This window comes from Globicephala melas, chromosome 11 (assembly GCF_963455315.2).
Source record: "Globicephala melas chromosome 11, mGloMel1.2, whole genome shotgun sequence".
In the NCBI taxonomy this organism is placed as follows: domain Eukaryota; kingdom Metazoa; phylum Chordata; class Mammalia; order Artiodactyla; family Delphinidae; genus Globicephala; species Globicephala melas.
The window spans coordinates 374,802-653,038 of NC_083324.2; the positions used below are offsets into that span (position 1 = coordinate 374,802).

The following is a 278,237-nucleotide window of genomic DNA, read 5'->3' on the forward strand; positions in this document are numbered from 1 at the left end:
TACCACGGGGGAACAGGGCACCCGGGTCTCTATTACTGTTTCTTACAACTGCACGTGACTCTACAAGGATCCCCAAATAAACAGTTTAAGTTTTAAACACCCTAAAAGCTATTTAAAACCACTGGGATCTCACAGATGTTAAATATGGCAGACAGGTAAGTGGAACCTGGCTATACCACTCACGAGCTGTAGGTCCTTGGGTCAGTTCCTTAGCCTCTCTGTGCCTCAGTTTCCTGGTCTGTAAAATGAAACCAGTAACAGTAGCTACCTCATGGGATCTGAGTATTAAACGAGGTAACACACGTGAAGGTCTTAGAACAGCACCTGCGCAGAAGCAGCACCGGATGAGATGTTATTTTTCTCATTGTTGCCACTATCAAAAAAGCAAGGAACAGAGCAATGTAATAGCACAGAAAGCAAAGAAAACATATACACGTGGGCGTGAACTGTCTCTGAAGGATCCACAAGGAACTGGGAGAGAACAGGAGGAAAGGAGACCCTTCCCTGTAAGACTGCTGCTTTCCACATCGTCAGGGCACTAAATTGTACACTTTTCAATGAGTAATTTTATGGTACCTGAATTTCACCTCAATTCAAGAGAACTGTGGAGTTTTTGAATTTGGCTCCATGGACAAACCAAATAAATAAAATGTAAAACTAACAAGGAGTAAAGAAAGGCAGGCATGGGCTTCCCTGGTGGCGCAGTGGTTGAGAGTCCGCCTGCCGATGCAGGGGACGCGGGTTCGTACCCCGGTCCGGGAAGATCCCACATGCCGCAGAGCGGCTGGGCCCATGAGCCATGGCCGCTGAGCCTGCGCGTCCAGAGCCTGTGCTCCGCAACGGGAGAGGCCACAACAGTGAGAGGCCTGCGTACCGCAAAAAAAAAAAAAAAAAGAAAGGCAGGCAGGCCCTCAGCATGTGCCTCCCTGGGCCTCGGGCCTCGGGCTCCTGGTGCTGGCCGTGGCCTGTCCTCTTCAGCGTCGAGTGCCTGCCTCAGTCTCCCCTCCCGTCACTCCCAGCCACTACGCCTGTCCTGGCCAGCCTCTCTTCCTAGCACCTGGCGACCAGCACCGAAAGCCCAGCCCTGCCCGCCTGGTACCACCACCCAGGCCACACTGGGCCCCAATCTCTGCCGTGTCACCAGCAGGCCCATCAGGCCTTCTCGAGCCAGGCAGGACCTCTGTCCCGTGGACCATCAACCTAGTGCCTGCTTCCCCTCCAGCCACTCTGCCGCCCTGGGTGGCTTCTCTGAGGCACCCTGACCTCTGACCCCTCTACTTTCAAAGTATAGCCGGGGCCCTGAGACCACCGCACCCTGGTCCACACCCCTCACCTCTCCCAGAGTCGGCCCAGCCTCCCGCCTTCCCGCCTCCTCCCGCCAACCTGTAGGCCATCGGCAGCGGGGCAGTTAGAACAGCCCACACCGTGGCCCACGACGGGCTGGGGACGTGGACGCCCTATCTGCCTCTCCGACTTCTCCCATCCACCTTGTCCACCTCAGAGCCCCCCTGCTGCTTCCCGTTCAAGGAGCATGTGCATCTCTACGCCCTTGGTGCTTTTAAACATGCCGGTAAATCCTTGCTCGGGTGCTTCTCTGAGTGAGGCTGGGGCGGCCCTAGCGGTTCCCGGGGAAGCAACAGGAGGCAGCCTGAGGCTCTGTGGGAGCAACCCCCGGAGCCAGACCCCACCTGGGGCGTGAGGAGTGCGAGTGCTGCGGCGTCTGCCCAGCTGGGACGGAGCCGTCGGGTCGGCCAGCCTGGGCCGGCCTCCGGACGACCAGTCCCAGCTGCCGTCTGACGCAGTAGCGTGAGATCCCCAGTGAAAAGCGCCCACCGGAGCCCCTCCCCCAATTCCTCACCCACTAAACTGTGAGCGAAATTGAAATGTTTAACGCCTGAATTTGAGGGCAACAGCTACAGCAGGCGCCTCAGGGCCTCCGCAAGGGCTGTTCCTTCTGCGGCTCGCCGCCTACGCACCTCTGCTGCTGTTACCTCCGAGGCTGGCCCTGCACACCTCCCTCTGCCCCACCCTTATTTTCTTCATAGCACGTTTACCACCTGCCGTGATCGCACATGTTCACCCCTTTTCCTATGCCCTCCCCCATCCATACTGTAGCCCACGAGGGCAGAGGGCGCCCTGTCCTGTTCTCCCCTAGGGCCTCAGCACCCAGTGGGTACCCAGTGCCTGTTGAACGAGGGATCGAATGCATGCGAACTCCCGTGAGAGGGCAGAGGCCGCAGCTGGCGTCTTCTCAGGGGAGCTGCCAAGGCCCTGGGCCTCTGGCGAGACGTGCTCACCCTCCCACCCCAGGACCCAACACTGGGCCCCCAGGGGCCTCCAGGGACTTTCCTGCATGGGAATGGGCTGAGATGTTGTCCTTAACTTTGGCCACCAGGTGGCAGCACAGGGACCGAGACTCCTTCCTAAGGACGCCAGGGGCTGGGACCCTACAGAGAACGCTGGTCCCAATGCAGGTGTAGGGGAGATTGGGGGCCGGCTGGGGGTGTAGATAACCGGGAATCCAGGCCCTGGGCCCAGAGCAGCAGCAGCCCTGCCCGCAGGCCATTCTGGGCGTGAACTGGATGCTCGTCAAGGCTCTCTGTCCCGTTTGTCTGGAAAGTCATAATAGGGAGCTTCTGGTTTGTCTGTGAACTGTTTCCTGCCCCTCTGCCACTTGAGACCTATCATAGCATTTGAAGCCATATCTCTAAGACAGCAGAGCTATTATTTATTTAATATTCTCCTTTAAATAGACCTTTAAAACTTACACATACCGGGAACGAATTTTTATATCAGCACCTTAACAGAAACCAGGGTCACCTGCCAGAAACAGACAGTAACTGTAAAAATAAAATCATCACCATCGTCAAGTACTTAGATGGCACTCACTGAGTGCCAGAGCCGTGCCAAACACCTCCTGTGTCTCATTCAGTTCCCACAACATGATGAGGTGTGTCCTAGTACTATGCCACTGCAAAGGGACCTGGGGCACAGAGAGGTTAGGCCACTTTCTTGATCTCACACAGCACGTAAGTGGCACCACCAGGGTTGGAATCAGCAGATTCTTCAAAAGCAGTTCAGAAACGCAGCCTTTCCCACACACTCACACTGCTCGGTGTTGGCTCAAGCGCACACACCAGCACACACAGACCACCGTGTAAACACAAGGCTACAGGGTGGGCTTGGGAGGAGAAAGAGACACCCTTGGGCCTGATTCCGGGAAGAGGGGTTCCGGGGGAGTCACGTATAGGCGGCTAGTGCCCCAAGCCAGCCCCTGGACCCCTGGTAACGCAGCAAAAAGGCAACGGGACACCGTGCTCCCCCGGCCCGCTCATCCGCCAATGTGACAAGGCTTCTCGGCCTCCGGTAGAGGATGGCGCCCCCGGACGAGCGCAAGAGGACAGAGCCGCGCCGGCGACAGGGCTCCCTCCACCCAGTCTCCACCCTTCGCGCCCTGGACCACTGCTCGGCTGCCCCGCTGAACTGGGTAGCGGCCGGGCAGACTGGCCCGCCGATCCGCCTCGCCCACCTGCCTGGTCCCCAGCAGTCGCCGCCTCGCCCCCCAACCCCGCCCCTGGCGAGCAGAGCCCTCGCCCCCGCGCCGAGGGCAGTGGTGCGCGCCGCCGGGAGGGTCCCGAACTGGTCCCTGGTCCGGATCCAGGAGCGAGGACCAGTCCCTGGGCGGCCCTGGGGTGGGTTGGGGGTTGGGTTTCGGGTCCGGTTCCCGGTGAGCGTCCGGTCCGAGGACTCGTCCGTCGGCGGGTCAGCGGGAGGGCCTGGGGCGAGTTGCTCTGGGGCGGGCTTCGGGTCCTGGTCCGAGGACTCGTCTGTGGGCGGGTCCAGGGGCGGGGCGGGGAGGGAGGCCGGCTTCGGGTGCGGGCCGGGCCGGACCCCGCGGACAGCAGCGCGCGCCGGGCAAGCATGGGGAGGCGCTGGTGGCGGCGGCGCGCGCTGGTGGCCGCGTGTCTGGGCGCCGCGCTCCTGCTCCTGCGCCCGGGTGAGTGCCCGCCGGCCCCAGGGCCGCCCCACCAGCGGCCGGACCCCCGACCGGGCGGGGGCACCTGCGGTTTCCTCCCGGGCTGGGAGGCGGGCGGGCTCAGAAAGGCTCTAAACGCCCCGCCCTTGTCCCGGCTCCCCGCAAGGGTCTTGTCCCCTCGGGAGTGGGTCTCCCAAGGCCCGGAGAGGTGAGAGGTGACAGTCCGGGCCTACCAGCCGGGGCCCAGGGACCAGGTGAGTGGTGGGCGGCGGAGGGCATTAGGCCCACCCGGGAAGTTTGCCTCCTTTGCCTCGCGCTCACCCCGCTTAGCGCCCGGAAACCCCTCCGGGTCTGCGGCCGCGCAAGGGCGGCGGGCTTGACGCTCCGGGTCCGGAGGTGGCCCCTCCGCGCACCGCGCTGCGCCCTGGCGCCCCTGCTCCGCCTTAAGTTCGCACCGGGAAGGACTAGGGTCCTGAGTACCCACATCATGGTCCGGTGGGGGAAACAGGCAGCCAGTCGTGACCGCCGTGCGGATTTCCAGCTCCGAGCCAGGCATGTGCTGAGTCTTCACTCACGGGAGAGGCCGAGGGGCCCGTGGGCGGCCTGCGGCTGGAGGTGCCCAGCCAGAGGCCCGTTCTGACCTCTGCTCTGTTTGCCTTTTCCTGGTGTGAGTGTGAGTGAATGCGAGAGTGTGTGTTGGGGGAATCTGTATCTCCTCCCCCCCCTCCCCCCCCCCCCCCCCCCCCCCCCCGGGCTCTGCAAGAATCCTTGGAATCACTCCTTTGGAGCCTTGCAGAGGGCGTCCGGGGAGGAAGTAACCGTGTCCCCCGGTGGGAGGGGACCATGGGAGTGGGGGTCAGGGTGGCTCAAGAGATGAGGCTGAGGAGACTTTGGGGGCAGCATGGACCCACCTGGCTGGGTCTGGGTGACCTATCCCCGCCCCCTGCCCAGGGCCTCAGTACGCCCATCTATAAAATGGGCTGCTCGAGTTCCTCCTTACAGGGTCTCTGGGGAAGTGCAGTTAAACGGGAGCAAAGTGGCTCCCAGCCTCTTCATCAAGCCAGAGGTCACATGGGTGGCCTGGTGCCCCCTGCATCCTGGGGTGAGGGGCTTCCTTCTCCTGCTCACCTCAAACCTCTGTGACTGCCTCCGGGCTGGGGTCGGGGTGAGCTGGGCTTGGGAGGCCTCCTCGGGGCTCACCAGGGTTCTGCCCAGTCACCCTGCTCTTCACACCGTCCCCTCCATGTCTGGACACAGCTGCCCAGACCTGGCCACCTCCCCAGGCCCACGGGAGGGAGCCGCAGTCAGTCTTTCCGTCCCCCGACCAGTTCTGAGAGCTGGGGGCCCATGGGGGTGGTGCTCCTGCCTCCTGGGGAGGGGGTTCCCATGCCCTAGCTGAGCCGAGCATCCCCCCACATTGCGTGGGCTGTAGTCCTAGTGTCTGCGGGCATGACACTGGCCACCCACTCTTTCTTGGACAAATGTTTACCAGGACCTAGGGCCGGGCAGGGCACAGTGGCTCCTGGCCCCCAGGGCTCAGGCTCGGGTGTGGGGGGAGAGAGGGGCTGCACTTTGTTCCTTCTGACCTCCTCCCTCTCCTGCAGGGTAGGAGGGTGCCTCCCGTGCCCCCTTCCTAGCGTTTGCTCAGGCCGTTCCCCACCTGAGCCGAACCTGCCTCACGAATACCCTTGGCCGTGACCCTCTCCCCCAGCAGGGCGGCCTCACTGCGTCCGGCCTGGCAGACCCTTCTGCAACCCTCCTTCCAGCGCCCCCAGGCGGGGAGGGGCCTTTCCTCTGCTTCCCAGAGCCCCTCTCTGTTCCTTCTGCACTCTCAGACTTTTCCCCATGGCCTGCTGCCAGCCATCAGAGCTGTGAGGGTGACCTGGACACGCAAGGGCTAATCAAGCCAGCCTACCCTGCTGGCTCTTCTGCCCCCAAGCCCTGAGCTGAAGCCCCTGACCCCAGGAGCCAGTGAGGCTGTGCTAATGGTGGGCCTGCGGCATCTCCGAGTGTGTCCCGGCAGCATAGCCCGAGTTGGAAGCGGGTGGAGCACGTGGCTTGTGGCAGGGGGCTAGGGCTCCAGGGCCCAGGAGGGACTGCAGCCCCCTCCTCCAGGCAGGTGAGTCTCCAAAGCGGCAGAAGTTGCCACAAGGTGGGCCAGAGACCCCCGAAGCGGGCGCTGCTGCCCCTTTTCCAGTGCATAGGTCTGGAGCAGCCCAACTGGTGCCTGTCAGGCCAATGCTGACCTAGTGGCCAGGGTCCTGGGGATGAGGAAGATGCCAGAGGAGGTGGGGCAGCTGCCTGGGGCACTGCTGCCCTCAGCGCCCTACCCTCGCCCCGGCCCCACTGACAGGCCCACTGTCCCCCCTGCCCGCCCACCCTTGGCTTCCCCTGAGGCTTACCTGGTGGGGTGACGGCTTCTGTGTGATGCCCTGGACCACGTATTCGCTTGTGCCAGCGACAACCTGCCCTCCCAGCGTCTGTTTTAACATCAAAAACCCAGATCTGCAGTCTGTCCCCTCTGGCCCCAGAGGCACACCCAGGGGGGGCCGTGACACTGCTGCTTTAGCTCCCCAGCCCTGCTGGTCCACAGGGGCCTTGCTGGGAGGGGCTGCAGCCCGCCCTGCCCCACCCCGTCCTGACCTCCGTCCCCTTCGGGTTCACAGGGTTGAGCATCTTTCCTGAGGTTGGCGATCAGGGGTGTTTCTCTCAGAGCCAGGCTGGGGCTCTCCCAATTCCAGGGGACCCTGGGTGTGTGTGTGTGTGGGGCTTGTTTCCAGGGGGCCCGCCCCCCCCTTCTGGGCTGGACTGCTGCCCTCCTTGTCCTCTGGGGCATATCCCGTCCCTTAGGGCCCCGCTTCCTGGCCGAGGTCCGAGTGTGATGTGGGGTAACAGGGACCTTCTCCCCCAACAGCCTTCCTGGAGGGGCTCCAGGGGGAAGGACCCAGGAGGCTCGGGTGGGGACGGCGGCTCTGTCCCCGCTGTCCGTCCGCTGCCTTCTCGGGCACAGCAGCACCTGGGGACCCAGGCCGAGGGGACAACGGTCCACGATGGTCTCGGAGCCCCTGCAGTCGTGCAGTGTAGGGCCCCGTAGGCAGCCACCGTTTCTAATGAGACACCAGGATTTGGTCCCATGCAGAATAAATGCAGAAATGCCCAGTGACTCCTGGTGAGCCAACGTGCCAGGGCTGGGGGGGGGGGGTCAGTGAGGACAGGGTCTCTGAGGCCTCAGCAGCAGCTCCTCAGTGCAGGCGTCCGAGCTTGCCCCCGGCTGCCCTGTATCCGCCGCCCCCCCCGGAGCCCCGCAGGCCCCAGCCCGCCAGGTCTCTCAACGCCTGCTCCGTGGCGCCCCAGCGCCCGACTGGACCCCCGACTCCTTTCTGTCCTGGCCCTAGAATCACAGAAGGTGACGGGTCAGACACGGGGCGCCCCCAGAAGGCAGTGTCTCAGACTCACTGGGCCAGATGCTCTGCCGTCAGCGGCTCGAACCACGTCTGCATCTCTAGGTCTGGCTTTTCTCTGTGGTGGCCTCACTCCCCGCTCCCCAGCCAGCGCGCAGCGCCTTCACCCGTGGTTTCAGCCAGGGTCCCAAGGAGGCAGCTCATTGGCCTAGATTGGATCACATGGTGCCCATCTCTGAGCCAATCGCTGTGGCAGAAAGGGATGGAATGCTCTGATTGGCCAGACCTGGTCACATGCCCAACCCAGCAGCTACGGGAGTGGGGAGCCTATCAGAACCACATGGAGGGAACAAGCAGGTTTGTGTCTGGAGGGGAATCAGGTGGACGACCAAAAGGAGGGGGTGTGGCTGCTGGGAGCCCAATCAGTAGATGCTCACCACACTGCTGCCCACTCTCCCGAATTGCCGAAGGGTTCAGAGCTCTAAGGCACCTTCCGGGCCTCCAGAGAGTAAAAGTCAGCCGGCAAAGCAGAAGGCTCCAGAGTAGGGACTGGTCGTCCCCTTTTGCAGAGGAAGACGCTGAGCTCAGTAGAAACGAAGTGACTTGCTCAAGGCCACCCAACTAGGAAGTATGGGTGCCAGGATTTAAATCCATGTCTAAATCCCAACCTTTATGCTTTCTACTGTACAGGGCAGAGGTATTTGGGTTGGGCTTTGAAGGCTGCATAGGAGTTTACCAGGTGGGAAACAACGAAAGAGAATTGCAGGCAGAGGGAGTGGCACAGACAAGCATGGAGGAGTGAAATGGCCTGGTGTGCTAAGGGATGTGCTGCTCCCTCAAGGGTTCAGGAGAGGGAGCAGTGAAGTGGAGGCCAGGAAGGTACTGGAGGTTGGTGAGTGGCCTTGAATGACAGGCTAGGAATTGGGGTGACTGCCCCATGGCCAGGAAGGCGGCCATCACTCTTTAAATAAATACTCCCAGACACTAGCTGAGGTACAGGGATTATAAGAAAACAAGACAGTGCCCTCCTTGCAGAGCTGACCTTCCAGAGGGGCAGCCAGACATCAGCCCACACAAATCAGATGATCTCAGCAGTAATGAGTGCTGTGAATAAATTAACGGGAGGCTGTTCATTGGAGAGACCCTCTTTCTGGTGGGACATTTGAGCTGAGACCTGAATGAGAAGGATTGACCCTAAAGTGTAGAGGTTTCTCCTGAGGTGGGGACGCACCTAATGTGTCCACTGACCAGCAGGAGGGCAGTGTGGCTGGAGCTGAGTGAGTGAGCAGGGAAGGGTGGGGCCGCGCCTGGAGAGGCCCTGGAAGGAACTGGGACTTGCCATCAGCCAGCGAGAAGCCACGTGGGCTTTACCATCACACGGTGGTGGGGATAAACCCTGTGATTGTCCCGGGCAGAGGGGATGCAGCTGTATTGGGAGTGATCTGACCAAGCAGGGTTCCGTTCTGGGCGCTGTGGAGCTCAGTGTGGAGTCTGAATCTTAAATACAAGTGGAGAGGCAGCTACTTAAAAAAAAAAAAAAAAAAAAAAAAAGCGGCAGGATTGCTTTTTTCTTGTGAAGGGCTTGATCTCTGGAGGGAATACCCCCGCCCCGGGCCTGCAGGTCACGAGGGGACCGAATGGGCCAGACAGCGCTACTCCCGCCCATCTGTTCTTGCGACACTGGCCCAGCTAGAACTTATTAACCAGAAGCCGCGTCGTAACCTCTACTCCCCGGGCAGGGGGTCACCAAGCACAGCTTCCCCCACGGGTGCAGCCTCAGTGGCCCGGGTACGGCTGCGCCGGGCCTGTCCTTAGGGTGGGCGGGCCAAGGACGTTTTGTTGGTTTCTCTGTTTTCAGCTTCCCTGTGCGGCGTGCCACCCCCTGGCCTGCGGTGCTGTGAGGATGGGCGGGGTAGTGTGCGGGGCAGGGTGGGCCTCAAGGGCATGGCAGTAAAGGACGGTACTCACGCCGTGGCCTGGGGTCAGGCCCGCTTAAGGCCCTTACTTGCTGTGAGGCCTCAGCAGTTTTCTTTAAGTCTTTAAGCCTCAGTTTCCCCATCTGTCAAGTGGGGATAACAATAGTTCCTACCCCCAGGAGTACGCGTGTCAGTGAGCAAAGCAAGGGCACGGTGCCAGGCTCTCACCCACCCAGCACCTCCTGCCCGGCTCCCCGGCCTCCCTGCAGGCTCCTGTGCCGCCCAGGACACTCCAGCCCACGTGCAGCGGGCACTGGGCTGTCAGGCTGGGCCTCACACTGGCCCACTGGGCCGGGACCCAGGCCTGCTCGTGAGTCTGGGGCTGCACGGCTCCCGGGCCTGGACCCCGTGGGCGTGGGCTCTGGGCGCCCCCAGATTGCGGGCAGCTCGCCCCCTCTGCTTCCCGCCCCTTCACACCCAGCTAGTCTGCTTTGAGCTCTTTCCGACATCCTGCTGTGGTCTGTTTCACCTCCTCCCAGCCTCCGTCCCTGTCCTCCTGTGTAGCCGCCTTTGTCTCCGTCACCTCTCAGTCCCTCTCACCCTCCTTCCGCCACCCTCTCCCCCTTCTCTCTCTAGAACCTATTTTTGTTTCCTTTTCCGAAGGAGAACCCGCCTGCGGCTTTGCCTGTGGCTGCTCTGGGCTGGCCCAGGCCCCTCCCCGGCCGTGAGGCTGGGCCTGCCCATCTAACCCTCTGGCCCGTCTGCTCCACAGCGCCCTTGCAGGGAGGCCTGAGACCTGGAGGCTGGTGGAGGGGCTGAGGGCAGAGGACACAGGCAGGAGGGCTTGGCGATGGGAGTGGGGGTAGCAGGATGCCTCCGTGTGGCCCTCTGGGAATGGCCCCTACCCTCGGAGCCCAGGCCTCCAGCTTCACGGAGTGAGGGCTGGACCCAGGGATCGCCAGTGCATTCCCCTTCGACCCTCCTCCGTGGCCAGCCTGCCCACCCCGCCAGAGCGGCTCTCCTGCTCTGTGCAGTGGCAGGGGTGGAGCTGGGCGGGGCGCGGCGGAGCTGGGCGGGGCGCGGCGCGGCGGCCCAGCCCTGTAATCACTGGCCTCGGCTATTCTGGGCCTCTCGCCTTCCACCCACTGGCTCCCGGGGTCTGGGATGGGACCTACTTTCCTGCAGGCTGTGGTCTGGCCAGGAAACGAGAGGCCCCACACAACGCTTGGTGTTTCCGGAAGGCTGCGTGCTTCCGAGTCATGGGGCTCTGGGGTGCAGGTGGCCTAGGTCTGCTCCTCTGCATGCCCCCCGGTGGGCTCCAGCCTTTTCTCCATCCCCAGCCGTGACCCTGAGGGAAGCTCCTCCCCTCTCAGAGGCTCCACTATCCCCTCGGCAAAGTGGTGAGGCGGAGTCGCGCCTCCCAGGGCTGTGCGTGGTGCTGGGCTGCCGTGGTGTCCGCAGCTCCGGAGGCCTCCCTGCCAGCCGGCAGCCAGGAAACGGAGGTTCAAGTCTTGGGACCACCGACGACCCCCAAGACCCGGGCAGGCCCTGAGGGCCTCACCCCTCCACGTGCCCTGGTCACAGCAGAGCGTGCTCCTTGTTCTGGGGACACTGGAGTGGGGAGCGGCCCTGAGGCTGCCAGAGGCCTGGCAGGTGGCCTGGACAGCGGGCTTCAGGTACTCACAGAGGGCTCTGGAGGCCGGGGCACGGCCTGTCCGCCTGTCATTTACTGGTTCATCCAACCACCTCCACCAGACACTGCTCCGGCTCAGCGGTTCTCAACGTGCACTGCGCGCCAGCAGCAGCAGCACGCCTGCGCTGTCAGAAACACAGACTCACGGGCCCCGCTGCACACCTGCGAGGGCCAGAAGCTCTGAGTACGGGGCCAGGCCACCTGTGTTTCAACAGGCCCCGTGCACGCTTAAGCTGGAGAACCACTGCTTGTGGTCAGTCGGCCAACAGATCAGTGCATCAGATTTTCCAGGTCTGCTTGTTTGCCAAAGACGTATCTTAAGGAAAAGCCTTGAATCCTGGCAGCATTTTAAGACCCTTCATTTGGTTGAAAGCCAAGGATCTTGGAACCCTTCGTTTTTTTTATGAATATATTATTTTCTCACATGATCCTGAATTCTTAAAGACATGCCTCTTACGAATATCCCATATTATTACGAATTCAATAATTTCTCAGTATCCATTGAATGTAGTTAAATTTGTAAACCAGACTTACACATGTTCTTGCATATATTACTTTTTACGGTCAATACTATTTATTTTTATTGAGATAATACTCTCATTCTAGAAAATTCACTTTTTTAAAGTGTACAGTGGTTTTTAGCATATTCAAAAGCTGTGCACTGTCACAGCTGTACAAACCCATAACGTTAGCCACTAGCCCTGCCCACCATGTTCCCAGTGCCTGCCCCTCCCCCCATCCCACCCAGAGCCCCTGGAAACCACTCATCTACTTCCTGCCTCTATGCGTTTGCCTGTCCTGGGCGTTTTGTACAGACAGTCAAACAATGTGGCTAGCGCCTTCCGTGAGGCTTGTCCCGCTCGGTGCATCCACACGGTAGCAGGTGTCAGCGCTTCACTCCTTTTTATGGCCATTAAGTGTGTTAGCTGTGGGGTTTTCCCAGACGGCCTTTATCAGTTTGACGAGGTTCCCTCCGATTCCTAGTTTGTTTAGTGTTTTCATCATGAAACGGTACTGACTTTTGTGCAGTGTTTTTTCTGCATCTCTTGATGACCATGTGGGGTTTTTTCTTTATTCTATTAACATGGTGTATTACCTTGATTGACATTTTTATGTTGAACCAACCTCGCATTTCTGGAGTAAATCTCAATCGGTCATGACGTATAACCCTTTTCACAAGTTCATGGATCTAGTTCGCTAGTACTTCCTTGAAGACTTTGCATCTATATTCATGAGAGATATTGGTTAATAGTTTTCTTTTTTTTGTGATATCTTTGGTTTTGGTATCAGGGTAATGCTGGGTTCATATAACGAATTGAGACGTGCTCTCTCCTCTTCTGTTTTGTTTGCTTGTTTGTTTGTTGAAGAGTTTGGTAGAGATTAGTGTTACTTTTTCTTTAAATATTTGGTAAAATTCACCAGTGAAGCAATCTGATCCTGGGCTTTTCTGGAAATTTTTCAAAATTACTAATTCAATCTCTTTACTTGTTATATGTCTGTTGAGATTTTCTTTTTCTTCTTGAGTCAGTTTCAGAAAGTTGTGTCTTTCTAGATTGTCAGTTTCATAGGTCAAATCTGCCGTTGTACAGGTGCTTATACTGTATTCTTCAACCCTTTCTTATTTCTGTAAGGTCCACTACTAATGTCTCCTCTTTCATTCCCATTGTTAGTAATCTGCGTCTTCATTTTTTCTTGGTCAGTCTAGCCAGAGACTTGCCAATTTGGGTGATCTTTTAAAGACTGCATTATAATTTATTAGTTTATTAATAACTATAATCATATTTAAGAAAAACATGTGTTTGGTAGTTTTGGGAAGATTGAGGAATGCCGCGATGAGACAGAGAGCATCCCTGCCCTCGGAGGCTGCCAGTCTGGGCGAGAGCAAAACTTGCGTTTACCATGAGGCGACACACACGCCAGCAGGGCACGTACAGGCCACTGTAGGTGTCCCCTGCGGGTCACCTGAGCTGGTCACCTGCTCACCACCAGAGCCGGCAGCTTGGCTGTACCATGTCCGCTGCTGCCCAGCCCTTTCTGTCTGCCTGTGCCCGGGGCCAGGGGAGGCTGGACCCAGCCAGCCTGCTGAGCCCTAACCCTCAGGGCTCCATGCACGTGGCTGGCAGAGGTGGGGCGTGAGATGAAGGCAGATGGAGGTGGCAGAGGCTGGGGGTTCAGGGCATTCCCGGAGGGCAGGACGTGGGGGCAGGAGTGACACCAAGCACCCTGCCCTGGTGGACGACGGGCCCTGTCAGTGCCCCCAGAGGCAGGCGGGACACAGGCGGGAAACTGAGTCCCATAGGTGGATCCAACGTGCCGAGGTGAGTTGGCCAAGCCCCCAGGAACACGGCCAGTCTGTCTGGTGCAGCAGTGAACGCCCCTCTCCTTACACCCCCAGTGTTTGAAAACAGGGCCGTGGGCTCCAGCTGGCTTGGCGGCAAGAGGAGGAGTCCCCTGCAGATGCTCTACGACCTGGACCAGGTAGGCGGACAGACGCCCCGTCCCTCCCTCCGCCTCCAGCCACGGGAAACCCCGAGCTCCCACGTGGACCTGCTGCCGTGGGGCTGCAGCCACAGCTAGCCTCTGTCTGGGAGGGAATGCTGGGCTGTGGCAGGGCAAATCGTGGGGCAGGCTGAGACCTGGGGTCTCCAGCTGTGGACTGAGGCCACGCTCTCTGCAGCACTGTTCCACGTGGCGGACAGAACGACCAGTGGGCTCTGTGCCATCCACGGCAACAGGCGGCAGCCAAGGGACCCCCGATCTCAGTCCTGCTGTGACGGAGGGAGACAGGCAGGCACCCCCTCACCAACGGGGGGACCTGCAGGGACCACACACTGTGCCCACTGGGAGCACACGTCTGGCTCACACACACCCCAGCAGGCACACTCAGCACTACCGAGCACCTGCGGGTCACCTGGGTCCCTGCCCTTGAGGCGCTGACGGTCCCGCGGGGGCAGGATGGCATCTGATGGCTTCCCGCACCAGCCTGCACTGACTTGTGTCCAGGCTGCCCTGAGCTCTGGCGGGAGGGCGCAGTGTAGATGGAGACCGACCCTCTCTGAGAAAGGGACACAGGGCCTGCAGAAGGACAGGGGCACCAAGTACGTGGCGGTGGCCAAGGGCCATAGCGGGGCAAGGCCAATAGGGAGCCGGGGAGAAGGGCCACATGGGCTGGGGAGGCAGCTGCTCACCGAAGCCCTGAGGGCTGAGTCCACGGCACCCACGCCCTTGGGGGGCAGGTGGGAGGCCTTGGTTCAGCGAGGGTGACAGGCTTGCCCTGGGCCACATGGCGAGCGGAGGGCAGGCCAGCCTCTCAGCAGGCTTCTGAGGAACAAGAAGCCTTGGTGGGGCTGGCTTGGCCCCCTCGCAGCCTGAGGGCCCAGTGGCCGTTACGTGTCAAGGCATCCTGCAGCTGGACAGACAACAGCAGAGAAACGGTCTGACCAACAAGTGCTGACCGTGCACCGGGCACTCGAGTTCTGGGAGCCCACGCAGGCCTCACGGCAATCCTGTGCGACGGGGCGTCATTATCCCCGTTTACCTACGGCACTGCCCCTTGGCACAGGAAGGCCAAGGACCCTGAGAAGGGCACAGAGCTCGTAAGGACTAGACCCTGGGAGAGGGTCAGCTAGGCCGGCAGGGATGAGGGCTGTGGCTGTAGGACTCCGTCCCGAACCGGTGGGCACAGCCCCGGCTTCTGAATCCTGAGGGACCCGAGGTGGAGTCCCAGCGTCTCTCCTTGACAGCTGCAGGCAACCCACTTCCTCTGAGGCTGTTTTCTCTTCTGTAAAATGGAGAAAGCAGTGCCTGTCTTGGTATTCATGGGGCTGCAAGCGACAGAAAAGCTAGCTGAGGCCAATCTAAGCCATCGGGACACGCACTGCTTACGTCTCAAGATGCTCAGAGACCAGCAGCCCTGGGTACGGCACAGGTCTCATCGCCATCCTCCGGACGTTACTACTGTGTAAGCTTCTGGTCTTACACCCCACCCCGGTTTTAGGGAACGGTGAGCAGATACTCAGTTTGCCCCGGCGCTTGGCGCTCTGACGTCAGACTTCTTTACCAGGCTGCCTCTGACGTCGCACGTCCGTTTTCCGGCTCTCGGGGTCCAGAGTGCCATGCACGCGATCAGTCACATCCTGCACGTGCCTCAGGCCGGGTAGATTTATTTCCCCCCATCCAGGCCCCCTGACTCCCATGCGGCCCTGACCCACCCCCGTCCTGTCCCCCGCAGGGCCCGCGCTCCGCGCTGGCCGAGGTGCACCGGCAGCGGCGCGACCTGCTGCGCCGCGCCTGCAGCCACCACACGCGCCGGCAGCGCCTGCTGCGGCCGGAGGACCTGCGGCACGTGCTGGTGGACGACGCCCACGGCCTGCTCTACTGCTACGTGCCCAAGGTGGCCTGCACCAACTGGAAGCGCGTGCTGCTGGCGCTGAGCGGCCGCGGCCCAGGAGACCCGCGCGCCATCCCCGCGCACGAGGCGCACGCGCCCGGCCGCCTGCCCTCGCTGGCCGACTTCAGTCCGGCCGAGGTCAACCGGCGCCTGCGCGCCTACCTGGCCTTCCTGTTTGTGCGCGAGCCCTTCGAGCGCCTGGCCTCGGCCTACCGCAACAAGCTACAGCGGCCCTGGGGCGCCACCTTCCAGCGCCGCTTCGGCACCGGCATCGTGCGCCGTCTGCGGCCGCGCCCGGGCCCCGACGCGCTGGTCCGCGGCCACGACGTGCGCTTCGCCGAGTTCCTGGCCTACCTGCTGGACCCGCGCACGCGCCGCGACGGGCCCTTCAACGAGCACTGGGAGCGCGCCCACGCGCTCTGCCACCCGTGCCGCCTGCGCTACGACGTCGTGGGCAAGTTCGAGACGCTGGCGGAGGACGCGGCCTTCGTGCTGAGCCTGGTGGGCGCGCCCGGCCTGCGCTTCCCCGAGCCGCCGTCCAGGGCCCAGGCCGCCGCGCGCGACCGTGCCGCGCGCCTCTTCCGCGACATCAGCCCTTTCTACCAGCAGCGCCTCTACGGCCTCTACAGGATGGACTTCCTGCTCTTCAACTACTCCGCTCCCTCCTACCTGCGGCTGCGCTAGCCCTGCGGGCGGGGGGATGGGGCGCGGAGACTGCGCAGGCTGCGGGGCCCTGACTCCGCCCGGAGAGTCGCCGCCCCCGCGCTCTCTCACCCTCGGTCCGCCCACCCCGCCCAACCGCATCCCCGGTGCAGCCCCCGTGCAGCCCACCTCCCCGCGGGGGGTGGCTGGACCCCTGGGTGCCTGCCGCCTGCTTCCTCGAAGCGCCCCAGCCGGCGGGTGCTTCCCCAGGACCCCTGAGTGGCTGAGGATGGGATAATAGGTTTTTAGGTTGCGAGCGCCTGTTTTTTTCTTTTTTTCTTTTTTTTTTTTGCGGTACGCCGGCCTCTCCTTGTTGTGGCCTCTCCCGTTGCGGAGCACAGGCTCTGGACGCGCAGGCTCAGCGGCCATGGCTCACTGGCCCAGCCGCTCCGCGGCATGTGGGATCTTCCCGGACCGGGGCACGAACCCGCGTCCCCTGCATCGGCAGGCGGACTCCCAACCACTGCGCCACCAGAGAAGCCCATGAGCGCCTGTTTTTTGTCCACTCTGTCCCGGAACCTATCCGTGGCGCAAGATTAGAACGCTGGCTGGGCGCAGCCTGTGGCCCATCCCGGGGCCCTCCCCACCTCACCTGCCCTGGTGAGGACAGCCCTGGACAAGGAGAGAAGGCCGCCCCCCCTCCCGGGCCGGACCCAGGGCAGGACCAGCCTTGTCGCCAGCTCCGCCCAGGTGGCGATCGTGAGCTGCCGGCCACCTGGGCGTCCCGAGCCGGGAGCTCCGAGGGCCCTGTTCCGGCCCCACCCTTGGTCTCTGTCCTGCTCGGTCTTCCTGAGCCCACAGAGCCCAGGTTGCAACGTCGTGGCAGACTTTATACGGCCTTGGTGAGCTGGGGAGCTCACGTTTTTGAAGTAAATGTGTTTTGTTACTTTCTGACACTTCAGAGTTTCTGTGTCTCATTTTGCCATTTGTTCTGGGGGCATGAGGTTGTCTGATCTTGAGCCTGGGTCACCTTCACAGCAGCCCACAGGTGCCAGAGGTTATGTGGGGAGCGGGATAGGGAGGGGGTGCACCATGGGGAGCCTGCTGCATTCTGGCTCAAGGGGCGACAAGGACACTTGGGGGAAACCTATCCTTTTACTCTGCCTGGGTCAAGGCTTAAAGCTGAACCAGCTCAAGCCCTGCGCTTCGGGCTGTCTCCTGCCCTGGGTTTTGTGTGTGTGTGTGTGTGTGTGCGTGTGTGTGTGTGTGTGTGCTGGGCTGCTTGGCAATGAGGATCCCCCCCTCATAAGCTATACACACATTGTGTTACATCATGCCGTCGATGCCCCATGACATACAGCTTTGTTCCAAGCTCGCTCAGCGCCCACGCAGCCTGTGATGCGACCTCTTTGCTGAGTTACCTCCATCCAGAAGCCACACCCCAGGGGCATCACAATTACAAGTCACCCTCCTGATCTGCTGTGACACTGCGTGCTGTCACTCCCTCAGGTGGGGCAGCAGTGCACGCGCCCTGTGTCTCCACGTCACACCCTCCACAGCCCACCACGCGGCCCTCCCCTGTGCCCTGCCCTCGCCTGCCTTGGGGTATCTGCCTGCTCCGAGCTCTCTGGCTGGTGCCAGAACACCTGTCCTCCCAGAGCACAGGCTGTCAGCCAGCCTCTCAGAGCTGGGGTCCTGGCTGGGTCACTGGACGACCCGAGAGAGGCAGGGTCCCATGGGCAGAGCCGGACAAGTCGTGAGGGCGCCCAGGGGGCTCTCAATCAGGCAGCCCCGTCAGGGATTCTACTAAAACCAGACATAAGATCCTAAAGGGACTGAGATCACCAGCTGAAGGTCCCAAGCGTCTACCTTGCTCACCACTGTCTCGTTTTCCCAGTTCCTCAGTTTCCAGAACTGGGTGGTGCCGGTCAGCACCTTCCCAGGGATGGAAGGGATGTAGGCGGACTGGTTTACAGAGACTTGTTTAAAAGAAGTTGCAGTGTTCTTTTGCTTTTTAGAGCTTTCATTGTCAGGAAAATGTTTCCCAGATTTTTGTAGTAGTGGTGTTGGTTTCTGTTTTTGTTTTGTTTTCGGTTTTATCTTGTGGCTTTTGTCATTCAAGCAGCTTCCTGGGAGGCCTATTTCCAGGGTTGCGAAGTTTGCTAGAATAACCCCCTGGCTCTTTGGGCTGGGGGGATGGTGCACATTCCGTCTCCAGGCAGAGCCCCCCTTCCCACCCCACCCCCACCCCCCACCCGCCGGACCACGCCTTGAAGCTTCTCCAGCCGCAGCGGAGGCAGAGGGAGCGCCCTTCGAAAAGCCGTCAGCCCCGTCTGGTGGAACAAGGGGGCCCGCCCTGCAGCTTTTGCCCCTCAGGTGGGAAACTGCCGAGGCCTCCCGGGACTCAGCCCCAGGTGCCTGCGGTGAGGCTCTCCCTGCTGTACGGTGGCGCTTCCTGGAACCTCCCCCCACCTGAACTAGTTGCATCCGCATCCCTGTCTCCAGACCCGCTCTGGGGAGGATCCACTGCAGACTTGCTTTTATTTCACCGGCCCCTCAGCGATAGGCATTTAGGCACACCTGCGTCCTTGCACACACCTGGTCCTACGCACGCGTGTGACTGCAGGAGAAACTCCTAGAAGGCGGGCCGGCACCCGCGACCTCCTCCTTAGGAGTCCTCAGCCCTGTGCTGTGCGTTTGGCTCTGTTGGCACTCAGGGCACCAGGACAATCGAGGTCTGGGCGGCTGCCGCTGCACCCTGGCAGCACGCCCCATGCGCCACACGGGCCACCGTGGTCATTTCTCTGGTCCGTGGGGTGACTCTGCACCGAGAACCCCGCTCAGCCTCTCCTGCCGTCAGACGTGCAGCGTGTCGCGCGTTGTCTGTGAGGTGCTTCCCAAAGCTCCTTTTCCTCTCTGAGGCCCTCGTGTACGAAGGCTCGGCACACAGCGAGACCAGCAGAGAGTTCCTTACTCCCTAAACGTTCTCTCTTCAGCGAGAACTCGCAGGGGAGGAGCCGCTGAGGAGCAGCACATTTTAGGACTGGATTCAGGGGACGGGCTGAGCTTTTTCTACGACAGAACCCCGGCTTTGCCCCACGCGCCCTCCGGCTCCGTTTCCTAAACGCTCTGGGGCCACAGCCAGTGCAGCCTGGAGGTGGGGCTGAAGGAGCCTCTGTCTGTCAGCTGCTCATGGCCACGTGCAGAGGGACCCTCGGGAAACAGTGCTGTGCCTGCAGGTGAGGGTGGGTGCTCAGGGGCACTCTGGCCAGCAAGTCTTCTCCGGAGACAACGTGCCAGGGGACAGGACCGGACAGGAAGGCTCAGAGCAGCCTCACCCACCACAGCAAAGAGTGGAAACAACCAAACGTCTATTGGAAAGAGATGGACACTTGTCCACATTGCTAAGGCGGCCACCCTGGTCCTCCCCAGGGTCCCCACCCCCTTCTCTCTCCCGGGGGAGGGCTACAGTGAGGGTCCCAGTCTGAGTGCTTTCCCAAGGCTCCAAGATGACGTCCTAGCCCCTGTCTCAGTAGAACAGAGGGGAACACTTACATCCTCAGCAGCCACCCTCCCACATACGCTGCCCCTACGAATGCCAGGGGGTTCCGCAGGCTGGACTGCAGCGGGCCGGGAGCCCCTCTTCCATTCCTCAAGTCTTCCCTTTAGAGTTGTGAAACACCCACAACGAGGCTGTTAGGTTCACGCAGTAAACATTAGAAAACGGTATGCCCGTCTCCAAGTCCCCAGTTTTTCTACCCAAAAGTTGTTACCTGCTCCACACTCGCACCCGCGTACACATGCCCACACACACGTGCACGCTCATACACGCACACACCGCTCTCTAATATACACAGATGGCAGCATTTTAGACACTCTCTGCTGTGCTCTAAAAAATATCTGAACGTCCTTTGTAGATTGTTCCAGATCGGCATGTAAAGGGCTGCTTCTTGCTAATGCCTGTCTAACGCTTCGCGGTGCAGCTGTGGCAGGATTTAAAGCCGCCATTAACAGATATTTAGGTGGTCTCCAATCACTTGCTATTTCCCGCGGCGCTGGAATGAATATCATTGTCCAAACATCTTTACTTACATGTGTGAGCATAGCTTTGGGGTAGATTCTTGGAAATGATATTCACTCGCTGCAGAATTGACCGTCACCCCCTTTTATGGATGAGAACACACAGCCGGACATGCAGACGACCTTCCAAGGGGGTGGGAACCTGCAGCGTGTATTCGCGGGGCGACCTTTCCGGGGCTCCTCAGGGCTGCCCGCCTCCCCACAGGTCACCTTAGCCCGCTGCCCTGAGCGCCCGGGGAGCGGGTGGCCGAGAGAGAGGCGGCGCAGAGCTGGGCTCCAGGAGGGGCCCTCGGGGGGGCGGGCGGCATCGGCCGGTGGGGGGAAGCGCGGACCCGGGGAAGCGGCGGCTCAGCAGCACCAGCTCCCAGACGTTGCTTGGTGGTGACGGTGGCGGCCGGAGGCTGGACAGTGGAGGGAAATCCGGGGCCCCCAGCCTAGAGAAGCCACACAGAGCGCCGCGCTGACCCTCGGGAGCCTCCCCAACCCCCCTCAGAGAAGTCAGCCGGGGCGCAACCAAGATTCTGCTCCCAGCGCGGACACGCCGCCTCCCAACAGCCACCCGCCTAGGCATCCAGACGCCTCCCGCGCTCTGCCCCATGCCTGCCCATCTTAGGAGGGACCGACAGCGTGTGCCACCACATCACAGCGTGTGCGGACTCCTACCCCCGGGGACCACCTTCCCCAGCCACCTTCCGAGACCACCCTCCCCTCCCCCTCCCCCTCCCCTCCCCCCTCCCCCTCCCCTCCCCTCCCCCCTCCCCTCCCTTCCCCTCCCCTCCCCTCCCTTCCCCTCCCCTCCCCTCCCCCTCTAGGCCTCCTTCCCCACCTCCCCCATTGGACCACCCTCCTCGCTCCCCCATTGGATCACGCTCCCCACCTGCCCCATTGGACCTAACTCCCCACCTCCTGCATTGGCCCACCCTCCCCAGCTCCCCATTGGACCACGTTCCCCACCTCCCCCATTGGACCCCCCCCATTGGACCACACCCCCCACCTCTCCCATTGGACCAAGCTCCCCACCTCCTCCAGTGGAGCACCCTCCCCAGCTCCCCATTGGACCAAGCTCCCTGCTCCCTGTGGACCACCCTCCCCAGCTCCACGTGAGGCCACCCTCCCACTCCTGTTTCCCAGACTTCAGTGGCTCCCATTACCCCTCAAATAAGCGCTGGCCTTTAGCACCTGGTGGTCTACCCACTGCAAGGGGCTCAGGGTGTGAGGGAGGGCAGTCCGGGGGGCAGGCCTCAGACTCCCTCCGTCCAGCACAAAGGAGCCGGCCACGCACAACCTGACTGCCAGCACAGGACCGTGACTTGCCTGCCCCTTCACAGGAGAAGCTGAGACCCAGCGACACCTGTGCCCCCAGCCCCCAGCCTGTCAGTGAGGGAGGGGTGCTGAGACGCAGGACCGCAGCCTGGGCCAGCGTGGGTGGGGGATGGGCACCATCTGCGCTTCCGTAGGGGTGCGTGTGCGGGTGTGCACGTGTGCGCTGCCTCTCGGGGTGTCCGTTCAGGGGAGGGTGTGCATCTTTGTGACTCGCCAGGGTTATACACGGAGTGTGGAGCCAGGGGCCTCCCGGTTCGGAACAGACACCGGCCTCAGCACTGAGGACCTGCGTGCCCACTCACGTCTCTCTGCTGGAGGAGTCGCAGTCCGTGGGCCTGGGGCTGGGGTCCTGGGGGGCAGCGGGGAGGCCCTTCTATGTCTAACACCTGAGTGCCAGTCCCGGTTCAGGGCGAGTGGGTGTGTCTGTGCGTCTTTAGGTTTGCACGTGCAGGGTCCTTATCAGGGTGTCTGGGTGTTTCGCTACGTGTCGTCCCCCCACCCCCGGTGTGTGTGTGTGTGTGTATGTGCGTGCGCGCGCGCGCTGCCCAGTTCGGGTCCCCTGCCGGCCCCTCCAACCCACTCTACGCTCGGCCCTGATTCCCCACCCGTGGACGAGGCCCCAGGTGAGGCCAGGCCCGCCTGAGCTGCCCTGCCGGCTGCGGGAGGGACCGCGGGCTCTAGTGTCTCCCCGGGGCCCCAGTTTCCTCAGCCTGGACGTGGTGTGTTCGTGTGTGGACCAGGTGGAAGGCCGGGTGGCGCGGTCCGCAGGCAGCGCCGGTGACATCCGGCCTGAGACTCACCCTCTGACCGGGACGGACCTCGTGGGCACCAACGTCTTCTGCAGGGGCAGCTGCTTCCGCAGCGAGCTGCTCGTCTTCGTGACCTTCCAGGGCTGCAGGGGCTCCGCGTTGGTCTCCGTCAGCCAGGAAAACCTACAGGAGCACTTGGCCTCTTGGGGGGCTGCAGCCCAGCCACGTGAAATAGCTCTCGCTCGCCTGGAACTTTCATTGTTCCAGGCACCACTCTGAGTGCTTGATAACCATGCCGGGAGGTAGGTATTGCTCTGCCCTTTATGGATGGGGAAACTGAGGCACAGAGAGGTTAAGTGACTTGCCCAAGGTCACACAGCTAGGAAGCAGTGGAGCTGAGATCTGGGCCAGCAGCTGGCCCAGAGCTATGTCTCGGCCCTGCAGCAGCGGCCTGGCCCCGGGAGCCCCAGGCCCCAGGTGTAAGCCTCCCCTTGCCTCACCTAAGGGCCACTCTGCCACGTGCATCTGCCACACTGGGCCTCACAGGACAGAGTCTGGGGCCTGGCGACAGAACAAGGGTGGAGGTGAGGTGTCCAGCCCAGCCTGCTGCGGGCGCTCGTGAGGAGGCCGTGTGCCCCGAAGGTTCTGCTCTGGACAGCTGGCGGTCCTCCCACTCCCTCCCAGGCCTCGCCTGCCTGCTCAGCCGGATCCCATCACACCCTCACAGGAGCAGGTGCTGTGAACGGGTGTCAGGGCCACTGGACCAAAGGAAGCGGTTGGCCATGGCTCTGGGGGGGCCCGGGGGCCCTGGGCCCCTCTCTGGAGGCCCTTGGCTCAGGGTGGGATGGGGGCGAAGGTGGACCCCCACCGTCACGGAGCGCAGAGCTGGTCAGGGAGCTCCCTGTGGACAGAGGACCGCCCCTCTCCGGCTCTGTGCCCCAGAGTGCGTTCCTAGGGTACCTGCGGGGAGGCAGGGCTTGGCCTGGGGTTAGGGTCTGGGGTCAGGGTCTGGGCTCAGGGCCCGGGGTCAGGGCCTGGGCTTAGGGCCCGGGGTTAGGGTCTGGGGTCAGGGGTCAGGGTCTGGTACCTGTACGGAAACTTCCTGGCAAACTTCTCCTCGGTCCTGTTCTTACTCTTCTTACCCTGGTGGGACCCCTTGGGGGCCTTCACGTCCATCGCAGAAGGGGGCTAAGCTGGGGTTCGCCCTTCAGCCACAGCTGCAAGACAGGCGGGAGGAGCCAGTCGGGACCTGGACGGCATGGCTTCCCGTTGACTGACCGCCCACCCTTGTCTGCCGAGGAGACGGGGCGAGGGGAGGGCTGTGAGCTGCCGGTGAGCCGGGGCCCCGCTCAGCACCCTGCTCCAGGATGCTTGCTCTGCTGTGTGTATAGTGTGTCTGTGTCTGTGTGTTAGGGTGTACGGATGTTTGTATGTGGATGAGTGTGTGTGTGAGCGTGCAGCTCGATGCGGTTCTATGCCGTGTGCGGCTCCGTATCACCCCACGGTCGAGGGGACGCTCGGCTGACCGGCCCCAGGAGGCTCCCAGCCGCTCCCCTGCCGGCAGCCACAGCCTCCCTCCACCGCACCCCAGCTGCGGCCACCACGGATCTGCTCCCCTCTGTGTGAGGACGTGGCTGCACGGGGTTGTACGGGTGGGATCGCGCGGCCGGCGCCCTTCGGAGACTGGTGTCCTCCTGCCGTCGCAGGGCTGGGTGTGCGGGGGCTCCCGCCCAGGGCTGAGCTGGACCGACTGTCACCCACGGGTCCCCGGGGCAGTTCCCAGGCTGGAGGTGTTACGAATAAAGAGTTTCTGCACGAAGACAAGCCTTTGTTCCTCTGTTGTAGGCGCCTAGGAGTGCAGTCACCAGGCTGCCGGAGGCCCATTGTTAGTTTTAAAGGGAACTGCCACATGGTTTTCGACTCGCTGGGTCACTTTCCCTGCCCAGCAGTTACGAGTGGTTCTCTTTTAAGGCACCCAAGAGTAAGGGTAACCCAAGTCAGGGCTGAGAAGGGCTGGGGTTAAGCCCTGACCACTGGGGCTTCACGTGCCCCTTGACCAGCTCCTCCGCACGTGCGTGACCTTCATGGGCCGATGCCGGCCACCTGCCGGCACCCCGTGCTCCACAGGCGCGGCGGCTCCCAGCGTGGGAGGTCCCGAAGCGCCGGCCCAGGCCCTGGTTCCAGGTGGGGATCGGGTGGATGCTGTCAGCCACCCACGGACGTACCTGACGGGCGGGTCTGACTGCGCCGGGCCAGACAGGTTCCCGGGAGCCAGTGCCCTGGAAGCAGCCCCGCTGGCGACGCAGGGACGGGGTGGGGAAGGAAAGCCGGCCTGCCCGGCCCCTTGACCAGGACAGCTCCGGGGCGCGCTCCCCACAGCACGGCCCGCGGAGGACCTGGCAGGACTGGGCGGAGTTGCCCACCGTGGGGACGCCACGTGGAGTGCCTCTTTCCCCGCTTTTCACCTCCCACCCCTGCCGAGCCGCGGGAGCCGCTCCCAAGTAAGGCATCTCACAGCAGCACGCACCTGTCCCCCGTCGTGGGACTGGCTGAGCCGCCAGGAAACAGGCGGAGACGGCGAAGTCTGGTCAGGTCCCCCCAGCACCGCGTCTGACCACAGACAAGCGTGGACACACACACGCACGCGCGCGCGCGCCGTCCGGCCCCAGCATCACTCCCCCTGCCACACCCCTCTGCAGCAGGGCAGCCACTGGCTGCTGGCTCCTCCTTCCCTGTCAGACCTGAAGCCCAGCCCCCATCCCAGGCTGGGGCTGCCCACCCGACCCTTCTGTAGTCCCAGCAGCTGGGTTTCCATGACAACACTTTGCATGATAATGGATCTCCTGAAATCTGGAGCAAAGCCGCCAGGAAACAAGGCGCCCCTTCCCAAGCCTGGGGTCTGGGTTCCCAGGAGGTCGCTGTCCCAGTGGGGGTTGGGTTTTCTCTCCTGGGGGAGAGGTGGAGAGGTGGGCGAAGCTGCTCCCCCGGAGGGCTTCGAGGGCTGCCTGGGGCAGGTGCGCCGGCGTTGTGACAGAGCGTGCTGGCCGTGAGGCTGGATGGCCCCACTGGGCACAGAGCACCTGGACAAGGCCACGCGGGAAGCCCTGGCCTGTGAGCCCCGAGCACAGCGTCCTGGAGGCCGGGCCCCACCAAGGAGTCCTCCTGACCCTGACTTGCCGCCGGCAAAGGGCCGTGTGGACGGGGCAGCTCTACACCAGCCCTGGCTAGGGGGCCTTTGCGGCCTCCGACGTGGGACCAGGGTTGTTACGAGGACACCAGGGACCTGTCCGTGGCCCTGGCCCCCAGCCCTTTGCTATCAGGTAAAGCTTTCAGCCGCCCTCCCCCGAGGAGCCAGGAGAGGGCCCTGGTCCAGGACGGGGCTGGGTCCGCACAGGAGGTGAAGTACCTGTTAAGCTCCGTGCAGGACCTTGTTTAATGTTTCCATCTGATGGAGGACATATTACCATCATCCCATTTTTCAGGTAAGGAAACCGAGGCTCTAAAAGGTGAACTGCTGGGCTTCCCTGGTGGCGCAGCGGTTGGGAGTCCGCGTGCCGATGCAGGGGACGTGGGTTCGTGCCCCGGTCTGGGAGGATCCCACGTGCCGCGGAGCGGCCGGGCTCGTGAGCCATGGCCGCTGAGCCTGCGCGTCCGGAGCCTGTGCTCCGCAACGGGAGAGGCCACAACAGTGAGAGGCCCGCGTACGCCCCCCCACACACACACAAAAGGTTAACTGCTCTGCCTGCATCCCCCCTCCCCCAGCACGTGGGGAAGAGGTGGGGTCCGGGCTGCGTCTGGGCTACGTGGTGCAGTCCTGGAGGGGCTGGGCGACGGCACCCCACGCCCACTGGGCCCCACCTGCAGACCCTCCAAGCCCTGGGCCTGGCCCTGCAAACTGTGCCAAGCCTGCTTCCCGTGGGGCAGGAGGGCCCTGCCGGGTATGGGGCAGGCCTCCGTCCCACTGCTGCTCCCCCAGCCGACTTGGGGCTGCCCTTCCCAGCCACACAGGCTGCCTCCCCGCTCCCAGCAGGGACCCAGTCAGGGTACGGATCGCAGGGCCTGGCACTGACCCTGCCCAGGAAGATGCCGATGTGAGGGGCACTGCCCACGCCCCCAAGCCAGCCCCCTAGCAGGGAGCCTGCAGCCAGAAAGGAGTGGGTGAGCGAACCCCCCAAGGGGCCAGCTACTCACCGGGCCGCCTGAACGACGCTGGGTATGGTCCTGGCTGCCATGCACAAGGCGAGCACCGGCCCAGGGCCCCAGGGGCCAGGCCCACAGGCTCACTGCAGCATCAGAAGCCCCTGAGGTCACAATCAGTGACACTGCAGCCACTAGGCCACGTGGCTTGGAATCCAGCCTGAAGCCCTGCTGGCCAGGGCGTGGCCGTGAGGGCGGCTGCGTGAGGGCTGGGCTGGCGGGCGTTCCAGCTTCGAGGACCCCGGACGGGAGCACCCACGCCTACACGTTTGGTGGCAGAGCCCCCAGCCCTCCTTCAGACTAAGCGCAAGAGAAGGCCTAGAAATAGCAAACAACTCGCCCTGGCGGCAGAAGAGCTCCTTTTCTGGCTGACCTTGACTGAGCCCTAGCCGCAGCCCCGGAACCGTCGGGCTGGGCCAACGCAGGGGAGGACGGTTGGTTAGGGCGCACCTCCGGGGCCTGCTGCCCCATGGAGGCCCCGCCAGGCTCAGAACGGTCAGGGTCGCCACCGGACTAGCAACGGCGAGCATGGCCAGGGCGCCTGTGTCCCAAGTGGGGACTAGAGGAGAGGAGAGGCAAATGGTGTAAAAAGCAAGGCCTCCTCCTGCCCTGATGTCCTAGGCCTTTATCTGCGAGTGAACACGTGGGGAGCGTGTCAGCTGGGGTCCCCAGAGCAGCCCCGAGATGGGGGTTCTAGTTGAGGGACCTGCCGAGGGAGGGACGCAGGACAGTGCAGGTCTGACCTGCCGACTGGTCCCAGGGGAGCCCTGCAGGGACCTCCCCGGAGCTGTTTGTGCCCTGAGGTGGGGGCAGCCTTTCGGGCCGGGCGGTCACGCCTGGCCTGGGGCCTGTGGTGTCCCGTCCCCGGGCGAGCAGTGCTGGGGACGCCAGCCTGGTCCAGAGGTCTGCGCGGGCCCAACCTCGCGGTCACAGAAGAGAGGGAGAGTGAGACGGAGGAGGAGGTTTGCAGAGATGGCTGTGCTGTCAGGAGACTCCCAGGAGCCTGGGAGGGAGGTGGATGGGTCCACACGGGCCTCCAGGGCTGTGCAGGAGCCGGACTTCCCAGCAGGCTGTCCTTAAGCCTGATTTAGGTTCCCTTGACTCTTCTCTGGGCCACGGCGTCTTGGACTACGGCTTAGAAGGAGCAGCCGCGGAGCGTCGGCACGGGCTGGGGACCAGGGCCCTGTCGGCCCCTCTGAGCTCACACAGGGGTTGGGTCTGTGAAGGGCTGGGCTGGCCGTGGGCGTGCCAGGTGAGAGCCCGGCCCCTGCCCGACTCGCCGTGCCACCCTGGGCACACACGACCCGATCGCTCCACCTGCCTCCCCAGTGGAAAGGAGAGTCTGTAAGTGGACCCCGTGTGCGTTACTCTGGGTGCCCAACCCCCGCCCCAGCACTGCCCACAGATGATGCTCCCCGATTGGTTCCTGGCTTAGAGCGTCTTTTAAAACGTAGGCCCAGATGTTCTAACCACAGAAGCCGGCGGCCAGCGTACGGCCCAGAAGGGCACTGCCGCCTGGAACCCTCAACTTGGTGCTGGGGGGGTCTGTTCCCAAGAAAACAAGGTTCCCAAAGGGCCCCGGGTGGGCCTTCCCCCTCAAGGGCCTTTTAGATGCTGACAGGGGTGCAAACTCAAAAGGAATCTCGTAACATGACCTTTTCACTTACTGAACCCGACTGTAAGGAAACAGACTGAGAACAGAACCACTTAAATAGTTTAAAACTAGGGCTTCCCTGGTGGCACAGTGGTTGAGAGTCCGCCTGCTGATGCAGGGGACACGGGTTCGTGCCCCGGTCCGGGAAGATCCCACTTGCCGCGGAGCAGCTGGGCCCGTGAGCCATGGCCGCTGAGCCTGCGCGTCCGGAGCCTGTGCTCCATGACGGGAGAGGACACAGTGGTGAGAGGCCCGCGTACCACAAAAAAAAAAAAAAAGTTTTAAATTACGTTTCACGTAATACAGTATTGAGAACTTTTTAATATTATTCTTAAGATCAACATGAGAAGTCCAAGCATCTCTGACGTCAGATATTCTGCTCAGTCCAGTGACACGAAGAGGAGAGCGGCCAGGTGGTCACTGTGGGGAACCAGAAGAGGGCGAGGCGGTCTGCCGGCGGCTGCACATGTGCCCACGGGAGAAGGTGGCGCACTAGTGCTCTGCGGCAGCTACGGGGGCGTCCCAGACGCCCATGCACTGAAGATGCCCACTTTATAGTCAGTTTCATAAAAGAAAGTATTTCTGTGGACTCAGCAAAGCAAGGGGATAAAAACAGGAGCAACCGGGAACATGGACTGAGATGAGTTGTGTGATTAAAAGCTCTGTCGGGGGAGCTGATGGGGAAGACGTCAGTCTTGGCTCACCTGGCGGCTCCGAGCTAAGACGTCAAGGACGCAGCGCGGCTGCCCCTCCCCGTCAGCCAGGCGGGTGGACGGCACTGCTGCTGTCCCGCCTCCTTGCCCCGACGCTGTCCCCGGGCTTACCCGAGAGCATGTCGTCTTCACAGAAACGGCAGCGGGACAAGGAACGCGACAGCAGCGGCTTAGCCTCAGCAGCCCTTCTGCGTGATGTCCAGCCCCGAGGACTTCGTGATCTCCAAGGTGGTGAACACCTGCCCACGGGAAGGAAACGACACGAATTCACACTTAGCTGTCGGTACTGGAGCTCTGCTCTGAGAAACCACGTCCTGAACATGACACCAACATCATCCTTTAAGGCATACAGAGCAGGTATGAATATAAGATTTGCCTACTGACAACATGCTTCATCACAGCTTTCCAAACCACACCAAGTCCACATCTACAAGCTCCCGTGTCCGTACCTGTGCACACGTGGGGTGGATCCCAATGGTGTCGTCCAGCAGCTGCTTCGTGAGCCCACATTTCATGGCGGCTGCAAATCCTTGGGTGATCTCACCGGCCTTCGGTCCAAGGACGTGAAATCCTATCACCCGATCCTTCCAAAGGGAAGTCAGTAGGTTAAGGACCTGAAGAGGGATCTTGTCATCCCAAGTTCACCGTTGAAACTGACAGCAACTCCCAGAGAAAAGCACCTCTAATGCTGAGCTGAGCAGAGAACAGCACCGTGAAACCGTGCCCTGCAAGAACCTGCTGGGTGATCCAGTAAATGCACGTCCCGTGTGAACACGCGCTCAGATTCGCCGGAACGGGCAGTTTACCTGCTGCGCGAAGGAGTCTGTCAGTACGAGGGACGTTTCCGCGTTACACTGAGAGCGCGCTAAATGACAGCACGACAAATCCCGACTAACAGCCGGTGCTGGATGAGGCTAAGTTCGGAGGCAGCCGGCGCTCCTCCCAGCCCAGGACGCAGGCTGCCCGGCTCCGAGTCGGCTCAGCAGACACCCCACCCCAGGGACCGCGAGCCGTAAGGACGCGCGGCTCTCGTCCCTGCGCGCATGCAGCCCCGGCGGACGCGGGTTCGTCCCCGCACACTCCCAGCACTCGTGCTTCCTCTGTCCGTGTTTTCTCATCACTTTTCTTCATCCAGAGCTTCAGGGTTAAAGTGCACAAGGTGAAGAGAGAGGGCATGACAGGCGGCAGGAGTCTGTGCCCCCCACTCTCCAGGCTCCCGTGGCAGGTGGGCAAACGGATACCCCGTGAGCTGCGCATCCAGGGGGCCGTGGACGGGAACCTCTGAGGGGTGCACGTGCAGCAAAGTGGGAGAAGGCGCGGCCCAGAGAGGGGGAAGCCACTTATTAATGAAAGTGAGGAGCTTCTGAGAGATGGAAGCCTGTCCGTGATTTTCAGCATCGCTCCAGGAAGACAGTGAGTGGTGGGGTGACACTCCAGAAATGGAAATTTGGACAAAAGTACAAAAAAGGGGCAGTAGGTCACTGCTCACTGGCAACGCACCTGGTCACCCAAGAGCTCTGATGGAGATGGACAATGGGATTAATGTTGTTTTCATGCCTGACAACACAACATCCTTTCTGCAGCCCATAGATCAAGAAGTAATTTGGATTTTCAAGTCTTAAGAAATACACTTTGTTAGGTTGTAGCTGCCATAGACAGTGCTTCCTCTGATGGATTTGGGCAAAGTAAATTGAAAACCTTCTGGAAAGGATTCACCATTCTAGATGCCATTAAGAACATTTGCGGGACTTCCCTGGCGGTCCGGTGGTTAGGACTGCGTGCTTCCAGTGCAGGGGGCGCGGGTTCGATCCCTGGTCGGGGAACTAAGATCCCACGTGCCTCACGCGCATGGCGTGGCCAATAAAAATTAAGAGAAAAAAAAAGAGAACACTTGTGATTCATGGGAAGAGGTCAGAATATCCAAATTAAGAGGAATTTGGAAGAAGCTGATTCCAGCCCTCCTGGATGACTTTGAGGGGTTCGAGACTTCATGGAGGAAGGACTGCAGACGTGGTGGGAACAGCAGGGGAACCAGAACTAGAAGTGGAGCCTGAAGATGGGACTGAATTGCTGCCATCTTGCGATGAAACTTGGGAACGGATGAGGGGCCGCTTCTTATGGATGAGCAAAGAGAGTGGTTTCTTAACACGGAATCTACTCCTGGTGAAGAGGCTGTGAAGATACTTGAAATGACAGCAAAGGCCTTAGGATGTGACACAAACTTCGTTGATAAAGGAGCTGCGGGGTTGAGAGGATTGACTCCAGTTTTGAAGGAAGTTCTGTGGGTAAAATACTGCCAAGCAGCACTGCTGCTCCAGGGAAATCATTCATGAAAGGAAGAGGCCATCAGTGCAGCGAACTTCATGCTGGCTTTGTTCTCAGAAATGGCCGCAGCCATCCCAGCCTCAGCAGCCTCCATCCTGATCAGTCAGCGGCCGGCAGCACCGGAGGCGAGACCCTGCGCCAGCAGAAGGGCTACAACTGGCTGACGCTCAGGTGACGGTCAGGGTTTTTTAGCATATTTTTAAATTAAGGTCGTACATTGTCTTTTTAGACATAACGCGACTGCACACATAATAGACTACCGTATAGTGTAAACATAACCTTCATGAGCACTGGGAAACCAAAGAATCTTGCGGCTCATGTTACGCAAAACTCGATTTATTGCAGTGGTCTGGAACCTAACCACAATACCTTCGAGGTATGCCTGTACTTCCAAATGTACACAAACATACTCCTTACATTTCATCACTGATGACCCGAATTGTCACAGATCGTGTAGTTCTAAACTGCCAAGTTAGACAGCTCTGGAGTGACACATTCCGATGACTTTGAAAAGGTAGGTCACTGCCCAACTGTCACTCTTCAAACACGGTGCCTGGGTAACAGTTTCAAGGATTTCCACCTGGCCCTTAGAGCTATCGTTAAAGAGATTATACAAACCCAAATACTAGAATAAAAGATTTGTTTTACAATTAGAACTTTCCTGCTTCCAACCGTATGACGTACATTGTCGAATTTGCTGCAGATAATCTTCGCGTAACAGGTGTTGCTGTCTCTGCAGGCCACTGTCCACTCGAGAGGCCAGAACAAAGTGTGGTAGACCTGCAAGAGAGAGGCCAAGGTCGGTGTCCATGGAGACTGCCGCTTGACAGGCTCCTCCTTATACAAAGACGACAATTCCTGTACCAGCTCTCAGAAGTTTAAACTTGCATGATCCCAGCTTATGAATCTGACGGGAGCATCTGGGCGAGCTCCTAACTGCCATCTGCAGAGTGTGTGACCTTTGCTTTGCTCTGCCGTCAGTCCCGAAACATCTCCCATTAACTAACTTCGCTTCTCAAGCGCCTAGAGGGCTACTCTCCAAGCAGCCAACGCTCCAGGCCCTGTGGGGCTGAGACAGTAAAGAAAGCCTTGGGTCCTGCCCTCCATAGGTTCACACGCCTCCTGTGAGGTTCACATTCAAACCAAATCTAGGAGAAGCAGAAGCCACAGGACAGTCCAGCCACCCACGGTATGAGGAACACTGCCCCCGCCACCTGAAGGCCCCCCTCCGCCAGAGCCCAGGGTACCTCGAAGGCTCCCAACCTGCTCAGGCCTCAGGGACGGACCACACAGCGTCCGTCCCCTCATCCCCTCGGGGCAGCTACACGTCCCGGGGCCCTCCGCCTAATCAGTCCACACAGAAGGCGGTGGATGTGTGTGCGCTGCCAGGATGGAATGTGTTCTCAACTATCCCCTGCAGGGGAGGGACAGAAGGACTGGCTCTCTGTTCTTTAACAGGATGATGTATTTTACAGTTGGAATACTGTCTTTACTGTTTTTATAACAATGATACAAGGTTATTAAAAGAATAACAGGGCAGAGAATTACAAAGAAAGTGGGAAAAAAAATCCCACTGTCCAGAAATAACCATTTTAAAAGTTAAGGAAGCATCAGTGGTTAATGCATACGTAGTTGAAATAACATTTTATTTAAAACACATCATAGTTCACAGCTACTTGTAACAAAAAACATTAGGTTTAATGTGTATTTAACAGAAGAGAAATAAACTCTTCCTCATAGTTTAATACAAACTTGTCAATCTCTGTGGCTATTAGGAACAGAAGATAAATGCTTTTTCATCTCAAGACAGTATTCCTAAAATACACCCCAAAGGCTAAGAAAAGAAATGGTGCAAACTCCCAGGTTTTAAACAGGATTGCTGAAACTGCAGGCTCCTGGCTTTGATGCGCCCTGAGCCCCTGCACCCACACCTCTTCCCACACCCTCCCGCTCCTTTCCTCGTGTGTGTGAGGTGTGTTTTTCCTCCTAGTACTTGCAAGATTTTACTATATTTAAGTTTCTGATCCTTCTGGTTCAAAGTGGGTGTGAAGTGTGGACGCAACTTCATATTTTCCCTGAAGGCTGTCCCCTTAGACTCCAGCACCCTTAAATGAATGCCCTTTCCCACAGATTTAAAATACCACCTTTACCACACGTGAACTCTTCTAAGCACTTGAATCAATCTGGGCTCCAAATTCTGTCCCACTAATCTTTCTGCCCACCTGCGTGCCACTCCGGCGCAAGTCTAATTAGTGTAGTTAGAGGATACATTTCAGTCTCTGACAGGACTGGTCTCCCCCCAGTACTCTCCTCATTCAGAATCACCCCTGGGAATTCCCTGGCGGTGCAGTGCTTAGGACTAGGTGCTTTCACTGCTGAGGACGCAGATTCGATCGTGGTCAGGGAACTGAGATCCCCCACACCGCGTGGCAAGAGGCCAAAACAAAGAATCTCCCATGATTGTCTTTTTAAAAAGTTTTAATCTCTTAATCAAATTATGCTCACTATCTGCGGATTTTCAAAGCCCTGTGATGAACCCAGCCGCCTGGGCCGCCCCGGTGCCCCCTTTAATCAGCACAACCACCTGCACGTCCTGCGCGCGCGGTCGGTCAGTCGCCCCCGTGCTTCTGCACAACACGCTCACGCTGCTCTCACGCGACTCTCCGTGCTCGGCTGCACTTACTGACTCGCCCTGTTGAGGAGGATTTAACCCGTTCTTCCCTGGCCCCTGCACTCTCATCCCCACTCTCCCAATTATACTCAAATTTGCAGCTGGATCACTGGTGGTGTTTCCTCTACTAGGAAGGAGCTGTTCCCAGAGACATGGACATCCACATGCAAAAGAAGGAAGTCGGACCCTACCTCACACGTGTGCAGAAAATAACTCCGAATGGACCACAGACCCACACGTAAGAGCTGAAAACTGTAAAACTCTTAGAAGAAAAAACATAGGCATCAACCTTCACGACTTTGGATTAGGCACTGATTTATCAAAAGTGACATCAAAAGTCCATGTGGCTGGCAACAGAAAACAAAAAAGACATACTGGACTTCATCAGAATGAAAGATTTTCGTGCTTCAAAGGGCATCATCAAGAAGGTGAAAGGACCCCACAGAAATGGTGAACATTTTTACAGATCATCCCTGTGGTATCTCACTAAGGTCTGGAGGTACGTTTCCCTGACGATTAATGATACTGAGAACTTTTTCATGTGCTTATTGGCCATTTGTGTATGTTCTTTGGAGAAACATCTATTCAGATTCTTTGCCCTTTAAAGAACTGGGTCATTTGGGGTTTTTTTTATTGTTGAGTTGTAAGAGTCCTTCAGATACTCTGCATACAAGTGCATTATCAGAGAGATGAGAGTCCCCCGGACTTTACGGCGTGAATTCTGTGAACAAATTGATCTTTCTTCTTACGCTGTCTTATTGTTTCTACCCTCATCTGCTTTTCACCTAATTTCCTCATTTAAAAGAAACTATATGTGTGTTTATGAGAGGCTTCCTCATTCCTCTTTATAGTTGGAATATTAAAAAAATACTAATAGATCAAATTTTCAGTCCTGTAAAATGCAATAAATAGATGTACAGACTAGGTGAGTTGATCTGCTGTGAGCCTTAGGAAAGAGACCTTAAAGTAACCCCACAAACCTGGGAACCCTTCCTACAGAGACATCCCTTTATCTGGGGTACAGCCTCCTGCATCCTTCCTCTCACGTGCCCGCCGAGCTTAATTGCTCATTGATTTCAGAAAGTTTTAGAACTAAGTGTTAAATCCATAATTGTTACCATCACTTTTCCAAGACCCAGGTAAAAGTTCACCACTGCAAATGGGTGGTTCATTATTACCAGAAGTGAATTATAAACACTGATCAAATAAAGTCCTCTAAGACGGGAATTTCCCATCGAAAACACCACCTAGAATAGCAGCGTCTGTCATCATCCTGGTCCCCCAGCCCGGAAACGTAAAAGCGAGTCTCAGGAAGTCACTCGGCCATTAGGCACGGGAGCCTCAGCGCTGTGCTTCAGAGGATTCCCGCAGCCAGGGGAGGGCCTGCGACTTCAACTCACTGGCTTCAAACATCGAGTGGTCCTAAACCTCTGACCCTTTTCACCTCCCCGCCCCTCCTGCTTACGAGGCAGTTAGGACCAGACGGGCAGGGGTGGAGGGGAGGCGAGAGCACCTTCGGGGCGTCTGAGGAGCCCCCAGCAGGCCGACAGCCCCGGACCTGCCCCTCCTCTGAGCCCGCGGGTGGCGGAGGGTCCCGGACCAGGTCCTGCCTGTGTCTGGCTCCCGTCACGCCAAGTGGGAGGGGGTGGACGGCACACCCAGCCCGGACCAGCGGACGTCCCTCATAATTTGTAACTGAGACGAACAACAGTGAGTCAGTCAGCTCCTCCAAAGGCCAGAACTACGGGTGAACTCGGAGCAGGGAAGGGCCGCATTCTGCCGCTAGGTGCACTTCTGCTCCTCCAGGGACAGCACTGCCCGCACACACGCACAAACCCCCACCAGGGAGAGGAGCTGACGCGTCTCCCAGCTCCTGGCTCCCACCCCTGCCCAAGGCCTCGGACGCTCCCGCGCCCCCGAAGGTCGCACGGCGACCCTCCCGTCAGCTTCCTCAGGCAGACGCCTGTTCCAGCTCGGAGCCCTGATGCACGCAGCGTGTCCTTCTTTCCCCAGCTGTGTGATTATTACAGTTCGCTACAGACGGGGTTTACGTTATTTAATTTCCAATTTTCCTGAAGTAGGAATACAATTTCCTACAATACAACCATTACGGTAACTCGCAAAACTACAAAATAAAAAGTGGCTGAAGACAAACCGTGGATTAAAAGAGAAGGTCTGAACATGCCACAGTCACACCACCTTACTTCCAGATTCTCCTTCCGGTACACTTCCATGGCTTTCTCCTCCGCGTACCCGCAGCAGCCGTACTCCAGGGGCGTGAACACCACGGTGGGGGCATTGATATAGTCACACTGCAAGACAAACCAGCCACGGTCTTTTATTTTGTGGTGCTTCTTACAGGGAAAATCCATACGACGACATTTGTAAGAGGAAGATCAACAAGCACGGTCCCGTGCAGGTGACCCTCACTGCCACCGTTTCAGGGAACTGAGTCACTGAGCAGACGGGCGCGCCCCAACTCCGGGGCAGGGACCACGTGCTGCCACTGCACCGGGACCTGGGCCACCGCAGCCGTGCACATGACCGCGCCCCTGCAGGGATGAGCGGAGAAGCCGCTCAGCCGCGCAGGGCAGGGTGAGCGGCCCAGCCCGCCCCGGGGAGACGGCCACGCGCGTGGAGGGCCGCCACACCGCGGGGCCCGGAGACGGGACCCTTCAGGGCCCTTATCAGCCTGGGACAGAGCAAAGGAGGACATCACGGGAAGGCTGCAGACCCTGAGCCCCACACGCCGTCCCCAGCAGCCCTGCATCCCGGGGCGCGAGTGTGAGCACAGGCGCACGCCTGTCTGGAGACTGACCGCACAGAGAGAAAGCGTGTGCGGGGCCGAGAAAGGGGGCGGGCAGAGCCAGAGAGGAAGGTCACTGTGCTTCCCGCCCACAGCTCCGCAAGGGCAGCGGTGCCCAGCGCACGACTTCCCCCACCCCACCAACAGCTCACAGGTGACTAGCTCAGGGGAGACTCCAACCCAAAGGGAGCGACCGGCTGCCCACACTGCAAGAGGAAAAGGGGCAAGGGGCAAGACCCAGCGCTGCACGTCCATGCAATTCTTCCCTCTGTAGGATATGAACTAGAGGTGAAGGGAGAGGCCCCCAGTGGTGAAGCCCCTGGGTGGTGGCTGGACAGGAAGAAATGCTCAGCCAGAGGGGTAGCCAACCAGGAACCCCACCCTTTCGGGGCCCAGAGCAGCCTCGAGCCCAGCCCCACCACAGCCTGGTTCTCCCTCCAGATTACTGTGGGATCCTCATGAGAAACCCCGTCGATGTGACGGCCTGAGCGAGGCGCTGCTTTGCGGCCCAAAAGAAAAGCCGATCACACACCACCGGGCGTCCCTGCACCCGGTGGACAACATGGACACCGCGCGCCAGCCTGACCCTCACCTTCGGCCCCGACACGTCGTGTTCCATGAGCTGCAAATCACGGACCAGCCAAGCATTTGTTCTTTTCCCAGCACGGCTACAGAAACCCACAGAAGCGCAGACGGCTGCACGCAGCAGCTCCTGACCTCTCCTAGGTCCTCAGCTGCTCATCAGTCTGGCCGTCAACCCTGCATCCCGTGGCCTACAGGGGGCGCCTCATTCTCAGCAGGTGCTTTTCTCCTGCTTCACATCAACTGAGGAAAATCAACAGGAAACTCCCAGCTTCCCCTTTCACCTAAAGCACGTCCCACACCTTGAACTCCGACCTCCACCTGAGCGGGCCCGTGCCTCACCCCACCTGCAGCCTTCCTTCCGCCCTGGTCCTCTGACCTCTCTCTGCACACGCGCTGCCCTGTCTTCTCACGGTGCTGCCCAGTCTTCTCACGTCTCTGCCCATCGCCCCTGGGATCCGCTTCTCAGGACCTCAGGCAACTGCTGTGCTTCCTAGAGCCCGGTGCTCATGCCCTGGGGAGGGCACAGCTCCCCATCTGTTCACACCCCTGCCCCTGCCGAGGCCAGCAGGGCCACGGTCCCAGTCACCTGCACCCACCCACGCCTCCGTGTGCCCACGAGGTCTCCACACACGACCTCGCTGGGCACCTGGTGGTGAAACACAGCACACGGAGTTCCTTATGAAGAAGCCGGGCCCCAAACATCCCACCTGAACCAGCTCGGGCAAAGCATCAGAGAAACCCAGGACGTGAGACACTCTGCAAGAAGAGTAGCCTGGATCCGTCAAAAAACCCATCATGACAGCTTCCCTGGTGGCGCAGTGGTTAAGAGTCTGCCTGCCGACGCGGGGGACACGGGTTCGTGCCCCGGTCCGGGAGGATCCCACATGCCGCGGAGCGGCTGGGCCCGTGAGCCATGGCCGCTGAGCCTGCACGGCCAGAGCCTGTGCTCCGCAACGGGAGAGGCCACAACGGTGAGAGGCCCACGTACCGCCAAAAAAAAAAAAAAAAAAAAAAAAACCATCATGAGAAATAAAGCAAAGAAACAGGTAAATAGAGGCAGGGGCTCTAGCGAATTAAAAGAAACCTAAGAGCTTGAAAAGCCAGATGTGCCGGGCGATGCGCACGTGTGCCCGTGGGTGACACACTCCATCAGCGCGGAGATGCAGCTGTGGTTATGGAGGCGAGCACCCTTGCTCTTAGGGGACGCTTGCTGAAAGCGTTTTCTGGGGGCAAAGCGCCTGCCACTCACTTCCAGAAGCTCAGCAGAACAGTCTTTGTGCTGAACATCCACGTACTCGGAAATGCAGGCAGGGGGCATTAACACCTGCGCGGTCGGGTGGGAGGTCCACAGGGTGACTGGCACCAGACCTTCTGCAGTCTGACGCCTTTCTGAATGAAACGCTGGGGGACATAAAAGCTCCTCACTGCAGCCTCCCAGTTTCTTGATGATCTGACACCAGATTGGCTCCCAGACTCCTCCCTCCCAGCTGCGGGACCCCCGCTCTGCCAGCACATGCCAGGCCTCTCTCTGCACTGAGGCTGGGGCAGCACAGCAGGCCCCCTGAGCCCGCCCCCATGCGGCCCGGCCACCTCCCCCGCTGCCCCTCATCTGCCAGCAGCGCACGGGTCCCTGCTCTCCTGACGCGTAGGGCTGGGGGCTCCCGAGACCGCCGTCGGCCCCGGCAGACAGAGCCCGCAGAGCAAGAGGCTCGTCTGTGACCAGAGACTGCAGGAGGTGGGGAGACTGCAGGGGGCGCCAGATGCACCGTCAGCCATGCGTCGGCTGAAACAGAGCCCGGAGGAGCAGGGTGGCTAGACCAGGTCCACAGGCTGGGCAGGCGCAGAGGCCGGCCCCGTCCGCCCCGGGCCGCAGGGCCCTGCCACCCGGTGACAGAGCAGCATCCACCCGGGACCTGTTTCCAGACCCCTCCAGTCAGGAGACAGGACGTCCCTACCTGGGCGCCCCCCGTACGTCACCCAGTACAATGGCTTGCACGTTAAGATACGCATAAGATACTTACTTTAAACCACCAGTAAACGGTGCGGAACTGCAAACGGTTTGGGGGAGCTTCCCCGGCAAAACAGGCACACGGTGCCAGCTGTGCTGATTGCCCTCACATCATGATTTTGCTTTAGACGCTAGCTCAGAAACAGCAGTAAGAAACTTACCTTTTCTAAACGGCCCCCAAAAAGCCTTCGAGCCAGCAGCCTGCCCGCCTGCACGGCGACGGGCGTGAGCTCAGGCTTACCCTCCACGACGTCCCCGACGGCGTAGACATAGGGCACGCTGCTCTGCTCCACGTCGTTCACTGGGATTTTGCCAGTCCTGTTATGTTTGGAAAGAAAAAAGATATTACGACGACGCTGCACTGCTGGACACGAACGCCTGTCCAGGGAAAGGCTGATTCAGAGAGAAAGACCCCGCTAACCGCTCAGGCAACTGTGTCATCAAGCGTCTGCAGGCTCAGACAACTGGGGCACCTCCGGCTCCTGAAGAAACACCCTTCTGTCTGAAAACCCAGGCCCACTTTCTGGGTGCCAAAGTATCTCTAGATTCCCCCAGAGCCAAACCCATAGCTTTGAAGTTTTTCTCTGTGCCTGATCAAGGACATACAAATTCATTCTAAATCACAGAAAGTAGGTGAATACATTCCCACAATTGTTTTTAAATAACTGTTTAACGCATGAGATATTTAAGGAAAACATGAAGAGTTATCAATTAATTAATGAAAAAATTGATAATACAGAGCTGGCACAGTACTTATAAAGTAAATTTAAAGCATCGAAACTTTGCATGTTAGTAATTAGATAAGAGTCTCCATGAGCTGATGCGTAGAAACACCGCGCCCCGTGCAGCGCCGGGTCATGCCCCGTGCAGCGCCGGGACTCGCCCCGTGCAGCGCTGGGTGGTGACGCCCGGGACTCACTTCTCATTGACTTTGACACCAATCTTCTCCAGCCCGATTTTCTTCGTACAGGAGTCACGACCAATTGCTACCAAAACCTACATTTAGAGAGAGAGCAAAAACAAACGATCAATAACGGGAATGACAGAGGGAACCTCACTATGGACCCTTCAGACATTAAAAGGACAGTAACAGAATATTATGAACACCCTATGCCAATAAATTTGACAGTTTAGATGAAATAGATTCCTTGAAGGACAGAATTTACCAAACTTGCACCCATACAAGTCTGAGTAACCCTACGTCATGGGCTGCACTGTGCCCCTTCCCCAAATTCATGTTGCAGCCCTAACCCCCAGAACCTCAGAATGTGACTGTATTTGGAGATGGGGCCTTTGCAGAGGTGATTAAGGTAAAACAAGGCCATTAGGGTGGCCTAAACCCAGTCTGACGTGCATCCTTATATAAGAAGAGGTTTTTGGGGACACACACAACAAAAACTGAGGGGTGATCACGTGAGGACACACGGAGAAGCCGGCCGTCTACACGCCCAGGAGACAGGCCTCAGAGGAGACCAGTCTACTCACACTTCGATCTCAGGGGTCTGGTCTCCAGAGGCGAGACAAACCCCACCTAGTGGCACTTTGTTATGGCAGCCCTAGCAGACTAAGGAACGCTATACTCACTACAGAAACTGAATCCATGATGTATAAACTTCCCATAAATTAACTCCAGACCCACGTGACTTCATTGGTAGAGTCTATGGAACACTTAAGAAATAACACTAAGGACTTCCCTGGTGGCGCAGTGGTTGAGAAGCCGCCTGCCAATGCAGGGGACACGGGTTTGAGCCCTGCTTCAGGAAGATCCCACGTGCCGCAGGGCAACTGAGTCCGTGCACAACTACTGAACCTGAGCTCTAGAGTCCACGAGCCACAACTACTGAGCCCACGTGACACAACTACTGAAGCCCGCACGCCTAGAGCCTGTGCTCTGCAACAAGAGAAGTCACTGCAATGAGAAGCCCGCACACCGCAACGAAGAGTAGCCCCCACTCGCTGCAACTAGAGAAAGTCCACGTGCAGCAACGAAGACCCAATGCAGCCAAAAATAAATAAAATAAATCAATAATTTTTTAAAAAAAAAGAAATAACATTAATGATACACAAACTCTCCGGGACACAGAAGAGGGACCACGTCCCAAGTCCTTTGTAGAAGGCCGGCACAATCATCTGACACAGAATCAAACAAGGGCAGGAAAATAAAAGAAAATTAGAAGCCGACACTCCTCAGGAACACAGATGCAAAGTCCTTAACAGATGCCAGCAAGTAAAATAGAGCAACATAAAAACAGTGGGCTTTGTCCCAAAACTACAAATCTGGTTTAACATACAAAAATCAATCAGTGTAATTCACCACATTAACAGAATAAAGGAGAAAACAACGTAGTCATCCCGATAGATGTGGGGACAGCATTTGACAAAACTGAACACCCGTTGAGGATTTTAATAAAATCCTCAGCACACTCAGAATAAAAGAACACTTCCCCAGCCTGATAAAAGGCATCTGCAAAAACCCGAGAGCTCACATCCCAGCTGTGATGAAAGACGGCCTCACTGCTGAGATGCGGGACGCTCACAATTTCCATTCAACACTGTCGTGGATGTCTTAATCAGTGTAACAAGGCAAGAAAAAGAAATAAAAGCACACAGATTGCAAAGAAGAAACAAAACTGGTGTTTTATGCAGAACAAATCCTAAGGAGGTCAATATACAAAAATCATTTGTATTTCTATGTACTACCTACTAACCACTGAAAATTTAAAGTTTAAAATACCATTTACAGTAGCTTAAAAATATGAAATACTTAGAGATAAATTTGATAAAATACATGAAAGACCTCTAGAGCAAAATGACAAAAAGCTGCTGAGAGAAACTAAAGAACTCGCAAATAAATGGAAAGATGTATGAGGTTCGTGTACTGGAAAAATCAATGTCGTTAAGATGTCAGTTCTCCCAAATTCATCTACATAAGCAATACAATCTCAATCAAAATCCCAGCAGGACTTTTTTTTTTTTTTTTTAACAAATTGGAAACATGGATGGACCTAGAGATTTTCATACTAAGTGAAGTAAGTCAAAGACAAGTATCATATGATATCATTTATATGTGGAATCTAAAAAAATGATACAAACGAACTTACTCACAAAACAGAAGCAGACTCACAGACATAGAAAACAAACTTATGGTTACCAAAGGGGAAAAGGTGGGGAGGGATAAATTAGGAGTTTGGGGTTAACAGGTACACACTACTATGTATAAAGTAGATAATCAACAAGGACCTACTGTATAGCACAGGGAACTGTATTCAGTATATTGTATTACCTATAATTGGAAAAACATCTGAAAAAGAACATACACACACACACACACACACACACACACACATATCTGAATCACTTTGCTGTACACCTGAAACTAACAGAACATTGTAAATCAGTTATACTTCAATAAAAAAATTTCATATGGAAAGGCCCTATGCAAAGTTAGAGAGCCTACCCTCCCTGGTCTAATACTTACTATAAAGCTTCAATGACCAAAACCGGTCAGAGAGGACAGAAACAGACCCACAGTTAAACATCACATGATCACAAAGGCACCAAAGCAATTCAGTGGACAAAGAGAAGTCTTTTCACAGATGGCTCTGGGTATCAACATGGAAGAAAAAGAACCTCAATTCCTACCTCACACTGTAAACAAAAATTGGTTCAAGATGAATTACAGGCTTAAACATAAAAGATAAAGCTATAAAGCTTCAGGAAGAAAATGTAGAATACCTTCACAACCTCTGGGTAGAGCACGCAGAGAACTTGAATCATAAAACAAAAATCTGATGAACTGAACTTCAGCAAAAATTTAAAACTATTGCTCATCAAAAGATGCCATAAAAAACTAAATGGACAACTAGGTGGGAAGAGATATTCACACACACACATCTGAAAAAGGAATGTGCCCACAACACACACAGAACTCCTGCAATTCCAAATGAAATTCAATAACCCGACCAAAAATGCGCCAAAGACGCAAACAGACACTTGACGAGGGAAAATATTTAAATGGCCAGAAAACACATGAGAAGTTGCCAAACATCACTGCAGTCACTAGGAAGACGCAAGTTAAACCTATAACAAGATTCCACTACGCACGCACTGGAGCGGCTTAAACAAAAAAGTCGACAACCCCAAATGTTGGTGAGGCTACAGGACAACCACAACTCATGCATCCTTGGTGGGAATATAGATTGAGACAATCATTTGGAAGCTGTCTGGCAGTTTCCCCAAAAGTTAAACACAGGAAGTCCCCAATGACCAAGCAATTTCACTGCTAGGTATTTACCCACAAGAAAGGAAAGCATGTGTCCACAGAAGGCCTCACGCAAGAACCTTCACAGAGTTTTCGTCACAAGAACCCAGCTGCAAGCAGCCTGGCATCCCTCCACAGGAAAGTGACCTGTGGTACATTCAGACAGTTCATACGGTGAAAAGAGCCAGCCACTGACACACGCCACACGGATGCCTCCCGAGTCAGACCCCGAGGAGCACGTACCACAGGGCTCCACGTCGTGACATCGAAATAGGAACAGCTGGTCTCTGGTGACAGAACCAGATCAGGGTTGCTTGGGGTAAGGTACTGGGAAGGGGCGCAAGACAGCTCTCCGACTCCACAGAAATGCTCTGTGATTCTCAAAGGGGTGTGCATTACAGAAACGTGTACACTTGTCAAAGCCAGTTGAACTGTGTATATCACTACATGTAAATGATACATCATTACAAAAATAAACAATTCACAATTTTAGATATTTTGCACAACTTTATACCAATACATTTGATAACTTAGATGAAACAGACTAATTCTGAGAAAATATAACAAATCAAAAGTTGATATAGAAAAAAGTAGAAAGCTTTAAAAGGTCCATTGACTGTTAAAGAAAATTGAATATATCTTCACTGAACATTCTAGGCCCTGGTGGTTGCATCAGTGAATTCTATCAAACATACAAAGAACTAATTCTAATATTACTAAATGCTTCCAGAGAACAGAAAAAGAAGGAACATATTCCAAACTTCTTTCATGAGCTAGAATAACTTTGATACCAAAATCTGAAAAGTTCAGTACATGAAAGGAAAATTATAAGCCAATACAATTCTTGAATATAGATGCAAAAATTCTAAATAACCAAATCCAACAATATATAAAAAGGACCATTACCAAGTTGGGTTTATCAGGAATACAAAGTTGACTGAACATTAGAAAACCAATGTAATTCAACACACTAACAGATTAAAGAAAAAAAATCATTAACAGCTACAAAAGAAACAACCTTACCGCTAAATATCCACTCCTGACTTTTAAAACAAACAAACAAACAAAACCCAAATAACAAATGAAACCACTGAGCAAACGAGAAATAGAAAATGATTTCTTTAGCGTGATTAAGAATATCTACCCAAACCCTATGGAACACCTTACTCTATAACCATGAAACAGTGAAAGCTTTCCTTCCAACCCTGAGAACAGACAGGAGCACCTGGCTCTGCATTTCTTGTTAACACTGCACTGGAGGCCATGGCTGGTGCCCTTGTGCAAGAAAAAGGAGGAAAGGGAAACAGTCGAAAGGAGGAAGCAAAACCCTTGATATGAACATGTACAAAGAAGACCCCACATAATCTAAGGATACATGACCAAATATGACTTTAGCAAGCTTACTGAATACTAACTCAAATCACACAAATCAGCAGCATTTCTATATATCAGCAACAAACAGTGAAAGACAATGACATTTTTTTCATAAAACATCATTTGTAACTATACAGAAATATGTAAGTACCTAGCAATAAATCTAACAGAAGACCTTCTTGATGTCTACAGAGAAATGTACTAATTTGCTGGGAACTATGACAGATGGCTTAAGTCAAAGGACAGATATACCATGTTCATGGACTGGGAGAATGGACACTGCAAAGAAGTCCAGTGTTTCCCACTGGTTACGCATCCACCGCAATCCTAATCGAAATCTGAACAGAGGCTGATTTTTACTTTTGTTTTTGTTTTACATATTTTTGGCTTTGGTGAGCCTCTCCACGTTATCTACTTTTAATTGAAAAGAATCATGTTATAAGAGTGTGTAAAACATAAGTGTACAGTTTATGTTAAAGGTATAAACTACAGTTTACAAAAGAAATGGTCTCTAAACATCATCAGTTTAAATTAGAATCGTTGCCACCCAAAGTCCAGGGACTAGTCACACTGTCTGGAGATTTTACACTGTTTGTTTTTGAAAATACCTTTATTGTTGTTTGGATTATAAAGTATATTCAATGTTTATTGCAAAAATGTTCAAATGCAGAAATGTATAAGACATCTAATTCCCCAGAAGTAAGCACTAAAAGCAGGTACACCTGCTTCCAGACTTTGTTCTCTGCATAGTCACACACACACGTATATTACCATCGTATGCTTCCTGTACCACTGAAAACTATCAAATGCCAGCAGCACAACCACCTTCCATACGTATCAGACTCTCACGAAGAATCAAGAAAAGAGTTGACGCTGGTATGATTTTCCCCTGAGTTTCATCTGCACTAACTTATGAGCGTGTCCATCCACCCACTGCTCACATGACAGAAGCTCACCGTGTTGTAAAGGCCCTCAATCATCTCTGGCCCTTCCGTAGATTTAGCCGCGACCTTCAGCTTCCCGGGTGACCCCTTCTCCAACTGCTGAACCTGGTGAGGAGGAACAGTGCGAGGATTATCTCTACAGGTGACAGAAAAGAGGTGGACCACAGGGTGCGTGTGTGTTTAGGTGTTTGGACAGAGAAAAGAGGGCCGTCCCCAGGGCCAACGTGGAGGGAGAGATAAGTTGCTGGGTTAGTTGGAGACAACAGAAGGGGAGCCATGGAGGGATGCTTTCCAGGCACTGGCTTAACAAATGGCGTGTTCCAGGGGACCACTTCCCGAGCACTGAGACAGGCCGGAAACACAGCAGGGAGTACATTCGGGGGGGAAATCAAGAGTTTTATTTCGTCTTGTTAAATTTAAAATGCTTGAGAGGAATTCAAGTGGAGATGCCCAGCAGGCGGCTGCATAAATGGGTGCGGAGCTGGGGAGGATGCCTGAACAGAGGCCTCAGCCCTGAGACGGGACGTGCGGCCGGGGGAGGGACAGTGAGGGGGAAGGGGAGGAGGGGGAGGGGGCGGCCGGGCGCCGAGACCAGGGTGGGAGCACCATCTTCAGGGTCCCTGGCGAGCAGAGCTAACGAGGGCAACAGGAAAGCGCGGGAGCGGGGAGGGCGAGGCGACAGCGAAGGCTGGCAGGTGCTGGGAACTCACCTCCACGGGCACGAACTTGCGCAGGAATCGGACGCCGAGCTGCTGCATGGAGGAAGCCACCTTCTCGGCCATCTCCTGGTCGAAGCCCCGCAGGAGCTGCGAGCGCACCATGACCGTGACCTCCAGGCCCAGGCCGGCCAGGAAGCCTGCGCACTCCAGCGCCACGGAGGATGCGCCCACCACCAGGGTCGCGCCCGGGCAGTAGGGCAGAGAGAAGAGGTCATCGCTGCGAAGAGAGAAGGGGTTTCCGGGCGGGATGGTACCATGCGGGGCCGGAACGAACAGGCGCTGAAGGGGACAGACAGCCTGTGGAATGCGCGTCCACTGTGGAGGGGGATGTCCAGCCCAGTGTCTCAAAATCAAACTAGTGGGTCACAGGCCAAGATTTTGTAAATAATAAAATGGAATAGAGGATATTAGACCACATTCTATGTAATACGAAGAAACACGGCTTTGTCTGGAGTGTGTGTTGTGTGTTCACCGGAGCAACCACACAGTGAAAAACGTATTTGTTAAAGTGCACCTGCTCAAAAAAGTTTGAAATTCATTGTCCAGCTTTATATGTCAAGGTCGTATGTCCTGCTACAACCGTCCAATGAGAATTCCTATTACATGCCAGTATTAGGACAGCTGTGCTTCTCCTGGTCACCTGCTTCATTACTGCCATACAGACACGAAACTCTAAAGCAGTGAAGTATCACTGCTTCCCTGTGAGCTCTAGAAATTGTAGAGCCAGATCCCAGACCCGTTCCCAGAGCACCTACCAGGAGACCTGCAACACACCTGTGTGCACCTGTGACCTTATTATTTACCGAGCCTACGCTCTCTGCGCTCCATTATGTTAACTACCTAGCTTTGCACTGTATGTACTTTGATGTGTCATTAGTTCAAATCTTTTGTGAAATAAGACAGGGAGTAAATACACTGGAGACACAGAAACATACTCTTTACAGCTTACGGTCGGATGGCCTAGTTAATCTTACCTAGTGATACAGTATTCTTTATCTCCTTGGATTCCCAAATAGCGCGGCCTTTCCCCTGTTGCTATGACAAATTTTGCTGCAGTATAATACGTTTCCTGTCCTTTTCCATCAGTTGCCTTGAAAAGAGCAAAGCAAACTTCACTTTTCATCAAATACCAGAGAATATCAGACACCCGGGACGCAGTAGTTACTACGGAGCTTCCTGTCAGCAGGAACACACATGCAAAGATGGTAACGCACTGTGATAACCTCCTGCACAGAAAACAGGCGTGTTCACAGCCTGGGCACTACGGCCGCGGTGCGGGGCAGTGGGGGACTGGAAGGCCAGGCAGGGCGGCCGCGCGGGTGACTGGAGAGAGGACAGAGCGTGGCCAAGTGCGCAGGCCGCAGAGCAGCTGGCATCTGGGGAGCAGCCAGTGCCGGGAAGGAACAAGGAAAGAGGGCGCCCACTCTGAAGACCTTGTGCGCCGTCCGGAAATCCAGGCTCTGCGGAATCCACAAAGTTGTTCATTGTTTGTTTATTTTCAATTACACAAGCAAATCGTAAATCCATTTTCATTAGAAAATGAAAAAACAGTGGGATGGAGGGAGGGCAGCCTGGAGGAGGGTCCTGAACAGAACAGCCAGGCTGCGGCGGGGAGAAGGCAGGCAGGTTACGGCCTGAGAAACAAGCCCCCCGACTGGAGCTCCCGCCCCAGCCTCCTGTGGCCACGTGAGGTTCTCAGCTCCCAACACACCACTGACACCTTTCTAGAGACAACAGGTGACCACAAAGGGACCTCAAGTCCTGTCCAGGCCATCGAGTACTGTGCCACCAAAGCAGAGGGCAGAGGGGGAGCAGGTGTTGAGGATGGTACCGGACCGGCCCTCATACTCCAGTTAAATGTCTGTGATCATCAAAACAGTCTCATTCCCCTTAAGTACTGATCTTACAACACACAAGTATTACAAATATAAATGTATAAAATACACTAATTCTGATACTGCTTTTACTAGTGCTTTTAGGAATAATATGTACCGGAGTTCTAGTTAAGGTTTCATTTTAAAAAAGAATTGCACTCCTAAAATTCTGATCTTTTTAGAATTTTGAACTCTGAACTGTTTAAACATTTTCTCTTTCAAGATGGCAATGAAACCAAAAGGCAAATAAGTTAAAACTGAGAATTCTTTAAAAGGCAATGTCTCCACTTTAGTCAGACGTGGAATCAACGAACACTGGGGAAAGCACACGCGTGCACAGCTGTGCACACGCACACCAGCTGCAGCCCTCAACGTGCAACACGGAGTCTGGGTTCATGGCAGGCATGGCAGAAGCAAGGAAAGCAACGAACGGGACAAAACGCCCCAACAGACCTTGATTTTATGGTGTTCAACAAATTCCCCGTAGGAGTTGACGTAGGCCACCGCCTTCTCCCTCAGAGCCCGCCGGTAGCTCCAGTTCAGAGAGCCGACGTGCTTCTGAATGGCTTCGGTCATGGTCTCCCAGTTGTGCTTCACTGAGGAGAAATCACCAGGGGGTGTGAAGGGGCTGCACTGTCACGGCTAAGTCACACGTACACATGAGCCACCCTATCTATCGCTTCAAGAGTCAAGAAGTGAACAGAAGATAACCAGCAACTGAAACCTTTTTGACGCCAGTCACGGCTTATACTTCTTCCTCCTCTAAAATACAAAAGATGCGAAAAGCAGAGCTGTGAAGACAAGGAAAGCCCACGGAGGAGGGCAGGGGGCAGCCATCTCGCACCCAGGCCCCAGGGTCTCGAGGCACCGGGAGCGCCCCCAGGACAGGTGCAGGACACCTCCCCGGCCACTGCCCCCGGGTCCCCGGCGGGGCTGTGCCAGTGAATGCCCCGCGTCTAGATGACCGAGTTCACCCACTTCCCGTCGAAGCCAGGGTGGGGCTGACGGAATCAAGACTCCTCCTCACCCTGGACCTTCTAGGTGGGGTTTCTTTCCTGGATCCATCCCATCTGCCGATGCCGGTCCCCAAGGAGACAGCAGCCCAGGGCTCCCGTCAAGCTGCGGGAGGTCCCCAAAGGCAAACCCACCCATCGGGGGTTCACCCTCTGGTCACATCTGGACCTGGACCCCTCCAGCGCTCTCGAGGGCCCCGCCCACTGGAGAGCACAGGGAAGGGGCAGAGGTCACAGTGTGCGGAGGCTCGGGCGGCGGCAGGGATTATGGCCCAGACGTCATGTCACCCTTCCTAGGACCTCAGTGGACAAGTCTCCTAAGGTCTTGCAGTCCCGATGGCCCTTCTGGTTACTACGTTCCCAGACCGCACGCCCGTGGTCCCGGGGGTTCCGGCCAGCAATGGTGGCCACACCCACAGAGCTCGCGTGCCGTGCGGCGAGCTGCTTCCCGCCCCGCGCCCTACCTCAAGGGCCGCCTCCGCCACCTCCACGGCTCAAGGCTCCTGAGTGCCCCTCAGGTTGATGCTGGAAACCTCAGCGCCAATTACGGGCACTAAGTCGCTCCCCTCCCCCCTCCCCTCTCCCTCCCCCAGCAGGCTGTGCTGCTCCAGGGCAGGAGTGACAGTTTCCTCATCTCTGCATCCTCAGAGCCTCACCAATAGGTGCTTTGCAGATGTTTTTTTTTTTGGCCACACCGCACGGCATGCGGGATCTAGTTCCCCAACCAGGGATCGAACCCGCATCCCCTGCAGTGGACGTGCAGCGTCCTAACCACTGGACCACCAGGGAAGTCCCACCAATAGATTTTTATTGGTGAATTTGTTTTCCATTTTTCATTAATCAAAGACATACATAAACACTAATAAAAAAGCAAATGTCCTCACAGTAATGGATAAAATCCACACAATGCCCCTTGCTATTCTGTTTTCTTTATACTTGAAAGAAATCTGAAAATAGTGATTATTCCCTCTCACACTCTGCTAAGGGTTTGGAATGGCCGAGGCTGCAACAGCTCCCTCCCTAAGCACTAAGGCCCACGAAAGCAGGTTTCAACTGACCACCTTTGAGTTCTCTGGGCCTGGCTGGCACACGGTGGGCTCGTCACAAGTGTTTATTAAACTAATTTAACACTGAAATACAGGGACTTCCCTGGCGGTCCAGTGGTTAGGACTCCACGCTTTCACTGCCGAGGGCCCACGTTCGATCCCTGGTCGGGGACCTAAGATCCCATAAGCTGCACAGCGCAGCCAGCAACGTAAACAGCACGGACTCCTAAGGAACTTGCTCTTCCTTCTTTTCTCCCAACCGCTCTCTTTACACTCCATCACCCACCTTGCTGAGCGCACTCCCACCATAAGACTGAACTACAGCAACGTAAACAGCACGGACTCCTAAGGAGCTCGTTCCTTCTCCTTTCCTCCCAACCGCTCTCTTTACGCGCCATCACCCACCTTGCTGAGCGCACTCCCAGCCAAACCTCCTCGAGTCAGTCAGCGCCTGGCCCAAAAGGGCGGCTTCATGCATCAACTTCTTCGGGATGCAGCCGACGTTCACACAAGTACCACCGAGACCTGAGAGAGAAAGTCACAGCTGTAACGTTGTGTGTGTGTGCGTGTGCAGAGTGGGTGTTATTAAAACGTGGAAATGACAAACTCGACGGTCATGGGGTCACCATCACGCCCCACAACAACACGAAAGGATTCACCAAACTTGTTGACCGAGGGTCCATGAAGGAGGCCCAGGGATGTGCAAAACATGGACGTGCACGTGAACCTGGGGACAGAGTCCAAAACTTCCACTTGAGTCTGACCCACAAAGTGGTCAGAACCGCGTCGGGTTAATTAGGCCCACGCTGCACTGAGGCCAACACTGCAGCCTCCAGCCTTTGCTTCTGCGAACCTGAGTCCTCCTCGGAGCCAGCACAGGTCCACTGCCAGCTGCCAGGTAACATCTACTCTGGATCCTTCAACAACACGGGGCTAGAAACAGAAGAGCCCTCTGAGAGCACATCTCTCCTGGTGTCCAGGTTAAGCGGACTCTTTCTGGACAGGAGAGGGGACGGGGGCAGAGGAAGGAAGAAGAAAGACAAGCGTCCCAACCATACGAGCAAAGTTGAGGTGAACTACCTTTAATATATGAAATTCTAGGCTAAATTTTTTTGAGTAAACTTGAACTTTAAAAACCAACTTTCCCGGGGCTTCCCTGGTGGTGCAGTGGTTAAGAATCCGCCTGCCAATGCAGGAGACACAGCTTCGAGCCCTGGTCCGGGAAGATCCCACATGCCGCGGAGCAACTAAGCCCGTGCATCACAACTACTGAGCCTGCGCTCCAGAGCCCACGAGCCACAACTACTGAGCCCACGCGCCACACCTACTGAAGCCCGGGCGCCTAGAGCCCATGCTCCGCAACAAGAGAAGCCACCGCAACGAGAAGCCCGCGCACCACAACGAAGAGCAGCCCCCGCTCGCTGCAACTAGAGAAAGCCCGCGCGCGGCAATCAAGACCCAACACAGCCAAAAATAAAATCGATAAAATCAATAAAATCAATGAATTTATTTACAAAAACAAAAACAAAAACCAACTTTCCCACTTTGTCAGGGTTCTGGCAGGAAACAGGTGACACTCCAGCTGGGGAACTGAGGAGAGGGCAGAAATCATTACAGGGTGTGGCAGGAAGAGCAGTGGGTGCAAGGGGGGCCGCCACCAGCCCTGTGAAGGGGTAAGCGACGGGGCCAGTGCCGCCACCCAAAGCTGGACCACGGGGGAGAACCAGCCTTCAGTGCCCAGCGGGCCTGGAGACCCCGCCGTATGCTTCCTCCTCTGCTCTTCCCGTTACCCCGATGGCCACGCCCCAGCAGAAGCCAGAGGGTACGCGGCCAATCCACCAGTTTGTGGGGAGCGCAGGGTACAGACAACGGGGATGGACCAAAGCACAGACAGAAAACACCCAGCACAAAAGCTATGCCTTCTGTGCTACAGTGAAAAGAGCGTGGACAGGCAAGCACTCTTGTCTACAGCAAAGTCCCAGGCTGGGAGCTTGCTGTGCATTGCATTAAACGGACCTGGGATGACCACACACACTAAGTCAACTGACCATCCTGCAGCCACTGGGGTCCATGATAAAATCAATGCAGAAACACAGAAAAGCATCATGGCCAACGCAGGCGAGCACCACGGGGTGCACACACCACTGCGTGACCACAACGGTGTGAAAACACCCACGCGTGTGTACAAACATTATTCTGGCAGAAGCTTTGGAATACTGGGGTCATGGAATTGTTCCCTTTCGCACAGTCTTCCTTCATTATTTTCCTATTATTCTTCCAGCGTCTCCTCTTGTTAACAATGTGATTGGAGATTTAGTTTCCTCACCCCTGAAACAGGTGGGTTATGCTCGAGACTGTTGTGAGGACTGAGGGAGACTGAGCCTACAGAGAACCACCACCGCACGATGGTGGGAAGAGCAGCTCACCCCACGATGTGCCCTGGGGCGACGGGACCACGAGGTCCAGCACCATGACTCTCCTCCCCAAAGCGGCAGCTTCCTACGAAAAAAGCCACAGATAGAGACCTTGTCATTTTCCTGACACTCCCCCGATTTCTCGCTCCCCTAAACGATGACGGTGTTTGTGATGAAACCCAGTTTTCCCCCTTCATTAAACTAGCTATTACAACAACAGAGTGCACTGGAACATCATAAATGGCTTTTTTTTTAAGTAGCAGAAGAAATGCTCATGGCAATCAGCAGGAAAATCACCTTCAGGTGTCATCGTCTTCATACCTGAGCACACGAAAGGCCGCCAGGGCCACCACCAATGACAATGAGGTCGTAATCATATGCTGGATCTTCCTGAAGGAGCTTCTGTAATAAACCACTCTGATGTGCCTGAGGGTTAACCAAAGGAGAGAACACAGTGTGACTTGTTTTCACACTATTTCTTTGTACCCTATGCTTAATCGGCATAAATTTCTTTTATAAAAATCTTGGAAACAGTTGACCTACAATCTTTGTAAGTTGGAACTGTCAGTTTACCTGGATGGCATTCAGCTGGGTCCAACTAGTTAGAACGGATGCCAAAGCACATATGTTTTGTTGGTTATCACCCGATAGTGAGGCATGTGTCCAATGATGGGGAGGTCATGGCCTTACATCCATGTCAGACAAGGTCATTTTGTAAGCAGCTCTTCTGCCCTTTTCCATTTGCTCGCCTCTGCTTTCCTCAGACCTTAGTTGTAAAACTGAGATCATAGGTAACATTTAAACTAGCCCCTGATCTCTGCTCTGCTGAATGCACGCAGTACCTCGCCTGACCTGTCGCCTCCTTTCCTGGATTAAAAGGAGTAAGAATGAACGATTAAGTAGGTAAAGAATGACTGACTCTCTATGCCCATCGTCCCCCTTAGCAAATCTGCAGGTGGACCACGTGGGCAAGACGGCACCCAAGGGAAGCTTAGGAGAAGCCGGCAGGTCTGCACACGATGGAGAGATGACGAAGAATCCGACCTCCTGTCTCAATGATTAACTGAGATTATTTCCCCTTTTTCCCTTTAAAAACGTTCATGGCCAAGCAGAATCTTCCAAGTTGGTTTTGGGACGTGGGTCTGCCTTCTCCCCAGATGGCTGGCTTTTCTGATTAAAGCAACTTTCCTTTCTACTAACACTTGCTTGTCGGTGTTGGCTTTCGAGTGGCGAGCAGGTAGAGCTGAGTTACAGAATAACTAAGTGCAGTTAAATAGCCAAGCACCATTGTTCAAGGCCCTCTATGCTTTGTCCACCTGTGCTAGTCTTCACCTTGAGAACAATTCTCATGCATCGGCAGCAGGACGTGCACTTTGAAGCTTTTCCTGGTTTCTCGTAAACTGACCTAAATCTCGCAACTTCCTATACAACACAAACAACTTGCTTTTCCTGGTCGGGAGGCTGACCCTGCAGCACATTCTCTTGTCCACTTGGCCCTCCTGGTGGTCAGAAGAAGCTTAGATGAGGTCAGAGGCTCCACATGTGACTAAACAACAGTTCTGTCTGCGCGAAGGTGGCTGCTCAGTCCCAACACACTGGCTTTCGAGTGGGCTCATCCTGGGAGCGCAGTGGAAGTGCGGCACGACCACAGACCCAGCAGATGCCTCGTGCACGGTCCCAAAGCCGGGTGGCCTCCTGCTTCCTAGGGGCCCGTAGGGAAATCCACCTCAACAGCGGCTGTCCAAGGGAGAGTCTTGCAGTCTCGAAGTAGAACTGACATCTCTACAGCCCCAGACCATGCTCTGACAGCATCTTCCCAGCTAGGACTGGCAAGATCAGCAACTCCAAAGGTGTTTAGAGGCTGAAACTATGGTACTTACCACCACATGAGTTGGGTTATAGCTTCTAGGACACATAGAGCAGGCTGTTACTAGATAACAATGCCAATCCCAGGTTAACATACAACGTAGACAATCTTTTCTCCCGACAAAAATATAATTCTTAATTGAAATCTAAATATAAGTATTTCATCAATCACTATTACCATTTGCATACATACATAAAGGCTACAAGAGCAGAATTTTAATAAAAGCAAACAACTAGTTAAAATACAGACCTCATTTAATAAATAACAATTTTGATCTGTCTCTACTTAACCGAATGATTCCTGTTCATTTCTGCATTCTAGGAATCAAACGAGCAAAGCTTTGCGAAGCTCGCAGGGTCAGCAGCCTTGGTAGGCGTTCTATGCACCCTGGACCAGAAGGTTAGTGTTGAGCTCATTTCACTAAACCTTGAGGAGGGAAGAGGCCTTGTTTCTGTCCCATCAGGAGGAAGAGAGCAGCGCCGCTGACCTGTCTGTCCTGCAACCTCACTCAAAACCTCCTCCATCTCAGCTTCTGAAGTTTGAATTCGTAGAAAAGCTAATTTCCATTAAAGCAGTCAAGATTATCTGATAACCATCCTACCGGCTTTTGATTTTACAAGCTCCAAAAGACACAAATGAATCGACTTCTAAAAACCATCTCCTCCCCCTTTTAAATATTTTTTTTAAGACAAAATTTCAACAAACAGCATTCCAGAACACACGATACTATCATTACCTGGAAAGTTCGGTCACATCCGCCCACGTGCACCTTATTCACAAAGATATTGGGCACGGTCCTCTGATTAGTGATCTCCGACAGCACCTCTTGAACACTGGCCCCATCATCTAAGGAATAAAAGATTAAATATGTAAAGCACTGCAAAGGTTCTAAGCCTCTGTGAGCTGAGCTGCAGTGTTAGGACACTCAGACACCCACGTCTGCACACCCACAGAGGTCAGCACGCCATACAACTTTATAAATGATGAGTCGACAGGGGAAAACACTCAGGTGTCCAGAAGGAGCCTTAAAGAATCAAGACCAGTCTACTGACTCCTTCTAAAATAAACACTTCTAGATTAGAATTTGATTTATGATCCAGTGAGTGGGCAGAGACAGATAAGAATCCTCTCTAAAGAGCAAACGTAAAGCACAATCCGCCTTAACAGTGGTAACTCAGAAAACACCTCCTGCAACTACATTTGAAAACGCTTTACGATCATATTCCCTGAAAGCAGAACTGGGCCATAAGTACTCCAGGCGCCCCACTCGGGATACGCGTTAGAAAAGTTTCAGAGACTCTAGAACACTTCCCTTATTAAAGTGACCTGGCTAAAAGGAGGGTGAAGTCATGAAGGCTCAGATCAGGTTTCTGTTCACCATGACGTCTCCCACTCCTGCAAAACACATGCACGCGTAAAGTGCACAGATGACAGGAATTCAAAAGCATAAAGCTGACGCGTTGCCCCTCAGGGGTGATACACTCAGGAAACGGGCAGATTCACCTCATTTATCACAGCTTAATGTACTGTGCTAGAAAGTTGGCAGACACATCTGAGATGCCTGAAGGACTTCCAGCTTACCGGCTTATACATCTTCCTTCTAGTCCCTCCCCCCCACAAATGCAAAAAACATAAACAAAAAAAATCTACACAAATTATTTTCATATACAGGTTCATTCTCTGCGGGGTTGAACGTAGATGAAACCAGCTCATCTAACCGAAAGAGACAGGAGTAAGTGGAATTGAATGAGGCAAACGGAAAGAAGTCAATCTCGTTGACCTTTATTACAAACAACAATGTGTACTAATCATTCTACTTACCAACTTGATCAAGTTCCAAGATATTGCAGTCAACTCCCAGGGAAGAAAAGAGTTCTTTAACCTGCAACAAAAATGCACCTAAGGTTTACTCTCACGAAGATTAGACAGAGCTATGAAATATGGGCACAGTGACAAGGGGTGTTCACAGCAGATGTTCTTCAGCGACATAAAGCTCTGGTCTATGTTCTCCCCTCTCCTCTATGCATCTTCCCAGGAAAACCTCACCCCACCTCTTTCCTTCCTTTACAATCTGCATTCTCGATTTCCAAATCAGTAACTTTTGCCCAAATCCCCTTTCTGAACTCAGGACAAGCAATATTTCTCCACCTGGCTGACCACAGGCACCTCACGTGCAGCATGCCCCAAATAAAATTCATCTGTTCCCACATCACTGTTCCTCTTTGCGTTATCTGTCGACAGTCATTAAGCCATTCAACAAACACTCAACCATCACACACCTACTATAGAGGTCACCCATTGTTCTACATACTCAAGATACAACAATGAGAAAGACACCATTCCTGCCCTCCAGCGGGGGAAACAGACAAGGAAATGGACAATTCCACCCTGTCGCCATTCGCCAGTTGCTTGAACACAAAACCCTAGGTCCTTGCTACCCAAACGGGGCACCAGCAGCGCGGGCATCGCTAGGAGTCAGACATGCGGACGCAGGCCCTGGCTGCTGATCTGCGTTTTGAGAACTCTGCAGAGCGCGGACTGTGAGTCACTGCAGTGCTTCCCTGTCCTGCAGTGCCTCCCTCCCCTCACTAACTCCTCATCCACCAGTTAATTACTAAGTCTCGACAGTCCTCTACGTGGAGCTAGGTCACCTTTCCACTTCCCCACAGTGGCTGTCCTCTGCCAGTGATACCTACCACGGGGGCTTCTCAGCTCTCTCCTAGGGGTTCTCTAAGCTGCAGCTGATGAGGTCAGCTTTCAGCAGGGCTCCAACCCTTCAACGCCCTCAGCCCTCAAGGTAAAGCCCAGGGGCTCCAATTCCAGGATGGAGGCGTGAGGAACCTGGCAGACCTGCTCCCTGGCAGACGTCCACAACGGGTGGAACTTGTTTAAAAAGAGCCATCTCGAAATTGAGGGCACACAGCAAATAAGGAAACATTTATTGAAGAAAATCTACTAGATGTCAGTAAGAGCGGGAGAGTCTGAGGCACCTGAGCCGTGACCTGCGCCTTCCCTCCTCTGCCCCCGTCAGCATGATGGAAGCTCCACTTCAGGTGAACGTGGCCAAGGGAACGGGGCTGCCTGTTCCCTGAGATCCCAGCCACCAGAAGGGTCAGGCCACCACCATTTCCCAATCTCCCCACAGCTGTGAGTGGCAGAGGCTATATTCCCAGGGAGCGTGGCCAGCAACACGGGAAAAGCTCCCTTCCTCAACCACCCCTACTAATAAATCCAAGTTTCTATCCCAGGCAAAAACGCCGGGGCCCTGATCCGCCTGGCCCCAGCCCACTGGTGGGGCAAGGCTCCAGGCTGGGAGAGGCCACCGCCTCACCAGAGCTGCTCATAAAGCAGGTTGTCCCTCCAAGACAAGGGGACGCTGTCCCCACCCCAGCTCTGGAGCAAGGGCTCAGAGACTCTGCTCAGGGCAAGAGGTAAACCACAAGATCAGAGAGCTCCGAAACTCTACCCAAAGGAACGGACTTCATTTGAAACACACTGTGGGGAAGTTCACGTCTAAAGGTGCAACTGAAACAATGGAGATTTCAGTGGTGAGCAGTTAAGGGTAGGCTGGTAGCTCCATCCTCTGTAGCCAGCTGGTTAACCAGAGAGCCAGGGAAGGACATATCGAACAACAACCCTTCTAGGGTCGGAACACACTGCAAACTTGTCTCAAAAACTACAGCTGCAAAGGGGCCCAGATTTAATTAGATCAGCAAAGGGAACAATTTACACACCAGGGCATTGTCAAAAAACAGCAGAGCAACTAACCTGCAATTAGTGGAGCCTAACACCTGGCATGACACTGACAGGGTCAGAAAATATAACACAGACGCGCAGCGAGAGCCCTGCTAAACCCCTGTTATCCCAGGGTGGCTGCGTAGACCCAGGGCTGCACCTCTGAGGAGCATGGGAGGCTCCATCTTCAGGTGGAAACAAACTTCCCCCAATAATCCAGCCACCGCACTACAAAGAAATAAACAAGCAAAAACAGCCACAGAGAAGGAGGGGTCCGGTATCTGGAGCTGCTATCATGCATTACCTAAAATGTCCTGGTTTCAACAAAAAACATTACCAGACATACAAAGAAACAGGAAAGTGGATCCACACACAGGAAGAAAAGCAGCGAGAGAACCTGCCTGAGAGGTCCCAGATGGCATGATGAACCAGCAGAGCAGCCACTGTACCTACATTCAGGGAACCAGAGAAAAGCGTGCTGCAGGAGATATGAAGGAAGGCATGATGCTAATGTCTCATCCAGCAGAAAATATCAATAAGGAGACAGAAATCATATAAAGGAACCAACTGGAAGTTATGGGAGAGTACCATAACTAAAACCAAATTCCACTATAGTATCTCAACACCAGACTTGAACTGGCAGAATCAGCAAAGCTGAGGACAGATCAGTGGAGATCATGCAGCCTCAGCCACAAAGAGAAGAGATACAGAAAAAGGACAGAAGCTTAGAGAAATACGGGACCGCATTAAGCACAGTGTATGCGTGGTGTGAGAACCAGTAAGAGACAGAAAGAAAAGGGCAGAAGAAACATTTGAAGAGAGACACAGAAACATCCCAAATTTGACGGAAAATTGCAATCTAAATCCAAGGAGCTAAGCGATGTCACAGTAAGATAGCTCAACGGAGCTCTGGGGGCCGGCCAGAGACCACAGCAACCGGGGTGCCCAGTGAAGAGCGAGCATTCCGTGGTGCTTTCCATCTCCCCAGTGCTGCTCCGCACAGTAAGAGGGGAGCAGCAGCCGGGCCCCCGTCGCTCTCACAACGTGGAGAGAGCAGGGAGGCCCTCGCCCCCACGTGAGGGCTGCCTGCAGGACTGGTCTCGGTGAAGCCTCACTGAGACTGAGTGAAAAGCACACGTACAGACCCAGGGAAGGTGTCCAGAAAAGGCCTCTGAAGTGCTTAGGCCTCCACGCTGCACTGGTGAGGGCAGGTCTGCCCTAACTCGGAGCCAGTCTGTGAAGACTGGGAGAGGTGGCCGTATTTATAATGCCAAAGTTTCAAGAAAAGATCACATGCATACAAAGAAACGGAAAAGATGAATCTCCAAAAATGTCCCTGAACACATACAGACTTCATTCTTACTAGGCAAAGACTTGAAAACAACCGTCTTAAATATGCTCAAAGAGGAAAACACAAAGAGCTAACGGAAATCAGGAAAATGATATATGAATAAAATGAAAATATCAGCAAAGAGATAAAAATAACCAAACAGAAACTCTGAAGGTGACAAAGGCAATCAATGAATTATAAAATTCACTAGACGAATTCAAGAGCAGGCTCAACCAGAGAGAAGAAAGAATCACCAAACTTCAGGACAGGCCTTTGGAAAAGATTAGGTCTGAGGAGGAGAAGGAAAGAAGAAAACTGAACACGGAGGAAGTGACTTGAGGGACACCATTACACAATATACACGTTATGGAAGCCACAGAAGAAGAAATGGGGCAGAGAGCTTATTTGAAGAAATAATGCCCCCAAACTCTCCAAATCTGAGGAAAGACATGAATATACACATACAAGAAGCTCAAAAAAACCCAAGAAGGGGACTTCCCTGGCCGCATCGTGGTTAAGAATCCACCTGCCAATGCAAGGGACACAGGTTTGATCCCTGGTCCAGGAAGATCCCACATGCCGTGGAGCAACTAAGCCCGTGTGCCACAACTACTGAGCCTGCAAACCACAACTACTGAGCCCACGTCCCACAACTACTGAAGCCCGAGTGCCTAGAGCCCGTGCTCCACAACAAGAGAAGCCACCACAGTGAGAAGCCTGTGCACCACAACAAGAGTAGCCCCTGCTCACTGCAACTAGAGAAAGTCCACGCACAGCAATGAAGGCCCAACGCAGCCAAAAATAAATAAATAAATAAAATAAATTTTAAGAAGCCCCAAGAAGGATAAACACAAAAAGACTCACACCAAGACGCATTACAATCAAAACGTCAAAAACCAAAGACAAAGAGAGAATCTTGAAAGTAGCAAGAGAACAGCAGCTCGTCACCTACAAGTGATCCTCATTAAGGTTGTAAGTGGATTTCTCAGTAGAAACCTCATAGGCCAGAGAGAGCTGGACAATATATTTAAAGTTCTGAAAGAAAAAAACCAAAAACAAAAAAAACAACTATCAACCAAGAATTCTATATCTGGCCAAAAAACAAACAAAAAAAGTCCTTCAAAAATGAGGGAGAAGCTAAGATTTTCTCAGATAAACAAAAGTTGAGGGAGTACATTAATACTAGACCTGTCTGGCAAGAAATGCTATAGGCAGCCCTTCAAGTTGAAATGAAAGCATGCTAGACAGGAATGCAAAGCCATATGAAAATACAAAGTTCTCACATAAAGGTAAACATATACAGACCAGTATTACTGTAATTTTAGCTTATAATTACATTTTTTACTCTTCTATTGGATTTAAAAGACGTAAGTCAGAAAACAACTGTAAGTCTATGGATACACAATACATAAAGATGTAATCTGTGACGTAACATGAAGGGATGAAAGGGGAGGGGTCAGAACCGTAAAGGAGTAAAGTTTTTGTACGTGATGGAAGTTAAACTGCTATCAGTTTAAAATAGATTATATATTTAGGATGGTATACGTAATTCCAATGGTAACCACAAAAATATCTACAAAATACACACAAGGGAAACAAGAAGAGAGTCAAAAAGTATCATTACAAAAAATCAACTGAACATAAACGAAGACAGTAAGAGAGGAAATGAGGGTCCCAAACTACAAGCTATGCAGAAAACAAATACCAAAATGGCAAAAGCAAGTCCTTCCCTAACAATAATTACTTTAAATGTAAATGGATTAAACTCCCCAAACAACAGACATAGACTGACAGAATGGACAAAAAGACAGGATCCAACATTATGCTGTCTAGAAGAGACTCACTTTAGAGCTAAGGACACACATAGGCTGAAACTGAAAGGATGGAAAACACTTGCCAAGCAGATAGTAACCAAAAGAGAGCTGGAATGTTTATACTAATATAAAACAAAATAGACCTTATGCCAAAACTGGTATAAGAGACTAAAAAGGACATTATAGAGTTTATTATTATTATTATTATATATATATTTTGGGGCTGCATTGGGTCTTTGTTGCTGCACACGTGCTTTCTCTAGCTGCGGTGAGTAGGGGCTACTCTTCATTGTGGTGCGTGGGCTTCTCATTGTGGTGGCTTCTCTTGTTGCAGAGCATGGGCTCTAGGCACATGGACCTCAGTAGTTGCAGCACACAGGCTCAGTAGTTGTAGCACATGGGCCCTAGAGCATGAAGGCTCAGTAGTTGAGGCATGCGAACTCTAGCTTGCACAGGCTTCAGTAGTCGTGGCACGTGGGCTCAGTAGTTGTGGCTCATGGGCTCTAGAGCACAGGCTTGAGAGTTGTGGCAGAGGGGCTTAGTTGCGCCACAGCATGTGGGATCTACCCAGCCCACGGATCAAACCCATGTCCCCTGCATTGGCAGGCAGATTCTTAACCACTGCACCACCAGGGAAGTCCAAAAAGCACATTATATGTTAAAAGGACATTGTATGTCAATTTACCAAGAAGACATAACAATCATAAAAATATATCCACCAAACCTCAGAGCTTCTAAATATATGAAGCAAACACTAACCAAACTGAAGAAAGAAACTGATAGAACTAAATTATAGTAGAAGACTTTAATGTTCCACTTCCAAAAATGGATAGAACAACCAGATAGAAGACCAGTTAGGAAACAGAGGGCTGAAAGAACACAATAGACCAATTGGACCTAACAGACACATTACATAACACTCCACCCAAAAAGCGTAGAATACACATTCTTCTCAAGTACACATGGAACATTCTCCATGATACATCAGAGCCAAGGTCACAAAAGAAGTCTTCACAAAAAGATTAAAATATATAAAGTATCTTTTCTTATCACAGTAGAATGAAACTAGAAATCAGAACACAAGGAAAACTAGAAAATTCGCAAATATGTGGAAATTAAACATCACACTCTTAAACAATAAGTCAAAGAAGAAGTCACAAGGGAAATCATAGAATATCTTGACAAGTGAAAATGAGAACACAACATACCAAACCTTATGGGATGCAGTGAAAGTAGTGATAAGAGAAAAACTTACAGCTGTAGGTGTTTACATTAAAAGAGAAGAAAGACCTTAAATCAACAACCTAACTTTACACCTTAACCAGAAAAAGAACAAACTAAACTCAAAGCTAGCAAAAGAGAGGAAATAAGAGCAGAGATAAACAAAACATAGAAAAACAATATAGAAAATTAACAAAACCAAGAGTTGGTTCTTTGAAAAGATCTACAAAATCGACATACCTTTAGCTAGATTGACTAAGAAAAAAATAGAGAAGACTTAAACAACTAAGATCAGAAATGAAAGAGGCAACATTACTACTGTTTCTACAGAAATATTACAAGACAGTACTCTGAACACTCTAACACTAAGAAATTGGATAACCTAGATAAAACTGATAAATTCCTAGAAACATGGAACCTACTAAGACTGGATCATGAATAAGTAGAAAAGGTGAATACACCTGTAACTAGTAAGGAGACTCAATCAGTAATCAAAAGCCTCCCAATGAAGAAAAGCCCAGGACCAGATGGCTTCACTGGTGAATTCTACTGAACATATAAAGAAGAGTGAACACCAATCCTCCTCAAACTCTCCCAAAAATTTGAAGAGGGAACACTTCCAAATTCATTCTATGAGACTACCATTGCCCTGATACCAAAGCCAAAAACATCACAAGAAAACAATGGACCAATATCCCTCATAAATATTGACTGAAAAATCCTCCACAAAATAAATAATAGCAATAGGAATTCAACAGAGTATTAAAACTATTATACACTATGATCAAGTGGGATTTATTCCTAGAATGCAAGGATGGTTCAACATACAAACATAGATTAATGTAGTACACACCACGTTAACAGAATGAAGAGAAAAAAACCCACATGATCATTTCAATGGATGCAGAAAAAGCGTTTAAGAAAATTCAACACCCTTTCATGATAAAAACACTCAAAAGACTAAGAATAGAAAGAAATTACCTCAGCATAATAAAGGCCATATAAAAAAGACTACAGCTAACGTCAGACTTGATGGAAAAAGACTGAAAGCATTTCCACTAAGATCAGAAACAAGACAAGGATGCCCACTTCCGCCATTTCTACTCAATATAGTACTGGAAGTCCTAGCTAGAAAAATAAGGCAAAAAATAAAAGTAATAAAGGGCAACCAAACTGGAAAAAAAAAATAAAATTATCTCTGTTCACTGACAAAATGATCTTATATGTATAAATTCCTAAAGATTGTACAAAATACTGTTATAACTAATAAAAAATTTAGGAAAGTTTAGGATACAAAATCAACACACAAAAATCAGCTATTTTTCTATATACTAATAATGAATAATCCAAAAAAAGAAATTTAAAAACTAATTCCACTTAAAATATTATGAAGAAGAACATTTAGGAATAAACTTAATTAGGAGGCAAAGACTTGTGCACTAAAAACTACAACACACTGCTGAAACAATTAAAGAAGATACCAATAACTGGAAAGAAATCCTATGTTCACAGATTAGAAGACTTAATGTTGTTAAGGTTTCAATACTACCCACCCAAAGTGATCTAATCTCTATCAAAATCCCAACAGTGATTTTTGCAGAAATAGAAAAATCCATCCTAAAATTCATATAGAATCTCAAAAGAGCCCTGAATAGCTGAAAAATTCTTGATAAAGAAGAACAAAGTTGGAGGTCTCACATTACCTGATTTCAAAAATTGCTGCAAAGCTACAGTAACCAAAACAGTGCAGTACTGGCATAAAGACAGGCATGAAGAGCAGCAGAAGAAAATACACAGCCAAGAAATAAAGCCTCACATATAAGGTCAAATAACTTTTGGCAATGGTGTCAAGACCATTCAATGGGGAAATACAATCTTTTCAATAAACGGAGCTGAGAAAACTGGATATCCATATGCAAAAGAATGAAGTTGGACCCTTACCTAACACCATATATAAAAGTCGACTAAAAATGGATTAAAGACTTAAATGTAAGAGCTAAAACTATAAAACTCCTAGAAGAAAACATAGGACAAAAGCTCTATGGCATTGGATTTGGTGGTATTTTGCATATGACACCAAAGGAATAGGCAGCAAAAGAAAACAGAGAAATTGGACCTCATGAAAGTTAAAAATTTTGTGCATTAAAGGACACTATCAACTGAGTAAAGAGGCAACTCCAGAATTGGAGACATATTTCAAATCACATATCTGATAAGGGATTAACATATAAAATATATAGAGAACTAGGGGCTTCCCTGGTGGCGCAGTGGTTGAGAGTCCACCTGCTGATGCAGGGGACATGGGTTCGTGCCCCGGTCTGGGAGGATCCCGCATGCCACGGAGCGGCTGGGCCTGTGAGCCATGGCTGCTGAGCCTGCGAGTCCAGAGCCTGTGCCCCGCAATGGGAGAGGCCACAGCAGTGAGAGGCCCACGTACCGCAAAAAAAAAAAAAAAAAAAAATATATATATATATATATATATGGAGAGAGAGAGAGAGAGAGAAAGAGAGAGAACTAAAACTAAACAAACAAGAAAAACCCCAATTTAAAAATTGATCAAGTACTTGAATAGACAGTTCTCCAAAAGAGATACTGTCCGTTAATAAATGGTCAATAATCATGTGAAAAGATATTCAACATCATTAATCATTAGAGAAATGCAAATCAAACCACAATGAGATATCACTTCACACCCATTAGGATAACTATTATCAAAACAAAAACAGTATAAAAAACAGAAAATAACAAGTGTTGGCCAGGATGTGGAGAAACCGGAACCTTTGTGCACTGCTGGTGGGAATTTAAAATAGTATGGCCCCTATGGAAAACAGTATGGTGATTCCTCAAAAAATTAAAACTATACAGAAATACCATATGAGCCAGCAATTCCCCCTCTGGGTATAAGCCCAAAAGAATTGCAAAGAGACCCAAACAGATACCTGTACACCCATGTTCACAGCAGCAACATTCACAGTAGCCAACAGGTGGAAGTGACCCAATTGTTCACTGATGGATGAATGGATAAAGAAACTATGGTCTATACAGACAGCGGAATAGTACTCAGCCTCAAAAAGGAAGGGAGCTGTGACCCATACTACAATAGCCAGTCAGAAAACGACAAATACTGTGCGATTCCGTTTATATGAGGTCCCTAGAGGCGTCAGATTCCTAAGACAGGAAGCAGATGGTGGGGCCAGGGGCTGGGGAGGGATGGGGAGTTAGTTTAATGGGACAGAGTGTCAGCTGGGGAAGATGAGAAAAGTCCTGTGGTTGGCTGGGGGTGATGGCTGCACAGCGATGTGCATGTGCCTGACGCCACCGAACTTAAAATGGTTACAACGGTAAACCTTACGTTACCTGTATGTTACTACAGAACAAAAAAGCTAACCAATGGAAGTATACATTTTAATCCACAGATGTAGGAATTAAGGGTTGGGGAAAACGTGGCTTACAGTTAATGTGGGGAAGGGGCTAAAAAATGAGGGCGTGTTTTTCACTATTTCCTTTGGGCCATGGTCTCGCCTGTGGCTCACAGGAAGTTCCCGCCTGGTCAGGTGCCTGCACGTTCAGCCCACCCTCACACTGTTGCCAGATTCCAGGTCACAGGTCAGACCCTTTCACTCCTCACAAGTCTGACATCGTGAAGTCCACACTTACTACCACGCATTTTTAGATATCAATACTGCTGAGAAACTGAAGTTCGGCCATTTGCCACTTTACTCTCCTGACTCCCTTTCATATACCCGGTGTTCAGCCCCACTATTTTCATGGCCTCATCTCCTACCTTTGCTTATAGGAACTCCTCAGCTAGATGCTATTCCTTGCCTACATCCACCTGATCCCTCAAGGACCAGCTTAAACATCACGTCCTTAATTTTTCTGATCCCCACAGAAGCAGCTGTTTTTGCCTCTCATTCCCACAGCACCTGTCTCGCACACGTGTTTCTTTGGGTACCTGAGAAGTGGCTGATTACAGCTCCATTAGACCACGAGTTCTTGGGAGGCAAGGCCACAGTTTATTCATTTCTGCAGCGCAAAACACTAAACACCCAGTTACACTTGCTGAATGACATTAGCGGCCCAATAAAGGAACAAACCTCTCTACCTGACTCTGCACAGGTAGGGATGTGGAATACGGTGTCCAGTCTGGGTGACACATTTAAGCGGTTCATGGTCAAACTACTGCACAATCCATTTAGTGAAGGGTCACATGTAAAGACAAATGACATAAACGCATGAAAAGCTTGGCCAGGAAAGAAAAACACTCAGGGAAAATACTGAAACATCTACCATCCAAGTAGAAGCCAGACTCTTAACTCTGTGCGCTGGAGCGACAATCACCTCCAAAAGCGAGCAAACGTTTCAGGGAGACATTCTGTGCACTGGAGCGACAATCACCTCCAAAAGTGAGCAAATGCTTCAGGGAGACAGATTTGGGCTCAATTGTTTAAAAACTCCAGTAAACAGAGCTGTCCAATTATGTAACAGGACTCAAAGTAGTGGCCACGTTGTTGGAAGGGGTGACGCACACAGAACAGAAAATCATCTGTCCCAAGATTTTCTGTGCCAGCAAAGGTTTGACCAGAACAATCTAAGGCTGTTTATTCACTCAACTCACTTACCTGCCTCCTACTACTCTAGGCCCCAGTGACACAGCAGTGGCCAGGCACAGTTCTGACTGCTTGGCCCTTTTATAAGCTCCAAAGGACTCTTAAATACGTAGAGAAAGAAGACAGAGGCTAGAAAGAGACCAACACATATGTGAGAACCTGATAGGTGATGAGTGAGCATTCAAACCACCGTGGAAAGAATGGACTCTCCAAAACATGAAGCAGGGACAACTGACAAGTTATAAAGGAAAAAAAGAACTGGATCCCCACACGTCCTCAGCTTCACGTCCAGGTGGAATTAAAGAAGCGGGGTGTGAAAAGCACACTCTAAAACTTTCAGGAGCTAATGCAGGAGAGTACCTTTATGACCTCAGAGTAGAAACAGGTTTCTTAAATAAGACACAAAAAGCACAAACCAGAAAAGAAAAAGAGTGATAGTCAACCATGTTAAACTTCCAAACTTCAGTTAACCAAAAGACCCCGGAAAGAGAGCAAAAAGAAAAGCCAAATCTGGGTGATTTTCCAATACATATCACCAGACGACTAGTATCCAAAATACATAAAGAACGCCTACAAATCAGTAACAATAAATAAATAAAACAACCTAACAGAGAAATAAGCAAAATACCTGAACGCTTGGCAGAAGAGGAAACTCAAATGACCCGTGAACACATGAAAAGATGTTCAGCGTTAGCAGGGAAATGCAAAGCTAAAGCCACAATGAAATACCATCTCATAAACGCCAGAATCCAATAATAAAATACATCAACTGCTGGCAAGGATGCAGAGTAATGGGAACTGTTAATACCCGGCCAGTGGCAGGGCAAGTGGTAAGACCACGTGGGAAAACATTCTGGTATCACCTCGTTAGGGAAGAAATCATGCTTCCTCTGTGGGCCAGCCGTTCAGCTTCAAAATGCCTGCTCTAAAATAGCGAGTCTTGTGTACGTGCACCGGGCCATACGGCAAGAATAGGCATAACCATGTTGTATTGAAGAGCAAAATACTAGAAACAGCAGAACTGATACACTGTGGTTATGAGTCATCCTAGGGAAGAGTACAGTAATGAAAATTAACAAACCCCAGTTACGGGTACTAACATGCATCAATCTCTAAAACATAACTGTTGAAGGAAAAAAGTGCAGAATACAAATGCATGATTCTACTTAACATAAAGTACCAAAACAAGCCCAAAGGCACAAAGTACGGTTTAATGATACATATGTTTGGCGGCAAAACTGTAAGGAAAAGCAAGGAATTCTGGCTAGTGGTCACCCTGGTGGGGGGGGCGGGGGGTGGTATATGAACCAGGGGGCTCAGGAGGCTCCTGCCAGAGTGTGGTCTTCCTAGAGACACTGGAAGGTGCACGTGCGGGATACACGTTTGCCTGAACAACGTATAAGTCAATGGAAATCTGAAAATAAGACTGAAAATCATAATTTCACGCACCTATCCCAACAGTTTATGCTTGTGCATCTTCCGCGTATTATTTTGACTCTCAGTAACGTGAAGTACAGCTCAAATATGCAAGGTGCCGTCATACAGATGGGTCTGGCTTCCAGAGGCTCACTGCTCAAACTCACAACACAGGTGCAGTGAGGGGCCGCGTGCAGTCCGGCCCACACTGCCGCTGAGGCGCCAAGAGCACCAGGGGCACGCGGTCGGGACGGGACCAGTGCCGGCCTCTCCCCGCTGCTCTCCTCCCAGGACAGGACCCGTGAGACCTTTTCCCTCCGGATCCCCCGCCCACGTCCACCAGGCTCGCGGCCAGGGCAGGACAGCGGCTCTCGCCCGCAGGCCCGTCCGGAGGCTGAAGGCAGGACCGCATGTCCCAGCCGAGGACGGCGGGGCCGGTGTAGCCTTCCGGACCGGGTCCGCGGGCGAGGGCGGAACGGACGGGCCCGAGGCCCGGGGAGCGGGCGGACACGGACCAGCGGACCCGGGCAGGGGTGGGGGGCCGCGGAGGCGACGGACCAGTGGGCCCGGAAGCCCCCGCCCGCCTACCCGCGCACTGTGCGGACAGTAGCTCTTGCTGAAGATGACCACTCGGTGGCCCTCGATGAGGCCCAGCAGGCGGCGCCGAAGCTCCTCGCGGGCCGCGGAAGACAGGCGGCTGGTCCCGGGGGTGGACAGGCGGGCCCGGCGCCCGGGCGGCGACCGCGGCACGGATACGCCGCGAACATTGCCCAGTCGGCGGTTGGGGGCGGCGCCGCTCGCCGGTCCCGGGGACGTCTGCGCCCGCGAGGGCGGCGGCGGCTGCGCCAGGGCCGCGGTGTCACTCCCGGCTGGGCCGGGCCTGCCCGAAGAGGAGACACCTGCTCTGGGAGAGCGGACGGAGGTTAAGCAAGGACCCCCGAGTGCCGCCCACGCCCTGCAACGGCCGCTCGCCCCGCCCCGGCTCCGCCTCGCCCCGCCCCGGCTCCGCCCCGCCCCGGATCAGCCCCGCCCCCGGCGCATGCGAACTAGGTCTCTGCCCGGGCTCTGTGGGAACTCGCCTGCCCTTCGCAAAGGGGCGGGTGCCAAGCTGTATGGTCTAGTTATCCCAACGTTGGTATGCGCACCGCGGGAGCGCCCAGTCTCCGTGTGATCTCCCAGGGGCGACCCCTGTGGAGGACTTACTTCCACTCTTACTTCCACTCCACAAACCCCTTTCGGCCACCTTAAAAATAGATATATGGTCTTCAGTGAGGATGGATGTCTCAGTCTTTGGAAAGAGTGAATAGATAAAACCATCTTTAGGAAAAACGGCTATTTTTTTAAAGCTTATATCCAGCCAAGTAAATACAAATACTACTGTGATTCTTATCGCTACGAAGTTTTTAAAGGAATTTCCTAGGTCGCTACCCCTCAGTGCCTACTGCATAGAATTCTGGAGGCACTCCTAATAAAGGGACCCTGAAGTCATCTGTGCCAGAACAGGAATCCTGTATCCATCATTTGGGTGGCTGGGTGGGGGATCTCAGGGCTAACTTGCTCACCATGACTTACAGCACCCTGCGGCCGTAGGGTGAATGTGTTAAACCCCAATAAAGAGAGACATTCAACCACAAGACCAGCAGGCGTGGCCTGGTCCCTCTCAGGGGTCACCTCCTGACACCTTGTGGTTCACGGTGCTTCAGCCACACTGGCTTTCTCCCTGTGCCTCAGTTATGTCAAACACAGTCCCGCATTAGGGTCTTTGCATTTTCTGTTTACTCAGCCTAGATGTCCTCCCTCATCCAGGCAAATCTAGCTTTTTCTAGGGGACAGTATGAGAGGGAGATGCCTGAGGTCATTTCTCAGGCAGGCCGAGGTCAGTCCAGGTCTCCTGCTGACCATTCACTCACAGCCCCTTGCACGTTCCTTTCTAAGTATCACCCACCTTACTGTGGAATTGGCTTTATGGCTACAACTATGACAGTAAGAAGGAGAAAGGGCTGCCCACAGCTTCAACTTAGGTTTATTGTCCTCAACACCCTTGTGCCACATTTGTTATGTACTTGGCCCTGAGGATGCCTCTAACCTTAGTTTTCAAAGTTTAAGAGTTTCACAGTCAGGCCTCCTTAAGATTAACCATCCCGTCCCCTTCCCGTCCTCGGCCTCCAGTCCTCTCCTTGGCCAGAGGCTGGATCATTGAGAGAAAGGATAACACGTTTCTTTCTGCTTCCCTGCTTCCTGGGTTTTCCTTTGTATCCTGTTCATGGCCTTACATCTAGTTGATCCATCAAAGCTTCACTGGTGGGCCTTTCAGAACTATGACACTGTTTTTAGGAAACTGTATTTTAATTAAGCTCTGAAAAAGCACAGGGTCTGAAGCCAGACAGCCTTGCTCAGAATCCCAGCCCCACTGCTTCCTAGTCAGCGGTCCGAGACAACAGTCATAGGATGAGACTAATACCAGTTCCTACCTCAAAGGGTTGATGTGAATTTACAAGAGTCAAGACACATAAAGTGCTGAAGACAGCATCTGGCACCTGGTGAGCACACAATCAGTACATGTGTGAAGTTTCATTATTTACTCCTCCCAACAGCCCCAGAAAGGAGAGATCATTGTCTCCACCTCACAGGTGAGACAGCTAAGGATGGAGATGAGAATACGATCTTCCCAAGGCCACACGGATGTCAGAGGAGGGGCAGACCCGGGTCTCGGGCCCCTCCCTCTGGGGTACTGCCTTCTCCAGAGTCAGCACTGCAATTCCCTTCAATTCCCTTTATTATGTAAGCCAGCTCGAGTTGTGGTTTTTGTTACTTGCAATGAAAAGCATCTTAACATATAAAAATATTTCACGATTATGATGTTAGGTGCAGAAAAATTCATGACTCATAATTTCTTAATGGAGTATATTTTTTATCATGAAATATCCTTCTTTGTCCTTGTTAACTCTTCAGTCGTTAAATTCTATTTTTCCAAATATTACTGTGGCCAAATCTACTTTCTTTTGTTGGTATTTATAAACATATCATTTTCTATCCTTTAATTTTCAACATATATTTGCCTTTTTCTTCCATAGTTGTCTCCTGTGGCAGGAAGCAGCCTAATTAATCACCTCTTATCCCTTGTAAGTCCTTAATTCACTGAAGTCAGATTCAAGAAATCAGATGAGAGAGCCAGGAAGACACTGACACAGAAACTAGATTAGTGGTTGCCTCGGGTTGGGCAGCAGGGGAGAAAATAGGGAGGCATGCGGAGTGATGGCTAAGGGTTATAGGATATTTTTTGAGAAAAAAATGTTCTAAAATTGTGGCGATGGATGCATAACTCTGGGAATATACTAAAAGCCTTTGAATTTACTTTAAATGGGTGCCTTTCATGGCATGTGAATTAAGTTGTTAAATAAAGAAAATACGAATAAATAAAACAAGACCCAATTAGAAAACTAGAACTCTTAGAAATTTGATGTATTGTTGCCAAAACTTATTTATATATAAAAATATTGTACATAATATAAATTATTATGTATATTATATATAAGTATGATATGAATTATACATAATATAATATTACACAATTATTATCTGCACTTATATATTTCTATGTCTACACACGTGTCTATGTATAAGAAAATTTCCCACAATATGGCACAATAAAGAGGCAGAAAATATGAAAGAAGAAACCAAAAAAAATCAATCCATGAGGTTACAATGTCTGTCCAATAGAAGCTCCAAAAATATAGACAGAGAAAAAGGGACAGAAATAGGAAAATAATAGTAATAATAGGAGACAACTTCCCAGCACGTGAGCCTTCAGGCCAGAAGGGCCCTCTGAGTGCCCAGCATAACGGATCAAAAAGACCCACATGACGGCAGCACAAAATTGCAGAATATCAAGGATAATGGAAATATCCTACGAGCTTCCAAAAAAGGTGGGTGCAGGGGGGATGCATTTGGCATCAGACGCCTCACCAGTAACTCTGGGTGCTGGGGGGAAAAGGAACACCACCTCTACATTTGTGAGGAACGTTAATTTTGCACCTAGACATCTAGAACAAGCCAATGTTTACAGGCAAAGTAAAGGTGTTTTCAGACACAGAAGGACTCAGGAGGTTGACCCTGCACAGAGCATTTCTCAAGAAGTTATTTGAGGCTCCCCTTCACCCAAATGAGGAGCTAATCCTTGAAGAAATGCTCCAGGAGGAAAAGGTGAGTCCACCCTAGGAGGTTACTGAATGGAAGCCGTTGCAGGAAGCCAATCCGCCATCTCACAGAGCAGTTGTTTCAAAGAGAAGGAGGAAAATCTTCAGGAAAAAACCGGGGACTGAGCAGCAGCCCCCTGCTGCCCCTCAGTGCAGAGGGCTCACCAGCCCGGCCTCTGCGGACACCCAAACTTTACCCAGTCTGTAAAGTTTCCTTAGTGGGAGGATGCTTTCCTATCACCGAGCCCCAGAAGGCAGAGAGTGGGGGAATAACCCAGAGACGTGGCTACCCAGCTGGGTGACATTGTGTGGGTCCAGGACGGGCAGAAAAATAAAGGCAGTGGGTGTGTCAGTCAGCTGTTGCTGCGTAAGGAACCATCCTTCATCAACAACCCTCAGTGTTTCTCGTGATCTGATGTGGCAGGGTTCTGCCCTTCTGAGCTGGGCTCTGCAGGGCTTGCTGCCGTGTCAGCCCTGAGTCAATGTGCCGCCTCACTCCTCTCCATGCAGCTTCCTAGCACATCTGGAGATTCAGCTGAGACAGCTGGGTGACTCATCCTGCAGCAGGCAGGCCCAGAGATCTCTGAGAGACAGGAAGCATGCAAGGCCTCCAGAGCCCTTGGCTGGGAACCAGAACACCTTCTCTTTTGTGACTTCCTGTCGACCAAAGGGCCAGAGGGAGGTACCCTGCCCTTCTAGTGACAGGACGGGCTGCAGTCCCATCACTGAGGACATGCACCCAGGGAGGGGACAAAACCGGGGCTTCTTTTGCCAACAGTCTCCCACGGGGAAAGAAAACAAGGATTTCAGAAGGTAGCAGAAGGGGACCTCTCTTTCTCGGTAGGCTCTCTTTTCCTTTCCCCTGTGCACGGGGCGCGAATGGACCATTTCCTCCGGCGGTACTCCGGGTGTTCTGAGTCGTTCAGACGTTGCTGTGCTTCTTTCCGTGTTTTCCACACGTGGAGGAGCCTTTGGTCAGCCCAGCACGGATCCCCTGAGCCAAGGGACCCACCAGAGTGGGATTCAGGTCCCGCTGGAGCAGAGATTCACTCTCCCCTCCCAGGCATGGAGGCAGCAGAGGGTCAGGCTGGGTCTCTCAAGTGAAGGGAGAGCTGCACACCCCCGCCCATTTCCTGGCCTTGATCTTTCCAGAAAGCAGCCAGGAAAGGTAGGGGGGAGGTCTGAGTCACGGAAATGCCTGTTCAGGCGGAACCTTCTGAGTTTCTTTAAGTTACATAAACGGAAGTCGGGCCGGCAGGTCCGACTGCTTTTTTTTTTTTTTAGAAAAGGTGTCAACAGTTTCTTTGCCTTGGAAATGCCTACGCTCCAGAGTCCTTAGTAAACAGTCAGGAGGGGATGGTGGCATATTCGCACCGCGGCCCCCAGCCCTCCAGGGAAGGGGCGGAGGACGCTCTACTGTTACTGAAAGCAGAGCCTCTCGCCGACAGCGCGTGGCCTCCCTCAGGTCCCAGCGGGAAAGGCGGCCCCGGCCCCGAAGGTAACTCCGCGGGGAGGGCGGATCCCGCTGCGGGAGGCCTGCCCACCACGCCAGCCCCGGGTCCCCGCGGGGAGACGTCGGCCTCAGGCCCGGAAGGTACCGTTCCCGCACGGCCCGGGGGATTCTTGGACAACTGGGCCGGGAAGGGTGCGGCCTCAGATGCAGAGCCGCTGTCAGCCAGAGCGAGCGGCGGACTGGAGCGCAGCGCGGGACCAGGGCTCGCCGGCCGCTGGGCGGACTGGCTGCGCTCTCCGCGGTCGGTTCCCGGAGGTGATTCCTCTGCCGCAGGCGCGCTCATCTGTCAGCGCCCGTGCAGCAGGCCCCGGGGCCTGGCACCGCTGGAGGATTCCTGCCGGGATTCCGCGCGTTCCGAGGCGCGTCCGCCTGCCGAGCAGCGCCGCAAGAACGGCCCCGCGTGGGGGCCCGCCCGGCGTCACTTCTGCGGCCGACCGTCAGGTGGCAGTGGCCGCTCGGGAAGCAGGCGGCGCGAGGCGCTTCCTCTCCGCGCACCTGCGCGCAGGTGCGTCCCCGCCGCCCGCGCCGGAGCACCTGGGCGCCTCGGGACCGCGGGGGCCGCCCCCCGCAGGATGTCTCCCCGTTCAGCAACCCTCGCTCCGGGTCTGGATTCCTCCTCTTAAACAGGTCAAGCCCGTCTCGAGTTCACGGAGGAAACAGGTATGAGCGCATGGTGTTCCGTAGAGCAGAAATGCCTAGTGTGGACTCCCTGATGAACCGGAAGAGCAGAGGCGTGCTCTGCTCTCAAGGAATGTCCTGGTCGGCTACCGAGAGCCCCGCCCTGCGCAAGAAGGCATGTGCACAGGCAGCGACGTAAGGAAGGACGGACAGAAAGTGTGCTGCCGCTTGGCCTGTATTGACTCATTGAAACCGCACGATAGCCTTCTGATTCTGAGCTACTTGTATTGTCCCCATTACACAGACAAGGAAACTGAGGCCCAGAGAAGTCGTGAGTTGCTGGAGCCCACACCTTACTAAGTGGCCAAGGGAGATGCAGAACGGAAGGTGGGAGGGGTGGGGCTGGGGAGGGGCGGAGACAGTGAGCGAGGGGCGAAAAGGCAGGAGAAGGATGCCCGCCAGAGTCAGCGTGGGATCCCGTCCACAGCCCCCAGCTGTAGGCCGCCCGCATGACATCGCACCTCTCCCCAGAGGCCTGGGCAGGGAGATGACACGCCCTCTGGGAGCCGGGCCCAGGGCCCCTTGCAGACAAGTTTTGGACCACACTCTGCAATCAGCCCAGACTGTGACATGTTCTCAGAGCCCTTGCACAAACCATAATTTGTAACGCTACACTTGTGTGGTTTTCTGATTGTCTGGCACACCCCCTCCCCCAGAGCGGAAGGGCGGGGAGCAGGCCGTGTGGTCACCACTGTGTCATCAGTGCTGGGTGTGTGCTGGCACGTGGCTGACGCTCACGGAAAGTAGGAGTGAAAGCAGAGAACAGAAGGTCCACCCTGGCGAGGGTGCAGGATGGGGGCTCTGGGGGTGCGGTTTGCACTATCACCTCTTGTCTCGGCCCCTCCTGTCTCAGGCTCTGGCTCTCTCCTTGAACACGTCTGTGTCCTTTAGCCCACGGGAGCTGGAGGGATGCTCGCTGGTTGTAGACAGCGCTCAGAGAACAAGAGTGAACGAGCTGACGATGGCTCTGAGGCCACATCCTTAGCTGCTTTCCAGCTGTGAAATAATCGAAGTGCAGCCACCCCGTTTCAGTTGGAAGGGCTGTCTCAGGAACGTGAGCGGGAGGTGACAAAGCTGGCTGTGTCCTGGGGTGTCACTCATCGCTCTTTCCCTTTTCCTCCCAGGGACTGGTAATGGCCTCATAAAACTGGAGCCTGCACGTTGGCCTCTGATCTGGTTCCTATTCATTTGCAGGAATGATTTCACCTAAAAGAATTCACTTTATTCCTCACCTGTAGAGGTGTCGTCTGCTGGTTAAAGATGCAGAATAATAGTTTTTGGCGATATGGCTGCTTTCTGCAAGTTCCAGTATCTAATTTGGAAGAACAGTAATTGTCGATTTTTAGAATCCTGCTGGTTTTATTTCTTTATTTTCTTATCTTGCAGCATTATTTGCGCTTCCTGCCTCTAAACTGTGATGAGCGAGAATCCTCTGAGAGGAGGGGTCTGTGTGCTCCTCCCTCCTTTTGCTGTTCTCCTTTTGTAACAGCTGCAAGAATTAGCGTCGACACAAATTCAGCCAACAGGAATGCGTACACACTACTGCTTTGTGCATCTGACAAATGGTAGTAGTGGGCAGCAAACCTGTAGAATAGAAAACCTATGAAACAGGCCTCAAAGCACCATTCTTTCGTCAAGTTGTGATGAAGGACATCTACAGACTCGGGGAAGAAAACTCAACCAACCAGGGAGTGTGGGTGAATTTCGTAGGTCTGGCAAACAAGCTGTTTATAACACACATGAGACTGAAACTCTAAGTTGCAAAGATATCAAGGCTGGGCTTGGAGGAAGATCTTGAGTTTCTCCGTTTACAAAGCCTGTGAATTTGGTACTGTACTGTATTTATCCCAGTCTCAGAGAAACAGGAGACACGGAGCCTGAATCTTAGGAAATCCAGAAAGGGGAGGACTTGGGAATCCGACTAGTGGCATTTGGGGCTTGTCCTGCAGGAGTGGGGCGGGGTTACAAGTTTCTGTCCGTCCGACTGAGAAGCTCTGGGCCAACCCCACCCAGCCCACATGCAGGTCCCCGGGTGGCTGAGAAAGGTCAGCCTTGAACACTCTGCAGCACGCACAGGTGCCACCTGGGGCCAATGTCCTTACTGGCCTCCCACGTTCACCTGTGCCCATGCTGGGCTTTCCTGTTTTTCCCAATCCTTCTGCAGATGGGTCAACTGATGTTATTTTCCTGGCTCCACCCTTGGACTTCGGAGGGATTTCCACACGTCCTAGATTTCTCCTCCTCTTTCTTCCCCTAGGGGGGACATCTCAACCTAACTTCGACTCCCAAGGACCCACCAGCCAGTTCCCTTATGGGCCCCAAGCCAACCTGTAAACCAGGGGTGAAATGAGCTACCATTTTGGAGCAGTGAGAAGGAGTGCCTGGGAGGGGAGCGAAAGGAGGGTGGAAGGCAAGCGTCTGTAGGTTCGAAGGGGCCACTATTCTCACCAGACACGGCTGACGTGAGCCCCTCTGATCGGGCTCCATTTCAGCACCAGTGCCGCTAACTGCTCGGATCTGTTTGCAAATTTGCGTGATGATTCGAGACTGGATATGAGTAATGGGAAAGGCTTTCCATCGTGTTCTCTAAATAGTAACACTACAAAAGAGTGAGGGATCAAATTTATAGAGACAGCAGGACAGGAATTTTGAATAAGTATAATTGATGGCTTCAGAGAGATGCACGAGGATATTGCCTTTGTAAAAAAAAAGATATTAAAAACTTGATTGCTAAATTAGGAAAAACAAAAGCTCAGTGGATGGGCTGAAAAATGGAATGTTCACATTCTAGGAAACCTAAGTGAGGGATTATCATAAAAGTACAAAGAAATAGAAAGCATGAAACAAAAGTCAAGCGACACGAAGGACAGAGTAAGAAATTGTAAAAGCCATCAAGTAGCAGTTCTGGAAAGAAAGAACAGACAGATTGGAAGGGAAGAGGTTTTCCGAGAAGTGATAGAGGAAATCCCCCCCAAACTGAAGAAATGCAGGGATGCTGAGACTGATGGGCTCCTCAAGAGATCAGCATGACGGTAGAGCAGTATCTTCAAAGTTCTGGGTGAAAATCACTTGGAAACTATAACTTTATATGAAGCCTAACTATTCAGTATTACAAGGCTATCATGCATTGTAAAGGCAAAATAAAGGTATTTCCAGGCATGAAAGAAGCCAACCATTTAAGGCCCTTAGACACTCTCTAAAAACAAACAAATGCTGGGTGGTGAGCTCTAGCAAGAATAAAAACGATAGGGTACAATGGTGATCAAATAAAACAATAAAAGCTATTTTTTTAAGAGTAAATGAGTGTTGCCTGTTTAAAATAAGACACTTTAAATAACAACGTGATACACCACCTGGAAAAGTGACAGCGTCCTCAAATGCTAAACAGTCGTGCCCTGTCCTGGGTGTGTATCCAAAAGGAATGCATAGATACGTGTTCCAAAAGGCAGATGCTAGAATGTTCACGGCGGCGTTGTTCGCAACACCCACACATTGGGACCAACACAGATTTTACCATCGTAGAAGAAGCCACCTGTGACACACCTGTAGAAGGGACGAGGAAAGCACCACTGCCACGTGCTCTTGTGTGGAGGAGTCTCAGAGGCGTGAGGCGGAGCAGAAGAAGCCATACACAAAGGAACAGACGCTGTGATTCAAACAGACAGGTTGAGGGACTTCACACACCGACCGGCGGTGACGGAAGTGGTGCTGTGGTTTACCTGTGGCGGCAGTGATGGGAGGCTCAACAAAGGCTTATCGAGAACTGGCGATGTTCTGTGCCCCTCTGGGTCCTGTCTGCAGGGATGTGTTCACCTTGAAAAATTCATCAAGTTGTACACTTAAGATGTGGGCATGTAAAGTATGTCTTTATACTTTAATTAAAAAAGTGATCACGGAATAAAAATTCTAGGAAACTGGTAAATGGAGCAGAGGGAAGTAGCACGTGTTGTCTGACTTGGGGTGATTTAACTACAGAGAGTGTTTTATAAATATAACCTTAATTAAGTATTTTTAAAGGGTGAAAAAAATTTTAAGAAAATTTAGTTGGTATAACAAAATGTAAGAAAGGGGAGAAAGAAACAAAAAGTATAACACACAAAAATAAAAAAAAGATGGAACAAACAATTCTAATAATATCAGTCATCACAATAGATGTGGGTTAAATTCATTAATTAAAAGAAAAAAACCCTGGTTGGATAAAAGTACAAATTATGTGAAACATATCTAAAAGAAATAATCCAGGAAAAACGAAAGGAAAGAAAATGCTAATAAAACAAAAAAAGATGGTCATATTAAATTCAGATGAAATAGAATTCAAGGTCAAAACATTTAATAATAAAAGAAAGGGGGGTTTCCCTGGTGGCGCAGTGGTTGGGAGTCCGCCTGCCGATGCAGGGGACACGGGTTCGTGCCCTGGTCCGGGAAGATCCCACATGCCGCGGAGCGGCTGGGCCCGTGAGCCATGGCCGCTGAGCCTGCGCGTCCGGAGCCTGTGTTCTGCAACAGGAGAGGCCACAACAGTGAGAGGCCCGTGTACCGCAAAAAAAGAAAAAAAAGTAAAAGAAAAAAAGAAAGGGGTATGTCATGCTGAAGAAAGGGAACAATCCACAGGGTAACTAATGATCATTTTACTGCACTTAAAGCACAACTTGAAAATACATAGAGCAGAAACCTGTCAGAATTACAAATAGAAAGAAACTAGATCCTCAATGTCTTAGTGGGCAATTTTGACAAAACTCATAGAAATGAATAAGTAAAAAGAGGATTTGAATAAAATAAGTAATGAGCTTAATCTAATTACCATTCTGCTCAACTGGCAGAGATTATATATTCTTTTAACCACAAATGGAATATTCTGGAAAACTGACCTATGCAAGGCCGTTAAGGAAATCTTAATAAACTTCAAAGAGCTGCTATTACTTAGGCTGACTGAAATAGGATAAAACTAAAGGTTAAAAAAAACATTTAAATAGCTCTTGAATTAAAGGGAAAATTAAAATATATAATGTATGAACTATTTAATGTCTGAACCATCACAGATGCACCATATTACAGAATGTTTTTCTGCCACAGCAATACTCAAAGGAAAAAGTATGACTTATATGCATTTATTAGAAAACAAAAAAAGATTGAAAATAGATGAACTAAACTTTCAAATAAAGAAACTATTTAAAAACCATTTAAACAATCCAAAAAAGTAGAATGATGGGATTAAAGCTAAAGTAGAAATTAATAAAATACAAACAAAAGCAATGCAGCTGGTCAATGAAATAGATGTTTCAACAGATGAAGAGACAAAGGAGAAGAGCTCAGGAAAATAAAGCCATACGCCGGTCTTCTTCATAAACACGGGCGCAAAACACTCAGATAAAATGCCGTATAGAACGGAAACCTGAGGGCCATACAGACGATGGGGTGCTGCCCATAAGGTCACTCTGCCTAAGAATCATTCTACCCTTACTGCAGCCTCAGCGTATATTCCCGGCTCTGCTTTCCTCTCTCCCTCCTCTCTCTCCCCGCCCCCATCTCTCTCTATAATTGTGTATACATCTATCTATTTTTCATCTATATGTCTTCCGAATATGTTTGTTTGTGAGTCTCTCGGCCTTTGTTCTCGAATTTGTCTTTTTTCTTTAGTTTCACATTTTTAGTTTCTTTGTGTCTAGATGTTTGTGTGAAAGTGTCTTTTTTCCACTTTCGTTTTTAACCTTTTTTTGTTTCTCTCCCTTCATTAAAAAAAAATCTCAAAAATATGTAAATGTTATGTTTTTATTAATTGAATGTGTTCCGTGTTTTTCATTTTAAATTATGATGAACAGAACATTTTTAGAGTATTATATTTTAAATTAAATTGATTTTTATTTTTTAAAACTTAGCAAATTCAGTTTGGCAGTATATTAAGAGACATCCCAAGAACGCAGGTATGTGTTCAACTTTAGAATAAAAATCTACCGGTTTAAATCACTGCTTTTCTAGAGTACAAGAAAGATCACATAACTATTTTCATAGAGAACAAAAACACTTTTGAAAATATTCAACATATATACTTTCAAGATAAAAAACAAAGCAGCTAGAAAATTAGGTTCTTTCTTAATATGATAAGGGGCATTGAAACCCTACAGTGATCGTCACCACTTGGTACCGAAATAGAGTCAGTGTTAGTATCATTGTGCTATTCAACCTTTTTGTTGGAGATTCTAGCCAGTACTATAATACGAGGGAAAATGTCATTAATACTGGAAAAAAGGAACAAAATTGAGATTATCTGCAGACCGTAGGATGACCTACCTGGAAAATTCTCAAGAGAATCTATTGGCAAAACCAATGAGAGAGTTTAACAGTGCAGCCACATATAAGATCAGCATAGAAAAAACCAATAGCTTAATTACATACTAGCAAAAACCGATTATAAAATGAAATGAAAAATGAACTCATTCTTGGGCTTCCCTGGTGGCGCAGGGGTTGGGAGTCCGCCTGCCGATGCAGGGGACACGGGTTCGTGCCCCGGTCCGGGACGATCCCACATGCCGCGGAGCGGCTGGGCCCGTGAGCCATGGCCGCTGAGCCTGCGCGTCCGGAGCCTGTGCTCCGCAACGGGAGAGGCCGCAGCAGTGAGAGGCCCGCGTACCACAAAAAAAAAAAAAGAAGAGCTAGCTATATCAGCTCTCCCATAAATTAATCTATAAATCCAATGGAACCCCAGTTGAAATCTCAGATAGACTGTTAATGGTATATGACAAGATGATTTCTTTCCCCGAGAAGGGAAATCTCCAGAGGTGGTCAAGAAAAGTTAAGAGAGAAGAACAATGAGGGGACTTTCCTTGTCAGATATCCAAATATCTGATAAAGTTACAGTAGTTCAATCAGTGGTGAGTTGCCATAAAACAGCTAAAGAATAGAGAAACAAATCTAGCAGTGTACTATGCACATATGGAAAATAGTGTATCATGAAGTTGGCTTTTTAAATTCAGTGGCAAAACAAAATAGTCAATAAATGATAAAGGCTATATATAAAATCTACATAATTGGTTATTTATATGAAAACATTCTATCCAGCATAATCCCATAGCATAATAAAAAATAAACTGCAAGTGGTTTTAAAAGGTAAACGTTAAAAAACTGTTTACAAGTTCAGTAGGAGATAATTCCTTACTAATACATAAAATCTACAACCCAAAAAAGAGCATGAATTAGATATCTGAATGAAAAAAGTTTAAACTTGTTTGTCAAAAAATGACCTACAGTTAAAAGACAAGTGGTAGATGGGAGAAAACAGAGCATTCGAAAAGAGGAGTGACATCTAGAGCATATAAAAGCTCCTGCAAACCAATAACGGAAGGACCCAAACCAAAACAGAACAAAAAAGCAAGGTGGGCCAAGTATATGAGAAGGTGATTCACAGATAAAAGAATATCAAGGAGCGGCACAAATGTAAAGATGCTTAGCTTTAGATATAGTAACAGTCAGAGAATTGCAACTAAAATTAAAACAAAATGTTCTTCTCTATCACACTGGTGAAAACCTGGGAGGCTATCTTGAAGCTCCATTTGCAATGCAAACACAAGGCTTCTACTTAGAGGGTATTTTGTTTAGCATGGCTGAGAGGGGTGACGGAGATGATGGGAGGGAGGTAACGGTCCCCCCCAACGCTCTGGTGTGGCCGCTGCTCCGTGTGGGACCTTGAATGCAGAAAACGCACAGGCTGCTCCGAAGGAGCCTCCTGCGGCTGCTCAGAGCCCACGGGGCACTCCACGGTCGGTCCCTCCCTTCCCCTGCTAATAGACGCAAAAGGCTGGAAAACCATCTTGCCAAGTAGGCAACCAGCTTTACCACTGAGCTCTCTGAGGAATCCTGTCGCTTTGTAGCTCTTATTACAGCCCAGTGTTATTTCCTTAAAGTCTGTGGGTACATTTTAATGATTCATAAAACTCTGTGAGAGTCCCATGGTGGGGAGTGGGTGCAGCTGCAGGGGGTGGAAGGGATCGAGAGTGGGGCAGGGAGCCAGTACCAGGACGGTCTCCCCAGCAGCCCCTCCTGCCCTCCCCCACCCCAACCCCCTTTCCCGGGCCAGGCAGGCCACGCTTCAAGGGAGGCGCCACAGCCAGGTGGGACCCTGGAAAGGGCTCTGGCTTCTGAGACGTTTGGACCAGGGTTCAGATCTCATGTCTGCCTCCTTCCTGCTGTGTGGCCTCAGGCGAGCCGCGCTCCCTGTCTGAGCCCCGGCTGGCAGGCTTCTTCGGTCGATGCGTGGCACAGCAATAACTACTGATGACTGAGCGTTTCCCCTTTGCCAGATATTGTTCTGGGTCCATGACGTGTACTAACTCATGCAATCCCACATCAGCGCTACAGGTAGGTACTGTGCTTAGGCCTGTTTTACAGATGCGGAAACCGAGGCAGAGGGAGGTGAAGGAACTTTTTGGAGACCACACGGGCAGCCGAGCTGGGACTGAGATGAAAATCTTCACTCTTAACTACTCAGTTTCTTGCCTCTCTGAACCTGGAGCAACTCGCTCACCAGCAGGGGAGCCCATTCAGCCAGTCAGTGACTCAGTCACCGATGCCTTGAGCGCCGCTCCGTCCCCGGCCCTGTGCCAGGTGCCCGGAATTCAGGGATGAATGGAGCAGACACAGTCCTTCTGCTCCGAAGCTTCTGTTTGGGGAGCTGTGCGTGTTGTGGGTGGTACTGGCTGGAGACCAACGGTAAACAAACAAGCAGCAAAGATCCCGAGAGTCTTTTCAGGAGGGAAGAAAATAAGACACAGCAGTGTGAGGTGGGGGGTGGGCCTGGCTGGGGAGGCGGCATCACGGGCGGGCGGGGCCGCAGGGGCAGGTACAGGTCTGCTGGCCCCCGAGGCCCCCGTGGCGGTGCTCCGGCTGCTCCGGGGCCCCGAGCTGGGGCAGGGCCAGGAGCAGGGCCAGAGCCTGTGCTGGAGACGGAAAGCCCAGCTCAGGTTACAGCCGTGGGCGGGCACGTGCGCACGCATGTGTGTACCTGCGCGTGCGTACCTGCGTGTGCATGCGTGTGCGGGGGTGGGGCGCGTAAAGACAGCCTGATTCGCCAGGAGGCCGCAATTGGCTGACCGGACTCCGCTCCGGCTACGCCGGCACAGTCCGTGGCCCACGCGGCTTTGCTGAGCCAACGTCTCTCTCTTCCCACTGGGCTCGCAGCGCCCACGGTCCCCGGCCGCCTACGCGCAGCAAGCTGCCCTCGGGAGAACCGCGACAGGGGGTGACCGTCCTGGGGAGGCGCTGGGGCGCAGGCTCCCGGCGGCCGGTGCGCCCTGTCCCTCCCGGGCACGCTCGCGGCGAGCGCTATGCACGCAGCTGCCCGGTCCCGAGAGCGGCTGGAAGGGGTGCTTGAGCGGGGGCACCGTAAGGGGGCTGCTTACCGGTGCCGGCGGCTGGTTCCCTCAGGCCTGGGGAGTGATCGGCGCAGGTTTAACCTGCCGTGGCCACCCTGCCCCCTCTGCCTGGGCAGGCCCTGGCTGGGGTGACCAGCGTGACTCCAGGAGAGACTGGCTTCTGGGAGAGATTCCTTTGTGCTGAAAGGGAGAGCGCCCTTCCGCAGCTGCTCCCTCCAGCTGGGCGGACAGAGGTGGGCAGGTGTGATGCTCCGAGCCCAGGCTGGCATCTCCACACCAACACCGTGAGGGGAGATGCGGCCGACCTGCTGGGCAGGCAGATGGGAAGAACCTCCATCCTCCACGGACCCGGACTGTCTGCACTGAGTCCCCCACGTGGAGAAGCACAGGCTCCAAGCAGGCAGGCAGACCTCAGAGGGGAGAGGGGAGAGCTGCCACGGTGTCACATGCCGAATCCCCGCAGGAACTTCTACCCGAGTGTCACGCTAATGCCTGTCCCTCCCTGTGGCAGCACAAGGCTGGAGACAGGAGGTTCCCGGACCACCAGTGTCTGCCAGGGCGGGGCAGTGGGGAGGGTGCTGCAGTCTCCCTCAAACTCAGATGGTGGTGAAGGGCAGGCTGTGCTTCAGGGGTGGGCCCTGTCATCAGCCATCCATCTCCACAGCTACTGCAAAGAGGTCCTCCACTGAGGGGTTGCAGAGAGCTTCCCAAAGCACAGCCCCCAAGTCAAGAGTCTTCCACTGCCATGCCTCAGGGTAGGACATACCCAGCATTCAAGGCCTCTGTCCTCAAGATCCAACCAGCCTTTCCGGAGTTTTCCCCGCCACAGCCCATTCTCCTCCTACTCAGGGCCCTGCCACTTCCTTCCCTAGGGCCACCGTTGGCCAACTATCCTCTAAAGGGTCCTTACTGATGGTCCGAGGATGGATTTGGGGGAGGTTCGTTGAGCCTGCTTGGGGCCAGACACAAACTCTTTGCACGAAACTACCTAATCCAATTTAAAGGCACTGCTGACTGAGGCAAACTTTAGTGAAAATGAATTACATGGAAAGAAAGAGAGGGTCCTGCCATCTATTACTGAACGACATCTATCCATCTGCCACTTGGAATCATAACCGCCTTTCCCAAGTTTCCTCTTCAACCAGGTTTCTGCCTTCCTTGCTTCACTCCAAACCCCACTCTCCTTCAACGGAGCTGGCTCTGCCCCTATCCTCCACCTCTCAGGAGCCATCCGGCTCACAGTACGCTCAGCAAAAGCCTCAACGCGAGCCCAAACGTCCGGAACGCTACAGATGGCCCCGCATCCAGCCACTCTCGTTTCCCAGGCTTGTAGGGGGTGGTTACGAGGGCCTGAATCACCCCCATCCTACAGATGAACAGCCTGAGGTTCAGAGGTGGAGAGTCACAGAAAACTCGGAGATTCGCCCCAGCACTGGGGCCCCACTCCCTCAGTGACTCCTCTGGGTGGCTCCCAGGCCGTGGGCCCACCCGAGCCTCCTGCCTGAGAGTATCCGTCACTCCAGCCCCCTTCTCATCAGCGCTCCACTCCTCCCCAGTGGTCTCCAAACTTTAGCCCAGAGGAAGCGTGTGTCAGCACACAGCAAAAAGGAAAGTCAGGCAAGCCACGAGCAGCAACAACTCGCTTTCAAAGGTACAAACATGCCCGCGTCGCTGGGTCACAATCGTAGCACCCAGGAAACACCTTCGTGAGACAGAAGATCCATGCAACATGGCTACTGTGTGGCAGAAGACGTGTGCGTGCTGTCATCGCGACACCTGTGCACAGAAGGACTGTGATTTTGTCTCAATGTGATCTTTCAGCGTCTGGAATTTCTCGGTTATTATCAGTACATCTTTCTTGCGTGGGCCTTCTCAGGAAACAGTAAGGGGTCAGTGAGCTGTTCATTCACCACTTGTGCCTGATGGTCTAGTGTTTAGATGGTTCCTTTCTCCTCCTCCTCACAGAAGACAGCACTTCCCCACTCCTGCAGGTGGGAGGGGCAGTGCGCCTGAATGGCCAGTGGATGTCAATGGGGGTGACAGTTGCCGAGGCAGGGCAAGCTGGGGCTCCGTTCTCTAGGCGCTGAGGCTCACTCGTCCTGGTGAGTCAGCCGAGGAAGCCACACGTTCCAGACGCGCAGGCAGAGAGCCTTCTCTGGTGGCCGGGCATGCCATGTCCCGCACAACCGCGTTTTGCCTGAGTGAGGAATAAAACATTGGGTTAAACCTCCACCTCAGATATTTTCAACTTCTAGTTAGGTGTAATATACATATTGTAAAATGCTCAGATGTTAAGCGCATGGCTTAGTGAGTACTGAAACCATGTAGCCACTATTCCAAGTTTTATTTTCCTGTCCCCTTCCAGCCCCCTTCCTAGACAACAGTGGTTTTTAGTTTGCGGGATACAAGCTTTGTACTTCTTTGGCTAAATCTATGCCTAAGTGTTCTATTGTTTTTGGTGCTATTGTAAGTGGAATTGTTTTCTTAATTTCATTTTTGGATTGCTCATTGTGAGTATATAGAAATAGAACTGATTTTTGTGTATTGTTCTTATACCCTGCAACCTTGCTGAATTTGCTTACTAGCTCTGTTGAGTGTGTGTGTGTGCGCGCGCGTGTGAATTCCTTAGGATTTTTATATACAAGATCATGTCTTCCACAAATAGAGATCATTTTACTTCTTCCCTTCCAATCTTTTATTTCATTTTCTTGTGCAGTGTTGAATAGAAGTCGTGAAAGCAGACATCCTTGTCTCTTTCTTGATCTTATAGGAAAAGCTTCCTTTTGGCTTTTAACATGGACAAAGAAAATTCCTTTTCTGACTTTTCTACTCTATCAGCCCATTTCTTCTTTTCTGCTTCTGGAGGATCCAATTTAAGAGACGCCAGCTCACACAACTCCCCCTCCCCCACGCCCTATACTGGTTGCCAGGTTACTTAAAAAAAAAAAAAACCTCTCAATAATAATAGCTATTGCTGAATGAGTTCACTAAGTCCAAGCTCTGGGCAAGCACTCCATGTAATGGAAGCACCACTCTTATATCAGGAAACTGAGAGGCACAGGTCTAGCAGGAGGCAGAGCTCAGCCTTGCATCCCATCTCACTGCTCTCTTTAGCACTGACTGCACTGTTCTCCGGGTACCACACTGCTCAGGAGCCATCTGACCAGATCTAGGTCACACGGTCAGCTCCAGCTACAAAGGAGAAGGGAGTCCAGAGAGGGAAGTATTTTTTATTTCCCCAAGTGCAGAATTTTATTTCCTGATTATTATTCTGAAAAATTTCAAACCCATAGAAACAGTGGAAGATAAAATGGATCCAATATACATAGTTCACCTAGATTCACCTATTGTTAACACTTTCCCCTGAACCATCTGAGTGCAGGCGGTAGACACTATGACACTCCCCCAATACGTCCAAGTGCATCTCCCTAAAACAAGAAAATTAACTTTAATTCAATAATGTCACCTAGGACACTATGCCATATATAAAACTTTCCCAATTGTTCCAAGTACCTTTTTATAGCTTTGTTGCTGTTACTGTCATTTTAATCCAGGATATAATCAAGACTCACGGCTGTGTCTCATTGTTATGCTTCTTTCATGTTTTGAAACTTGTTTTTTCACGACGTTAGCCTCCTGGAAGAGTCCAGGACAGCTGTCTTGTAGGAGCTCACATTCTGGATTCGTCTCATTGTTTCCTCACGATTGGATTCAGGTCACGCATTTTTGGCCACGACACTCCAAAGGGGACACCGTGTGTCCCTTACATCTCCTGGGGAGGGGCATCACGTCATGCTGTCCCACTCTCTGTGATGCTAAGTCCAGCCACTTAGTTAAGGAAGTGACCTCCAGGCCTCATCAATGTGATGGTTTTCTCTTTATGAGTGTTCAGAAATCTGTGGGAGACTTGGGAGTTGTCACTCAGCAGCTTAGGATCCACTGATTTCTGTGATTCAGTTAATTCACTGAGGGTCACAAAGTGGCGATTTTTGAATCTCACACTGATTTGCTGTCATTCTTTTGTAAAGAAGACCCCCCCCTTTTTACATCCCCTCTCTTTTAACGCATGGACTATTGCATTTTTTAAAAAGTTCAATATGTTATAGGTTCAAACTGTCAAACTGCTATAATGCTCAAGTTGTCCCAAGTTTGGCCAGTGGGAACTTAGGCAGCAATTCTTCTAACCAGACGCATTGTTACACCTAAGGAAGCTGGGTTCTGTCATAAGGAACGAGAGAATGGGTACTGGGCAGCAAATAGTGGGCCTGTCTTAACACCTTACCTCCCCAGAGTCTCCATTTCCTGGGCCTTGGCCTGGGGTAATACTCTCTCAGGATGGTTTCCAGGACTAAATGAGTTGGTCATGGATTAACTGCATGCAAAGCATGTATGCCTGCATCATAGAGCCCGGTGCCACGAAGGTGCTCAAAAACCATGAACTTCTCTTCCCTTTCTCTCCTCTGCCACTGCTTTTATTAAAATCCTCACCCTTGGGCTTCCCTGGTGGCGCAGTGGTTGGGAGTCCGCCTGCTGATGCAGGGGACGCGGGTTTGTGCCCCGGTCCAGGAGGATCCCGCATGCCGCAGAGCGGCTGGGCCCGTGAGCCATGGCCGCTGGGCCTGAGTGTCCGGAGCCTGTGCTCCGCAGCAAGAGAGGCCGCGGCAGTGGGAGGCCTGCGTTCCGCAAACAAACAAACAAACAAAAATCCGCACCCTTGTTTGGATTTATAACGTCATTATCTTCACCTTTTTGCACTTTGGTTTTCTTTTCAGGGAAGTAGGGATACACGACTTGCTGGGTTCTCATAAGGCTTAGCTATGCTGGTGTCAGTGTAACCCCACTCTCAGTCTTGTGGGATTCCAATTCTCTCCCAGGAGTTTGCACATGGTGGGAGCAGGGGAGACCACACACAGTCTCATAGTCACCTGTGGCCCTGACTCTTGTTTTGATGAATTAGTCCAGTGGTTAATTATTTCAACTCAGAAGTGAAATCCATCCCTTTCCTCAATTTTTATAACCCCTTCCACAGTCACAGGGTATTCGGGAGACCTTGAAAAACGTGAGGAACATGAAGTAGATGCTAAAATTGCCCCGTCCGGCTCGTGAGGCCATCCCCTGGCTGCTGTGGGTGTGGACTGCTGAGAGCTCACAGATGCCCGCTTCACTGGGCTGCCAATGACCGAATGCTGTGGGGAGCAGAAGGCCAGTCCCCTTGCCTTCGAGCCGGGCCAACTCTAGACATAATTTGTGCTCCAGAGCCCAGCTCTGACGGCATCTCAGCTTTCTCCTGAGGCACTCCCCCAGTAAACCATTTGCACCAGAATCCCCTAGTCAGGCTCTACTTATAGGGAAGAGATGGAGGAAGATTTCCAAATCAAAGTATTTTGAAGGAATCTGGCAGATGTTCTTGTTATCCTAGAGGATAAAAATCCTCTAGCGCCCCCCCTGCCATCCTCCCCCCCACCCCCGGTGTCCACCGTCTTCTTCACCCAAGCTGGTCTCATCTCAGAGCATCTCACTTTCTCTTCCACCCTCTGCTCTTCCCCGCTTCCCTTCCAGGTTCGAAAAGGCTCCAAATGACCCTTACTATTTCATGGAGCAGCCGGGGGTTCCCCAGTTCCAGATCCCAAACTCAGCTCCGGGCCTACTGTGGCAGATCAACGCGAGTCAGCAGCTCAGAGAACAAAAGGGGGCTGGGTTCAGGTGGCCGAGGCTGTGAGCCGCAGTCACCGCGTCCATCACACGTGTGAGCCCGCGAGACAGGCGTGAACACGACGCTGGATACACGGTGCGTGTCTCCTCAACGCCGAGGGCCGTTCACTGTCCTCCCCGGGCCTTTAGAACAAGCTCTGGCCCCGCCGACAAAGCCCTCTCCACTCTGACCTTCAGCCCGCCTCCGGGTCTGCTCTGCACCCTCCCGCACTCGGGGCCCGCGCTGGGCCCTCGCTCTCCTCCTGCCTCAGGGCCTTTGCACGAAGTTCTTCCTCCACCGCCTCCCCCACAGAGGGGCGCCTCCCGCCAGCTTCTCTCCTGGCACCGCGACGTCGCTGTCTTCCTCAGCGCCTTCAGGCTCTCCGTCTTTTCACCGCAAACCTGCAGCGCCTCCGCCCGCCCAGCGCGGCCTCCTCGATGGTGGTGTCGCGGTCACCGCGGCTACGCTCCTCGGCCAGCCATCTGGCCACGCGCCGTCTGGGCGCTGCGCCTCGTGCTCCTGGTCCAGTGGGCGGCCACCGCGAGACTACAGCCCCCACAATGCCGCGCGGCCCGCGCCGCGATTGGCTGAGCCTCGAGCTTCGGCCAATAGGACGCGGCCTTGTTGGCAGGTGGCGCCGGTCCCGTAAACGCCGGCGCACCGGAGCCCCCTCCCGCCATGGGCATCACCGAGAGCCGCGAGGGCCGAAGGGCGTCCCTCGGGATGGACCAGGAGGAGCGGGTCCGGGTGCTGCAGGGCATCCGGGTGAGCGGGCGGCCGGCGGGCGGGCGTGGAGGCGTCTGCCGGCGCTCGCCGCGAGAGGGCCGCGAGTTTGGAGGGCGCCGCAGGCCTGGCCTCCTCAGGGTGGGAGGACGGACGGAGACCGGGGGGCGGGGCCTCGTTACCTGGACCCCTGCCCGGGTGCGCCTTGGACGTTTGATCCTGTGCCCTCGCCGCCCGCGGACGCCCAAGCGTGTACGAGGACAACGAGCCGCCCCCTCTTGGGTTCCGGAGCCGCGCTGCTGACCTGACTGACCACCTCCCGTGCCAGTCCCCCCCAAGCCCCCGCTCCCTGTTCGCTGGCCTCGGGGCCTCCTTGTCCCTCGAGGTGCCGGCCTGCTCGGCTCGCGATCTCCGCACGGGTTGTGTTCGCGCCCCCAGTTTGCCTTATATCCGCTCTTGCGTTCTTGTAGTTCAGGTCTCACGTGAGGGTCCTTTCCTGACCATTCAGTCCAGAGTGCCTGCCCATCCCCGCGGTCGCACACTGGTTTTTGTCGTAGCACTCGCTCATCTCCATTTGAAACTTTTGTTGATGCTTTACTTCTTTGTGTGTTTCCGACCGCAGTGTAAGCTGCTTGAGGCCAAGGCTCTTGTGTGACTGCAGACTCTATCCCCAGACTCTAGAGGAAGAATAAAAGCAGCTCACGCTTGAGTGCTTAGTGGGGGCCATGGGTTGTGCTAAACCCTTGACGGGTACCCTGTCGTTTAATTCTCAACAGCTCTCCGAGAGGTCGGATTCTGTTCGCCCATTTTATGGATGGGGGACAGGGTAGGCATTGAGACATGAGGTACTTATCCAGGGTCACCTAGGTAACAAGCCGGCGAGCTGGGATTGCGCTCAGCGGGACTCCAGGGACTGTTCATTGGGTGCTCTGCTTGCTCCTGCACCTCTGCCTTGCACGTAGTGGGTGCTTTGTAAACCTTTGCTGAGTGATTAAATGGACGAACCCCAGTGAAGCAGGCACCAGGTGTCCATGGGATGCACAGAGCCGGGCATAGGTGAATTAGTTAATTAGGGAGCTGGCTCAGAAAAGGACATCAGGGCACTTCCCTGGCGGTCCGGTGGTTAAGACTCTGTGCTTCCACTGCAGGGGGCAAGGGTTCGATCCCTGCTTGGGGAAGTTCCACATGCCACGTGGTGTGGCCAAAAAGAAAAAGAAGAAATGGGCATCAGGAGGTGTGACATCTAGATAGTTGCTCATTAGCTGTGTGACCTGGGGTGAACAGCTTATCTGCTGAGTCTATCACCACATCTTTTAAACAACGGGGGCGGGCTGTGATAATCCTAGGTGCTGCCTTGGATGAGATGACGTGTGTGCACGTGTTTAGAAAAAGTACAGAGTGTTTTGTGGGAGCCTCTATTCTTAGCATGTCCACGTAGCATATTTGGTACTTGCTAGGTGTTATCCAGTCTTGACCTGGCTTGGGGCAAAGTCAGAATGGAGAGAAGACGGCTCCGCTCACGTTGGAAGGTGAGAGGCCGTAGCCGAATCGGAATTTAGAAAGATGCCCCAAGCTCTGTGTGGGCGCTCTCCCGCTGTTGTCACCTGCTTCGGAGAGTGTCGGAAAGTTCAGTCAGTCAGGGTCTTCTAAGGGAACGTCTTCTTTTTTTTTTTTAACATCTTTATTGGAGTATAATTGCTTTACAATGGTGGGAACGTCTTCTAAGTGGACAGAGGAGCATCATCTCTTTTGGGTTTTATATCAGACAGGCACGTTTTATTTCTAGTTCTCTTAGCAGTTCTGCAAAGTACAAATTCTCTTTAAAAATGGAGAATCCGGCTTAGAGAGGTTAAGGAGTTTGCCCAAGGTGTTACTTCTGAGACTTTAACCCAGATCTTTTTGGGTACAAGAAATAGCCTTTTTTCACGGCTCCAACCTACCCTGCATACTCCCAGTGAATGCAAGGCAGTGTGAAAATTCTGTGACAGCCTCTAGCTGTCCTGACAGGGTGCTTAGTTCTACCAGAGATTGTTAAAACTAGAGGGAGCTTTGGGCAAACTCATCAGAGAGAATAAAGAACTTGTCTAGAGGCATACAGTTGGGGGCACTGCCCCATGTTCTGAGACCCCTTCCTTCCTTCCTTCCTTCCATCCTTTCATCCTTCCATCCTTCCATCCTTCTTTCCATCCACTCGTGGGCCTGTTTTGAGAGAGGGAGACCAGAGAAAGGAGGTGATGGCAGTGCAGTGTTTGATGTAAGGTTTTTCCTGCTAGCAAAGTGACTCGAGGGTTGGGAAGTCCACCTTGTCTTTAAGCAGGTGAGTGAAAATCACTAGAAAAGATCATTGGTTGAACCAAACGAGAAGTTAATTTAATAGAAGGTATAGGAGGTGTGTGCCAAAGAAGAACATCTGCCTGCTCCTTCAGAGAAAGTTAAATATTCTTTTTTATTTTTTAAAAATAAATTTATTTATTTATGGCTGCGTTGGGTCTTTGTTACTGCGTACGGGCTTTCTCTAGTTGTGGAGAGCGGGGGCTATTCTTCATTGCGGTACATGGACTTCTCATTGCAGTGGCTTCTCTTGATGCAGAGCATGGGCTCTAGGAGCCCTGGCTTCGGTAGTTGTGGCTCGTGGGCTCTAGAGCACAGACTCAGTAGTTGTGGCGCACGGGCTTAGTCGCTCCGCGGCATGTGGGATCTTCCCGGACCAGGGATCGAACCCGTGACCCCTGCATTGGCAGGCGGATTCTTAACCACTGTGCCACCAGGGAAGTCCAAAAGTTAAATATTCTTAAAGACCTCTTGTATTTAATCCCCCCGACCTGGTCCTGGAAAGCATTCTACTTTCCTTAAAATGAAATGACAGGACCTTGCTAGTTTGCACACTCACTTGCATAAGTTTACATAGTGAGTTCAAGCCCTAATTCCGAGGAAGGTAAAAGAAATTTAATTAATGCAAAAAGCTGCAATTATATTCACCTCTTTTTCAGAGCAAGCATGTGTGAAATACATAAAGATTTCATTTCAACCAGTGTGTTTCATTTCATCCTCCAGTAAGAGGAGGTACACACGTAGCCACAACATCCCGTGTGTGACTGTCCCCTCTGCCCCTGCACAGCCATCTTTGGTGACTCAGCTGAAGTTGGTTGCATGTCAACCTGCAGACCCCTGGCTGTTCTCCAGCCTTTGCCTCTTCCATCCACTCGGTTCCCGCTCCCCTTCCCAGGTCGCTTCCCGAGGCTGCTGCTCTAGCTGTGTCCCCAGGCTCATTTCACCCTCAGGGCTATACCACCTTTACCATCATTCATTGCCACGGGAGGCAAGTCGGGACCACTGCTGAAGGGAAGATCTCAGAGGAGGTCGAGGGACACAAGGGACAGCTCCCCGTGTGCCCACACCAGAGAGGCCAGGCGTCCCCGACGTGTGGGTACCGCTTCACCGCCACCTCAGCAAGCGCTCACTGTGAACTGGGCCTGGCCTGGCAGAGACTACAGGGGACAATGCACAGGGCCCTGCCTCATGGAAGCCTCATCCCAGGAGGGGGAACTGACCGAGAGAAAGAAAGACGAGGCAGAAGAATAAGAATTGCAAGCGCCACGAAGAAAACAAAAAGGATGCGGAGAGTGATGGGGCTTCCTGCGCAGGTGGGCTGGTCAGACAGTGCTGCTTGGATGAGCTGACGGTGACGACGGGCCTGGGCCAGCGGGGAAAGGCTGCTCTGCTCTGGGCTGAGTAGTTTCAGGGCACTGCGTCACCCGGGCCCCAGGCTGACCTTGGGAGATTTCATCCCCATGCAGAGGTGAGGAAGCAGGTTCAAGGGGGTGAAGGAACCCCCGGTCACAGCGAGTTGGTGGTAGAGCAGGAAGCTCAAACTTTCCGGCTCCACAGGCTGTGTGCTTGGCAGCCGCATAGAGGTTGGGATGGTGGAGGAAGTTGTCCAGGTGATGAGGCTAGACGGGTGATGCAGGGCTGTTCACACGTTTCTCTGGAGGCGACATTGGGGTTCTCTATTCAGGGGTGGAGCTTTGGAAAGATTTTATCTGATGATAGTGACTTTTTAAAAAATGACTTTATGGAAAAGTATTTTACATGTAAAATTCACCATTTCAGGGATTTTTTTAAAAGCAAATTTACAGAGTTGCTGTAAATCTTTTAAAGCAAATTTACAGAGTTGAGCACAGTGGGATTTTAGAACATTTACGAGGCCTCACAGGTTCCCCTGTACCTATTTGCAGTCACTCCCCACTCCCGGCCCCAGGTAACCACTAAGCCCTCTGCCTCTGTGTGGTTTGCCTTTTCTGGGCATTTCATGGAAGTACATCGTGCGTCTCTCACGTCCAGTTCCCTTCACTTAGCACAGTGTTCTTGGCGTTGGCTCCTGGACGTTGTGGTATGTATCAGGAGTTCCTTTTATTGCCGAATAGCATCTCATTGTATGGATATTCTGCACTTCGTGTATTCAGTCAGACTGATGGGTATTGGAGTTGTTTCCTTTCTTGACTATTATGAGTAATGCTGCTGTGAGCATTTGTGCATAAAGTTTTTTTGTGGTCGTTTGTTTTCATTTCTCTTGGATAGATAACGTAAGAGTAGCATTGATGGGTCATTCTGCTTATGACTTCGGTGAATTATTAGGTTTAACTTTTTGAGACGCTGCCAAACTGTTTTCTGAAGGGGCTGTACCGTTTTACATCCCCCTCAGCAGGATAGGAGGCTTCCAGTTTCTCCACACCCTCACCAACGCTTGTTATCATCTTTTTGACTATAGCAATTCCAGTGAGTGTGAAGTGGTACCTCATTGTGGTTTGAATTTGTGTTTCCCTAATAACTATTCATGTTGAATGTTTTTTCATGTGCTTATTTCCTGCCCAGATATATTTGTTTTTTGGTGAAACGTGTATTCAAATCTTTTGCCCACTTTTAGTAGCTTTTGATGGGGTTGTTTGTCCTTTTTATTGAGTTATAAGCCCTTTATCGTATTACGATTTGCAGATATTTTCTCCCAATCTGTGGCTCGTCTTTTCATTTTCTTAATGGTGTCTTTGAAGTGCAAACATTTGTCATTTTGATGATGTTTAACTTATTTTTTTTCTTTTAGTGATTGGGCTTTGGCATCATATCCCAGTAATCTTTGCCTAACCCAAGGTTATAGAAATTTTCTCATATGTTTTCATCTAAGAGTTTTGGCTTTTATACTTAAGTCTGTGATCCATTTTTAGTTAATTTTTGTGTATGATGTGAAGTAAGCCTCTAAATCGGGTTGGCAAATCACTCTGCCATTTTAGGGTGAAAGCAGCCGCAGACAATATGTAAATGAATGGGTGTGGCTATGTTCCAGTAAAACTTTATTTATAAAATCAAGTGTTGAGTTGGATTTGGCTCGAGCACTAGAGCTTGGTGAAGTCTGCTCTAAATCCATCTTTTTTGTTTGAAATATTTAATTTTCTCAAACTACATTTGTTGAAAAGACCGTCCTTTCCCCATTTGAATTACCTTGGGACCTTGGTGAACATCAGTTGATCATAAACATAAGGGTCTTGGACCCGGTGGGTTCCACCCTGGAGAGAGGTCACCGCATGTCTTCCACAGCAGCCCTGGTCTCCAGGATCCCACCTGCCGTCTCTGCAGAGCGTTGCCTGGTTCCACCCTCTTGCCTTCCTGCACTCCACCCCGGTCATCTCTTTTGTCCTCATTTGTGAGCTGTGGACCTCCGGGTTTTAAACACCCAGACCACAGGTGTCCCCATGCTGCTGGCCATGTCCCCCTGCAAGTCTCCTGGGCGCCTGTGATTCACTGCATCCCCCCACTGCCTCTCCCACTCTCCGTTCCTGACGTGTGAAGGTCCATCCAGCTGGTCCCCACGCAGGAAGCTGATCCCACGTGCCCTTTTTCTCTGCATCTGATGTCAACTCTTGTGTCTTCCCTTCCAGCTGCTTCTGTTTCATCCTCTCCTTTTTACCCTCAGGAACTCTTGATCTCATTCAGGCCCGCCCCACCTTCCCCTTGCCCATCTGACAAGTTGTTCTTTCTCCCAACATGCTTGCCTGCCACAAATCTGTACTTCCTGGCACTAGCAGGGTAATGTGTTTTTAAAAGGTACATTTTACTTTTGAGCAGCTCTCAGGCAGTGGAGATAAAATCCAGACAGTCCCGGTGGAGGTCCCTCCCTTCCAGGCCCAGCGGCCTCGCTCTCAGAGACGGCCCCCCCCAGCTGGTGGTGTCAGTGATCGTTCAGGGTTAAAGCTGAGGTGCGACCCGCTTACTTCCCACCCATCCGCGCTTCCCGCTGTCTCCAGGTTCAATGCAGATTCCTGGGCCTGGCTCCCGAGGCCCTCTGTGTGCTGGTGCCACCTTCTCCTGTCGCCGCCCGTCCCGCGGGGAGGACACGTGCTGCCGTGCTGTTTCGAGCTGTGCTCCTCTGTCTGCAGGGCTCTCTCTCCCTTCCTTGGCTAAATTCCTCCTTGGCCTTGCGACCAGTTCAGGGGTTCCCTCTGTGCTGTCGCTGGTCACCGTCCTGGGTGGGGGGAGCTCTGCCCCGTGAGCAGGACCTCGTCTGCTGGTCTGTGGCCCCAGCATGTGACCCGGAACCGGGCTCAAGTCAGCAAGATCCTCGCTGGGCAGAGGTTTAAGCTACTGGCTCCATATTTCTTGGATGAAACCATCAGCCCAGAAACTTTGTGGTATTAATCGACAACATTTAAAACTTGGAGGCGTTACATCAATTCAATTTTCCGTTTTTCGGGGGAAGAATTGAAAGTCTGGTCCACGTTTCCAGGGGCGCCCCTTGGCTGGAGCTGTGAGGTAGCCACCCTCTGCGGGGCTGTGCTGTCTCCCGTCCTCGCCACGTTGTCCTGGCACTCCCGCTTTGCTGCCAGGCCCGCCTCGTTTGTTTTTGTCACCTGCCTGGCCCCGTGGGCGTCGGTGGTTGCCACCTTTCTAGGGGGGCCTCCAGGACTCTTCTCGTCCAGATACTCGGATTTAAATCTGTGGATCTAATTTCAGCTCACAGAAAACTGGAGGACTAGCCAACAAAATCTCCACAGCAACAGCCGCAGGCAAAGCAGAGGAATCTTCTTAGAGTCACAGGAGGGCAGCGCCTCCCCGGGGTCAGTGTCTGGGCCCCAGGGGCCGCTGACAGACCCAGCTGGTCTGGAACATGCCGGTGCTCAGCCTGCGCGGGGGAGCCGTGGGCCAGGACGCGCGAGAGCAGCAGGGTGCGCTCAGAGGGTGCTCGGAAGGCGGCGCGTGAGTGGCCGCAGCGGTGGCCGTGGAGGGCTAGCTGGCTGCTGGCTCGGGCCAGCGCCCTCCCTCGCCCTTGGGTCATGTTTGGGCGTGAGATCTCGGCGTGCCTCTCCGGCCTGGTCATCTGGTGCAGCCTCTCTCACACACGCCCTTGTCAGGCCCTCGGACAGGCCAGACTCGGCCCCTCTCAGAGGCTGTGCACTCGTCCTCCCCTCTGCTCGGAACTGGATCCTTTTTTCTTGGATCTCAAGCTGGGATTGTGGCGGGGCCTCCTCCCTGCAGGGCGGTGGTCTCCTGTTAGTGCCATCTCCTCTGAGGGGTCTTCCTGCCACCCCGTGTGCACCGGCCCTGCCGGACTGTGTTTTATTCTCTCCCAGCGCTTAACCACTAACATGCCTCACAGATTTTGAAGACATATTTTTGAAATAGAGATCCCCTGTAACATTGATAGGTGGAGAAATCCACCTCTCACCCTTTGCCGTTAGTCCCCGTTTCCCCCCTCCCCCAAACCCCAGGCAGCCCATCTAGTGTCTGTCTCTAGAGATTTGCCTGTTCTGGGCGTTTCACACATGTATGCGGCCTTTTGTGTCTGGCTTCCTTCACTGAGCACGATGGTGTGGCCTGTGTTAGTAGTTCGTCCCTTTCTATGGCTAATGTTCCATTATTTTCATTCACCTGCCCATCAGTTGATGGTTATTTGGGTTGTTTCCACCTTTGGCCATCACAGATAATGCTGACGTGAATGTGCACGTGCAACCCGCTGTGAATGTGCATTTGCATTTGTCTTGAGTGGGTACCCGGGAGTGGGATCGCTGGGCCTCATGGTGACTCTGTGTTGAACTTCGGAGGAACTCGCAGGCTGTTCTCCACGGTGGCTGCACCATTTATTTGCCACCAGCAGTGTATCAGGGTTCCAGCTTCTGCATGTCCTTGCCAGCACTTGTCCCTATCTGACTTCTTGGTTATAGACATTCGAGTGGGTGTGAAGTGGTATCTCATTGTGGTTTGAATTTGCATTTCTCTCACGAGAATGAGAGCATCTTTTCATTTGCTTATGGGCCATTTGTGTATCTTCTTTGGAGAAGTGACTGTTCTGATTCTTTGCCCATTTTTAAATTCGGTTGTTTTTCTTTGTATTATTGAGTTGTGGGAGTTCTTTATATATTCTAGATACATGTCCCTTGTCACATATATGATTTGCAGATTCTGTGGGTTGTCTTTTCAGCTTACTTGATTGTGTCTTTTGAAAAACGAAACTCTAATTTTGATGAAGTTCAGTATATGTTTTCTCTGATTGCTCATGCTGTTGGTGGCATATCTACAAATTCACTGCCAAAGCCAAGGTCAAGAAGATTTACGCCTGTGTTTTCTTCCAAGAGTTTCATTGTTTTAACTCCTGCATTTAGGCCTCTGATCCCTTTTGAGTCAGATTTTGTATATGGTGTGAAGTAGGGGTCTAACTTCATCCTTTTGCACGTGGATGTCCAGCTCTCCCAGCACCCTTTGCTGACGAGACTATTCTTTCCCCATTAAATGGTCCTGGCACCCTTGTCAGTCAGTTGAGCACAGATGTATAGGTTTATTTGTGGGTTCTCAATTCTCTTCCACTGCTGTGTGTGCTTGGTCTTCTCTTGTTCTATAATCATTAATTAGCTATTTGATTTGTATCTGTCTTAAATACTAGAGGGACTCAGTTATTATTATTATAATCTTTACTTGCTGAAAGAAACGTTCATGGTAAAAAACTGAAACACAGAAGTGCCGAAAGTGAACGTCCTGGCCCAGCCGCTCTTGTCCCGTGTGCAGGACACGCCCCGGGACGTCTGGTGTGTGCCCCGAGTGGATGCGTACATGGGGAATGTGTGTGCGCCAAGGTCAACGTGTATATATCGCAGGTCTGCGTCTTTATAATTGTGTATCTGTTTTACAAAGTCGAGATACAAAGTGTCCTCTGACTCCCGGGTCAGCGGTGGCATCCTTCCATGGCAGGCACACGTCTTACCTGTCCTTTCTCGACAATTCCGCGGTGTTTCATAGGAGGCGCACCATCATTTCTCTCACCACTGCCTGTCGTTGCTATCATGTTGTTTCCTTTTCCTGTGCGAGTCCAGCGCTGCTGTGCACACGTGGGAGCACTTTCCTCGCCTGGATCCCTGAAGTGGAGCTGCGGATGGTGGACTCGGTCTTCAAGTCATCTTAACGTCTCCCCTCGCTGTGCTTTGCGATGCCTTGCACATACTGGGCACTTAATAAATATTTATTGATGTCAACTCTTAGGGGCTTTTATTCTGGATTCATCCCTCGCTGGCTGTTTCATTTCAGTCAAGTGTTTTATGACACCCTCGTACCCATTTCACTCCTCTACAATGGGGGAAAGATTTGATCATCCGGTCGTCACTGGGGGAGCCAGGGAGAAGTGAGCCAGGCCGTGCTGGATTTTCTGCTGTGACGGTGGCCCTGGTGGGACTCAGACGGGAAGGAGAGGCGGCCCCGGCCCTCAGGGTGTTTACAGGCCATTAGACGAGGCCCATAGAATGTGAGACGCTTCCTAAGAGGTGCGCCTGTTGTAACAGGGAAAGGATTGGGAGAAATGGTCCTTAACTCGGGTGCTGTCTGGAAGAGCCCACCGTAGAGGGACCCTGGGACGCCCACAGGGAAGGGTGAGGTTTGCACAGCTGGAGGCGTCCACCCTCTGTACAGGGTGGGGCTGTAGTGGTTCTCAGCAGAACGGATTCAGGGCAGGAGAGAAGAAGGGGAACTCGGGGTCCCCTGAGTGTGTGGGAGCAGAAGGTGCAGCCGGGAAGCCAGTGGGGGACACGCTGTGGCCCGTGGAGTCCAGGCTGGGCGTGGCGTTGACCTGGCGGGTGCCAGGCCAGCACGAGAGGTTTCTGTGTGGAATTCCTTACGTTATTGGAGTTGGTCTTGCAGAATTAGTCTGCTCAGAAATCTGGGGCATGGGTAGAGGGGAGTCTTCACTTCTAGAGGGTTCTGTCATTTAACTGTTCCCCTCAATCCTTCCCACAGCTGTCTGAAAACGTGGTCAACCGCATGAAAGATCCTGGCCAGCCTTCCAGAGTGGGGCCGCTGACCCCTGCAGCTGCCGCCCTTGTCTCCTCTGAAGGCCGGGAGAAAGGTAGGCCGGGTGGCAGTTCTGCACGGGGACGGAGTGGGCGCTCCTCCTGGACATGAGCTGCCGGCTGAGCCCGCGGGAGGTGCATGACGTGAGCGCTTCCCACGAGAGAGTGGCCCCCGAACCGGGTGCTGTCCTGTTCAAGGACTGCAGCGCCGTGTAGTCAGAGCCTCTGTGACCATGACCAGGGCCGGAAGTTCCCCACTGTTGCAGCTTCTCCGCACGTAAGCAGTGAGTGGGTGACCTTGGCGCCAGCCCCAGAGCTCTGACCTGCCCTCACGCTCCGGGGTCCTGGCCCAGCTCCTGGGACGGTGCTCGTGGGGCTTCCAGGAGGGTCGCCACCCCGTGCCCCCGGCTCCTTCCCCAGCTCGCTGTGGAGCTGCTGCCTGAGCCGGACTGGAAGCGCTTTTGTTCCCCACTGTCGTGTGCGTCACAGGTGAAGAAACCTGTACTTTTCTCCAAGTGACTCCTGTTAACCAACACCAAGGAACACTAGCGTCAGAGTGGAGAACGTGTGGTGCGGAAATAGTAAGACACTACAAACAGGAAAAGTCCTCGTGACAGCTGATTAATGAGAAGAGCTCGTTGATGAGAATCTGGGTCCCCCTGCTGTAACCTGAGGTGTGAGTTGTTCGCTGACGGGCTGGAGGGGCCTGGCCGTGTGGGGCATGGATGCCGTCCCGACCCCCAGTGAGTGACTGCGGCCTCACGTTGGAGCTGTCTTCTCCGCCCACGGCCCCGTTCGGGTGCGAGCGCATAGGGGGCCGCACCTTGCTTGTCCCCCCGGCACGTCCTGAGCGCCGGCCAAGGATGCGGTCACGAGGCGCGCGCTGGCACACGTAGGCAGGGAGACGGACCCTCCCCCAGGGCAGCCCAGCTCCCGTCAGGAGCCGCGTGCGCAAGCCTGTGGCTTACAGTGTCACGCGACAGTGCGACACGCAGCAGAAGCCCACAGAAGACGCCCTCGTCCTTTTCCGGGGGGTCATCCTCACCGTCTCTCCGGCCGGCTGGAGAGAGGGTTGAAGAGGCCTCACGTGCGTGAGTGAGCTGTAGGAGGGGGAGAGGCAGAGGGCGAAAATGGCTGCAATGTGTCAGGCCACGTCAGGTTCAGCCTTGGAAGAGAAAAGAAGCATTTGTTTCAGTCTTGCTACGTTTGAGCAGTTTAAAAAGCAAGAAGAGTGGTTCATCTATCATTCGGTTTTGGTTTAACAAAGTATTTTGCTGTTTGAGGGTGAGTGAGTTTGGAGGTTCTGAGGGCTGGATTTGTCAGCATGGGCGGAATGCCCTGAAATGGATGAATTTTAAAATACTTTTACTTTTAAAATCCAGTGTCTGCTTTTACTTTAGTGATAGAACAAGATAGAAAAAGAAGTTAAAATTAAACCCTTGTGCCAAACCATACGCCAAATGCATGTCAGAGGAAGTCACAAGTTGAACTGGGAGAGGTGCAGTCATACAGCTAGAGCGGCAGGCAGCCTCTTAACCCCGTGTCAGGCGAAGAGACCTTAAATGAAGAGGAGGAGTGGGGGCTGTGACTGAACGATTGGAGACAGTTTAGAAGAAATGAATGAACAAAGAGTGACAAACTAGGGAGTAGAGCCGACAGGGAGGGAGCAGTGTTCATATGTAAAGAGTCCTTGAAGCCCTCTGACGGCTGCATGGAGAATGTGTACAAACGGTCAGAGAGGTGACGAGAGCCAGCTCCATGGAGGGTTGACACGCTTGAACCTGCAGGCTGCCGCGGAGCGTGGGCGCGGGGGTCCGGCCACAGGCTCTGTGGTGGGTGCACGCGTTACTTTTGTAGTCGTGAAAAAGGAAAACTGTATAGAAAGCAGAAATAAACGTGATAGACCTTACGTCACTAGAGTTGTTATAAGTCAGGCCCTAAGCCCAGGGAGCGTTCACGTCACATCCACACCAGGCAGCGGTGCCTCCTGCACGTTCCCGGCCGAGGACCTGGTGCGGCCCCAAGGGCTGCCCTCCCCGGCCCAGCGCGCCTGCCCGGCCTTCCGGGAGAGGCGTGGGCCTGGGTGAGTCCCGGGGCGCTGCGCGCGGTGAGGGCCCTTCCGGAGGGGCTGAGCCCCTCAGCTTCCGAGGTCAGCAGCTGAAAAGGTCTTGGGAGAAGCACCCCAACCCGTCTGCCTCCCAAAGCCTGGTTCCCCGGCCGGGTCTCGTGTGGCCCGAGTGGCTGAGCGTGGAGGCCTGCGATGGGGTGGAGGGCATGTGACCAAGGCCTCAGCGGAGCGGGGACGCCGAAGCCTGGGGCAGTGGGGAGGAGCAGAACCTCAGTGTCACCGCGCGGTGGGAGAGGAGAGTGAATTGGGTTTGCTCGGAGATCCCCACGTTCTCGGCCATGGGAAGGTAGACCTACTGCGACAGCTTAAAGGGCCCAGTGACACTAGAGGTGAAGCAGGTGAAAGGTGACATAGATGTCCTTAAGTGGGGCGTTGGCCACATTCAGGATCGAAACCCTACAGAAAGGGGTCTGAGAGAAACCAGGCACGAGGAGTCTCCCCCCATGGCCCCCGCCCTGCCAAGCCAGGCGACACCCCGGGGCTGTGCTCTCAGCTCGGACAGAGCAGAGCTTCCCTCAGCCGGTCTGGCCTCTGGGGAAGGTGACCTGGATTCCCAGTGGCCGCAGAGGGAGGAAGGGGGATTTGGACCACCGCACTCAGGTGTCCACACTGACCCAGCGACCAAGCCGTCCTATGCAGGAGACGGGCAGAGGGGCCTTCGGGCCACCCCTCTCCTAACCACAGAGTAAGGCTGTGTTCTGTGTCTGCCTGGGGCACATCTGTCCATGGGGTGACATCCTGGGCCCTCTCCTGGGTGACACTGTGCCTCTGTCCGTCCATGGGTTGCTGCTGATGGACTGACCTTCTCTTCTCCCCCTTTGCAGAGTCTAAATCGCCCAGGCCGGAGAGTGGCGGTGGCCGGCGGCCCTCGGGGGCGGAGGTGGATCTCCTCAGGAGGTAAGCCGAGGGCCCACTCACCCCGGCCCTGCGCCCCGGCCCAACGCGCCCTCCTCACCGGGTACCTTCTCCTAAAGGCCGGAGTGTTTGTGTCACAAACGCCATCTTATTTAGGTGGGATGCCAAGCCTGTGATTTAGGTGGCACTAGTCCCAGTGTTCAGATGAAGACACTCCCGGGTGTGGGAGGGCCAGGACTAAATGGCCGAGTGGCCGCGCTGCTAGCCTGGTGCGTGCCGCTGTGTTTGCAGGAGCTGCCTCCATGGACAGGCTCCAGGGTGTGGGTGGCCTCTCCCAGCACAGGCCACAGCCCAAGAGCTTCCCTGCCCGGGGGCTGGTAGGCCAGTGGCCGGGCCCAGAGGTCCCCAGAGTGTACCCTGAGACTCCAGGCCTCGGGGAAGGCGGAGCTGAGCGCCCCTCTCCCTGGGGTGTGGTCCGCGGGGCCCACGCGGGGCGTGGAGTTGTCACAGCGCTGACTCAGTGAGCTGTCGGCTGGTACTGAGGGACCTCGTCTGCAGCTTCCAGGCCGTGGCCTCTGTAACAGGGACTCAGAGTTAGCTTAGGGACCCCCGGTCAACCACGGCTGGACGGCTCCCTCTGCAGGTCAGCCCAGCCATGGCTGTTCCGTGGTCAGGGGTCAAGACCCCACCTTCTGAGAATTTCCAGTCCTTAATCCCAAGAGACCTCCCAAAAATAAATGACCAGAACCTTTTTAAAAAAATGCTTTTAAACATTTTAAAAATGTTGAAGTAACACATGCTAATGGAAGACTTAGGATAATATATATGAAAGGAAAAAACCGCCCATAGATTCATCATCCCTTGTTAGTATTTTGGACTGTTTCTTTCAAATGTCTTCTTTCCTCTAGTTTAGGGTTATTTTTTCAAAGTCATGTAAAATTTTGTATCTTGCTGTTTTTACCAGTCTTCTAATTATCTTCCCTTTGTTGCACCTCGTCGTAAGCGTTTTTATTGCTGAAGGCGCCGTATGTGGGTGCTCAGTTTTAAAGCCGCGCATGGCATGGTGGGCAGCGTGGCGCGGAGGGCCTCACGTCTGTCACGTGCCCCCAGGCCGACCTGCCGCGGCCCCTTCACTGTGTGCGTTTTCTACACCCTAATAAATAACACTTCTGAGAACATCTCAGGACCGGTAACTTTTTTCTTTCTCTAAGATGATTTTATTAGGTAGACTGGAAACAGGTCCAAGGATAGGGACACGTTCAGGATGGAGAGTTGAATGTTCAAAAGCAAGGCTACTGCTTCTGAACCTTCCTGCCCGCAGGTGGGGGAGGTGGGCTCCCCCCTCGCCCCGCCCCTCTAAAGGAGCAGCTCGAGTGAGGGTTGATCCCGTGCCCCGAGGATCTCTCATTTGGCGTTTGGCTGTCTGATTCCTCACCTGGTTGTCAGGCCCTCTGCTCCCAATCTGTATTGTTCTGGCTGAGAAAGTGTCACACTGTCCCTGCACACACCACTCCCAGGGGACTGTCACTGGTGCCTGACCCTCTCTGGCGCCACAGCGTTCCACCAGCCTTCACGTCCCTGGTCCCTGGCAGATGAAGCGAGCTGCGTCTGCATCTGCGTCTCCTGTCTCTCCCTGGCCCAGGTGTGACAGGGGGCAGGCCGTGGTCCAGGACGAGCTGCTCCAGGTGGTGACGAGGGACAAAGAGGCGGCTGCCAAGCCCCAGAGCGCGTCCCTGCGGCAGGGGGAGGGCGGCATGGACCCGGAGACGCATCGGTCCGCCCAGCTGGTGAGTGTGGGTCCCTGGCTGGCCTCCTGGCTCAGTGGCTCTGGGAAGCAGAGGTTGGCCCTGGAACCTGATGGGTCCAAAGTCCCAGCTTCTCCTCTGTGGAAAGGGTGTCTTTCTAGGGACCAGGAGCAGGGGGGGGCGGTTCTTATAGCCCCGGCTCTGTCATTGATTTGCTTTGTGGCCTGTGGCCTCAGGTCTGCACAGTGAGAGCTGGATCATTGGGTGCTGGGTCCCGGAACCTCATAGGTGTAAGTGCTGTGAGGACATGTGTTCCAGGAGGGTGCAGAGGGAGAGTACTGTGGGCTTGGGGCCTTGCAACAAGCCAGAAACAGAAGGAGAAGTCACCCTGGGTGCGGAGCCGAGCTGTCTGCCCACTGGCTGGGGCGCATCCTCCGGCCCCAGGGAGCATCTTGGACTGTCCTGGTGGTCACACTCGGGCTTGTCTGCGGCTCGAGAGGAGGTGGTGAGGCCGGGCCCAGCAGTGCTGGCAGATCGCGGAAGCACACCGCGTTGGCTGTTGCCATTCTGGGTACATTTAACCGATGGGAGGTACCATCAGGTCTTTCTGCTGTGGGTGCAGGCTGCGTGTCACAGCAAGAGAGGTCACAGTGCCCCAGGAGCCACCACGTCATCACGGCCCGGGTACCCTCTCCTGCGGACCCAGTCACACTCAGCAGCAGGAGGAGGATGTTCCGGAAGCCCCAGCACAGATCCTCTGACATCCCTCTGCCTGGACGGCACCAGGGCCTGTGGCTGGGCCAGCCCTCGGCACAGGGAACCGGGAGCGCTCCGTTGGCTGGAGCTGGGGCTCTTTTCTAATCACGTTTGCGGGGAGGTGGGGGTGGGCGTCCGGAGAGAGCTAGGACTGTCAGGAAGTATTAATTCTCTCAGTGGTGGAGTGTGGGGTGTTCCCACACGTCCAAGGAATTCTCCACACCAGCTGCGTGTCCTACAGTTCAGCTCAGTTGTGACACTGTCTACCCGCGGTGGCATCAGATCCCCAGGTTAAGGGCTTGGTCCCATCAGGCTGCCCCCCCCCGACCTCTCCCCCAACTTCAGATGCCAGTTGAAGCCAGGTTGTCACGTGTGCTTCTGACCCACCGGCTGTAGATGAGAGGTTCCCACGGCCCCCTCCTCAGGTTGGATTAACTTGCTAGAGCAGCTCAGAGAACTCAGAGGAACACTTGACTTACTAGATCATAGGCTTCTGATAAGAGGCGTGGCTCAGGAGCAGCCAGACGGAAGAGACGCTCTGGGGAGGGTGGGGGAAGGCCCCCGAGCTTCCACGCCCCTCCCCGCACCCCCCCCCCCCCACCCAGCCTCCACGCCTTCCCAGCCTGGGCGCTCTCTGAACCCGCTCCTTCGGGGTTTCTGTGGAGGGTTCCTTATGCGGGCGTGATTGACTACATCACGGCCACTGGTGACTGATTCCGCCTCCAGCCCCCCTGCCTTCCCGGAAGGTCAGGGGCTGGGACCCACGTTCCAGGCCTCTGATCACACGGCGGCTCCACTGGCACCCAGCCCCATCCTTGGGTGGTTTCCCAGAGTCAGCTCATCAGCATAAGGAAAGACACCTTCATCCCTCTCAGCAGAGGAAGTTCCAAGGGTTTTGGGAGCTCCGTGCCAGGAACGGTGGGCAAAGACCAAATACGTCTTTCTTGTTGTAAACCGTGATGTCATGTCAGGAATGGGGTGAGGAACAGCTGTAGCAGCGTCTGACACCACGTGCCCCCGGGGCCACGGCCGGGACACCAGGAGCTCCCCGAGCTCCACAGAAGGAAGCTGGATGGTGTGAGGGCTCTGCTTGGACACCCCTCCCGGGGGGGGGGGGCTCTGCCCAGGTGTGCGGATCACGCAGCAAGCATGTGAGACACGCAGGTTGAACTGGGCCCTCGGGAAGGAGCAGCCATGTAGGATCCTCGCCCCTGGGAAACGTCCAGTCTAGTGGGAAGACAGACTTGAACCAGAAACTGAAAACGGCCAAACCGTTACAGTGAATGTGAGCTGGCGGCAAAGAGAATGTGCCTGGGATGCAGAGGCCATGGTGTCGGCCGAGGGAGCAGCTGGGCTGAGCCAGGCGGGCAGGAGGCGGCACTGGACGTGGTGAGGATGAGCGAGCCGCGTGCACGCACCGCAGGAGGCCGTGGACCAGGGGCCTGCCCAGTGACGCCGAAACTGAGACGGAGCCCCAGGAGCTGTAGGGATGGGTGCTGTGCTCTGAACTGTGGCCGTCTGGTGGAGAATCCTGACGCAGGGAGACCCCTGGTGAGGACAGGCAGGCAGCCCGACAACCTGGTGGGAAGGACCCTGGTTGGGGACATGCAGGGTTAATCGGTGTGGATGGAGCAAAAGCGTTGGCGCCTGGGACAGTTACCCAGTAGGCATGGCAGCCTGCAGGGGTGGACTGTCACCTGGAATGTGGTCACCACAGCGAAAGGGATTCACAGCCTCCCTCCCTCCTGCCTCCGGTCCAGGTGTGGGTTTCTTGGCAGGAAGGGTATCTTTAGAGGGAAGAAGACACATCCTGCCTGGATTCGCCCGGACGTCTGGGGGGACGGTGCCCCCTGCCAGAGCTCTGAGGACCCGCGGGCCCCGTGGCTGCCTTCACATTGCAGGTGTCCATGACTCCTTGTTGGGGCCCTGCTTTTGATCAGTGCCCACTTGCTCGTGCAGTTGGCGCCGCCATTCCCTTTTAGGAACTCACCTGCTTCTTGTCGTGTGTCCCTGGGTGGGATTCCAGTGGCCTCTTTCCCTGCTCTGGTCCAGGCAGGGTCTGGGCACGTGGCCCAGGCAGCCAGTCGCGCCCTGGAGCAGGACCTGCAGTGCTGGGTGAGTGGGAGGCCGCTGATGGGGAGGACCACGTCCCACACCTCCACGTGCCCTGGGCATGGGCTGAGCAGACACAGACACGTGGCTGGTGTGGAAGGCGAGGTGAGGCCGATCGGGCCTGCTCTGCGCGTTGCCCGGGCAGAGGTGAGCGAGGCCGCCGCCGTCACCTTCACTTGGTCGGTGTGGTCGCAGCTTCTTTAGCGGAGGTAGCCTCAGAACTGTGCTTTGGAGGGTTTAAAGTAAGAGCAGAGAGACGGGGAGAAGAACCTGAGGGGAGCAGAGCGGCTTCTCCCTCCTCCCCTGAGTGCCCGCCAGGCGGGACGAGGGAGCCTGCCGGGCGGAGTGCTGAGGCTGGATCCGGCCTGGGCCCCGGGCTCGTGCCCCGACCCTGCACCTGCAGCCTCGTCTAGAGGGTGCTGAGCGTGCTGACATTTAGCACGCTCTTTGCGCTGACGTTTACAGTATGGACTTCTCAGTCCTCTTCTGCACGAGGGAATAATTGAGCTCATTACTGGGAAAAGTTCATAAAACTAGTAACAAGGAAAGGTAATAATTTTTATAACCTACTCCTGAGGACCGAAGTGTTCCCGTTGCCTGCCCAGCGGCGCTGCGGTGAGCTGCCGAGTGTTGATGCGTGTTCCTGCGCGTGCGTGGGTCTGACCCCGAGTTCCCGTGCCCGAGCACAGTGAGGCCGAACAAACAGCGGAGCTGGGAGCAGAGAAAGGTTTCTTGCGAGGAGACAGATGGCTCACCCCCAATCTCCTGAACTCCCCGAAGGGTTTCAGCAAAGTACTTTTCAAGGCCAGGTGAGGGAGGGGAGCCGCAGGGTGTGTGATCAGCGGGTGCGCAGTTCTCTGATGGAACACTGGCTGATGGTGGGTAGCAGGGTGGGGTCACGGGCTAACATCGTCAGTCCTCAGGCTCCAGGAGGCCTGGGGGCTGCTCGTCATCAAGTAGTTACCGTGTTCCATTTGGTGGGGATTTTCACATCTGTAAAACAACTCAGGAGTGTGCAATAGATACTGTTTTCTGGGTGCTTCTGAGAGGAACTAGAGCCGAGGAGGGGAAGGGCCTGCCCTGGGAGGGCCCCGTAGAGTCCTGCTCGGTTGCACGAGGGCTGCGGAGCCTCAGGTGTAGCTGGGGTGGAGGCCTGGGCATCGGCGGGGCCTGTGTGACGTGTGCTTCCCTCTGAATCGGGGAGGAAGTTTGGAGCCCAGATCCCACGTTCCAGAGAGGAACATGAAAGAACAGAGCGGTTTCTTGGCCTCGGTCTTCTGGTGCGAGAGCTTTACAAACCCAGGGGATGGAGCAGCGAAGGCCTGGCACAGCCTTCCTTTAGGGAGAGCGAGACTTACGACCCTGCCTGTTGGATTCCTGAGCGTATTATTAGGAGTGTGAAACTGCAGTACACCTGATAGAAAGTACAAATTCCATCTCTTTTCTTTTCCAGTGAGCGATTCTTTTATGACGTTATGTATATGTTCTCTGGGTGCCTGTCGTATGTCAGGCACTGGGTTAGTTTATTGATACAGCTGCTGTCCCCAAGAGGCTCTGTGCTTAGGGTAGTTCAGTGTTCTCACGAGTGGCTGCACAGAAGACCACGTGATCCCAGCACAGTGCCTCCCCTTCGGGAGTTGATCATCTAAGGAACAAGACGCACAGAGGTGCAGGAGGGGAGAAGTAGAAAGAAAGTCTGCTGCTGAGGTCAAACCAAAAGGAATCTGCCCAGGCCCAGGGGGCTCCTGGTGTTCAGGGCTGTCCCTCCGCAGGCAGGCGGGGCCTCCACAGGCCTGGTGTAAGGGCTGCCCCGCCCTGCCCACGGCCACTCCCCTCCACCCCAGTCACATCTGCTCAGAGGGCGGTGGTGGAGCTGGTGGGGGGGGTGGCGGTGCACTTCATTCTTGTAGGGAATTGGAGCAGTCAGTTAGAAGGGGTAGCGTGAGGCCTCCTGGGTTCCTACTTTCCTTGTTCAGGTCGAAGTTAAAATCACTCGGCCTGTGGTTAAAGGATGTGACAATTCTTAGAGAAAGGAAAACTATAGGTAGGCTCGTGTGAAAACTGGTTCAACCATATTTTAAGCTGGTTACACACCAAAAAAAACCTTTGGTTTTATTTCGCATATACTTTATACAAACTGGGGGTGGAGGGAGGGCGTGAACCCAGACGCGGGCTAAGAGCTGGCGCCAGGTTCACGGCTGGCCCTCGGCACATCAGGCCTGTGTCATGACGCTGCAGGGGTCGCGGGGACCGAGGAGGGAGCCTGGCACGAGTGGGGGCCCGTCTGGGCTCCCCCGATCCCCGGGCACTCTGTGCGTTGCTGGAAAAGTTAAAATTTATTCTTCTCTGCTTCACCTCCACCCGGGGACCAGGACACGGAGTCCACGGAGCTGACCTTAGGACAGACCTGCGCGTTTCCTGCCTCCATACGTGCATTTATTTGGGGGCAGATGCCTTGGGCCTTCCGCACGGGTGGTGTGGGCGTGGCGGGCGGGGCGCGGAACGAGGGAGGGCTCCCGGTTCAGCCTGGCCTTGGGCAGACGCCCACCCGCACCCTCTGCTCTCTGTGCCTTTGGCCCGGCTGCCCAATGCTGTGCGCCAGGACCACCTGGGGACTCAGTAAAAATATACGGACTTGGATCTTGGGCTGGAAACAGTGGATTTGACGCCAGAATCCACATTGCTAACAGCCCCCACGGGTGACGCGGCTCCCGTGGTCCTAGAGGGCAGGGGCTGTGCTGTGTGACACGAGCTCCAGGTGACCGGTCCTGATGCAGCTCCTGCCCAGATGGACGCCTTGGTCAGACTTCCCGGCCTCAAAGGGAATCGGGAGCCCCTCGCTGAGGAGAGCAAGGAAAGAGGCCGCTCTGTGCTGGAGCCAGGCCTGGAGGAGCTGGGCGAGCAGGGCTCGGCGCTGGGGGGCAGGCGAGGGTAGACTGTGGCCGGAGCCGGGCAGGGATGGCCAGGTGCACCCCCTGGCCCCCGCAGGGACCTGACATGTGTGCAGCCGGACCCTGGGGCCTGGCCGTGTGAGGTTGGAGGCACGTGGCGGGAGCGGAAGGAAACCACGTCCAGGCACGTTGGACTCACTGTCTGGCCCGAGTGCGGAGGCTGCTGCCCGTCTAGGCGCCTCCCCATCGCCGGGAGCCCCGTGGGCCCTGCAGAGCTGAGGGCGGGCCAGCGGCGTCACCCGGGAAGCTCGTTGGGCTCTTGTTTCCTGTCCGGCTGTCCAGCCCACAGGGGCACCGTGGTGCGTCCTTAGGTGGAAAAGTCCTGTTTTCCCTCAGCTGTTGTGCACATTTTCACCACCTGGAAGGCGAGGCGGCGGGCGGGGCACGAGCAGGGAGGAGGGGGCACCTGTGGCGAGTGGACAGCGGGTGGCCCTTCCCTCTGAAGTGGGGCCGACGCTCTGGGTGCCGAGCAAGGTGCCTTCGGTGCCTTTGGGTGAGAGGCTGGGGCTCCAGGGGCTTCGCAGCCCGGCCATCTACCGGGTCTGAGGGGCCTCTGCTGGTGACGCCAGAGGCTGGAGACCCTCCGTAGTGCTGACCTCGTGGGGCAGATGGCCAACGCGGTGCGTTCCTGGTGCCACTGCGTCTTAGTAGCAGGGCATGCGTCACCGGGCACGTCCGTTAGTGCCGGGGATGAGCGCCGAGCCAGTGGTGGGCTGGATCCAGGGCGCTGAGGGCAGGCTTCCCTCCTAGGCCTCTCCAGGGACTCGGCTGCTGGCCTCAGCCAGGCTCCTGGGCACCTGTGTGCCTGATGGGCCCCCAGGGCCCGGGACGCAGCCTCCCTTGGGGAAACGCAGCCCCGGAGGCTGACCTGGGCCGTCTGATGGGCACTGGCGCTGAGGTGGCAACTTACTGACCTCCCGCGTCGTCCCTCGGGAGGCCCAGGGCCTGGCTCAGAGTCTGGGGCCTTCCTGTTTTGAGTGGGTCTCTTGCGGCCTGGGCGAGCCTGACGGCGGGGGAGACCCGGCACCCCTGCATGCACTCCATGCCCGTGGGTCCTGAGGGGCCGTCCGTCCGCCTGGCCCGTGGGTCCTGAGGGGCCGGCCCTCCGCCTGGCCTGTGGGTCCTGAGGGGCCGGCCCTCCGCCTGGCCCGTCCTGGCAGCGGCCTGTGTCCCTTTTCTGCCCTTGGGGTGGAGCTGGGCTGGCGCCTGCCTGCTTCTACACCTGCTCCAGGATGCCAGCAGGCTGGGGAGAGGGGAAGGCCATGGGTTATTTTCAGTGTGTTGATGTGGTTTTTTCACATGGTCTTCGGGGAGCTACCATTCTGCCTGCTCCTTTCTGTTTCAGATTTGTCAATTAGCAGACCATGTTTGCCTCGCGGGTAGATGCCATTGCTGGCTACTGGCAGGGTAAAGAATGGGAAAGAGGTTATTTGGCTGACAAACCCAGCAGTGGGACAGGGGAGAGTCCCAGGTCTTCACTAACCCCCATGTCTGCTCAGTGGCCAAGCCAGGTCCCCGTCTTGTGTGTCTGGGTCAGCACGGCATGTGCGCCCATCGGGACAGGTTTGGCTGTAACAGAAGCCCGGGTGCGGTGGCTTCAACGGTGGGGGTGTGTTTATTTCAAGGACAAGTCGTTGGGCAGAAGGCCTGGCAGGCGCTGTGGCTCGGAGCAGGGTCCCTGTCCTCCTTCCCTCTTGATCCGGCGACCTCCTCAGGGCTGCAGTGTGGCTACTGTGCCTCCAGGCATCACGGCAGTTTTCCAGTTGGGAAGAAGGAAGGGCCCAAAGCCTTTCCTAGTGAGGTTTTGTTGTTTTATGTGGGAGGGGCAGCCTCCCTAGGGGCCTCCTCGGCAGAACGGGGTCCTAGGGCCACCTCTGGCTGGAAGCGGGGTTGCGGTGGTGATTTTAGGTGGACATTTGACACCCCCAGATCAAGGAAGGGTCTGGGCACTGGTCGGGCGGTGGGCTGGAAGGCTCCCTGCTGCGGGACCTGGGGGCCTGGGTGCAGAGTCTCTATGGACACGGCACAGCCTGCGCCAGCCTCATTTCCTCCCATGTCCAGTGGGAGCGTCTGGAGCTGCTGGGAGCAGGCGCAGCGTCCAGCTCGCCGTCTGGCTGGTGGGGGCAGGGGTGCCTGCACCCTCTGCGTCTGGCCCGCCTCCCCCAGGATGAGGGGAGGAGGAGCTGCGTCTGGAGGCAGCAGTGGGGATGATTCTACGCGGAGGGGACGCTGCATGGGGGCTGAGGTCCCGTCCTCCTTCCCGAGGAGCCGGCACCCCTCACCTGGGCTCCTTCGTTCTGAAGCTGACCTAGGCTCCCACGGGGCCCTGCGCTCTCCTGACTCCCAAGGGTGTGGGGTGGAGGGGCCGTGCTCTCATCAAAGCCCAGGTGGGAGTGCTTCCTGGGCCCCGGGCTCTTGAGAGGCTGAGGGAGCCCGCCGCCTGCGTTCTTCCCCACGGCAGGCAGCGTCTCCCACTGCTGGACGAGTCAGTAGGCTTTCTAAGGGAGGATTCCGGCGCCCTGTGCTTTGCTAGGACCGGGGGTCGGGGGGGTGGTTACTGTGTGAGGCCTTTCCATGATGCCCCTGGGCCACCCGGCCTTGCCGCCCTCTAGCCTAGGCTTGGCCCCTTGTCCCTTTGCTCCTGCTAACTCTGCCCTCTGGGCCCTCCCCTAACGCACCTGGTGGCCTCTGCCCACAGGCCTGCACCCTTGCCGCACGGCCGCTCTGTCCTTCCCCTCCTGTCCCTGGGCTGTTGGTGTGCAGCCACGGATGACGGCACAGATAGGCTCTGGGTGTCAGACGGTGTGCAGCACAGCCGTTTGTGGCCGGCCGGTGGACTCAGGGCCGCCCTTGTCTTCCCACTACCACGCTGGCCATAAATAGAAGCACATTGTGGGCGCCCTGGGGAATGTCAAGCAGCTGCGGGCTGGCACGGGAGCCCATCGTGTGCTTACCCTCCTCGGGGAGGGTTCCTGAACCTGGAGTAGCTGGTCTGTGGCGGGTGCCCCGTCTTCCTTTGTCCCTTAGACTCTCTGCGGGGCTGCCTTGGTGTTCGCTCCAGAGTGGAGGGCTTTGCACCTCAGGGTTCCCAGCCCCAGCCGCTGCTGGGCCCCTCGACTGGGGCCGGGCCGGCCTGGGGGCTGCCGGGGGCCAGGTACCTGCCCGAGAGCCTCACCTCAGGCCGGGTCGCTTAGCCCAGTTTCTGGCCCTGGTCCCAGCCCGAGTGGAAGCCCCTTCATGACTGCAGGGGGCCACTGGGACCACTGGCTCCTCTTCTAAGGCGCTCTAAGCTTCCGGAGCCGTTTTCTTTTTTCGCTTTCACCTTGTCTCCTTCTTCTCCTTGAGACCAGCTGGTGCTGCCCCGGGTTTCATGACTGGGGTCTGAAGCCCGGGAGCAGATGACTCACCGGAAGGTCTGGGTCTTGCTCTGGTCAGGGGTGGTACTGCAGCAATCGCTGGAGGCTTGGGTCGGCTGTGTTCTCTGCTCCGCGTGTGGGGTCTTCCTGCACCTCAGTTTCCCCCCCATATGGTGGTGGTGAGGATGCCTGCAGCTCAGAGGTGTAGTGGGGATTAAACGAGGTGTATTTTAGCCTCTAGGAAGATGTCCGCGCTTAGTCGGTCCTCAGCAAAAACCGCACCTGGCCGTTTCTCAGCCAGGCGTGAGCTGAAAGCCTTCCTCGCCATCGGTGTGAGGCGCATGCTCCGCAGTTCCCCAGCCATTGTTACTGCTCTGCTGTCTCATGGCTCTCCTGACCTTGTCCTTGACCCCAGGCGTCTGCCCGACCCGGAAGGGTTCGGCCCCTCCTTCCCTTTGTCCTCCTGTCTGGCCCCACACCCGCTTCCTGTGCACCTGAGCCTGGGCTCCCAGGGCCACTGCAGGGGGTCACGCTGGGCCGGAGGGTCTTGGGCTCTGACTCCGTCACTGCTGCTGGCTCGCCCCTCTCTTCGCCCTGTTCCAGGGGCCCCTGTGCCCCCCACCCGGCGCTGTGCCGAGCCCTGTCCGCACCTGCTGGCCCAGTCCTGGGTGGGCTTTCTTCGTCCTGGCCTCGCCTCCCTCTCTTCCCCTTGGAGCTGCTCTGTCCCCTCCGCCTGCTGTCTGAAGTGCCCCCGCCCTCTGCTGCAGTGTCTTGAGATCAGAGTTTGCTTCTCAAACTCCTTGAAGTTTGCTTTTCACGGCCATTGATACTTCGTTCTCAGAAACAACAGATCTGGTGACTCTCCTTCACGTTTCCTCCGTGGGCTCAGCGAGGGCTTCTCTGGGGGGCGGGCCTGGGAGTCAAGGCCTGGAGGAACAGGAGGGGCGGGGCCCGGGGCCTGGGGCCGGGGGTCGGTGAGCTGGGGCACTGCCAATGCAGTGTGGGGATGGGGCCGGGCCACCGTGGAGGGACTTGTGGGCCTGGGGGGCGTGCAGCTTGGGTGCAGTAGGGGCCCCCAGGAAGGTTTTCACAAGGTGCTGCTGTATGGAGAACAGTCCTGCTGAGAGGCCATGGCGGCCTGGACAATGGACGGCGGCCAGTGGGTGGGAGGAATGGGGGGGGAGGAGTGGACAGGTGGGGGAGGGAGAGGAAGAAGGAAGGCTTGTGCGGGGGTCTCAGTGCCGCCAGGGGGGCCCGGGGAGTGCGCCCTCTCTGGCCTCCTGCCTGTCCCCATTCCCAAATAGGCGAGCTGTGCAGGGGGGTCCCGGTGTACAGGAGGGCAGAGAGCAGGTATGTGAGTAGGAGGCCCCCAGGGGCATGCGCTCCTCCCGGTAACAGTGCAGGGTGGGGGGTGGTCTGGCGGTTCCTTGTCCCAGGAGGGGGAAGGGACCATAGTGCACGTGCCCACTCAGTAGTTTGAGGGCCAGATCCAGGCGCCCTCCTGGACGAGCCTTGTTGCCCAGGGTGGCCGCGTGGCCGTGCCTAGCTGCAGGCTGGGGACAGCGGGAGACCTTCTCTGGGGTCCCCACAGAGTCCCCCCCTCATCTGCTTGTGCCCTGCCCTCTGCTCAGGGCCTAACGGCTGTGGGTACTGCCCAGACGGAGCCCTCCAGCAGAGCGTGTGCAGAGCAGCCGTCTTCGCCCTGGCCCTGGGCCCTCGGTCACTCGCTGTCACTGTGCTGCTGTGACAGCACTCTGTTCTGCACATCCGGCAGCACCTGCGGCAGGCCCGTGCCCCCAGCTCCGCCCGGACTCCACACGGCTGTGCGGGAGCAGAGGTGTCCCCGAAGAGTGCACTGTTTTTGGCTGTCCCTTCCCAGTGGCCATTGGCCGTCCAGGCAGCTGCCTGGGGGCTTCTGCAGAGGCCTGTTGTGAAGAGGCCCCGTCGGGAGGCTGAGTGTGCTGCGGCCTGCGGCTCTTCCCGGGCCACCTGCCCACAGTTGGGCCCCGGCCAGGTCTCAAAGAGGAACGGTGATTTCCAGCAGGTCAGGTGGAGTCAGACAGGGGAAGTCCTCCTGGGCTGGAGCGGGACGCGAGGGGCGGGACTGAGGTCGCGTCCGAGCTGGCCTGGCTGAGGGCGGCAGCCTCTGCAGTGCGAGGCCCTGGCTCAGCCCTTCGTTCCCTCCCAGGCCCTCCCCTGAGCGAGTAGAGCCACGGGCTTTCGTGCTAACTCTCCTGCCCTAGCCTGAGCCTCGTGCGCCCCGGTTAGCGCTGCCCCGCCTGTGGCCACAAGCGGAAAGCCCTGTGGCAGGTGCTCAGCCCCCTCCCATGCTCACGCGGGCTCTGGCGGCAGTGTCCAGGCCCAGGCTTCCCCCTCCTCCTGGGAAGACGCAGCTGACTGAGGACGGCTGCTGCTCTGCTGACCCCAGCACAGCCCTCTTGACCTCCAGAGGCTCTGGAAGGCTGGCAGAGAGAGGTGGACATGGAGGGTGGCCTCGTCTTTCTTGCCCTCTGGTTTTCCCTGGAGCCCCCAGGACTGCAGAAGGGATCGTGGTTCTCCCTTTCGTCCACCCTGCGGCCCCGTGGGGCTGGTGTTTGCCCCCGGCCTGTCCTGGAACTCCCTTGCTCTTTCTCCCCGAGAAGAATTTGCCTGTGTTGCCCTAACTTGATTCCTGTCTCTGCTCCCTTGGGGGCGCTGGGGATTCTGCTCCTTTGCTGGGCTCTCTGGCCAGAACAGTCCTGAGTGTCTAGGATCTTAGTGTGGAGCATTTTTAATTATTTGGTTACGTCCAGCAGCTGACATTGGAGGCTGTGGCCTGGCCTGGGCTCCGGCGCCAGACTGCCTGGGACAAGTCCTGCGTCCTGGCTGTGCTCCTTGGTCGTCACTTAATCTCTCGTGTCCCTTCTCATAAAGGGGGCGGTGGTCGTGCCTGGTCAGTCCCTAGGTTTTCTGCAGAGTCTCGAGATAATGCGGGGAAGGTGCCGGGGGGTACTCGGCACACGGCAGACCGAACGTTGCTCTCGCGCGGCTCAGTGGGGGCAGGGGTGGGGGGCGCATGAGTTCCTGCTGTCCCCCCCGCCCCAGATGCGCCCCTCACGCCTCATGAAGCTCTCTCCTTTGAGGCCCTGGAAAGGGGTTTCTGTTCCGAAGAGTTCACGGCAGGCTTTGGACCAGACAGATCTGGTACTTGGTACCTGGTACCTGCCGTTGCATTGCCTGTGCTGCTGGGGCTGGGGGTTCAGGTCGGTGCTGCTTGTGCGGGTTTGGTAAGGTGGGGAAGAACCCAGCGACCCCATTCTGCTTCTCATCCGTCACTGGAGCAGGCGGAATGACTGTGGTTGTTACCACAGCCAGCATCCTAGTGCCCTTGGTGTTGGGAGCCTGAGGCCGAGTCCTGGAGCCTCTTCCTGTCGTGCATGTTCGGCCCACAAGGTGGCAGTCCTGGGCCGCGCTGGCTGGGAGGACGGTTGCGGGGAGCAGGCCTGGGCAGGGGGAGGGCCTGGATCTAGCTGAGGGGCTTGAAAGGCCCCTCGTCCTGCCTGACCTTCCCCTGCCCCCTTCACCTTCTGCCAGGAGAGCTAGGCCTTGGCCTCTGTCCGTCCCCGGGCCTCCCTTTGTTGTGCTGCTCTGGGGGTGGGTCCCGATCCCCCAGTGGGGCTGCCCAGAGGGACAGGGGTGCAACCTGTCTTCCCTCCCAGTGGGGCTGCCCGGGGGAGGGCTCCCCTCTTCTCCTGCTGTCTTCTCACCCAGAAAGTCGCTGGCGTCCTGTAGAGGAAGGACAGTGGGGACCAGATGAGGGATGGGAAGTGTTGGGGTTTCCCACTGGGCTGAGCTGTGCTCCGGCTCGCAGCTGCCCGCCGCTTTGCTCCTGGAGCAGCTGAGTCACTGCTTTCCTGGCCACATACTGAGGTTGGGGCCAGAGAAGAGTCTGCGGTCCTCGTCCCGGTGCTCTTCCCAGCCGGCATTCGGGGGCGACGTGGGGCTCCCTCCACAAGCGCCTCCTGCAGGGCCAGGCCACCGCACGTGCCTTCTTCTCAGCTCCCTTTTGCAAAACGAGCAGATTCTGACTTTGCTGTGGGTGGACAGATGCTGCGGTTTTGGCAGCCCTGGGATTTTTCAAGGCCCAGGGAAGTCAGCTAACAGCAACGACTGGAACTTCCCACGGCGAATAGCTGTTGGGTTTCAGGACCCTCCAGCTGGCCTCCGAACGTCGACTTCCCTGCTGAAACCAAGATCCTGGTGGCTCCTGCCACCCTTTCCCAGAGGCCGAAGAGGAGGGGTCTGCAGGCGCTCAGCTGGGGGGCTGTGGCCCCTGCTCACCTGCCGTAGCTCCTTCCAGGCCACTGGCCGCTGGGGTGGGTCCTGGGCAAACACTGCAGAGCTTGTGAGTTGGGGCCTTGTCGGGCCTAGAGACCAGCAGCTCCTGCCTCTCTCCCACCTCCCCTGCCCCCCAGCAGGCAGGCACTCTGCCCAGAGCCTTCGTGGGCTGCCTTCCACACCGGCGGGGAATCAGGGCCTTTGGGCTTTCTTCTCTCTCCCCAGTGGGCCACAGCACTCCAGCGTGCGTCTCGAGTCTGAGCCCCCAGACCTGGGGCCACCCGAGAGACCCAGCGGGGCGTCTTCCCTGGGGGTGGGGGATGGTGTCCCCGTTCTGGGTGGGGAGTTCCTGGCAGCACAGACGTCCCTGTGGCCCTGGGCTTTAATCTCCATCTACAGGGACACGAAGACAGGGACCTAGGCCATGTCCGTCCGTAGAAGAATCACAGCTGACACAGCGACAGGTCTCTGAGCCACAGTGTGCCCGGACCAGAGAGGGGGTGCTGAGCCACAGAAAAGCCCAGAACATCCGCCTGTGTTACTCAGACAGTTGTGCGGCCTTGGTGCCGTGTCTGCGGGCGTCAGTGTCTCCACCTGTGCCGGGGCAGGGCGCCCCTTCAGAGCCTCCCTCAGGAGACGTGCCAGCAGCCGGCTCAGGGTCAGGCCCGCACGGCGTCTCCTTCGCGGCCCGTGGCGGGTGTTCAGACCCCTGTGCACGTTGTGCCGGAACACCCCGTGGCCCCCCTGGGCTGAGCTCCTTCCGAGGTGCTGGCTGTTGGCGGAGGAGGGAGCTGGGGCAGGAGGCCAGCCCGTCCAGGAACATTCTTCCTGGCGTTTCCTCTCCAGAGTGGGCAGCTTCGAGCGGCTCAGCTGCCAGATGACAATCCCGTGTGCTCTCCCTAATTGGTGTCCAGGGGAGATTGATTTTTGCCTGTGTCACTGCTGCTGGAGCCCCGATGCCTCTCTCCTTAGGGACTACGTGCCTCCAGATGAATTTTGTTTTAAGCCACTGCAGCATCCGTCCTCCACTTTTCTAGAAGGACGCGTTTAGGAGAGATGAGGGTAGGTACCTTCTGCCAATTGATCTTGGAGGCTGTCCCTTGAAAGGGTCCCAGGAGAGAAGCTGACAGTGGACGAGCAGATGGCCACCGGGAGGAAGTGAGTCTGTGGCCAGCCTTCCTGGGTCTGACAAGTGGTCATCTTCTAGACTCCTGGGGAAGGGAGCCTGCAGGAAAGTGGAGCCCCTGAGCAGACGTACGACACCCTGCCAAAGGGGGAGCCAGGGCAAGCGCAGGCGGACGTCAGGCACAGAGGGCACCAGGAGGGGACTGGGGAGGGGAAGGGTACGGGAAGCTCCGGCTCTCCGCACGGCCGCCCTGGCTGGCTCACGGTGGAGGGACCTCGGCGGGGAGGGGCGTGCAACTGCAGACCATCGGAGCTGGGAGCAGGTTCCCAGCCTGTCACTGGGTAGGGGACTGAGGCCCAGACGAGGTGTCGGTCCTGTCCAAGGACCTGAGCTGGTGCCCGTGTCTGAAAGCCCCTGGCCTGTGTCTTGGGCTCTGGGCTGGCCACGCCGGCTGGGGTCATCTCTGAGGCTGGGCTGCACGCGTGGCCTCAGGAAGTGTCTCTCGCACCGTTCCTTGAAGTCTGGTAGTTTCCCTGAGCTCCCCAAGAACTCTGCAGTATATCTGTATTTGAGTCACTGTAGCTCTGTTTTTTGGCAGCCTGATCATTTAGACCTGACAGGTGGGCACAACTGTCTCATTAAATGCAGATGTATTTGTGTGGCTTGGGAAAAAAAGGAACATTCCATTAGTCTAAAGCAAGAATACCGGTCGTTCCTTTTATTCGTGAACTCAGCGTATTAGAATTTGCTGTCATTACATGTATGAAGTGGAAACGAAGCCTCCCTGGTCCCTCGTTGCTGTGATGTGCTCAGGTGCTGGGTGCTGTGGTGCATCCCGGCGGGTGTGTGTGCAGACCCTACTGTTGCCGGGGTAGGGACAGGCTCTGCAGACGCTCTAAGGCTCAAGGGCCCCTTGCCCAGAGCCCTGCAGCAGGGCTGGGCTCTAGGCGACATCCCCCTGGCCGTGTCACAAAGAAGGAGTGCAGGGCGTTGGGTTGGAGAGTGGAGGACAGGTGTGCTTTTCTCTCTTCTGAGGTGGAATTCAGGTCACACATTTTCAAGTTAATTCACTGCATTTGCTGCCTTCACATTCTTGTGCGACCATCACCTCTACGTAGTTGCAGAACACTTCCATCACCCTTGCGCGGCTCTTGGGTGTGCTGTTTCCTATGGGACGTAGCCTATGAGCAGGGGCGGGCACGAAGCGAGGAAGCCACCGGGGAGCACCTGGGGCAGAGCTTGCCCGGTGGAGGGGACGGCGAGTGGGGCGGAGCTGCTCTGGGGACTCAGAGGACTCACCGGGAGGCCAGGAGCTGGGCACCGAGCGGGGGAGGGGGCACTGGAGGCAGGGTGGGGGCCTGCTGCAGGCACTCAGTAGGTGCTGCGTCCTCCCCGGCTGCCCCGCTGGGTCCCATCATAGCTCCTTGTTTATCTCAGTCTGGTTACCTGCGTGTATCCTGTTAAGCGAGGCAAGAAGGCGTGACGTGTGTTTTGTTTGTGTCCTTCTGCTCCTGCAGACTGGCTAGTGGTTACACGTCTCTACTTCTTCCTCCCATTTGTTTCCTCATGGATAAAAATCTAAAAAAACATCAAACAGTATTTATGATTTCCTTGATAAAATTGTAGTTCTACTTTTCTTGAGGGCATCGCCTCAAGAAAAAAGAGATATGACCTATCTGGAGAAGATCCAGGGAAAGAGACCTAACTTAGTAAAGCAGGGCTGAGGTGGTGGGGTGAGAAGGGAGCAGAGCTTCTGTGGGGACAGTGCTGACAGTGGGGCCCCTGTGCCCCGGCAGGCCAAGGCTGCGTTGTCTACAACGCACGGACTCCTTCACCAAACTCAGACCAGGGCCAGAAGGGGTTTCTCCAAGATGGAATGGGAAATGCTGGTCTTACTGAGCACAGGGCATCTTGGGGGGGACACCATGAGGTAGCACACGCCAGAAACCTGAGCCAATTTTAAGGAAAGTTTAGATCAGAAGTGGCTGAGCAGGCTGCAGAAACAAGTGAGAATTGGCAACGGGACACAGCAGGGTGCGGTGAGGACTCCCAGGGCCCCTCCCAGCGCCCGCTGCCCAGGGGCAGTGTGGGCCCAGGGGTGCCGAGCTGGAGATGCGGGGCTTATGGGAACTTTTAAATGTCAGCAAGTATTCAGACTGAAAAAGAGAAGAGGAAGGAGTTGGAGGAGAAAGAAACTGGTATAAACAGGACCAGCCTCGAGGCTGATTATGGGCCAAGGCCCTCTGACTTCCCAACTCCGGTTCGGATGAGCCTCCCATCAGGTCTCTCGGGGGAAGACAGGCTGTCAGTAAGTTGAGGAGCTGCAGTGCGGGACTGGGTGGACTCTTCCAAAAGCCATCCGTGGCCCCGTTGTAACCTTAAGTTTGTCATCAGTAAAACAGGCCGCCAGCAGCTGCTGCTTCACGTCCACCAGGAGCCTTCTAACGTTGATTAAAAGGCGCGGTTAGATAGAGGAGACCCTCGGCGCGTCGCCAGATCGTCCTGTGGCCGTCTGTGCCCGTCAGCGGCGCCGCCCGGGGTCCCCTCCAGCCTGCAGCCGTCTGCTATCTTTAGCTCTTCTGTAGCCCCGTTAAACCACACTCACCTCCCCGGGCCACTGTATGTTTAATTATGTAAATGGCATCACAGATCACTGTGGTGTTGAACTGCATCGCATTTCTCAGAGCAAATCAAAGCACGTTCCACCGTGTCTTGTCGATCATCCCGCCTGGAAGTAGGCGCAGGGCAGGGCGGCGGCTTTCTTCTCGGGAAACAAGTCGGGAAGAGGGTGGTGTGTGGGGAAGGGCCTCACGGGATGGATGCAGGATTGCTCTGATGGTTACTTTCCTCTCTTAACTCAAGGTGTGCGTTTCGTGTCTCTGTTAAGCCAGCTCCTGGCAGACATATTTACTTCACTTGGCTTTCATTCTCCAGCCACTGTGCGAGGTGGTGTCTGGGCGAGGAGATGGCTGTCTGTGGAGGTGAGCTGGCACGCTGTCCTCTGGAGGCCCCCGAGGGAGCCCGCTCTGACCCTGGCTCAGGTTGAGGCCGGGCGCCTTCTCCCGGCAAGGCCACTGTCTGTCTGGCCTGAGTCACTGACATTGGAGTTCAAGCTCCTTTTCTTGTGATGGGTCTTCAGTAAAGAAGAAGGAGCAAGGCAGGAATAAAGACACAGACCTACTAGAGAATGGACTTGAGGACGCGGGGAGGGGGAAGGGTGAGCTGTGACAAAGCGGGAGAGAGGCATGGACATACATACACTACCAAACGTAAGGTAGACAGCTAGTGGGAAGCAGCCGCACAGCACAGGGAGATCAGCTCGGTGCTCTGTGACCACCTAGAGGGGTGGGATAGGGAGGGTAAGAGGGAGGGAGACGCAAGAGGGAAGAGATATGGGAACATATGTATAACTGATTCACTGTGTTATAAAGCAGAAACTAACACACCATTGTACAGCAATTATCCTCCAATAAAGATGTAAAAAAAAAAAGAAGAGCGAGCTCCCTTCTTGCCTCCGTCGTGGTCTCAGGTGCTCTGTGTTCTCTGCTCATCCTCTTAGCTCTGCAGCTGCTTAGCTCCTCTGTCCCGCAGCCCAGCCCTGCTGCCGGCTGCCGCATCCTGCTTCTCCCTGGGCCAGGGCTTTGATTCTGGCCGCTCCCTGCGGCGATTCTCTCGGGGGCCGTGTCTCACAACACGATTCGCTTCCTGCCGGGCTGGTGCTGGGTCTCCCTGCACCGCTGTGCTGACGGCTGAGCTGACCGCTGGGTCCTGTGAGGTCCTTGCAGGTACTGTCCTCTCATCCGTATCATCAGGGACCTCATCTCCCGAGAATGAGAACATTCTTCTCCCCAACAGCAGCGAGGTGACCGTGCTTCGTACCTGACACGGAAGCGGGGGGCATGTTTCCTGGGCAGCCCAGTCACGTCCTTGAAGACTGGCTCCTGAAACCCAGGGTCGGGTCAAGGGGCCTGCGTTACGTGTGCCTGTGCCTCCGCGGTGTCCCTCCATCTGTAGAACGGCCTCCAGGCACTGGGCAATCTCTCGTGACGCTGGCAGTGCCGAGGCATCCAAGCCGTGGTTTTCTAGCGCGTCCCTGAACTTGGTGCAACTGGCCATTGCCTCACGATTAGGTTCAGGTCAGAGCTCGTGTTCCTCTTGGCGAATCAGCTCAGGGGCACGTGATGCCACCTCACCTCAACGTGTGGGTGATGTTAAGTGTGATTGTTGGTTGAGATGGGTGGACCAGATTTCTCTGTTTCACAGCACTTTCTCCCCTGAGGTGAGCTAGCAGTCTTGGGAGTCACGCTTTGGGACTCTGGAATATGCTGCTTCCAGCCTTTTATCCAGTGATTTTCTATCCATTCTATTCATAACATTCTTCACATTTTGAAATCATTCTTTTACTCTGGTAAAGTATACATAACATAAAATTTGCCATCGTAACCATTTTAAGTGTACAATTCAGTGACATTAAGATTATTCACAATACTATACAACTGTCGCCACCATACGTCTGAAGAACATTTTCATCTTTCTAAACAGAAACTCTGTCCCCATGAAGCAACTGGTCCCCAGTCCCTCCCCCAGCCCCTGGCAACTCCCACTCCACGTCCTGTGTCTATGAATCTCACTGCTCGAGGGGCCTCAGTGAGTGGAATCACACAGGATCTGTCCTTCTGTGACGGGCTCGCTTCATGTGGCGTAACGTCCTCAAGGTTCATCCATGTGGTAGCAGGTGTCAGAATTGTCTCCCTTTTAAAGGCAGAATCATATTCCATTGCATGTGTAGACCACATTTTGTTTATTCATCCACCTGTCACAGGCACCAGGTCGCTTCCACCTTTCGGCTATTGTGAATAATGCTGCTGTGAACGTGGGTGTACAGATCTCTCTTCCAGACTCTGCTTTCAGTTCTTTTGGTATATACCCAGAAGTGGAATTGCTGGATCATATGGGAATTCTATTTTTAGTATGTTGAGCATGGAACTGCCATGCTGTTTTCTATAGCAGCTGCAGCGTTTTCCATTCTTACCAGCAATGTATAAGGGTTCCAATTTCTCCGCTTCCTCACCAACATTTATTCTTTGCCATTTCTGTTTTGTTTTGTTTTTTTATAGCCATCCTAGTAGGTGTGAAGTGGTATCTCGTCGTGGTTTTGAGTTGCATTTCTCTGATATGCATTTCTCTGATGTGCATTTCTCTGATGTTGAGCATCTTTTAATATACTTCTTGGGCATTTATATATTTTCTTTGGAGGAATATCTCTTTAGATTCTTTTGCCCATTTTTAAATTGGGTTTTTTTAAAATTATTATTGGGTTGTAGGAGTTCTTTATATAGTCTAGATACAAGTTCCTAATCAGATATATGATTTGCAAACATTTTTTGTTTTTTGTTTGACAGCTTCTTGATAACGTCCTTTGATACAGAAAGTTTTTAATTTCAATAAAGTTCAACTTATCATTTTTTCTTTTGTTGCTCATGCCTTTAGTGTTACATCTAAATCTATTAACACTTAAAAGGTCATGAAGTGTTACCCCTGTGTTTTCTTCTAAAAATTTTATGGTCTTGATCCTTGGTCCATTTTGAGTTAGTTTTTTATATGGTGTGAGGTAGGGGTCCAACTTCATCCTTTTGCAGGTGGACATCCAGCTGGCCCAGCACCATCTGTTGAAGGGACCGTTCTTTCTCCATTGGATGGTCTTTGCACCCTTGCCCAACATCAATGGCCACACGTATATGGGTTTATTTCTGGACTGTCAGTTCTCTTCCATTGGCCTACCATCTATCCTTATGCCACTACCACACTCTTTTGATTGCAGTAGCTTTGTAGGAAGTTTTGAAATTGCAAAGTGTGAGTCTTTTTATGTTGTTCTTCTTTTTCAAGATTGTTTTGCCTATTCAGTCCCCACTGCAATTCCATGTGAATTGAAGGATTGATTTTCCATTAATAGGCAATAAAAGATGTTAGAATTTTGGTAGGGATCGCATTGAATTTGAAGATTGCTTTGGGTGGTTTATTAGTTTCCTAATGCTGCCGTAACAAAGTACCACAAACTGGGATGGCTTAAAAAACAAATAAAGGAGTTCTCAGGGCCGTGCTGTGTCTGAAAGAACTCCGGAGGAATCTGTTCCATGCCTTTCTCTTGCCTTCTGGTGTTTGCTAGAAATCCTTAATGTTCCGTGGCTTGCAGCTGCATAACTTCAATCCCTGTCTCTCTCTTCACATGACAGTCTTCCCTCTGTGTCTCTGTCTCTATGCCCATATTTCTCTCTCCTTGTAAGGACACCAGTCATACTGGATTTAGGTCCCACCCTGATCCATTGTGACTTCATCATAACTAATTACATCTTTCCAAGTAAGGCTGCATTCTAAAGTTTTGGTGAATGTGAATTTTAGGAGGATACTATTAAATTGTTAGTATTGATATCTTTTTCTTTTTCTTGATTTTTTTGATGTGGACCATTCTTTTAAAGTCTTTATTAAATTTGTTACAACACTGCCTCTGTTCCATGTTTTGCTTTTTTAGCTGCGAGGCATACGGGATCCCAGCTCCCCGACCAGGGATTGAACCCCCTCTCACACACACACACACATACACACACATTGGAAGCCAAAGTCCCAAGCACTGGACTGCCAGGGAAGTCCTGGTATTGACATCATAACGATATTAATTTTTTCTAACCATGAACATGAGGTGCTTTTCCATTTATTGAAGTCATTTAAATTTCAGCACTGTTTTGTGGTTTTCAGTGTATAATTCTTTCATATTCTTGTTAAATTTATTCCTAGGTATTTTATTCTTTTATATGCTCTTGTAAATGAAATTGCTCTCAATTTTATTTTTGGATTGTTCATTCCTGGTGTACAGAAATACAGGTGCTATTTGAGTGTTGGTCCTGTACCCTACAATTTTGCTGAGATCATTTTATTAGTTTTAATAGCTTTAGAACGAATAATAGCTTTAGCTATTGGAACTACTAGCAAATGGAAGTGTCCTTCTATTCCTAACTTAGGATTCTGAGAGTTTTTATTATGAAAAATACTTTTTCATAATAAAAACGGTTGGATTTTGTCAGATGCCTTTTCTGCATCAATTGAGATGATTACATGTTTTTTTCCCTTTTGTTCTATTATTATGATGTATTATATTGATTGATTTTTCTCATGTTGAACCATCCTTGCATTTCTGGTATAAATCCATTTGATCGTGGTGTATAATCCTTAGACTGTGACGTTGGGTTTGGCTTGCTAGTGTTTTGTTGAGGATTTTGCCTCTGTGTTCATAAGGGATATTAGCCTATATCTTTTTTTGTGTGTGTGGTACACGGACCTCTCACTGTTGTGGCCTCTCCCGTTGCGGAGCACAGGCTCTGGACGTGCAGGTCCAGCAGCCATGGCTCACGGGCCCAGCTGCTCCGCTAGCCTATATCTTTTTTTGTGATGTTGTTACCTGGCTTTGGTGTCAGAGTTATGCTGGCCTCATAGAATGAGTTAGGAAGTGTTTCCTCCTCTTCAGTTTTTTGGAAGAGTTTGAGAAGGATTGGAGTTAATTCTTTCAATGTTTGGTAGAATTCACCTGTGAAGCTATCTGGTCCTGGCTTTTCTATGTTGGGAAGTTTTTGATTACTGAGAGAATCTCTCTTCTTGTGATAGGTCTTTTGAGATTTTCTATTTATTTTTGACTCAGTTTAAGCAATTCGTGTGTTTCTAGGAATTTGTCCATTTCCTCTAGGTTATCTGAGTTGTTGGCATACAGTTGTTTATAATACTTTCTTATAATTCCTTTAAATTTTGTAGTCAGGCCCCACTTCCATTTCTTGTTTTAGTTATTTGTATCTACATCCTTTTTTCTTTGTCAGTCTAGCTAAAGGTTTGTCCATTTTGTTCATCTTTTCCAAGAACTGACTTTTAGTTAATTATCTATTTTTTTCCATTCTCCATTTTGTTTACCTCTACTTTTTTTTTTTTAATTGAAGTATAGTTGATTTACAGTGTCACGTTAGTTTCAGGTGTATAACACAGTGATTCAGTTATTTATGTATATATATATATGTGTGTGTGTGTATATATATATGTGTATATGTGTATATAGATAGATAGATATAAACACATATATAGAGAGAGAGAGAGGGAGAGAGGGAGAGGGGGAGAGGGGAGAGAGAGAGAGAGAGAGAGAGAGAGAGAGAATCTTTTTCAGGTTTTTTTCTGTTATACGTTATTACAAAATATTGAATATAGTTCCCTGTGCTACACAGTAGGTCCTTGTTGGTTATCTGTCTTATATATAGTAGTGTGTATATGTTAATCCCATCTTGCTAATTTATCCCTCCCCCCTCTTCCCCTTTGGTAACCATAAGTTTATTTTCTATGTCCGTGGGTCTATTTCTGTTTTGTAAATAAGTTCATTTGTGTCTTCTTTTCCAGATTCTACATATAAACAATATCTTATCATATTTGGCTTTGGCTTTGGCTTACTTCTTTTTTATGGCTGAATAATATTCCATTGTATATATATTATATACATATATATACACCCCACATTTTCTTTATCCATTCAACTGTTGATGGACATTTAAGTTGCTTACATGTCTTGGCTATTGTAAATAGTTCTTTAATGAATATTGGCTGCATGTATCTTTTTTTTAATAACTTTATTTTTATTTATTTATGGCTGCATTGGATCTTCGTTGCTGTGTGCGGGCTTTCTCTAGTTACAGCGAGCGGGGGGCTACTCTTCTTTGCGGTGCACTGGCTTCTCATTGCGGTGGCTTCTCTTGTTGTGGAGCATGGGCTCTAGGCACGTGGGCTTCAGTAGTTGTGGCACGTGGGCTGAGTAGTTGTGGTTCGCGAGCTCTAGGGCGCAGGCTCAGTAGTTGTGGCTCATGGGCTTAGTTGCTCCGTGGCATGTGGGATCTTCCCGGACCAGGGCTTGAACCCATGTCCCCTGCATTGGCAAGTGGATTCTTAACCACTGCACCACCAGGGAAGTCCCATGCATGTATCTCTTTTGAATTATAGTTTTCTCCAGATATATGCCCAGGAGTGGGATTTCTGGATCATAGTAGTGTTTACCTTTCCTTCTAACCTTTACTGGTTCCTTCCTCCTGTTAGCTTTGGGTTTAGTTTGCTCTCCTATTTCTAGTTCCTCAAGGTGTAAAGTTGGATTATTGATTTGAGACCTTTCTTCTTTACTAATGTAAGCATGTATGCTATAAATCTCTCTCTGAGCAGTACCTTCACTACATTCCATAAGTTTTGGTGTGTTGTGTTTTTATTTTCATTCATATCAAAGTATTTTCTAATTTCCCTTCTTTTTTCTTCTTTGACCCATTGGTTAAGAGTGTGTTATTTAATTTCCACATATTTGGGCATTTTTTCAGTTTTCCTTCTCTTATAGATTTCTGGCTTCATTCCATTGTGGTCAGAGAAGATACTTTCTATGATTTCAGTCTTTCAGAATTTGTTGAGATTTGTTTTGTGGCCTAATATAAGGTCTGCAGTAGAGTGTTCTACATACGTCTATAAGGTCTAATTGTTTTACAGTGTTGTTCAAACCCTCTATTGTCTTATTGATGTGCTGTCTAAATGTTCCATTCATTATTGAAAGCGAGGTGTTGAAATCTCCAACTATTACTATAGATCTTTGTATTTTTCCCTTTTATTTTGTTGATATTTGCTTCATATACTTTGGGCTTTTGTTATTTGATGCATATATGTTTATAATTGCTATCTATTCTTGATGGATTGACCCTTTTATCAATAAGGGTCAATTATTTATATCCTTCTTTGTTTCTTGTGACTATTTTTGACTCAAAGTCTATTTATTTCTGATATTATTATAGCCATCCAGTTTCTTACTTTTGCATGTTGTATCTTTTTTCATTCTTTCAGTTTCAACCCATGTGTCTTTGGATTTAAAGTAATTCTCTTGTATACAGTGTATAGTTGGATCGTGTTTTTCATCTATTTTGCCAGTCTCTGCCTTTCGACTGGAGTGTACATTTACATGTAAGGCAATTACTGAGAAGGAAGAAGTTAATTCTGCCACTTTGCTATTTGTCTTCTGTATGATTTATTGCTGTTTTTGATCCCGATTTCTTCCATTATTGCCTTTTTTGCGGTTTATTGATTTTTTAATGTAGTGAGCCATTTTGATTTCTTTCTCATTTCTTTTTATGTTTATTCTTTAGATATTTTCTTTGTTGTTTCCATGGAGATTGCATTTAACATCCTAAATTTATAACAGTCTAATTGAATTGATGCCAACTTAACTTCAATAGCATATAAAAACTCTGCTCCTACTCATGGAAAGTAAAACAGAGGTTACCAAGGCCTGGGGGAATGGAAGAGGAGGAGTTATCACTTAATCAATATAGAGCTTTTCTTTGGGATGGTGAAAAAGTTCTGGAAATGGATAGGATGATAGTTGTACACCATTTTGAATGTACTTACTGCCCCTGAAATTGTGCACTTAAATCTGGTTAAAGGTTAAATATTACGTATATTTTATTGCAATAAAATAGTTTTAAAAAACTGCTCCTATACAGCTCTGTCCCCCCTTTATATTATTGTTTTCACATTTATATTTTTATACGTTCTATACCCAATAACAGACTTATAATAATTTTTAAAGACATTTGCTTTCTAAATCACTTAGGAAATGGAATTACAAACCAGAAACATGATAGTACTGGCTTTTATATTCGCCCATGTATTTACCTTAATTGGAGGTCTTATTTCTTCATACAGCTTCAGGTTACCCTCTAGTGTCCCTCATTGTAACCTGAAGGGCTCCCTGCAGCATTTCTTGTAGGGTAAGTCTAGTGATAATGAACTGGCTCAGATTTTGTTAATCTAAGAACGTCTTAATTTCTCCTTCATTTTTGAAGGACAGTTTTGATGGATATAGAATTCTTGGTTGAAAGCTTTTTCCCCCCCATAATACTTTGAATGTGTGTTTCACATTGTCTTTTGGCCTTTATGGTTTCTGATAAAAAATTAGCTGTGAATCTTTCTGAGGATCCCTTGTGTATAACAAGTCTCTTCTCTTTTGCTGCTTTCAAGATTTTCTCTTTGTTTCTTCAGTAGTTTTATTATAATGTAACTTGGTGTGGGTGTCTTTGAGTTTATCATACTTGAAGCTTTTTGGATTTGTAGATTCATGTATTTCATCAATTTTGGGGTGTTTTAGCCATTACTTTTTCACATATTCTTTCTGCCCCTTTGTCTGTTTCTTTTCCTACTGAGACTCACACAATGCAGATGTTAGCATTCAACAGGCTCCTCAGATTTTATTTACTTTTCTTCCTTCTTTTTTCTTCCTGCTTCCCAAACTCAGTACTTTCATTTGTCCTATCTTTACATTTGCTGATTCTTTCTTCTACTTGCTCAGACCTGCTGTTGAACCCTTCTCATGAATTTCATTTCAGCCCCAGAGTTTTTGGTTGGTTCTTTTTTATAGTTCCTGTATCTTTTATTGATATTCTCATTTTGTTTATATATCATCTTCCTGATTTCCTTTTTTAGATGTCCATGTTTTCCTTTATCTCTTTGAACATATTTAAATGATTTTTCTTTAATAAGTCTGATGTCTGGGTTTTCTTGGGGATGGTTTCTGTCAGTTAATTTTTTTCCTTTGAATGGGCTGTACTTTCTTATTTCTTTGTATGCCTTTTGACTTTTTTTTTGGACATTTGAATATGATAATCTCGTAACTCTGGAAATCAGATTCTTCCTCTTTCCTGGGGTTTGCATTATTTTTTTGATTTTTTTAAGGCCATAGTAATCTATTTGTTTAGTGACTTTTCTAAATTATTTTTGGAAGACTGTATCCTTGTGTGTAGTCACTGAAACCTTTATTCCTTTATTGCTTATTCCATTTGTTCAGCAAATGTTTTGATAGAAATTTCCTTTTATGACAAGGGATTAAAACAGAAACAAAATACACCAGAAAAAAAGAAAAGGAAAACAAAACCTAAGCCCTTTCCCACTCTTTGCAGATTGGCTCTGTGCTGGGGAACCCTTTCAGCAGTCAACCAACTTGTACTGAGCCTAGAGATCAGCCCAGGGTAAAAGGTTAGAGGCTTCTCAAGTCTTTCCTGAGCATGTGTCTTATCACTGGCCCAGATATTTCTGTGCACATGGTTGCTTTTAAACGTCCTAATGTTTCAAAGACCCTCCTCCAAGTCTTCCTCCCAGGTGGTGGTTGTCTGTCTGAACTGTGCTCTTTTCCCCAGCAACGCCTTTCCCTTTCCAGCCTGAGTTCTGAGTTAGGCGAAGAGAGATGTGTCTCCCATCAGCCCTTCAGGCAGCCCCAGACAGGGTTAGAACAAATGTACCCAATAGTTTACAAATAAGATCTGCTCCCTCTGGAACCTGGGTCCAGGGCCCCATGTTGGAAACGTGGGCTGCTATACCTGCCACGGGAGGGGCAGGGAAGGGCACTTGAGAATGCCACAGAGCTTTGCTACTGTTTTCACATTGTCTTTTTCTTGATTCAGCATTCACTTGGTTGCTGTCAACCTTTGGCTGTTTTTCAGAGTTCTGACAAAGCTGGTTCTGAGAGTTTCTGTGTATTTTTCAGAGTTTTTGTGGGAAGATGAGAGCTTGGAGTTGCTTACTCCACCACTGTCCTCGCCATTGACAATTCTTGTCTGAATCAATATGCTGGTGGTTGCAAAATTGTCATTTTGTATTTCTACAATTTCCTCTACATTTATTAGTTGGCACTGTTCTAGAAAAAGAGCTTTATTTTCTGTGTCTTCTGTTTATTTTATTAGTATTGATAGGGATTTAGATATTTAAATAGCTCATTATTTTAGATAACTTTAGTGAGGTGTAATTTATATACAGTAAAGCCCATACACGTTAAGTATCAGCTTGATGACCTTGGCAAACGTAACATGTAACAACCACCTAACAGTCACCTCAGTCAGCTTATAGGACGTGTCCTTTTCCCCAGAAAGTTCTCCCATGCTTTTTTGCAGTGGCTTTTTTGTTTTTACCATTTATTTTGAAGTAATTATAGATTCACAGGAAGTTGCACAGATAATGGGGAGGTTCCCCATGTACCCTTCATGGAGTTTTCCCCGAAGATTACATCTTGTGTAGCTGTAGTGCGGTATCGACACTGGGAAGCGGATACATTGTGTAAGTGCGGTTCTGTGTCATTTTATCTGGATTCCTGCAACCAGGTCTCTGTGACAGCTGGCGGGGTGGGTGTGTGTGGAGATCAGCCTCCCCACCTGGTCTTCTCTGATCGCCTCCCCCCGCACCTCCCACAGCTGGAGGTGGGGGGGCCCAGCCTGGTGAGGGTGGGGCTGGAGCTGGGCAGTTACCGTCGGAAAGTTTCTGTCTTGCCTGGCTGCTGCTTTCCTGGTCCTTTGGTAGAAAGAACAGGCTTTCCTGGGGGCTTTCGGACACTCCCACTGGCATCCCCTTGAGCACCAGTCCAGGATATGTGGGGCAGAAAGGACACAGGAGGGCTTCCCTGGTGGCGCGGTGGTTGAGAGTCCGCCTGCCGATGCAGGGGACACGGGTTCGTGCCCCGGTCCAGGAAGATCCCACATGCTGCAGAGCGGCTGGGCCCGTGAGCCATGGCCGCTGAGCCTGCGCGTCCGGAGCCTGTGCTCCGCAACGGGAGAGGCCACAACAGTGAGAGGCCCGCGTACCACAAAAAAAAAAAAAAAAAAGGACACAGGAAACGCACTGCTGGGTGCGTGTGAGTGTCCTGAGGCCCCAGCCACATGCCCCCTTCTCTCCACCTCTCAGGGTCCTGTCATGTTTGTTTTGTGTGGAATGTTCAGAGTCCTTAGCTGTCTTACCAGAAGGAAGAGGAAGAACCCTGTCTCCTCCTGCAGTGTCTTACTTTTTAAGCTTCAGATGGTAAAAATTCTTGACGCCTGCTGTGAACTCCTGTCCACAGGGTGGTGGTGCCCGTCTGCATCCTGCCCGCAGTGTGGGAGGGTCACGTGCCAGCCCTGGGGATTATCGGCCTGCGTAACACGTGTTGCTGTGAGACGGAGAAATGGGTGTCTTGTAGTGTTATTTTTTGTTTCTTTGGTTTCCAGTGGAGACTGAATATTCTTCACGTTTGTTGGCCTAAGTCTTTCTTCTCTCGTGATTTGCCTCTTCATGTCCTCTGAGCGAGAGAGAACTGAAAACTGAGTGGGTGATCAGCTGCTGTGTTGGTCACGGTCCAGCCAGGAGACGGAAACCACAGGCCTCATTTGAACAGAGAACGTATATCAAGAATTGGTGTGTAGGTTATTGAAAGGGTGTGACGGCAACACGGAGGTGTAAGGAGGCAGCTCCTGCCGCTCGGGCTGGGGTCGGGGAGAGGCCTCTGGCACCAAAACGGGGCCCCGCGAGAACCCAGCGTTTCGGGGAGGGTGCTGCTCGGCTGGGGCTTCTGTGTCCGGCGGAGGGGGTGCGGGAAGTCTGTCCTGCAGGTTTGGGGAAAGCTGCAGACCAGCGTCAACTGCTGCTATAGGAAGTGCTGTGCTGCTGGTGGAGGGGCACAGTGATGGGTGAGGGGCAGGGCAGCGGAGAACAGAGCAGGGGGCGCGCCCTCCCCTCCGTACTTCCATGTATACTGGGATACTCCTCCTGGTGTCCCCCGATGGAGACGCGCGCAGCGGGCAGCTGGCCAGGCCTAGCATCAGAGGCGGGTGGGAGGGTGGGCTGGGACCTGAGACCCCTGTGGGCAGGGCCTCTGCTGAGTGTGGGTGGAAGACCCGGCTCTGCTGTGCCCGCCGTCTCAGTCCTTCTGCTCCGTCTGTAGTTCGAACATGTTGCGATAGTGACGAATTTTGGTGTTAACGTGTTTTGGTGTAGTGTGGCCCCTGCTCAGTTTTGGCATATGAATGCTGTACTGTGTGCCGTGCGTGTGCTACACGTGTGCTGTCATACAGGATCAGATGTGAAGACACGTATGCATCTCACAGGGGATGAAAGAGGTTTTCAAGGGTAATTTTAATCCCATTTGCTTCTCCCTTTGCTTTAGGACCTGTCTCCCTGTCACCTCCCAGTCCTGGAGGGTGAGACTTTATGTTCCGGTCAGACCGAGACCCCCGTGGCTGGAGCGGGCACACACGTCTCCTCCTGTCCCCACATCCGTGCATCCCACTTGGGTAGATTGTGAATTTGTAAGGACTGGACCATGTTGGTTACCCACAGGGCTGAGGCACTTGGTAGTGGCTCAGTAATTTGTGTTAAGTTAATGTTGATAGCAGCAGCAGCAGTATTTCTTGTATATATAATTACTCATTAAATCTCACATCAACTTTGTGAGAAGTTATCATTACCATCTGTCATTAATTCTGAGGTGAAAATTTGTTTCACATTTCATCTCTGAATTGGGGATGCATTTTATCATCAGTGATATCTTATCACTCATCTTTTTTCTTGGCGATAATAGAATATGGTTCCTCTTACAGTTGCAGGTGTTTTAGGTTCAGTTAAATCTGGTATTATTCCCATTTTATGGATCAGGAAGCTGGCGCTCCAGGAGGCTGGGCTTGGGAGCCTGGCTCTAGCCCATGGTCCTGGCCCCTCCTGGCCCTTCCTCTCTGAGCCTCCCCGCCACCCCCCTGCCTGGTCTGGAGCAGACTCTGCGGCCTGGCTGGCCTTCCCCTGCCCAGGCCCCTCGCCGGTCAGCTGAGGAATGTCTATGACTTCCATTTAGTGGAGCTGCATTTTCCAGTCTAGACTCCAACTCAGCTCACGGGGTGAAAACCACACATGGTCAAAAATCCCTCCGTGGGGAGGGCGGCCTGGGCTGGGCGTGGGGCTGCACTTGGGTTTCCTGCCACACGAGGCGAATCGCTGTTCTTTAGCTCCGCACCGGGTGAAATGGTGGCTGGGGTTTGGGGTCTTGTTGTCGGAAGGATGCTGACCTTCAGCCCTAGACTTGCATTTGTGAGTGTAACGAGACAGTCATCCTCCAAGAGACACGTGGCAGCTGAGGCGGCCCGAGGGAGGTAGGCCTTCTGCTTCCACAGGGCTAGCCCACAGCTGGGGTCCACGGCAGGGCTCGGCCGTGTGGCGGATGTGGCGGCCCCACAGCAGGCTCGCCTGGCCCGTCTCCCAGGCGGTCGTGTGCTGGGGAGAGCGGCGATCTCAACACCTTTATTGAGATGCGACTCACGTGCCATACAGTTCTCTCTTAAAGTGTCCAATTCTGTGATTTTCAGTATGTTCCTAGAGTTGGGTAGCCACCGCCACAGGCAATTTCAGAACATTTTCATCACCCCCTGAAGAGTCTCTTCCCATTAGCAGTCACCTCCTGCTTCCTGTCCGTGGGGTCTTCCTGTTCTGGGCATGTCAGGATGTGGGCGTAATGTCTGCCTTGGTTTCGGGGTTCACGTATGCCGAGGCACGTGTCGGTACTTCATTCCTTCTTATTGCTAAAAAATATTCTGTTTGTGGTTATGCCACATTTTATGTATCCATTAATCAGTTGCTGGACATTTGGGTTGTTTCTTAGCTTCTTGCTTAGCTGTTATGAGTAACGTACATTTGCGTACAAGTTCTTCTGTGGACGTGTTTTCATGTCTCTTGGGTGTGTACCCAGGGCTGGAATTGCTGAGTCAAAGGGTAACTCTGTGTTGAACCTTTTCAGGACTGGCCAGACTGTCTTCCGAAGCGGCCTCCTGCACTGTGTTACATCTCCCAGCAGTGTAGGAGGGTTCCAGTTTCTGCACATGCTCAGCAATACTTGTTGTCATGTTGTTTTTTTTTTTTTTTTTTTTTTTTGGTACGCGGGCCTCTCACTGTTGTGGCCTCTCCCGCCATGGAGCACAGGCTCCGGACACGCAGGCCCAGCGGCCATGGCTCACAGGCCCAGCCGCTCCGCGGCATGTGGGATCTTCCCGGACCGGGGCACGAACCCGTGTCCCCTGCATCGGCAGGCGGACTCTCAACCACTGCGCCACCAGGGAAGCCCTGTCATGTTGTTTTGAGTACAGCCGTCCTGGTGGGTGTGAACTCGTATCTCATTGTGGTTTTGATTTGCATCTTCTTAATGGCTAATGGTGTTGAATATCTTTTCACATGCTTATTGGCTATTTGTGTGTCTTCTTTGGAGAAATGCCTATTCAGATCCTTTGCCCATTTTAAATTGGGCTCCTTGTTTTCTGTTGTCCAATTGTAGGAGTTCTTTGTATATTCTGAATAGTGATCTTTTATGAGATATATGATCTTCAGAATTTTTCTCCCATTCTGTGGATGTCATTTCACTTAGTTGATGGAGTCCTTTGAAGCACAGTAGTTTTAAATTTTGATGAAGTCCAGTTTGTCTATTTTTTTCTTCATTGCTTTTGATGTCACATCTAAGAAACCCCACTGCCTAATCCAAAGTCCCGAATATTCACACCAGTGTTTCTTCTAAGAGATTTATAATTTGAGTTCTTACATTTAGGTCTGTGATCCACTTGGGTGAGGAATGGGTCTAACTCCACTCTTCCCAGACAGGAGTCTGGGTGTCCAGTTGTCCCAGACCTTTTTTCAACCGTTTGTTGAAAAGAGTATTCTTTCCCTTGTTGAAGTGTCCTGGCATCTTGCTGAAAATAAAACGACTTAGTTTTTGCTGGGCATGTATAGTTGATTTCATACTAGATAAATGTGGGTATGAAGCACTTCTACGTTTATCTTATCTCTGCCCCACTAGGTTATAAACTCCTCAGGGCAAGAAGTCACATCTTCTTTATCTTTGATTCCTTCCACATCCAGGCGGTGTCTGATGTACGCTGGACTCCCATGGGAGGGGTGCAGGCAGTAAGGGCCTGATAATGAGAGTGCAAGGGAATATTCCTCTCTGTGCGGTCCGGTCCCGCCAGAGCCCACGGCGCTGAGGCTGCAGTCAGACAGCCACGTAGGGACTGGGATTTTCCTTTTCACTTTTATTTTAACGTCTGATTATTTAAAAAACAAAATCTTGATATGCTGCTCGTGTTGGTACACAGGTGCCCCTTTTCACGGTGTGCGTGTCAGGCCCGAGAACCCGAGGATGTCTCCTCATTCTGTCTGCGCTATGGCTTCCGTCCAGGGCGAGGGGTCGTGATTTCCCATTTTTGCTAGTTACATAAAGTTTTAAAACCAACGTAAGCGAAAAACCGGAGGTAGATTTTAAGAAGAGCACTAAATAAGGTGCACGCAGATGTTGCAGGAATCACCAGGGAGCACCTGAATGATGAGAGTTAGGGAAACAGTTAAGGGGGGGCTTTTATCTTTTCTGTTCACTTTTTCACCTATAATTTTATTTTTGAATAGATAATACAGTGACATAGCTCAAAAGTCAAAAAGTACAAAAGGCCCCTTCAGCCATTCCTCTGGCCGCCTGGTCCCCCGTCTTGGGGTAGAACTTACTGATTTCTTGTGGGGTCATTGACTAGTATACCGGAAAAAGCACCAGTGGTCCCCGACCTTTTGCCTGGTTCCTTCTCGCACTGGAGGGTCATCCTCGACCCAGACTGGCAGTCTAGACGTGCGGCGGCCTCACGTGCCGGGGCCCTTGACTGTCCTGTATCTGTGCGGACGTTTCAGCCCTTCTGGGCTCGTTAGGCACGTGGGGAGGCTGTGCTCCGGGGCGCGGTCGTGCAGTCAGGGCTGCTGCTGGCTGCAGGGGACAGGTGACTGCGGGAGACTGGGTGGCCCAGGCGCGTGTTGTCGTCCCGCACAGAAGATGGGGCAGCTTCTCCACGGCTGTAGGCCGTGGCACCTCCGCGGTCACATGGGGCGCGAGTCCTCACGCCACTGTCTCAAGCAGGACGGGGCGGGGGCATCGATCTGTCTCTTGATTCTGGCGGGACAGCTGTCCGATTTACGCGCACATCTCCTTGGCTGGACCTGGGACCTGGGACCCCCTCAGACCATCACTGGCAGGGGACAGTGGGTGACCATGGCTGGTTGAGGTCGTCACAGTTGTCTCCAAGGCTGACAGGGGGCTTGTGTTTCCTGAGATCAGCTGCGGGCCTTTGCCGGGACGTGGGGGATGAAGCTGGGGCAGGTATTCATGCTCTGAGACGTTTCCAGCTGGCGTGGCCACCTCTGAGCTCAGGGACGGGAAACAGTAAGTTCTGATGTGGCCCGAGGCAGGCAGAGGTCGCTTCAGACACAAGTTCCGTGCAGTAGAGCTGGATCCCTGGGGCTTTTGCTTCAAAGATTCTTCCCCCAGGAGTGCGTCCTTTGGGAGAACTCCATGTCCCAGTCTGCCCGTGAGAAGAAAGCAGAAATGCCTCTGCCCGGGTCTGTGGAGTCTGCCTGAGCGTCTGGGCACCACGGAGGGTTGGGGCGGCCAGGGTGACTCGGGTGGACAGCAGGTGCCCCCTGCCCGGCGCTCCCCCTGCCTCCCGTCTTTGCCCCCATCCCGTGCTCTGCCCACGCCTACCCCGGCCCCTTAGATCGCTGCCTGCAGGCTGGGAAAGGGCATGGGGCGGCGGAGGGGGAGGGGGACTCGGGAGGCAGGTGTGGAGTCCCCGCCTGGTCTGGCTGGGGCTGCCGGGAGGGGCCGGGGAGGCCGGCCGGGCCATGCTCATCTGCGTGTTGGTTCTCCCATGGCTGTGCCAGTGCCCACGAGCCAGCGGCTCCCGGCGAGGCAGGGAACAAGCCGGTGATTAATTGCCCTTTTTAAACTGTAATTATGTCACTCACCAGAACCCGTGAACATTAATTCTCGATCCACAGAGTGCGTAATTGAATAATGAAGGGGCTGCCTGCTTGCTGTGCTGTTCCTGCCCTTGCCTGCGGTGACGCCGGGCCCTCCGTCTCTCCTGGTCTTTGGATGGTGCCCACTCCCCTGGAGACCTGGTGCCGCTTCTGCCTTCTGACTGCGGGCTGCTGGCCTCACCTTTCCTTGGCGTCGTCACCTGCTCTGGAGACGGGGACACCAGCCATTTCTGACTCCAGCCTGATGCTGCTTTTGACTCAGTCCTCTTCCAGCAACAGAAGGCTGCCTTGGCTAACTGCGGCAAGAGCCTGACTTTACTGGAAGGATCCTGGAAGGGTTTTGGGAGGCTCACGGAGGCAAAGGGAAAGCTGAAGAAGGGGGAGGCCTGAAAGAAGAGAGTGGACCCGGGGCGGGCGGGGCACCGTCAGGTGGTTAGTCCTGTGAGACGCGGGCAGGGGCTCTGCGCCCGCCTGGCCAGGCTGCCCCCTCACGTTCCAGCAGCTCACATTCTGAGCCAGTGGCACCCTCGGCAGCGGAGGGCGGCGCCTTGGGCTGACTGTGTCCCCTCCTCCCCCGTCCGCATCCGCCAGCTCTTACCCAGGGCGGCAGCTGGGCAGGCCCATGCAGTAGAGGCCCACCCTCAGCCCTGGGCTGTCACAGCAGGGCGTGCCCGAGCGGGCACCGCGTGTCTGCCCCTCCGGCCTCTGGCCTCCGTCCTCACAGAAACCACCGTGCATGTCCGTGTGGGGCTTCGCAGGCTCCGCGTCCCTGACACGGGCTGCTCCTGGGTGTCCCGTTACGTCACGCCGTTCGCAGCATTTGGCGCTCCTGGGCGGGCTCATTGCATTTTGGACGAGGAGTGTCAGAAAGACCTTGTGTTTTAAGAAACCCTTAGACCGGGTGCGCGCCTCCAACACCCCTGCCCCAGGACAATCCCACGTCCTGTTGGTTTGGCTCTTCCAGTGAAGATGCGTCGTGTGGAGCCACGGCTTCCTTTCGGTCAACAGCGGTCACGTATGAGATATTGGGGGGCTGGGGTGCAGGCTGGGGCCCCCGTCAGCTGTGCTGGCCGGCCTCTTGGGTACACACTGGGGTCAAATTCGCAAGCTTGGCTTTGTCGTTGAGGAAGCGAATCTGGGTTTGTGGTTCGCGGAGGGCGGGGCCCCGTGACTCAGCGCTCGAGTGCCCTCCCTTCGCACGCTGCCTGTGACTCAGCGCTCAGCCGGCCCCTTGACCAGTGATCTTGATGGGCTCCTAGGGAAGGTCTCTCCTGGGACTTTCATCCGCCAGTGTCCTTATTCTTGCTTATATATATTTTTTTTTGAATTTTTAATTCAATTTTTAAAGGTTACTTTCCATTTACAGTTATTATGAAATATTGGCTCTCGTCCCCTGTTGTACAGCACGTCCTTGAGCCTGTCCTACACCCAATACTTTGTGCCTCAGCCTCCCCACCCTATACTGCCCCTCCCCCTCACCGCCAGTAACCGCTAGTCTGTTGTCTGGATCTGTGAGTCTGCTTCTTTTTTGTCTTATTCACTAGTTTGTTGTATTTTTTAGATTCCACATGTGAGATCGTACAGTATTTGTCTTTCTCTGTCTGATTTATTTCACTTAGCACAATGCCCTCCAAGTCCATCCATGTTGCTGCAAATGGAAGAATTTTGTTCTGTTTTATGGCTGAGTAGTATTCTATTAGATATATACCACATCTTCTTTATCCGTCATCTGTTGATGGACACTTGGGTTGCTTCCATGTCTGGCAATTGTAAATAATGCTGCTGTGAACATGGGATGTGTGTATCTTTTCAAATCAGTGTCTTTTATACACACACACACACACACACACACACACACACAGCCGTGAGTGGGATTGCTGGATCATATGGAAGTTCTATTTTTAGTTTTTTGAGAAGCCTCCATACTGTCTTCCACAGTGGATGCACCAGTACATTCCCATCAACAGTGTACAAGGTTTTCCCTTTCTCCACACCCCCTCCAACATTTGTTATTTGTGTTCTTTTTAATGATGGCCGTTCTGACCAGTGTGAGGTGATAGCTCGTTGTCATTTTGATTTGCATTTCCCTGATTAGCGATGCTGAGCATCTTTTCACATGCCTGTTGGCCATCTGCATTTCCTCTTTGGAAAACTGTCTATTGAGTTCTGCCTATTTTTAAACCAGGTTGTTTGTTTTTTTGATGTTGAGTTGTATGAGCTGGTTATATATGTTGGATATTAATTCCTTATTGGTCATATCACTTGCAGATATCTTCTCCCATTCAATAGGTTGTCTTTTTGTTTTGTCATTTTGTCGATGGTTCCCTTTGCTGTGCAAAAGGTTTTAAGTTTAATTAGGTCCCATTTGTTTATTTTTGCTTTTCTTTACTTTAGGAAACAGATCCAAAAAAATATTGCTTCAATTTATGTCAAAGAGTGCTCTGCCTATGTTTTCCTCTAGGAGTTTTAGAGTATCTGGTCTTATATTTAGGCCTCTAATCCATTTTGAGTTTATTTTTGTGTTTGGTGTTAGAGAATGTTCTAATTTCATTCTTTGACATGTACCTGTCCAGTTTTCCCAGCACCACTTATTGAAGAGACTGTCTTTTCTCCATTGTATATTCTTGCCCCCTTTGTGGTAGATTAACTGACCATGAGTGCATGGGTTTATTTCTGGGCTTTCTATCCTGTTCCATTGATCTATATGTCTGTTTTTGTGCCAGTACCATACTGTTTTGATTACTGTAGCTTTGTAGTATAGTTTGAAGTCAAGGAGCATGATTCCTTCAGCTCCGTTCTTCTTTCTCAAGATTGTTTTGGTTGTTCAGGGTCTTTTGTGTTTTTATACAAATTTTAAAATTATTTGTTCTAGTTCTGTGAAAAATGCCATTGGTATATTGATAGGGATTACATTGAATCTGTCGATTGCCTTGGGCAGTATGGTCATTTTAATAATATTGATTCTTCCAACCCAAGAACATGGTGTATCTCTCCATCTGTGTGGTCTTCAGTTTCTTTCATTAGTGTCTTGCTTATGTTTTTAATTTTTTCCTCTCTGTTGACTCCTTCCCCTTAGCTTATATTTGCCCAAGATTCCCAAAGCACTTTATTTTTTTTTACCTACTTCCAGTGGTGTGGAAGCTGTGCCTCCTTTTATTGTCCTTGTGATTATGTCTATATTTAATTTAAAAAATTTAAAATTTTGCAACAATTTTAGGCTCACACAGAAGTTGCAGAAACTGTGCAGAGATCCCCATGTACCCTCCTCCAGTGATGACACCTTACATGCATCACAGTACAGGGTCAGTCAACCTCAGCACAGTGACACTTGGGACTGGACATGCCTTTGTTGGGGAGGGGGTCTGTCCTGTGCCCTGTGTGATGTTTAGCAGCACCGCTGGCTTCTACTAGATGCCAGTGGCGCCCCCACAAGGTGTGACAAACAAAATTGTCTCTGGATGTTGCCAAAAGTCCCCAAAGCATCCCAGTTGAAAATCTCTGTATTGAGTTTTCTGTTACTGTTGTAAAAAGTCACCACTCACTTCCTGGCTGGAAACAGCACTGCTGCTCTGTTGGTAGAAGTCCGACGTGGTGGCCAGATTCTCTGCTTTGAGTCCACTGGGCCAAAAACCAAGGTGTCATCCGGAGCCTTGGTGCTCACTGGAGGCTCTGGGGAAGGAAAGTGCTCCCAAGCTACTCTGGTTGTTGGCAGAATCCAGCTCCTCCCCACAAGGCCCGTTCTTCTAAGCCAGCAGCAGACATCCACTTCTTCTCGTGCTTTGATCTCCGATCCTCTTTTCTACCACCAGCTGGTAAAAGTTGTCTGCTTTTCCTGAAAGCAGTGTCTCGTGTGGTGACACTGGGCCCACTGGATAATCCAGGATAATCTCATCTCATTCACAGTCTGGGGATTAGGGTGTAGACATCATTGATGGGCCCACCCGCTGGATACTGCCATAGTGCAGAGATCACAGCCGGGAAGTTACAGCGGCAGTAAAACCTCAGCTAACCGCAGACCTCCTTCAGAATCATCAGCTTTCATATGTACTCATTGTTTACCAGTATTACTGTTCTTCTGGTGTGTAGAGCTGTCAGATTTTATCATAAATTTTTATCATATACATACACGCATACACACATATATTTTTTCACGTAACCACCCCCACAGTCAAGGACACGGAGCTGTCCCATCAACCCCACAAAATCCCCCTTCCTTCAACCCTGACCTAGCAACCTTTGTCTCTTCTCTGTGAGCATAATTTTGTCATTTTGAGGCTGTTATGTAAGTGGAATTATAGATGTGTCACCTTTTGAGATTGGCTTTTTATTTCACTCAGCATAACGCCTCTGAGATCCATCCAAGTTGCTGTCGTGCATCAATAACTTGGTCCGTTTTATTGCCGAGTAGTGTTCCATTTTATGGATATATCGGATTGTGTACCTGTTCACCTGTTTGAAAGCCATCTGAGTTGTTTCCAGTTTTTGACTGTTACAGATAAAGCCACCATCTACGTATATACATGCCCAGGCTTTTGTGTAAACCTGACTTTCACTTCTCTGCCATAAATACGCAGGAGGGGGATTGCTGGGTCATTTGGTGAGTGTATGTTTAACATTATAAAACACGGCCAAACTCTTTTGCGGAGTGGCTGTCCTATCTTACATTCCTAACAGCTGTGTGTGAGTGAGCCAGTCTCCATATATCTTTCCCATGTTTGGTACCGGCAGTATTTAAAATAAAAAATGTCAGTAAATAAAATGATTAGCTATTCCAGGCGATGTGAAGGGGTAGCTCACTGTGCTTTAACTGGCGCTTCTCCAATCGCTAATGACATTGTGTAGTTTTTCATGTGCTCCTTTAGCATTTGTAGATCCTCTTTGGTAAGGTGTGTTTTCAAGTCTTTTGTCTGTTTCCTAATCGGGTGGTTTGTTTCCTCACTGTTCAGTTTACAGAGTCCTCTGTATATTGTCCCTTATCAGATATGTGATTTGCAAATATTTCCTCGAGGTCTGTGCCTCACCTTTTCATTCTCTCACCAGTGTCTTTGCAGAACAAACTTTTTAACTTTGAGGAAGTTCAGTTCATCAGTTCTTTTCTTTTATGGATCATGCTTTTGATGTCATATGTAAGAGCTCTTCGTCTAACTCTAGGCCATGAAGATTTTTCTCCTGTATCTTCATTTAAAAGGTTTACGGTTTTACGTTTTACATTTAGATCTATAATCTGTTTTGAGTTCATTTTTGTATAATGAATGGTTTAATCTGAGTTTCATTTCTTTGTTCTAACGCTGTTGAAAAGACTATTCTTTCTTCATCAAATTGTTTTTGAACCTTAATCAAAAGTCAGTTGATCGTATTTGCTTCAGCTGTTTCTTCAGTTCTATTGATCTGTGTTTATTCATCTGCCTATATGACACTGTCTTGATCACTTTAGCTATGTGGTGAATCTTAAACTTGGATACTTTGATTCAACTTTATTGTTCTTTTTCAAAATTACTTTAGCTCTTTGATTTGCTTTGCCTTTCCATAGACATTTTAGAATTTGTCTATATCTGCAAAAAGTTCTACTGAGACTTTGATAGGGATTGCGTTAAGCTTATAGATAATTTTGGGGAGAGTTGGGATCTTTATAATGTTAGGTCTTCCAATCATGAACACAGAATCTCTTTCAATTTTAAAATCATGTTTGATGTTTATCAGTGCCTTGAGGTTTTCAGCATACACATCCACATGCATTTTGTGTGTGGGGTGTGTGTGTCTGTTGTGGGAAGGGGGGAGCTGTTGTAACTGCTATTGAGTTTGAAATTTTGGTCTCCAGTTGTTCATTGCTAGTATTTGGAAATAAGATTGATTTTTTTTCTTTGTTTTTTTGGCTGTGTCGGGTCTTAGTTGCAGCATGTGGGATCTTCGTTGAGGCGTGTGGGATATTTCATTGTAGCACGGGCTCTTTGTTGTGGTGTGCAGGCTTCTCTCTAGTTGCAGTGTGTGGACTTCTCTCTAGTTGTGGCGTTTGGGCTTCTCTCTAGTTGTGGCACAGAGGCTCCAGAGCACGTGGGCTCTCTAGTTGTGGCACTTGGGCTCTCTAGTTGAGGCACATGAGCTCAGTAGTTGTGGCACGCGGGCTTAGTTGCCCCACGGCACGTGAGATCTTAGTTCCCTGACCAGGTATAGAACTGGGTGTCCCCTGCATTAGAAGTCTTTACCACTGGACCACCAGGGAAGTCTCAAATAAGATTGATTTTTATGTGACGGCCTTGTATGTTATCCTGTGACCTTGCTAACCCAGGAGTTGTTCTGTTAAGTCCTTAGGTTTTTCTGCTTAGATGGGCATATCTGCAAATAGGCATAGCTTGTTATTTCTTCTTTTAACTATCTATTTGCTTTTAATTTTTCTTGCCTTATTGCATTGGATAAAGCTTCCAGTGCTATGATGAATAGGGGTGGTGAGAGTGGTGGACCCCCTTGCCTTGTTCCTGATCTTTGGGGGAAAGCATTCAGTCTTTTCATTATGACTTTAGCTGAAGATTTTTTATAGATGCTATTCATTAGATTGAGGAAGTTCCCTTTTATTCCTAGTTTGCTGAGAGTTTTTATGATGAAGGGGTATTGAATTTTGTCAAATGCTTTTTCATCAATTGATACGATCATGTGGTTTTTTTCCTTTAGACTTTTTTTTTTTTTTTTTTTTGTGGCACGCGTGCCTCTCACTGTTGTGGCCTCTCCCGTTGCGGATCACAGGCTCCAGACACGCGGGCTCAGCGGCCATGGCTCACGGGCCCAGCCGCTCTGCGGCATGTGGGATCTTCCCAAACCGGGGCACGAACCCGTGTCCCCTGCATTGGCAGGCAGACTCTCAACCACTGCGCCACCAGGGAAGCCCTCCTTTAGACTTTTAATGTGGTTGTTTACATTGATTTTTGTGATTATTGAACCCGTATTGCATTTCTAGAATAAACCCCACTTGGTCTTGCCGTGTGTGTGTGTGTGTGTGTGTGTGTGTGTGTGTGTATGTGTACACATATATCTATGTACACACATGTGCTGAATTTGATATGCTAATATGTTGTTGAGGATTTTTACATCTGTTTTCATTGTTATTAATTATTGGTAGCCTTTCTTTCTTTTCTTTCTTCTTTTCTTTATTTGTTTGTAAATTTTAATCTGGTTTTAGTATCAGGGTAATGCTGACCTCATAAAATGATTTAGGAAGTATGCCTCCTATTTTCTGGAAAAGAATTTATAGAATTGGTGATGTTTCTTTTTTTTAATGCTTGGAAGAATTTGCCAGTGAAACTATTCAGGCCTGAGATTTATTTTTCAAAAGGTTAACTATGAGTTCAATTCTTTAATAGTTCCTGGACTATTGAGATTATCTGTATCATCTTGGATGAATTTTGGCTGTTTGTAGTTTTTGAAGAATTGGTCCATTTCATCTAAGTTGTTGAATTTATATGTATAGAGCTGTTATTGTATTATTTTATCCTCTTAATGTCTCAGGGGTCTGTTGTGATATCTCCTCTTTGTTCTTCATATTGGTAATTTGTTCTTCTCTTTTTTCCTTTGTAGTTTTGTTAGAGGTTTATCAATTTTATTAATCTTTTCAAACAACCAGCTTTTGGCTTGATGGTTTCTCAGTTTTCAATTCCACTGATTGCTGTTTTTAGTCTGTTTCTTTCTGTCTGCTTACTTTGAGCTTTTTTTGTCTTTTTTTTCTACTTTTTGAAATTAAAGTATTGATTTGAGACCATTCCTCTATTTCAATATAAGCATTTAGTGCTGTGTTAGTTACAAATTATCCCCAAACTTAATGGATTAAAATGACATTTACTATTTCAGTTTCTGTGGTCAAGAAACTTGATGTAGTTTAGCTGGGTCCTTTGCTTCAGGATTTCTCCCAAGGCTGCATTTAGGGTGTTGGCCAGGGCTGTAGGCATCCCAAGACTAGCTTAGGAGGACCCACTTGCAGGCTCACTCATGCAGGAGTCAATGCCTTGGTGGCTGCTGGCCAGAAGCTGCCCTCAGTTTCCTGGCACGTGGCCTCTCCACTGGGGTGGTGACAACACGGCAGCCTGCTTCAGGAGAGCGAGCGAGCGAGAAGAGCCAGAGTGAGTCTCAGCTCTTGTAACCTGATCAGGAAAGTAACACTCGTCACTTTTGTTGTGTGCTCTTCGTGAGAAGCAAGCCACTCAGTCCAGCCCGTGTCTAGCGAGGGGAGGGCCTTACACGATGCTGTGAATATCGTAAGACGGGGTCACTGGGTGCTGCCTGTCGCAGAGGGGGTAGCTTTCTTCCTGAGCTCTACTTTAGCTGCAGCCCACAGAGTTTTAAAAAATATGGTAAAATATACATTTACCGTGTTAACCATTTTTTAATAAATTTATTTTTAAATTTTATTCATTTATTGTTTTTTGCTGTGTTGGGTCTTCATTGCTGCGCATGGGCTTTCTCTAGTTGCAGGGAACGGGGGTTACTCTTCCTTGCGGTGCATGGGCTTCTCATTGTGGTGGCTTCTCATTGCGGACCACGGGCTCTAGGCGCGCGGGCTTCAATAGTTGTGGCACATGGGCTCAGTAGTTGTGGCTCGTGGGCTCTAGAGCGCAGACTCAGTAGTTGTGGCGCACGGGCTTAGTTGCTCCGCGGCATGTGGGATCTTCCCAGACCAGGGCTCAAACCTGTGTCCCCTGCATTGGCAGGTGGATTCTTAACCACTGTGCCACCAGGGAAGCCCTGGTTAACCATTTTTGATTGTGTAATTCAATGGCATTAAGTATGTTTACCGTGTGGTACAACGATCGCCAGTGTCCATTTCCAGATCTTCTCATCACCCCAAACAGAAACTCTGTTCCCATCAAATCGTAACTCTCCATTCCTCCTCCCCCAGCCCCTGAACCTCTATACTTTCTGTCTCTATGAATTTGCATATTCTAGACACCTTATAAAGATGGAATCATACAATATCTGTCCTTTTTTATCTGACTTGTTTCACTAAACATAATGTTTTCAAAGTTTGTCCATGTTGTAGTAGGTGTCAGAGTTTCATTTTTTTTAAAGGCTGAATGATACTCCATTGTATGTATTGAACACATTTCATTTATCCATCCTGGTGTTGGTGGACACGTGGGTTGTTTCTGTCTTTCGGCTACTGTAATGCTGTTACGAGCATTTGTGTGAAGGTGTCTCAGTCCCTGCTTTCAGATCTTTTGGGAGCATATCTAGAAGTGAAATTGCTGAATCATATGGTAGTTTTATGTTTAAGCTTTTGAGAAACCACAAGGCTGTTTTCCACAGTAGTTATACCATTTTTCGTTCTCACCAGAAATGTGCAAGAGTTCTAACATCTTCATGTAGCCTACAGATTTTGATGTGTTGTCATTTTGTTTTTCTTAGGTTCTGTATAAACACTGCATCATTAAAAAATTTTTTTGTGTCCCATGGTTTTTTAGAAGTGTGGTGCTTAATTTCCAAGTTTTTGAAGATTTCCTGTTATCTTCTATTATTGAAATCTGATGTAATATATTATGGTCAGAGAACATATTTTGTATGGTATCAGTTAATTTGAATTTGTTAAGCTTTGTTTTATGATCTAAAGGTGAAGGCTCCACGTATTCTTGAAACTAGTGTTTATTCTTTTGTTAGGTGAAGTGTTCTGTACATTTTAGATGGGTCCTGTTGGTTTGTGGTGTTGTCGACTCTTCTGTGTTGTTGCTCATTTTCTGCCTAGTGGTTGTTTTCAGTTTCTTAGAGAGTTGTGTTGAAGTCCCTGACTGTAATTCCAGAATCGGCTATTTCTGTGTTCAGTTCTGTTATATCTGCTTCATGTGTTCTGGAGCTCTCTTTTGCGTACACACGTAGGATTGTTATGCCTTCTTAATGAATTGACCCTTTTATCATTATGTAATAACCACTTTTTCTCTGGTAATGTTCTTTGCTCTGAAATCTCTTTGTTCAATGTTAATATAGCCTGTTTAGCTTTTTTGGATTACTATTTGCATGATACATCTTTTTCATGCTTGATCTTTTTCTTTAATATATAGTTTTTTTCATTGCTCTTTTTTTAGTAAATTTATTTTTGGCTACGTTTGGTCTTCATTGCTGCGCACAGGCCTTCTCTAGTTGCGGCGAGCAGGGGCTACTCTCTGTTGTGCGCGGGTGTCTGATTGCGGTGGCTTCTCTTGTTGCGGAGCACGGGCTCTAGGTGCCCGGGCTTCAGTAGTTGTGGTGTGTGGGCTCAGTAGTTGTGGCTTGCGGGCTCTAGAGCGCAGGCTCAGTAGTTGTGGCGCACGGGCTTAGTTGCTCCACGGCATGTGGGATCTTCACGGAGCAGGGCTCGAACCCGTGTCCGCTGCATTGGCAGGCGAATTCTTAACCACTGAGCCACCAGGGAAGCCCCCGTACTTGAACTTTTAATCTACCTACACAAAATTCTTTGCTAGCATGTAGTTTGGTCATTTTTAAAGCTGTTCTGAATTCTCTTATTTTAATTGGTGTGTTTAGATCATTTAAATTTAATGTAATTAATGATATATCAGGATTTAAGTTTATCGTTTTTTGTCTGTATCCACCGTGTTTCATTTCCTTGTTTTTCCTTTCCTATCTTCTTGTAGGTTACCCGAACATTTTATAGTACCTCATTTTAATTCGTCTAAAGCAGTTTTGAATATGTCTTTTTCCTTTTTTTGTTTTCGTGACTGCTCTATGGATTCCATAGACTCCTTGCCACAGTCTGTCTACTGGTATCAACATTGTAGCACTTCAAGCGGGATGTAGCGGCATTACCACATTTATGTCCCTTCTCCCTCCCCCTTTAATGAAATGGTTGTCTTAAATATTACTTTTGTGTATACTGAGAACCACATCAGTATTACAGTTTTTTACTCTCAAATGTCAAACATAAGAGGAGAAGCATCCCTGTCCTGTTTACTTTTCCATTACTTTCTTCATTCCTGAAGTTCCAAGTTTCTCCCAACTTTTCCTCCCTTCCGCCCTCACTCCCTTTCCCTTTCTCTCTTTCTTTCAAAATTATTTCTTTTCCTTTTGAAAAACTTCCTTTAACAATTAGAGCAGATGTGCTGGGAACAGATTCTTTTCATTTTTCTTTACTGATTAGGTCTGTTTTTCCTTTACTCAGAAGTTATTTGACGTGGACTTTTGGGTTAACAGCTTCCTTTCTCTCAGCATTTGGAAAATATGCCACTCCTTTCTGGCCCCCACCGTTTCTGGTGAGAAGCCCACTGTTGCTTGAATCATTCTCCTGTAGGTAACGTCATTTATCTGTGGCTACTTTCAAGATTTCTTTCTTTGTCGTTAGTCTTCAAAAATTTGGTTATGATTTATCTGGGAGGGGATTTTTTTAGGTTCACCCTGTTTGGGATTCACTCAGCTTCTTGAAACTATAGGTTTTTTCCCACAAACTTTGGCAAGTTTTTAACCATTATTTCTGCAAATACTTTTCTGAGTCACAAGTTTTCTCCTTTCTTTCTTGGACTCTAATGGTTTTTTGTGTTTTGTGTGTTTTTTCCCCAATTTTTACTCTAAACCATACTTTTAAAAGTTATAATTTTAAAACTTTTTCATGTGAAAGACTTGAAAGGATAAAGTTTATAGCATCCAGACTTTTCCTGAAAGAATTACTTGAGGAAGCATTCCAGCAAAATTAGTAATGACCCCAATAAGAAATAAACGGGGAAAAAATGGTAGTGATTCTTTAATAGATAATGTAAACTTATATGAATAATTTGTATATATATACACGCGTGGCACCCACACACATATATATGCTGTGAAACTCTTTCTCCTCTGTGTTCTGGAATCACCAGTGAGATCTGACAGCTCTTATGCTTCCTACTATTGTAGTTTCCACAGCAAACTTGTTTTAGGCTAGCTGTGCTCACCTTTGGTTTCCCAACTGCAGTGTCCTGGAAGAGGCGTTGTCCTGTTAACCTCCATAAATCTGGTCCCTATCGCAGTGCTTGGTGAATTAGACATCAGCGAGTCTGATTGGGTTGAAATGTGGAGAACAGGTAAGTCAGGAGAGGCACGTCAGCTAATGTATTTGGTCCTCTGGTCTTCTTCTTATTATTTTTCAACTGAAAGTGTTCCAGTCATGCTTAGCTCCAGAGCCGTGTGCCCATCCTGAGGGGCCGAGGGCTGTGGCCCCCACAGTGACCCTTGGCTGTGTGTCCTGCCCACCGGGAGCTCACCGTCCGGCGGGGCCTGCACGGGAATTACCGCAGCACAGGATGACCTGGGTGTGAGCCCCGGTTCTGCCGCTTGTGCGGCGCCATCCCCGATGAAAGCGTCAGCCAGGAAAGCGTGTAGAAAGCACTTGATGTGTACTCGGCGCTCAGCGAACCTTCATCTTTTCAACTCGTGTTTCAGGAAGCTGGAGAATTTCCCCCGGCTGGTTTAAGGGTCGGGCATATCAAACGTGCTCATCTCTTGAGACCATTTCTGGAGTAGCTGCGCACAGAGGCAGGGGAGACTGGCAAAGCCTTGAAGATCCAGCTCGGTTCGGGAGTCCAGTGTTGGGAGGTTTCGTTTCTGCTTTAGCTCTGGGAAAGCTGTGTCCTCTTTCAGGCAGAGGTTGGGGGTTCTTTGGTTTGAAGTCATCTTATCTTGAGGGGGGAGGGGAGGGGACTTGAGTCCCTTGAGGGATGAATAATGGTTCTCAGCCTGACGGGGTGAGTGGCAAGCAGGCGTGAGGCCTCCTGGGCCCAAGGGATTGGGTCCTGAGTTCTGTCCTGGGAGCAGACGGGTGGCATGTGGCTTGGGCTGCGTGCAGCCCCGGGGTGGACCCGGTGCCCCAGCTCAGGTCGCCCGCGCACCCCCTCACCTGCCGGGTCAGTGGGCGAAAGCCAGAAGCGGCAGCGCCCGTGGAGAGCAGTTCTCTTTTCTGTTTGCAATCCTGTACCTTGGGGTTTTGCCAGATAGATTTTCCTCTGGCTTTGTTTTTTTTTAATGAACAGTTTTCCAGGCAGATGTTGGAAAGCCACTTCTAGGGCATTGAGAATTACCAAAAAAGGCCCAGGCTTCCTCTCCCCGTCAGCTGACTGCGATTCCACATCTGTGCTGCTCGCAGAGGAGGAGAGCCTCCCGGCCTGGCCGCGTGCAGCCCCTCCCGCCCTGCACGCCCCCTCCCCTGGGCCGGGTCAGTGCCGCCAGGCGGCCGTGGCGCACGCTGAGGTTGGTCATCCAGGCCTGGGCTCTGTCCCTGGGCCGTTTGCCTCCTAGCGGGGCTTCCCCTGCCCAGCAGGTGGCCTGCGGAGCCCAGTGCCCGCCCTAACCCACGTCAGCGTGGGTGGGCCGGCCTGGGGAGCCCGGCTGGCAGAGGGCGGGGTTCCAGCTTGTGCTCCTCTTGTTTTCCACGGAGCCCTTTCCCGACCCTCCTGACTCAGGGATCTTCTCCCCTGGAGTCGTATGCATGTGGGAGGCCCTTTGCCATGGGGATCACGGACGAGTTTCTCCTGTCCGCGAATAGGTGCTTTGGGGCGTTTGACGCCGGCCCCTCTCGGGCTCCGTGGATGCCTGCCCAGGGCGTGCGCGTCCCTGGAGACTCCACGTCGGTCTTGCACAGGTGACCGGTACCCTCGGTACGGCTCGCCTGCCTTTCACCATGTTTATTACCTGTACTGGTTGTGACTCTATATTGAATGTAGTTTCTAAGAGGAAAAAAACGAAAGCATATGAAGTGATAGCCTATCCATGTGGGCCCAGTGTTCTCGGATGCAAGTCACCATGGCAACCTGGTGGCCTTCACGTCTCACCAGTTAGGAAGATGAACTCTCCTGCCTGCAGATGTGAGCAGATTGGCCATTGTTGCTCAGTGCTCCGTGCCGGCAGCCCTCATGACCTGGAGCTTCCTGGACGGGGAGGGAGGGCAGCAGACGGAGGCCTGGCCCCACCATCCCCCGTGCCTACCTGTTGTCTGAATCCGTTCTCAGTGACAGCCTGGCCCTCCTGCAGCGGGCTCGGCATCGCCAGTGGGTCTGAGGAGGCCTCTGTGAGTGCAGACTGGGATGCTGGCCTTGCGGCTGTGGTGTGTCTGCTCCCAGGCCCCTGGGGAGGCCGGGCAGGTGCGAGGATGGATTTTTAAGGTTCAGTTTGGCAGGTCAGCTTGCAGCTGCTGGTGTGGTCCAGGTAGCTCTGCTGTCTCTCAGCCTCTGTTTCCGCTGGCTCAGCCCTTTCTGTAGAGCCCGCCTGTCCTCTGAGCCACACCCCATCCCCCCACCCTGCCCCACCGCATCATAATGGGAAGGTGGGCTTGCAGGCTCCGGGTTTAGGCTCTTTTTCCAGAACACATTGAGATCAGGTGTGGGGACGTGGGCCTGGGCTCTGACAGCTGCCCAGAGGGTGATCTCTGAGCCCTTGTCTGAGAACAGGCCAGGCCTGTTCCTGGGCAGCTTGGCTCCCCTGGTCCACCGTCTGAGGCCGAAGGGCCAGGCTCTGTGTGCTGCCTGAGGGCGGTTCCAGCAGAGAACAAGACATGCTCGCCCCTCAGGTCCCTCCTGTGAAGAGGCCACGCAGGCAGCAGCGACACGGGCTCGCCTGCCCCTGTGCCCCCACCCAGGCTGCAGCCTGTAGCCAGGTGGTGACCGGCGGGGTCGCATGGAGGCCGGCTGGCCGTGCCTTCGCTGTCTGTGTTCCTCAGCCCTCGCCTCCGAGTGTCCTGAGATCACAGTGGCCACCCCTGATCGAGGCCTCTTGGGGTAGACAGGTGTCTAAACGGACGCCCGCGTGCGTGTCGGAGGCCGCTTGCCTGTGAGTGTGTGCACAGGGCATGTGCGCCCCAGCAGCCCCAGAGCCCCACACAGGGAGCCCCTCAGGCCCAGACCCCGGCCGTGGCCCTGAGGCCTGGCTCTGGAGGAGGACTCGCCGCCTAGAGGGAGACACGAGGAAAAGCCAACGGAAGGAGCCTTTCTAGGCCGGCCCCTGGCCTTCCTTCGTCACGAGAGGCCGTGTGGCTTAGTGGAAAGAGCCAGCTTGGAGGCCGGCCTGGGTTCCAGTCCCGGCCCTGCCACTTGCCAGCTGTGTTCTTGGGGTGGTGGGCAACCCTGGCCGCACCACTGTCCTGTCTGTGCCCGGGACCCCTTCTCCAGGGAGCTGCCCTTCCTCTGCTGGAAGCTCTTACTTCTAATGAGCGGGCCGCCTTCTTACTTGGTCAGGGTATTTAAAAATATATATATATTTTATTGAGGTATAGTAAGAAGTGCAGCGACCTTCAGTCAGCACACGTCTCTCCCCAGGTGTGGTAGCACCTGCATGAAGACCCGGCTCACTTCTGTATCACAGACGGCCCCTCGGCCCCTCCCGGTCAGCTCTCCCCACAGATGACACTGGCCAGCCTCGGCCACCATGGGTCGGTCTGCCCTCCCTCCCTGGGTGCCCTTTCTCCCGTCTGCTGTGCTCAGCTGTGCTTTCCCTGTTCCGTGGCTGGGTAGCATTTGTCTGTGGAAACCACAGCTCCCTGACCAGGCTGCATGTGGACATTTAGTTGTTTCCAGTTTGGGACCTTGATGAGCGATGCATTTTCATACGTGTGCTTTGTGGACATAGGCACTCGTTTCTGTTGAGTCTTTAAGTGTAGTGGAGCTGCCACGCAGTTTTCTCAAGTGCTTCTATCTATGGATTTCCGTTCCCTCCAACAGCGCGTGAGAGTTCCGGGGCTCCGGTCCCCACCCCCTTTCTTACTGTCAGTTGTTTTAGTTGGAACTATTCTGGTGGAGAAGCAGTGGTTGTGATTTGCATTTCCCGACGATTGTGGAGGTTGAGGACCTTTTAAAATGTTTATTGGCCATATAGATAGCCTCGTTTGTGAAATGTCAGTTCATATCTTTTACTTATTTTAAAAAAATTGTTTTTTTTTTTCTATCAGTTTGTAGGAGTTCTTTATATATTTTGAATCTAGTCCTTTGTTGAAAATATATAACGTGCATATATCTTCTCCCAATCTGGGGCCTGCCTCTTCACTTTCTTAATAATCTCTTTTGTTAAGTCCCATTTGTCACACTTTTTTTTTTTTTTTTTTTTTTTTTGCGGTACGTGGGCCTCTCACTGTTGCGGCCTCTCCCGTGGCGGAGCACAGGCTCCAGACACGCAGGCTCAGCAGCCATGGCTCACGGGTCCAGCTGCTCCGTGGCATGTGGGATCCTCCCGGACCGGGGCACGAACCCGCGTCCCCTGCATCGGCAGGCGGACTCTCAACCCTGCACCACCAGGGAAGCCGCCCTTTGCCCTTTTTAAGTTAGGTTATTTGCCTTTGTATTTTTGAGTTGTAAGAGTTCTGCGTACAAGCCACTTGTGAGATAAATGATTTGCAAATATTTCCACCCATTCTATGGGTATCTTTTCACTTTCTTGATGATGTCCTTTGAAACACAAAAGTTTTAAATTTTGATGAAGCTCAACTGATCTATTTTTCTTTAGTTATTTGTGTTTTTGCTGTCATATCTAAGAATCTGTTGCCAAATTCAAAGTCCTGAAGATTTATCCCTATATTTTCTTCTAAGAGTATAAAGTTTCAGCTCTTAAATGTAGGTCTGTGATCCATTTTAAGTTTTTCTGTACGGTGTGAGGTAGGAGTCCAGCTTCTTTCTTTTGCATGTGGATGTCCTGTTGTGCTAGCATCATCTGTTGAAGGACTGTTATTTCTCCATTGTATGGACTTGGCACCCTCATTGAAATCAGTTGACTGTAAATATAAGGGTTTATTTCTGGCCTCTGAATTCCTCCCATTAATTTACACATCTATCCTCATGTCAGTAGCACACTGTCTTATTACTGAGCTTTGTGGTAACTTTTGAAATCAAGAGGAGTGAATCCTCTACCTTTGTTCTTTTTCCTGACTCTTTTGACTGTTCAGGGTCCCTTGAGATTCTGTATGAATTTTAGGATGGATTTTTATGTTTCTGCAAAAGAAAAAAGTCAGCTGAGATTTTGATAGGGATAGTACTGATGCTACCTTTCAATTTTTAAAAATCTTTCTCATTTAGGTCTCTAATCCAGTGTGAATTAAAGTTTGTATAAGGTACAGGTAGGGATATACATTTATTACAAAGGCGACTCTTCCCTCCCTGGATTGCAAGAGAAACCTCTGTCGTTCATCAGTTACCTTTCTGTGTGATGGCTGTTTCTGGACTCTGTTCAGTTCAGTCAGTGTCTTTCCTTTTATAGTAGGTCTGATTATCTTGTGTATTAGTCCTACAGTTTTGTTGTTTTCAAGATTATTTGGCCTTTCTAGGTTCCTCGCATTTCTATATCAGTTTCAGAATCAGTTTGTCAGATTAACATCTGTAGATTAATTTGGAGAGAGTTGAAATCTTAACATTCTCGAGTCTTCAGTTTCTCCCCCCCACCATCTCTCTCTCTCTCTCTCTCTCTCTCTCTCTCTGTGTTTAGGCCTTCTCAGCAATGCTTCTTAGATTTCTGTGCAGTGATCTTAGATTCTCTTTTGTTAGATTTACTCCTGGGTGTTTTATATATTTGGATGCTAATGAAAATGGTATTGCTTTTCATTTTAATTATGTTTATTTATTACTAGTATATAGAAATGTGATTAATTTTTATTTAATTTTTATGACATCGTATCCTGCGACTTTGATACACTTACTTATTAGTCCACGTGTTGTTGTGTAGTTTCCTTAGGTTTTTCTACATACAGTCATGTCATCTGAGTGTCATGGCAATTCCACTTCTTCCTTTCCAGTTCAAGGATGGGAATTTTTAAGAATTTCATTTATTTTCTTACCTTGTTGCACTGGCTGGACCTCCAGTACAATTTAGGACAGAAATTATTATCTGGGTGCTGTTCTCTTAGTTGTGGACATGGGGGAGATGATCAGTATTTCACCGTTAAGTCTGGTGTTAGTGCAGGTTTTATAGATACTCTTTGTCAGATTTCTGGGCTAAGTTGCTGCGTTTATCATGAGTATGTGTTGAATTTTATCAAATACTTTTCTGAATCTGCTCAGGCCCCTGCGTTTCCCCCTTTGTTCCATTAATGTGGTGAATTATAACTGATCGTTTTAAAGGAGAGATTATTGAGGTATAATTTACATACAGTAGCCTCTGTCCTTGCTGTCCAGCTCTGTGACACCCCTGCAGGGCGTGGCCCAGCTTCTGCTCCCACCTTGGGGCCAGTTTGTGCAGAAAAGCCCAGATGGGATCGTCAGTGAGTAACGGTGGGGGAATCCTGGAGTTCTTGGGAGTCCATAGGGAAGGACTCCTGGGCTCAGGGGATCAGGCTTGGGCTTGAACTTCCTGCCGCCCTCTGCCTGCCTGACGATGAGAGATCCACCGTTCTCGTAGCTAAAGGGCGGGCTTGTGAGCAGGGGTGTGGTTTATGCGCAGAGCATGGGCTTAGAGCCTGCAGAGGAGAAAGCAAGGAGGCTGCTGAGCCAGGAGTCAGGTCTGCCCTCCCCTTGAAGCCGAGGCTCCCTGTGCTGGCTCCCGTGAGACCCTCGGTTCCCCAGGCCGCCTGGGGATGGGCAAAGGCGGGAGCGCTCGCCTCCCCAGATGCTCCTTTTGGGAGAGCACCTCCTTGCCAGGAAGGGTTGCTGTGTCCAGCCCAGAGCCTCCGGGCAGCGCCTTGGCCCAAGAGATTTCTTGTTGCCGCCTCTCCTGTCATTTCTGGCTCTGGCCTGCCCGCCTCTCCGGATGCCTGGGCTCTGGGGGCTGAGGGGAAGGACTGGTCTGAGTTGGGGCGCAGGTGCCACCGCGTCAGGGCCGCCTCTGGCGTCAGCTCCTGGTGTCCCTCCTCCTGTCGGAGTTGCTGGTCCCTGTCCCCTGGCTGCCGTGTCATCCCCTGTGTCTTAACCGGGTGCCTGTGGCCCTGGTAACAGCCAGGATTCTTTGGTTGGAGACCAGCTCTGGCCTAACTAAAAGGGCGTGTGTTGGAAGGGTATGGTGGCCCCGGACCTGTCAGTCTGGAGCCTGGATGGGACAGGACACTGGCATCTTCTCCTTTGGGGCCTCTGCTCAGGGTGGTCCCCGCCGGGCCATGTGTGGTCCTTCCGAGAAGACGGAGTGTTCAGTCTTGGGGGGAGCCGGTGGGGGTCTGCCGGCCTGCTCTGCACCCTTGGCGACGCCCTCCTGCGTCCCAGGGACCTGTCACCACACGCCCGCTTCTCGGGTTCCAGCGAGGAACTTGCCAGTTTTATTGATCTTTTCCCAAAACCCACTCTTGACTTGGTTGATTTTCTCTACTGTTTGCTTTCTGTTTCCTCGATTTCCACTCCTGTTCTCTTATCTCCTCTCTTCTACTTACGTTGGGTCTGATTAGCTGGTTCGTGTTTGTTTTCCAGCTTTGTGGGCTGGACAGTGGACCGTGGACATTTCGGTCCCGCTTTGCTGAAGTAGGTGTTTAAACCTCAAGTTCCCTCTAATGAGCGTTCGCTGCACAGCACGGGCGGGTCAGGGTCAGCCTGAGCTCGGGCAGAGTTCACGTGCAGGGCTCGGGGCTCCCCTCGCTCTCTAGCGCGGCCCCGAACGCAGATTTCTCGTTTTCTCTTCGGTTTCTCGGCTCCCAGTGTGGCACCAATGGGACCAGTTCTTGAAAACTCGTGGGAATGGCGGCCCCTCCTGCCGTGTCCTCCTTCCACATGACGACGACCCTCCTCCCGCATGAAACTGTGTCCAGGCCCTCGTGTCCTTGTCTATTGAAGTAAATGCTGACTGAGGAGTGAATGATGGGAAATGTGAAAATGGAGAAACAAAGAGTAGCTGTTGGGCTGGGGAACTGGGAACAGCTGAGACTACAATCCTGCCACATCACAGAATCACTGAACTCCCGGTTCCCTGACGGATGCAGACAAAAAGGCCTGACGCACGTTCCTAAGTTGCTTTTGCAGGAAGCTGACCCACCAGATGAAAGATGCTGACCACAAGCACATAGACTCCCAGACGTGCTGAAAGCAGAAGGCTGATGACGCTTCATCAAGGTGAAACTTCACCTTGATGCCAGCCGACCCCAGGACTGTCCACGGGCGGAGCACGCCCTGCTCCTCGCTCCCCCTCCGAGAGGGACACGCAGTCTTGAGGGCGTTAGCCCGCTGTGGCCCCCTTTGCTCCTTCACCCAGAGCTCTGTCTCCACGTTTCTGTCTGGCGCTGGTGCACAGAGGCAGAATTTCAGCAGCAGCCTCCTGGCTGTGCTTGCTCTTCTCCAGGCTCTTCAGGCGGTTGCCTCTTCTGTTTGGTCCAGAGCTTGTCAGGGCGCTTGGTCCGGGAGGAGCAGTTCTGCCACGTGGGCCGCGGGCCATCTGTGTCCGCAGACGCCGTAGGGCTCCCGCCTCAGGTGGGGACTGGAAGGGGGCCTGCCAAGACAGGCGTGCGGGCAGCTTTAGTCGGGCCCCCCCCGACAGCTGCTCCCATGAGCTGAACCCCCATCTCCATCTTTGTACAGGGGCCATCGCCCCAGCGACCTGGAGGCCGCGCGCCGGGCCCTCCCCGCCCCTCGCGGCCCCCGGATGAGACCTGTCCTTCCCTGTCTGTAGTCTTTTCTCACGGAGGCCAGGTCAGAGACACGCCCTGGGTCCCGGCCTCCTCACTGGTTGGCTAAACAGGTTGTTGGCCACAGGGTTTCCTCTTCTTTGCGATCGGCTTCCAGCACCGCCGGAGACTGGCCTTCGCAACGGGCGATTCTGAGTATTAATGTCCCTTGTTGAAACTCTCAGTGCCTCCCCATTGCCGAGACCCTCACCATGGCGCGGGCGGGGTCCCTTGGGCCCCATTCCTGGTCACTCCTTCCCCTCCCCCTGCTGCTCCTTCGCTGAGAGGAGGGAACAGGACGACTGAGGGTCTCCGGCTCCTGGAGTTGCTGAGCTTCCCACAAGGGCACTGGCTTGTTCCCTCTGCTTCCCGGGTCCCTGGGAACAGGACCCGAGCGGCAGCCTGACCCGGTAGGGGGGCTGGTATGGGACCAGGTGAGCAGAGCCACCGCAGGCCTGTGAGAGGATGATGGGCCGGGCGGGGCAGGCCCGCGGAGTGCGGTGCTGGGAGGGTGGGGGGCCCACGTCGTCGCTGTGGGTCGAGCAGCTTACAGACCCAGCGCTCGAGTCACGCTTTCCCGGGCTTAGAGGTTAGTGGGACAGACGAGGCCCAGAGACACAGTCCCCATGGGGGGGCGGGGGTGTGACGGGAGGCTCACGCACACAGGTGTACACGCGTGCACGTGTGTACACGCACCCGCACCCCTTCAGCACTCAGCGGGGCGGAAACCCCGCACTTGCCCCCGGAGCAGGGAGGTTCCCCCTGGGGTCGGGGTGCCCACTGCACACTCTGTGTCTGGGTCTGCCCCCACCTTGGGACAGCTCACCTCTGTCCTTGGCCCCGGTACCGAAACCTTCTGGCTCTTTCCAGAAACTCAGTACCTCTCTTAAGGAGGCCCAGAGCGTGGCTGCACGACCAGAGGCCCTGGGCTCCAGGCCGGCCCTGCCGTCGGCATCCACGCGTGGACAGTGGCAATCATGGCATGAGCTGTTTGTTGGACAGCAAGTAGATAACCTCCCAGGAGATTCTTGAAGGTTTGGCCCTTGTGTAAGGGCCTGAGTTACGCTTCTGATAATGTGAACGTGTAAGTTCAGTTCTGAGGACGAATGGCCAGTGCCTGCATGCTAGGTGCGCTGCCGGAGGGACAGAAGGGGCTTGCGGCTTCCCCCACAAAGCGCGGATGTTAGCGGGGGGTCAGTAGATCGCTTGGCGTAACGATAATTAGAATAACTATAAAATCTATTGTGCTGCCGGAGGGACAGAAGGGGCTTGCGGCTTCCCCCACAAAGCGCGGATGTTTGCGGGGGTCAGTAGATCGCTTGGCGTAACGATAATTAGAATAACTATAAAATCTATTTAAGCACCCCGGGAGCACAGATGGGAGAAGCCGTCACGTTTGGATGCCGAGGGAAGAGAAGATACGACAGTCAGATCTTGCCTGCAGCCACAGAAACCAGCCCCGCTGTTGTGAGCAGGGAGGGAGGCTGGGGGCCCGGATTCAGGGGACGGTGACTGTCGGGGCCCAATCCAGTGCCCGCCCTGACGAGTCATCCCCAGCACACCTGCCCCATGTAGAAGTAGGACAGCACACCCCTGCCCACACACCCCACGGCGGGAGTTTACGGGGGGCTGGAGAGTCCAAGAAGAAAGAGCACGTGGGCAGGGCCTGGAGAATCGGCCAGGCTGGCAGGCAGGACGCAGAAAGAGGCGTTCTGGCACAGAACGGTAGGGCAAGAGCAGAGCCGTGGAAAGCCTGGCGCCCGTGAAGGGGGCACGCTTGCAGGTGGTCGAGTCGAGGTCACAGAAGAGTGGTCCTTCAGTGCCGCCTCCCCGTCGTCCACGACGTGGCCAGGCAGAGGCTGTGGGCGGGGCTGCAGGGTCTGAGCAGACTTCGGGTTGGCCCTGAACCATCGTGTGTCTCGAAGGCCATCAGGGTGGCCGCCGCCGCCCCCCGTAGCCTGGCCTCTGGGCTGTGCCACGGAGGCCCCACGCCAGCGCTGGGGCGGCTCTTCCAAGTTCTCGCGTCCTTGTGGTCTCAGCCCAGGTCGTGGGAGCCAGCGGGGCTGGTGGGACAGTGCTGCACGGAGCCCGGATCCCTCTGGCGGGTTAGAAGCTTGGCCCACCTGCCTGCTGACAGCCACGTGCTCAGGGTGTGACCAGGCCCCTGGCCACCCGTTCCTGGTGAGGCAGGGGCTGCTCCCCCCGACCCGTTCACCTCTGAGAACGTCTCCAGTTCACATCAGGCCAGGAGGATGCTCTGGACACCTTGGCACGGGGGGCCGGCTCTGCCCGGTGCACGCGGCGCCTCTGCCCGGGGCCTGGTTCTGTGCGAGAGCCATGGCCCAGGCACCATTGTGTTGAAGCCGTGTCTCTGAGCTCTGATACCTGCAGCCGTGTGGAGCGGCGAATGCGGCCCCCTCCCCCCGCCAATCTTTTCAGCCTGCAGATCTGAGCGCAGGCACTCCTCTGCCCAACCGGCTTATTTCACGCGGCGTGTTGTTACCCTGCGCTGAAAGACAGCCCCTGCCTCGCTCCCAGGCGGGGTTTATTCTCCATCATTACTTTCTAAAAGGTGTTCGGCTAGAAGATTGCCTATTATTTCCTCTGTGAGCCTCTCCTCACTGCCCTTGTGTGGCGACAGCTGACACAGCCGCAGGGGATGCTCTGTGCGCCTGCCCGCGAGTCACCATGCGCGACAAGAGGGAATCAGGGCGTCTTCCTGGGCAGCAGCCTTCCGGTTCGGCTTTTATGAACTGGGTTTAAAAAATAAATGTCAGATCGTACAGGTCTCCTGCTTAGTGCTCTTGGGTGCCCCCTTCCTTTCAGCACAGCTGACCTCTCTCCTCTCCCCGGGCCCGAGCGCAGCAGCCTGTTCCCCCGGGAAGCCTTCGCGTTTGTGTCGCCTCCTCAGAGGCCTGAGTGGTCACCACCCCCCTCTCTGGCTGCCCCTGTCCTCACAGCCCTTCCCCACGTCCGTCCGGCATCCTAGCCGCTCATCAGCATGTCCTCGGCCTGCCATCCCCCTGGTGTGTCCCTCGCTCCGGGAGGGCTCCGGACACACGAGCCGCCGGGACGCTGTGGTGGCTGGTAGTCTGAACAGGCAGAGACTGGGAAGCAGCGGAGCCTTGGTGTGGCGAGAAGCAAGGCCAGAGAGGGTCGTGCAGTGCCGGGGAGGGGAGGGCACCTGCAGACCGGCCCAGCACTTGGCTCTGGGAAGGAGGACGCACGGCCCCGGGCAGAACTGCTGTCCACGCTGGGTTCATGACCTGTTTTCCAGTTTCTCGTAGGGAAGTCCAGATGTTTTTCTGTAAAAATCCCAGTTTGGTAAACGCTGGTGACCAATTCAATTGAAAACCAAACCAAACCAACACCACCCAGTAGACCAGAGGAGGACCAGGCAGTTCATGGCCATGAGCGGGCCTCTCCTTCCTTCCCTCCCTCCCTCCCATCTTTCATCCTCTCAGCAGTGACCCTCGCTGACTTCACAGCTTCAGTCCCGTCCTCCGTGCCGCGTGGAGAGGTCAGGACTGTGACCCAGTGGCCCCCGCTGGGTGGCCTTCCCGGAGGAGGCTGGGCAGTCCCGGGCTTTCCCCAGCAGGAGCCCCACGTGGCCTGTCGCTCTGCCCCGCCCCCTAGGCAGCCCCCGTAAGCGGAGTCGTGCACGTGGTTACATTTAGTTTTCTGACCTTTCCCCTCCCAGGCCGGAGCCCTTCTAGAAACCTCGGGGATGGGAGCACCTTCCAGGACGGTTTGCGTGGAGACCCACACGTGCTGGGACTCTGTCCCTCTGGGGACAGCTAAAGTCTTTGACTTCAGCATCTCAGCTCTGCGTGACCTCACTGTGTGGCTCTGGGTGACTGCATCACTCTGTGCCTCGGTTTTCTTGCCTTTTAAGTGGGTTTAATGGTTCCCTCCTCACCGGATGGTTGGGTGAGTTGAAGGGGCACTTGAGTCATTGTTTATAAACCGTTGCTACGTGGTCACTGCTGTTCTTACTGACTCGGCCCTGTCGTTCAGGAGTCGTCTCTGATCGCTGTTTCTGTTACAATCGAGGTGGTACCTTCCGCCCAGCACCTGGGTGCTGCTGCGGGGAAGCGAGGGTGCAGAGCGCGGGGCCGATGGACCAGACGCGGTGGACGCGCAGGGACGCGGCGGCCTCGCCTTTTCCTGGTCATGTTCTCGTCTTACTCTGCTGCCTTGGAACCCACCTGCCCTGTGAGCCCTCCCTGTTTAGTTGTTCTGTCAGTATCTTGAGAGACGTTAAATTCTCTGACTATGTTCGTGGATCTATTTATGTTCTTCTCTAATCTGTCCAATTTGTTCTGTGTATTTGGGATTTTTGTTACCAGGCGCATACACGTTTATGATTGTTATCTCTTCTTGACTAACTGTCTCTTCTATGATTGTGAACTGCCCTTCTTTATATCTGGTAATATTTTTTTGTCTTGAATTCTCCTTTATCTGATATTAATATAGCTATACCAGCTTTCTCATACAGCAAGTGCACTGCATACAAATGAGTTCTGTTCCGAGAGCACATTCCTAAGTCCAACTTGTTCATAAGTCCAACAAAGTTAGCCTTAGTTAGTTAGGTACCCAACTAACACAGTCGGCTACATAATAATGTACTGTAATAGGTTTATAATACTTTTCACACAAATAATACATAAAAAAACACAAAAAGTAAAGCAAACATTTTTAATCTTGCAGTACCTTGAAAAGTACAGCAGTGCGGTACGACAGGTGGCACACAGGGGCTGGCATCAAGTGAACAGGCAAGAAAAGTTACTGACTGGAGGAGGGAGAGGAGGTGGAAGATGGTAGAGCTGAAGGATTGCTGGCAATAGGAGACGGAGGGCAAGCTGCCATTTCACTCACGCCTGACGTTGATGGAACGCACGTTCGCATCTTTGAAAGTTCGCAACTTGAAGGATCATGTGTAGGGGACTTACTGTGCTTGGTGTGCACGATACACCTTTTCCCATTTTTTAAAACCTGTTTGTATTATTTTTTATCAATAACATATAGGTGGGGTTTTGCCTTTGCATTGGTGTGTATGGTAAGCAGAATAACGGCCCCCCAGAGACGTCCACCTCCCAACCCCCAGGACCTGTGAATGTACTCTCTTGCATGGTAAACAGGGCTCTTCAGATGTCACTAAGTTAAGAATATGTGGTGGGGAGACTATCCTGTATTATCCAGGGATGGCCTGTGTGATCTCAAGTGTCAGGGAGATTAGGAGAAAGGGAAATCAGGGAACGACCAGGGCAAGAAGGAGACAGGAGGGTCAGAGAAGGAGACGTGATGACAGTAGCAGAGGTCAGGGCGACGTGGGGCCGTGAGCCGAGAAATGCAGGCGACCCCTAGACGCTGGGAAGGGCGAGGAAACGGGTTCTTCTCCAGAGCTTCCAGAAGGACACAGCCCTGCTGACCCCACGCCTGTAGCCAAAGAAGACCCATTCGAGACTTCCGATCTCTAGAACTGTAAGAGAATAAACGTGTAGTATTTTAAGCCGCTACGTTTCTGGTAAGTTCTCACAACAGCAAGAGGGAACGAATACGGGGTAAGTCTGTTCCTATTCAATGTCATTGTTGGTGTGAGCGCGTTTAAATTGACCGTCTGTTATTTGTTTGTTCCGTCTGTTCTTTGTTCCTCTGTTGCTGCTTTCTTGTAGATGTTTTTTGAGGGAGAGGGTGGAGACGAATCAGTACATTTTAGCATTTCGTTTTATCTCCTCTACTGACGCTTTACTTGTGCTTTCTTTGGTTACATTTTTAGTAGTTATTCTGGAAATTACTTTTCAAAACATCTGTGCTCAAGAAGGATTCTGTTACTTCAGGAATTATTTAGGAACTTCACAAAAGCACCCTGCTTGGGACTTTTCCGAGCTTCTCAGATCTATTTGCGGTCTTTAATTAATTTTGGAATATTCTTGGCCTTTATCTCTTCCCTTTTTTTGCCCCATCTTTCTCTTTTCCTACTAGGACTTCAGTTAAAGGTATGCTCTGTCGTTTAATATTGTCCTGTAGGTCTTGGGGGCCCTGTTTCATTCTATTTTTCATGCGTCGTCTGCTTGGGTTTCAATGTGAGTAATCTCTAATCATTTGTTTCCAGGTGCATCGCCTCTTTCCTCTGCTCTGTCCTGTTTGCTAAGGAGCCCACGATTCCTTGCGTCTTTGTTTGGTTCTGTTCTAGTTCGGGTGGTGTCAGTGAAGGTGGAGGAGGGGCCTCTGAAGACCCTCTCTTCCATAAAAGCCATGAAAACGGACAGAGCCTATTTTTTCAGAACTGAAAGTTAACCAAAGACTGTGGCCATCCAGGGGCATTTGTTCAGGAAAAATGGGTGAATCTCAGTAAGGAGCGTGAGGTTTGTGGCATTTCAAATTGTCCTTATTCCCGTCCTCCTTTCCCCAACCTAAGCAGTAACCTTGAAAGCCAGCAGACACAATCTTGGTAAAACCCAGCAGCCTGGCAACCAGTGCACGGGGTGGAAAAGGATTGGAGTCCTTCAAAGCCCTGTTCCCAGAGGTCGTCCTTCTTCTTCCTGTCTAGGGGTTCCCTGGAGGACCCCACTCGCAAGGCTGACTTCATTTCACATGACTCGTGACTCAGGGATGCCCTGGGGTCGTTTGCCGTAAACCATCGGAGGCCATTGTTGAACGCGTGGGACAGTTGGGTGCAGACAGTGGGGTGACCCAAGCGCTAGGCAAGCAGAGCTACAGAAAAGAGGAATGTGGGAGGCTTTGAAAACTCCGGCGCTTTGCTGGGAAGCTGGAGGCCACATTCTGGCTAGGGCTGTGCACGGGGAGATCTCCGGACACCCACACTGAGACGCGTCGCAGCCAGACTGTCAGAGGCCACAGTCAAAGAGAGAATCTTGAAACCAGCAGGAGAAGCCACTCATCACATGCGAGGGACTCTCTGTGAGACTAGCGGCTGGCGTCTCCTCAGGAGTAATGTAGGAAGTCTCCACGACTTCCCATGCGGTGCCCACCCTTTCCTGCTAGAGTCTCCGCCGTGTTAACCCTGGTGACTTTGAAGTCCCTCTGGGCTAACTCCGGGCCTTTGTGCATCTGGCTCTATTGAGTATTTCCTCTCTATGGTACATCTTTATTTTCTTGTGTGTGTGTGTGTGTTTAAATGGTTGATTGAATGCTGAACCTTTTGGGTAAACAAAACAGAACAATGGGCACTGCAGTATATATTTGTGCCAGGGAGGGTTTTCCTTTGTTCTGTGAGACCCTTAGTGTGGGGACTGGGTCCCCTGTGAGTGGCATACAGTTGGATTTCCTTTTTCTTCCTTTTACCCAAAGTGTTAATCTTTTTCCTTTAAGGCTGAGGTTATTTGGTTTGTGGGCTATATTCATTATCTGTCGCTAAATAACAAGTTACACATCTAGTGGTTTAAAGCAGTAACCACGTATGACCTCACGGTGTCCGCGGACACCTCACGCTGGACACCTCACGGGTCCTTGGGGCTGGGACTGGGCTTGGCTGGGCCTCTGCCCCTGGCTTCTCATGGCTGCGGTCCCGTCCCACGGCCCTCGGGCCATTGGGCTCCGTGCCACAGGGGCATCTCCGGAGGGCAGCCCACAACACCAGGGAAGCTGGCTCCGTGGGTGTGGACAAGCGGGTGGGCGCCAGACCGAAAGCACGACCTTTGCCCCTGGAACTGCCCCCTCTCGCTCCAGTCATAGCTGCTCATCAGGATCTGGGTGTCACTCCAGGGCCCGAGCCCGGGGACGTGGGATCCCAGGGGACCATCTCAAAAGCTGTGATCCCTGATTACTTATACTGATTCCCGCAACCTTGCCTGGTCTTTTCTGTTCCGTCCTCTCCTCCCCTCATTCTCCTCCGCCCCCGCCTCCTCCGCTCGGGCCTCCCCCTCCTCCCCCTGCCGTCCCTGTGCGTCCCCGTCCCCCGAGCAGCCACAAGGCAGTTGGACTCCGGCCCGTGCTCTGCCCTCGAGTTTTCTGGCTCCTCTGTTACTGTGCGTCCTTGTCCCCGTTGCAGGGCCAAATCTCTCTACTGCGTCCCCATTTCCTAATTTCCCCCTAACTGCCCTCAGCTTGGGGCTTGTCTCATGCATTTGATTCCTTGTTCCTTGAAGAAATTGACATTTATAATATTTACCTACTTGGGGGCTTGCCTGTTTCAGGTTCATTGCTTCTTTTTAAATCAGAAGTTCATTTATCTTTTTGAGCACCTTAAACTTACATGTTTAAAATCCTTTATCAATTGGAAATTTGAACACTGGCTGAATATTCGATGGTGTTAAGGAATTCATTTTTTTTGGTATGCAATGCTACTGGTTCTGATTAGGAAAATAAAAGTCTCTATCTTTTAGAGAAATATATTGAAGTACGTGCAGATGAAATGACCTGCTGTAAGGAATCTGGGGGGAGGGAGGGGTGGGCGCTGTAGGTGAAACAGAATTCCCGTTAATCATTTTTTAATATTTCCTTTTTTTTAAAGTTAATTAATTAATTAACTTTATTTTTGGCTAGATCGGGTCTTAGTTGCGGTGTTGCAGGATCTTCGTTGTGGCATGTGGGATCTTTTCACTGTGGTGCGTGGACTTCTCTCTCTAGTTGTGGTGCACAGGCTCAGTAGTTGCAGCGTGCAGGCTTAGTTGCCCTGTGGCACGTGGGACCTTAGTTCCCCAACCAGGGATCGAACCCATGTCCCCTGCACTAGAAGGCGGATTCTTAACTGCTGGACCACTAGGGAAGTCCCTAGTTTATCATTTTGAAGCTTAGTGATGGCTATCTGGGTTTTCTTAAATTTTATTATAGATTTATATTTATTTTACATTATTTAATATATATTTTAATATTATAATATCCATGTTTATTTAGTATTATTTTAGTACAGTAATACAATTTTGCATAATAAAGTTGTAAAAAGCCGTGTCATAACGTCCCATCGTGTGAATTTTGTCTGGAGCGAATTCGCATCAGCTGCTGGTTTGACGGGCAGCCTTTCTAAGCTTACGCTTCCTCGCCGTATTTGGTTTGCAGGCTTGTTTTGAGCACAAGTTTTGGTTTTGGTCTTGTTGGCTTCGTTTCTCTCCTATTTCCTTGTCTGCCTGCCGAGCATTTTCGTGGCAGCCTACAGCTGCCCCAAGGGCCAGCCAGTCCCCGCGCCACCCAGCTGTGGCCTGGGGTTCACGGCGCTGGAGCTGTGGCCTCTGGGCTGAACCCAGCTCCCGGCAGATTGAGAACCACGGCCCGACATGGGGTCCTCAGGATTCTCAGGTTGGCTTCTTATCCTGGGGGAGCCCTGGGCTCCGGGGGCGAAGCTGGCCCCACGCCCGCCTCTGCCCAAGGCTGTGGCTTTGGCCTCACCTGCCTCTGTGCCCGTCTGTTCTGTTGGACGTTTGCATCTTGTTATCTGCCTTGTGTTTGGAGCAGGGCAGGTGCATCGAGCGTGCTCATCTGACAGTTCCCTTCACTTCCCCCTTCAAAGACTGTGACCCGAGAGCGGGCATGCATAATGGTGACATTTTACCTTTGTGTTGGAGACAGTGTGCTTTATGCAGTGTTTTTCCCCAGAAGGCCGACTGGGAAATGTCTTAGGGAGAACGACGGTCGCTACCCTGCAAGCTGTCCGCCTGTGGTTCCCCAGCCCGTGTCCATCTGCAGTTGTCCTATTTTTCTGTCTCTTCTGCTGGGATCTAAGCTCCATGAGGACAGGAGCTCCCCCTCACCCCCAGTGCCCCAGCCCCCTTACAGGCGTGTGTGTCACGTGGCAACACCCGCTAACGTCTGGCTCTGACCTGAGGGCCACCTGCCTGCCATGCGCCAGGCAAGGGCCGGACGGTGGCCGCTCTGCAGAGTGGGCACCTCCGTCCGCCAAACCTGCGGCACCGGCACGGCCTCTGGTCCAGGCGCCAACACCGGGCGTTTGCGTTGCACGCACTTTCTACAGCTCCTGCGCCAGGCCAGCCCTCCTTTTTCTCAGGCAGAGGCAGGCCAGGGGCCCTGACTCAGGGAGGTTCCAAGGGCTCCGGGGACATGGGCCTCCCCGTCAGGAGGACGTGAATTCCTGCTTCGTCTGATGCAGCATCATTGTGCGTGGGCCTACCGTGACCCTGGCCTTGCCGTTGGGGTTTCCTTTGACCCGTGCACAGCCCGTGGGGGGAGTCATTCCGGGTTTATGTGTCACACATGCGTGGGCTGGCGCTTGGGGTCAGGGACTTGTTGAAGGACCCCCGGCTGGTTGAGGGTGGGGAGGGGGCTGGCCCGGGTAGCCTGCTGTGACCTTGTGGGGGTCCTCGGCCGTGTGCTCCCGTCAGGAGGCCGGGGGGCAGCTGTCCCGCGAGGCCTAGGATTCTGGGTTCCAAGGCTGCTCACCTTTCAGCTCCCTGGCCCTTGGAGACAGGTGGTCTGCTCAGCAGAAGGAGGACATCTGGGCGTGCCTGCCGCTCAGAGCTCAGGGAGTGAGTCGGCGGCGCGTGTGCTATGGGGACGGCGCAGTGCTTCTGGCCTGTGCGCCTTGAGGCTGCACGGCTTCCGTCCAGGCCCTTCTCTGCCCAGGCTCCACCCCAGCTCTGCTCGTGGCTTTGAGCTTCGGGGCCGTCACCTAAGCCGCCCTGTTTCTGCGTTGTGATGGGGCCCTAGTCATCCTGCCTGCCTTTGGAGACCGTGGGGCGTGTGTGCACACGCTTGCCCTGGTCAGTGCTGCAGGGTTCCCCCTTAACGTCGGTAGCGACGTGGCACTGCGTGGGCTTCCCATTCGTAGGTCGCCAACGGCTGACTGGACTCTGCTCTCCTTGCAGGCCAGGGAGCTGGAGAGCCGAGAGGCGGAGCTGAGACGCCGCGACGCCTTATACAAGGAGCAGCTCGGGCGCCTGGAGAAGCAGGTGAGCGGTCCGGCGGGAGGGCGGCCGGGCCCCGAGCTCCGGGCGGGCTCAGGAAACTGACCCCGAGTGCTGGGAAGAGGTAGTGATAGTGCGACCGTCGCAGTACCAATACACGAGCGCCGTTACTGATTTTCTCCTGGGGGTCAAGGATCAGGGGGCCCGTCTCAACTTTTCTGAAGATGAGCCTTTGAAACGAACGAGTTTCAGAGGCACATCATCTGCCCTTTTTCAAATCTGCAACAACGAAAATTCATTTGGTGACTTTGTAACTTGCTTCCTGTTTGGGGGGCTTAGTTTGTTGATCACGAAGGAGTTTTCAAAGAGACCCTGAAAACGTGGGAGGCGATGGTTGGCAGGTTAACACTGGCTCTCCCTATGCCTGAGACCGTGGCCAAGCCACCGAGTGCCTGCTGTCCCCGCGGGTCCTGGAGTCCCTTGTCTCGGTTTGGAGCTTTGAGGTTGGGGGTGTCTTGCAGGCTTGATGGCAGCCTGCCGTGGGGACAGAAGGGGGTCACCCGTTGGTGTCTGGGGGACGCCAGGCGTGTGAGGCGTGCAGCCCGGAGGGTGACTCTCCTCTGGTTCTCTGCCTTACGGCCCGTGCTCTGCTTCTTTCCCACCGCCCTCCCGCTCGTCCTGGGTCAGGTCCAGACTCCTCACATAGGCAGATGGGCCCCTTCTTTTAAGTGAGGTTTGCCTGCGTGCTTGTGAGTGTTACTGAAAGCTTCCAGAAGAGGTGTGCAGAGGCTTAAACGCTAGCATTTTGCAAAACAGGAGCTGGGTCCCTGGAGGGAGGTGGGGCGGAGGGGGAGAGAGGCTGGGCCGGCCCAGTGGGCCTTCTCCGGGGACAGATCTGCTCCTGTAATTGCTGGGACCACGGAGAATCTTCTCCAGCTGCCGTTGCTATTGTATTTTTATATAAATTCTGCCTCCGTTTTTGAATGCTCAGACTTTGACATTTTCAGCTTCTGCACCTTCCAATCATCAAGCTCCTTTTTCTTTTCTTTTCTTTTTTTTTTTTTGGTTTCCTTTTACGCTTGGAAATTGATGGTGGAAAGCTGTTCGGGGCAGACTTGGAACAGCGGCTGGATCATCCTCGACCCCTCAGCAGCTGGGAGCCAGTCGGGGTGGGGAAGGTCGGGGTGGGAGGCGCAGAGGCCCGTTGCCCGGAGGACGCCGTCTGGACCCAGCCGTGTGATCGGCGTCGACGGGCAGGAGAGCCCGCGGAGTCCAGACCCGTGTTCAGGGGCGGGGACTTCGTGACCCTTCTGTGCCCGTGACGGTTATTCCTGAGTGAGGGGAGCATTTTTGATTGGGCGCCTGTGCCTCGTGATCTTTCTGAGCAGTTGTTCCCGGTGCCCAGGTCGCCAGGCTGGAGCGAGGAGGGTTTGCCTTTTCCCGCGGAGAGAGGTGAGCTGCCGCGTTCACAGCGGCCTTGCCAGGGTCTTGGCCCGGGAAGCAAAGCTGGCGTGATGTCCGTTCAGGCGGCAGGCAGAGGGCGGCGTGCACTGACGGCGGGTGGCTGGACACCAGCTCCGCTGTCCTCTCCGTGCTCTCTCCCCTGCAGGCTGCAGGCTGCGCTCCAGCGGCAGCGGGTGTGTCTGAGGCAGCCTCATCTCCAGGGATGGCCTCTTCTCCAGCCTCGCTGGGCCCGGGGCGAGGCGGGTGGGGCGGGCATCTCTGGGGTCCAGCAGAGCTCAGCCCGGGTTCCGCCTCAGCAGCACAGCAGCCTGGGACTTGGAGCAAGTTGTCTGAATTCCGGAGCCTCCGTTTCCTCGTCTTTGAAATGGGAATTTCAAACCTGAGCTGCCAGCCGTCTGGGGGATGTGTGGTTGTTTGCATAAAGCAGCCCCCGGAGCGCCTGGAGGACCCACCCGGTCATCCCGCGTTAGTTTGGCTGTGTTCAGCGCCGGGCAGTGGTGCTTCCTGCCACACGGAGCCCCCAGTCCAGGGTGGGAGGGGAGGGGACGCTGAGGGCTAGGGCCCCAGACGAGGGACGCCTGAGACCGTCCTGCGACCCATGGGCCTGCCAGCTCCGTCAGTATAGTCTTACTTTTCCAGACTCAGCAGCTGCAAGTGGAGAGGGCACTTTTGGGGTGTAGTTTCAAAGAGTGGGGCAGGGAGAAAGGGAGGACCTTGGATTCCGGGCTCCCTCGCCTAGAGGTTCCCCCAGTCCCCGCCGTCCCAGCCCTGCCTGTGAGCAGGTGGTGCTTCTCCTGGCTTCCGGGCTTTCTGCCTGGGCTTTGCTTTTCCTAAGGAGCGGCCGTGCCATGACCCTGCCACGCCTGCAGCCTTCTCAGTGCAGCACGAAGCAGCCCCACCTGGAGTCCCTGAGCCTCTCCAGGAAAACAGGGAAGTCCACTTCACAAGACAAGGTGGCTGCTGGTCAGGGCTGCAGGAAGAGGGCCCAGCCTCACGCTTTGGGGAAACGAGTTACAGCCCAAGGCGACCCTGTCACACACTCAGTGGAGCGGCCACCGTAGGGAGGATGGGTACCAAGGATGGTGGTTCAGCCTGTGCTCCCAGGGGGCTGCCTGGCCAGGCCGCCTTGGGAAGCTGTCACCCAGGGACCCTGGAGCTGAGCACAGCTATGCCCTGAGGCCTGGCCTTTCTTAGCAAGAATGGGCTGCTTATACCTGGGCTCGTGGGACCACTGCCTCCGATAAGGCGAGACAGGAGGACCCTTGATCCAATCCGATTCTTTTCACGTGTAGGAAAGTGGCCCTAAGGCAGCTCAGTGGTTTGAGAGTCAACTGGTACAGCGGTGAGTGCTGTGCTCTTAGACCTAGAAGGACCTGGGCCCTGTCCCTGGCACTTAAGACAGAAGTGGAGAAGTGGGTCAGCCTGCCTTGTGTTCCATCTGTGGTCACCCTGGTTGCCTGCACTTCTGTTTCTGAGGACTCAGAGGTTAGAATCCCGTCGGGGGTGTGACTGGCCAGCAACCTTAGGTTTCCCCAAATCCACCTTTTCTCCCTTTGCTAAAGTGGACATGGTCTTGTCTGGTATCTTCCCATTTTCTCTGAATTCTGAGTTGCCAGAGCAACAAGAGTCTCCGTCAGGGAATTCAGAGCTGGCGGGACTCGCCTGGGTGGGGACGGGAATTCATCTCGCATGCCGACGCTGTCTGCGGCCGACCCCAGGTGTCCATGCTGGGTTCACTCTTTTCCGTCCCCTGGGTGGAGGCTGGGAGTTCAGGGGCTCTTTCTCTCCGCCCTCTGCTGACTGCACACGTCCTCAGCAGCACGGGCCTGTCCTCCTGGTCCCCGTCTCTCCTAATGAAATTTTAAAGCCCTGGCTTTGTGCTCGGCGTTTTCCAGCAGCTCAGCCCGCCGGGGTCTCAGCCCTCCTGGCCCTACTCCCCGGCCCTGGCCATCCATCCCATGGCCCCTGTGCCCTGTCGGGAGCACAGGGCAGAGGTCACCTTTGTGCCCTTCCCGGGAGATATGAGGATCGGTTGTGACTGTATCTCTCGGAAGAGTGTTTTTAGAGACCTTACCGCTGAAGCTGTCCTCCTGCCGTGGAGGTGTCTGGTGTCCTCACCGGCCGCTGCAGTTGGTCCCCAGCCGCTGGCACTGCTCTCACCCTCGCTTTTCAGTGCCCACGCACAGCTGCTACCTGTGCCCGGGGGGCAGGCACCTCCCAAGGCTTTGTCTGTCTCCTGCAGGCCCCGTGTGTGGACGTGGCCCTTCCTGCTGCGTCTCAGGGACCACGTGCAGCTTGCACGCGGCCCCATGGCCTCCTAAGTGGTGGACGTGGGATGTACGTCTGGGGCTGGCTGACTCCAGAATCCTGGTCCGGGCGCCCTGTTCACGCTGGGATTTATCTTTTTAACGGGCAGGCAGATATGCTCCAGAAAGGAAATGGCCACGTGGCCCTGCCTATTCTGCATCCAGACTGCATCCTCCTGGACAGTCTGATGCCACGTCCTGCACTTGGAGGTGACTGTCCAAGGAGCTGTCCCCTCAAGGCAGCCTGTGGCGCTAAGTGCCCAGGTTGGTGTTACACCTGCTACAGTAGAGGGTCTGCCTGCGCGCCGTCCTTCCCTCAGGGTCAGTGATGGCGGTCACAGTGCAGTCGAGCTGGGGGGAGCCTTAGGAAGGAGCGTGGTCACTGAGTCAGGGGGAAGCGGTCGCAGAGCTGAGTGGCAGGGACGGTGCAGTGGCGGAGCGCATAGGATGGCCAGGCACGCGAGGCGGTGGCGGGTGTGAGGGCCACGCGAGGCCACCGCAGCGGCTCTGTGTGCAGGGCTTACGTCTCCACATGGACCGTCTTCCTGTGAGCTCGCCCCCCAGCTGGGAAAGCCAAGGTCTTCCGGGCTCTTTCCTCTCCCTGTCTGTGTGTTTCCTACACTCCATCCATCCCCACACTTCCCCTCCTCTGCATCCACGTCTCTGTCATCTGTCACCCACACGAGGGCATCGTCCCTGATGGTCTCCAGGCCTTAGTGACCGTCCCTCTGTCCCGTCCAGATTTCTCATTGCCGTGTCTGCACTGTGCTTCCTCACCCGGCCCTGAACGTCACCTGGTCGGGCCCTGCACGCCCTTCAGACTCCACTCCACCATCTGCTGGCCCAGCTCAGCGTCCCCAGCCTCTGATGGGGGTCGGCCTCGTGCCCCAGCTTGAGCTCCAGGTCGGGAGGTGATTCTTACACATGCAGCAGCAAACCTGCAAATCCAGAGCAGAGAAAGCGGGGGAGGGAAGGGTCCTCTGTGGACACACACCCAGCACAGGTCCTGGGGCTGTGGCCTGTGTGCCTACCCACCCGAAGCCAGCCCGCAGGTCCCTGCAGAGCGAAGGCCTTCCCACCTCCGTCAGCGGCAGCTCGGGCCCATCGGCAGACACGGAGGACGTGGGGCTGGGCAGGCGCGGCTCCCACTGCAGGGCAGCCAGGCCGGGGCCACCCCGGGCACTCGGAACCCGGGGATCACGTGGGAAGGGTGTGGAATGTAAAGGTTCTGGGGCTCCTGGAGGCCTCTTACCTGGTGCCTTCTTAAATACACCAAAGTCAGTTTGGAGGGGTCTTGGCGCTCTTAGGGTCTCACAACACCAGCCTCTAAACTCAAGCAGAGGGAGGTTAGGTTATTTACCCGAGTTAAATGGCTCAAGAAAGGACTTCATGTCTTACTTGAAATGCTTTGGGACGTAAAGATTCCGGCCCATCACTGTCTCCGCGAGGGCTGTCCGTGTGGACCCCGTGGAGCTGGGTTCCTGCCATCGTCCCAGGAGGAACACAGGCCGTCCCATCTCTTGTTCAGAGGGTCACACTTGGCAAGTGTTGTGGACGTGCTCATGGCCTCTGTCGAGAATGCCAGGCGTCACTGAAACAAACAGACGACGTTGCGGCACCTGGTTGTTGGTTACCAGCTGGCAGCTTTGCCTAGAACAGTGGTACCTGTGGACACCTGCCCCGGGCGTCCCTGTGGCACCTGCTCCCACGGCCCACTTCCCTGTCGACGCCCAGGAACACGTGTCATCTGGCCGAGAAGCCGATCGGAGGGCGCTGCCAGTGGTCCTGAGTGGAACCCCTTCCCATCAGGTTTCCGGTAACCCCTGGAGCCAGGAGCGGCGTTGCTGACCTTGTGGCTGGGGCGCTTGGGAGGGGCCTGGGGAGCTCTAGCGATACGAAGCAGCAGTAGGTGCTTGGGGGAGAGTTGGTGTGAAGCGTGAGTTTGGTGAGAAGCCGCTGAGCTGACCTGCCGGGACTGTGGGGCTCTGTGAGGCAGCAGGGCCCCCGCCAGATGACGTGCGGTCGCGAACGTTCCGTTTCATCAACAGCGTTGCCGACAACACCCCTCTGCCCTGAACACGTGACCTTGAGCACACAGGCGGCTCTGTCCAGGCTGCTCTTGATACTCTCCTGTGACTCCCCTTCCCCAGGGCGCCCGAGGGGAGGGGCTTCCTGCGGAACAGGATTCGCTTGGCAGAAATCGTCTCACTGCAAACTCCCATCAAGGCAGCGCCTTGTTTCTTTGAGATCGCCTCTCAGATGTGTTAATGAGGGAAGAAAGAATGAGAACTATGAGGAAAGTCTGGAGGAAAGTGGATCAGTAAGATGTGAAGAGGGAAAGTAGACAAATGACTCAACAGCTGGAGGAGCTGAGCAGAAAGGAGGGAGGGGGTTTACATGGAATCAGAGAGGCATCTGAAGGGGGTTTGAAAGGGAAGCACAGAGATTCCGAAGACTTCAAGTTGCTCGCTCTGAATGATTAACTGCTGACTGAGGCTCTGAGGCCAAAATCGTGCCTGTATTGAAATGAGAAAAAAAGACAGAAGTGTACGAATCTCCTTAGTTTTCAAAATGAACCTCAAGAAGGATAAACCAGAAACTAACGAGATTTTTACCTGCAGCTGGGAGTGGGAATGGGCTGGCAAGACAGGGAGGGTGTGGGACATCTCTGAGTATGTTCTTTATAAATAGTTTGACTTTTGAACTGTGTTAATGTTTTGCTTATTTGAAAAGTAAATCGACAGAGATGGTGTTAAAAATTAATACAAGCAGAAATAAATGAACCCAGCCATCTATCAGACAGATACCGCCCCACAGAGAGGGACTTCCAGAGGGAAGACGTCTGGGCTCCCCTCTCCCTGCTCTCCCCACCAAGCACAGCTGGGAACCCTGGAATAAGTGGAGAGGCACCACAGGTCTCTGAAAGGAAGGGAGAGGGAGAGCTGGCGAGGGACCCTGGGATGGAGGAACAGCGCGGTGGCCCACGTGCTCACAACCCCCTCCCGGTGACAGAAGGCAAACAGGGCCAGTGTCTTTGGCCCCAGCCTGGTGGCAGATGGCTTCGCAGGTCGGCTCAGAGTCCTCCAGATTGAGACAGAGCCCCTCCCAGCCACACTGGGGGTCAGGTGAGAGCCCCTGGCATGCATCCCCAAAAAGTGTTCCTCATCCCTGGGACCAGAGACTCCCTCCTTCCCCCGAGACCCCAAATGGCTCGACAGCACACCAGGGGGATCCTGCCACAGCAGGGCTGGGGGCAGCCAGGGAGCACTGGCCTGGGAAGAACACTTTGTCCTGTGGACCAGAGGGTCCTGGCTCCCACCCAGATCATTGGTGAGCTGCTGGCCGGCAGGAGATGTCCTGCCCACAAGTGGCTGGGGCAGTGCTCCTTGGGTCCTGTAGGCAAGAGATGCCTGACAGTGGCAGGGGGTCCCCTCCCCAACAAGTGGCTGGCGGGGGAGCACAGCCTGGGGAAGCACTTCCTGCTCCGCAGGCAACCCCGCAGGGTCAGCAGGAGCCCCAGTGCCTTGGAGGAACCAAGTGGACATGATAGTGCGGTAAAGGCTCTGAATCCAGTTGCTGAGCAACTCCCAGAGGTAAAGCCACACTTAGACTCACAATCATGAAACTTCTGAAAACTGAAGACAAAACTGGAAAGCCGTCAGAGAAAACCAGCGTTACGTACACGGTGATGCCGATTTTATCGATGGTGGAACCTCATCTAAAATCACGGAGGCCAGAGGAAGCGGCGCATTTCCTGAGTCCTGAAAGAAGAACTCTGTTAACCATGAATTCTACACCCAGCAAAACTATCCTTTAGGAACGAAGAGGAAATGAAGACGTTCTTAGATTACAGAGAGCTAAGAGAATTTGTGGCTGCCCAGTGTACCCGTAAGGAATGGCAAAGTAAGTTATTCAAACAGAAGGAAATGATAAAAGAAATAATTTGGGAATATGGACAAGAAAGAAAGAACAAATGAGAAATAAAAATGCAGATAAATACAACAGATTATCCTTCTTCACATGAATTTTTAAAATCATATTTGATTGTTGAAACAAAAAATATAACATCGTATGATGTGAGGCAAATGCATGTGCAAAAAATGCTCAAAGTAGACTTTAAAAAGTGGAGAGGCTGCAGGAACCTAAGTGGAAGTGAGGCTTGCAGACTTGACCCTGAGCGGTGGAGCGTCAGCAGCAGCAGGTTGTACATTACATGTGTATATTGTAATGCTCTGTGCAGCCACTGAGAAAGTTAGGTGAAGCAGTGACTCAGACACACTATTAATAAATCAACATGGAATCTGATGAAATGTTTAACTGACAGGAAGACAAGAAAAGAGAAATGGAGGAAGAACAGAGGGAACAAACAGAAAACATGTAACAAGATGGAAGACTTAAGCTCTAACTGTCAGTAATCACCTTAAAGGTAAATGGTCTAAATATACCAGTGAAAAGGCCGAGGTTGCCACACAGACACACACACACACAACTCTGCCGCCTATAAGAGAATTCAAATACGGTGACACAGAGGGAAAGGAAAAGGGTGAAAACAGATGTGTCGGGCTTCCCTGGGGCGCAGTGGTTGAGAGTCCGCCTGCCGATGCAGGGGACACGGGTTCGTGCCCCGGTCCGGGAAGATCCCACATGCCGCGGAGCGACTGGGCCCGTGAGCCGTGGCCGCTGAGGCTGCGCGTCCAGAGCCTGTGCTCCGCAACGGGAGAGGCCACAACAGTGAGAGGCCCGCGTACCGCAAAAAAAAAAAAAAAAAAAGAAAAAAAAAATGTGTCATGTAAACATCGATCCAGAAAAACATAGGAGTGGTCATTAATATCAGATAAAGTACTTCAGAGCAAAGGCAATTACTAGACACAAAGAAGGGTGTTATATGATGATAAAAGGATCAGTCTACCAGGAAGGCATAGTAAGCCTAAGTGTGTATGCACCGAAGAAGAGAGGCCTAAAACATGTGAAGCCAAAACTGACGGGGCAGAAAGAAACACACAAACCTGAAATAATAGTTTGGGGACCTCAATATCCCCTTTTCTCAGCAACTGATAGAAGTGCTAGACAGAAGGTTGTCGAGGATGTAAAGGGTCTAAATGACACAACCAACCAGCAGGATCTAACTGACATATAAAGGATACTCCAACAATAGCAAAATGCATATATTTTTTAAGCACCTGTGGGACCAAGATAGTCTATATCCTGGGCCCTAAAACTAACCTTAACAAATTTGAAAGAATGGAAACCACATATCAAAATATATAGGATATAGCTTAAGCAGGGTTGAATGGGAAATTTATACCAGTGAATCCCTAAATTAGAAAAGAGGAAAAGTTTCAAATTAAAAGCTCAAGAAATTAGAGAAAGAACAGCAAAGTAAACCCAAAGCAAGCAGAAGGAAGGAAATAATAAAAGATAAGAACAGAAAATATAATCATGATAGGAAAACACTGAAGAGAATTAATGAAACAAAATGCTGGTTCTCGGAACAATTGGATAAAATTGATAAACCTCCAGCAAGACTGACGAAGATGTAGAGAAGACGCAGGTCACCCCCGTCACAGCGAAGCAGGCTGGACCCCCACAGAGCCCATGGCCACTGGGAGGGAATGAAGTGACACCACTTTCTGCTCATAAATTCCACAGCGTAGAAGAAATGGACCAGTTCTTCGAAAGCCACAAACTGCTAAAAGTCAGCCAAGATGAAACTGATAAACAGAATAGTCCTGTAACCACTGAAGAAATGGACTTCATGACTTTAAGACTCCAGGAGAAGAAATCTCGAGGCCCAAACGGCACCTCTGGAGATTTCTACCAAACAGTTAAAAAGAATTAAAACCAATTTTATGCAATCTCTTCTAGAAAATAGAAGCTCAGGGGAAACTTCCCAACTCATTTTATGAGGCCAGTATTATTCAGTACTTTGTCAGACAAGCAGTGTTACCAAACCAAAGACAAGAGAAAACTACAATGTCTCTCGTGAAGTTAGACACAAAAATCCTCAACAAAATATTTGCAAACCAAATCCAGCAATGTATGAAAAGAATTACACACTATGTGTGTATACACCATGTTATGCAAAGTGGGGTTTATTCTGGGTGTGCAAGGCTGGGTCAGTGTCTGAAAATCAATGAAATCCGTTATATCAACATGCTAAGGGAAAAAACATATGATCATACTAATTGATACAGAGAAGTATTTGACAGGAATCTCCTCCCATTCATGATAAACACTCTTGGAAAAACAGGAATAGAAGGGAACTACCTTAACTTGTTAAAGAGCATGTACCAGAACCGCCGGCACCAGAGATACGGATGAGATTCTGAACGCCCCCCGCCCCACCATGGCTACAAGGTGGCTGTCACCACTTTCACTTAAAGTAGAGTTAGAGTTATGCCACCAGTGAGACACTAGCCTCTGCAGTAAGAGAAGAAAGAGAAATTAAAGGCTGTGGATTAGAAAGGAAGAAATAAAACGGTCCCTGTTTGCATAGGATACGATCATCTGCATAGATGACCTAAGGAATCCAAGAAAAAAGAAAAGGAAACCCTAGGACTAATACAGGCTTTTAGCAAGGTCACCAGACACAAGACCCGCACACGAAAACCAACTGCGTTACAGATTGCTATGCACTAACAACATCTGGTACTGAGATTAAAAGCACCAAAAGCAGGATCCATAAAAGGAAAAAACGTTACAATGGACCTCGTCAAAATTAAAGACTTTCGTTCTGTGGAAGGCCCTGTGAGGAAGATGAAAAGGGGAGCTACAGACGGGGAAAGAAATATCTACAAACCACACATCAAGCAAAGGACTGGTGTCTAGAACATAGAAAATACTGTCACAATGCACCAGCAAAACATAAATAAGTAAAAACCAACAATCCAATTAGAAAAATCCACCAAGGGGACATGCAGATGGCAAATAAGCACATGAGAAGACATTCACCATCATTAGCTATTGGATATGCAAATTAGACCTGCAGTTAGACGTCGCTGCGTACCTACTGGGGTGGCTAACATCTTATCTTGTGAAAAAGTGAGGAGTGTTCAGAACATGGTGAGGGCATGTGCGTCTATACGGGACCCAGGAGACGGCCTGAAAGAGGTCCCACGAGCCGAGTTCGGACACCTTGTCTGCGCGACACAATAATGATGACAGAAATGGATGATAACACGTTGGATTTTAAAAAGAGAATCTAAGTCCAAACTGACATAAAAACATACAGGATCAAAAGGAGGAAAGGAGAGGAAAACTGTCTTTACGAAGGAACAACAACTAATAAATGTGGAGAGAACGATAGACAGTCACCCATTTGCCACTGTTGTAATAATAATCAATTCAGCGAAAACCATGCCTGTTGGGAAGCAGGGTAATCATGCTCTTACAGCATCACTCTTTAGGTCACGTGTTTGTTGTCGAGGGAAGGGGTGTGGTCGCAGGTCTACGTTCCTACATAGCAAATCACCTCGAAACTCAGAGGCATCAAGCAGCCGTTGGTTAGGGTCACGGGCTCTGAGCGTCGGGGGCTCAGACAGGACACGGGAACAGCTCGGCTCTGTTTCCTGAAGTCAGGGGCCTTGCCGGGGCCATATGGTGGCTGGGGGCTGGAACCATCTGGACCCTTCTCCCCCCACCCCTGGCAGTTGATGTGGCCGTGCTGGGGCTTCGCTGGACTGTTGGCCGCATCATTTATGTGTCCCTTCCGGGTGGGCCGTTCCAGGCTTCCTCCCAGAGAGCGAGGCGCCAGTGTGCCGGGTGTTCACGTTCCCACGTCCAAAGCCACGTGATGTCACTCTGAAGCAGCCACAAAGTAACCAGGGTCAGAGGAGGAGTGTCCCGTGACCTCATACACTGACGTGTCGATGGGGGACACGGCTGCACGGCTGCCTCACCTCTGCCGTCTCTCCGCCAGGAATTTTAACCTGAATCTAATCATGACAAAACAAGTGTTCGAACTGAGGGACATTCTCTGAAACAACTGTCCTGGCTTCGTGAAACATATCAATGTCCTGAAAGGCCAAGCGAGGGTGGGAGCAGGTTAGACTGAAGGGCGGGCAGGGCCATGTCGGCCAGGCACGACCTGTGACCCTCGCCTGCGTCCCGGATTGGGGGCGTTTCCTGGGGCAGTTGGAAACAGTCAGATACAGATTATGTATGAGAAAATTATCCTGTTGATGTGAAGGGTCCTGACTGTGGTAGTTGTTTAGTGTTTACTCAGAGTATCAGAGTTAATTTGCTCTTGGGAGATGCAGCTGAAGTGTTCAGGGGCAAAAGGTCATGATGACTAAAATGTCGATAAGTCAAGTGGCTTCAGCCAGAAAGAGCGTGTGAGTGGGTGGATGGGCAGAGCCCCAGCGAGCGGTGAGTCCGGGTGATACGCACCTGGTGACTGTCACACTCTTCTCCAAGGTGCGAGATTTGAACGCAGCGCTGGAAGAAGCCTGTGCCACACTCTCCCCCTGAGCAGCAGAAGTAAGGTTTCCAGGAGGATGGAAGGAAACGGGAGGATGTTAAAGGAAGAAGGGGAAGAAAAGGCAGCTGCAGGGCTGCTCTTTGCAGGAGGGTCGAGGTTCCTTCAGGTGCAAAACTTCACCCTTTCAGCAGAGCGGCCTGGGCGGGATCAGCAGGCGGGGAGGAGTGGCTGCATGGCATCTTCCAGAAGGGCGGTCCTGGGGGAAGCAGAGGGCATCAGGCTGGACCGAAGGGCCCTGGGCATGGCCCCGGAGTCCGGGCATCAGTGCTGAGTCAGAGCAGAGAAGGAGGGCAGTGGGGCCTGCCCTGGGCTCCATGCTCCCCTGCTCCCCCCACGGTGCCTGCAGGTGGCGGGAAGGGACGTGACGTGGCTTGGCCACCCCAGCCCGAGGCTTGGGGTTGGTGGGGGGACAAGAGCTGCCCCTGCCGCCTGCCAGCCGCTGGCCTGGGGCCGTTCTACCTTCTGCGCCCGGAGCTCGTGCCGGGAGCTGCCGGCCCCCAGGGCTGTGGCCGGTGGACTCAGCTCCCTGGGAGAACAGAGTGCCTGGGGGTCCAGGTCCTGGAGCCCCCCCCATCAGCTGCCGCCGCCTTGGGATCCTGCAGCCTTGGGGTCCCGCTGCCGTGAATACTGACCCCCCCTTGCTCCCGATCCATGGTTCCAGAAGCTGGTAGGTTAATTTCCTCAACAGATCACTTGTTGGTAATAACAGTGGTCACGACAGCTCCCGTTCCTTCAGCACTGACTGCTGCCCCCGAGGGTGACACGTCAGGAATTGTCTCCCCCGGTGGTTGTGAGGGGGTGTCACTCCCCCCCACGCAGCAGCAAATGTCCCCAGTAGCTGTGCTGGCCTCTGTCCCTCCTCGTGCAGATGGCCCCCTGACCCCCGAGGGCGGCTGCCACGTGCGGCTCAGGCCAGAGGACGATCTTTTTAAATGCACCTTACTTATTTCTGGTGTTTTTATTCGTTTATTCTTGGTCTTCTCCCACTCCTCCGGGCACAGCCCAGCACCACCCGACTCCAAGCCTGTTTCATTTAGGAGCTCGTGCTTACGAGCTGTCTCTACAGCCCGTAAGCTGTTGGGCTCTATTTGCGGGTATGAGAATAGGACCTTTTAGAAAATACCCTTTTGCAGCCCCCAGACTTTAGGCTTCCGTGAGAACCTGTGTGGATTTCTTCGGTGCTGTGACATTTCCTGTCTGCATTTGCACAGCCCGGAGAGCAAACACATACCGGTGGTTCAGGTGTGTGTTCGTTCGTGTCTCAGCTCATCAAGGTATTCGTTCTGTAGAAGGACCAAAACCCTCATTTGCATCTGTTCGTCTCTTTGTGTCAAGCGCCTGGACTAATCCTTCCATGGAGGAGGCTCTGGGCAGACACGCCTGCTGGGTCCAGCTCCCAGCCTCAGACTCTGCCTGCAGAACAAACAACGTGAACTGTGTAACAGCACTTGGGGACTGGCGTGCAGTAGGGGCTCGTCACAGGCGAATTCCCTCTCCTGTAGGTGAAGTCAAAAAGAAAAGAACTCTTTTCCCAGAGTCTCTTAGAACCTTTAGTAAGCACTTAGCAAGAACCTTTACGGTACTTGAGTTGAGTTAGTCATTTTTGCAATAAAGGAGAGAATTATTTTTAACTTAGGTAATTTGTACCTCATATACATTGAGCTATATTATCCCCGCAAAGCCTGCTGTCTACCAACATTTTGAAACTGTTCTAAAATTAGAAGTTGGAATCAGAGGAGGTGACAACCACGAAGAAAAGTCACCTGTGTTTAGGAGAAGCAAAAGGTCTGGCGTTTCCGCAGGATTGACAACGGGGCCGAACGTGTTTCCAATTACTTTGGAAGCCAAGGGGGCCCATGAGACGGGGGCGCGAAGGTCGCCAGACTTCCCCTTTTCCTCTTCCTTTTTCTCAGCCCTCTTTCCTCCTTTGATTTTCTTTGAAAACTTCTCAAACCACAAAATATCAAGCAGCTAGGACACTTAATACAAAGGACCACGTTTTAGTGTCCCGCTGTAGTTTCTAATTTTGAAATAAAAGATTTCCCAGCTCTTTGTGGAGCAGGGGCCACAGGCGGAGGCACAGGCTGGTCAGTGACAAAGCAGGCGTAACCTCAGGGTTTCCGGGACCTGGAGCAGCGTTTCCCACCTTGGGTGCCCAGGGAACCCCCGGATCTTCCTTAAACACCGACGCTGGGGCCCCATCCCAGACAACCCAGCAGCCTACGGGCTGGGCTCAGGCGGCCCCGTGGCTCCAGGGTTGAGGGCCACAGCGAGCTGCCGCGGGTGCGAGGCCTCGGGGACGGGTGAGGACAGCGGGAGCCGCGGAGGGATTTTAGGAAACGGCTGTGGTGCCCGTGGGGGCCCTGCTTCCGTGCACCTGCGCCCCCCAGGTGTCCCAGGCACTCAGGTCCCCCGGGAGCTCGTGCTCCGTGGCGCCGGTGAGGCCTGGAGCGGTCCGCCCGTGCCGGACGAGCCGGCGGTGCTGCCGCCGCGGGTCCCCAGATAGGCCGGGCCTCGTGGGCCGCACGCCCGACTGGCCAGAGGGCGGGGAGGCTTTCAGCTTTCGGGGGCGGGGGTGGGGGACGAGGTTCTGGGAAGCGGGGCGTCCAGCCTGTAGCTTCCTCCGGGAGCGCCCTCTGGTCCCAGGGCCGAGTCTCAGTGCTGAGGACCTGTGCGTGTGGAGCCTGCCTCCCGGGGCGCCTGGTCAACACCCCTGTGGCCTGAGCCACTGCCCGCGGGGGGCGGTCCTGAGACCTTGACTCTGGGGCCCTTTGCTCGGGATCGGGTTACCAGTAAGCCACAAAGGTGGAGTTAAAATTCATGTCCCTTCATTTTTAAAATTCCTTTCTATTTTCTATTGTGCTCTGTATTTTGTTTTCACACTCTTTAGATATTCAAGTAGCCAAACGTGTGTCTGGAAGAGTAAACACCAGCTAACCAGCACACAAGGCCTGGCTGGCTGGCTGCCTGTGAGGGCTGTGCTGCCCGCCTGGCCCCTTCCTCTGCACTCTCCGCAGCCCCCCCCCTCCGCCCCCCCCAGGAGCTGACCCCGGTCCTGACCCCCCGACTCTGAGGGCACAGTCAGTGGTCCCTCCAGAATGGAGATCAGACCGCATTGTCCCCTGTCCAGCCCCCGGCTTCCTGCCAGCCCTGAAGCAGGCCCTGTGTGAGGTGGCCGGGCCCCGGTCCAGCCATCAGCTGACCGACTTCCAGCCACACTCCCCTGCTTTTCCAAGAGCGCGCCACGGTGGTCCCAGCCTAAGCCTCCCCCGAACCTCGTTTCCCTCTTCATGTCCTTCAGGTATCCACCCACGCTGTCCACAGCACGGCCTTCCTGGCTGTGCCTTACCCCTACCCCGCCGTGTCTTTTTGGCACTGGTTCCTGAGTAGGATTGTTGTTTTGCCAGAACCTGGCGGCTAGCTCTGCGAAGGCCAGGGCTGCACCTCTCTCGTTTACTGCTGTAAACAGTAGGCACTCATAAATGAGAGGAAGAAACAGAGGAGCCATGGCCTGCTGGTCACTGGCTCCTCAGAGCCCCAGAGATGGCCCATCGCTGCCCGAGGGACCCGGGGCCTGGCGGGGGTGGGCGAAGCCAGAGGCACCCTGGCCCTGGGGAAAGACTCCTGTTTGTGCCCGGCTGCAGCCTCCAACGTCTCTGGGGTCGAGAAGTGGCCATCTGCCCACGGCAGGAACTCAGGCTGGGAAACAGGCCTGGTGGGGGCAGCTGTCCTGGAATTTCAAGAATTACAGGCTGTGGGGAAGGTTCACCTGAGGTTGGAGCCTAAGTTCGTTGTGGGGTCTCCTGGGCCTAGGGGCGGACACGGCAGGTGGGTTGGATCAGCCAGGCCTGGAGTGTGACCGGGTGCAGGGGTACCTGGGTGAGAGCTGAGGGTCGCAGGGTGTGATGGGAGGGGCTGGAAGCAGGGCCCAGGGAGGGCAAAGCAGGGGACCAGGGAGGGAGCGGAAGTGAGGACAGGAGGGTGTGGGAGGGGTGGAGGGTAAAGGCGTGGTCAGTGGGGTTAGAGGGCAGGTGTGCCACGTGGGGCCTTCCGGGGGGGGTGGGGTAGAGGGGGGATCACAGGCGGGACTGTCCTGGGGATGCTTGAGGACCCTAGGTGGGGCTGTCAGGTTGCAGTTGGGATCCCAGGTAAGGCTCTCCTGGAGGGTGGGAAGCCCTGGGTGTGGCCCTGGGGAAGGTGGCCTTGGATGAGTTTGGACGGTGTGCCTGGGGATGAGGAAACGGTGGAGGGGAGGGACCCCGGGGTTGAAAGGATCTCAGTGGACATCCCTGAGGGCAGGCAGTGGGGGCAGGATTGGCCCTTACCCATGCTGGGTGAGTGCCGGAGCAAGTCTGGAAAGGGGTGTCTTCTCCACTCAGCAGAGTAGGGCATAGCCGGCCAGCTTCACTGGGTCATTTTTAGCAATAACACTGGCTGAAAGGGCAGCGCCAGGGGGTCGGGGGAAGGAGCAGAGCGAGGGAGGAGTGGGGTCGGGGTGGGGTCTGGCGACTGGGGAGGGGGCCGGCACCAACGCGCGGGAGGGGCAAAGATGCTGAACCGGCTTCACAAAGAGCCAGCTGTTCAGTCCCTCAACGAAACGGAATTTCTGTCCCTTCACCTACTGTGTCACCGACTGCACGCCCAGCAGCTTTCAAAGCTTTATGTTGACTGTGTGGACTTCTTACAATTGTCCACGTGCCCTTGCGTTCCCGTGGGCTTGGAGAGCCTTTGGTAACTGGGCTGGTGAGCGTTCTGTACCCCTGATGACTGCCTGGACGTGTTGAAGAGCCGCAGGGTCTGGGGTCTCCCATTCTCACTCTGCTCCCTGCAGATTCTGGTGCTTCCTTGAGCCCCGGCCCCGGCTCCGACAGCTGCACGGATTTTGCTGGAACTCTCCCGGCTCTGGGCCTTCAGGTGCCTCTAGGCACAACCGCGTGTCTGCTCTGAGCCCAGTCTGCGTGGCCCTCGGTACGTTGGATCCCTTGCCGGAGGCATGCGCGTACGGGAAGCTGATGGGTCGGCTCTGGGGCCTGCCTCTTTCCCTCGAGGTTCTGGCCCCTGGGCGGGATCGTCTGCCTCTGACCATCTGTCTGCACCCGGCAGAGGGATAGACATTCCTACCGGAAGCATAGCTCTGGGTGTGAAGGGCCAGTCTGGTGACTGGTCCCAGCCACAGCGCCTGGCATGGGGGTCCACTTGAACCCCGTGGGCCCTGTGTCCCCGGTTGATGGTTCAGTGCTCACGGCCGCAGAGCACAACCAGTGACTGTCTCTCTCACACATTCCCGAAGTGTTTGCTAAGGTGCTCTCACTTGGGGGAGGGGTCCAAGCTCTCGATCCTCACGTGGCCCCTGCGGCCTCTCTGGGCCTGGCCCCCAGCCTGCTCTTCGTCCCCGCCCGGTCTGCGAGCTCCCGGTGGGGCTGCGTCCACGGAGCGGCAGCTCAGAGACTTCCATTGACCAGACAAACGCCGCGTCCTGCTCACGCTTTTGATGTGCCCTAGCGGATCTGCGCCTGCCCCCCTTTTCAGCCACTCCTGGTGGGGCCGCTCTGTGCTGGCACCGCCGGCGGCTCTGGGGCTAGGTCAGGCAAAGGGGCTGAGAACCCCTCCCGTGGTGGAGCTCGCCTCCTTCAGGAGATGCCCCTCTCTTTCCCTTGGCTGACGCGCATTTGGGTGTTAAGCTTTTAAGACATTTTTTGTTTCCTCTGTGCCAGACCCCACCAGCTCTAAGCGTTTTATATGTGCCATTTCAGCGGCATTTTGTAGCAATTCCCACAACGCTGTATGGAGGACGCTCTGGGACCGTCTTTATTTCACACAGAAGCCAGGGAGCCAGACGCCCCGCCGCGGCCTGCACCCACCCTCATGGCCCGGCGGCCTCTCACCGTTCCTGGGGCTCCCCTCCAGGCCGGCAGACCGAGCTCTGCCTTAGGGGCCCCCCGTCCTGGCTGCGGTGGGGATGGACAGCCCGCCTCGGTCCCCAGCCTCCCTCCTCCCCCTGCCCTCTCTTTTGATCTCCAGAATCCAGGCCCTTGGAGAAATCAGACAGTATGAAATATGAAAACTGCTGGGAGGTAATTGAAGAAACACTGGGACTCTTGAAGCCTGTTGAGATAAGGCTCACACCTTCTCGCTCACGTTATTTAATTTTTAATGGCAGGCTTAATTAATCGAGATCGGGTCTTCTGGTTTCAGACTCGCTCGCAGCAGCTGGAGGGGGAGGAGGGGCCCTGAAATCGTGGGGTCTGAATCTAGGGGAGGAGAGATCACCGGTTGGGGGGAGCAGGGGGCAGCGGGGCTGCGGGGGTCACTGTGTCGTCCACGCGGCCGCCCCACGACTCCTCACACCCTGAAGAGTGGAGCCTTGCTCGGCCCCATTGCCTGCGGCCGGGCTGCCGTGGGACCTTCAGCGCTCAGCAGGGTCTTGGTGGGGGGCCCCCGGTCCTTCCAGAAGCCCCTTGGTGGAGTCTGCGAGGGCCCTGCTCTCACTGGCTGAGGCCTCAGAGTGCACGGCTTCCAACGGCCCCAGGAAGCCGGGTGGGCGCGTGCGGGGGGCATTGGGGGCAGGGGGTCGCTGGCGGTGCCTGACCTGCTCAGGCTGGTTAGAGGCGCAGAGGGCACAGCGGGGGCTGTCCTCTGAGTCATCCTGAGGCTGTAGAGGAAGCCGCGCTGGGGTTACCACCACTTCTTGGCCCGCGGGCACTTCCTGCGACTAGCCTCACCGACCACAGGTTCAGGCTGAGGTCGCAGTCAGTGCAGCCACTGACGCAGGTCTCCCCAGCCGGGCGGTGCGTGGAGGTGCAGGGTCCCACCTGGGCTGCGGGTGCTCCCCGGGAAGGGACCGCTCGGCTGCTCTCCCAGGAGGGCAGGCCTCAGCCGCGAGGCTGTCTGCGGGAGGGGACGGGCAGCGTGGCTGGGGGCTCTGACTTCAGAAGAGGCAGTGGTGGCGTGTGGGTGGTACGCTCGTCCCTTGAGCCCGCCCCTCTCGGCGCCCCGCGGGGAGGGCTGCCCGCCTGACGGCTAGGAGACAGGGTTCGAGGGAGGAAGTGACCCAAAGAGCAGACGCCGCGTGCAGAGAGCGTTAAAACATGGCTATCCCAGGAGAGCGTCTGCTCAGCGGAGAGGGCCGGGCCTGATTCACCTGGGTCCTTACTCCCTCCCCAGGGTCAGTGTTGGTTGACCATCCACTGGTTGAGGTGGAGTTGGAATCTCTTGGCTGGATCGTCAGGGCTGGACGGCTGGGCGTCAGCACGTCCCTGTGGAGGGGGACAGCCGGGCTGGGTGCGGAGAGCCCCCATTTATTTCATGCCTGTTGTGCGCTGGGTGTTCGCAGCTCCCATTGACCATCAGAGGGGCCTCGGCTGTCTCCCTGGTTCAGGGGTGGGGAGTATGCCAGGGAGCGGCGGGGTGGCCTCAGTCTGCAGCTGGGGGTGGCAGCCCGGCAGCGGGCTCGCCCCAGCACAGCCCAGAGCAGAACCCCTGCCCTTCGTGGGCTGAGCTGCGCCTCGGAACACCCTTCCGCGTCCCTCCCAGCTGGCCCTTCCCAGAGGCTGTGGTACCAGGATAGGGCTGCTGGCCTGGTTCTGCCCCCCCAACCCGGGTACAGACTCCGCCTTCGATGCCCTGCAGGTGCTTCGGGGACGTGCTCCCCGCACCTGCCGTGGTTACCTTCCGTGCAGGTGGATGATGGGGCCCATGGGGTACGGCGCTTGCCCCGCACGGCTCTGATCTGGGCACCTGTCACCTGTTCTGGTCCGACTGGTTCGTTCCTTTTGGGCCAGGCTCCCTGTGTACTCAGTGGAGGTGGAGTGGGAGAGCCGGGCTTGGAGGCCGACAGGCCGTGGGGTCTCCACTTCCGCGGGTCCCTTCACCTGCCTCACTGGCTGCTTGCAGGGCCTGACTGACCGGCCCCCGCGGGAGCCCTGAGGCTGCGTTTGCCCATCTGTGGTGGGAAGGGGCTACCCCAGGCTTGTGTGGGCCCAGCAGCTCCACAGGGCATCTTGCTGGGGCGTCCGACGCCAGCCCCGTGTCGGGCTTCCTCTGGGTGGTTTCGTCCTCGAGCCTGCGTCCTTGGAGATGTTGGGTCCACCCGTGAGCCTCACGGGACTCGGCCAGGAGCTGGTGTTGGGGGGCAGCTGTGTTTACGTTGGTCTCCTCTGGAGACGTGGCATGCGGGGTGCTGGGCCTGGGTGGCCTGAAGCCACTCGCCTTGGGGCACAAAGAAGTGGCGTGACTGACCGGAAGGATGCTGCGGTGGCCCCAGGCTCCAGCCCAGCTCTGTCCTGCTGCCGTCCCCACACTGCCGGCCCTGAGCACACACGGGGTGCCCTCGGAAGGAGGGCAGCACGTGCCTCTGGGACTGCCTGGCAGTGCTGGTGAGTGCGTGGGTCCTGGGCTGTTGTCCCGGCACCGCTGCCTGCTGTGTGGCTTCGGGCAAGTTGCTTCACATCTCTGGGCAGCAGAGTCCACGTAAAGATGGGGTTGGACCAGACGAAGGAACGGCAAACTTCTTCTTTAAGATAGTGAGTGTCTTAGGCTGTGTGGGCCTCGCTGCCTCTGTGGACACTGTCGTAGCCCAGGAGCAGCCACAGCCGTGCGGTCACAAATCGTGGGCATGGCCGTGTGCCCATAAAACTTTATTTACACGGTGGGGCAGGCGGGCCGGGCCTCGCTCGTGGCGGGGGTGTGACCCCTGAGCCAGGGGCTCCATGTGTCCCGGCGGCCGCGGCTGGTCCATGAGGAGCTGGGCCCTCCCTGCGATCCTGGTCAGGAAGTCGGCATGTGTGGACTCAGCACAGCTGTGGGTGGGGTTGCGGCCGGAGAGAAGCTTCCATCTGGTAACCCGTCGGGTCCATTTTCTCGTTGCAGAATGTCGAGACGTACAGACAGTCTTCACAGCAGTTCCACAAGGCAGCCTCGAAGATGGAGGGTGCGATCAAGTAAGAGCTTCCTCCCCCTGAACTCGCCTGCATCTGTAAAATCTCCCTGCCCCGAGGCTGATCGCAAGCTTCTCGAGGGGCTCAGATCCCCGCGCCGGGGGTCGGGGCGGAGCCAGCCACTCCAGGACCAGGTCCTGCGTGTCCTGTGAGCTGGGCTGGGCGCTGCGCCCAGGCCCCTGAGGGAGTCAAGAAGGGGTGCTGCTGGCGCCCCCGCCCCTGGGCGGGTTCCGGAGTGGCCTGGCCCTGAGCCTAGAGCCTCTGCGTGACACTCGGTCCGGGGGCTGTCTTGCCTCCGGAAGGACAGGGTCGGGCGGCACAGGGCTGAGCACCAGTGTTCTGTCCGCCTGCCCTGCTCCTGCGCTGGGGGCCTGGGAGCCGAGCGTCAGGAACAGGGGTGCGGCAGCCTGTCCGCTGCAGACGGCCTGTTGCTTCGGATGCAGGTCCAGGAAGGTCTGCAGGGGCCCCGTGGGGAAGGGAGAGCCGGTCCCTTGTGTGCAGGTGTCCCTGGGGACCTGTCGACCTTTGTCAATCAGCTGGGGCCCCCGTGCCTGCCCCTCCCCCCCCAGGCCCAGTGCAGGGGGGACCAGCTTGGCTCTGCCACCTCGAGGTGACGGCGTATGGAGGTTTGGGGGACCAGGGGGGAGAGGCCGCTGCTGAAAGCCGTGGGGGCGCCCGGAGGGGGCACATCCCGTCCAGACCTGGCGCCGCAGGGACCCCGAAGCCGGGGAGGTGCTGCGGGTCCTGGTCGAGCTGACTGAAGGGAGGGTGTGGGGAGGAGAATCTTCTCTTGCAGTTCAGCCCTGGGGCAGTGACGGGAGCTGGGCAGCGGGACCCTCCCACTCCCCGGGGAGCGACGGAGACCTGGGACCCCGAGGACGGAGCGTTCTCGCTGCCCCGGTGGGGTCCCCACCTCTCCCAGGTGAGATTCCGGCTCACCGGAATCACAGGCAGTGGGTGACAGGGAGAGGTTGGGTGACAGCCACCCAGGAATGTGACCCCCAGAAGTGGGCAGCGCCCGCCCTCTTTCCCTGGATCTCAACCTACCTGCAGGGGAAGGAGCTGGAGAGCTGCCAGGGCTCTGCCGTCAGTGCTGCCGCGTTTTGTCACCCACCATGAGGCCCCATCCTGAGGGGGGACTCGGGTGGATTTGACTGTCACCTCCTTTTTCATTCTCGTGCCCTCTGAAGGCAGAGGCGGGTGGCGTGTGTGGTGCAGGGGGGACTCTGTCTGTTCACGGCATCCTGGACGACGCTCCCTGTAGAGCGTGTGACTGAAGGGTCGGCGCCCCTCGTCTGCTGTCGGTGGTTCCATGGCGTGTGTGGTGTAGGGGGGACTCTATCTGCTCACGGCATCCTGGACGGCCCTCCCTGTAGAGCGTGTGCCTGAAGGGTCGGCGCCCCTCGTCTGCTGTCGGGCGGCTCCCTCACCTGCCCACAGCCGCGCCTGGACGTGCGGCGGCATCCTGGACGGCGCTCCCTGTAGAGCGTGTGCCTGAAGGGTCGGCGCCCCTCGTCTGCTGTCGGGTGGCTCCCTCCCCTGCCCACAGCCGCGCCTGGACGTGGGGGGCCAAGCCCAGCTTGGACAGCTTCGGGGCCTCTGGGCCTCACTGATTGTCTCGGCGGCTTTGCTGTCCCGTGGAGGCCCCTGTGGACACACCTGGACTCAGACCTCGGCCCTGCCTCCTGCTGGGTTTCCTGTCCGCAGGTGAGACCCCCGTGGACGGTGGACCTGGGGGTGGGCCCAGGTCCACGGTGGGCCGTCAGTGGCTGCTGCCGTGCCTGCGTGACAGTGGTTAGCGATGGTGGTCGTTTATTCAGTCGTCCCTTCACCACACCTAGCATGGCATGGCGTGGAACAGATTTAGTATGTAGATTGAGTTCACTAAGAAAGCTGTTGTGGGCTTCCCTGGGGGCACAGTGGTTGAGAGTCCGCCTGCCGATGCAGGGGATGCAGGTTCGTGCCCCGGTCCGGGAAGATCCCACGTGCCGCGGAGCAGCTGGGCCCGTGAGCCATGGCCGCCGAGCCTGCGCGTCCGGAGCCTGTGCTCCGCAACGGGAGAGGCCACAGCGGTGAGAGGCCCGCGCACCGCGATGAAGAGTGGCCCCCACCCACCACAACTAGAGAAAGCCCTCGCACAGAAACGAAGACCCAACACAGCCAAAAGTAAATAAATAAATTCATTTAAAAAAACAAAACAAAACAAAAAACTAACTGCACAGAAACCATTTGCCCAAACAATGGCTGATGACGGTGATGAGCCGTGAGAGACAGCGAGTGAAGAAGCCCAGTCTGAGGCCCCGACCCAGACCCCAGACCCGGGCGGGCATGGGGTGGGGGTGTCCTACACTGAAACTGACTCCTCAGGACCCGAGACGCGGGCCAGAGCAAGCAAGGCGGGAGAGAGGGCTTCTCCAAAGAAGGTCAGCAGGTGCGGAGGCCCCGGGCAGGAAGCGATTAGCATGTTCAGGGCCTTGACGTTGGGCTGCTGGAGGAGTGGATGAGGGGACTGGGCAGAAGCCAGAGCCTGGAACGTTGTAGCCAGGTCCAGCCTGCTCTCTCTCCCGATATATGCATTTGAACTATGAATTCTTGGACGTATTAATTGTAGCTATTTTGAAGTCATCTGCAGGTCTGTTTCTGTTGCCTGTTTTTTCTCGTGGTTCTGTTTCTCCGTGTGCCTGGTAATTCTTGATTGAATGCCAGGCATTATAGAGAAGGTACAGAGGCTTCCCCAGAGGTGCTCACCGCCTTCCTGGATGGGCCAGTGTCAAGGCAGGTCACGTAAATCCTGATGGACTGAGCTGACTGGGTCCTGCCTGCAGTCTTGGTGGAGCTCAGGCTTCTTGACTGACCCCTGTCCCTAGGGTCTGGCTGTCCAGGGCTCCTTGTTCTTGGCAAGCTCGAAAGCCCCGTGTTTGCCTCCTCAACTCTATGAAACTTCTGAGAATTCTGCTCTGCCCTTCAGTGGCTTTTTACTTAGGTTCTGAGTTTCCTGCCATGAGGCTTCCTGAGCTCAAGGATCTGAAGAATGCTCTAAAGGAGGAAGACCCCTGAGTGTGCCTCCCTTCTCCCTGGAGTCCCAGCCATGCTGTGCCTCTGCCGTCCCGAGAGAGCTCCAGAGACCCTGCTGGCTTCTCTGCCTTTTAGCAGAAGCTGTTTGCCCAACATCAAGAATTGGCGAAAACTCAGGGGGATGGCGGGGCGGCAGCTCCAGGAATGGACACTCACCTCCAGGTTCCCTTCTCCTCACAGCCTTGGCCATCGAGTCCTGCTTCGTCTTGTCCTTAGAAGCCTTCACACAGATGTTTAAAGTCCAACTTTAAGTTTTTTTTTCCTGGAGGAGAGCGTAGTTCTTCCACCAGCTACTCCCCCGTGGCTGGGGGAGGAAGGGGTTAGAGTTTGCCAAGCAGCAAACAGTGCCGTGGGTCACATTGGCCGTGTTAGATGCTGACGGACGGTGACCCTCCCAACTTCACGCTGGCCTCTCGAGCTTTCCTGAGGCTGCCAGGCCCAGTGTACCCTCGGGGGTCAGCAAGCACTTGGCCTTAGGAGGAGCATATGGGCGGCGAGGCCAACACCACAGGCTGGGGCTCTGGCTTCGGAAGGATTCCATCGTTGGGGCAGAAGCAGGTAACCCAGGACGCACGCGCGCACGCACATACCCTCTACCTCACAACAGCACGGAAGGCGGAATTGCTCAGGTTTCCTGAAGGAAGAGATTAAGACCCCGGGGAACATCCTGCATTTATTGTCACGTCTAGTGTTTATGATAACCTCTGTCCTCTTCCTGGGGGAGTTGTCCAGAGCTGCTCTCGGCTCGCCCCTGGCAGGAAACTCGTACGGCCCCCGGCCCCGCAGAGGGCGGCCCTCAAAGAGGTCAGCACAGGGGAGCCGAAAGACACAGGCTATTAACTGTTTCCTGGGACCGAGCCACCGTGCTGCAGGGACTGCGACCAGAGAGGTCTGGTCCGCGAGGACACAGCTGCTGGGCTGCCCACCTCACCTGGGCCGGGCTCCTGCCTGACGCGGGCCCAGCTGAGGGAGGGGCTGGCGTTCAGGTGTGTGAGCTTCCCCGTCTGCGTGTGTCAGGGACCTAATGATGGAACGGTGATTGTCTGTGGAGACGGTGCTTGTGGGCTTGAATCCTGAATGAGACGGGTTCAAACATCCTCTAATGCAGGTGCTGCTGTAGTAGCCTGAATTCAGAGGATGCTTCTGTCTCTGACTTCCTTACCTTACCTAACCTGTTAAAAGGAGTGTTGTCTGTTCAGAAATTTACCAAAACACGTGGTTTAAACGGGTGTACCTGGCTCTTTGAGAGGTTGACAAATCAAAACCCATTGAATAATTCATTCACAAGACAAAGTGCAGGTAATCCGTTTCTTTAAGGGTATCACGTGCGGCGGCTGTGCTGGAGCCTGTGTGGTTCAGGGTCTCCTGGTGTGAAGCGCGTGGCAGGGGCCGAAGCCGCGTCGGCACCTGGCGGGCTCACTTCCTGGACTGTGAAACGGGACGGGGATAGTGCCTCTTTTGCTCAGGCTCCTGCGAGGGCCGAGTGGTCCCCACGGGTGCTCAGGACCCACGGCAGGCGTAACGCGGGATCCGAACCAGGTCCGATGGGGCCCAGACCTGCTCCTTCCTCCTGGGCCACGGTGCCCACTCACAGACGGCCGGCAGAGACGTCGCTGCAAGCTGGCAGGCTGACTGGCTCCCGTGGCCCGCGGACAGTGGCCACCAGGTTTCTCCGGGCAGAGCCTCCTTGTGATCTGCTCGTGACTGGCCTCGAGCGGGGAGGCTCCCCCTTCAGGGCCTCTCCCCGTGGCCTGCCCCGGCCCGGGCCACGTCCACGGAGACGGCTGGGTGTGTTTGCCACGTGACTCGCTGCCCCCGTAGGGCTCTCCGTCGTCCCTTCTCTCTGCAGACAGGACTAGGTGGCGGTGACCTGGGCCCTCTCCCATGGCTGGTGCCACGTGTCAGGGCGCGCGGACACATCTCCCCAGGCGGCACCGCCCTCTGGGATCGCCGGGGTGGACCTGGGGCCGAGACCCCTGCTGGGCGCCCCTTCTGTCCCCGCACCGTGCTCCACTGGCCCTCAGGCTTCTGCGGGCAGGAGCCGTGTTTGCCGCTTTGTGTCCCGGGTCCCGGACCGGAGCACCCGTGTGGTATATTCGGTGTAATCATTGCTTCACCATCGCGTGAGTGACGCCCTCCCGGGCAGAGGCCGCGGGGCTTCCCGGCTGATTCGGCTCTGCCGTCAGGGCCGTGTGGGCAGAGACCCGGGCGCGGTGCCGGAGAAAGCAGGGACCTGCGTGGGGGGAAGCAGGTGTCAAGGGGTGCGGCTGAAAGGGCGGCCTGGTCGCAGGTGTGAAGGGCCTTCTGTGCGTGTGAGAGAATTGGAATGCGTCCTGCAGGCAGCGGCAAGCCGTGAGAAAGCTTGTAAGGGATTCGTGTTTTAGAAAGGTGCCTGGCAGCATCTGGGAGAGGCTGAGACGGCGCCAGTGCTGAGGTGGAGGTGGGGAGCCCACGTGGGACCCGCTTTGGCACCGCCAGCCGGTGACTCTCCCTCTTGGCAGACACACGAGGCCCCTGCACACGAGCTGGGCCCCCGGCCTGCAAACGGTCAGTTATGCAACGTGTTGCGAGGGGGACACAGTAGGACAGCGGGCGGAGGGAGGTTGAGACTCTGGGGACTGTCCCTGACTCCGGAGCAGACCGAGAGATGAGAAGGGGCCGTGCAGACCCCCAGGCTAGGCGCCCCGTGGGAGGCCAGGGTCCAGCAGGAAGGAGGGAGGCTCCTGACGGGGGACAGCGTCTGGGGGCCCCCAGCCAGGAGGGGCAAGGGAGCCTCCTGAGGACCGCAGGTGGTGGGCTCAGAGCCTGTCCTGCGGGCTGTGAGGTCCCCGGCGGACCCCACCCCACGTGGCCGCAGCCCCCAGGGGCGGCTGGCCTCCGCCTAGTGCCTTCTTACTGCTCAGAGACCTGTGACTCAGGAAGCTGGGCTCAGAGACCACAGTCTGTTAATCCCTCCCCTCGACAAAGACGAGACGGCCCTGCCTCCCAGCTCTGTTAATGACTCGCTTCGGCAGTAAAGCCACCGTCCCGAAAGGCTCCGTTCTTTGTGCCACGTTCGTTTTTCTTGGAGTGTCACGTTTTAGATCAGCTTCTGGGGATTAGATGCTGTTACAGTGGAGGAATCTTCCCTTTTCAGGCAGTGAAGGGGTTACCACCGAGCGGCGTCATCCTTGGGCTTGTTCTTCCAAGTCTGTTGCCTCCCTGTTCCGCCTCCCGAGAGAAAGCCCTGCTTGGGGTCCCGCGTGGCCATCTGTGCCAGCACCGCACACCCTGTCCTCCCGAGAGGCAGCCCTGCCGAGGGCTCGGGACAGTCGAGCGGGTATTGTGTAGGTCTCAGAGCCCCTCAGATCCGGGCCCCGTGGACCGGGCTCCCGTCCCTCGGCGGCGACAAGGGCAGGGCTCTGCTGACCTCCCGGGACGCCGCACCGTCTCCGGGTGCCAGGTGCTGCAGGACCAGGGCGGGGGCTCCAGGAAGGGTGATCTCTGCAGCCTCTGCCAGCACATCCGTGAGAGGTTCGTGGTTACGTGTTAGCATCCCGGCAGCCTCCAGACCCCTGGAGGAAAGGCTGCAGGGTCTGAAGGGGCGGGGGCTCCACCCACCCCACCCAGGAGCTCTCTGTCCTGAGGGTCCACCTCCGGAGAAGCGGCGTGTGTGGTACGGGCTGGCCACGTGCCACCCTGGGGCTTCCCTTGCCCTCACTGCACGGCTGTGGGTCCAGGCTGGAGTGGATCCTGGTTGTATCGTCCAGGACAGGCCCTGTGTTCCTGGTGAGGTCAGACCGCAGAGAACCGAGAGCCACTACCCCAAGGCTTCTCCACAGTCCAGTCTCCGGGAAGCTGAGGGTGCAGACCCTGGGCCGTGATTCCTAGGAACTCTTTAAAGTGTCCCCAAGCCGTCACTCCCGCTGCTGCCCCCTGCCCCCACCCAACACACGCACAAATGAGGGGAGGCCGTGAGCCACCGTGTGGAGGCACCCCCGACACCACAGGGCCCGTGGGCAGCGCCTCGCTGGCCGCAGCGCCGTCCTAGCTCGCTGCCACCGCCTGGTCAGCTGGACCGCACTGACCGTCCATGCCGCGCTTCCGGCAGACCGAGCCCCAGCTCCTGCGAGACGCTCCTGGCGGGGTCGTGGCGCTCTGACTCCGGCCGTCCCAGTCTTCTGTGAATTTCCCGCGGTGGATGGACCGCCCTTCAGGCGTCTCGTGAGGACATTGTCCCACTGCCCAGGAGTTTCGCCTGGGCTGACACACGGCTTCCCTCCCCACCTGTCCTGCAGGCGGCCCGACCGGTGAATTGGCTCATAGCAGTCACCTCGGGGTCCTTGGCCCCGGCAGGGCTGGCACTGTCCCCTAGGGCGTCACTGACACAGCCCTGCTTTTGTCAGAGCTGCGCTGAGGGAGTGTGCTGCCCCCTTCTTTCCTTTGACATTGTCTCCTTCGTCAGGTGAACGAGCTTCTCCCTCAGGCAGGTACGAATTTCTAAATATGGGTTAGAAATATAAAATGGTTTAAAAGTAAAAAATACGGTCACCTCGGTCCTAGATGAGAAAAATGTGTTTATGACACATGGTTCCTTGTTTGAAGGACACGACTGCTCAGATCTGAGAGTCGTTTTGGGAAGAGCGTGTATCTTGAACGTGGCTCTGGGGTTCCCAGGTGACTGCGTGTCCCCCACCGTGTCCTGGGTGATGCAGGATGCCAGCCGCAGCCGTCGGCGCTGTTTCCGCCTGGATCTTGGTTTCTGGTGGCAGGACGGCAGTGTTGGCGTGAAGCAGCGGGGGCCCTGGTCTCCCTGTGATGCCCCTTCCTCTGTGCCTCTCACTCTTCAGAGCCCCCCTCCCTCCGTCCAGGGACCGGGCATTGAGGCCCAGCACAGCCTGTGCCACGCTGACCACTAGGTGATCTTGAGCCAGGTATGAGCACTCCCAGGCAGGCAGCCCCATCCGCCCTGACCCAGTCTCACGATGTCAAGTCCTCCAGACGCTGACCTACAGGGTAACTAGTCCTCAGGGCCCCGGCTGAGATCCCAGAAGGAGGGCAACGCTGCTGCTCGGTGAAACAAGGTGCGGCCACGCCTGGGGCCTGGCTGGAGGGTGTAGGGCGGGAACCATGGTGACAAAAGGCCTTTGCTCTCAGGGTTTGTTGCTGTAGCTCCTGTGTATCAGCTCAAAACCATGTGCAGCTCAGTCCAAATGCCTATTTAAGCAAAGGCCAAACGTCTGGTTGAAGCTAGAACAGGAAAAATAGGGTTTTTACAATACAAAGCTTGCCATTTGTTTTGGATATAAAATTTATGACCCTTTCCGTATGGTAAAAATGAGCAGGGAAGCTGTGTTCATTTCTTCAAAGGTAGCAGAACGCATCTTGAGGAATTAAGAAAAATTACGAAGGGTGATTGTGCAGCATAGCACATCTCTAACACGGATTAAACGGAACCGTTTGGGAGGGAAAATGCATTCCAGAGAGGGCCGAACAGTGCTGGGTCGGGTGGGGACACTGGGCTCCGGCTTTCGCTTGGGGCCGATGTGGCAGGAAGTTGCCGGTGCTAGGCCCAGGAGCCCGCGTAGATTCCACGTCAGGAAGGCCTGGGCCCCTCCCGTGCGCTGTGTGTGTGCTTGGCCTGTGCAGAGTGGGTCACACACGACACCTCGCACGGTGAGCCCAGCCGGAGCGGGGACCGCAGCTCCTGTGGGCTTGCGAGGCAGACGGGAGGGAGGCCCTGCACTCAGCGGATGCTGCCTGTGGCCCAGGCACCTGGACGATGTCACCTCACTCGTTCTGCGGACAGGATCATGGGGAGTCGTGCTGTGAACGGGCTTCCCAAGGGGACAGCGTCAGTGGTCAGGAGAGGCCCGTTGCCCAGGCTGGTCCTGCCAGCCTCCCGCGTCCGCTGAGTCCACCCGAGGCGAGAGGGCATGGGTGCCGGGGTCTGGGCCCTTTCTGAAGGCTTGGGAAGCTCTGAACTGATGGGAGTGGACGTGCTTCAGGATGATGGCTCTGGCGGTAGCAGATGAAGTGTGCCGAGCTCAGGCTGCCGTCCTGTCCTTGTACGGCTGATTGCTGTTACAGCCGAGTGTCTGCCCTGATTCACGCTCGTTTCAGCCTGTTGTACCAGCCTGTCTCTCAGTGTGTGTGCTTGCGTGTGCACGGCGGGGCGGGTGCCTGCGCCAGGGGCAAGGAGAGAGGGTGCCCGTGACGCCTGTGAAGGCAAGGGTCCCATCCTTCCCATTCCTGAGCAGCGATGGGACAGGTGGGGTGCCGGAGCCCTACGGCTGGTCCCGTAGCAGACCCACCAGGACAGGCGTGCATTCCTTTGACGCTATGAGCATCTTGATTTCTATTTCAGACTTTTCAGAGAGAAGCGTTTCTTTATTTGCTCCTAATTCAGCAAAGATTTAGCTCCTACTCTGTGCACGTACCCATTTGCTTTGCACTCCACACCCACCTGTCTGCGTCCCCTCTGATTATGTGTGTGTGTGTTCAGATATACGTAATAACTTGCAGTGCACTTGTAGAGTCCATCCAGATCTATGACGTGTGGACGTGGCGTCTGCACATGGTTTGATTTGCTGTTTACTGGAGCATCTTGAAGTCATCAGTGATGAAAGTATCCAGACGATTATGTCTCTTTACAGTTTTTCAAAATGAAAAATAGTTTTGTCTTCTGCTTAGAAACACGAGACGTGAATATTGTAAAAAATCAAACGAGGCAGAAAAGTATTAAAAAGTTAAAAAAGCCCAGATTTCGCCCTGCTTAAGTTGTGGGGACGTCACTCTGAGCTGAGCACACACACAGTTGGACCTAAGTGGGCTCGTGGAAACGCACGTCACCTCCCTCGTCCGCATTCTGTGGGCCTGTGTCCATGTCGGTAAATGTGCATTTACATGTTCACTTTTAATACCACGTTGTTATTCTGGAGGGTCAGAATTTATGTAATCGATCACTTACTGATGAATCCTGGGGAGTTTTCTGATCTTTTTTTACCAATGTAATGATAACTGCCACAAATAGGTTTATCTGTCGTCGTGCACTTGTTTAAATGCTTGTAGAGAGAATTGTTGGGTCAGAGAACACACACACTCACACACACACACACACACACACACACACACACACAGAGTGTATTTATATGTGTATATTTATGTGTTTACAGTGATGCTGGACGGTGTCCGTTTCCCCAAGCACAGGATTTTAACAATATTTCTAAAAAACATCTTTGCCAATCTCACAACCAAAACCAAACAAACAAAACCTCTGTTTTTTTTTTTTTTGCGGTACGCGGGCCTCTCGCTGTTGTGGCCTCTCCCGTTGCGGAGCACAGGCTCCGGACGCGCAGGCTCAGCGGCCATGGCTCACGGGCCCAGCCGCTCCGCGGCGTGTGGGATCCTCCCGGACCGGGGCTCGAACCCGCGTCCCCTGCATCGGCAGGTGGACTCTCAACCGCTGCGCCACCAGGGAAGCCCCAAAACCTTTCTTTTTTAAACTTCCTCATTTCTTCCAGGATCAGCGAGGTTAAAACCTTCCAGAAATTACTAGCTGTTTGCATTTCTTCTTTTGTGAATTACTTACTTATGGCCTTTGCCCTTTTTTCCTTATTAATTCTTTTTAAAAGGTCTTTGTGTAACAGTGTTAGTAACCTTTTATTTCTGTCGTGACTCTTTTTTGAGTTTAATTTTTGCCCTTTGGAAGTTGATGGGGGGATAGGGACCCAGTGCATTTTTGTTCTTGTTAATGTTTCTGTTTGTGACTTAGGTTATATCACAAAGGCCCTCCTTCCCACCATACCCATATTTTTAGGATGAGTACCGCTACGAGTTACTCCCCACTAAGACGTGCTCCACATGACCCCACTGTGGTTTCTTGGGTGTGGGTGTGACGTACAGGTCCACCTTGGTTCTCTCCCAAATGGGGAGCCCTCTGTCCCATCATCAGTGATGTAAAACTCCACCCAATCCTGCGCTAACGTCCTTGGGCCTGTTTCTGGACTCTTTTCTGGGGCCAAGCCTGCACGTTTTAGATATGTATAAAACATATTACGCAGCTACGCTAATTTAAAATATTAAATATCCATCAGAGCAAGTTCTTCTACCTTGGTGATCATTTTCCAACTTGCTTTTTCAAATGAATTTAGAATCACTTTGTCAAACTTTCCCTCTCCCACTCCCAGCTGGGAAAAAAAAAAGGAAAACCTGGTGGGCTCTTTTTTGGGATAAACACATCCTTTTGAATACATTCAGTCCTCTCAAACTGCCATCCTTATTTTGCCTTATTTTGAACTAATTTCAAACCCGTAGAAAGGTCACAAGAATAAGAACACTTGCCTTAAGCCAGGTACCCGATCGGCCACACTAGAGCCTGCCGCGTCCTCACTGCCTCCCTCTAGACAAAAGCACTGTCTTTTCCTGATACGGTGACCTGTTGCCGCTAAGTATTCTAGACCACCGTGTACCTCCCAGGACCGTGCTCCGTGACCACACACAGCTCTTCCGGTCGGGAAACCCTCGCTGACTCAGCCGCAGGCCACAGGCACCCACCCCCTCCCCGGCTGCCCGCCGCAGCCCTTTCCTTTCTGGCCCAGGGGTTTGTGCTGCACCTCCGTGACCATCCGTCTCCAGTGGGGACAGTTCCTTGGTCTTTCTCTGTCTCTCGTGACCTTGACGGTCTAAAAGGGTACAGGCCTCTCCTTCTGAAGGGTGACCCCAGCCTGGGCCCGCCCGATGTTTCCTCATGGCCAGCCTCAGGCCGTGCGTTCCCGGCAGGAAGGCCCCCCAAATGGTGCCGCGCCCTTCCTGGTGGGTCCCATCCCTCCACTAGGGATGTGGACCGTGACCCGGTCACGGTGGGCCTGCCTGGTCTCTCTGCACAGGCTGTGTCCCCTTGTGCTTGATCCCTGCTCTGTGGGAGCTTCTCCAGGGTGTGTCCAGATCCTGATGCCTCAGCCTCGGCCTCCAGGGACTACTGTCCCCTGAACCAGCCACCACAGTCGGGGCGGCCCATGATGGCTGTTTACTTCCATCGTTTCCTCTACGCTTATGAATCGAATTAAAGGGAGAGTTTCCCTTCTCCCCCGCTGAGGTGTTCGTGTGTTTGTTTATGTTAGGAAAGAGTCAGGGAGTCACAGTGCCTTGTTGGGTTATAATAAATTCCCTCGTTTATGTTGTTGTTCACGTGGCCCAGGATTCTGCCTTCAGACACTCTTCTGTCCTTTCGAGGTGTGGCTTCGCGCTCTGAGCGGCCTTCCCTCTCTGGCACAGGTGCTCCGGCCCCAGCCCTGGGATCAGCCGTCTCCACTGTGCTCTGTTTACTGCGGAGCGGTGCTTAGAAGCCAAGGTCTGGGCGCTGGGCGTGCTCGCTGCTGGCTGTCAGGGTTCCCAGGTGCTCCCGCACAGGCACGCACGTTTCCGTGCGTGAGTTCCCGCACACTCGCGTACGTGCGTCCGAGCACGTCAAGTCCACACGGCTCCCCGGGCTCCGGCACTCGGGCTCTTGCGGCTGCGCCATGTGTGGCGCTCCCTCCTCGGCGGGCCTGGCTCCCTTGTCCTCCACGTGCTACGCGCTCTCTTGCTCCATCACCGGCCTTTTGTGCTCAGTGTGAGCCGCCCTCACCACTGCTCTGGCCGCTTCCCCGCCCTGGGCTGCACCGCCCACTCCCTGCGGCCCCTCCGGCAGGAGGGCGCCCACCCTCGTGCTCTGTGCTCGGTGACTCCAGGCTGACGGGCAGCACAGCCAGCCCAGCACTGCACGGCTGGGGGCCGCGTCCGCCGCCTCCTGGCTTTGTCTCCCTCTCCTCGGGTCTGGTGGCGCCAGGGTCTTGCTGGCCTCCGGGGACCGCAAGCGACTCTGATGCTGCTGAGGGTCAGCTGTGGTTCAGAGCGCAGATTGGGGTTAGGAGGGGGCTGACCGTCCCGGTGCTTCCTGCATGGAGACTCCGGCCCCTCCCCGCCCTCGGCGACGTGTGAGGTGCATGGATGGGTGATGCCCTGAGGCCCTTTGCACCTCTTGCGTCGGCGACAGTGGACGGGGGTGTGGCCCACAGAGCGAATCAGCCCCAGCGTCCAGAGACGCCCCTCAGAACACCCCGGGTCAGCCAGGAAGAGGCCCCTGCGGTTTCCAAATGTGCTGGGACACCGTAGAGTGGGGGACGGACCTGCGAAGACCGCACCGCGCCAGCTCTGCACTAATCTGTTTCTTCACTGAGATTACGTGTCAGGTTTCAGCTGAGGACACGTCTCTGCAGGCTGAGCGGGGGAAGCTGCGTGGCGGGGGGAGGGATAAGGTCTGCTGGGCTGGCGGCGGGCAGGACTTCGGGAAGGGTCTGAGTCAGTGGACACAGGGGCTGGGTGGGAGGAGGCCCCGGGGAGGCAGTTCCCGTGACGACAGGAGGCCTGTGGGGGCCGGACGCAAGGGCCGGGCAGGACCAGGGGTGGGGAGTGCCCAGGGCTCCAGGCTTCGGCTTCATTCCCGTCACAGCGGGGACGAGGGACAGCCCAGCCTCAGAGTCACTGCAGGGAAGGCCCAGGGAGGAGCAGCTGTGCCTGCTCACGTCACCAGGGGGTATTTCTGCCTGAGTCTCACCCGACGGCGTCTGTCCCCGTGTCCCCTGTCACCAGAGCACACCACACCACACGCAAACCTCTTCGGGGGCTGGGAAATGCTCCCGTCCTGCACCGAGGCTCATGCTCTCCGCCAGCCTAACTGCCGCGTGTGGAGGGCTGTGTGGTCCGGCCCAGCCCAGAGGGAAGCTCCTTGGTTTGTTGGTTTCCAGTCAACCCTGAGCTCCTGGCTGCTGCGAGGGTCCCACCCCCGGGGCTGGGCACGGGGAGGCTCCCCCAGGAAGTGGAGTCCAGAGGCAGCTGGAGAGCAGGCCCAGGGCCCACCCACAGGCCACAGAGGCAACAGGCGGGACCAGGCAGACATCTGGGCGGTCAGGGGGACACGGTCTCCCTGGGCTGGGTCATCTGCTGAGCTCGGTGTCGGCGGGGACCCTGGACGCAGAGGTAGTAAGCTGGTCCCTGCCCGCGGGGCACTCCCAGTCCAATGGGGCCGCTCCACGCAGCTTTGGCCCCAGCCGCTGGGCGCCCTTGTAGGTGTGAGCCGTGCCAGCCCCTCGTGGGTGAGCAGAGGTGACACAGTCGATCGGGGACACTTGGCTCCAGTCAGAGGGGCCAGGAGGACGGAGGCTGGCAGGGAGTGCACGCAGGACCTCAGCTCACACGGTGCCGTTGACGGCAGCCTGCCACCGGGACACCAGCCAGCACCCCCCCAGAAGTGGCCCTGTGCGGCGCCTTGAAAGGCGGCCACATCCCGGGGGCTTGGGAGCCAAGGAGCAGCCTGGGGAGTCGCCCTTGCCGTGTCACCCCCGCCGCAGGCGAAGCCTCAGTGTGGCCTCGGCCGCTCCGTGTACTGTGGACCGACAGGCAGGCGTGGACAGGCAGGAGGCCTGAGCCAGTGTTTGTGGCACCGTGCTCTTCCTGGGGCCAGGGCTCTGCAGCAGAGGGACGTGGGCCAGGGTCCCTGCGGGGTCTGGGCCTCGGTGAGAACTTACATGAGAACAGGAGGTGCCGGCCCATCCCTGGGCAGCAGGCAAGCGGCCGGGCCTGCACGGGGAGGAGGGGGCACAGCAGGGCTTGGAGAGGCCCCCCCAGGTGTGTCACGAGGAGGTGGGGGAGGCAGACCGGAGGGGACACCCGCCAGCAGGTGCCGTTGCCCAGGGGACAGGGAGGCCTCGGGGAAGGGAAACCAGAGGATGCTGGCAGACGGGGTCCTGGGGGTCCTCAGGCGCTGCGGCTGCCGCTCCCTCCCCTGGAGCCTCCAGCGCCCTGGCTGCTGAGGGACTTGAGGGATGGCTCTGCGGCTCCAGTGGTCCTGGTGTGGACCCCAGACCCCCGCGACCCACGCCTCCTTGGGCTGCGTCCACCCGACACGTCTGGTGAACCGGGAGGCTCCTCGGGGGGGACGTGTGCTTCCCCTGTGGCTTTCTCACAAAGGACCAAAGCCAGGAGCAGCCTCCCTGTTCCGTGCACGTGTGCACGGGTGCATGTGTGCGTGCAGTGGCAGTCCCAGGGAGGAATCCTGTCACTGGCTAAGCAGCCATGGGGGCCAGTTTGCGCTTCGTTTCCTCGGGAGCAGAGCTCTGCTAGGCCTGGGCTCCCAGAATAGCTGCCCCCCCCGGGGGGTCCCGTGTGGCCTCTGGCGACGGCGTGTCTCTGGGCCCCACCCGCCCGGGCTGAGTGGCACGTGGTCGGCAGCGGCCAGCGAAGCGGGTCCTCAGCGAGCAGCTGGTCTCGTCAGCCCCTGGGCCCTGGCCAGGCCGCCGCGGAGCCCGCCCCACGGCTCAGCTGGTCCTGACAGAGACGGATGTGCAGCTCCGTGGCACCCGCGCACCTCGCCTCCGAGCCGTGATGGAAAGCCTGCTCTGTGCATTCACCCCGCCAGCGCGTCTCTGAGATGAAGTGTCAGGAAGATGTCTAATGGCCCAGTTCCACACCAGCGGTGGTAATGGGAGAAGGCTGAGGTGATGAGATGTCGGTCAGAAGCAGGGCCCACAGAGGGACGTGCTCGACGTCGCGCTCGGGCCTGTGCGCAGCCGGGCTTGTGTGAGCTCGGAGGGGGCCCGGCCCCGCGCTGGCACGGGCGCCCCTGCGCCGCGCTGGCCGGTGTCGGCCCTTCCAGTTGGCAAACTTCTGGCTCCCCTGGCAGCCTGAATCCCATGTGTCTTTTGCTTCTTTTCTGTACCCTTGGTGCTTTCTTCCTTGGAATTTTGGGGGAATTTTCCAAACTTGGCGTGGAGTTAAATGGATGCAGCGTGGAGCCAGATAACCGGGCTCTTATGCTGGCTCTGTGTCTCGCTGTGTGGCCTTGGGCAAGTCACCTAACCCCTCTGACACTGGTGTCCCCACCTGCAGGATGGGCTGCTGTGCCGGGTTAGGACCTGGCAGGGACTGGTCCTCAGAATGACCTGGACCTCAGGCCCGGCCTGAGATGCAACCTGGGACGAAAGGCCTCCCACCTGAGCCATTTACCGCGGAGCCTCTGTCACACAAGATGCGTGTTTCTGTCTGTCAGAAGGTGACTGGTGAGCCGTCTGCCTCCCACTAACTTCTGCCCGTCGGCACTCAGCGCTTTCCTGCATGGCCGGCTGCCTGTTTCCTGGGGCTGCTGTGGCCCACAGCCGGCTCTCTCTGAAGCTGGAGGGCTCCCGGGCGTTTGCTCAGCTTCTGGTGTTGCCGGGAGGCTTGGCGTCCTTGGCCTGTAGGCGCATCACCGCAGCCTCTGCCTCCGGCGTCACGCGGCTTCTCCTCTGGTCTGTGTCCGTGGTCAGTGTCTCTCCTCCTCTTAGGAGGACACCAGCCACGTTGGATCAGGGGCCTCCCTGCCCGACCGTGACCCCGTGCTGACTAACTGTACCTGCCAGGACCCCATCTCCGATCAAGGTCACATTCTGAGTCTCCAGGAAGGGCGTGTCTTGGGGGAGGTGCCCCTACCCGCTGGCCTTCGTGTGCACAGCAGGTTCCCAGGGCCTTGTCTCCACACCTTGCCGCAGACGCCCCTTCTGGGCCGGCACAGACGAGCGTCTCAGCTCTGCCACAGGAGAGCTGAGAGCAGTTCCCAGCCGCGGACCGAGAACTTCAGACGGTGTGAGGGTCCGATTCCCTGGGGCCAGGGCCATGGCCGTGTCTTCCCTGCAGGGGCGTGGTTTCAGCCCTGTCCCTTTCACTGGGCTCCCCCACCCCCCCATGCGGACCACACCCCCCCCCCGGGGGTAAGGAGGGCAGAGCCGGGAGCGAAGGGGAGATGCTGGGGGCTGCAGAGGGCAGGTCCCTCCCCAGTGGCCTTGGTGGCCTTGCTGTGTGACTCGGGTGAATGACGGGTGAGCATGTGCAGTTGCTGTCTCACGAAGCTGCGTCCCCCTCCGTCCTGGTGCCCTCGCGGCAAGGTGGCAGGGTGGTCCTCCAGGCCACACCCATCATGGGCTCCCCTGCAGCTCCGAGCCGCCCCGGGCCCTGCGCCCTCGTGGGGACAGACTGGCCGCGGACAGGGGACCTCCCGAGTTCAGGAGGGGGAGAGCAGGGCCGGAGAGAAGGGACAGACGCAGACAGGAGGGACTGCTTAGCACAGGGTCCAGCGAGCTGTAATCACCCCAGAAATGGGTTTGTTAACCTCCTTGGAGTTGCAGAAACCCGTGGGCAGCTTTATGTTCTAGGACAATCAGTGCTTGCAGTGGAGAGGGTGGGCTATGGGGATGTCGGGGACAACGTGCCCAGTGTACGAGGTGCAGGAGGATGAGGGTGTCGGGCCCCTGTGGGCACCCACTGGGCCGCTCGTCCCGCAGTGACCACACCGGCCGTGAGTCTGGTGCAGAACTGTGGGAATAGCGGGGGCCCCACGTGGGGCTTGGGGGCACGCGTGGCGGGAGAGCGCTAGCGGAGCGGAGTCAGGACGAGGCCTCCAGCCTCCAGGGACAGGTGGGCTGCGGTGGGCCCCTGAGCAGGAAGAACCTGTGAGGCTGGACCGGGCGGTGGGAGCAGAGCCCCGGGCAGAGCTTCTGGGAGAGGAGAGCGGACTGGGGGTGGGAGGGCCATGAGTAGAAGTGGTTTGGGTTTGCGGTCTTCCTAGACTCTGCAGAGATGAGTGTGTCTTCAGCAGAGAGTGGAATAGCGAAGGTACGAGAGAGAAGGGCCACTGGGACAGACCACCCAGGTGCTGGGGGAGAGAAGGGTTGGCTGATGGGGGTGGCCTTGGCCCTGCAGAAGGACCCCTCCTCTAGGTAGGAGGCAGGGGTAGTGAGGCTGGGATGCCGAGGAGGGGTGTCTGTGCCCTTAGGGTGCTGGTGGCCCTTGGGGGGCAGGGGGACGAGGAAGCAGACCCCAGACTGAGTGGGGAGTGGCACGGAGAGCTCAGGAGAGCTGGGCCCCAAAGGCCGGAGCACCAGAGGGGGAGGGGGTCCTTCTGGAAGGGTCACTGTGGCCCAGGGGTGGCGCTCTGGGAACCACGCAGAGCTGCAGCGGGCAGGGGGTGCAGAGGAGGCAGGACACGGGCGGGTTTGGCCTCCGCAGGCCTGAGCCAGGGGCCAAGAGGAGCGAGCGAGCGTCCGCGGGGACTGAAGGCCTCGGGGAGGGGGGACGCAGGAGGACGAGCAGTGGCCTCGAGAGCCACCCAGGTGGGGTGGGTCAGGCCCAGGGAGAGAGAGGGCGACCGCCCTGCTGTTTGGGAGCTGCAGGGGATACGTCTGCGGTTTTCGGTTAGATTGCCGGGAAGCAGGAACATTATAGTTAGAAGGTAAGAGGGAGGCATCTATGGGGGGGGGGGCGCGTCTAGAGCGGCTCCCGGTTTCTGACTAGGTAGGTCACTGGAGTGACGGGGACTCCACTCACCAATGGAAACTAGGCGGGAAGTGGGTTCCCTGGCGCTTGCTGGTGAACGTGGTGAGGAATTGGCGGGTTGGGGGTGACGTGCTAGGCTGGAAGTCTCCAGGGAACCGGGGGTGGGGGGTCCAGGCGTTGGAGTTCGGGGTGTATGTTGTTGGGATCGACTGGGGTTGGCCCTGGGGGGAGAAGTTTAGGGTGTTCGGGAGAAAGGAAAGGGAGGAGGGCCCTCTGTGCCCGCGCAGGTGGGGGGGCCGGGTTCCCAGCGCGGGGTGCCTGTCAGTGAGAGCGGCATGGCCGGTCTCCCGAAGCTGGCAGGGGCAGCGGCGGTGGTCCGGAGCGCCCAGGCCAGCTCTTCCCTCTGCCTGGTTGCTGGGCAGTGCTGGTTCCTGGACGGACGGAGGAGAGGGTTGGTTCCTGGCTCGTGTGAGCCTTTCATCACAACTCTCCTTCTGGAAACGTGTCACTCCCACCAGCGGGTAGAGCTCGGTTCACAGGTGGCACTGGGGTCATGCTTTCCATTCCCAGAGGTGGCCACGGTGCCGAGGCCAACTGGCCCGTGTGACACCCTCACTCCCCACAGCGCCTGGTGGCCTCTGGGCCGTCGGAGAAGAGGGCTGGAAGCTAGGTCCCTGAGTACCTGTGACACCGCCAGATGGCGGCCGTGTGGGTGTTGAGAACTGACCCCACGAGCCGGTCCTGGTCTGTGCACAGTGGCCCCTCCTCGCCCCCAGACACTGAACTCGCAGCAGCACGTGGCAAAGCCCCCAAAACCTGTGTGCCCCCCACTGGCCCCCAGGGCACCTGCTTGGGGTCTCTTGGCTCCTTGGAGAAGGGGCCCCACGATGGGTGCCTCAAGATTCCTGGGAAAGGAGCACCGTCGGGCCTGGGTGAGCCGTGAGCTGTGAAGTACCACACCCGGGCCCAGCCCCAAAGCCTCCCGTCGTCACTCTTCTCTGCCAAAGGCCTGCCCCGCTCTCCGCCCCCCTCACCCTGCAGGCTCGTGTCTGGCACCTCAGCCCCTCGTGCAGAGGAGGAGAGGCTGGCAAGCAAGGGGAGCTGACCTCTGAGTGGGCCAGAGCCTCCCAGCCGGGAATCCTAACATGTCCCTCAGCTGGGGGCGCGGGGGGGGCAGGGCTTCTCTCCCTCCCTGGAGAGGTCACTGCCCTGGGTACCTTCCAGGCAGCCGATGACGCCTGAGCCGTTCCGCATGCAGTGGACGGGCTTGCCGCGGCCCCAGCTGTGTGACCCAGCCTCGCCTGCTCCCTGCCCCGTGCCGTTCACGGCCCTTTTGCAGGCAGACGGGTGAAATTTCTCGCGATTGACGTTTTCCTGACACCCTGTCTCCTCGTGTTGTGGCTGACAAACGCCAGCGCAGAGGCGTCCGCAGGCCCACGGGTGACCCTGGTGTGAGGGGCTGGATTCTGCTCGGCCCCTCCCTCTGTTTCTCCTGAACTGGGAGCCCCCGGGGTGCTCTGAGAGGTTTGCCCTCAGAACGCACAGGGGCCCTGGTCCAGGGACCTGAAGACAGAAGGTGGGGGGCAGAGTTAAGAAGCCGCTGCTCTGCCCACTTACAGCCAGCGGGTGAGTCGCTTCCGCCGTCGGTCTGGAGAGGGTGCGGCTCCAGGACGAGCCCCACATCACTGGCCAGGCTGCCGGCCGTCCTGCCCCCGGACGCCTCTTTCCATGAGACCTGCGGCTCCAACAGCTCTGCTGGCCGCACCCTCAAGGGCCGCGGGTGGGGGGCTGTTCGTCGGGAGCGGGGCTGGATGGGAGCTGCTACTCCAGGGGCCACAGGGCCGGGCGAGCAGGAGGTCTGTGTGGGAGGACGGCCGGCGGGTGCCAGGACGGAGCCCGAAAGATGAGGCCTCGGGGGCTCCCCGCCAAGGGCAGGTGGGACGGAGGAGCCCGGAGGGAAATGCAGAGGGAGCTATTTCCAGGCGAGGGCAGCAGAGAGGAGATGCCCGTCCGGAGGCATTTAGAAGGCCCACCATTGGACGTGTCCGTGGCAGAAGGGTCTTCAACACAGAGGGAGGGGCATCCTGCAAGCACTGGGCAGCCAGGCGGTCACCCCACTACAGCGGCAGATGGAACCCAGTGAGGGGACCCCAGGGCCCGGGAGGAGAGGGTGAGCCTGGGAGCCCGTCTGTTCTCCCGTGCGAAGGTCAGCGCCCAGGAGAGACACGTGTCCTCCTCAGGTAGGAAGCCTCCGAGCCCGTGTGCGCTGTGCAGACAGGAGCAGGGCCGTGTGGCGCTGTAGGGCCGTTGCGTCCCCTGGCTGCGCCCTCAGGACCCAGTGGAATCCTGGGTGGTGGGCAGGGCCTTCGGGGAAAGGGGGCCGTTTCTCCCAGCACAGCCTTGACCTTTGGAGCCGTGGACCTGAGCGCGAGCGTGGCGGCTGCTCCCCACCCCGCCTCCTGCCTGTTCAGCTTGTAAACCCTCAGTTCCGTCCACGCCATGGATCTTGGCTGATCAGGGATTGTCTGGGCGTGGGAGGCGGCGGTGGGAAGGGAGGGGGCTGCAGTGTGTGGTCAGCAGGCCTGAGGACCAAGCCCACGCGCGGGGCCCGGAGTCCCGTGGGCATCGCTGCCGGGATGGCGGCGCTGGGCGTGTCAGCCGCAGCTGGGTAACGAGAGCCTCTGAGCCCTCTGTTCCTGGTCTTAACGGATGGATGTGGGAGGCTGAGCCGTGTTAAAACCAGCATTCCAGCCCAGCACCTGCTGCAAGGCTGGACTTTTGAAAGTAGATCCGGGGCCGGGGAGCTGTCGACCTGCAGGCCCCGGGTGACGGGAGCAGGGGTCCTTCCGCTGCCGAGGCCTCCCCGGCGCCCGAGCCTGGGAGGGCAACACGGGGCCCAGGCCTAGCCGCGGCTCCGAGGTTCCTGGTGGACCTGCCAGAAACCACGGAAACCCTGTGAGTGTGTGTCCCGGCGCCCCTGCATCCTAGTGTGGGACCCGGGCCGGCCACCTGCCTCCTCGTCCTCTGCTGCCTGGTTTGGGGTCGGGGCGGGCGGTGAGAGACGGCAAACCCGCCCAGAGCCGCGGGGAGCAGGGGCCTCAACCCGTGAACGCAGGAGCTCGGGGGCGTGAGTGCATGTGCGTGTGTATATGTGCACGTGTGTGAGTGAGTGTACAGCTGTGTGCATGCGTGTGAGTGTGAGAGGGTGCGTGTACAGGGGAGCACGTGTGAGGTCCGGAGAGAGGGGAGGGCGGGAGGGGCAGCGGGCGAGGCGTCAGGAAGAAGACCCTGGTGACCGATGAGAATAAGCTTTATTTCCCTTTTTCATCTTTGTTTCATATTTTTAAAAAGAGAACATAAAATCATGCTTCAGATGAATACGTTTAGAGTCTAGCTTTAGGTTCTAAACCTACCTTGATGAACAAAGAAAGAAAAAATAGTAAATTCCTCTAAAATGCTGCAGTGATATTCTCTAGGAAGTGAGAGTCTGAACATCTTAGGTTTTTTTTAAACATTTTGTGTTTTTCCAGTTTTCCTCATCATGCATGTATTAGTTTTGAAATCAGAAAAACAGCTTTGGGGGAGACGATGGTGGCCCACACCCGGGCGGGAGGCGCCCTGGAGGCCTTGGGCTGGGGGGGGGGTCCCCCGAGGGCCACCTCGGCCCCTCTCTGGGGGGCGACCGGACGCCACGGCCCCCGTGCCTGGCCCGTGGCGCTGCCCCAGACTGCCTCCTCCTCTCCGCAGGCCCCGCAGGGTGGAGCCCGTGTGCTCGGGGCTGCAGGCCCAGATCCTGCGCTGCTACCGCGAGCACCTGCAGGAGGTGCTGCTGTGTGCGGACCTGGCCAAGGCCTACCAGCACTGCGTCGGCTCAGCGCACAAGGTAGGCGTCAGCTGCGGCCTCCCACCCCCCTGGGCTCCGCGGCGGTGGGCGGGGAGGGGTCTGTGGGCGCCGCTAGGCCATGTCCAAGGTCAGCACTGGGTGAAGTCAGGCCCTGCTGTCCAGGGGGGCCACCCGTCCTGACCTCTGTGCAGCGGGGGGTGGAGAGGCCAGGGTGCAGGGTAGGGTCGTGGAAAGGGCCAGGCTGCCCTGTGGAAGGGGGAGAGCTGAGGGGGCAGAGGGCAGCCACTCCTGTGCTGGCCTGACGGGGCCCGGCCTTTGGTGAGTGGAGGTGGTCATGGTGGTCCGGGTGCCACACGCTCCCCAGCCTCACGTTGGGGGCACTGCAGGCTGTCCTAGAGGCCCTGCCCTGAGGCGTGGACCTCCTTCCTGACCCTCCCTGCCAGCTCCCCAAGGTCCCAGGTCCCGCCAGTCTCACCTCAGGAGCCTCCGGCTTTAAAGGGTCCCTGAGAGCACTTTGCTCCTGGGAGCTGCTGGGCAGCAGGGAGGGAGCAGGTCTTAGACGCAAGGCTCCTCCCCAGGGCTGCGGGGCGAGCTCCAGCCCCACGAGGTGCTGTGTCCCACGGGCCAGCGCCTGGGTGTGAGGGCTCTCCAGGCGGTTTCACTCTGAGCTGAGAAGAGAACAGAGGGGAGACCACGAGGGGCGAAGGAGAGCTGCGTCTCCGGGCAAGACCGTGTGCACAGGGTGCAGGCGGGAGGCCGGCGGGAGGCCGCGGGCACGTGCTGTGTGGGCACCAGGCATGGAGGTGAGGAGGCCGCGTCCAGGCCTGGGGACCCACGGGCTAGGACCCTCTCCATGAAACGGGCCCTCGTGGAGCAGAGCCTGGGGGACACGCACGCTCCTGGGGGCCTGAACTCTGTTCTCCTTTGTAGGGTTGACGCAGGCCCACTCCGGGCCTGGCAGTGACTTGGGGCCTGAAGAGGGGACGCGCCGTGGGACCGCAGTGCAGAGACCGCAGGCGCCGGATGCCCCCATGCTAGAGAAGTAGCGTGTGTGCCCCTGTCCGCAGACAAATAAAGCAGTCGTCCTCGTCTTCAGTCGTGTCTGGGCTGCCAGGCGGGCCTGCTGCTGCCTCCGTGCCCGGAGCGCGGCCCCAGGTCAGGCTGGAGGACGGGCACCCGCCGGCGCCAGTGGGGCAGGCGGGTGCGGGCCTGGCCGCGCCCAGAGCAGGCGGAGGTGCGCGAGGGGAGCAGGTCCTCGTCGGGACGCAGCAGGGGAGCGGGCCAGCTTCCTGACAGGCGGAGCTTGAGTCCAGCGCCGGGTGGAGGGCTCCGGGGCAGCCAGAGGCTGGGAGAGAGGGGGCCCAGATGGGGGCCGGGGGCGGGGCACTGACTGTGCACAGAGAGTACAGCTGGGGCGCAGGGCCGGGGGTGGGTGCCAGGCCGGGAGGAGGTGCTCCTGAGGGACCAGCGCAGTCCAGTCCCTCTGAGGGGTGTCGCCTTGGCCTTGGGGGTAGGTGGGCTCAAGTGGAGAGGCTTGCAGACACCTGGGGTCCTGAGTGACCCTCGGGGTCCGGCGGTGGGTCCGGGGCCAGAGCAGGCCGAGCCTCAGGCACTGGAGCTGGCAGGACTGGACCTCGCTGGGCAAGGGGAGGACCTGGGTGGTTTCTGGGTGTTTGGCTTGGGTGCTGGTGATTCTGCAGACTGAGCAAGGGATGCGGCTCGAGAAGGGCAGGTGACGGGATGCGGCTCGAGAAGGGTGGGTGACGGCGGGGCGGGGCTGCACTCTGCTCGGTTAGCGCCCACCTGCCCGTCCTGAGGCGCCCTGCCCACACGGCTGCACCCGCCCGCCCAGCGCTGTGTGGGCAGCAGGAGGGGGACGCCCGGCTGGTGAGCCTGGTTTCCTGCCGCAGTTCTCTGGAGCTGCGAGCCGGCGGTCCTGATGCCGGCCTTGCAGCCCCGGCGCATCCCCCGGTTCTCACGTGTGGAGCTGGAGGTCCGCGGGGCTTGTCGGTGTCCAGGGGCTGGACAAGCTGCCCACAGCCGAGTCAGCCCGACTGCACGTCGGCCAAGGAGATGCCCCCCCCAGAGGTCCTGGTCAGCTTCCCCAGCACACCGGGGAACAGTCAGAAACACACAGCAGCCCGGTGGGTGGCAGGGCGCCCAGCGAGTGGCCCTCTGCGAGGTCATGGCTCATTGACCCTAAGTGACATCAGAGCCACCCTGCAGCCGGAAGCTGCCGAGGCCCTTCTGAGACTCGGTCGGAGCCCGTGGCGTCCAGGGCACGTCCAGCTTCCTAGTCTCAGACCCTGTTCTCCCACCCAGGAGGCAGCCTCGGAGTGCCTGCGTGTGCACCTGTGCCTGTGTGTGTGTAGGTGCCTGTGTGTGTGTAGGTCCCTGTGTGTGAGCAGACGTGTGCACTGTGCCTGTGTCTCTCACAGGCAGCCAGCCGTGCTGTCCACTTGGTCGTGCCCCTGGCTCCCTCCTGGACCTCAGCTCGTTCCCCGGACTCCCCTGGCGCCGGAGCCAAGCTTCTGTGGCCTCCCCTACTGTGGCCGTAGGGCAGTGTGTCCGAGCGTCACTTTGGTGGGGGGTTGCGTGTGCTCAGGGTGTGGGCTCTGTGTGCACGTGTGTGGGCCTTCGTGCGCGACGTGCCCGCGTGTGGGCCCGTGGCTCCAGCCCCTGCACGTGGCCATACGTGGCAGGAAGTGGGGCCTGAGAGAGTGTGACACAAGTGAGGCTGTGTCCAGTGGGTGTGGACCTCGAGGCAGGCATTCTGGGCCCAGGCCCCGGCTGTGTGACTGTTGGGGAGTTATACCCATCCTACCCTGGGGCTGGGGATTAAATGTCATGACGTTGGCTGTGACATCCAGGGTCCAACCAGGAGCCAGAAAGCACTGAGTCTCTAAACAGAGGAGTTGAGTCCAGGGTGCTGGCCCCAGAAGAGGTAGAGGAGCTAGAACCTCGGATGGGTTGCTGTGATAACCCAGAACTTAGCAGAGCATGAAGCTCCCGTCACCCAGGGCCGGAGGGACAAAGGGAGGGCACAGGTCACCCAGCAGAAGCCGGCTCAGGGAGCTGGAAGCACAGGGGATGTGGCCGCGGCCCATGCCCCCTCCTCCCGCCCTGCAGCCTTCACAGGCGCTTCTCCCGGGGCCGTGTGACAAGCGGCCCATGGCCAGTGCTTAGCAAGTGTGAGAGCAGAGGGCCCGCCACCCAGAACCCCGCCGGCGCCGAGCCTTTGACCCGAGTCCGCTCCCCCTGGGAAGTCACTGTGCTCAGGAACTACCTGGCCGGAGTCACACTGGAGGGCCAGAGCTGCATCCAGCGACTGCCTGGGGCCGGGCTGCCACCCGCGGCCCAGAGCAGCCCAGCTGTGCCTCCGCCCTCTGCTCCCTCCCCTGACGGGCAGGTGCCGACCCCAAGGTCAGTCCCTCGTGGAAGTCCTGCAGGCTCCTCTCTGCCTGGGAGGCCCAAGGAGCTGACCCTGCCGTCCTCACCACATCCGGGTGCTGGGAAGCAACGTCGACACCTGGTCGGTGCCCCAGGCCTTGGTGCAGCAGGAGAGCCGACCTCGGACGTCAGTTGGCGAGGCCCTCGGGAGAGGCCCGGGCAGTGGCCGGAGGGGGCTCCTCTGGGGAGCTGGGCCCCACTGGGTGTGTCATAGTGTCAGTGACATCGGCAACACGCTGCAAGTAACCAGGCGCCTAGCAGCAGAGGCCGTGTTAAATAAAACGTGCCCCGCCCGCCAGCTGCGGGGCCACCGACGGCGATTCAGCCTGGAGCGTGAGTCCGTTTCAAAACTCAGTCGTGGCAGCTGCGTGAGCCCGCTGTCTGGAGGAACAAACACCACCTGTACACATGTGGAGATAAGGAGCGAGGCCAGGGTGTGCCCACCGAGACGTTCCTGTGCTTTCCTCGGGGGTTTAGGGTTACGGTGTGTTTTGTTAGGGCTTTCGTAATCCACTGTATTTTCCGTTGTTCCACACGGACCAGAACTTTGTTCTAACACCACCGCCCCCCGCCCCGCCCTGCCGGCTCGAAGCCTCCGAAGGCAGGGGGCGGGTGCAGCCTCGCGCCTGGGCGTGGGTCCAGGGTGCCGGCCCTCGCTTCCCGCCGGCTGTCAGGCCCAGGGGCGACCCCTCAGCAGAGCCTGGATCTCCCTGAGCAAAGAGCTTCCCGCCTGCTAAGGGGGCAGTGGGGGTGTGAAGCCTGCCGGAGGGACGTGGGGAGACCAGGCAGGGTCCAGGGTACGTTGGGGCTGGGGGGTGGGGAACCGAGGCGGCAGGAGGGGTCTTGAAGCTACTCAGACGAGCGTTGGCCGCGAGTCATGGCCCTGGCACGGGAGGTGCAGCGCTGAGCAGACGGGAGACCCTCCCCCGGGGGGCCCGGAGGTCGCTGGGGAGACAGACCGGATGAAATCCGGGCTAGAGGGTGTCACGCAGTGGAGAAGACGTGGGGCCGGGGGGCCAGGAGCGAGGGCTGCCCGCACACACCCACGCCGCTGCCTGTCTGCCCACACCCAGACCAGGAGCTCCACGCGGCCCCGGCCCGGGACCCAGCCCTGCCAGGTCCGGGTCGCGCTTAAGGAAGACACTTCCGCTTCGTACCTGACAACCTGCCTCATTAAATTTAATGGGCTGGTTGTTCCCGTTAAATAAACATCAACTAATTAGGAAAAACATATTTGCTGAGGTTTGGCTATGGAACGGATAAACCAATTACACGGTTATTCCGCCTCAAAACACACGCGGCCACGAGGAGGGTGCAGACCGCAGCAGGGAGGGCTGGTGGAGCCCGGGGACTCGGAGCCTCCCCACCGCAGTCCACCTCCTCCCCAGGGCTTGGTGGCCCCCAGAACGTCACCCTGGAATGACACTCCAGGCTCCTGGAGCGCAGGAGTCCGGGCAGGGTGGACCCAGACGGGCGCCGACTCCTGCCCTGCACGAGCCAGGACCCTGCAGCACGAGGGACAAACCCCTACTCGACTTGACAAGCGAGAAGAGTGCTGGCTTGTGTGACGGAAGAGTCCAGAGGACGGTTCAGGCATAGCTGGATCAAGGAGCCTAGACAGAGGCGTCAGGATCCGGCCGGTCTCCTTCCACCTCAGCCCTGCTCTCCGCCCTTATCCTCGGGCTCCAGGAAGGGCCCAGGGACTCGTGCCTTCCAAAGAGTTTCTCTTTCCCTCTAGGTCCAGCTTGGGGGTTACGGGCAGACAACAAACCACCCTCGAGCTGACCCAGGAATGTCAGAAACCTCTGGGGAGCCCGGGAAACATGAAAAAGTGCCCCACAGCCTGGATGCATCAGGGAATTGCAGAGAAATACCCATGCGGTGGCTGGAGTTGGAGGCCAGACAGCGCAGCTGTGGGTGCTTCTGCTGGGTCGACGCCCCGAGATGAGGGCGTATGTCGCCTTGAGGGCGATGTAGGGTTGTTGGCACGGCGGCAGCCTCGGCATTGGAACCACCCAGGTGTCCAGGGCCAGCGATGGGTGCCCTGAGGTCCGTGCTTCCACGAAGAAGCACAAACCGGAGCTCCCGGAACTGCCTGGACGCACCTTAGGCATCTTGTCAGCACGAGAAGCCGGGCGGAGAGGACTTCCCACCTGACCCTGGCAGCTCGCAGCCACGTCTCTGTGGCCAGGGCCTGGGTGCAGCCCAGCAGGTCCCCCGCTCAGCGTCCCACAAGGCTGCCGTCAGGCTGTGGCCAGGTGGGCTCCCCTCCCGCAGCAGGGCCAGCGGCGGAGCCTCTTGGAGACCTACCGGAGTCCAGCAGTACCCTCCCCCTCTGCTGTCCTATCAGAGTCACACAGCAGAGTGACTCACGGGGCACCTGGCGTGTCTGCCTCGGAACTGGGCGCTTCCACTTGTGTGACCTCCGAGAGGGAGAGGGAGGGGTCCTGAGGCGGCTCTTGTGGGACGGCCTCCAAACCCTGTTAGTGAGAAAAGAAGACGTGCAAAGGTGGTTCGGAGCAGGTGTACAGGTGCCTCTCTCAGCAGACAGAGAGGCGAGGATATCCTTGTGCGTGGTGCTGCCAGGATGCAGGAAACTGGGGACACTTTTCACTCCCAGGAGGTGACCTGGGGGCCCAGCAGGGGGACATACCTTTTCACTAGGGGTCCTTTCGTGCACCACTTGGATTTTTCTTTTTACCATGAGTATAATATTTTAATAATTAAAAGGCCTGTTTTAATTGTTAAAAAACCCCGAAAGGCCAGACCTCTTGGAAGGTAAAGGACTCTGGAGCAGCTGTCGCACCAGAGGGGTTGCCCCCTCCTGACCCTAACGTTACAGCGAGCAAGGGGGAAGGGGGTTCAGTCACACGACTCCAGTAGATCCAGCGAGCTGCCAGGGTTGCCTTGGCCAACAGGTAGGGAGAGCACACCTGAGAAATTGCAGAGGCAGGCAGAGCTGAGAGAGATGCCTGGTGACATGTCTGGGCCTGTGGATCCAACCATGCCTGAAGCTCAGACCTCCTTGGACCTTACAGAGAAGCAAGTCAGTGAATGTGCTGCTGGATGAAGCAAAGCGAGGTTTTCATCAAGGCTTGTCCTGTCCTCTGTCTATGTCTGGTGTCCACTCTGGCTGTTAAACATTTTGAATGTCACCTCTGGTGTTTGTCCCAGAACAGCCCTGCCGGCCCTGGAGGAGGTTTCCAGTGAGCCAGCTTATTTGTTCAGGGCCCAGCCCCCGACCGGCCCCTCTCTGCTGCCCCCTGCTCCTTGCAAGGCCTGTGCCCAGGATGGGGAAGCAGCATGGCTGACTGTTGCCCTCCCCACCAAGGACACAGAAGATACGGGCTGCCTCTGTCACACTTCCTGCCAGGGACCCTGTGACGGCTCTCTGTGGAGGAGACCCAGGCCCAGAAACAGATGGTGATGTCCACGCTGAGGTCCAGAGCCCACGAGCCCAGGGCTGCTGCCGACCAGGCGGTGGGCTGGTGCTTCGGGAAGGCTTCCCTGGAGAGGAGGGGCTGCCCCGGGGCCACGGGCAAGGTCAGCAGGGTGACCTCGTGGGCGCAGAGGAACAGCATCACATGCAGAGCTCGTGGTAGATTGGGGAAATCAGATTCCATCTGTGACAGAGCAGGGCGGGTGCAGGAAGGGGGTGCCCAGCAGGCTCAGCATGTCCCCTGGGCACGGGATCCTGTGCCTGGGTTCCTCGCTGTGAAAAGGGACGGTAACAGCCCCCCCCCCCGGCCGGCGGGTTGGGCTGGGGATGGAAGAGCTGTCGGGAGAGCTCCCTGCCCCGTGTTTCTGTGGTTCCCACAGCGACCCTGGGGGCGATGCCATCTGCCCCGTGACCCAGAAAGCGCACCGAGGGGTGGGCACGTGATGGGAGCGGAGCCCGTGTCTCTGCCCCGGAACGCTGTGCTCTTCTGAATGGGGCCCTAGTGGCACAGGGACGTCCTCCAGGGGAGGGTTTTGCCAGATGGGGTGACACCGCGGGGACCGTGGGTGGTTTCAAAGCCTCCCCAGAAATTCCAACTTACCTCTCCATTGCTGTGCTCACCCTGAGGCCGACTGTGCCCACGGGGCAGGCAGCCACCGAGGGGCACGTGGGACGGGGCAGGAGGCGGGTCTGTGCCTGAATGCTGGGGAGGCTCTGTCCAGCCGACTGGAGGGCCGGGCCTGCCCCGCTGCACCCCCACGTCCCCGCAGAGACCCTCAGAGGCGGCACACGGTGCCGTTTGAAGCTACTGGATTCAGGGCGATCTGTCGTGCGGCAGAGTGAATACGCAGACTGGTACCTTGTGTCCCCACCCTGAGACGAGGCCCTGGCTTCCTGGGATCTCCCCGTCCCACCCCACGATGGAAATACCAGGGCGTTGGTGCTGTCGTGACTGAGTGGGTGGGGCCGGCCTACAGGGAGCCGGTAGTGTCCCTGAGGAGGTGACATGAGCTCTGAGCCTGGAGACCAGGAGACGAGGGCGGCTGGAGGGGGGGTGGGCGGCGGCAGGGCAGCCCCAGGACACCTGTGGGGGCTCTGCCGGTGGGACATCTGCCGTCTAACCTGCTCGTCCACGGGGCCAGCTCTGCTTCCGGAGGTGGTGGCGGCAGCAGAGCTGGGCCTGGGTCAGAGCAACAGCAGGGGTACCCTCTTACCTTCTGATTGTGAAATCATCATCATCTACAGTAACAGTAGCTTCACGAGAAGTTGGGAAGATAGTGCGGAGGCCCCATACCCTCTCCTGGCCTCCAGCATTCACATCTCAGGAGGCTGTCGTACAACGTGGAAACCAGGACGCCGACGTCCACACCAGGTGCGTGTGAGCTCTGGGTCCCTCATCACAAGTGGATTCCTGGAACGGTCACCGCGAAGGAGATACAGAATCAGCCTTCCCCGCCCCCCAAGCCACGAATCTGTTCAGCACCACCAGTCCGTCGTTTCAGAGATATTCCAAAAGGGTGGATTGTGAAGCGTTGGGGTCGACTCTGCCCTCTCATCTGTGTTGCTTCTGCCTCCCGTGGCTGGAGCGCGTGCAGGGTGGCACGTAGGTCAGCGCGTGTCTGATGCTCAGCGGTAGCTGTGGGCTGTAGGCTCCGCTCCGCAGGAGAGGGGCCCAGTCCCGCGCGCAGCCTTTCTCTATTCCCGTCTGCACGTCTGCGCCCACGTCACAGCTGTCCCAGGTGCGCCGTCTTCTGCGCTGAGACCTCCGATGGGGGGAGTGGCGGCGGCTTCAGCGCAGCCCCGGTTCTCCGACCCTCTCCCCCGTTGCTTCCTGGGGGGAGGGCTCCTGCCAGCCATTCCCTCTGTGTCACCTGCGTGTTGGCATCTGTCGGTCCTGCGCCCTCAGGCAGGCTCCATGGTGCTTGCTCTGACGGTGACTCTGGATGGGGTCCCGCACATTTGGGGGCCATGTGCTGAGCTCCTCAGCTGCATCTCCATCTGGGGTTCGCAGCTGGCCTCCTCTGACCCCACGTGGGTGGGCAGACTGGGGGCTGCCCGTTACTTTGGGTGGGAGTCCAGCCTCCCGCTTCAGCCCACGGTGTTTCGCAGAGTGAGAAGGCCTGGGCTGCTTCCCCGTCCCCAGGTTCTCACTCCTGGGGCTGTGGGTTGCGAGGGCCACTGTGTCCCAGAGAGGGTGGAGGGGTGGCTTTTCCAGAGGCCATGGCCCTGCCGAGGGCATCCATCCTTGGGAACATCTGTGAGCTGTGAGCCCCAAGGCGACAAGCACCCACTCTGGACCTCCTGGGCGTGGCGTGCGCTGCACCAACTACAGACCCCTGGCCGGGCTCTTCCCGCTGGTGCATCTTGTTCCCTCCGCCCTGCCTGATAGCACGTCCACGCTGCTATCCGCGGGGCAGGTGCCCTCCAGCCAGCCCCTCGGTCCGGCCTGTCTCTCTGTTTACATCCCTCACCTGATTGGCCCCTGAAGTCATCTCAGTTTGCAGCCCCGGGACAAGGTGATGCTGAGGCCTCCAGGGCTCCGTGTAGTGGCGGGCAGGAGCTTTGCTACTGCCTTCTATACAGTGTAGGGCTGACAGTGACCTGGCTCTGTCCCCAGGGTCGGGACTCTCAGCCCAGGCTGGTCACCGCTGGTACTGAGTGGGGCAGAAAGCCCAAAGAGGGCTCACGGGTGGGGAGGGAGCTGTAGTAAGGGAGGCTTCCTGGAGGAGTGGGGGAGGGAACTTGGGCCTTGAGAGATGAAAGGTTGCAGTGGGGGCACTCCTGGTCAAGGGCACAGCATGGGCACAGGCCTGAGGCGTGAAGGCATCTTTGGAGCAAGAACGCTGGGCACGTGGGGGAGAAGGTAGGCAGGCGGTGGTCTGCTGACACCACGGGGTCCTGCGTGCCCTGCCTGTCCTGCTTTGGCCTACTTGTTTTAACACCTGCACCTGGACTTTCTCTGGGGGACCACCCCCGGCTCTGGAGAGCTCCCTGTGCCAGCCAGCCCACTGTCAGGTTCTACCCCCAGCCAAGGTGACTGGTTCGGGGGGCCCTGTGATCCAGCCCACTTCATGAGGGTCCATTCTGGGAATATTCTGGACCTATTGGAAAGAAGCACCTGGAGCTACAAAGGCCACCGGGCACAGAGGCTGGGTGGCGGGGGCCCTGCAGAGCCCACAGACGGGGAGGCAGCACCATGACCACGCTTCCCTGAGGCTCACCTGAGCGGCCCTGGGAGCTCGGGCCCAGGTGAGGCTTGTCTCCTGGACCACAGCACCCGCTGGGGAGGGCGGGGTGGGTGGGGATGTGCCTCCGGGCTGAGCCCTGTCCTGCTCTAGGGGACCGCTCCGTGCACATCCCTCCATCGGCCTCACTGCGACGCCAGCCCCCGACAGACCCCTGCTCCCGTCTCCGCCCAGCGGCCAGCGTGGGCTTCCCAGAATGCGGCAGTGACTGCGGCCGCCCCGTGTGCACGGCAGCTGCCAGGGGATTGAGGCTGGTGGCACCCACCCCACCCCACGGGGTGGGCGAGGGTGGGCCACGGGGACCCAGGGCGCTGCACACGCGGGGCCAGCCCGGGTGTGCATTCGCACACGTGCACGTGTCCATGCGTGCACACGCCATGGGTGCAGGGTGGCGGGCTCCGTGTGTGGAGCAAGCCCCTGGAGGGTCTGCCCAGGGCGGGCCCCACCCTGCGTCCTCCCCCCTCGCAGACCCTCCTCCAGCCGCATCCCTCTCCATTTGTGTGGAAAGCTGCGTGGGGAGGGGCGGGCGCGAGCCGGTGCATCTTCGGGGCAGGAGGTGACAGGTGGGGGTGACGGCCAGGCAGGAGTCAGGGCCACCCCCAAGGGGCTGAGGCTACCCCGAGCCTCTTCCTCCTGCCACATCAGCGGTGGGGTTCTGCCTCGAGGAGGGGAGAGGCCCCCCAAGTCTACTTCTGCACAAAGCTCTGAGTCACAGAAACGCAGAAACGGCCCCGGCATGGCTCCAGAGGCAGGAACACTAGAGGTTCGGAAAGGCCCTCCTCCCCCGCCCTCCCCCCGCCCCCCCCCCCCATGTTTCTGGTTCTAGGAATTGTTTTCCCTGCCTCGCCACACACTGCCTGCCCTCCTGGAGGGTGACAGAAGCGAAACCCACACAGGAAACCCAAGGAGGAAGAGCCCAGTGCCCGCTGACTCATTTCCCTCCTTGTGAGGTGGGATGGGGGGCGCCTGAGCTGCAGTCCCCACCCCCCATGAGCCCCCGCTGTGGTTCCCCCTCCATCTGCACCCGGCCGGCCTCCTCAGGGGCAGGGACCCACTGTGCAAGGCTTTTAGGAGCAACAATTTGCCATCTTTGCTCCAACCAACTGCGGTGCTGGGGTCTCAGCCCTGTGTCCCTGTTGGACTGTGGGCTTTCCTTGTCGATCCTTGGGAATTTCTCATAAATCCTGGATACGCAGCTTTTGTCAAGTGTACGTGTGTTGCAGATGTGTTTTCCTGAGTCCTGGCTTATCTTGATATTTCCTTTCCTAACTTTTAATGAACAAAAATAACCAATATTAAGGTAGTCAAATTGACCCGTATTCTCTTTTACATATCTTTGATCTGGGGTTGAAGAACTCCTTCCCTGGCCCAGGGTCGCGAAGACAGTCTGCTCCACTGTCTGGAGTGCCTTTACGGGGCCCACCTGGATTGATAGTGCTGCGTGGTGCGGAGCGGTGCCTCATCAGGTCTCCTCTGGGGAGCGGACCACAGGTGAGGAGAAGGGGTGGAGGAAGCCGTGTAACCTGGGACGTCTCCAGAGACACTCCTGGGGCTGGAGCTGGCGGGTGCGGGCCCGGCGGAGGCTCTGAGAACCGGTGGGACTGCTGTGCTTAACCAGCCACGCTGGGATCCGCGCACCTTCGGGGAACGCCGCAGAACAGAGCGAACGGCCCGCCTGCCCGTCGGCCACTCGGCCGCGTCCCCACGTCCCCAGACGAGCGCGACGTCCCGACAAGCCAGCCATGCCGGAGCCACAGGAAATGGAGAACGACCAGCTCAGAAACCGGGACGCGGCTGCGTGAGGCGGGGAGGGGCGGGGGCTCACCCGGGCCTGCGGGGGTCCCTCTCCTAAGGGGTGACCTCCCGGCTCGTGGCCACCCCCGCGGCCCTCGCTGCGCCCCAGCTCGTCCTCCCGCACGGGCCCCCGGCCCTTTGGTTGTTTCCATGGCTCCGGCCGCCTCGCCTCCCCTCGGCCAGGTGCCCCTGTGGCCTCACCTTCGGGCGGCTCTGGGGCGCGCGAACCGCTGCGGGAGCGCGGCCACGGGGATCGCGTCTGCCCATCCGCCCAGGCGAGCTCGGACCCGCGCCCCCCGGACCCACTGTCCGCCCTGCGTCGCCCCGCCGCCCGGCCCCGTGCCCAGCCCGCCGGCCTCGTCCCGGACCGCGCGCCCCACGCCCCGCCGCCCCCTGAGGACCCCGAGCCGTAACCGCCGTCCTCGGCCGTATCTGGACCAGGTTCCGGCAGCTCCTGGCAGCGGCGTTGCCCTTTGAAGCGAGCGACGGGCTAGGACGGTCGGCGGGGATCGAGCGCCTCCTGGAGGCCCCCGAGAGCCCCGCCCCGCGCAGGCCCCGCCCCCGCGCAGGCCCCGCCCCGGCCCGGCCCGCCCGGGCGGCGCATGCGCGCGACGCTCCGCGGGCGGTGAGAGCGAGGACGGTCCGCATCCGCGCGGCTGGCGCCCCATTCATGCTGGGCAGCGGCGGCGGCCACGCAGTGGATCCCGGGCGCAGCGGCCTCGGCCTGGGTGGCCTGCGAGGCTTCGGCGGCCCCGCGGCGGGGCGGGGCGGACGGCGGCGCGGGCGGCGGGCGGCGATGGCCGGCGGCGGGCGCGCCCCGGGGCAGCCCGTGAGTAGGGGTGCAACTTTCCCCGCAGCGGGGCGGGCGGGGGTCCGGCGGGGGTCCCACGGTGGTCTGGGCGCGGGGCGGCCTCGAGCAGGGGTCCGGGCGCGGGGCGGCCTCCGCGGGGTTGCGGGCGGGCGGGGGTCGCGCGGGGGGGCGGCGGCGCGCGTGTCCGCGCCCCCGCGTGTCCGCGCCCCGCGTGTCCCTGCGTCTCTGGCCCGGTTCACGCGTGTCCGGGCGCGGCCGCGGCGCCGAGCCCGCGCGTCCCCGCCGGGCCGGGATGGGATCCTGCCCGCCGCGCTCGCGGGGCCGCGCCGCCTCCTCCGGGCCGGGCAGGGAGAAAGTTAGCGGCGGCGCCGCCGGGAGGGCTCTGCGGCCGGACCGGGCCGGCGGAGTGCGCTGGATCTCCGGCGCCGGCAGGCCCGCGCGGCCGGAGTGGGCGCCGGTCCGCCCAGGCCCGCAGGCCCGCGCCGGCTGGGAGGGGCGGTGCGCCAGCCGCGCGCCCGGCCTCCTCGCCGCCCCGCGCGGGGCCTCTCCAGGGTCAGCCGCTTCCCGCGGCCGCTCCGAGGGCTGCTGCGCAGCCCCGGGCCTGGTGGGCGGCGGGGCTGGCGGCGACGGGGCGCGATCGAGCGGCCTCGGGGTGGGGATTGCGGCTCCGGGTACCCCCGCCCGTTCCGAGACCCTAGGGGATACCGGGAAGGGGGCGAGAGGGCCAGAGGGGCTCCGGTGGCTGCCTAGAGCCGGGAGCTGCCCTTGGCTCATCTGTGGGGTGCTGGGGCCACGCCCCTTGAAAGAAAGAGGGGTGTGTGTTGGGGGACGTGGACCGAGCCTCTGCCCGCGAGCCTGGGCTCCGGTAGCGCGGCCGTCCGCGCTGCTCCACCTCCTTCCGAGCTGAGGCCGGTTCTCTGGGTCTGCGCGGGGGTGGGCTCAGCCTTTGCTCCTCCGGCCCTCTGGAGGCCCTGGGCCCTCGGGAGCTCACCCCAGGCAGGTCCCCTGGCTCCCTGCGGGTTTGGGGTGTGCAGGAGAGACCAGGTGCTGCGCCAGGCAGCCCAGAGCATGCCCGGTCCTGTGCCAGAGGCGGACTTGGAAGCCAGTGATTCCCTTCAGGGCCGGGCAGCAAGGGGGCCTGGGAGGGGGCCCTGGAGGCCCCGGAAGGGCATCTCAGGCAGGGGGGACAGCTCTGCCGAGGCCCGGCCCGCCCCGGTGTGGCTGAGGTGTGTGCTTGGGGGTGGGAGCGGATGAGGGCTCTGGACAAAGCAGACAGCCCTTTGCTGGCTCCTGGCTGTGGCTTGTGTGTTTTAAGCTCCCCCGCACCCCTGAAGGTCCCAGCGTCTTGAGTATGGCGTCAGGAGGAGAGGACCCTCAGGGAAGCCCGAAGGCAGGTGCTTTTTCTGCGAAGCAGGACTCCAGTGGCCCTGGATCCTGGTCCTGTGCATGCTGGTCCCATAGGGCAGGCCTGGAGGGGGAGCGGGCGGCTGGGGACCACCTCCCGGGGCCTCTGTTGGGGGAGGTGGGGTGACTGGGCAGCTCTTGGTCCCAGTTGCTGACAAGGTACCTTTGGGTAGGAGGGCCGTGTCTTCTCGGTCCCCCACACCTCAACCTGTCCGTGCCCCAGAAGAATCCAGATCTGGTGGGGCGGGGGGCGGGGGGGGCGCAAGATTGGGGCGGCCCCTCCGTGAAGAGGCCTCTGAGGGCCTTTGTTTCTCAGGGCGAGGAGTGGTGGTGGCCGCTGGGCCCGGGAGAGAGCAGGGGATGACGCTTGCTCCACGCTCTGCTGGGCAGCTGAGCCCGTCCTGTGCAGGAGTGGAGGCCACTGTGCCGGCCCGTCTGGCCTTTCCCTGCCCTGCGCACCTCCAGTCGGCACACCCGGCACCAGGCCGCTTCTCCTTCCCGGTCTGCTTCTCACTGGCCAGGCCCAGCCTGCTTCCTGTGCCGGCGCTGCGGTCACTCTCACCACCCTCTGCGTGGTCCAGCAGGTTCCACCCCCAGCTCTGGCTCCTCTGTGCCCAGGATGCCCCTCCCCCGCCAACTCTGGGGCCTGGTCCTTCTGGGGCAGGTGGAAGGGGCTCCCCAGACCCCAGCGCTGCTGCTGCTTCACCGCCCCCCCACCCCAGCCCAGAGCGTGCATCTGTTGCTGCTCCCCTCCCCCAGCCCAGCATGGAGTGAATGCATTTTCTCCTGGGCAGGCTGGAGGCCTGTGGGAGTCCAGGTCCCTGTAGGAGTGCTGAGAACTAGCTGGGTGACCTTGGGTGTATCCGAGCTGCGGGCCCGTCCCTCTTGGGTAGGGGCAGTCACCCAAAGTCTTCAGTGGCCCCTGTGAGGTGGTGGCCAGGAGGACTCAGCCCCAGGCCTGGTGCCCCTTTCCTGGCTGCAGCCCCGTGCCTCTGGCTGGTCCTTTCGGGCAGCTCTGTTGGGGGAGGGGCAGCAGGCCCCCGGCCAGGCTGGAGTTTGGATGGTGCTTCTTCAGCTGGGTTCCTCCCGTTTAATATAAAAAGTAGGGTCCGTAAATGCATTAAGATGCGTATAATTATCCCAGAGGAGGGGAGAGCCCAGCCCTTGGTAATTGCAGGCCTTCTTTGAACTGATAAACGGTGGTGCGTGATTCATGCTTTCTTTGGAGTTCCCAGGCTGTCAGCCCAGGCCTCACCGCCACCGGGAGGAGCCACCAGGTCTGCCCTGGGCTCCTGAGCTGGGGGCAGGGGCCGCCTGCGAGGTACCCGGCGGCCATAGTTCCTGGGGTGTCTGGGCGGAGATCTGCAGGAAGGCAGCTGACAGCCTGCTGGGGGGGCCCCTGCGGGCAGCACAGCCCTGTCCCCCTACTGCGGGATCCTGGCCAAAGGCCCGCATATCCTAAGCCTCAGCATCCCCCCTCCTCACCACCTGAGCAGAGGTGTAGGTTTTCAGTGGCATCCGGTGAGTGGGGAGTGAGGACACAGGGAGGGAGCAGGTCCTGCTCTGCAGGACCCAGTGGTTCACTCTTTCATTCACAGGTGCTGGGTCCTGGGCCGGCCTCGGGGGCTCAGCGGGAAACCACAGAGCCAGGCCCTGCTCTCGTGGGGCTGCCACTCTGGTGGGGAGCATCGGGGAGCGATGCATGACAAACCGTTAGCGAGCACCATGCCACAGAGTAAACGGGGTGACTGAGAGGGACGGCTGCTGCCTTCGGCCCGCAGGTCGAGGGCTGTGGGCAGGAGGCCAGAGGAGCCCTGTGCTGCAGGGGCAGACGTGGGGGCCCGGAGACCCACAGGCTCTGGGGCCAGTTCCCAGCCTGGACTTGGCAGGAGGCACCTATCCTTTGGGCCTCGGCTTCCCCACTTGTGAAACGAGAGGCGTTGTCTGGGGGCAAAGAGTGTGTGCTGCGCGCCAGTGCCTGCCTGCAGTGGGGACCCGGCGTTGCTGTGGTCGGTTTCCATCCGGGAGTGGGGTGAGGCCCCAGCAAGCCCGTCTGGGGGTGTGACCAGCAGAGCCAGGGCGGGACCCCTGCTGGCCCTGAGCGGGCACCCCCCTCATCCGGGAGAGGAGCTGTCGTCATTACCATTGCACGTATCGGGAGACCGAGGCTGGCAGAGAGGAGTAGCCCCCACCGGGGCCACGTGGCTGCAGAGCAGCAGGGTCTAGGTTTACCCTGGTGCCCGACTGCCACCTTCCAGGCTGCGGGGAGCTGAGACTTTCCGAGAGGAAGTAGGGCCAGGGCAGGATTCGGGGGCCTCACGCACGGGGCAGGGGCACCGGTGGGCTGGGGGTGGGGATGATGGGTGGGAGGTGCAGGGCTGGGGGCTGGGCCGGGGTCAGCAGGGAGCGGCCCTGGGGTCAGTGCGACTGGCCCCCCTTCTGCGGGCCCCGCCCGAGCGTCCTTGTCTAGCTGAGAGTAGGACTGCCCAGGGCCTCGGGCAGAGAGGTGGTCACCCACCTTGGGAGCTTGGAGCTGGGGGTCTTGTTCCCTAAGGCGTGGGGAGGCTTGAGTCGGGGGGTGGTGGCCCCCAGGTTTGGGTGTCGGTGGGGCTCCCGATCTAGACCCTGAGCCCTTGTCACCCACCTTCTTGTTCTGGGTTCATTTTTCTCCTCCACCCGGCCACGGTGGCCCAGGCAGCGATGGAGCGTGTGTGGCCCGTGCTGCCCGCAGGTCCTAGGCTTGGTGTAGCCGCTTGCAGGGTTCCAGGCGGGGAGGTGTGCTTCCTGCACCTCGGGCTTTTCCTGGAGGGGTGGGTCACGCCCCAGAAGTGGGATGTCCCAGGGGAGGACGGGCGCGTGGAGCTCGGTGACGGCACGTGTGTGCGTGTGGGGGGGCACGCGAGGGCTGCTAGCGCTTACACACTTTGTCCCCCGTTCTCCCCGCAGGGCTGAGGCTCCCGGCCCCGTGATGCGCATCCCTGCAGGACCTGAGCGCCGCAGCCCGAGGCCGCAGCCCGTCATGCTGCCGCCACATCTGAGCCCACGGGCGCTGCCGCCGCCACTGCTTCTGCTGCCGCTGCTGCTGCTGCTGGGGGCCGCGCCCCGGGCGGGCGGGGGTCCACAGCCCCCTTTCCGCAACTTCACGGCCGGTGAATGGGCCCTCACCCACCTGGTGGTCCACGAGCAGACGGGCGAGGTGTACGTGGGCGCCGTGAACCGCATCTACAAGCTGTCGGGGAACCTGACGCTGCTGCGGGCGCACGTGACGGGCCCCGTGGAAGACAACGAGAAGTGCTACCCTCCGCCCAGCGTGCAGTCCTGCCCGCACGGCTTGGGCAGCACCGACAACGTCAATAAGCTGCTGCTGCTGGACCAGGCCGCCAACCGCCTGCTGGCCTGCGGCAGCGCCTCGCAGGGCATCTGCCAGTTCCTGCGGCTGGACGACCTCTTCAAGCTGGGCGAGCCGCACCACCGCAAGGAGCATTACCTGTCGGGCGTGCGCGAGGCGGGCAGCATGGCGGGCGTGCTGATCGCTGGGCCTCCCGGCCAGGCGCAGGCCAAGCTCTTCGTGGGCACGCCCATCGACGGCAAGTCCGAGTACTTCCCCACGCTGTCCAGCCGCCGGCTCATGGCCAACGAGGAGGATGCCGAGATGTTCGGCTTCGTGTACCAGGACGAGTTCGTGTCCTCGCAGCTGAAGATCCCCTCGGACACGCTGTCCAAGTTCCCGGCCTTCGACATCTACTACGTGTACAGCTTCCGCAGCGAGCACTTCGTCTACTACCTCACCCTGCAGCTAGACACGCAGCTGACCTCGCCCGACGCCGCCGGCGAGCACTTCTTCACGTCCAAGATCGTGCGGCTGTGCGTGGACGACCCCAAGTTCTACTCCTACGTCGAGTTCCCCATTGGCTGCGAGCAGGCGGGCGTGGAGTACCGCCTGGTGCAGGACGCCTACCTGAGCCGGCCTGGCCGCGCCCTGGCCCGCCAGCTGGGCCTGGCCGAGGACGAGGATGTGCTGTTCACCGTGTTTGCCCAGGGCCAGAAGAACCGCGTGAAGCCGCCCCGGGAGTCGGTGCTGTGCCTGTTCACCCTCAGGGCCATCAAGGAGAAGATCAAGGAGCGCATCCAGTCCTGCTACCGCGGCGAGGGCAAGCTCTCGCTGCCCTGGCTGCTCAACAAAGAGCTGGGCTGCATCAACTCGGTGAGCGTCCCGCGGTCCCGGAACGAGGCGCCGACCGCTCGTTGCATGGCGCTCACCCTGCGCTGGGGGCCGCTGTTGACCCGTCTCCCAGGGTCAGGGCTGCACCTGGGCTGCGGCTGTCCTGCCCGTTAGAAGACGGGGTGGCGTGACCGCGTGCACGAGTCCACGAGCCCCCGCGGCCATTGGACGGAGCCCCTCTGACCACGCGTCTGGTGCTGTTGTGGGTGCTTTTGCGGGCCCCATCTTGTTTCCATTTCAGAGACAGGGTTGCCCGGGGCGGGGTGACTTGCCCAAGGTACACGGCCAGTAAGGGGCGAGCTGGGGCCACACCAGGGTCAGGTGGACACCAGATACTGTCCTCCCTCTGGGTCCTGTTGATAGGCTCTTGTGACTCTTGCGCTGGGCGCCTGGCCATGCACCTGACCTGGGAGCGGCCCGAATGCCCGGGGGCTGGGCGCTCAGGAGCCGGCAGTCCCATCTCTAGGCCCTGATGGGGTCCTCTAGGGGCCAGCTGCTTTTTGAGGGGTGTCTCTTGCACACCCCCAGGCAGTAGGACCCATTGTTTCTCTGAGTAAGGTCCCAGGCTCAGAGGGGATAAGGGACTTGTTCAGGGTCGCTGGGTAGAGGACCTCCAGTGCCAGGCCTTAGACCCTCTGATGCCGCTGCCTGGGACGCGCTGGTGGCCTAGGGAAAGCCCAGCCCCTCCCTGGCCTCAGTTTTCCCATTTCCGTCCTGGTTTGTCTTCAGAGCAGTGTGGGTTGGCCCTTCTTTCTCACATCTGTTGCTGTGTGCGGCGGGGCCTCATCGTAGCAGGGCTGCTCTCCAGACCTCGGCCTTGGGTGCACAAGGCTGGTGCATCGCCCATCCTCCCCTCGGCCTCTCGAGGAAGGTGTTTGATCTCCATCGTATAGGTGGAGAGACCGAGGCTCGGCGGGCCAGCGCTTGCCGAGATCTCCGTGTGCTCTGCGCGCCCTGTGCCACGGCTGGTCCCCCCTGCCTGGGCCTGGTCCCCACTGCCCCCCTGGCCCCTCTTCCCCTGGCCCAGCCCTGACCCCGCCGCCTGTGCTCCTTCTGCATTGGTGACCTCGCGCACTGCAAACCTCAGACCCCCAGCCTGCTGCAGGGGAGCCGCGCAGACTCCCGCCCGCCCGCCCCGCCCTCCCAGGCCCTTCTCCGGAACCTCCAGCCCCCGCGCCCGCCCGCCCGCCCCGCCCTCCCAGGCCCTTCTCCGGAACCTCACGCTATCGATTGTTTCCTCTCTGACCGTAGCCGTCTCCTCTCAGCCAGCCCCTCCCTTTGCCTTTTAGGTGTAAGGCTGTGTCCTGTCTTGAGTAAGCCGTCCTAGTGCCCCACCAGTCCCCGGCCACCGCCTGTGCGGCCTCACTGTGCAGCAGGCCTGGCCCCTCCCTGCCCACACCCAAGGCTGCCTCTTGCCTGCTCCCCACTCAGCGGTGGACGCAGGGCCTGTGCCTCGTGTGTGTGAGAGGTGCCCACCCCTGGCGCCTGCTCCTGGGCCTCGAGCGGCTTCCAGGGCCTCAGTTTCCCCATCTGTCAAGTGGGTCCAGGAGTCCCTGACCCCTGCCCCCGCCGCCCAGGCCGCTGCCCCACGTGTGGCCTGTGCAGGCCTTGGAGAGCGGCCCCTGAGCCCCCGCCCCAGCCTGGGGAGGGGAGCCGGCCGGTGCTGGCTGCGCCGCCCCGCAGGGCCCCAGGCGCCTGGCCTCACCCCCGACCCTCCCCCGCTCCCGCAGCCCCTCCAGATCGACGACGACTTCTGCGGGCAGGACTTCAACCAGCCGCTGGGCGGCACGGTCACCATCGAGGGGACGCCCCTGTTCGTGGACAAGGACGACGGCCTGACCGCGGTGGCCGCCTACGACTACCGGGGCCGCACCGTGGTGTTCGTGGGCACGCGCAGCGGCCGCATCCGCAAGGTCAGCCTGGGCCGGCAGCGCGAGCTGCCCCGCTCTGTGTGCCGTGGACGGGGGCGGGGACCTCCAGGGGCTCACGGGTCCGGGCCTGAGCGCTCCCTGTGGGCTGCTTCCGCGTCCGGCCCGAGGCCCTGGCTGGGCGTCGGGGCCTGGTGACGCCGGAGCTGCTGGCCTTGCTCCCCACGGGTGTGGGCGGCGGGGGCGGGGCAGGCCTGTGGGGCCCCCTCCCCTCCCGGATCCGGTGTCTGCTGAGGCAGCACTCTGCCCTGGAGGGAGGCCGCATCCTGCAGGGAGACGGCAGGGCCGAGGGCAGGGCAAGGGGGCGCCCCGCCCCCGCTGGAGCGCCAGTGTTGGGGTGCTCTGGAGTGGAGGTCAGCTCCTGGGCCCCTCGTGGGCCCCTGGGACGGGCCGGTCCCGTGCTTCCAGGTCTGTGTCCCCGCCGGCAGGTGCTGGGCTGAGCTGGGCAGGGGCGGGCTTTCTGGGGCAGCAGCCCCCCACGGCTCAGCTGCGACCTGGTGGGTGGTTAGGGACCAGGCCAGGGGAGGGCCGCCCGGCTGTGGAGGAAGTTCCTGGGGCGCATCGGGGTGGGGGTGCCTGGGAGCCCCAAGGATCAGCGCAGGGGCGGGGCCTCGTGCATGAAATAACAGCCCTGCGGAGGCTGCTGCTGACACAGCTCCCCAGCCGGCGTGTGCCCGGGGGTGGGCCTGGGCCCGGGGCCAGCCAGAGCCTTGCCTGCTCCCAGAGCGTGCGGGGTGGGGTGTCTCCCGTCCCTGCCATGCTGGGTGCCCTGGGAATCACGTCCCACTGCCGGCTGGCTCTGTGGCCTCTGGGAAGGGCCCTGCCCCCAGCCTCAGCTTCCCCATCTGTGAAACAAGCCTGAAGCAAGGGCTTCGGGCAGTGGGGGCCGTGCTGACCGAGGGCCCCCCGGGCCGGGTGCTGCGGAGTTCTGCTCACAGGACTTGCAGGCCCCTGGGGTGGTGGCAGCCCAGCTCGGGCCCCTGCCACCCTCCGGGCCAGCCCCTGTGCCCCCCGTCCCGGCCCTGGTGTCGCATCCTGCCTGCGCCCTGGCTGAAGGGCACTCTCCCTTCCTAGGGGTGGGACCTCACCCAGCTCACAGCTCGCTGCTGCCGCCCCAGGGCTGGGGGAGCAGAGGAGAGGGGCCGTGGACCCCCGTGGGTGTGCGCTGGTGGGCTGTGCCTGGCGGGGCCTGCCCCACTGCGGCAAGAGCCCCCGTGGGGTTCGGCTTTAGGTGAAACACTTGGAGGCCTTCCTGCGGGGCCCTAGAGCCTGCCACCTGGCCGCAGCCCGGGCTCCAGGGGCTGGGAGGGGCCCTCTCGATGGCTGGTGGGCTGGCGGGCAGCTGGCCGGGCGCCGCCTTGTCCCACGGCAGCCAGCCACCCTGTGAGGCTGGGGGAAGGCGTGAGTCCAGCGCAGCCTCCCTCCGCTGCCTGCCGGTCTTGCTCCCTGCCCCAGTCCCACCGAGGGGAAACTGAGGCCCCGAGAGTGGACCACGGGGGTGGCCTGGGCCCGCCTGTGAGAAGAGGCTGCTTCGGGAGTGAGGAAGCCACAGCTGCGGTCCCCTCGCCCCTCCGCACCTCCCCCGCACCTGCCCACCAGGGCACTGTCCACCCTGGTGCATCCAGCTGGGCCCCACACACCATGTGAGTGGATGGCGCCCTTTTCGGGGGTGTGGGGTTGGCCACGCCCAGGGGCGGCGCCTGCTTGAGGCTCTGCCCCCTCGCCCGCAGACCGGCCCCCTGCACCCCTCCTCCCTGCGCGCCCCTGCCCCGTGGGCACCAGGTCTCGTGGGTGGCCCAGTCCTCTTCTCTCCGGGCCTCCCTGTCCCGCGCTGGGGCCTGGGGCGGTGTGAGGGCCGGGGGGAGGGGTGTCCCCTCTCTGCTCGTAGGCCTGGGCTCCCTTCCCCTCGGCCCACCGGTTCCTGGACCTCCTGAGGTCCCCAGGAGAGGCCTCTGGCCTTGGCCCGCTTGAAGGACGCTGCTCCCTGCGGGCGCCCACGTCTCCCTGGCCGGGCCTGGCCTTCGGCAGCAGAATTCCCACCCCTGCCTCGTCCCTCTCGTGTCATCCTGACCCAGCCCGGGGGTGGGTGCGGCCGTGGTCCGGGGGCCGGAGCCGGGGCAGGGGGCACTGCAGCCGGCACGGTGCCCCCTCCCTGCTGGCCCGCCTGGCTGCCTCCTCCGAGCCTGGGGCGGGCTGGGCCCTCGGCTCTGTCTCCGGGGTTGAAATCCAGGCCCTTCCTGCCGGAGCCTCGCCCCACCACGTGAGCCGCGAGCCCTGGCTCCCTGTCTCGTGTCCTTTGTCTGCCCCGAGCGGGAGCCTGGGCCTGAGGGCTCGCCTGCACCCAGGGACAGGCCCGCTGCGCTGACACACCCCATCCTCCCCACGTCCGGTCTTTCCCGGGCTTTAAAAAGCGACTGGGCAGCCCTAGAGACGTGGCTGGCTCTGGGCCATCTCCAAACGGTGTTGTGTAAAATTGTAGCTGATTAATTTAAGCGCTGCCCGCTTGAGCCGCTGAGGGCTGGCTGGGGTGCCCCAAGTCCGCTGCCCTTCCCCAGAGGCCCCGCCCGCCACCTGCCCCTCCGACCCCAACCGAGGCCGTCATCCTCCTGTGCAGACAACCCCAGACCTCCGCCCTGCCTGTCCCCTCCTGCGCCTCCCCTGCCCGGTGGCCTCCGGGTCCTTGGGTGCCCGCGGGGGAGTGGGGGGTTGGAGAACAGCCTGTGGACTCCTGCCGGGGCGCCTGCCCTGCGAGTCCACAGCTGGCGGCATGGGCCTGGTGAGAGCGGTTGTCCTGCCACTGCTGCAGGGCCGGACTGCGCTGGGGACGCAGCTGGCCCTGCCGCTTGGTGGCCGTGCCAGGCAGGCACGTGGCCCCGTCCCCCCAGTTAGCCGGTTTTCCGAGAGAACCTGAAGATCTGTGTTGTGTGACGTCTCTCGACGGTTAAGTGTCGGCAGCTAATCTACGTCTTAAGACAGCATCGTGGGCCGGCCTGAGCGGCAGGGGTGCATCATGGGCCCACGGGGCACCGGGCCGCGGGGTGGGCCCCGGGGCCGCGCAGCTGGACCCCAGGCTGGGCCCACCAGTGGGTTCACAGTGCTTGCTGCCTGTGCGGTGATCCCGTAGGGAGGAGAGACCGCGGGCTGCGGTCTCCGTGCTCTGTCCCCACAGCGGGCCTGGTCTGGCCTGGTCTCCGGCCCCTCGGGCATCAGTGCTCCGCGTGCCTGCCGAGTGCAGCGCTCTGGGCCTGGGTTGCCGGGAGGGGAACGTCCTTTACCCTCCAGAGATCTTGGTCTTGGAAGCTGCCTCCTGGCAGCCCCTCCCTTCACGCACCCCCCCAACCCCCGCCCCAGGATTCTGAAACTCAGAGGCCCTGGAAGCCGAGTGGCTGTGGGTAGGTCTCTGCGCCAGGGCGGCCTGTCCGCAGGGTCCCTGCTGCGCGCCCCCGTCCCGGGCCGACGTCCTGCTTGGTGCGTCTGTGGAGACCCCTGCTCCCCAAAGCCCAGGTCTGTGCGGGGGTGGGGGGTGGGGGAGGCCCCGTGGCGCTGGGGACGCTGACCTGTTGAGAGATGCTGGCAGGGCCTGGCTGGGCCGCCTCCTCGGCCTGCTGCCTGCACCCCCTCGGGGCTCGTCTCGGGAGTCTGGAGGACACGTAGATTTCCAGCATCCGCTCTGAAGGTTACCCACCCTCAGGAAAGCGCCCGGCCCGGGAGGTGTCACAGGAGAGCACGGCGGGCGCCTACTCGGGCGCTGCCCTTCCCGTGGGTCCCCTCAAGGCCTGACCATCCGTCCCTGGGCCTGGCTGTGGCCCGAGTCCCCCGGGACGTCATCTGTCTTCCTCTGCTCAGCACCCTGCGAGACTCACCTGTGCTGTGCAGTCAGTCCTGTGCCGTGGGGGCGTCCTGTGCTCCAGACACTCTTGACGACGTCGCCTCCTTCTGGGTGGACGTGACGTTGTTTCTGTCCGTGTTGCCGTTTCCAGCACCCGGCGGTGGGTGGGTCAGCGGTCAGCACGCAGCCCACCTCGTGGACAGTTTTTGGGTCCCTGCGGTGCTCCCTGCCCGAGGCGTCGTCGGTGGGGAGTGGAGGGGCTTCAGCCGCCTGCTTCCTGCGTGTCTCAGCTGCTGTGCCCGTGGGGCCCCATGGGTGCACTGCCCCTGCCCACCCAGGGCGGGGGTCCCCGGAACCTGCGGGTGGCATCGCATGGTGCCCCGCGATGTGGCTGTGTCCTGGGGGACGTGATGTGGTCTCTGGCTCTCGAGGCTGGCTGGCTGCGGCAGGCTGAGCCAGCGGGCACAGGGACCTGTTGGTCACCCTGTGGGTCTGTCCGACCCACCTCAGCCCTCACCCCAGAGCCAGTGTTGCACCAGGGCACATGCAGTGACGGCCAGCGGGGTTGCCCACAGGGGTCTTGCCCCAGGTCCACCTCCCTGCAGGGTCTGGCTGGTCAGGCTTAGGCCCGGCGTCAGCACCGGGGCACCTTTGGAAAGAACGATGCCCTTGGGTGCAGGCCGGCAGTGGCCTTCCTGTGCCCGGTCCCCCGAGTGCCCAGGCTCAGGGCCAGCCTGGTGGGGGTGGCCTCACACGGCCCAAGGTTACCACCCACAAAGTGCAGGACCCCTGCCCCCTGGGCAGACAGGGCTCTGCCCTCCAGGGCCCATCTGCAGTGGGGTGTGGGAGCCCCCGGCAGCCCAGGAGATGGGTACGGAGGCCGGAACAGGCCAAGGAGCTGTGCAGTGCGTGGGAAGGGTGTTCTGGGTGTGGTGGACACGTCACTGGTGACCCTGCAGTGGTCACCAGAGGCTGCAGAGGTCAGGCCTGAGGACGGAGCTGGAGGGCAGTGGTGGTTTTGGGAAAGTGGAGGAGGTGCGTCAACTGCTGGTGCAGGTGGGGTAGAGTGGATGGGGGGGTCTCGGGTTTGAGACAAGGACATCTGGCTGGGTGGTTGCTGCTGCCTCCTGGCCCAACTTTCTGCAGCCTCCAGAAGCAGGGGGACAGACTCCCCAGGACAGCTGTCACCTCCTCCCCCCTGGCAGGGCTCAGCCGTGGGGGCCCCCCTCCAAGCACCTCCCAATTGGGCTGGCCCCTCCGCGTTTAGGAGCCGTGAGTTTCTTAATTCTCACAGCTCTGTGAGTGGGGTGTCTGTGGGCAAATGAGGAAACTGAGGGTCAGGGAGGACCACTGCTTGCGTTGGTTGGTCCCTGCTCTCCCGTCTGCGTGTTGAGGGTTGAGAATAGGAAGGATGAGATTCCTGGGCCCCCACACCCCAACCTTACCAGGTGTATCTGGCCCAATTACAACCATCAGGCCTCCTGCAAATCATGTTTTAATTACCTAATTACTGCCAAGAGGAAGTTGCTAATTGCTTTTCCAGTATCAAATTCTTCCTGGCCTTTCTGAGGACGGACCCAGGAAGGGGCCTGGAACCTGCCCCCCGTCACAGAAGGGGGGATGCTGTGGTGGCCTGTGAGGGGGTGGGGAGGGGTCTGGGAGCTGGACCCATCGGGCGGCCTCAGCCCCGTCCGGGAAGGAAGGGGTGGCAGGGCTCCCGTCCCTTGTAGCCCCTCCCGGGACCACCCTGCCTCCTGGGGGCTGGGAACAGGTTTGGCCGCTGCATCTACAGGAAGAGGGGGTGCCCGTGAAGTCCCAGCACCGCGGTGGCCTGCTGGCCGCTGCCCGTTCTCTGCCTGTCCCCCCACCCAAGGGCCTGTCCTACTCCTACCCTCATCCTCGTCCGGAGACCAGGAGTCTCGCTCAGCCAGGGCAGCCCCACTTTGCAGATAGACAGGGGTGGGCGGGACAGGGAACTTGCCCTTCCCGGTAGGGGCCGAGCTGGGCAGCCCCCTGCCTCCGGGGGCTAGGGCGCGTGCCGGCCTTGGCATGCAGCCTGGACGCCCCAGACATCCTCCCTGGTGCCCACACCCGCCCTCGGCCCAGAGAATGGACCCTTTGTTGGCTCTGGGCTGGACAGACAGCTGACCTGGCCGGGCCGTCAGCTGCCTGCCCGCAGCCGTTGGCCAGGGCTTCGCAGTGGTGGGTATGGGTCAGCCAGCTGGCCAGCCTAGGGCTGGGGCCTCCAGGGGCCCCTGTGCAGGACTTCCTGTCTGCTGGGCCCTGGGCCCCAGGGTCCTGCTGGCCTGGGGATGCTGAGGTGAACCCATTCCCTGGCCCGTCTGTGTGGTGCGGTGGGCTCGTGGTGGCGGTAGGTACACAGCCCGTGGTCAGTGCCTTGCCTGGCCCTGGCTCCCAGAGGCTGCTGGGGCCCAAACCCTTCGTGGGGGCACTGACAGCCCTTGTGCCTCAGCTCAGAATCCAGGGGACTCCCCCTTGTACAGAGGAATAGGGACGACCCCGGTGGAGAAGGGAGCAGGGTCCAAGGGTCTGGGTCAGAGCCGGGCTGGGTGGGTTTCTGGGCCGGCAGGCGTGCCAGGGCAGCTGGACGGCTCCGCTCAAGCCAGGGGGACCGAGCTGGCTTTGGGGAAGGAGAGCTCTCAGCTGGTAGTGGAGAGTTCTGGTGGTCGTGGGGGGAAGGTTTGCAGAGCACAGAGGTGACAGCTGGAGGTCAGGGAGGACACCAGGGAATGAGGAGTCTCCTGCCCAGGGTGGGCCGCCCCAGGTGGGTGGCCCTCGAGTGACCGCTGTGGGCAGGGGTGTGGCGTCAGCACGCACGCTGCCAGTGGTGTGTGTCCCGCTGTCCTGCCAGCTGCTGGGCCCCGTACCCGCCCTGCGCGCCCCTTCTCCCCGGAGCGCCCTCCTGGTGGCCTGCCGCATCCCTCCTCCCACTTGTGGAGCAGACTCCGCGTCCCCAGCTGCAGCGGGCGGTCTGGAGCCCGGGGTTTCTCTGGCAGGTCCTTGTGGGCCTTCGTTTACCTCGGTGCTGCCCGGGCCCTGCAGCCCGAAAACCAGGCTCCGTGGCAGGTGTGTCCCGAGGACTGGCCGAAAGCCGGTCTGTCACGTGTGTGTGGGGGGCTCCTGCGGAGCCTGGACGGGGCTGCACGGTGCACAGAATGGGGCATGTGCACCCACTGGCCTGTGGGCCGTGCCTCCCTGGCCCCCCCTGTTCTGTGCCCTCCGGAAACAGGGGAGCCTTGCGAGGTTAAGGGCTGGGGCCGCCCAGTGGAGGGCAGGTGGGTGGTAGAGGGGTGCGTGGCGGATGGACAGCTGGACGAGCACACTCCTGCCGCAGCTGTTGGGAGCCACCTGTCGAGTCGCGGCACTTGGCGGGCCTGGGGGCGGGGCCACTCTAGAGACGGGCTGGCCGCCCTCCCACCTTGCCCGGGACTGTGCCTTCCCCTGGGTGCCGCCCTCCCTGAACTGTCCCCCTTGTCCCCTACGGGGTGGTGGGGGCACCGCTGATGCGACGTCCACGCCCCAGCCTGCACCCTCGGCCCCGAGCGGGTGGGAGAGGCTGGGGCCCGGCAGTGTCAGGTCTGGGCTCCAGGGGGGCTGCGGCGGGTGGAGGCGCCTGCAGGGAAGAGGCGCAAAGGACCCTGGTTTGGGCCATTCGTGTTGAGATGAGTCTGGAGCTCTGGGTCCCCCCTGGTGCCCTGCCCTGCCCTCTGGCCGTCCAGTGCCCGCTCCCTGGCTGTGGTCCAGCCTGGCCTTGCTGCGCCTCTGTGGCCGGCCCTTGGGTTTTGGGGGTTGCCTCGGGGCCTGGCCCCCCGGGCACCCTCTGCTGGGTCATTTAGTCCCCGGAGTGGCTCTGGTGTTGGGGGAGGCTCCCGTCGCTCAGGCTGCGTGGGGGACCCTGAGGCAGAGGCCCCGCAGCCGGGACGCGCCTGAACAGGGCTTGGGCCCAGGTGGTGTGGGTGCAGAGGCCAGCCTCCCGGCCTCCCGGCCTCCGTGGCCAGAGCCCAGTCAGCTCCCTGTGAGAGCAGGGCAGCAGGCTCTGGGGTTGGGGGGTGCAGGCTGGGTGCGTGGCGGATGGACAGCTGGACGGGCACACCCCTCCAGGCCCTACCCGGGGGGGCTGAGGCTGGGCTGCTGCACGCCCCCTGCCCCCCTCCTCCCTCCCGGCCCAGTCCTGCTTCCTCCCCTGCCGGCAGGCGCTGGACTCCGCTCTTCCGGGTCTGGTTTGACTTAAGCCTGCCTGCCCGGCGGGGCGGCAGCTGAGCGGAAGTGGGGGGGTGGCCGCGGGCGCTCAGGAATGCGGCCCTCCCCTCCCCCTCCCCCTGGCCTCCCCGGCCGGGCCCTCTCCCAGCCGCCATGGAGCTGGCCCGAGCTGGGGGTGTTCGCCTGGCCGGTCAGGCCTGCCCTGCCCTGTCCAGTCAGCGTGAGGCGCCAGGGAGGGGCGCTGGGCCGAGGTGGAGGTGGGCTGGCGGCCCCGGGAGCCTGCCTGCGGGCTGAGCCGGCCGCCCCACGAGTCCCGTCTCTGGAAAGCCCCCCGGCTCTCGCTGCTAATTAAATACTTTGTTTGGTGAGAGCAGCTAAAGATACTCGCAGCGTGGCGCGCAGCGGCGAGAGCTGGCTGAGTGAGCCCCGCGCGTCTGGGACGTAGAACGTGTATTTCCTCATGCCTGCGCCGTCCGCCCCCTCCCGCCTTCGTGCTGGCGGTGCCCGCTCTCTCGGCCCCGGCCCCCCTGCCTCCCACTTGGGAGGATCCTGGTCTCTCTCCTCAGTTGCACTGGACGTCCCTGCGGGCCCACCGCCCCTCGTGCCCCCTCCCCTCTGCACAAACAGCCCTCCCTCGGCGATGGGGATGCCCAGCCTGGCCCCAGGGAAGGCCGCCCCGGGCTCCTGCCGCCTCTGCCCTGGACGTGGCTGTGCGGCTCGGGACGGGTGGTGGCTGGAGGGCTGTGGTTTTCTCCAGCCCTCAGAGACCCCCACGCCCGGCAAAGGGGCTGGGCCGCACCGGCTCCTGGGCGTGGTGGGGGGGCCTCGGCCTCATTCTTCAAGGGCTTGGGGGGGGTTGCTTGGGGCGCTCCCAACCCCACACCTGGGCTGGGGGTGGGCAGCGGCTGGAAGGCACTGAGGCAGCACCACGTGGCTCTCGCTGCCACAGATGCTGGTGGACCTGGCGAACCCCGGCGTCTGGCCGGCCCTGGCCTACGAGAGCGTGGTGGCCCAAGAGGGCAGCCCCATCCTGCGTGACCTGGTCCTCAGCCCCGACCGCCAGTACCTGTACGCCATGACGGAGAAGCAGGTGGGTGCCCCGGAGAGCGGGCGGGGCCGTCACTGTGCAGCCAGCCTCCAGGCTTGCCCCTCGTCCCTGGACGACTGCACACCCACGGGAGCAGATGCCCAGCGAGAGCGTTTTCAGGGGAGTGGTGTTGGGGGGTTTGGGGTGTCCGTTGGGGCCCCCTGTTCCCGGTCTCTGGCCTGGCCGGCTCGTCAAGGTCGCGTGCCGTGTTTCTGGTCCAGCCTGCTTGGAGCCAGCCTCTGCCCTTCTGCTCCACCTGGTGACCCCGTGGCTGCCGGAGGGGTGCAGGTGGGGCCGCGCCTCCCTTCTCTCCTGGTGGCTCCCTTCCCCTTTGCCCCCTCCCGCCATCGGGTTATTACTCGGTCGCTCTGTGTCTCGGGCCAAGCCGGCGAGGTTGGGGTAAACGGTGCCCTGCCGGCCTCCGGGCTCAGGATTGGGGCTCCCCTGGGAAGCTCGGGGTGCAGCAGAGCGAGAGGTACTGGCCAGAGCTGTCGCCCGCACCGACTCGCGCCCTGGAGACTGGCCCGGTCTGCTTGGCCTGGCTCGGCCGGTCAGGGTCACCCAGGACTGGCCCTTGGATAGACAACGCGTGAGGAAGGCCCGAGACGGGGCTGCCTGGTGTGTGGGGGACAGGACAGGCCCGAGAGGACCTGATGCCGAGGCCCTTCCTGCCAGGTGACTCGGGTGCCCGTGGAGAGCTGTGTGCAGTACACGTCGTGTGAGCTGTGTCTGGGGTCACGGGACCCCCACTGCGGCTGGTGTGTCCTGCACAGCACGTGAGTCCGCGCAGGCCGTGGGGGTGGCAGGGGGCCCGGCGACCTCACTGGGAGCCTGGGGGCCCGGCTCCCGTGACCCGCTGAGTGACAGGAGCCCAGCTTCCCGGGTCTGGATGGGGTGCAGGGTGGGCCAGGGGCTCCGCTGGCCTCTTGCCTGAGCCCGCCCCACGCCTCTGCCCACAGCTGCTCCCGCCGGGACGCCTGCGAGCGGGCGGCTGAGCCCCAGCGCTTCGCCGCGGACCTGCTGCAGTGTGTACAGCTGACAGTGCAGCCCCGCAACGTGTCCGTGACCACGTTTCACGTTCCGGTGAGCGCGGCTGCTGGGGCCGGGGTGGGGCAACGCGGCGGCGCAGGGGGATTGGCCAGTCACCCTTTTCCCCTGCCACCCAGCTTGTGCTGCAGGCCTGGAATGTGCCCGACCTCTCGGCCGGAGTCAACTGCTCCTTTGAGGACTTCACCGAGTCTGAGGGCGTCCTGGAGGATGGCCGGATTCACTGCCACTCCCCCTCCGCGCAGGAGGTGGCGCCCATCACACGGGGCCAGGGTGAGGCCGAGTGGGCCGGCCTGGGCAGCGCGGGGGGCCTCCTGTCGGGGGTAGACGGTCACTGGGACAGTGGGCGGGCGTCCCGTGGTGACCGCGGAGGGCATCAGGGGAAGGCACTGCAGGGCTGCGGGGTGGGGGGGGGGGCGGGGGCGGTGCCCTTGGCCGTTGGGAGGGTCCTCGGCGAGGCCTTTTTTCTGCGCGGGCTCCTGGGTTCAGCGGCCCCGGGGCCCTGGTGACGGAACCTGTGCCACTGTTACAGGAGACCAGCGGGTGGTCAAGCTCTACCTGAAGTCCAAGGAGACGGGCAAGAAGTTTGCGTCTGTGGACTTCGTTTTCTACAACTGCAGCGTCCACCAGTCGTGAGTGTCTCTGGCCTCCTGCACAGAGTCCCGCGGGGCAGCACTTGGTCGGGTCGCAGGAGCCAGGACGGGGCCTCGAGGGGGAGGCCGGGTGGCGGGAGCGGCAGCTGGGGTGCGACATGTGCTGATTCCCCTCGAGTGGGGAGTGGGCCGCGGGCACCAGAGCAAGGCAGGGAGCTGGGGGCGCTGCTGCGTCGTCCAGGCAGGGCACGGCCAGCCGGGGCTCGGGCATTGGATACCTGCTGCTCTGGGGCAGGAGGGGTCCGGGTCCCCTCTGGGTCGGGCAGCCCCTGGGGCACGGACAGCTGGGTGTGGGCGCTCTCCCTGGGCCTCTGGTCTTCTGCGAGCGCGCCAACCTCAGAGGAAGAGCAGGAATTGCTGAGGGCCCCCTGCGCATCCCGCAGCGGCCAGAGCCCTGGGCCGGGAGGGGGTCAGCCTCGAGCCGAGGCGCTTAATTTTTCAATCGTGTTTTCGTTTGTCAACCGACTTGCAGGCTGACGCACTCCTGGCTGTTCGTGGGGCGCCCACCGTGGGCCTGGGTGTTGTTGGCACTGGGGTCCAGCCTCCCCGTGCTGGGCGGGCTGGAATCTTTGGGGCAGGGGCTGTGCTCCGAGGCTTGGAGGGGTCGAGGGTCTCTGTAGAGGCAGGGCGGTGGGTTATGTGGAGCTACAGGGACGGTGAGGTGAGGTGAGGTGCGGGCTGTGCGGCCCGTCCAGGCCCTGGAGACACGTTGGAACGAATCAGGCCCTTGCCAGGCGAGCCTGCTTTCTGGTCGGGGAGGCGACATCTACCACGGCCGTCCAGCCTGCAGCCGCCACTCAACACCTACGTTTAAATCTCAGCGAATTAGAACAAGGTGGACTTTAAAACGTGCTCCTCGGCTGCACTAACGCGTTTCCAGCGCTGATGGTCACGCGTGGCCTGGCACTGGCTTTACACGTGTGCTTCTCTGAGAGGTTCTGTTGGCTGGCGCCGGGGTGGACTGTCAGGCAATGGAGGGAGGAGGGAGGGGAGCCCCGGCAGGCAGAAGCAGACCAGCTCTGAGCAGTGAGGAGCGGCCTGTGCAAAGGCCCTGGGGCGGCTCCCTGATCAGCAGCAAGGTGGGGGCCCGGGCTGCGGCCTCACCACGCGCCCTCTGCCTGCAGCTGCCTGTCCTGCGTCAGCGGCTCCTTCCCCTGCCACTGGTGCAAGTACCGCCACGTGTGCACACACAACGCTGCCGATTGTGCCTTCCTGGAGGGCCGCGTCAACGTGTCCGAGGTAAGGCGTCCCGTGGGCTGGGTTTGGAGGTGTGGAGGAGTTGGGTGCCGCCTGGGGTGGTGGGGATGCTGGCCGGAAGGTATAGGGGGATGCCCTCCGGGGCTGTATCGGCCTGGGGACGTCACACCCAGGGCACGTCCGGGGACGATGGGGGCAGGGACCGTCCTCCCAGTGCGCCGGGAGCTAGCTGGGAGCGTGTCTGGCTGGGTCCACGTGGACGGAGCTGGCTGGGCGAGGTGCAGGCGGCTGGTCTTTCCCGGAGTCGCTTGCAGGGCTGCACGGTCGCCAGTAGCCATCAGGTAGCAGTTGCTTCGGAGCCGAGCGAGCAGTGGGGCTGAGCACCAGGCCTGAGCCGGGCCTGCCCGGCAGGGGGTGGGGGCAGGGCTCCCCGTGCCCAGCCTTCGGGTGCGGAGCCAGGCCTTGATGCTAGGCCTTGCCTCTCCGGTAGCTAGCGCGTCTGTTGGCTGGATGGGGTAGGAGGGTGTGAGTCCCACCAGCCATGGGGCGCCTGGGGGCTGCATCTGGACTGGACTTGCCCGTCACAGAACCTGCCCTGGCTGCCCCGCCCCCTTCCCTCGGGCTTTGGTTCTTCCACTCCCTGGTGACGACGTACAGGACAGATATACGGGACAAGACGGCAATGGTGGGGGCGGGCCAAGAGCAGGCGGGGACGTGGGGTGGGCAGGTGGGCTTCCAGGTGTGTGGCCTGCTTGAGGAGCTGGCCCGGGGGTCCTGGGGGTGGGGCAGGGGGCGGGGGCAGCAGAATGGACGTGTGAGGTGGGGGCCCGGTCTTCCCTGGCCGTCTCTGATCTCTGTGCCCATTCGAGCCGTTCCAGCGGAGCAGGCTGCCCGGCGGGACCCTCAGGGAGGGCTGGCATGGGCGTCCCGGGAGCGGCAGGGGGGTAGACCCTGCTCAGGAGCTCGCCTGCGCCAGGCGGGGCCGGGGACCTGGTCGGGGTCAAGGGGGGCTGTCTGGGGATGGACTTCACAGACGGTCCCTCCTCAGCCAGTCCCAGGTCGCGTGGGGACGCCCCTAAGGAGCGTGACGTTTCCACAGTCCCCCCATCCCTGGTTCAGGTTTGGTCCCCGGGGCGACCCCTCCCCAGCTCGTGCTCAGGCCGCAGGGTCCCAGTCCCAGCACTTCTCTGCTTCCCGCCCGGGATGGGACGGGGTCCCTGTGCTCCCGCGTCTGCCCGGTCGGCTTCGGCTGGGGTGGCCACCAGAGCACGGTGGGGACGGGGTGGCCCGGCAGGGGTCCCACGCGGAGCACCCCCAGAGCAGAGCAGCCCCGGGGGGTGGCCTGCGCCCAGACCCGGCCTCCCCAGGGTCAGGAGTGAGTGGGTCGTGTGCTCCCCCGGCAGCCTTGTCACCAGGAGGCTCCGGGCCTGAGGCCGGTGCCCCTGCGAGCGGAATGGAGGTCAGTCTTCCAGACACTTCCTTGCTTTGTGTGAGAGGAGGGGCTCTAGGTGAGGAGAACCTAACTTGAGTTATGAAAACAGAGTCGCGGTCCTTCGTTCGCTCATAGGCCCCGAATTCCCTGGACGGCAGAGCCTCTGCGTCCACACTGCTTATCAGCTCCCTGCTGCCTCCGGCTCAGCCTGGTCTCAGGCCACTCGAGGAGGCTGGGGCCAGGCCCGGGCTGACGCCCGTCCATGGCTGGAATCATGAGGTGCCGAGGCCCAGCCACAGGGAGGCTATGGCCCGACAGGGGCGTGGAGCCTGCACCCCGAGACCCACAGGGGGACAGACAGCGGTGCTGGCCTCCCGGCAGCAGAACTGGTGTCAGTGGAGAGGGAAGGTGCGAGGTTGGGGGACAGTGGGAGCGGGGCCTGGTGGCCAAGACGAGCTGGGGCTGCTGAGGGATGTGGAGGGGCAGCAGGGGCGTCCCTGGGCTGGGGGCTGGCACGGGTGCCCTTTCAGGTGGCCACCGTGCACACCGGCAGCTCCCACAGGGCTGCAGCCTGAGCTCCAAACGCAGCCCACGTGTCGGTCAGTGCCCCGTGTGCAGGTGGCCGTCAGGGCAGCCGCAGACCCGGTGGTCAGTAGTCAGCCTGCCAGTCCTGCTCAGCTAGCTCTGCTCCCCCAGTGCCCCCAGGGGCCCCCAGAACCTCTGCAGAGCCGGCCCGTGGTGCCGCGGGAGCTGCCGTGGGGCGTGGGGATCGCAGTCTGTTTTCAGCGTCTCTATTTAAAGCACCTTCCGCAGGGTTCCTGCGGGCCGGCTCCTCCACGGTCGCTGCAGCCCTGCTGCAGGGAAGCCGGGCCGTTGCGTTAGTTAGTGTTGCTGAAGCGCTGGGCCCGGGGGCCGGGCTGTTTGTGTGCTCGCTCCGGCTATTTTTACCTACTCCCCGGGCCCCCAGCTGAGAGCTTGCTCCTGCTTCTGCCTCAGGGGCCTCTCGGCTGCTTCCAGATGGGGCCCCTCTGGTGGGGTCCTAGGACCCTGGGGCAGGGCACTCGGGCCCCGGGGCGGGCCTGCCCAGCTCACAGGGTGCAGCCCGGAACCCGGGCCCGGCTGGCCGTCATCGACGTCCTCAGTGTGCCGGCGTGTAAAATGGGCGCAGGGCTCTTGTCTTGGAGGAGCTCGGGCTCCGCGCAGCCCGCCCGCCAGCCTCCACCCCGGCTCAGCTGAAGCCTTGTCCCCCAGGACTGCCCGCAGATCCTGCCCTCCACCCAGATCTACGTGCCGGTGGGTGTGGTGAAGCCCATCACCCTGGCCGCCCGGAACCTGCCGCAGCCGCAGTCGGGCCAGCGGGGCTATGAGTGCCTGTTCCACCTCCCCGGGGGCCCGGCCCGCGTCGCCGCCCTGCGCTTCAACAGCTCCAGCCTGCAGTGCCAGAACTCCTCGGTGGGTCTGTGTTTCTGCTTTAGCAGAAGGGCTGCGCGTAGTCGGGTCTGCCACGCCCTGTTCAGGGGGCACCTCTGGCCCCCAGGCTGTGCCAGCCCCTCAGCCGGCCCGGGTGAGCAGGCTGCAGGGGCCACGCCCAGAGCCACGCCAGCGTTTGGAGGGAGCGTGTCTCAGACGTGGCTCTGCGTGCCGTCTTGGGGACCTGGGTGAGGGGGCTGGGGTTGAGGGCGCGGGGGAGTGACCCTGGGGGCCGAGGTCAGGGTGACGGCACCGGCTCCTTTAAGGCATACTGTGTCCGGACACAGAAGCCGTGCACGGTGGCCGGTGCATTCCCCCGACCCAGACGTGCCAAGAGGCAGTCACCTTCGGAGCCTCAAATCTGATTCGTTCCACGAATTAGGGATGGTGGTCTTTGCAGGGCCAGAACCTCCTGGTGGGCGAGGGGAGAGGGCCCAGTTGGTGGTCCTGAGGCCAGCTTGTGTCTCGCTCGCCCGGCTCGCCCCGTGACTGCCAGCAGGCCTCAGTCTGCCTATCTGTCCAGGAGAGCAGTGGGTTTCCCGGGGCTAGCCAAGGCCCTGAGTGGGGAGTGGGTACCTCTGGGCCACCTGCAAGGCCCCCAGAACCCTGGGGAGGGGCATAAAATTAGAGGTCAGGCTCCATTCCAGAGGCAGTGGACCCTTGGCCCACCAGCTCTGTGCTAGCGGGGGGGGCTGGGGTCCAGCGGTCGCCACAGTCTCCCAGCACAGGTCGGCCCCTTGGCCGGGCCCGAGGCTCCCCGAGCCTGCCGGCCTGTCCAGTCCTGCCTCCTCTCCGCTGCACCCTCCGCCTGCACCTCACTCTGGCTCCCCTGGCCTGACTGCCTGCACCCTCTCCTTCCTTTCTGCGCGTCCCCGAGGCCAGCTGTCTCTCGGTTTCTCCCCCATCCCCGAGCCTCTGTCACCTCTGTCCCTGTGCCCCCGCCCCCCCCCAGGCCCACATTTATCTTTCTTGCAGCCCTTGTGTAAAGGGAAAAGGGAGCGTTAGGGAGTTTGATAGGATCCAATTACATTCCTGCAGATAAGATGATGATGAATTGCCCTGGGGTGGAGCGCAAGTCTTCAACTGCAGAAAGTGGGACACAGCTGGGCGTCCGGGCCTGGGCTCTCCGGGGAGGGCTGAGACCCTGAGCCCAGCCCAGCCTGGGGTCAGGGGTGCCAGGGCACAGGGGACACACGTCTCACACCTCAGGGCAGTCCCGGAGGAGGGCTCGTTGAGCCCGTTTGGAGACGAAGCCGAGGTTCACAGAGCAACCCTGACGTGTGTCCAAGGGGTACGGGGAGTCCTGGCTTCCTGGCGGGGGCTCACCCTGGAGGCTGTGCCCCTGTAGCCGCTGGAGGTTGAGGGCCGTGGCCGTCCTTGTGCAGAGGGGGACCCGGGTGGAGCCCCCTCCGCGGGCCCGCAGGTGGGCAGCGCTGTGGGGAGCCTGCCTCCAGACTGGCCCCCAGACCCCGCCCTGCTGAGCCCGGGCCCCCAGCGGCCAGTCCCGCAGGTGGCCACAAGGGACACACAGGCCCTGGGCAGCGGCCCGGGCTCGGCCCGTGTGGCCTGACCACTTCTCCTGCCGCCGCAGTACTCCTACGAGGGCAGCGACGTCAGTGACCTGCCCGTGAACCTGTCCGTGGTGTGGAACGGCCACTTCGTCATCGACAACCCGCAGAACATCCAGGGTAAGCTGGGTGGGGCGGCTGGGGGGCGGGGCCGAGGGTGGCCGCTGACGCCCAGCCCCTCCCTGCAGCCCACCTGTACAAGTGCCCGGCCCTGCGGGAGAGCTGCGGTCTCTGCCTCAAGGCCGACCCTCGCTTCGAGTGTGGCTGGTGTGTGGCGGAGCGCCGCTGTTCCCTGCGCCCCCACTGCCCCGCGGACTCGCCCGCCGCCTGGATGCACGCCCGCCACGGCAGCAGCCGCTGCGCCGACCCCAAGATCCTCAAGGTGGGCAGGCTACCGGGCCTGGGGGGCGTCGGGGGGCGCTCCGAGCGCCCGGCCCGCATCCCAGCCTCTGCCTCCACAGCTGTACCCTGAGACGGGCCCGCGGCAGGGAGGCACGCGGCTCACCATCACGGGCGAGAACCTGGGGTTGCGCTTTGAGGACGTGCGGCTGGGCGTGCGCGTGGGCAAGGTGCTGTGCAGCCCCGTGGAAAGCGAGTACATCAGCGCCGAGCAGTGAGTGCGGCCGGCGGGCGGGGGGGGGGGGGGGGGCGGGGCTGGCGGTGGCCTGGCGCCCACGGCTGCTGAGGCCCCCTGTGCCCGCAGGATCGTCTGCGAGATCGGGGACGCCAGCGCGCTGCGGGCCCACGATGCCTTGGTGGAGGTGTGCGTGCGGGACTGCTCCCTCCATTACCGCGCCCTGTCGCCCAAGCGCTTCACCTTTGTGGTAAGCCCGCCCGCCTGGCCCTGAGGGCTCGCTTGTGGGGCTGGCCCGGGCCACGGGCAGCCTCGAGTGATGGGCCCCGCCCCCTCCCCCCTCGCCCCCAGGCCTGATGCCGCCCCTTGCGGCGTGGCCCCGCCCATGGGCGGTGTCTCACACCCTGTGAGCGCGGGCCTGGGCCTGGCTGGAGATGCCGGCGCTTCCCAGGGGCTCCAGCAGGTCCCTTCTCCCCCTAGACGCCGACCTTCTACCGTGTGAGCCCTGCGCGCGGGCCCCTTTCGGGGGGCACCTGGATCGGCATCGAGGGTAGCCACCTGAACGCAGGCAGCGATGTGGCTGTGTCTGTCGGCGGCCGGCCCTGCTCATTCTCCTGGTACGGGGTGTGGACGGACGGGCAGTGGGGACCCCAGGCACAGGCTGCCTTCCCCTTGTGGTCATGGGTTCAGATGGCTGGTGCCCCCTCCCATTGCCTGGGAAGCTGGAGGGCTGTGGAGAGCTGGGCTAGGGTGATCACTATGGAAACCGAGAGGCGGAGAAGGTTACTATGGAGACATACAGGCTACCCCGGAGCGGGGAGGGCGGGGTGGTGGGTGGGGCCTGGGTCTGAGGGGCGGGCACAGCCGCTCTGTCCTGGGTTTTGGGGGAGTCCTGTGGAACGTGAGAAGGGCGTTTAGAAAAATTCTTAAGAGGGAAAGAGGAGAACTTGACAAAGGCTCGGAGCCCTGAAGTGGATAATTTTAGATTAGGGATGATAATGGAGCGGGCCTTTAAATATTTTCCTGCGGTAATTACCTGTTATCAGACTAATTATTGGAGTTTGCAGCCTGCTGTGCGCGGGCCTGGCGGCTGTGGTGAAGGCAATGAGGGGATGGGGCAGGTGCCGGCGGTGACTGGCCGCTGCCCTGGGGGGGACCCAGCGCCCCCAGCCCCGCCAGCTCGTTTCATCCACTCACGGCCCAGGCCCACGATTAGCCTGTTTTCAGATCAGGGATGATGGGGGCGGGGGGTGCGTGTGTCGTGTGCGTCCCTCCGCGGAGCGGCAGTTGGCGCTGAGCGCGGTACTCCAGCCCTCCCAGGACATTGAAGCCGTGGGCCCCGCCCGTGGAGGGGCCCTGCGGCTGCCCGGGTGACTGATGGAGCCGCTGCGGGGCTGCTGTGAGGCCCGCGAGCCCTTTCCCGCCCCGCAGGCCTGCTCTCGGCACGCGTGGGCCAGGCTCTCGCAAGCTGGGGCGCGGGCAGGCTTGCCGGTTGACGCTGCCGAGGAGGCGGAGCTGGGGGTGGGGCCACCTGGACAGCAAGCTGGTGAGGCAGGACCCGCCCCTCAGCCCCGCTGAGCCTAGGACAGCCTCCCGCCCACGCAGGGCAGCATGGGGGAGAGGGCCAGGCTGCGGCCCAGGTAGGCACAGACAGCACCCGGCCCCTCGCAGGGGCTGACGGGAAGGGGCCCCGCCTGGAGACAGGCCCGCCGTGGCCTGTGCCATAGGTAGGCAGATGCAGCGGGCGGGCTGGTGACTCGCGCTCAGCCTGTTGGTGGTGGAGCCTGGACGCTCGGTGGCCTCGGAGGTGAGCTCCAGCACCTGCGTCCTCAGGAGGAATTCCCGGGAGATCCGATGCCTGACGCCCCCCGGGCAGAGCCCCGGCAGTGCCCCCATTGTCATCAACATCAACCGCGCTCAGCTCACCAACCCCGAGGTCAAATATAACTACACCGAGGACCCCACCATCCTGAGGATCGACCCCGAGTGGAGCATCAACAGGTGGGAGCCCGCCTGGGCCCCCGTCCTGCCCGCCCTGAACCCCACGACCCCCATCCGAGGTTTCCTGAGCCCCCCCGAACCCCGTCCCACCCACCCTGAGCCCCACGCCCCTGTCCTGAGCCACCGAAGACCAGCACCAGGTGTGGGGCTCCTGCACCAGGCCCTCCGCTCCCCCCCCCCCCCCCCGTGGCCCTGCCGCCAAACGTGGTGCTGAGAGACTAACCTGCTCGCTGTCTTGCAGCGAGCCGGGTGGTGTGTCTGGTCCCTCCCGTTTGTGCTGGGCCGGGGCAGAGGGCCCCGGAACCTCCACCCCTGACTTCCATCTCCCTCATCTCTTAGCGGAGGGACCCTGCTAACGGTCACGGGCACCAACCTGGCCACCGTCCGGGAACCCCGCATCCGGGCCAAGTACGGAGGCGTCGAGAGGGAGAACGTGAGTCCCCCTGGGCCCTGCCCCCGCAGCTCCTGCCATCCCAGCTGCACTTGGAGGCCCTGGGAGGGGTGGGGACCGTGTGCGGGTGTGGCCGCAGCCCCGCGGTGTCACAGCCTGGATTTGCATGGGTCAGCCAGCCCAGTGTCCCTGTCTTGCATCCCCAGAGCTGCCAGGTGTACAACGACACCACCATGGTGTGCCGGGCCCCGTCGGTGGACAACCCTGCCCGCAGCCCGCCCGAGCTGGGCGAGCGGCCAGACGAGCTGGGCTTCGTCATGGACGACGTCCGGGCCTTGCTGGTGCTCAACACCTCGACCTTCCTCTACTACCCGGACCCTGTGCTGGAGCCGCTCAGCCCCACCGGCCTCCTGGAGCTGAAGCCCAGCTCGCCCCTCATCCTCAAGGTGGGCTGCTCGGCGGGGCGGGGCTTGTGCGGGGGGCCGGCGCGGGGGGCCGGCGAAGCCCCCGCTCACTCCACGCTGCCCCGCAGGGCCGCAACCTCCTGCCACCCGCGCCCGGCAACTCTCGGCTCAACTACACGGTGCTCATCGGCTCCACTCCCTGCGCCCTCACCGTGTCGGAGACGCAGCTGCTCTGCGAGTCGCCCAACCTCACCGGGCAGCACAAGGTCACGGTGCGTCCACGGGTCCTGGCAGCTCCAGCCTCCTGGGCCCCACGTAGGGCAGCCCCGCTCTGAGCAAGCCCCAGACTTGCCTCCCACCCAGAGGGAGCCCCGCCCTGGTGCCCCGGCGGGCCTAGCGTCTGCCCTGGGTGCCCGCGCCCCCACCTCGCCGACCGTGCGGGGCTGGGGCGCCCCTGAGTGGCCTGCACCCCCAGGTCCGGGCCGGCGGCTTCGAGTTCTCGCCAGGGGTGCTGCAGGTGTACTCGGACAGCCTGCTGACGCTGCCCGCCATCGTGGGCATCGGCGGGGGCGGGGGCCTCCTGCTGCTCGTCATCGTGGCCGTGCTCATCGCCTACAAGCGCAAGTCGCGGGACGCCGACCGCACCCTCAAGCGCCTGCAGCTGCAGATGGACAACCTGGAGTCCCGCGTGGCCCTCGAGTGCAAGGAAGGTGGGTGGGGGCCGCGGGGAGGGTGCGGGGTGGGGGGCGCCGGGGGCTGGGCAGGGGCCCGACTGGGCGCGATCACGGGGCGCTGCTTGAAACGCAGGCTCTGTCCAGAGAGCCCCCTTTGTGTCCCAGCCTGTCCGTGGGACCCCAGATGGGCACACGGCGTTTCTGTGCCTCAGTCTCCTCTGTAGGACAGACGTACCACCAGGTGCGGGGACGCTGGGCCTGCCCGCTCCGGGCGGGGGGCCATTTCCCCAGGTGTTGTGGGCCGTGCTCGTCCACGTGCTGGCGCGGCTGGTTCCCTCCGGCGGCCGGTGGGGGGCACTGAGGGAGGGGCCCGTCTTCAGCCTCCCTGTGCGCACCTAGCCCCGGGCCTGGGCTGCCTCTGCCCGCGGGGTGCTTGCTCAGGCGTGTGTCTGTCTCACCCTGGGGTGCACGTGACGCAAACCAGCTCAGGCCACTTCGGCGGGGAGGCTTCACCGGGGTCTGGGGCCCAGCCAGGCCCTCACTCCGCTCCCAGGACCCCCTTCCTCTGCGGCTCCCCCTCCCCGTGGTGCTAGGACGGCCACAGGGACAGGCTCGGCATCCCCACACCTGGTCACATGCCACCTTCCCCAAAGCCTGCTCCCCCGGGAGCTCCCGACTGAGAGGTGGACCCCAAGGGCAGGTGGGGGCGGCCCAGGGAGTGAGAAGGGCAGGGGCTTGCAGGCGGCGTCGGAAATCTGAACGGTGGGCCGGCGGGTCGGCGGGAAGGGCCAGGATGGTGGTCTCCAGCTGGAACAGAGCTGTTCCCGGGGACCGATGTGTCCAGGAGACCCGTAGGCCCAGGGCTGGTCCCCATGGAGCAGGTGCTGCCGTACCCGCCGGTGCTGAGTACTGGGGTCGCGGCTGCTGGGAGGCCAGCGGGTGGGCACTGAGTGGTGGGCACCCAGGCCAGGGCCGCGGGGGCCCTGGGGGGTTCAGCTCCTGTGTGCCCGTGTGGGCTCCAGGCAGTAGCCTGCGCCCGTGCTGGTTTCTCTTGAGCCCGGCTGGCCTCTCTGGCTGGCGTGAGATGGGCCTCAGGGCTGGGTGTCCCCAGCCAGCTGGAGGCGGGGGGCTCTAGTTGAGCCCCAGCTCACTTGTGCCTCTGGGAGCCCCGTCTGGGTCCAGCGCTGTCACGAGGGGTGAACAGGGCGGCGCGGGTGGTGCCTGGCGGTCTCTCGCGTGTCAGGAGCCGGGGTAGGGGAGGCCTTGAGTGTCCTGCAGGGTCCGTGAGTGAATGCTGGCAGCCCTGGGGCAGACGACAGGCATCGTCCTGCCTGGGGATGAGGGCAGGGGGCTGGGCAGGGTCGGAAGCCTCGCCTGGGGGGCCTCATGCCTAACAGGCCTCGTTCTGGGTGGTCACTAATTCCACTGGCCTGGGGTGTCCGGTCTGCCCGGGACCCTGGCCCGTCTTAAGACAAAGGCCCGTGTCCCAGCGCCCCCTCAGTCCCTGGCAGACTGCCGCCCTGAGGGGCTCCGGCACGTGTTGGGGGCTTGGGTGGGAGGCGGCGGCCTGGGCCTTCCTGGGACAAGGACAACCGTCTGCCTGTCCTGTCTGGACTGACCTGTGATGCCCGTGTCTGGCAGCGTGTGTGCGGGTCCCCAGGGCCAGCCAGGTGGAGGTGACCAGACTCCAGGCAGCAGTGCCGGGGTGGGTGGCGGGGGAGGGCCGGCTCCTGACCAGACAGCGCATCCTTGGGCTGCCGCAGGGCTCACACCTCACGGCTCAGGAATGTTCTGAAAGCAGCGGGCGGGCGGGCGTGTCAGGGGTCCCTGGCCTGAGCCGGGAGGGCTTGCTTGTTGGCACGCAGGGCTCTGCCCCTTCCCAGCCGGCCTCATCCCCGCTCGTCTCCTGTGGCTGGAGCCAGGGGGCCACAGTTGCTCTGCCCCATCGGGACGTGGAGGCCCCTTCCAGCCCCATCCCGGCACCGCCTCTGCTCTCGTCTTGGTGAATTCTGCAGCAGGTCAGGGGTGGAGGGCTCAGCCTCTGTGTCAGGACTGGGGAAACGGAGGCAGAGGAACTTCCTCAAGTTCACCCAGCTGGCGAGTAGCAGAGTCAGGGGCTGGCCCGACCCTGAGTGTGTTGGGGGAGAGTGGGGGGTGCCGCGGGGGCCGGGGCAGCTGCCGTGACACCTCGTCTGGCCGCAGCCTTTGCAGAGCTGCAGACGGACATCCACGAGCTGACCAACGACCTGGACGGTGCCGGCATCCCGTTCCTTGACTACCGCACGTACGCCATGCGGGTCCTCTTCCCCGGCATCGAGGACCACCCAGTGCTCAAGGAGATGGAGGTGGGCTGCTGGCTGGGGTTCCAGAGGCGCTGCCTCTGCCTGCGGGGGCTCCTTGGGTGCTGGGGCGGCAGGGTCCTGGGGGCGGGCTCGAGACTGCTGGGAGGGGGGCCGGGTGTGGGGGGCCTCGCCCCAGCAAACCACCCTTAGCCTGGGCTCCCCAGGGCCCAGCCCTGTTTCGTTGGGCCCCTAGCCTACTGTGTACCACCTGCAGCTCGTCCGGCCTGGCTCCTGGGTGGGCCTGGGTGCCGAGTTTCACTGGGCCAGGGGGGCTGTTGCCATGGGTGTCGGGAGGTGCGGGCGCTCAGCTGGGCTCTGCGCGGCCGACGCGGCCCCCGAGCCTGCCGAGGGGAAGCCGCCTGGCACCCACGTCCTCCTGGGCTGCCCGGTAGCTGGCCAGACGCCCAGGGCCCCCAGCTCGGAACGGGTAGGGGCTCAGCGAGTCTGCTCTGTTGCGCTCTGTGGGGGGCGTGTGCGTCGCGTCCTGCACCCCTCGGATGTTGGGGAGCCAGCCCCCTCACGTGGCTGTGTTGGTGGGACATTCCCTCTCGAGCTGCACCTCAGCGGGCCTTCCTGTCGCGCTGGCTCGGGCCCAGGACGCCCTGGGCGGCTCACTGCCTGCTTGTCTGCTGGGGTGTCTGCCATGCTGGGGGTTCCCCATCCGCCATCAGGTGTCTCTCCCGGCGTTGCCGTCTGCCGGGCCGGTCTGACTGTTCTCTTAGCTGTGACTGTGTGTCCTCTCTGGTACCTGTCACCTGTCTTGCCTGGGCTGGGAGCCTTGTGTCATGCTATGACAAGCCTCGGGGCAGATAAGAGTGGGCGGGGACCTGGAACCAGCCGTGCCTGGCATTCCATCGGCCCTTTCCCACCTCAATGCTGTGTGGCTGCAACGCGCTGCTCCCCTCTCTGGACCTGAGTGTCCTCTGTGAAGGGGGAGGGTGGTTTCTGCATTGGTGCCGGCTGGGAGGGGCTGTCGGGCACTCCTGGTGCCCGGTGGACGAGCTGGGCCACACAGAGGGTGGCTGGAGCAGGCCTCCGTTCTGCTCCCGCACGCTGTTGTGCCCCGGGCCTCTGCCTGCTGTGGCTTCTCACGCAGCTGCCAGGCCCTGTCCATTCTGCTAGGACAGTTGCAGCTCAGGGACCCGCCCTTTGTACCGGGGCCTAGACGGGCCCTCGGCCAGCAGGGGCCGGTGCTCTCTGAGGCCTGAGCAGGCCCGTGGCCCCGCAGGTGCAGGCTAACGTGGAGAAGTCCCTGACCCTGTTCGGGCAGCTGCTGACCAAGAAGCACTTCCTGCTGACCTTCATCCGCACGCTGGAGGCCCAGCGCAGCTTCTCCATGCGGGACCGCGGCAACGTGGCCTCGCTCGTCATGACGGCCCTGCAGGGCGAGATGGAGTACGCCACGGGTGTGCTCAAGCAGCTGCTGTCCGACCTCATCGAGAAGAACCTGGAGAGCAAGAACCACCCGAAGTTGCTGCTGCGGCGGTGAGTCTGCGCCCCGCGCCTGCCCCCGCGGCAGCGCGCCCACCGGCGCAGCCCAGGTGCCGCCGCTGCAGTTCCGGGGACCCGCTCCGGGGCTTGCCTCGTCTGGGACCCCTCGGCGCGAGGCGACACCTGCTCTGAGGCCAAGGCCTGACCTTTGGCCCTGGGGAGGGTGGGGTGGCGAGGTGGTGGTGTGGGCGGGCCTGGCGGTAGGACTGAGGCCGTCCCTGCATGTGTTCTGTTCCCAGGACTGAGTCGGTGGCAGAGAAGATGCTGACTAACTGGTTCACCTTCCTTCTGTACAAATTCCTCAAGGTGGGTGGGCCGCGGGGGGCCCCAGGTGGGGGTGGGAGGCCAGGGGTGACTGGTGGGCTCTCAGCCGAGACACCAAGGGGCCAGGGCCTCGGCAGGACCCCCCCGGCTCGCGGCTGTCCCTTCGCGTCTTCCCTGCACCTCCTGGAGGCCGTCCTGTCCTCACTCAGCCGCCGGGACAGAGGTGGACGCCGGGGTCTGACGTGGGTCCCGCAGCTGCACGTGACTGAGCTGGGGCGTGCGTCCGGGCTCCGGTGGGGTTCATGCAGTGCCCGTGGCCCGGACCTGAGGCCGGAGGGCGCTCCCGGGCAGGGGCGTGTGTGTGGCCAGCTCCCGGCCCTGGGCCAGCCTGAGGAGGCGCCCGGGGCGGCGGGTCCTGTTGGCCCTGCTGTGAGGAGGCGGGCAGCTGCCTGGGCTTCCGCTGTTGTTGCCCAGACAACTCCCTCTCGGGCTGGGAGAGCCCCGACCCCCAGACAGACCCTGGGGAGCCAGGCTGTTCTCGGAATGGGCACAGCCTGCAGGCCGGCTAGACGTGGGTCCAGGTGGACTCTGTCAGGGCCGTGAGCAGCTAGCTGGGTCGCCTGCATTTTAGAACTGGGAGGTCATCAGACCCAGATGTCTGTCTGGCTTCCCTTGAAAACCCCGAAGGCTTGGCAGCCGGGCCCGGTCCTCGCATGGTGGCCCCTGGTTAGCTCCACGGTGGGTGAGGGAGCGGGCGGTGGAGCCTCGTGGCGCAGGCGGCCCGGGTCTGCTCTCCGTGTGGCTCTGCAGGCTCCGCTCGCTGCAGTGTCCCGAGGCGGGGATGGCGGTGGGGCTTTCCGTCCTCCATGGAGGATGTGCTGAGCCCAGCTGCTGCGGCGCAGAGTGCTCAGGACAGAGTCCTGGCTGGGCTGAGGGGCGCAGATGGGGAAAGGGGCGGGGTGTCCACAGGGGCGTGAAAGCGTGGATGGGGTGGTGAGATGTGAGCATGAGGAGGGGCAGGAGGTAGCCAGACGGGGACCAAAGGCCCTGAGGTGGGCGCGAGGTCCAGAGGGGAGGGGGTCGGGCTGGGTGGGGCTCGCCCGGTGGGTGGTGGCCCAGTGATGCCCAGAGTACGACGACGTTGTTGTCGTGTAGGACAGGTGGCAGTAACAGAGCTGTGCCTTTCCTGTAAAGCGCACCTGTTTGCAGACCGCGTGACTTGGTCACGTGCTCATTAAGTCGTCTCTGGGAACCTGGAGGAGGGGGTTCAGAGGAGGCCCGCTTTCTTTGAAAAAAGAAGTTTAAAAGAAATTTTTTTACGAGAATTTTTTTTAAGTCATTGTTGAATTTGTTACAGAATTGTTTCTGTTTTGGTTTTTTGGCCTTGGGGCATGTGGGATCTTAGCTCCCCGACCAGGGATCGAACCCGCACCCCCTGCACTGGAAGGTGAAGTCTTAACCACTGGACCGCCAGGGAAGTCCCAAGAGACTGTTGAACTTTTCTGTCATTTACAGCTCTCGTGTCACGCCGAGGAATGTTTTCTGTTAGTATATGGCGTGAGGCAGGGATCTCACTCGACTTTCTTTCCCGATTGGAGAAGGGCTTGTTCTAACGTTTATCGAACAGCCTGTCCTCGTGTCACCTTTTCACTTGGAGACTCACTGGAAGTCTCTGCACATCTCTTCCGGCTGGGCCTGAGAGTCACCGAGGTCACCCTCCTCCCTGTGCAGGAAGTGGGCCCAGCAGGGAAGGGCTGGGTTCTGGGCCTTCCCAGTCTCAGAGCTTTCTGCTCCCTGGTTCCTGCTTCCCGGCATCTGGGCAGGCCTGTGGGAGTGGGTCAGAGCCTGCCAGCCAGGCTGGGAGTGAACACCCTGCTCAGCCTGCATGTTCTGTAAGGACGCTTGGCTTTTAAGGATCAGCTGCTTTAGTGGTAGATTGTCTGAGTTCGAATCCTGGCTTCTCGTGATGTGCTGTGTAACCTCATCCTCTGACCTCCTGAGGTGCCCCTTTTCTTCTGAGAGGAGTAAGTGTCCTGGCGTCTGCAGGGAGAGGCAGCTGTTAACGGCTGGGCCTCTGTCCTAGCTGATGTAATGCAGCCAAGTTTGCAGATGAAACGATTTCAGAGATGGGCGTGTTGCTGGAGGGTCTCCGGATGACCTGCGCTCACTGCCACTCCCTGGCAGCTGTCTCTTTCATCACCGCAGATGCTAACGAGCTGCCTGGAGCATCTGGTTCCGGGCAGAGCCACTCTTGGTGGGCCAGGGAGCAGGCCGGCAGCTGCCTGCTAGGGCCACACTCACTCCCAGCTCCGTTGGGGGGGGCCGAGACGCGAGGGGCCTGTGTCCGGCTGAGGTGGGGACTCAGCTGTGCAGGGCACGCAGCAGCTTGGTCACTGCAGTCGGGGCAGCCCTCTGGCGGGGGCGGGACGGGAGCCCTCCTTCCGCAGCTGTTTGTTAACGGTGTTTGTTGTCCAGCAGCGTCCGTAGAGCCCCCCACGCGCCCGCTCCGTGCTGGGCACTGGGGATGTAGCGGGGGGGGGGGGGCCAGGCACGCCCTGGCTGCGGCAGGCAGCTTCCACTCCAGAGGGGAAATGGCAGGGAAGCAAACAAGACCATCGAAGAGGGCTGGCTCTGTGTGATGGCAGTGAGGGCCAGCGGGCTCGGCCCAGGGCCCGGGAGAGCCTTTCTGACAAAGGGATGTCGGGTGGGGTCTGGAAGGGGCAGTGAAGACCCGAGGGGGAGAGTTCTGGTTGTAGGGGGAGCAGGTGCAAAGGCCCTGAGGTGGGGACACGCCCAGTGGCTGCAGTGGGGGCGGGAGGCGGCACGTGGTCGGAGATGGGCAGCGCAGACCTTCCCCGAGTGCCCGGACAGCCGCCCTGCCAGCCTCCTGCCCTGGGTTGGTGCGTTTGCACCTGTGAGTGCGTCGGCCACGTGCTCTGGAGGGAGGGGCGGCCCTCTCCTGCAGGCGAGTCCTAGCTGAGGGGGCCCTCCCATCTGATAGATGATGGTCGCACCCGTTGTAGTCCCCTGGGCCGTGGGGGCGGCACCGGAGCCTGCGCCTCAACCACATGCAACACTGGCTGCTTTGGGCAGAGTGGCGCCGGGGCCGTGGTCCTGCCGAGGCCTGAAGCGGGCGAGGCTTCAGCCCGGGTTGACTGGCCTTGGTCCTCCCCGCTTGGCCCCTTTGCTGAGGTCGTTTTCCGGGATTTTCATGCCCGTCTCCGCGGGGTGGGGGGGGGGGGCGGGGCAGCGGCTGGGGCGGAGCCTGACGCCGCCCGTCCGCCCGCCCACAGGAGTGCGCCGGGGAGCCGCTCTTCCTGCTGTTCTGCGCCATCAAGCAGCAGATGGAGAAGGGCCCCATCGACGCCATCACGGGCGAGGCGCGCTACTCCCTGAGCGAGGACAAGCTCATCCGCCAGCAGATCGACTACAAGACGCTGGTGAGCGCCGCCCGCCCGCCAGGGAGGGGGAGGGGGCTGACTGGTGAGCGCCGCCCACCCGCCCCTCCCCGCCCGCCAGGGAGGGGGAGGGGGCTGACGCCCTGCGCTCCCACCTCCAGACCCTGAACTGCGTGAACCCCGAGAATGAGAACGCGCCCGAGGTGCCGGTGAAGGGGCTGAACTGCGACACGGTGACGCAGGTCAAGGAGAAGCTGCTGGACGCCGTGTACAAGGGCGTGCCCTACTCCCAGCGGCCCAAGGCCGGGGACATGGACCTGGGTGAGCCCGGCAGGGGCTCTGTCGCGTCGTCCAAGCACTGGGCGCTGGCCCGGAGGGTTGGAGGGAAGGGGTGCGTGACCCAGGCTGGGTCTGTAGGCTGCTCCCCGGGGTGGTGGAAGCAGGGTGGCACTGAGAGGGTGCGCCCCTGCTTGTGGGGGCAGGGGTGGGGTCCCCGTGTGCTCTAGGAAGCAGGTGGGCCCTTGGAGCTGGGTGGGGGCTCTCAAGATGGCTCACGAGCAGGGCGTGGGCAGGGGCACCTGCTAAGTGGGAAGGGCCTGGGGAGCAGAGCCGGGCTGGACCGGGCTGGTCCCTTGGTGGGTGAGGCTGGGGCCACGATGGAGGGAGGCCTTGAGTGCCAGGCTAGGAGCTCCGGAAGGCTGGGCTGCCCAGGGTTGGGTGGGCGGGGGGCTGCCAGAGGGGCTGGGCAGCAGCAGGGGTGCGGGGCTTCTGCTCTGGGCTGGGCCTGTCCCTCTGCTGCCCAGCCTTCACTCAGGGCCCCTGGGACCCTGCCCCCTGGACCTGTCCTGATGGAGGGCGCAAGGAGCAGGGCAGCACTCCAGCGTTCCCCTCCCCCGCAGAGTGGCGTCAGGGCCGCATGGCCCGCATCATCCTGCAGGATGAGGACGTCACCACCAAGATCGATAACGACTGGAAGAGGCTGAACACGCTGGCGCACTACCAGGTGACCCCCAACCTGCGGCCACGGCTCGGGCCCCTCTCTCCACGACGGGGCTCAGGGCTGGGGGCCACGCTCCAGGAGGAGAGGGCACGGTCACATGTGGGGGCGCCCAGGGTTGGGGGGCAGGCTGAGGCCCAGGTGAGAGGCCAGCCGCGGGTGGTGGGTCACGCATCACCCGGCCCCCTGCCCGTAGGTGACGGATGGGTCCTCGGTGGCCCTGGTGCCCAAGCAGACGTCTGCCTACAATATCTCCAACTCGTCCACCTTCACCAAGTCCCTCAGCAGATACGGTGAGCACCGGCAGGGGCAGAGGGCCGGCGGGGGCAACGGGCAGACCACCGACCTGGACAGAATGCCGCTCTGGGCGCCGCTGCGGCAGCCTGGGATGGCTTGGTTACAGCCTGTCCCGGGGACCCTCGGCCTTTCCCCGGGCAGCACCGTCCCCAGAAACCCAGGGAGGTGGGGGCGGACGACCCCAGCTGTCGGGGGGGAGCTGAGGCTCACACAGGGAGCCGCCTGCCCAGCAACCTGGTGCCGGGCGGGCGGGGGGGGGGGGCGGGACGCAGCAGCTGACGGCACGGCGCCCGCAGAGAGCATGCTGCGCACCGCCAGCAGCCCCGACAGCCTGCGCTCGCGCACGCCCATGATCACGCCCGACCTGGAGAGCGGCACCAAGTTGTGGCACCTGGTCAAGAACCACGACCACCTGGACCAGCGGGAGGGCGACCGGGGCAGCAAGATGGTCTCCGAGATCTACCTGACGCGGCTGCTGGCCACCAAGGTGGGCGGAGGGAGGGGGCCCGGGCGGGCCTCACGGGGCCGGGGCAGCCGCTGGAGCTGTGCGCCGCCCCCCCACAGGGCACGCTGCAGAAGTTCGTGGACGACCTCTTCGAGACCATCTTCAGCACGGCGCACCGGGGCTCGGCCCTGCCGCTGGCCATCAAGTACATGTTCGACTTCCTGGACGAGCAGGCCGACCAGCACCAGATCCACGACGCGGACGTGCGCCACACCTGGAAGAGCAACTGGTACCGGCCTGGGGTGGGGGCGGGGCGGGGGCGGGGCCGAGGTCCCCGCTGGAGCAGGAAGCCTGGGACCTGGGGGCAGCCCGGCTCGGCTGGGGGCTGCAGTGCCAGGAGGCTGGTCCCTCTCCGTCTGGGCCTCTCTGACTCAGCCATCGGGGGCATCCGCTGACCCACCTGTGGGACCGGATGTGGGTGGGGGGGGTGTGTGCACACGTGTATCTGTGCGTGTCTCTGGGCGTGCGCGGCTGCGTGCAGGTGTGTAGGCTTCTGCGTGAGAAACGGGCTCAGTGGGACAGGCCCGTCCCATGCTGGCTACAGCGACGAGGGTGACAGTGACAGCAAACGCTCCTGGGGCTCTCAGTCCCGTCGCCCCCTCGCTGCCGGTCTGGCTTTTGCCTCCAGAGCTGCCCGGGTCCCTGGCAGGGCCTGCCTGGTCCTCACAAGTTTTGTGCCTCTGGCCTCTTCCTCCCCGTGACCCGACTCCTCCCTGTACACTGCTGCCCCCCCAGCCTGGGATGAGGCCAGGTCCTCTCCAAGCGAACCCACTCTGGGCCTCCAGCTCCACCTGCGCTGCCCGTGGCCCTTGAGGGGGTCCACCGGCCACCAAGGGAGGCAGTGTAGGTCAGCACTGTCCAGGGGACGTTTCTGGTGTGGTAGAAAGTTCTGGGTTGGTGCCACGCACGTGGCCACGTGTGACTAGGGGTATCTGACGTAACTGGTGCAGTCGAGCCCCTGAATCTTTAACTTTATTTAAGTTTAAACAGTGACACGTGGCCAGAGGCTGTCGCTGGCCCAGCTGAGGGTGGTCGTAGAGGTGGCCTTCTGGTCGGGGTCAGCTGTAGTGGGGCTGCGTCTGCTGGCCCCCTTCCCGGTCTTGTCACCAAGACTCGAGGGGAGCCGGCCCAGCCGTGAGCAGGCACTCAGGCCTGGAGGACTGCAGCCGGGCACAGTGGGTGCCCAAGGGCGAGAGAGCCTGTGGGTGTGCACACCCTCCCCTGGGCCCGTGGGGAGGGGCTGGCCAGCAGGAGCAGCCCTCGCTCACGGCCCAGCTCTCTGGGCCTGTCTCCCCGGCTGCATGGAAATCCACGGTCACCGTGAAGGCCAGAGCCGGGAGGACGGTGAGGCCACAGGTCAGCCCCCGCTCCCCGCCGGCCTGAGGGCCGCTGAGGCCCGTCCGACCGTGCGCCCGCCTGCCCGCAGCCTGCCCCTGCGCTTCTGGGTGAACGTGATCAAGAACCCGCAGTTCGTCTTCGACATCCACAAGAGCAGTATCACGGACGCCTGCCTGTCGGTGGTGGCCCAGACCTTCATGGACTCCTGCTCGACGTCCGAGCACAAGCTGGGCAAGGACTCGCCCTCCAACAAGCTGCTCTACGCCAAGGACATTCCCAACTACAAGAGCTGGGTGGAGAGGTGGGGGCGCGGGCCCGGGGCTGGGCGGGGGAGGGGCCGGGACCCAGCTCACGCGCCCGCCCGCCCGCCTGCCGCAGGTACTACGCGGACATCGCCAAGATGCCCGCCATCAGCGACCAGGACATGAGCGCGTACCTGGCTGAACAGTCGCGGCTGCATCTGAGCCAGTTCAACAGCATGAGTGCCCTGCACGAGATCTACTCCTACATCAGCAAGTACAAGGACGAGGTAAGCTCGCCAGCCTCACCGAGCGTGCTCCCGCCCCGGCCCGGGCTGCCTGATGGGTCTGGGCGCGTCTCCAGGGCAGGGCACGGGCCATCCTCGACCCTCGGCTCCCGATCTGCTTCTGGAGCCGGGCGCGTGCGGAGCTGGGCCTCCCTGAGACGTCAGGACAGACGACTGACTCGTGGGCTGCACTGGATGGACAGAGCGCAGGGCCAGAGGGGCAGGGCGGGCCCGGCCAGAGCCCAGGCCCTGAGGCCAGAGCAGGCCGGATGCAGAACGGCAGAGGCCGTGCGGGGGCTGAATCAGAATGTCCTGGGAGGAGGGGGAGGCGGGGCCGTCGCCGGGTGTGCAGGCTGTAGGGTCTTGGGCTGCTCCCGAGGGAGACGGCCTTTGGGGTTCAGAGACGGAGCCTGACTGCTAGGTGCGGGGAGCGGGGGAGCAGGGGCTGTGGCCGGGCTGCCCGGCTGCAGGGACCACGTCAGGAGCTGGAGGGCTCAGGCGCCAGCTCCAACTTTTGTGTGGGTTTGAGAGGATGGGGCGGTGAGCGCAGGAGGCCTGGCGGCAGGTCAGAGCATGGGGGTGGCGGGCTGCGGTTCTTCCCGAGGGGCTGTGCTATGAGGGGTGCAGAGACGCGGGGCGATGGGGCTGTGGAGGGAGACGGCAGCTCGGCCACGTGCTGGGGGCTGACTGGCCGCCGCGGGAGACGGGTGTGAGCACAGAGCCCAGCAGGACCCGCGGGTGCAGGGGGCAGGCCCTGGGGCTCGGGGGCCTGGAGGGCCGGCAGGGACCTGAGCCCTGTTCGGGTGGTTTTGGGGGATGAGGGGCGGATGGGGACCCCGGGGTCGCGGGGTCTGGGGGTCCCGGCTCCAGGCCCAGGTCCCTCAGCTGAGAGTGGGTGGGACAAAGTGGCCTCAGCCTGGAGCCCACTCTGGACACAGCCAATGTGTGCTACCCCGAGCCCCGGACAGGCCTGATGCCCCCCTCCCACCTCCACAGATCCTGACGGCCCTGGAGAAGGACGAGCAGGCACGGCGGCAGCGGCTCCGGAGCAAGCTGGAGCAGGTGGTGGACACCATGGCCCTGAGCAGCTGAGCCGTCGGCCACGACTGCCTGGCCAGCAGGAGAGTGAGAGGGCCCTCGGGGGCGGCCCTGTGCCGCAGCCGGAGCTGGGAGGTCCACGGAGGCAGCCTCGCCCCAACCATACCAGGTGCCCTGCGCTGGGGGCCGGGTGTGCAGTCCTGGCCCCCCTCGCCGCCCCTGTCCCCTTCCCGCCTGCGGGGGTCCCGGTTCTTAATTGGTGTTGGTGAGACGGTGCCCTGCAGCACCTTCCACGCCCAGAGCTGCTCGCCGTGGGGCTGGGGAACCCAGGTGTGGCCGGGGGCCTTCTCAGGACAGTGGGTGACTGCTGCTGAGGCCCCGGGGGTGAGGCAGGAGTTCTCCTATAGGGAGAGGTTGGGCTGCCGAGGCCCGGAGGGCCAGGCCCAGGGGCTGGGAGGGGGTCAGCTGTGCCCGGCTCCCTAGGCAGAGTCTGAGGGCTGGGGCGTGGCTGGCGGCCGGGCGGGGAGGCTGAATGCCCAGGGCCCAGCCACAGCGAGCTGAAGTCGGTCCAGGCGTCACCACCCACCTGCCACGTTCCGGCAGCACCACACGCACCAGTGCACCGCCGCCACCATCCTCCGATTCACCGCGTGCTCTCCGCGGCCGAGGCCAGAGCGCCACGTCGACCTCGCCCAGAGAGAGGCCCCCGGCTCCCTCCCATGGAGGGGCTGCAGGACGGCTCCACGCGGGGCCCAAGTGACTTCCAGAAGGACTCGGATCCCGTTCCGTCCTCAGGGCTGTTCCTCTGGGAGCCGCTGGGGCCTGGGGCTCCGGGTCATGCGTGCACGTTCCCTTATTTATTCCCCCCACCGCGCCCGCCCCCGTCCCGGCCTGAGCTCTCGGCTGTGGAGGTCCCGGGAGCAGCCCCGAGCACCCTCCTCCCCCCTCCCTGGCCCCCACCCGCCTCCCAGCGGCGTCAGTCTGGCCCCTCAGCAGCGTGCTGGTCCCTCGGAGTGGAGGGATATCTGGGGGCTGTTGCTCGTCTTTTAGGGGAGCAAGGGGGTCCTGCTGTGCTCTGCTTGGGCAGCGGGGCCACGGGGGCCTCGGACCACACCCCCTGGCCTGGCCGGGAGCAGGACGCAGTGACCGGGGGGCCTGCAGAGCCGGTCTGCCCGTCCTGCTCTCAGCGAGCAAAACAGCGCGTTTTTAATTAAAAAATCTGTACATATATATCCATATATATATATCCATATATATGTGGTTCTAGCCTGTCTCCAGCCCCAGTGGGGTCCTGTATAGTTACCTGGAGGAGGAGAAATTTTACACGTTAGAATAAGAGAATTAAGGTAGCGAGAAAGCAATACCAAATGGTCGTGGAGAACGTGGCCAGAGCTTCCCCGCTGCAGCACCCCCGAGGCCTCCGCCCTCGACCTGCGGGTCGTCCTGTTTTCGTTTTGACGTGAGAAGGAGAGGACTTCTCGGGCCGAGAGCTTCCCGGACGCGGGCCGTGGATTCCTGCATGACTGTGCTAGCGTTTAGTCTGACTTGATCTTTTTAAAACTGCAAGTGTTGAATACTAGAGGTGGTTAGGCCCTTTTTTCATGTTTTCTAATTAATCAGTCACTTGTGAAGGCAGTGGCCTGTTCCCTTTTCAATTCACTTTTTCGACGGTACTACAGATTCCCGCGGACTTTAAGGGACAGTTAGCTGTGGCCGGCCCCACGCCCCCGGCCGCCCGTCTTGGGTACCCCCCCCAAGCCGCGTGAGCCAGACCGCACACCTCCGTCAGCCGAGGAGCTGCTCCCTCGCGGGAGGAGGGGTGAAATCCGCCCCCTCCTGACTCAGGAAGCTCCTGGAACCGGGGTGCAGGGGGCCCTGGGCCCCGTGGGCACTGAGCAGGGCTCGGGCCCCCCCGCGTGGCGGGTGTCCAGCAGGAGCTCAGGCCGGGCGGGCGCTGGCCGGGGCCGGGTTCCGTCCGGGTGCGGGTCTCGCTCCCCCCGAGTCTTCCCTGAAGCTGCTTCTGATCGAAGCCCCCGTTCTTCCAGCCCCGCTCGGGTCAGGGGCCTCCTCGGCCGCTGCGCCGCCGTCTTCAGAACCCAGTCCCAGCCCCCCTTCCTCGGGCCTCCCCGGCCCCGTGCTTGCCCCACGGGCGGCGGGCTGGGCGGTAGTGACGCAGGAGGGGAGCCGGCCCTGCGGGCGCGAGGCCTCATGGAGTGCGTGCGCAAGCACTTTAGCGCTGTCTGTTTACACACGAGCCGATCGCTGACCTACGCCTGCAGCCCACCCCGCAGCACGGCCGCACCTTCCTCTCCCGGGGCTGGACTCGGGCCAAGTCCTCCTCCTGGCTCGTCTCCAGGGTCCTGCTGGCTCCACCGCGCCTTCGGCACTGGGCCCAGGCGCCTGCCGCCACATCCCCGTCCTCCTGCCGGGCACTCGGACCCCAAGCTCCGGCTCTGGCCTGAGGGTGGCTGGACTGTGGCATGGGAGCGCTGCTCTGTGCAGGTGGGTGGCCCCCAAGGCCCCTCTGCAGCCCCAGGGCCGGGGCTCTGGACTGTGGTGTGGGGCGGTGTGCCAGGATGCCTGCCCGCCCCGACACTGCTGCTACTGCCCGCCGCCCCGGGCCCCCTCCCGCCCTCGCTCACACGCGTCTCAGGAGCGCCAGGGACAGCTCGGCCTCGGTCGGGAGCCTGGCCTCTCCATATACCTCGAGCTTGCCCGCACTCCCCGACCCGGGCCCCAGGCCCCAGGCCCACGGGAGAGGTCCCCCCGCCCTCCCGCTTTGCCCTTGCTGAGCGAGCCCCGCCTGGCTCTGCCGCCAGTGCTGGAGCTGAGGGCTCACGCCGTTGGTGCTACACAAGCTAGAATAGATATATTTAGAGAGAGAGAGATATTTTTAAGACGAAGCCCACGATTAGCTGTCCTTTGACGCCGCAAACCCCACCCAAAAGAAGAGCGATCGCTCGGCAGCCTGAGCGGCCCCTCTGCCGCTGCCTCTCCCGGGGGCGGCGCGGCTCGCAGGCCGTGTAAATACACGGCCGTTTCCTAGTTTACTGTCTCAGATTTAGTACTTGTAAAGACACACACATTAAGGAGAGAATAAACATTTTTGCTAAAACTCGTGGCTCTGGGCTCTCCTTACTCAGGGGTGGGGGAGGGGGAGGGTCCTGGGCTGGGGCCACGCGGCCAGCAGAGCTGCAGGCACAGCCGCCCCCCCCACCTCGGCGGCAGCATTGCCCGAGATGCCGGGACTCCTGGCCTCAGGGCGTGGCCAGTGCAGCAGGGCCTCCCCAGGACCTGGCATCACAGAGCTCCTGTGCTCCGGGCCCCTGGACCACCGGGGAACCATCAGCTGAGACTGAAAACACAGGGCCCGAGCCCCACCCAGGGGGTCCTGTTGACCTGGGCCCACACAGTGTTCTCAGCTCCCCTGGGTGTTCTGCCTCGGCTCAGAGCAGTCGGTCCCTGGAGACCGTGTTAAAGTCCAGAGGGCCTGGGGAAGCCTGGACATTGGCCTGGGTCCCCACCCTGAGCAGCAGCGTTGGAGCTGCGCGTGCCAGATTTTCTTAGCTAGGAGCACCCCACTCAGAACCTTGCAGCTGAGGGGCCCAGTTTGGGCAATGCTGGCCCTCCCAGCACAGGCCCATCGATCGGTCCCATGAAGGTTCTGGAAGGTGGTTTCCTGCCCTGACGGAGAAGGTGTCGGTGCAGGCTCTCCCAGCGTGTGGCTCTGGGCAGCACCCCATCTGTCCCTGGCTGTTTCCTCCAGGGCCCAATAGGCTCGGCCGTTCCTGCCCCGGGGGGGGGGGTGGGGCGCGTGGCTATCAGAGGTGACAACTGGGAGAGGCAGGCCTGGGTGTGGACGGGATGAGCGTGATGGATCCCAAAGGGCGACCTGCACGTTTGCTTGTGCCTGATCTGCAGGCGGACACAGGCAGCTACAGTGATGAGGCTGACGGCCCACTCGTGGTTCAGCCACTCTTGTGGCCAGTGAACTTGTGTGGACCTCACAGTGACCCAGACAGACAGGAAGCTGAGGAGCATGGTGGGGAGTGGCCTCGCGGGACTGGAAGCCGGCCACCACCTCACAGGAGAGAGGTCCCCAGAGAAGCCCAGCGGCACTCCAGCCTGCCTTCCTGTAGTATCTCCGACCCAAGAGCTCTGACAGTGGGCCATAAATCATCGTCAGTACCTCCTGCTCCAAAGTGGGCCCATCCTGACAGCCGGGGCTGCAGGCGGTGAGCTCGGCACCAGGCTCAATCACTAAGGAAATCAGTGTAATCAGCATGACATTGCATCGGAAACAGATTTAGCAAACATGGACCTGTTTGGGGTGTGACGCAGCCTGTCCCCACAGCTCTGTCCCCTCCGGCTTTCCGGCACAATCAGCCCTGCCTCAATTACCCTCATTAGGCTGCCGAGGGCCCCAGCCCCACCAGCCTGAGAGCAGGCGCCGTCTCTGGGCGCAATCAGCACTCACGGTGATCAAGTGTGATTATGCAGGGAGCGCCACGCGGCAGGGCGGGTGGCGCCTTCTGATTGCCGTGCACGTGGGCTCCTCCCGGCTGTTAGTCATCGGCTGTCAAGGCCGGGGCTCGCCAGCCGCTCTGGGCAGGGCACGGGGTGGGAGTGTCCGGGCGGCAGCGGTGAGGCTGGCTGACGGTCCAGCATGTCGGGCTGAGCCCTTCTGCGTGCCAAGCTCTGCGCTAAGCCCTGGTGATGGGGTGGCTGGCGGAGCAGGGACTCTAATAGGCAAGGCCAGGTAGCACCCAGGTGACTGCAGAGGGGGCATGTGGTGGCAGCCAGCTGGACAGACAGGGAGAGCCATCTGGGGAGGGGCAGTAGCGTGGAGACCGAGAGGGAACACTGTCCCTTGGGCGGGGGCGACCCGGGCGTGCTCCATCAGGGAGCAGAGCCTGGGGGGTGGGCAGCATGTGAGGCCAAGGGTCGTCCACGCTGAGAGGGGGCCTCAGGCCCAAGAGGAGCAGAGGCTGTTCTAGGCTCTTTGGGAAGCAAGGAGGGCAGGCTCTGATTCGCATCTGGAGGCTGTGTGTCTCCGGGGGCCTTGGCCCTGCTGCACCCCTCCGGGTCCTCCTGGAGACCCCGTAGCCTGTCAGGTGATGTTGCTTCATGGCATGTGTGGCGTTTCTGAAAATGGCTGGGTGGGGCCTTGGGACTCGTTCTGACCACGGGGGTGTCAGTGGAAGATGCTCGGGTCACATCTGCGCCGGACATCTCTCTCCTGGAGTGAGGGTTCCAGAGAGCAGGGCCGCCAGCCAGCATGCATTGGGGGAATGGCGTGAGCTTGTGCAGGACATAGACATTTGGAGAACTGTTGTTTCTGCAGCACAGCCCGGACCACACCGACTATTATAAGCTGGTAGCATTCAGGACACAGGAGGACCTGCGGTCAGAGCTGTCTGTCCACCGGCTTGCTTGGGGTCTAATTAGTTTCAGAAATCGGCTGTTCAGGCATCATTGCTGCGCCCAGCTGAAGATCCCCCCACCCCCCAGCACGTGTTCCTTGCCCTGTTTACTTTTAGTGGATAAACACTTTTTCCTTATATAACCCCGTGACATTGTCAAAATTAGTATTTGCATATTTGAATCTCCTCAGTTGTCTCAAAACTGAGTTTTCCCAGGTGGTTTGCTGAATGAGGCCCCGTGGCTGTGTGTCCTCCTCGTCTAAGGCCCTGGGTCCGAGGCTCCGGTTACCGCCCTCCTTGGCTCTCGAGGCCTCGGCTGGCGGCCCCGCCCCCACCCCGGCGGCCTCTCCCTTCGCGGGTCCTTCAAACCGCCTCCTCTAAACACACTTGTCCCGTTTTAACTCAAAGACATTTTTTAAACGGAAACTTTATGGCGCTGTCATCACTGGATGACCGGTATCGCCTGCCCTCGATAGAAAATGGCCATAAAAATAATACGATGAAAGTGAAACTAATATGAAATTCTTAACAACCAGCAGCTGTCTGCGCGAAGTTACCACGTGCTGGCCCCGCCCTCCTCCGCCCCGCCCCCGAGTTCCCACCCTGCACTTCCGCTTCCGGTCAGGTTCTGCGCCACGGCCCTCCGGCCTCTCCTTCCCGACAGGAGGACGGCGCAGCCTCCTGGATGGCAGGTCTGTGCCCCGAAGCCCTCAGGCGTCCGCCCCGCGGCCCAAGGGCCTTTCCTGCCTCGTCCATCCCGTCCCCGCCCCTTGCCTGTATCTCCCTGTGGGCTGGTCTCTCCTGCGACATCACACACACAGGTGTGACACCGCGGAGGGGACGCGGGGGAGGGCGCGGAGCAGCTTGTAGGGCAAGAAAGAGCCTCTTTTCTCTTCCTTGAATGAATTTCTCAAATAGAGTTTCTCAGACACACATTCCTCTAAAATGATCAGTCCGCCCTCCTGGCTTGGAAGCCGGGTCTCCTACCGAGTGCCGTGCGACCGCGAGCAGGTGTGTGTCTCGGCCTCAGCCTCCTGGTCGGTAAAGGGGGAGAACAGCTCTAGCAGACCCTGCGGGCCAACGGTTCGAGTCGTTACCCTGGAGGGTGGAGGCCGCCTCGAGCCAAGGAATCCCCTCCTCGCTCCGCCGCAGCCTGAAGGGAGGGGCCCTAAACCCCGTAGGCCTCCTCACGTGCCACAAGCAGAGTTTCAGTGTGCAGAGGACTCAGGGTCCCTGCCGCAGGCGCGGGCCTGGGGGCCGGCCGACTGAGGCCCCTGCTGCACTGGTGAGGAAAGGGTAGGATGAAGGTCTGAGGGACAGCGGCCTGGGTCACAGAGGTGCTGAGGGGCCCAGCAGCAGCAGCAGCAGGAAGGAGCCTGCAGTCAGCAAGAGGAGGCTGCTGGGCGGGGGCGGGGACCAGAGCCACATACGGAGCCACTACAGAGGAGCACCTGCCCGCAGGCCGCGGTGTTCAGTGAGGACTGAGGCCGAGGACCAGAGGTGAGTGGGATCGGGGCTGCTGCCCACACAATTACAGGAAGACCTGTATGCACTCTAGTCTGAGCTGACGGTTCCCCATGGAGTTGGGCAGTGCACAACCTGTGCAGCTGTACAGGGAGGCCCTGAGTGCGTGAGACACTTGCACCGGAGGCCGGCAGAGGCACAGACCTCCCCTTCCTAGTGTCAGGAAGCCCTGTCAGCTTTGCATCAGACCCCACCACTCTCCTGGGAAGAAGCAAAAAGGAGGGAGGGCCTGTTAGGGAGTTGAACTGTGACCTGGACTTGCCATTTTCCCAAAAGACACCGTTTAAATACCACAGATTGAGATGTTTGAACGTTTAAGGTTTGTTTCTACTTCTCAGTAGGGCAGAAGCTTGGGAGCAAGATTAGATAAGTTATGGACAATTAAGAAATTACATTAACAAAACAGCAGCAGAGCTGTGTGCGTTTTCAACACCAGAGGCTGCACTGGGCTGCGATTCAGGGCGCGGGTGTTGGACTCTGCCTGTGGCCTGAGTCCTTGGTCTTTGGAGCTGCTCCTCGCTTCTCACCTGGGGGGATGCTCCAGTGGGGCTGCCACGCCTCTGATGGGCACATGACCCCGACTGGCCAGTAAGAGCATCCCTGCTGGTCAGGCTCAGCATGTCACCTGATAGGAATGACGTTTTTCCCTGAGACTGTTAAAAAGGGAGAATACTCCTTAATGTGGGGTGTTCTGGGGGCAGGGGGGGCAGAATTCATGAACTTGCCTAAGAGTGACACCAACTCAAAAACATGGACCCAAGAGATGAGGGAGAGGGAGACAAACCTCCTGGACCCAGCCCCACCTGTAGACAGATGTGCGTGGCCTTCAGTTACATTAGCCAACACGTTCTTTGTTACGGCTTTGCCCAAATGGATCTGTCACGTGGGATGTAGGGAACGAGCCCCACGCTGCTGGATGCTCTGCCGCTGGTCGTTCGGGAGAGTTAGACTGGCTGCCTGACCTGAGACGTGCTGCGGGTACGCACCCAGTGTAAAATATCTCAGTAAATCGTTTATGTTGGTGATGTGTTGAAATGATAGTCTGTTGGAGAGACAGACTTAAATAACATGATATTAAATTAAGTTTTACTTGTTTCTGTTAACTTTTCAGATATGGCCAGTAGAAAATTTAAAAGTACATTTCTGGCTTGTGTTCTGTTTCCACTGCACAGAGTAGGACTAGACCAGTTTTCTAGGGATTCTAGGGATGAAAGAGCATGCGTGTGTGTGTGTGTGTGTGTGTGTGTGTAGGTGTGTAGGTGTCCATCTTAACTACTGCTGCTTCGGAGAGTGAGTTCTGCTAACCAGAGGGGTTCTTGGTTTTCTGGGCTGTGGTGGATCTCAGCAAGTTCGGGGGGAGAACTGGGCAAGAGAGGAAATGCTCATTTTTGTTTCCTAAACAGCTTTGCTGAGCTGCACGTCACATACCACACAGTTCACCATTCAGAGTGTACAGCTCAGTGCTTCATGTTCACACAGCTGTGTGACCACTGTAATCCCTTTTAGAACCCGGTCGTTGCCCCAGAAGGGCCCCATGCTCCTTAGCTTCCACTTCCTCCCTTTCTCCGCACCCCCAGCCCCTGCCCCACTCATCTGCTCTCTGTCTCCATCCATCTGCCTGCTCTGGACACTTCACATAAATGCAGTCACACAACACGTGGCCTTTTGTGTCTGGTTTCTTTCCCTTAGCGTAATGTTTTCAGAGTTCATCCCTGTGGTAGCCTGTGTCAGTGCCTCGTTCCTTTTTATGGCTGAATAATGTTCCATTGCATGGATGGACCACACACTGTTCATCCGTTCATCAGTTGAAGGGCCTTTGAGTTGTTTCCAGTTCTTGACTTACGAACGATGCTGCTGTGCACACTTGTGTACACGTTTTCATGTGGATATACGTTCATTCTCTTAGGCTTGTACCTAGGAGTGGAATTGCTGGATCATATGGTAACTGTGTTTAGTTATTTAAGGAACTGCCAGAGTAGTTTCCACCGTGTCTGCACCATTTTACATGCCCACCATTAGTGCACGAGGGTCCCCATTCCTCCAGATTCTCACCAACGCTAGTGATCGTATGCCTTTTTGACCATTGCCAGCCTAGTGGGTGTGAAGTCGTGTATCATCGTGGTTTCGATTTGCATTTCCCTGGTGGCTGGTGACACTGAGCATCTCTTCGTATGCTTATTGGCCACTTACTGGCTATATATTTTCTTTAGAGAAACATCTACTCAGATCCTTTGCCCATTTTTAAGTTTGGTTATTTGTCTTTTCATTATTAAATTGTAAGAGTTCTCTATATATTATAGATACAAGTTCACTATCAGATACATGATGTGCAAAATTTTTTTCCCATTCTGAGTTTTCTTTTCTTTCTTTCTTTTTTCTTTTCTTTCTTTTTTTTTTTGGCTGTGCCACGCAGTTTGTTTGCAGGATCTTAGTTCCCGGACCAGGGACTGAACCAGGACCACGGCAGTGGAAATGCTGAGTTCTGACCTCTAGACCACCAGGGAATTCCCTCTTTTCACTTTTTTTTTTAATTTTTTTTTCCACTCTCTTGATGTGTTTTAGATGCTTAACTTTTAATAAAAGAATGGGAAATCTGATGTTGGGTTCGGGGGGAAGGATGGAAGCCAGGAAGCAGATTAGAGCAAGCAGGCAGAGTGGTACCTGGGAAAGACAGGAGAATGAACTCAGGAAAACAGGATCCTGAGGCCTTCAAACCTGCCACTTCGTGATAAACTCTGTTTCTTTTAATTTTTTTAAAATTGTAAATTACATATAAGAAAACTTACCATCTTAACCATTTTTAAGTGTCCAGTTCAGTGGCCTTAAGCACATTCACACTGTTGTGCGGCCATCGGCACCGTCAGGTCCAGAGCTTTCTCATCTTCCCAAACTGAAGCTCTGTCCCCATCAGACACTAACCCGCCCCTCGCCTCCCCAGCCCCGGCCCCCACCATCTACTTTCTGTTTCTGTAATTTGACTCCTCTAGGGACCTCATCTAAGTGGATCACACAGTGTTTGTCCTTTGGTGACCGGCTCATATCACTGAGCATAACGTCCTCAAGGTTCATCCATGTTGTCACATGAGCCAGAATTTCTTTCCTTTGTAAGTCTGACGGATATTCCATTGTGTGTATGGACCATATTTTGTTTCTCCCTTCATCTGAGGATGGACGCGTGGGGTACTTTTACCTCTTAGCTGTTAACGGATAATGCCATGAGAGAGCAAATACTTCTTTTGAGACCCAGCTCTCAGTT

At 57.0% G+C, this 278,237-nt stretch overlaps 5 protein-coding genes and 1 long non-coding RNA gene across 8 annotated transcripts; 3 read left to right on the plus strand and 3 right to left on the minus strand.

Annotated features, from left to right (window-relative positions):
- Nucleotides 1-7,026: 7,026 nt before the first annotated feature.
- CHST13 (carbohydrate sulfotransferase 13) lies at nucleotides 7,027-16,060 on the plus strand. Its single transcript, XM_030850760.2, has 6 exons — nucleotides 7,027-7,066; nucleotides 9,236-9,358; nucleotides 9,563-9,663; nucleotides 12,976-13,111; nucleotides 13,352-13,464; nucleotides 15,218-16,060. The coding sequence occupies exons 1-6, from the start codon at nucleotides 7,027-7,029 to the stop codon at nucleotides 16,058-16,060; spliced, it is 1,356 nt and encodes a 451-aa protein (XP_030706620.2).
- A 2,221-nt stretch (nucleotides 16,061-18,281) lies between these two features.
- Nucleotides 18,282-28,973, minus strand: C11H3orf22 (chromosome 11 C3orf22 homolog). Of its 3 annotated transcripts, none has more exons than XR_009565942.2 (5): nucleotides 28,846-28,973; nucleotides 23,258-23,387; nucleotides 22,222-22,353; nucleotides 20,111-20,532; nucleotides 18,282-19,711 (listed from the first exon to the last, which is right to left on the minus strand). XR_009565942.2 is itself a non-coding variant. In XM_030850762.3 (4 exons), exons 2-4 carry the CDS (start codon nucleotides 23,344-23,346, stop codon nucleotides 20,310-20,312), a joined length of 444 nt encoding a protein of 147 aa, XP_030706622.1. In that variant the 5' UTR covers nucleotides 23,347-23,387; nucleotides 28,846-28,973; the 3' UTR covers nucleotides 18,282-20,309. The 3 variants fall into 3 exon arrangements, 1 of the variants encoding a protein (XP_030706622.1); XR_009565941.2 differs by having other exon boundaries at nucleotides 18,282-19,389; nucleotides 19,574-20,532; XM_030850762.3 differs by having other exon boundaries at nucleotides 18,282-20,532.
- Nucleotides 28,780-74,759, minus strand: TXNRD3 (thioredoxin reductase 3). The gene is made up of 17 exons (XM_060307884.1): nucleotides 74,410-74,759; nucleotides 69,356-69,770; nucleotides 56,463-56,523; nucleotides 55,378-55,487; nucleotides 53,096-53,200; nucleotides 52,787-52,859; nucleotides 50,766-50,885; nucleotides 48,755-48,897; nucleotides 47,402-47,517; nucleotides 46,419-46,644; nucleotides 45,721-45,813; nucleotides 40,049-40,125; nucleotides 39,291-39,447; nucleotides 35,935-36,042; nucleotides 31,744-31,839; nucleotides 29,184-29,318; nucleotides 28,780-28,973 (listed from the first exon to the last, which is right to left on the minus strand). The coding sequence occupies exons 1-17, from the start codon at nucleotides 74,757-74,759 to the stop codon at nucleotides 28,911-28,913; spliced, it is 2,448 nt and encodes an 815-aa protein (XP_060163867.1). The 3' UTR covers nucleotides 28,780-28,910.
- A 5,103-nt stretch (nucleotides 74,760-79,862) lies between these two features.
- LOC115849470 (uncharacterized) lies at nucleotides 79,863-89,945 on the minus strand. The gene is made up of 3 exons (XR_009565708.2): nucleotides 88,033-89,945; nucleotides 84,547-86,716; nucleotides 79,863-83,889 (listed from the first exon to the last, which is right to left on the minus strand). It is a non-coding gene; the product is annotated as an uncharacterized lncRNA (long non-coding RNA).
- Nucleotides 89,946-90,847: 902 nt separating this feature from the next.
- CHCHD6 (coiled-coil-helix-coiled-coil-helix domain containing 6) lies at nucleotides 90,848-216,088 on the plus strand. The gene is made up of 8 exons (XM_030850745.2): nucleotides 90,848-90,976; nucleotides 101,201-101,309; nucleotides 104,206-104,278; nucleotides 105,879-106,023; nucleotides 171,531-171,614; nucleotides 192,687-192,757; nucleotides 214,901-215,036; nucleotides 215,928-216,088. Exons 1-8 carry the CDS (start codon nucleotides 90,890-90,892, stop codon nucleotides 215,931-215,933), a joined length of 711 nt encoding a protein of 236 aa, XP_030706605.1. The 5' UTR covers nucleotides 90,848-90,889; the 3' UTR covers nucleotides 215,934-216,088.
- A 15,498-nt stretch (nucleotides 216,089-231,586) lies between these two features.
- On the plus strand, nucleotides 231,587-271,149 carry PLXNA1 (plexin A1). The gene is made up of 31 exons (XM_030850742.3): nucleotides 231,587-233,344; nucleotides 235,093-235,275; nucleotides 244,290-244,430; nucleotides 245,103-245,203; nucleotides 245,387-245,510; nucleotides 245,594-245,747; nucleotides 246,007-246,106; nucleotides 247,252-247,366; nucleotides 250,008-250,208; nucleotides 251,818-251,914; nucleotides 251,983-252,176; nucleotides 252,256-252,407; nucleotides 252,498-252,618; nucleotides 252,849-252,985; nucleotides 254,202-254,369; nucleotides 254,709-254,802; nucleotides 254,967-255,206; nucleotides 255,293-255,436; nucleotides 255,640-255,874; nucleotides 258,041-258,183; nucleotides 259,409-259,665; nucleotides 259,911-259,977; nucleotides 263,229-263,375; nucleotides 263,495-263,654; nucleotides 264,233-264,336; nucleotides 264,527-264,623; nucleotides 264,924-265,114; nucleotides 265,192-265,361; nucleotides 266,559-266,771; nucleotides 266,849-266,999; nucleotides 267,993-271,149. Exons 1-31 carry the CDS (start codon nucleotides 231,974-231,976, stop codon nucleotides 268,086-268,088), a joined length of 5,868 nt encoding a protein of 1,955 aa, XP_030706602.2. The 5' UTR covers nucleotides 231,587-231,973; the 3' UTR covers nucleotides 268,089-271,149.
- Nucleotides 271,150-278,237: the final 7,088 nt, after the last annotated feature.

Bases quoted from the DNA above. Each gene is read 5' to 3' on its own strand.
- CHST13 (XM_030850760.2), top strand. From the start codon at position 7,027: ATGGTCTCGGAGCCCCTGCAGTCGTGCAGTGTAGGGCCCC. The intron at 9,664-12,975 runs GTGAGTCTGGGG...GCTCACCACCAG, and splicing joins GCCGGGACCCAGGCCTGCTC to AGCCGGCAGCTTGGCTGTAC. The intron at 13,465-15,217 runs GTAGGCGGACAG...TGTCCCCCGCAG, and splicing joins TGCTCTACGACCTGGACCAG to GGCCCGCGCTCCGCGCTGGC.
- C11H3orf22 (XM_030850762.3), bottom strand. From the start codon at position 23,346: ATGGACGTGAAGGCCCCCAAGGGGTCCCACCAGGGTAAGAAGAGTAAG. The intron at 22,354-23,257 runs GTACCAGACCCT...GTGCTCCTGTAG, and splicing joins GCCAGGAAGTTTCCGTACAG to GTTTTCCTGGCTGACGGAGA. The intron at 20,533-22,221 runs GTGAGTCTCAGG...TGGCTTCTCTAG, and splicing joins AGGTCCGTCCCGGTCAGAGG to GCTGGGGGCCCCGGATTTCC.
- TXNRD3 (XM_060307884.1), bottom strand. From the start codon at position 74,759: ATGAGCGCGCCTGCGGCAGAGGAATCACCTCCGGGAACCGACCGCGGA. The intron at 56,524-69,355 runs GTAGGCGGGCGG...TTTTTGTTGCAG, and splicing joins ACTGTCCGCACAGTGCGCGG to GTTAAAGAACTCTTTTCTTC. The intron at 47,518-48,754 runs GTCTGTTGGGGC...GCTCTTTTCAAG, and splicing joins TTGAACACCATAAAATCAAG to GCAACTGATGGAAAAGGACA.
- CHCHD6 (XM_030850745.2), top strand. From the start codon at position 90,890: ATGGGCATCACCGAGAGCCGCGAGGGCCGAAGGGCGTCCCTCGGGATG. The intron at 171,615-192,686 runs GTGAGCGGTCCG...TTCTCGTTGCAG, and splicing joins TCGGGCGCCTGGAGAAGCAG to AATGTCGAGACGTACAGACA. The intron at 192,758-214,900 runs GTAAGAGCTTCC...TCCTCTCCGCAG, and splicing joins AAGATGGAGGGTGCGATCAA to GCCCCGCAGGGTGGAGCCCG.
- PLXNA1 (XM_030850742.3), top strand. From the start codon at position 231,974: ATGTCCCAGGGGAGGACGGGCGCGTGGAGCTCGGTGACGGCACGTGTG. The intron at 255,875-258,040 runs GTGGGTGGGGGC...GTCTGGCCGCAG, and splicing joins GGCCCTCGAGTGCAAGGAAG to CCTTTGCAGAGCTGCAGACG. The intron at 266,772-266,848 runs GTGGGGGCGCGG...CGCCTGCCGCAG, and splicing joins TACAAGAGCTGGGTGGAGAG to GTACTACGCGGACATCGCCA.